Raw genomic sequence first — 288358 nt, 5'->3', positions numbered from 1 at the left:
AAGCTTAGTTTTTCATCTTGTTAAAACTATTTACATTAGATAGGTAATTTGTGATAAAGTCTCAAGGCTACTGTTGCATTTTGGTTCTAAGGAGTTAATTTGTTTAAAATATGATGATGCTGGGCTAAAGTTACTTTAACTTTCAGAGAAAAGAGCTCTTAATTAAAATAACCATAGACTCTACTTGTAAAACTCATTGTCTTTATGCAAGGAATGAAGGAGTTGCCTTTTGTCCTACAATTATATTCTGAAAATACTAAAGAAAAACATAACAAGAAAGGATCAGCTTAGTTACAGAAAAAAGACCCCATTCCACTATAATCCATAATTTGTTCAATTGGAAGAATGGGAGGAACAGTAGGCAAAAAAACTTCCTTGCAAGGGTTAAAAGAAAAAAATAGGCAAATCAAATTAGAGTTTTAATAAAATTTGAAAATGAGCAGCTCATGGAATGATAAGTTCTGTATGTCTCCAAGACTGTCATGTAACTGGACAGTAGTTAAAGACAGACGTACACAAAACAGGAGCAAATTGAAGAGATTTTAATTGGTTAAAATTTGGTGTTTTCCTTATTTGAACCTAGTTTGCCTGGCTCTTGACCACTGTGATTGGCCAATATTTAACTATTTGATAGAATGACAAATTCCTAAATTAGGTTTTCAGATTGTTACATATTGATTAAGGTTACAGTTTGCTACCTAAAGACTCAAGTGTGTGAATATGCAGATGCCTTAGGTCAAACTTAGTTTGATCTGATGAACTGACATATGACATCCAGTAGAGTGATAATCTGACAGTTAGACAAGATATCCAACTATGGATGCCTGTGGAAAAAAAGAGATTGTTTTATCTTCTGACATTCAAACCAAATAGATAAAGATAGTGTTATGCTATAGACTGAAATGCACCTAAAAAAGCTGTTTTAAGGAAAAACTTAATCCTATAAAAATTTCCAATATCACTGGCAGATCAAGTAATAGGTAGCTACCATGGTCTGACTTGTGCTAGAAAAGTCTAACAAATCATGAGCATATTTTTTATCTTTGGGATTATTTTTGTCAGTCTTCGGCTGCAAGAATGCCACTTAAAGAAAAAAAATGAGCATTATTTATTTTGTCTGAACAACTAAATATCAATACTTACAAAATGATATTTTTAAACTGCTTTATAAGCCATAGGTCAAAGACTATTTGGAAGGTAAATCATATTTTCACAATAAACCATCATTAAATATTGATGCTACTTTTGACAAAAGCAAAGGACACCTCAAGTTAGGATTTTATCTTTATTAGTACCTTCATTACCACCGTCATGCAACAGTTCAAAGGATTTTTCATCATCATAGCTTTCCTCATTGCTCATCATTGATAGTGCTCTTCTAAGCATTGTCATAAATAATAAACTTGCTATGTCACTTCCATCCCTTCTAGGAAATGTCACTCACATTTGGCTTCTAGACATAGTAAATTACGATCAGCATCCTGAGAGGAAACTGGGAGTGGTGGATTAAGTTATAGAATAATTTTCCTTTTAACATTAACAATTCACCCTTTTATATAGGCACAAACAAAATTAGCACTTCTTTACCTTTTAATAAGACAATTCAGATAAAACAGGTATTCTCTAACACTTTTTAACATTTTCAGAAGTGTGATTTATGTTATGGACATTTCTTACCATCAAAACTAATTTCAACTGACAAGTTATATAGAAAATCACTGCTGATTCTATTTCTCTATTTTATTTTTTACAGTTTAATTGAAAATCCAAATAAAGTAATGGAATACAGGATTTCTAGCCTGTAACACATGTGTGTCAACCTTTTCTATTATAATTAGGAAAACGTTTCTCATATGTCTAATTGATATATGCCAGCCAGGCAAATATGAGAAATATAGGTTAGAGTTTTTATTTTTTTCTATAAAGGCAATGATACCAAGACACAGCAAACATTATTTATTATATTTATTAACTAGAACCCAGATGAAACTTACAAATCATGAATTCCTGGGATACAAAAAGCAGAATGGTCATTCTCTGCCACGTTGGTTTCTGTTCCTCAGAAGTATTTGCATTACAGGGCTGATTTTTCATTTTCTTATATTCAGTGAAAATTTACCTCACAACAGGAAGCCAGGAATTATGAAATTGTGGAAATTTGAAATGCTGTATAAGATCCACTAGTTCATAAGTCATTAGAACATCTGAATGAATTTCATTCTACAATTCAAGTCTATAAGTTTTAGGATCAGCAATGAAAATGTGAAATATGCATATATGTTGAGAAATAAAAGTAGAAAATTTTTGAACTGAATAATATTCTGAAAGGCAGATAAGTGAAGAATTGCACAAAGTGTGGCAAACAATGAAATATAAATTAGCATAGCCCAACAAACACAGGTTTGTAGTAGAGAAAAACTAGAAACAGAATTTGCAGAATACAATTTCCAATCGAGTGGATAGAACAAGAAAGTAGGCATATGAATATTATCAATCACAGAAGTAAAGAAACAGTAGAATATTCATAATTAGGGTTATAAAAGGAAAGTCCAAACAGAAAATTAGAGATGAAAAAAATTGCATAAGAAAACTTCTGTGATACAAAGTTACTGGTAAATGTATTATCATCATCTGCTACACCCTGGTGGATTCCTGTAAGAAAAGAGAGTTTTCAATCAGGACCAGCCATTGAAAGAAACACATCAGGTCAAAACTTTCATTTTAACTTGTAGATACTAGAATAGACAAGAAACGAAGTTCTTTTTTTGGTCAGGATTCACATTCCATTACACTAATAAGCTAAATTTTAAATTTGTATCCTGAGCAGCCTAATAAAGGTCATAACCACTCAAACTGATAATTTTAACAAATTGCTCCATATTAGCATGTATACACTTGATGATGTTTAAAGAATTATGCTATGGTTTCTCATGAAGGCCAACATTTTTTAAGTTGATGCAGAGAGAAAAACAGCTTTTATAGAACTCATAAAGCAAGTGTTTTATGACTCTTATACACATTATTTTATTATATATTTGCTTCTGAACTTTTAATGTAGGCATTCTAAAGGTTATCAATCAAAAAACTTAAAATAACTTAAAGAGTTTTTTTGTAAAATTCAAAAAGATAGTAAGCTATCTACTTCTCCCATATAGTCTGTTGGAAATCATGTATTTATTACATTTTCTTACCTTTTCTTATAACATTTCTCTGAAATGAATACCCTAGAACAGAAGTCAAACATGACTGGTGGAATTTTCCAGGTCACTAAAGACCCTTAGATTTTTTCCCAGATCACCTAAGTTAATAATGAAAAATTATGCTATATATGAATATTAGTTATTTGAATGGTATAGTTAACCAGACATTTAAAAACTTCCATTTAATCATCTAAAGGAAAGGGTTTTTTTTTTGGATCTTTTGTGTGCTGAGTGGGGGTATATTGTAGTATTTACAAAGGTTCTTACAATGTATCAAATATATCATCCTAATTCATCCCTTCCACCATTCTCTTTCATCCCTCTCTTCCCATTCCTGGAATAGTTTCAACAGGTCTCATCTGTCCATTTACATACATGTGTACACAGTATTTGCATGATATTTACCTTCCCAAACCTTTCCCTACCCTCTGGTACCAATCCCTATCCCCACAAGGAAGGACTTGTTCCTGCCACCTTTTCTCCGATTTGTAAAAGAAAAAAAAGACATTTTTTGTTTGTTTAAGATAGCTACACATGGAGTTTCTTTGTGACATTTCCATGTATATATGTGCTATAATTCAAACTGGCTTAGCTCCTCTATTTTTCTCGTTTCTACCTTAGACCTCTTCTTACGTGGTTTCAGTAGGTTTAAAAATTCTGTTTATTCTTGTATAGAGAGTACATCAACCATATTCACCTTCTTAACTTCCTTCTTTTACCCTCCCCCTCTTGTATATAACCTTCCCTTAGCATGACCTGTTTTTCACACTGTTGCTGTATTTGTATTAGGTCTACATTCCACATATGAGAGAAAACATGAAGTTTTTGGCCTTCTGAACCTAACTTCTTCAGTTCCATCCATCCATATCCTTGCCAACATTTGTTGTTTGTGTTCTTGATGGTAGCTATTCTAACAGGAGTGGGGTGTAATCTTAATGTGTTTTTGATAAAAGAAAGTTTTTATCACTTTAATTGAGAAACTATGAAGAGAATATATAAAAATAGCTCAGGATTGCTCTCTGATCCAATGTTTATACCACAAAACACCTTTTTCTTTCTGATAGCATTTTGAAATATCTAGAAAAACCACACGAGTAATCTTTTATTTTCATCCTAACATGGATATTCTTAGATTTCTTATCACATTTATGATCTTCATTTTAATTTAACTCCTGAAATTTTTACTGCAAGAAAAGATGTACATAAAAAATTAACAAATCAATGAGTTGTAAGGTGCATATGATAGCTGACTTAATTTAGCTAAATCCTTTGGCCTATTTTAAATTAGGTTAGTACTGCTCTTGTTTTTAAGTTTTAAGGGCTTTTGTATATTTTTGATGACAGTTGTTTATAAGCTATATCCTTTGCAAACACTTTTCTCGTTATAGTCCATCTTCTCATTTTCTTGACAGTGACTTTCACAGGGAAGAAAAATTTAATTTTGATGAAATCCACATTAGCAATTTGAATTTTTAGAGGTCATAATTTTCCTGTTGCAACTAAAAGACCATTATCAAACCCATGGTAATCTAGGTTTCTCCTAGGTTATTTTCATGAGTGTTATAGTTTTGCATTTTACTCACAGGTCTCTGAATTGATTTTTATCAAGTATAGAAGGTTTGTGTCTAAATTCATCATTTTGCATGTGGATGAACAGTTGTTCCTGTATAATTTGAAAAAAGGCCTATTTTTCCTTTTTTTTTTTTGTATCACAGTGGCTCTTTGGTCAAAGATTGGCTGTATGGGCTCTCTGCTCTATTCTCTTAATTGATTTCTCTGTTGTTTTGCTAATAACACACTGTCATAATTACCACAGCTTTACAGTACTATTAAAGTCAGATAGTATTAGTCTTCATACTTTAAGCTGTCTTTCAAATTTTAACAGGATATTTTAGGAAATTTTCTCTTTCCTTATAAACTTTAAATCAGTTTGTCAATAGCTACAATATCTACAAAACACATTGCTGGAATTATTATGGAAAGTGCATTGAACCCAAAGAGAGAGTTGGGAAGACTGACCTTCTTAATAATATTGAATCTTCTACTCCATGAATATGGAATATTTCTCCATTTATCTAGTTTATCTTTGATTCCTTTCATCAGTTTTGTAGTTTTTCTCATTTAGATTGTGTAAATGATAAAAATTTCAATTGGGCTGCTGTTAATATAAGTATTGTGTTTTTAATTTCAAATTCCACTTATAGATTGATTTCTATATATTAACATTGTATTCTGTAAACCTGCTATAATTGCTGGGAGATTTTGATATTCTTTTGGATTTTATACACACATAATCATATCATCTATGAGCACAGGTAGTTTTATCTCCTTCTTCCTCATGTATAAAGATTATATTTCTTTTCTTGTCTCATTGCATATAGTAGGATGTCCAGTATGGTGCTGAAAAGCAATGGTGTAGAGGAACACGAATATTAGTCTTGATCTGAATGAGAAAGCACCCACTTTCTCAAGTAAGGACATGTTAGTTGTAGGTTTATTTTCTAAATCTTGTTTATTAAGTTAAGGAAGTTCCCTCCAATTCAAGTTTATTAAGAGATTTTTTAGTCATACTAATTATTGGATTTCGTCAAATGTTCTTTCTGGATCTATTGATATGATTGTGTGATTTTTCCTTTTTCATCCTGTTTATATGATAGATTATAATAGTTCATCTTTTTTTTTTTTCACAGTACTGGGGTTTGAACACAAGTGTGCAAGGTTTGAACACTTGCTTGCTAGGCCGGTGCTCTCCCACTTGAGCCACTCTACCAGCCCTGTTTTGTGTTGGGTATTTTTGAGATAGGTTCTTGCAAATTATTTGCCCTGACTGGCTTCGAACTGTGATCCTCTTACTCTCTGCCTTCTGAGTAGCTAGGATTACAGGTGTGAGCCACCAGCGCCAGGCTACAGTTGGGTTTTGAGGTATAGCTACCCTTGCATACCTAAGATGAATTTAATTTGGGTTTCTTATATAACTTTTGTATACTTTTGGTATATGTTCCCTGTAACTTGCATTTATATTCATGAAAAATGTTAATATGTAATTAACATATTAACATTACATATTAATATTACATATTAACATGTTAATATGTAATAAGTAATGTCTTTGGTATTATTGGTATAAATTTCTCCTTAAATTAAGAAAATGTGGTATACATGTATACAATGGAATGTTATTCAGCAATAAAGGAGAAGGAAATTTTGTCATTTGCAGATAAATGGATGGAACTGAAAAACATCCTCTTACGTGAAGTTAGCCAGGTTCAGAATGCACAAAGCCTCATGTTTTCTGTCATATATAGAATACAGACCTAATAAAAAATAGCAATTTTATGAAAAACAGGACACACTAAGGGGAGATCAAATACGAGAGAGGGAGGATAAAAGAAGAAAGTTAAGAAAGTGAATATGGGAGAGAATGGCAGAGACATGCAAGAGTCTGGAAGTACCTAGACCCACCATAATAGCTGCAGACACAGAACCTCAACTGCCACCTGCATGTGCTGCCCTTTAGCTAATACCTTTTCAACCAAGTGAATCTGCTAATCCTCCACGTGAGCGCAACACACTGTATGGGAGGGAATCACATATTCTAGCACAGCTGGGGAGCTGATTGCACACCCTCGGAACAAAAGTGGTTGCCAAATACACGGAGGGAATATTTTCCTCTGACTTGGGAGAGGGGCAGTATATGGATCTGAAAACTCCTGTATGGAATGGAGAGGTGTGTGGAGCAAATCAGCAGCCACTGTGGGGAAAGCCAGGCACTGCACTGGCTTGGAGAAACCAGAAGCAAGCTGAAACTGACGTCTCACCAAAAGAAAAGCTCATCTCTAATTCACAGACTTGCCCTCTGAGTGGAAGGGGATGGTGACTACTCATTTTCCAACCCCTGATGGAATCACTTCCAGAACCTGCCTGTTCCAGAGGCTCCACCCCACTAAGGAAGCCTGGGCTCAAGCAACCAGATCTGAGCCCCACCAAAGCTTCTGACAGGGAAGAGCAACACTCATTGCCAAGCAACCCAATATACCAACATTAAGAAGGGATAGTCTTGGCCAAAGCTCCCCCAAAACAATAAAAGTGTGACTACCACAACCTGAATTCAGAAGAAAGAGTCCAAAACATTCATTAAACTGAATTTATATATTTATATATGTATAATCTTTTTTACTTTTATTTTACTTTACTTTTACTTTTTATTTTTTGTATTTTTTAATTTTAACTTTTATTTTCTTCATTTTTTTTTCTTCCATCTTACTGTTACCTAACTCCCTTCTCCATTCTGTCCTAATACTAATTCGCTCAGCCCTCTATTGCCCCACTTTCCTTTCTCTACCCCAATTTTTTTCTCATCTCTTTCCATCTTTTCTCCCTTACTTTCCCCCTCCTTACTTTCCTCTCCTCCCCCTCCCTCTGTCCCCATTACCTCAACCTCCTCAAAATGCACCACCCACTGAATAGACTATCTTACCAACTTTATACATTGCCCATCCTTCCTATTCCTCTGCAACCCTGACAATAGCGCCCTCTTATGTAATGACTGAACTGTACCTCAACAAACACTTGGGACTTAGTACCCTAAAACCCCCAGACTTATTGCACCTCAGCCCTTTTCCCATCCCCCCTTCCTGCTCCTTCCTCCAATGCCAGCTCTTTCAATGCCTAAGTATCCACCTCTACCCAAACAACTGTTATTCCCCCATTCTCCATGGTTTATAGATAAAACCATAGGCAGTGGGGAAAAGGTATGGGATGGTGAATATGGTACAAATATTGCATACACATGTATGTAAATGGAAAAATGAGATCTGTTGAAACTATTCCAGGAATGGGGGGAGGGGTGAATTCAATTATGATATATTTGATATATTGCAAGAACTTTTGTTAATGCCTCAACTACCCCCATCCGGCACAACTTAAAAAATTCATAATAAATAAGTAAATAAATTCCTCCTTAAATGTTTAGTCAAATTCACCAGTAAATATATTTAGGCTTTGTGTTTTAGGATTGGAAGATTATTGCTAATTCAATTTTCATTTCTTCTTATGAATGTTTTGGCAGATTGTGTTTTTTAGCAATTTATCAATTTTTATCTATATTTTTGAATTTAAGGCATACATCTATTAACAGTATTCTTTTATTATGCATTTAGTGTACATGAGATCTATAGGATTGCTGCCTTTATTCATGATAACAGTCATTTGTGTCCTCTCTCTTTTTTTTTCTTAGATAGCCTACCCAGAGAATTACAAAATTTTATTGATTTTTTTTCAAGGAATCAGATTTCAATATTTATTGGTTTTTTTTTTCTCAATTTCCCTCATTTCTGCTCTGATTTTTATTTTTGCTGATTCTGCATACTTTAGATTAACTTTACTCTTCCATTTCTCCAGGTTAGATCTTAATTTAGTGAATTTAGATCTTGTTTCTTTTCTAATAGATATAAATTACCCACTAACCAGTGCATTATATTTATTCCACAAGGTTCGATGGACTATGCTTCATTTTCATTTATTTCAAAGTACTTTTTGCAGAACTGGGATTTGATCTCTAGGCCTCTCACTTGCTAGGCAGATGCTCTACCTTTTGAGCCACTTCACCAGCCCTTTCTTTGTGATGGTTTTTTTTTATATAGGGTCTCCTGAACTACTTGCCTGTGCTGGCTTTGAACCTCCACCCACCTTATCTCTACCTCCTAAGTAGTTAGGATTACAGGAATGAGCTACCTGACCCCAGCTTCATAGTACTTTTTAAAATGTCTTTTTTGTTTTCTTCTTTGACCTTTGTTTTGTTTAGAAGTATGTTGTTTAGTCTCTAATTACTTGAAAATTTCCTGTTGTCTTTGTGTTATTTTTACTTAGTTTACTTCCATTGTGGTAGGAGAGTGGACATTGTGAGTTCTTTTCTGTTAATTTTGGATAAAGTATATTGAATGGCCTACAATGTGGTCTGTCTTGGTAAACGCTCCATGTGAGTTTGAAAAAAATGTGTATTTAGTTGTTAAATGATGTAATCTGTAGATATTCATTATATCCATTTGCTTGATCACATCATTGAGTTCAATTATTTTTTCTTGATTTTCTCTGTGTTGGATCAATTCATTTCTGATAGAGGAATGTAGAACTCTCCACCTATAATGGTGTACTCCTCTATTTCTCTTTATGGGTCTATCAGCTTTTAGCTCACATATTTTAACTCTGTATTGTTAGGTGCATGCACATAAGGAGTTCTTATCTTTTTGAATGCGTGTTACACTTTATATTATGTAATGTGCCTCTTAATCACCGGGAAACTTCCTTGCCCTGAATTCTGCTGTCTGAAATTAATATGGCTGTTTCCACTTTCTTTTCATTATTTTTGGTATAGTCTGTTTTTCTCCATTTCTTTACTTTCACTCTGTGTTTTATATTCAAAGTAGATTTTTGTAGTTAGTATATAGTTAATTGGGTCTTATTTCTTAATTCTCTGTGATAATCTCTGTCTTTTAACTGTTGCATTTACTCCATTGGTATTCAAGCTGATTATTGATATATTTAGCTTAGTACACTATACTTCTGACCCTTTTCTGATTTTTGCCCTTGCTGTTTGTTCCTGTTTTCATCCATGACTTTATTGGCTAGATTCCTTAGAAGTAAATTCCAACATCCTTGTCATACTGATTCTGTTTCTATAATTTGCTCTCTCTCTCTCTCTCTCTTTTGAAAATGATTTTTTTTGTTTTGTTTTTTTTTTTGTTTTTTGGTGGGTCCTATAATTTTTCTTGATAGCATGCATAAGACACCGAATCGGTATCAGTAGATACTTAGTAATGTGGGTGCGATTTGTCAAGAAAGGGGTAGCACTCTGCATTCCTATGAGCAGGTCGCAGTCTTTTCATTACCTTTGAACTTCCTATGTAATTCTCACTAATTTTTGTTTTCCTTTTCAGTGGTACAGGATCAATATAATGGGCTAGAATTGAATATTTCCATTCCTCCATAAATGCTAGAGCCAAGTATAGTTAGATGTTTCCCTTCCTCCCACATCAATTGGGCTCTCATAAAACTCAAAAAATGTTAATCTCTAATTAGGTTGTTTCTCTTGAGGGAGAGACCTTTTTTAAAATGAAAAATTCTCTGGAAATTTTCAAAATAGTTATTTTTCTCCTCTCTTGCCAGAGCACTGGGGAACTTTTCTTCAATATTCATTGTGAGAATGTGACCTAGTTTCTGGAGGTAAAACTCAGAAAATTATGGGGGTCTCTAATGATTGGATTGGAATTTTTTATCTATCAGGCTTGTTTGGACAGAGTCTCAAGCAATTCATCGATCATCATCTTGTTTCTTTTCCTCAGCACTGGTACATATCTGTGGAGGTTTTTATTTGCAGGTTTCTGTTCCAGAAAAATGTGATCCTCTGCTTTTGTTGGCTGGTTCCACCAGTTTGGAGGGACGGTGGTTTGTCCTGTGACTTCATCTTTTTGTTAGATCTTAGAAGTTTTAATTTTTCAGCTTATGCAGATTTTTTACTTATTTAGAATATAAAGATGATTTCCAGTTCTTAAATTGTCAAAGGGAAACTGGAAGAGTTCTATTCAGTAAATTTAAAAGACCTTCTTCCTTGGTTACATCCATCAGCCCTTCTTCACAATCAGTTCAATCACTGAGTCATTACCATCAGAAATGATTTTTATACATGTCCTCAAAATGAACAGCAGCATTTACAGTTAATTATAAAATGAGACCTGTATTCAAGTGACCATGGAATAATTCATATAACTTCACAATGATGAGTTGTAATGAAAATAAAATGCAATGTTGGAAACCACAAATTTAGAAATTCAGGTAACTTTTGTTAAATCATGGTAGCAATAACATCAAGTCATATATTTCATCTAGGAGACATTTTATATGTACACAGGAACATAGGTATAGATCTAGATGCTCTTTGACTTATACTGGGGCTACATCTGAGTGAACCCATTGCAAGCTGAAGATATCCATAAATAGAAAATGCCTTTAATATGCCAAACCTATCACACATCACAGCCCAGCCACACACCACATTGTAAAGTACTGCTTCTTTGCCCTCATGATCTCATGGCTGTCTGCAAGTTGCAGCTTGATGCTGTGAGCAAATATCTTACTGATTACCACTGGCCTGGGAAAAAGCTTGAAATTCAAAGTATTGCTTCCACTGAATAAAAATTATTTTTTGTATCATTGTAAAATATCCCCAAACTGTTAAACCATCATAATTCAGGTACCATCTATATGTCTATGTGTGTGTAAATCTCTCCAGATAGTTCTGTTTTTAAAATATTTCACAGATAGTAATATTTTTAATTTTTCTACATAATCATAAAAGAAAAAAAAATCCTAAATTTAAAAGATTTCATCAGTTTCTGTTTTAAGTGGTACATAGATTCATGTTTTTAAGTCTTTGTACATGTATATTTGGGACATTTTAAAATGCACTGTGTTTCTTTTTTCTAAGTTAGTTTCATCAGAAATATTTATGAGGCAAAAGAATGGAATATTTTCTCCATCTCACATGCTTAATTTTTGTGAGTGATTATACTAGAATCTTAATTATATTCATGTTATTTTAAAATAAAAATATTGCATATTTTAAAAAGTATAAACACCACACTAAAAACTAACAAAATGGAAATAAAAATTATTTAAATATATTCCATGGTAAAAAATGAATACACAAATGCTAATTCCCTTTCATTTTTTTCTTTGTAATCAATGCTGTGTTTGATGTGCATATTTTCAATATTTTGTTTCATGTATATGTGCTACTTTCAGAACAACTATTTTAGCTTTTAAATACATTTTTTAAAATATTTGAAATTTTTCAGAATAAGAAATTTCAATTAACCTCAAAGTATATGTCTTACATTTTCTTTTGAAGTTAATGCCTTTTTGAGAAATGAAAAGCAATAAAATTACATGAAAATATCTTGCAAAATGATAGAAAAAGTTGGTTCATAATTTCACTAACTTAAAAATCATAGTTCCCATTTGGGTAAAGTGAAAGCTGATAATATATTTTTATAGTTTTTATTATTTCCATTATAGCCTTCAAAAATGTTATTTTCATGTAAAAACATGATGTTAATGTTTGTATTTGTTTTTCATCTTATCTTGTCATCCCCAAAATTAGTTTTCCTTAAAAAATGGAAACCATTTAAACAAAAAGTTTCTTTCTGAAAAGCCAAAATGGTGTCATTTTATTACATAGACAACAGACAATGGTGAGGAGACAGTGGAACACATTCTTGCTAAAATTCCCAAATCTTTTGTTATTGATCAAACACTGCAGACTCTGGCAAAGCTGTGTATCTATCTGATTCAGACATGTCATGAAGTCTTCAGCAGACATGGACTTCTGGCTTCTGAGTCACTTGTCAAAATGAAGGGCACAACCTTCTGGCAGCCATCAGATCTCAATTGTCTGGGACACAAAGTAGAAGTTGTTGTCAGAATCCACTGGTCATTTCCAGTGGCCTGTGAAGTTTGCATGTGTCCTTGAAAGTGGCCTCCTTGATCTGTCAAGAAACCAGACTTGGTCTCATTAAGAACTAGTTTACCATATCAGCCTTCTCCCAGCCTCAATCACACATGTCAGAGACAGAGAGGAAGATTCAAGGAGTTCAGTGTTACAATTTTCTCCCCCATTTGCATGGGGCAAACAGAACTGGCAGACATACGGGCAAAAATTAAAAGAGCAGTTGAGCGCTAGGGGCTTTCCTTATAATCCTAGCTACTTGAAAAGCTAGCATAGGGAGGATAGCTCTTTGAGGCCAGGGCAGGCAAATAGTGCACAGAGACCCCATCTCCAAAATTAACCAGAACAAAATGGACTGGCAGTATGGCTTAAGTAATAAAGAGTCTGCTTTGCAAGCAAGAAACTTTAAGTTCAAATTCCCAGTTCAGCCAATAAATAAATAAATAAAAAGAATCAAAGTCAATAGCCTTCAAATGCTAAGACCCACCAAGAAGCCGTGTCTAGCTTCCTTATTTATCTGGAAACTCACTTCAACTTCCTTTTGGACCAAGGAGTTGTCTAAGGTTTCTGAGATGATGGCTGCCATTTCTGAACATTCCAGAAGGATGTGAAATGATGTCTATAGGGACCCCAATGGCCACTGTCTGCACTTAGTGCCAAGCATTATCCAAGGGCAGCCAACACAGCTGTTTATTAGCTAGCAATGTATGTTCCAGGAACTCTAGAACTTTAAAAAGGGAATCTAAGCTGTATGTGGTACCCAACCTTGAGTGAATGGAAAGGGACTGCCTATGGCTGCACAATGCCGAGAATCACAGTGCAGGAGGGGTTTTTTCCTAATCATTCTTTATTCCCCAAACCTAAAATGCTACTTGACATGTCATATAAGTGAGTGCATGATCCTGGATCTCTCTGAGGTTATTTTCCCCCACTAAGTCCCTCAGCACTATGTTGTTAGTTTTTGTTTATAATGGTTATTGAAAAATTATAATTATTATTATAGTTGTTTGATGACTCTTATTTTTGTAAAACTCATTTCTTAAGGAAGAAACAACTTAAAATTCTTTACTCAGTTTTAATTCAATGTTCATATCATTTAATTCTATTCCTCTTCAATTAATTGTGAAAAAGGCATGATACTCCATATTTCTTTTCTTATGGCACACATTTGATTGCTTTTCTCACATTTCATAAATGCATGGCTGATTACTTAGGGAGAGATTGGGTCACCTTCTAAAAATGTGACCAGCTACATTAAAGAGATTTTTTTTTTAACCTTCATTCCCCCTTCTCGTTTGTAACTGTTTTTCATTACTTAAAATTCCAGGAGTGTTTACTTCAAAGGTGCTTTTCTCTCAGGACACTTAAAAATTGCCTAGATAAAATATTTTGAGATGTTGCTTTTAAAACATAACAAAAGCCAGAAAGATGCCATTCAGTTATATGAATTATGTTGAGTGTAATCTAATATCAAAATAGATTTTGTTGCAGTAAAAAGGGTGAAAAGTTTACTCAGTTAATATCTTCCAGAAAAATTTACTTCAGAGATAGGTTTCAATGCCCATGAAAAACTTTGAACTTAACTTGAACTTGAACATTGTCAAGCTTTTGTTGAAGGGACGTAATTGAGAATATTGCACCAAACTTCAGAAGAACTGCTTAATGGGAGCCTGGAGCTCTTGAGAACAGGTAAAAAGTTGAGTTATGTTAAACTGCAAGTTTATTCTAAGGATGGAAGCTAGCCCTAAGTATCTTATGACTTACTTGAGTAGCCATATCAGCTAGACAATGCATGATGAATTCTTTTAAGATGAGAAAATCTTACATGTATAAACCATTGCCAAACTGCATATACAAGCTACTGTTGATGCAGTTCTAAAATTGACACTCATGAAAATGATCTGGTTGCTTCCAGTAGCACCTAGGTATTTATCAGAGAAAAAAGTCTTTTTTATAGAATTACTAGGTACCAATGTATACATTAATACACTATCTATATATAAGCAAGAAAATGTAGTCAATATGTAAAGATAAGGAAGTCAGTTGAGGTTTTTAAGAATCTTGAAATATAATGTGTGACCATAGGTTAAAAGACTTCTCAAGGGTATGTGATGCTTAAAAAGTATAAATTTCACTTTATTATGCACTATGTGGAAAAAAATAAAGATCAAAGCCTTTTGGTTATTTATAACTGATACATAATACTGTGGGAGATGCCAATCATCAAAACTTACTAATAAATGGTTTACACAAAGCATATGTTGTCTCATTTAAAGGTAGAAAGGGAACTATTTATTAACTTCTTTATATCAGTGATTAGCAATAGATTTGCAATGGCTACAAATAGAGCCCTCATGATGCTAAATTTAACTTTCTCACCGTTAAAATGATATGAATACATTCGGGCATACATGTGTAAGTGGGTAGTTTTTCTTATAGTTTATTCTAAATGCATATTACGATAATTTTGCAATGTAGGAAAAGCACATTTGAGATGGAAAACTGATGAGTTTAGTTCTATACATTTTGCATTGCTGGTGACTACAAGATATTGAGGGTGATAAGGAGACAATTGATTAAACAAGGCTAAAGCCAGGACTGAGGACACAGACTGACAGAGAGATCTGAGAGTCATTAGCATATAGATGAGAAGGGATGCTGCCATATAATTAGGCTGTAAAGCTGTAAAAAGCACTGGCCAAGAATGGGTTTGTCGAGATGGACAGATAAGAAGACGTCCATAAAGCTAAATCAGAATAGGCAGGAGGGAACACAGAGAATTGGGTTCAGCAAGAGGATAGACCTTCTAGAAGGGTACAGTTGACAAATTTAAACATCCAGGGAGGCATCAGAGCCAACCAGAATCTGTTGCACCTGAGACAATGGAAGAAGCTTTAGGGGAAATATCTTGCATTTGAAGAAGAATGAACATTAGAAAGGCTTAAAGATTAAGTGAAGGATAAGAATGTAGAGCTAAGCATTTGGTGCCCTTAACGCAGAGAAACTAAAGCAGATACCTTAAAAGCAACTGAGGCCAATAGGAGAAGGGGACCAGGAACTAGAGAAAAGGTTAGATCAAAAAGAACTAACCTAGAAGGTATCACACATGCTCAGGAAATTAATATGAGTCAACTCCCTGTATAGCTATCCTTATCTCAACCAGCAAAAACCCTTGTTCCTTCCTATTATAGCTTATACTCTCTCTACAACAAAATTAGAACTAAGGGCAGAATAGTTTCTGCTGGGTATTGAGTGGGGGGAAGAGGGAGGGGGCGGAGTGGGTGGTAAGGGAGGGGGTGGGGGCAGGGGGGAGAAATGACCCAAGCCTTGTATGCACATATGAGTAATAAAAGAAAAAAAAAGAATGTAGAGCTATACGGATAATCCTATCACTTTTGAGTCATATCTATTTTTTAATCCCAGTTATTATAATTCATTTTTCTTGTTTTACTCACGACAGAACTAACAAAAGTGGTTAGAACCACAAACCTTGGCTTATAATTTACTTCAAAAGAAATATTTCTACTTTTTTTATAGTTTAGCTTAAAATTTCCTTTGAATTATTGATGAAAATGCCCTATGGTACTCTGTACAGCACTTCCTTTAGAAATGAAGCATTCATTTTCCCAGGTACTGGTAGTGTTGCTGGCAGAGAGTTGGTTGCTAAACTCTAGCTCGATTGCTTTGACTGAAAACAGCCACTTGATCCAAAATAATTTCTTCCTGGGAAATCCTTCATCAGATGGTCATCCACATAGTGAGCCTTCCTTTAAGATTGCATCACAGACCAACTTTGTCCTGTTTCCTTTTTCTCCTTCCACAAAGTTGATTCCAGGAGTCCTGACAATAATCCAGTCATGCGATAATCTGTGACTCAGAATCTGCTTCCTAGGCAATCTGAACTGCAACAATATTCTTTAATAAACTATTCTCTTTGCATTTACTTCTTTGTTTCCTAGACATACCTACTATTGTTTCCTCTTATACTTTAAAGCACTCCTTGAGTATTCTTGGGCAATACTGGAAGTATAAATTTACTTAGTTTTCTGTCATGGGAAAATTCTGAAGTTGTGAGTATTCGTGTAAAATCAGTAGAAATTGATGAAATCAGTATATGCATTTTTGCCACACATGAACTCAAGACATGCATATTTCTGAGACATGGGAATTTTATCTTCCTGCCTTTATGTACAGCTATATATTTAATGCATTTTGATTATATTTTCTCATGGAGAGGCACAAGTTTCTGCATTTTATAAATGTACCACGTTTGTCTGCCCAGATGTGTCCTGTGTTAATGTGTTCCTTCTCAGTCTGTTTTTTATGCAAAAAACACACACACATACACACCCACATACACGCACACGCACGTGCTGCATTATCTATATAAAGTCATTTTCCTGTATGGTTGTACTTTTGTATTAATACTATATGAACAGCTATAGAAAATCCCCTTGGCTTAGGTCAGATTACCCAGAAGCAGATACTGTGACAGGATATGTGTGCGAGTGATTTAGTAAAGCTGTGCTCCCAGAAGAAATTTGTAAGAAATGAGGAAAGCAGGAAAACGAAGGAAAAAGCAAAATCTCAGCTTCAGTGTGATCCCATGGTGAACTCTGGAGCATAAATTATACCACATCATTTGACCTGCCCAAAGCAAGACATTTGGATTTCCAAATTCACTCACCAGCTAGTCAGTGATTAAGGGACACCCAGAGGATCATAACTCCTGAACACTTCCAGCCTTCAGTAGCACCAGAGCATGTTATAAAGAAAGTACAGGTGCAAGCCTAGAAAGAGAGCACACAGATGCAGAGGGAAAGGCTTATGGAAGTAATAAGGGTCTCTTGACGGATCAAGCACCCACAGCGTTTCTACCCTGATCTATCATGTTATCATACACCCAATGAAATGGAGCTCATCCATTCCAACAAAGGAGACTTTTAGAACTTCTAAGATGAAACTGAGAATTGGAGGCTTTTTGTAAAGAAATACAAATCACAAAGCTGAGATGGCAAGACATTATCAACATTAACGTGTCTAAATATGGTCTCTTGTCTCTCCTAAAAGATGGAAATAGGATGGAAGATGAAATACAAAATATAGTGCATAAGAAGAATAAGATGTGCATGACAGCTGCTTTGACAGCTCTGGAGGTTTCTAGAAAATTGAACATAGTATCAGACAGAAAAATGATGTGTTGATTGATCACACACTGGTCAGTGGCCTGTGGGTTTTCTTTAGAGTTCAAACAGAATGAGTAGCTACTTTCACATCTCTGCAAGGGTACTTGCCAGTCCATATCTATCTGCTCAGGTAGTTGAATTTATGCAATCAAATGCTTAATTTCTCATCATTCAGAGAAATCAACAGCTGTCCATGTTGGCTTAGAGTACCTTTTCTTCATTCAGAATTTTAAATTATTAGGATTATTACTGTGGACACATAAGCACAAACACAACAGATAATTCAGTAAAGCTTAAAATTAACAGAAAACATTTTTCAGATTAACCCTAAAATTTGTCATCTGTACAAATTCTAGGGAAAAATTGAAAACAAATACATACCTTATTGAATTTATATTGAGAAAGAAGACTACTTGGGTCATTATTTAATGTCTTCTAATTTAGCCTAATAAAGCCAAAAATTTGAAATTTTCTTCCATGAAGTTGAACACAATAGTGTCATTTGAATTTAGTATTGACACATCAACTATTCCAGATATCAGATTTCTAAGGAAATTGTTTAGCTTGAAATTGCAGTCCTTAACAGAAATATATGCTTTTTACAAATATATTAGCTGGAATAGAATATTAAAACCTCCACCTTATTTACCAATCTCTCTACACTCCACCCCAGAGGGACCCTGGGCCATCAGAGTAACACTTTGAGAGGGGTTAGAGCACACCTCTCTTACAGGATAAGGTTTTTAAACATCCTGTGGCAGAAAAGGGAGGTCAGAGGGGGATGGGAAGGAAGTTGGGAGGAGGCGCTGACATTAGCGGGAAGGCCACTGGGGCCGGGCAGCTATGCACATTGTTTTTCTCTGGCTTTGTTATTGAAGGTCGCCATATTTGCAGTGTTTCCGTGTTTCTCTATATTCCAGAAAATTCTTTAAAAATATATACATCTTTAAAATGACTATCGCACTTTAAAATGGAGAACAGAGAAATTTGATTTTCCTTTTTAAGAATAAATTCCTTACAGAAACTTTCTTCCAAGGTCACCCCAAATTATGCAACAGGAAGTTAAAAGTTATATTTAAATTCTCAAGCAATGTTAGAGGAGGTGCCTGTCATTGTCTTTGTGGGAATGTCACAAAGTTGCAGTATTCCCTGGATGCTATTTCATCCACTATTTCTGGCCAGTCTCTGAAGGAAGTTCTGAGCCTGTATTTAATACTACTCTAACCAACCATGTCAGAGACTTCCTGAAATCAAGCATCTTTCATTAGAATGTGCTCTTTTGGATTATAAATGTTTTAACAGTTTGCATAATCTAACCCTTGTAACTTACATTTGGAAATTGCTGGTTTATTTCATTTCTATTGTCACTGGTTTTTACTCATCATGTTGAATATGATTGACTTTTAAGTTTTACATTACAGAAGAAGTACAGTATTTCCCATTAGTTACAATTGCTATGCACCTGAAAATGGATTATTTTAATTCTGGTGACAATAAAAGTGCTGATAGAACAATAATGTCACCATTTTGTGAATCAGCCAAAATGGCAGCCCCGCCCTTAAACAAATTCCCAACCTCTAAGACAGTCCCACCCCTACCAGAGACTACTGCACCTGTACTAACTTCCTTACCCTCCCCTTCTGTAAAAGTCACTGCTCGCCCAACTCGGCGCTGCGCCATCATTTCCCTGGCCAGCCTGGCAGTTTGGGCCTGCCATTAAACTTTGCTCTATGGTTGTGAGACTTTTCTTGTGAGCTTTCTTTGAGAGCAGCGTTTTTTCTAACATTTGGTGCCGAAACCCACGATCGGGTTGAGTCCCAGCACTGACCTTGTTCTCCTGGCTTTCCTCTGGGATCTGAGCTGCTTTACTGGGACCCCCGATCCTAAAAAACTCCACTCTCTCACTACCTCACAGGGAAGTTCTTCCACCCCAGCGCACCTCCAACTGCAATCAACCACCAGCCAATCTTCCCTGAAGGTCCTCTCTCCCTTGGTGAGTCCTCCTTGCACGCAGAGCTGTGATCTCTCTCTCTCTCTCAGCTTGCTTTTGTCCTGGAAACCAGGTTCCTCACTAGGGACTGTGCCCCCCCACCCCCTTGGTGAAGACGTTCCCTCTGGGGGTTGTGTTCCACATTTCTCTCTCTCTCTCCTGAGGAACTGATATTTTGGGGATGCCCACCATGTCTCTCCTCAGGTCATGCCTTCACCATGGGAGTTGGACCTTCCAGATTCCTTCAGACTCCCCAATGGGATGTCTCCTGGCCAACCTTGGGCCCCTCTGCCGAATGCCTGATCTTAAGCCACGAAAGCCCATTTTTCTCTGTAATCAGGTATAGCCCCAATATCCATTGGACAATGCCTCCAAATGGCCACTTAATGGCACTTTCAATCCCAATATGTTAAGGGATTTATGCACTCTCTGTGAGCATGCTGGTAAATGGAAGGAGCTTTCCTACGTCCAATCCTTTCCCTATCTCTGCATCAAAACCTCCCTCTGTACTTTCTGTTCCCCTGCGCAGATTCTATCAGCCTATAAACCAGTTTCTAAATCAGCCAATTCCTCTCCCAAACCTCCTCCTTCCCCATGTAAACAGACTTCTTGCACTGCTTACCATACCTATCTCTTCCTATCTTCCTGAAAAACTTTCCCTGTCATGGAGTTAAGCAAGCCACTCATTGCCACTTCTGGCCTCAAGGCAATTCCAACTCTGGGAAAGCTCACACTCCCTTCCTGTGGGCTGAGACCAAGCCCCAGATTTATTCAGGTATGTCTTATGCTACATTGGTGGAGTCCTGTTTGATTATGGCATCTGACAACTGCTTCTCTTCCCCCACCATTTAATGTCCATTTTTCCTGAGACAGCGACTGGACAGTGGAGGTTTTGTTTTGCTGAAAGCAGGCCAGTACCAGTCAATAGGAGCAACTTAGAGGCACAGGTGATGGCTAATCCCATAGGCATGTGTCATGCCTCCAGGCTCTGCCTTCCCCTCCCTTACCTAAGATGTCAGCACACCTTTTCTGCCTCCTCCATGTTCTCACCATGTATCCTTTGTTTCTGTTTGCCTTCCCCTCCTTGGGTTTTCTGGGACTGCCTCCCATGAAAAACCTGTAGCGTGGTACCTTATGACTTAAGTTATTCCAACTAGTTTTCCAGGCTTCTCAGTCTAGAGTAACTTTAAGTCAGCTGCTTTACAAAAGCGCTTACAAAACTGCAGGTGCCATGCTCACGCTGTAACTCCGCCCCCACAAGGGGAAGAGGGAAAGCAAACAGGAGCACTTATGCACAGGATGCCAGCTTCTGGACAGAGCAAAACTGCCTGCCACAGCTAAGAAAATCCATAGAGAGGACCCAGTACATCCTGGGCTGCCAGCCACACATGGTGATGGCTGTGGCCCGCCACCACTAACCCCTAGAATAAACACACACAGAGTACACAGGAAGTGGGGAAGGGCGACAGGCCGCAGGATCAGGCTTAGGCAGTCAGGCTCTTTTGTCCCAGGTGTGTGTGGAGGGAGTGGCACCTGCACAAGTCCTGCTCCTAGCCCCACCTCGCACCTTGGGGCATCAGACTCAGCTCTTGTAGGCCAATTGTTAGCTCAAGGTTATAGTTCCAGAAATAACAAAATAGACATTACTGTGGTCTCTAAACTTCTCATTTAGAATTTTCTATACCTTTGGCCTCAACATAAATTTTTCCCTCCAAATATTAACACTAGTTGTCCCGTATGGTACTGTTATTGGCCTGAAATGCCCTCTGAATGCCCTTCTCTAACTTTACAGGATCCTAACATTTTGTTCTTTCTAGATGGGACCTGCATCTTCCAGTGTTCTGGCTGGTAGATGTTGGAAGCTTTGTACTGAGTTCTGGCCTCAGTATGCCTTGGGTAACCAAGAGAAGTGGCCTTCACAGGGTTCCTTAAGTTACAATACCATACACTAATTAGACCTTTTCTATAAAAGTAAAAAAAGTAAACTGAGGTCCCCTATACAAATTTCTACCTTCTAAGCCACTCCAATACTCAGAACCTCTTAACGAGTGCTTCCCTCTTCAACAGGAAATGGTAGGAAGAGGGCAAGTCTTATGTCCCCTTCCAGTTATCAGATCTAAGGGATATTTAAAAACATCTAAACAGCTGTACTAATGCCCAGACAAATACATTCAAGCCTTTATCTCTGTGATCCAAACCTTTCAACTGACATGAAAGGATATTATGCTTCTACTAGACCAGACTGTTATCTCACTAGAGAAGCAATGGGTTCTGGTCCTATGGCTCAAGCAATAGAGTGCAGCTTTACAAGCATAAAGTCCTAATTTCAAGCCCAGTACAGCCATAGTAAAATATAATAATAATATTTGGGGCTGAGGAAATAGCTAAGTGGGAGAATGTCTGCCCAGCATGTGCAAAGCCCTGGGTTCAATTTCCCAGTATTACTAAAATAAATAAATAAATAAATAAATAAATAAAAATAAAAAATGGTAAAGAAGATAAGTGGCATTAATGTCACTTCAGCCATCTCATAGTGGAAAAACGTAGTTTAACCTAGACCATATCCCTCATTCTTCAAGCAAGGAAACTGAGGCCCAGACAGTACAGAGACTTGCTCTCCAGAGTTTCAGGTGTCAATGTAAAATAACAACTTTGCTTTACAGCAACAACTTAAAAAAAAAATCCTCTTACCTTTCTACAGCATCTTAAGGATGCTATCAGAACGCATACCAAGATGGACACAGAGTCACAGGTAAGAGAGGTTCTCCTCAAAGATAAATTTCTGACAGTAAGCCCCAGATATTCATAAAAAAGCTGGGACTGTGCCTGAAGGGAAAAATCATTGAACCAAGTAATACAGCTAGCCATGTCTGTATTTATGGCCATGTCTGTATGTCTGGGACCTTACTAACAGGAGAGAAAAAGATAAGAGACACCATGGCCTCATTGCTGCTCTCAGAGAGGGCCCCACCTGACTGGGGCCTGAATCCTGAACTTGCTACCATGGTGGACAGGAGGGGCACTTCTGCAGAGAAGGCTTAAGGGGGGAAAGCCTGGGAGACAGCCCTGCCCCCAGCCGGGACCGTGCCCTCTCTGCAAGGGTAACAACAGGAGTGCCCCCACCTCCAGATGGAAGACATGGTGCCACCTCCTATAGACTGATGGATCCACACTCCACTTGTTGAGGAGCCACAATGGCAGAAAAATGAAAGGTCATTTTCCTCCTAGACAGTGGAGCCCATCTCTCTGTTTTACCTTTTTCTCCTGGTCATCGGTCCAATGACAAAAGTTATCATTTGGGGCAAACCTGGCCAGCCTCTACAGCGCTAGTTTACCTTGTCTCTGGCCTGCTCTTGGGGAGACCTCGTCTTCTGTCACTCTTTCCCCATAGTACCTGAAACTCCAGTGTCCCTGCTGGGACAGGATTTACTATCTTAATTAAAAGCTCAAATTCTCTTCCCCCCCCAGGCAGCTATCTCTGCTGCCCTCTCCTTCAGGAACAAATATAATCCAATGTGGACTGATGAGATGAGTGTAAGGTGAGCTAGGACAGCCCTCCCTATTCAAATAACACTCAAAAATCCCTCATAGTTTCCACACCAAAAACAATATCCCCTCAAGTCTGAGGGACATGAGGCCTTATGCCTATTCCTAAGACAATAAGGGCTACTAATTAGTTGCTTCAGCCCCTATAATAAATTTAAAATTCTTATAAAAGTTAATTTTAAAATACAAGTTACAAAGTAAACAACTGGAAAGGATATAGATAGGTAATAAATGTATTTTTTTGAAAAGTTAAAGGAAAAATAAATGTTTTTGGGTAAGAAAGGATTTTGTAAAAAGGGGTTATCCTAAAGATTGTTTCAAATAGGAAGGATAAAAACAAGCCATCAAAGGGTTTAGTATGTTATATGAAGGTCTAAATAAGATCTAAAAGTGTATAATAAAAAACTTCAGTGTGTGATAAAGTTGAAGTTGAATATAATCTAAGAGTTGCCTAACAGATATTTAGGGTCATGTCAAACTAAAATCAAATCCTCTATGTCTATAAAATAACAAGATTATCTTAATATTGTTCTGCTCTCAGTAACATCTACAAAAAACCATTACAGAGAAAGATTTTATTAAAGAAATTATTTGTGTTTTCTGCTGATCTTGTCAAGCTTTAAGTACTAGTAAATCAGAGTTCATTTACACATTTGCTTATGAATCTTAAATGACCACCTTGTAACAGTGTTATGTTATACTTTACCTAAATATGGTACAAACATTTAAAAATGTAAAAGTGTCAATTTATGTAAAATAATGAGCTAAAGCTCTCTTTTATCCAAGAGTGTTACATTTAAATCCTGACAGCCCCTGCCTCCCACAGGTCACCTACCTAGGTGTGGCCTTAAAGGGACAGACTCACTCCCTGAGTCATAAATACATCAACCCAATCTTCTGTTTCCCAACCCCCATACCATAAGACAGCATACAGCTTTCCTGGCAGTTATAGGATTTTGCAGAATTTAGATCCCTAGGTATGTAGTCCCTGAACAGACACCTTTTTATGCTCCTCCTAATATCCCTATTTGGGTCTTAGATAATGTATGGCCACCCATTTCTCTTAGAAAACTTGCCTCCAACAGACTCTGCTCCTCTGGCTGACTACCTGCCTTCTCAGGGAACTTCTCAGAGAGCATGCAAACCAGATCCTGCCCCACCCTATAACAATTTCTGTTAAACCAGGGCATCTTGTTCTTCAAAAAGGATCTTCTACCCTCTCCACTGGGACTTCGATGGACCAGCCCTCATCTGGTCATTCTCATGGCACCCACTGCTGTCAAGCTCAATGGGTTCCCCCAATGGCGGCATCTCTCAAGAAACAATTAGAAAATAGAGAAGGGAATTTGAGGACTCTTGAAATCCTCTATGGAACAACATTTCACAGTGGTTCTCCTGGTTAATGCCCATCTTAATGCCTATATTTCTTGCTCTCATATTCTTAAGCTTTCTCCCTTGTATCATAAGAACAATTCAAGGATTTCTTTTAGACTGTATGTCTGCTATTGCTAATCAAAAATTTAACCAGTTGTACCTCTATGGATACCAACCTCTCCAAAACTGCCTGGAACAGTACTGTGAAGGCCCCATCCAGGACACCACAGGAGCCTGAGGATCCTGTCCCATACAATGCCCCCTGCCAGCAGGAATCAGTTAAAGAGATCGATGCTTAGCCCCAATTCCTGATCCTCAGCCCCTACACTCATCATTATTAAAGAAAAAATTGGGGAATGATAGAACTATAATGTCCCCATTTTGTGAATCAGCTGAAATGGCAGCCCCGCCCTCAAACAAATTCCCATGCTCTAAGACAGCCCCACCCCTACCAGAGACTACTGTGCATGTGTTAATTTCTTACCCTCCCCCTTCTATAAAAGCCATGCCTGGCCAGACTTGGTGCTGCACCATCTTTTCCCAGCCAGCCTGGAAGTTTGGGCCTGCCATTAAACTTTGCTCTATGGACGTGAGACTTTTCTCGTGAGCTTTCTTTTAGAGTGGCATTTTTCCTAACACTAACAGTTTTCAGAATGATGAATTCTTTTACTTTACTTTAAACACTTTTCTATCCAGTTTGAACACCAGTAATATAAACATCGCAAGTAGGGAGGACTGATGGTATAAAACAATTTACCACTTTTAAAAGTTGTGCATTAAGCAGTTGCATTATTAAACAATTAATAAAATAAAATCATTGATAAAGCCATTTAAGTGTAAACCATTAGTAAAAATAAACTGAACTGACAGAATGTAAATATAATAGGTTTAGCCATGAAGGTTATTTGAAAATGTGTTAATGAATAAATCATTTTATTCACCAAGAGAGAAGAAAGAAAACAGATGGATTATGGTGTCATTTTTCCATTAAAATAGTGCACTCATTAACATCTCTAATAACATGAAGTCTGAGAAGAAGAATAAAGGATCCATGCAATCATGAAGTATAATTATTTTCTGTCTCAACAGTAAGATCAGTTTAAAAGACAGAATTTAATAAAGGACAAGCAAGAGAATAGCAGACCATTGTGTCAAGGACACCCACAGCCTACTTGAGATTTGTATCAAATAAAATCAGTACTAACTATATATTTCCTTTGTTATTAGACATAAAAACAATGACTTCAACAATGTAGTAGAAGAAAGTATAAAACAGCAGTATTCGACACCTTTCTTTCTGGATATTCCAAACTTTAATATTAGTTTCTATGACAAGTGATCCCAAATTATGCAAAGAATTTTCATTGCTTAAAATTAACCATATTTTACTTAAAATACTTTGGCGCATAGACTATGTTTTTATTTAATAATTTGTACTACTGGTATTTGAAATTCCTTGTTCAAAATATCTACAAGTAGTCACAACTCATCCTAAAGAAATTAATTGTAACTATTAAAGGTAACAATAAGCAGGCAATACCTCCTGACTTAATCATTTCTAGTTTAGCAGATATGAAAGTACAAAGTCCTAGAAAGACAAATGAAATAATTCACTAAAAGTCTAGTTACTATGGCCTCTGCATATAACAAAGAAATTTTAATTTAATGCTATAAACAAATTTCACAATGCATATTTGGCATATTCAAAAAAAAAAAAAAGAAAGCTTAAAACTTGAAGCAGCAATTAATTAATATTCAAATCCTATTCCTGAATGTTGTATTTTCCTCCAGGGCTTCCTTAGGATGAAAAGGCAGTTGTTAGACAAAAATGCTAACAAAGTGTTATGATAAACCCATCTGTGAGAATTCCTCAGTCGCTAGCACAGGAACAATTAGGAGAGCTCATGTGAACAGCTCTGCTTCATTACTTGGCTTCGACAAGCAGCAGTGCACACAACATTTCAACAATACGCTCGGAGGGACTAATTTCAGAAACAACTGGGAAATACTCACCAAAGATGAAAGTCTGGCAAGAAAATGCTCCAACTTAGGAATGTGCTCCTTTGGACTTTGATGCATGAACCATTTTTTGGACTTGTTTGACATCATGGCTTTTGAGAAACCTTTCAAAAGGTGGGGAAGGGACACTGCCTTCACTTTCGGTCACTGTTGCAGATCAACATATTCTTCTTCAGTCCCAAATGACTTATTTAAAAACGTATACATAGAATAAGGGAAGAGTAAACTGTCAATAAATAGTTTTTCCTAAAAATCAAACTCAAATTGTGAAACACTGTGAACAGCAGTTATGTGGTCAGGAACAGATGACAGAAGTGCAATGAAATAAATGAAGCGGTTTTTATAGATGTAGTATGTTTATGAGATGATGTGGTAGAGATACATGAATACTTTTTTCTTAATTTGAATAGTGTTGCTGACTTCTTAAAATATCAGTAGAGTTGCTCATTACCTCCCCCACTTTCCAAATGTCTCTGCTGTGGAATTTGCAACTTACTAGCATCAGGAATATCACTACAATCATAAGGTGAAAATAATCTCATTTCACAGTGTGCAGCAATATATTTCTTACAGGATGAAGTATAGGGGTCAGTTCTGAATTACATCTTGAAGAAAAAGATTCATAGATTCACAGAGTTTTAGATTGAAGATCAAACCCAGCATTAATGAGTAAGACAGGAGGCACTGAAATGAGTTCTGAGGTGACCAAAAGTATTTTGCCTATCAATTTTCCATTGCTGTTTTTAAAAAGAATCTGCTAATAAAGCCTATCTGCCATATAATAAGTAATAGATCAATCATTGTGGGGGAGAGTGCGACATACATGGAAATGTCACAATGAAACATCCTGCATAGCTATCTCAAATGAACAAAAGTGTCTTTTTTTTTTCCAAAAACAGAACAGGAGGCCAAAACAGGTCCTCTGTATGCAGGTGGGGCACATCAAAATGAGAGAAGGGAGGATATAAGGAAAGGTTGTAGGAGGGTGAATATGGTGGGAATATCATATATTCATGTATTAAAATGGAAAAATGAGACCTGTTGAAATTATTCCAGGAATGGGGGAAGAGGGGACTAAAGTAGAATGGTGTAGGGGGTGAATTCAACTATGATATATTGTAAGAATTTTTGTAACTGTCACAAAGCACTCCCAGTACAACAAAACTGAAAAATGTGTGCAGGAGAATAGCTAGTAGATATCAGGCTCAGCAGATAATATAAATTCATCTGAGCCCTACTAGTTTGGTCAAGCATCTCTTGATGCTTAGTAACCAGAATTCATCCTCAATAATCAATTTATAGATGAAGAAATACAAATTTTTTAAATTTTATTTATTTTTTATTTTTTGGTGAGACTAGGGTTTGAATACAGGGTTTTCACACTTGTAAAGCAGGCATTCTACCACTTCAGCCATACTTCTAGCCCCCAATTTTTTTATTTAATGTCTTCCCATGGTAACTTCTATATAGCTAACTTCATGAAATGCTCTGTATGAAATGACGTTTGTTTTTTCTTTGAAAGTTTGTTTATCATATCTTACCTAAGATTTACATTTTTAATTTCCATGATAACTTCTTCTATATTTATGCATTTTCTTCTTGCCTTCTTTGACATTTCTCCCTGATCGCTTTGACAGTGGACTAAGGTAGTCCACATTCTGTTAGCAATAGGGCTAAGGGTATTTGAGTGAAGCTTTAAATGAAGATTGATTACCTATAGGAAATGCAGTGTCTGTGAAGTCTGCAAAGGAAAGAATAATGCTTCAAATGAAAATGAGAGAGAACTTAGCAAATTTCTTGCAATGCAAGTTAGATAGAACTGACAGTTTCATACATAGTGTTTGCTTAAGGCACCATGTTATTATCGTTTTGGTTAGATGACATTCTTTTATTTTTTTATAAATTTTTAGAATAATATACTCATTATACAGAGGGAGATTCACAGTGACAACTCCAATTAGACTTATATTGTACATTATTTACATTGCCTTTATTGTCTCTCCCCCTCAACCCGTACCCCAACCCCCTTAAAGCAATTGCAAGAGGTTTCTTAGTTCTGTTTCATATAGGTATATGAAGTCCATCTACCATATACCCTTACCTTAATCGCCTTCATTTACTCACCCTCCCCCACAAGTACACCCCACACACACTGTACCTGTTTTACAATCCTGGTTTTCATTATTAATATTTAAACTCATGTTCAAGGGATGTCTCAATGTATCCCCACTGTGACTGCATTTTACTTTGGTCTGTTCAACACTTTCCATTACTTTTCCTTACCCCTTTACCTCCCACCCTCATTTTTCAATACACATCCTTAAATCCTCTACCTTCACATCTCATGTTATTCGATATTACTGATACACTATCATTTTCTTTTCCCTGAGTTCCTTAGAGTAGTTCCACAGTTACAAACATGTTGTAAGTGTGAGTTTGTATATGATCATGCTCATTTTTGTATATATGTTTATCTGTAGATCCATATGGATGAGAGAAGATATGTGGCTTTTGTGTTTCATATCCTGGCTAACTTCAGTTAACAATTGCATCCATTTACCTTCAAACCACATGTCATTATTCCTTATGGCTGAATAATACTCCATTGTGTAGGTATACCACAAGTTCTTGATCAATTCCTCAGTTGTAGGGCACCTGGGTTGTTTCCAAAGTTTGGCTATTATGAATAGTGCTGGGATGAACATCAGTGTACAAGTGTCTCTATTGTATCCTATCTTACCTTCTTTTGGGTAGATGCCCAGAAGTGGTATCACTGGATCATATGGCAGTTCTGTCTTTAGTTTTTTGAGGAATCTCCATACTGCTTCCCATAGTGGTTGTACTAATTTGCATTCTCACCAACAGTGTATAAGGGTTCCTGTTTCACTGCATCCTCGCCAGAATTTGTTGCTGTTATTACCATTGATTCTGACTATTCTAACTGGGGTGAGATGAAATCTAAGTGTTGTTTTGATAGGCATGGTTAGATAACATTCTTAAAGATTCACTGAATTCAATATTTCTAAGTGGAACTCATGTCCATAAAGCATAATTTTATCTCTGAATATTAATGTGATTTAATTTATTTCCCACAGTATATGGTCAGTGAAAGAAATACAGGTATCCTACACATGGCTCATATATACTTTTGAATAAATTTAAATATTTTCAAATTATTATAAAAACATACCAGCCAGACAGGAAATAGTTCACACAATTATTTTCAGCATTGTCTAATATTTCAATACTGATGAGTGGATTTAAGAAATGTGGTATTTATACACAATGGGATTTTACTCAGCCACAAAGAAGAATGAAATTTTGTTATTTGCAGTAAATGGATGGAACTGGAGAACTTCATCTTAAGTAAAGTTAGCCAGACTTCAGAAGGCCAAAAGTCACATGTTTTCTCTCATCTGTGGAATATAGACCCAATACAAATACAACAATATTTGAAAAACTGGTCACACTAAGAAGTCACATACAATAGGGGAAGGGTAAAATAAGGAAACTAAGAAGATCAATGTGGTTGACACACTCTCTATACAAGAAAGAATATAGAATTTATAAACTGGCTGAAAACATCATAAGAAAGGGATAAATGTTGAATGAAAAAAATAGAAAAGATGAACTAATTGGGGCTCTAATACATATATACATGGAAATATCACAAGGGAATTTCCTGTGTAGCTACCTTTATCACAAACAAGCAAAAAATGCCATTTTTTTTCTTTTTATCTTTCTTCATTTTCTTCTACAAAATCAGAAAATAGGAGGATGGAACAGGTGCTGTGGGGGAGGGATACTCATGAGAGAAAGGGGGTAGGAGGGTAAATAAGGTACCAAAAATGTGAACACCTGTATGTAAATGCAAAAATGATGCCTGCTGAAACCATTCTAGGAATGGGTAAGAGAGAGGATGAAGGAGAGTAGTGGAAGGGGAGAATTCAAGTATGATATATTTGATACATTGTGGGAACTTTTGTAAATGCTACAATGTACCCCCATCAGTAAAATTTAAAAAAGAAAGAAAAATGGAATTTTGATTCCCATAATGCATCAGTTTTACTATTTAAACAATAAAAAATTGACCCAGTATGGTGACACATACCTATAATCCAGCACTTGGGAATCTGGAGGCAAGCTGTTTGGGCCTTTAGAGCCAGCATGGACTACACAGAGAGACCCTTTTTCACACACACACACACACACACACACACACACACACACACACAATACAGAAATCTGAAACAAAGCAAAAAACAATAAAAATTCAATACTTCAATGGACGAGCACACACACACACACACACACACACACACACACACAGAACATGACTTTTGGCTTAGGTTAAAGACTTTGTTTTGATGCTTAAAATTTTTATTCTGGAGATTTACAGCAAAACACAAGATCTAGATAATGTTTTCCCAATCTGTAGGGTAGGAAATTAAGAGAAAAATACTTGGTGCTGCTTGCTGATATCTGAGCAGATGAATGAGAAGGGTTTGCTGTGGAGAAGTTGATCATAACAAAGCTTTAAAATGTAACATGACTCTGGAGGAAAATAATTACAGCAATAAAATTATTGATGCTTTCCTTTCTTAGGTAGTTACATTTGCTATGACCGAAACTACAACTCAAAGGTAGAATATCCACATAAATGAAGTATTTGGGAAATATAATGGTCCATGATAAAAAAAAACAAATTTGCAGTATGTTGCTGGAGAGATGTCATTATCTCCTGGGAGGACTTGCAGAACAATCTTACAAATTTATTTTTTAGACTTTCTTTATGCAAATCAGTACTATTGCAAACTTATTTTATTTGTTAGATATGGTGGTTTTCAGTTAATAAAAAAATCTAGTCAACAGTCAAATGTTTCTTAAAGAAGAATAAAATTAGGAGATTACCCAGATTGGTCTAGAAGTAGAAAAACAGTAAGCTAAGACACAAAGATATGTTATAAGAAGCATAGAGAAAATTGGGAAGATAACATTATTTAGAAGATCCTCTTTTGAGGAAGATGAGTGGGACTGAATTTTATATGACTTTTTAAGTTATTTCTTTAAACATAAAGTGAGTTTAAGCCTGCATTATATACAGTTCTAGAGATGAGCTTAAAAAACCTGAAACAATTTTACATGCATCCTAGGAATAAGAAAATAAGTAAATATTTTGTAGCTGTGAAAGTCAATATTCTCAATGTTATAGAACACAATAATAAATATAGAAAGGAAAGAATATTGTCCAGTTACATATGAATTAGTGGAGTCATATAAATTCATAGAGGTACAGGGTCCCTTCCAATAAAAGAAAAGAGAAAAAAATCAGTGATTAAAACAGAAGACAGTTTCAGCTCCAGGGTATAACTGCTGGAAAAAGTCCCAAGGATACCATTGTCATCAGCTTTTAGCAGAAAGTCTCCAACAGCATATTTAAATAAAATAGAAGAGATGTCATGTCAGTTATTGCTTCTTACCCTTTATTTCCTTCTGCAATGCCAATTTTAGAGGTGGACTTGCAACAAAAACTTATAAATTGTACGTAATTTATTTATAAATAAAATTAGTGTTTGTATATATATATATATATATATATATATGTGTGTGTATATATATATTTATATAAAATACCCTAACAGACAATATTCCACTTAGATGAAAAGAAAGGGAAAACCAGAGTCCTTCTATTTATGGCAGTGTACACCTGTTATGGCCCCTCTGCCTACTTTGCTCTAACATTTACCCAAATGTTCATCATTTCCACAGCTGTAAGAATCCTGGCTGATGTTTGTCAGTGGTCATTTTGAACACCCTCTCTGTTAAATTTCAAGTCATAGAGTTTTCTACTTTCTAAAATTTTAATATTCTTTTTCCATTTCTTTTAGTTCTCCAATTGCCAAATTTAGTCAGAACTACAGATCCTCATATCCTCCTTCGCCACTCTTACTGGTGATGTGTCAAACATTGGAGACTGTGACTCATAAAAAGTAAAAATTTAAGAATTCAATAAGGCAATTATGTGTTTTTCTCCAAAGTTACGGTTCACCTGATGTGCAGCTTAGCAATATGGCAGCACCATGGAGCTGCTTCTAGAAATTCAGAAGTGCTTGGCGTGTTTGACTCAAATCAAACATTGGTAGAACATGGCACGTTGTTTAGTTGTGACACTTGAAAAATTGGACAGAAAATAATTAATGTCATTGCAATCCTTCAGTCTTCAACTAAGAGCTTGTTAGATTCTAAGGGTGCCACTCATTATCTAACTACTCAGGTTCTGTGATTCAGTTTAAAGTTAGAGAGATATTTGATACTGAAATTCCTATGTAATGAAAGCATGGGAATCACATCAGTTGACCTTTTAAGGTATTAATACTTTGTGAAAATTTAAGAAATAAATGTCATGGTTTGGCCCTAGAAGTGTTCACTTTTAGAAATGTAACTTATGGTATTTCACATATCTCAAGAAAAGAGCCTAAGAAAAATGATGTTATTTTAACCTCGTGCACTTCAAAAGTTGACTCAATTCCACTAGACAGCCCCAAGAAAATATATCTAGAAGTCGGAAGTTAGTAAAATTATGACAAGGAATAGCTATTTCTGGAATTATATGACAATATGCTCTTGTTTTGCTAGTAAATAAAAAATAACATAGTATAGTTGATGCTTGTTTAAACTTTACATACAAATATGCATGATGCCAACTGGATTCAATTTATTCTGTCTTAATTTGAATTAACTTGATGGATCTTTTGACACATGTGGAACAACTAATTGTTCCTTATTTGGGTGCAGTGAATCAGTGAACATAGTAATCAGAATAGAGGCAGATGTTCATAGTTTCTTTGATTGCTGGGAGTTCGAGGTTGGAGAATAAGAGAGAGACACATTTCACTGATTTACTTTGGTTACTGCCTGTCACGGCACAAACTGCATTACAAGTACAACTGTTAAAATGAGCAGCCACTGCTAAAGAGTTAGGAAGAACAGATAGGAATACTAATTATAGTTACACCTTTGACATATTGCAGAATTTGGCAATGGTAAAATTGTAGCCACACATTTATCCTTAGTTTCCCTTGTTTTTATAGTCTCTTCATTAGTTTTTAATGTTGCTATTAATTTATTATGTTTCCAGGATAAAGATAACTATGGGGTTATAAAAAATTGTGCCTTCCTCCCTTACTGCCAATGTGGTCAAATCTTGTAATATGTAGTATTTACTACATAATTTTTTTAAAAGAGCTAGGACATGATAGATTCTATTGAATCCTTCTGTGAATGAATGGAAGAGATAAATGGAAATTAATCAACTGCATAAATCCTTAAAATCTATGTTACACACTTATATGCTGTTATCAGGAGCAGAAGAGGCTGCACAAGTCAGAATAAAAGAAACAAAACAAAAAGGAGTAGTGAAAAAAGTCTAATGTTGAATACTTCAGAAAGGTGACTGCTGAAAATTTTCAGGGACTATTTTATCACACATTTCTGGTTTACTTTTTTTTCATATTCTATCATCTTTTTTTTATGTCCTGCCATTCTTCCATTGAACATTCTATTACGTGATCTAAAATAGATTTGCAGAATCTCCTCATACATTTTACATATCGATCTTTTATTGGTTTTATATAACTATGTACAAATATCTTCTTAGAGGCTGTGATTTACTTTTCATCTATCTAACTGTAGTCTTTGCTAACTATATGCTTCCTTATTTTAATGTTACAGATTTAAACAACTGTTTTGTTTGTTTTTAGGGAAATAATAAATTATTCTATCACTTCTCTGAATATAACCTTTTTTGCCCTCCTTCATATCTGCACCTCCTAAATTTCCTATTAGACATCTGGGATCTCATTATCTTTCTGCCAAATATTTTGTGTGTTTTCTCCTCATCATCTTTCCTCTTTATTCTGTGTAACAATAGCAAAAAAACTTTCTTCTTTATCAGCTCTTTTGTCAGCATATCTAATTATCTCTATTCAAGTACATGCCTTGAATACATGCCTATAATCCTAGCTACTTGGGAGGCTAAGATAGGGAGGATCATGGTTTCAGGACTGCCTGTGCAAAAAAAAGTTTGCCAGACCCCATCTTAATGGGAAAAAGCTTGGTATGGTGGCATGCACCTGTCATCCCTGCCTGCACGAAGCATAAAATAGGAGTATTGCAGTCCAGGTGGGCTGTGGCAAAAAGTGAGACCTATCTCAAAAATCAGAGCAAAGAAAACCTGGGAGCATGGCTCAAGTGGTAGAGCACCTGCCTAGCAAGCACAAAGTCATGAGCTCTAACCTCGGAACTACCAAATAATTAAAACTGAAAATAAAAATTGAATAAATAGATGTAGCATATAACTATATTAAATTGTAGATTTAACTCCAGTGAATATGTGTGTGTGTGTGTGTGTGTGTGTGTGTGTGTGTTTCTTGGTGTCCTATCAAGTTTCTTCTTCCTTTCAGGAAGTCAGGGGGCTCACTTTTCTCTCTCTCTCTCTCTTTCTCTCTATCTGTTTCTGTGTGTGTGTGTGTGCATGTGTGTCCTTCTAGTTACAGAGTGGGCCAAATTGGTGTGGCTCTGAGGTCTTGAGCCTGGAGCCCTGGCCCTTCACTTTGGACTGGACTCTCCAAACCATGTGCCCTGTCTTTTAGCAGACACACAAATTGTGAGTTCTTATTACCTTTTGTGTCAATTTTGAAGAATGTGTTAATTTTAAATTTATTGACATATTGTTCACAATTGCCAATATGTAAATTATGCTTTTAATATTTTTAGAGTACATAGTGATGTCTTATATTTCATTTTCTTTTTTTTTCTTTTATTATTCATATGTGCATACAAGGCTTGGGTCATTTCTCCCCCCTGCCCCCACCCCCTGCCTTACCACCCACTCCGCCCCCTCCCTCTATCCCCCACCACATCAATACCCAGCAGAAACTATTTTGCCCTTATTTCTAATTTTGTTGTAGAAAGAGTATAAGCTATAATAGGAAGGAACAAGGGTTTTTGCTGGTTGAGATAAGGATAGCTATACAGGGCATTGACTCACATTGATTTCCTGTGCATGGGTGTTACCTTCTAGGTTAATTCTTTTTGATCTAAGGAGGTCCCCTTTTCCTATTGGCCTAAGTTGCTTTTAAGGTATCTGCTTTAGTTGCCCTGCATTAAGGGCAACAAATGCTAGCAAGTTTTTTAGGTGTCTTACCTATCCTCACCCCTCCCTTGTGTGCTCTCGCTTTTATCATGTGCTCAAAGTCCAATCCCATTGTTGTGTTTGCCCTTGATCTAATGTCCACATATGAGGGAGAACATACGATTTTTGGTCTTTTGGGCCAGGCTAACCTCACTCAGAATAATGTTCTCCAATTCCATCCATTTACCAGCGAATGATAACATTTCGTTCTTCTTCATGGCTGCATAAAATTCCATTGTGTATAGATACCACATTTTCTTAATCCATTTGTCAGTGGTGGGGCATCTTGGCTGTTTCCATAACTGGGCTATTGTGAATAGTGCCTCAATAAACATGGGTGTGTAGGTGCCTCTGGAGTAACCTGTGTCACAGTCTTTTGAGTATATCCCCAAGAGTGGTATTGCTGGATCAAATGGTAGATCAATGTCTAGCTTTTTAAGTAGCCTCCAAATTTTTTTCCAGAGTGGTTGTACTAGTTTACATTTCAACCAACAGTGTATGAGGGTTCCTTTTTCCCTGCATCCTCACCAACACCTGTTTTTGGTGGTGTTGCTGATGATGGTTATTATAACAGGGGTGAGGTGGAATCTTAGCGTGGTTTTAATTTGCATTTCCTTTATTGCTAGAGATGGTGAGCATTTTTTCATGTGGTTTTTGGCCATTTGAATTTCTTCTTTTGAGAAAGTTCTGTTTAGTTCACTTGCCCATTTCTTTATTGGTTCATTAGTTTTGGGAGAATTTAGTTTTTTAAGTTCCCTATATATTCTGGTTATCAGTCCTTTGTCTGATGCATAGCTGGCAAATATTTTCTCCCACTCTGTGGGCGTTCTCTTCAGTTTAGAGACCATTTCTTTTGATGAACAGAAGCTTTTTAGCTTTATGAAGTCCCATTTATCTATGCTATCTCTTAGTTGCTGTGCTGCTGGTGTTTCATTGAGAAAGTTCTTACCTATACCTAATAACTCCAGAGTATTTCCTACTCTTTCCTGTATCAACTTTAGAGCTTGTGGTCTGATATTAAGATCCTTGATCCATTTTGAGTTAATCTTGGTATAGGGTGATATACATGGATCTAGTTTCAGTTTTTTGCAGACTGCTAACCAGTTTTCCCAGCAGTTTTTGTTGAAGAGGCTGCTATTTCTCCATCGTATATTTTTAGCTCCTTTGTCAAAGACAAGTTGGTTATAGTTGTGTGGCTTCATATCTGGATCCTCTATTCTGTTCCACTGGTCTTCATGTCTGTTTTTCTGCCAGTAGCATGCTGCTTTTATCATTATTGCTTTGTAATACAGTTTGAAGTCAGGTATTGTGATACCTCCTGCATTATTTTTTTGACTGAGTATTGCCTTGGCTATTCGTGGCCTCTTGTGTTTCCATATAAATTTCACAGTAGATTTTTCAATCTCTTTAATGAATGTCATTGGAATTTTGATGGGAATTTCATTAAACATGTAGATTACTTTGGGGAGTATAGACATTTTTACTATGTTGATTCAACCAATCCATGAGCATGGGAGATCTCTCCACTTTCTATAGTCTTCCTCAATCTCTTTCTTCAGAGGTGTATAGTTTTCCCTATAGAGGTCATTCCCATCTGCTGTTATGTTTACACCTAGGTATTTGATTATTTTTGAGGCTATTGTAAATGGAATTGTTTTCATACATTCTTTTTCAGTTTGCTCATTGTTAGTGTATAGAAATGCTAATGATTTTTCTATGTTGATTTTATATCCTGCTTCCTTGCTATAGCTATTGATGATGTCTAGAAGCTTCTGAGTAGAATTTTTTGGGTCTTTAAGGTATAGGATCATGTCGTCTGCAAATAGGGACATTTTGACAGTTTCTTTACCTATTTGTATTCCTTTTATTCCTTCTTCTTGCCAAATTGCTCTGGCTAGGAATTCCAGTGCTATGTTGAATAGGAGTGGAGATAGTGGGCATCCTTGTCTGGTTCCTGATTTTAGAGGGAATGGTTTCAGTTTTTCTCCATTAAGTATAATGCTGGCTGTAGGTTTGTCATATATAGCTTTTATAATGTTGAGGTACTTTCCTTCTATTCCTAGTTTTCTTAGAGCTTTTATCATGAAATGGTGTTGGATGTTATCAAAGGCTTTTTCTGCATCTATTGAGATGATCAAGTGGTTTTTGTCTTTGCTTCTGTTAATGTGGTTTATTACGTTTATTGATTTTCATATGTTGAACCACCCCTGCATCCCTGGGATAAAGCCTACTTGGTCATGGTGAATAATCCTTTTGATGTGTTGCTGAATTCGGTTTGCCATTATTTTGTTGAGGATTTTTGTGTCAATGTTCATTAAGGAGATTGGCCTATAGTTCTCCTTTTTGGAGGTGTCTTTGCCTGGTTTTGGGATAAGTGTAATACTGGCTTCATAAAATGTGTTTGGCAGTTTTCCTTCCCTTTCTATTTCATGGAACAGTTTAAGGAGAGTTGATATCAGTTCTTCTTTAAAGGTCTGATAGAGTTCAGCAGAGAATCCATCAGGTGCTGGACTTTTCTTTTTGGGGAGACTCTTGATTGCTGCTTCAATTTCATTTTGTGTTATAGGTCTATTCAGGTGATTAATTTCCTCTTGGTTTAGTTTTGGATGGTTATATGTATCTAGATATCTGTCCATTTCTTTAAGATTTTCAAGTTTATTTGAATATAGGTTCTCAAAGTAGTCTCTGATGATTTCCTGGACTTCCATGGTGTTTGTTGTTCTCTCCCCTTTTGCATTCCTGATTCTACTAATTTGGGTTTTTTTCTCTCCTCATTTTAGTCAGGCTTGCCAGGGGTCTATCGATCTTGTTTATTTTTTCAAAGAACCAACTTTTTGTTTCATTAATTCTTTGTATGTTTTTTTTGGTTTCTATTTCATTGATTTCAGCTCTTATTTTTATTTCTCTCTTTCTATTTGTTTTGGGATTTGCTTGTTCTTGTTTTTCTAGGAGTTTGAGATGTATCATTAAGTCATTGATTTGGGATCTTTCAGTCTTTTTAATATATGCACTCATGGCTATAAACTTTCATCTCAGGACTGCCTTAGCTGTGTCCCATAGGTTCCGGTAGGTTATGTTTTCATTTTCATTGACTTCCAGGATCTTTTTAATTTCCTCTTTTATTTCATTGATGATCCATTCTTCATTAAGTAATGAGTTATTTAGTTTCCAGCTGTTTGCATGTTTTTTTGTCTCTACTTTTGTTGTTGAGTTCTACTTTTACTGCATTGTGATCAGATAGTATGCACGGTATAATTTCTATTTTCTTATATTTGCTGAGACTTGCTTTGTGCCCTATGATATGATCTATTTTGGAGAAGGTTCCATGGGCTGCTGAGAAGAATGTATATTGTGTAGAAGTTGGATGAAATGTTCTGTAGACATCAAGTAGGTCCATTTGATCTATTGCATATTTTAGATCTTGGATTTCTTTGTTGATTTTTTGTTTGGATGACCTATCTATTGATGATAGTGGGGTGTTAAAGTCTCCCACAACCACTGTGCTGGTGTTTATATATGCTTTTAGGTCCTTCAGGGTATGTTTGGTGAAATTGTGTGCATTGACATTGGGTGCATACAGGTTGATAATTATTATTTCCTTTTGGTCTATTTCCCCTTTTATTAGTATGGAATGTCCTTCTTTATCTCATTTGATCATTGTAGGTTTGAAGTCTACTTTGTCAGAGATAAGTATTGCTTCTCCTGCCTGTTTTCGGGGGCCATTGGCTTGGTAAATCTTCTTCCAGCCTTTCATCCTTAGCCTATGCTTATTTCTGTTGGTGAGATGGGTCTCCTGTAAGCAACAAATTGTTGGATCTTCCTTTTTAATCCATTTTGATGGGTGAATTAAGTCTGTTAACATTAAGCGCTAGTACTGATAGGTATGTGGTGATTCCTGTCATTTAGTTGTCTTAGTTGTTTGAAGGTTTGATTGTGTGTACCTAAGTTGAGGTAACTCTCTACTGTCTTGCTTTTTCTTTTGCTGTGGTTTGATGCTGCCTGTCTTTTCATGGTTAAGTTGGGTTTCACTTTCTGTGTGCAGAATCCCTCGAAGAATCTTTTGTAGTGGTGGCTTTGTGGTCACATATTGTTTTAGTTTCTGCTTATCATGGAAGACTTTTATTGCTCCATCTATTTTGAATGATAGTTTTGCTGGGTAGAGTATCCTGGGGTTGAAGTTATTTTCATTCAGTGCCCGGAAGATCTCACCCCATGCTCTTCTTGCTTTTAATGTTTCTGTTGAGAAGTCTGCTATGATTTTGATGGGTTTACCTTTGTATGTTACTTGTTTTTTCTCTCTTACAGCCTTCAATATTCTTTCCCTACTTTCTGAACTTGTTGTTTTAATGATGATATGTCATGGGGTAGTTCTATTTTGATCTGGTCTGTTTGGTGTCCTGGAGGCCTGTTGCCTCTGTATGGGAATATCTTTCTCTAGATTTGTGAAATTTTCCATTATTATTTTGTTAAATATGTTACGCATTCCCTTCGCTTGCACCTCTTCTCCTTTTTCGATGCCCATGATTCTCAAGTTTGGTCTTTTGATGGAGTCAGTGAGTTCTTGCATTTTCTTTTCACAGGTCTTGAATTGTTTAATTAATAGTTCTTCAGTTTTTCCTTTAATTACCATTTCATCTTCAAGTTCTGAGATTCTGTCTTCTGTTTGTTCTATTCTGCTGGATTGGCCTTCTGTTTTGTTTTGCAGTTCTGTTTCGTTCTTTTTTCTGAGGTTTTCCATATCCTGGCTTTTTTCCTCTTTAATGTTGTCTATTTTTGTCCTATATTTCATTTTCTATAGTTGATTTTTTTGTTAAGTCCTGTTAAATTTTTTTAATCATGGCTATTTCTTTCAAAGTGTAATATCTGTTTCAAAAAACAAATATGACTATTTCAAACCATTGAGTGATTTGAGATGTAATATTATAGTAACTAATTTTAAAATATTGGTTGTATTATTGGCCATGCTTATAAACACCAATTATTGTAAGTGTTTCAGGAAAAGCAAATAAAAATGATGGTCTTAGTATAACAGGTGACTAATAGTTTCTGTTGTTGTAGTACATTGACTTCCTTATATTGCCTCATCCATGAACTGAAAGCAGAACAAAAACTAGGCATCCCAGCCTCCATTTTGTATCTGTGTCCTTTGCTCTGACTTGTTCTCTCCTGCAGTGACCCTGGAATCCAGCAATAAGAGGACTGATTGATAATATTTTTACAAAAAGAGATAGAGGAAACTGCCACCAAGAAAAGGAACACCAGAATCCCCCCAAGACAAGAGAGACCACCTTCCAGGCAGTAATGACTCTTACTGTAACCAGGCCTCATCTGACCAATCCCAGGACGGTGAGCTGCCAAGCCACCAGCTGCACCTGTGACTACCTCAACATAGCCATGACTGTGACTATTTAATACTTATGCACACCACTCCCCTGCCCATAGTTCCTCCTATTTAAACCTAAAGCAGATGTCTGTTGGGCCAAGATGTCTAAATATGGGATGAAATGTTACCTTTCCTCTTTCCAAGGCTGCTAGTTCTATGTGGTTGAACATCTTTTCTCTGCTCTTCACCATGAGTTGTCTTTTGTATTTGGTGTGTTAGGGAAAATGGCCAAGTCTGATTTATGAAACCTAAGAGTTTGGACCTAAGGCTTAAAACATCTTGTAACATTAGAACCACTCCATCTTTTCATTAGACAACTACTACAGACTTTCATTAGATGATGATAATGTGTGGGGTTGATAGGATTTGCCTGGATTTCACAGATCTTGTAGTTCCAAGTTTTAATGTCCTAGAAACATTTTCTTTTCATTTGTTTAATAAGGATAAATCCCAGCAACTGCTTTGTCTGCTTATGTTTCTTATTTCAATCTCTTTATTCCTTTTGAAATAAGGAATAAATCTTTATTCCTTTAGTCTTTGCCTTCAAAATTGTGTGAGATCTTTCTGACTTAGTAAAAATAGGCTAATTTCTTTGTGTTGAGAACCTTCCACTTTCTAGTACATAAGCTGGTTCTTTAGATCGGCTGGCTGTGGGCCAAATGCCCACTTCTAATCCCATCAGCTGTGACAGTCAAGTTTATGCATATTGAATGAACTCTATTTGAAGAAATAACCTGAAGCCAGAAAATATTGCATGCAAAGGAATTTATTTATGGGGATTTCCATGCAACTCAAATATAATCAATTTGGTAAGGATGAATCCTTAATTCTTTATATAAGTACCAAGGAATGGTATAAAGGATGTGTGAAGAGAAGGTATAATGAGTGGTACATATAGCATGCAGGAAAATAATCCATGCTTATTTCCTAATGTTTACTAAGTGGAAAGATGCTGCAGCTGTCAGGTATGAATATTGCTGTCAATAAGTCATTAGATTTTACAGTGAATTTTTTCCATAACAAGCCCGTCCACTTTCTTCCTTGTCATTCTTGTGAACCAAAATCCTGGTTATAGTTGATTTCTCAAATTTTTTTGACTCAGATGATAATAGTCTTGAAAGTAGATATGATACAGTACACATGTAAGTAAATGTAAAAACTATAAAATAAAATAACAAAAAAAAGCCTTGAAAATGTACACTCATCTACCCAACTAATTTTCTAAGATAGATCATATGTGTAAGAAACATAATACTGTTAGAACCTTGTAAAAATGTGTATAAAGTAAACACTGATGTAACCACCATCTGCAATAAGAAACAGGCATCAGCAAAACCTCAAAGGCCTATTCTTTTACCCATCCCAATCATTATCCCCCTGACTTCCCTTTAATTACTGTTTTACTGTACAGCTGTCCTTCCTTCAGCTTGTTTTGGGTTACATTACATCTTCTCTTCTTAGAGACTTGGATCATTAATTTTTATGACTTTCTTTTCTAATTGAAGTAGGTGAAACTACAAATTTCCCTCCAAATAATGTATTGCTGAATAACCACTTGACAATGATGTATTATCAATTTTAAACATCACTAGATTTAATATGATAATATATTTTAGGATTAATGCATCTGTTTCATAACATATCTAAACCAATCATATATTTTCCTTGTCAGATTTTTTAACCTAAACCTTAAATAATTCTCACAGGATATTATGGAAAATTCATGCTTAAATTTTTGAGAATTAACAATTAAATAAATTAATTTCTTGATAAATGTAGCCTGTCCATACTCACTTGAGAAGATAGTCAAAATCTAAATAGAGTTATTGTTTTTAAAGGAAAGAAATATGAAATTAAATTTCTTCCAAAAAGGAAAGTTCTTCATTAATGAATTCTAAACATTAAGAAAAAAATAACAATGCAAAATGAACTTGTATTTGGGCTGCTTTTCATGAATCTTTTTAGAGTAATCTTTTAGGTTTATGATTGACTCATAAATGTTCAAAAGTAAAAATAACATAATGCTTTTTGTTCCTCAGAACAAATAGCCTCTCTCTCTCATTATTCTTTTGCAGGATTTATGTTTGAGTACACCCAATGGACATATGAAACCACACACAATACTGAACTGTTTGTATATATACTGTTTTTCCTCTATGTAGAATTTTAATGTATAAATTAGGTACAGTAAGAGTTTAGTAAATGTACATAGCAATAAAACAATCACAACAATGTGCTATAATAAAAATTATGCAAATGTGGTCTCTCAAAGTATCCTACTATGCTTTATCACTCATCTTATGATAAAGTGAGATGACAATGTCTTTGTGCTGAGATAAAGTGAGGGAATAACACAGGAACTGTGGAGCAGCATGAGGCTCCTACCCCAAGGTTACCTGACCAGCACGACAATACTGTAGCTGTCAATCTGAAAGACAAGATGTTTAAAACCACTAATAGGCAAGTAGCACGTATAACATGGATATGCTGAGAAAGACGGTGAGGCATGGAAAGAGAGCACAGATTTTATAACACTGCTCAGAGTGGTGCAAAACTGAATCCTTAGGAGTTCTTTATTTCTGGAATTTTCCATGTGATAATTTCAGAACACAGTTTAACACACACAGGTAACTGAAACTATTGAAAATAAACCTTTTGGACAAAGGGTACTACTGTGTGTTCCAAAACACTTTGTTAGCTACAGTTTTAACTTTGTTCTGTTTGGTTTCTGTGTGTGGGTGTGCTTGTGTGCAAATGTGTTAGCTGGCATGAGCTTCCATTTCAAGTTCCATTGCTGTGTTCTCCGTGTACCTACTTTCCTTAGAAAACCTGGGTATGATGCCTCAAAAAAGATTTTAGTTGTTGTGGGTTGGTCTTGTAAAATCAGCATAAAATAATTTTATGTAATTTTCTCAAAAACATATTTAATTAAATGCTTACAGAAGTTAGTTTTTAGGTAAGAGTTTAAAGTGGCACTCTAACTTCTATTGTTAAAATCATTTCCAATTGGCATGTGTTCCTTTAACAAAAGTAATACGTATATTTTAAGATAGTTAAATACTTTGAAAGAAGAGAGTTAAGGGGAAATTACAGGTCACATTTCAGGAGAGTTGAATTTGGGGACTGAAGCCTCCATTCTGGGCAAAAAGAAACCAAGCATCATAGCTGCTGCACACCGTGGCACATACCTATAATCCCAGGAATTCAGAAGGCTGAGGTGAGGGAGCTCACCTAAACCTCCAAATTCTAGACCGGCTGAAGGGCAGACTGCAGGAGGTCCATGTGTTCCCAAAAGGTGAAAATTAGCCCGGGAGACACTTTTCCCAGGAAATGTCTATTTGCACCAAAGAGACACCTCGGCTCTCGGGTAATAAAAAAAATATATATATATATAAAACCCAATTTCTAATCTGACCCACAGGGACCACCTGTTTCTGGGTCCCCCTGCATTCCCTCATGCAGCCTTTCTCTTCTCTTCTCTACAAATAAAATCTTTCTGATCTTTGCTTTCTATCTAAGAGCAGACCAAGGACCCTCAGTACCCAAAAATTCCTGTGTGTCATCTACATATCACGGCCTGGGGAACATAGGGACACTTCATCTGAAATAAAATCAGTCCCTAAGAGACACCCTTAAATTTTAATCTTATTATTCTCTTTCTTTTCTTCTCCTAGTTCTGCTCCTCCTCCTTCTTCTTTTTTTGACACATATTATTTTTATGTCTGCATGGGGTAAATGACAGTAATTTAATTTATGTATTCAATGTTTAAATCAATTCCCGACAACAATCATTTCTAACTCTTGAAACATTAATTATTTTCATGCATTGGAAAATTCTCTTTTAGTCATTTTCAATATAATATAGATTGTTTTGCCTAATAGCTACTCTAAGGCACAAAGAACACACAGCAGGGAGAAGGCAGTCTCTTCAATAAATGATACTGGCACAATTAGACAAACATATGAAGAAAAACAAAGCCCTTCCTCTCATCATACACAAAAATCCACTCAAATGAATCAAAGACATAAACAGTAAACCTGAAATTAGGAAATGACCAGAAGTAAACACAGGAGAAACACTTAGAAACATTGGTGCAAGCAAGAGTTTTTTCCACAGGACTCCAAAGGCACAGACAACAAAAGTAAAAATAGACAAGTGGGATTATACCAAATTAAGAAGCTTTTACATAGCAAAAAAAAATAATCAGCAGAATTAAGAGATGACTTCCAGAATGAGCGGGCTTAGACTTCCTAAAGGAACTCTCCAGTCTTGTCTATACCTCGAATGCATTAGTCATCTCTAAGTCTGATATGTCATTGTCCTTGTACCCTAGAAACTGGGAAGAGGGGTAGAAGCAAGAGGTCCTCCTCTCCAATCATCCTGGAGTATGTGTGGTTATTCTTTGCAACATTAAAAGAAATGTCAGCTGAAAAGCATTTTAAAAATGTATAATAACACCAATTTTCCATATCTATGCTTGAATTCTTAGCTTATGATTACAAGGAAAACTCTTACGCCTCTCTGACACTTTTTTGTAGCTAATTTTATCATAATAATTATAGTTAATTTGTAATTAAATCAGATTTCAGCTGCTTCTAGATAGTATACTTGTGTACACAGTAATTAAAAATTGTACCAAACATGCCAAATGAGTACATGAAAAACTTATTATGTGCTTAATTTCACAAATGCCACTTTGACATTTTTTTTAAAAGTAGGCAACATTCATTGCTCAAAAAAATCAGTGAAATTGAAACACCAAGTGATACATATATGTCTAATAAGTAAAATTTCAAATTGTGATTGTTTAACAATTAAAAATGATATAAAATAATTGTTTTCCACATCTTGTTGTATTCTATATGTCATAAAAAGTCTTAACGCTATTGGGATAATTTCCATTGCATTGCAGATATAGAATTAGCTGATTATCCCTTCTCTAAAATACGTTGCTTTCCTTTAAGTCAGGAATGATGTTTTGTCACAGTTTGACTTCCCCATTCCTCCACTTTTGTTTTGTCAAGTGCTGACAGAGTGTTATGATTGAATTGTATTTCTTCAAAATTCATATGTGGGCCATAATCCCTTTTAAAATAAGGTCAGTAGAATGTGTTCTTACCAAAGAGAAAATTTGGATAAGAGAGACAGATTCTCTTGTAGAAAGGCAAGACCCTGTGAGGACACAGAGGTTAAGGAAGCCACCTGCAAGCCAAAGGGAGAGATAGATGTAAGAGAAAACTGAAACTATCAACAATTCAGTTTCGTACTGTCACTCTCCAGATCTAGGAGTAAATAAATTTCTGTTTAAGCTTCTTGTTCTTTTATTATGGTAGTTCTAGTTCCTTAACTATTTGTGTTAAGGGAATAGGAGGAGGTAGGAAAGGGTGTCTTGAAAGCCTGTGAAGTTATTTCCAGATAGTGGAAAGGACTAAGGGCATTTGTGATGGAGATAATTGCTTGCAAAGAGAGGTGAGCTTATTCATGTACTTTACAAGTACTTATAGAACTTATTGTAAAGTTTAGAATGTTGGAATGCAATCAAATGTAAAATCATATGTGTCCCAGCTCTCATGGAGTTTACAGTTTATAAAGAACGGAATTTACAAGTAAGACATGTCTAAAAATTTTTCCTATAATCTGAAATAGTGAATAGAGCAAAACAAGTAAACTCATTGAGTTTTTTAAAAATTCTCATTTATCTCCGCTACTAACATTATTTATAAATTTAAAAAGACTTAGTGGTGTTCCTAGGATTTAAAAAAAAATATTTTAGGCTGGGAATGCAGCTCGGTGGTAGAAATACTTGCCTAGCATGAATGAGGTTTTAGGATTAATCCCTAGCACACCAAAAATTATCAAAATTAAAAAGTAAAAATATACTTTATTATTAATTCACTGTTCACTCACAAATAATGTCATACCTTTAGATGCGTTGAATAAGCTGCATACAATTGAATGTTATTCTCATCCATCCTCTTGTTAGTATGGTGACATATCTTATTTTAACATATGCTTTAAATGTATGTTAATAAGTCTAGTGTTTATACACATTGTGTGATATATTTTCCAATGTGCCACTATATTTGCATTAGTTATTTTACAGCAGTTAAATAAAAGAAAAAAATGAAGTCTATTTTTCTGCATTTATTCCACATCCAACAATCTTCTTTGTTGTGCATCCATATTTTCCACATTTTTGTCTGACATTATTTTATTTCTGCTTGAATAATTTCCTTAGCATATCCTGCAGTACAGGCATAATGACCAACAAATGATTTCTTTGACTATGTTCTTCTCACAAAGTAGTTATTTCTCCTTTGCTTTTAATGTTATATACAGGTTAGTGTTATCGAATGTTTTGTATAAAAATTTTTTTGTTTTTAATTTTAGCACTTTAAAGATGCTACTCTACTGGGCTCTAGCTTGCATGATTTCAGATGAGAAATCTGAATACGTTGTAATTTTTTCCTTGGTCCTCTTCATGTAATGAGTGTTTTATTTCTCTAGGTACTTTCAAGTTTTTCTAATGTTCATTTATTTTCAACATGATAGGCCTAGGTTAATGTGTGTGTGTGTGTATGTGTGTGTGTGGATATGTCTGTATTTATTTGTCACTACTTTCGGAAAATTTGCGGTCGCTATTTTCCTCAAAATTCCTTCTCTCCATTTTTTCCCTCTACCCTTTTGGGAATTTCAAAATTAAGTTTGCTAGATCATTTGATATTGTTCCACCACCAATGTATTCTCTGTTCTATTTTCTCACTTTGTGTTGTTGTTGCTGTTTTAACATACTTTCAGTTTCATGAATTTTTATTTGGCTGTGTTAAATTTACTAAAATTCCTGTTGATGGCATTTCTTATCTTTTTGTATTTTTATCTAGGATTTTTGTGTATTTCATTCTTATATGTTAAGCTTTTCAATTAAAGTTACCCACTGATACATCATGTTTTCTTTTTTTTTCATGAAGACTTGTCGGCCTAGTTCTTTTGATTATTGTTGTCTTTTGGCAGTAGTTTGGGTACTTCTTGAATTTTCATAAACCTTACAATGCTTTATTGAAACAAGTAGAAATTTCAAATAAGACAGAAAAGACAGAGGTAGCTCAATTATGGGCAAGCTAAAAATATTGGCATGCTCTCCTTCTGCTAGGGTTTGTGTTGAGGATAATTTGGGTTCTTTTGTTGACTTCAGTGCACCATGTTAATAAAATTCCTATAGTAGTAAGTTGACTTTGTGGTGGGGAGAATGTAGTTTCTTAATGGTTTTATCATCTCATGTCTGCTGCACTCTGTTTTAGAGCTTCTCTTTGCAATGAACCTTAGGGCTCTTCTACAGAGCTTTTTAATCTGCTAGACATTAATTTTTAGTCTGGTGTCAGAGTGTAGGCACTTCAGTAATAGGCAGACACTGTCCCTACAGTCACTGGTTTGGTCTTGGAATATCAATGAACACCATCAGTGGATATCTTGGACAGCTCTCCTCCAGCAGCAGTTCTGGTCCAGTATACATTCCTACTTTTTCCACAGGGTTTTTTCCACCACTCTTCACCAGTGCCCTAGACCAGAGTGTTTACTATTCTCTCACAGTATGTTCCGTAAGGGAGGTAGCAGGGAAGGAAGTATCTGAATGAGGCCATGCCCCACTCCTGAAATGATTATAGTTCTTCTTTTCCAAGCCTGCACCATGATAGACTCTCTCTCAACTTTAAACCAATCTTTTTGTGATTATCTTATCAAGTACGTGGGAAAACCGCAGGTAAGTGCAAATTCCGTTCAGTCTCTAAACCAATTTGTTAGCAACTCTTGCCATATTCTTACCAGTATTGTCCCACAACACCCTAGATAAGGACTCCTTCACATTTTTCCCTTGCAGAATGATCTACATGAATTAGATATTGTTACATTTTGAACAGTAAATGAAATATCTTAATGTATATGTTATTATTAGAAAACTAGACGGACGAGAATTGCCTTTCCAAGCAAATTAATCAGCTATGAAATTATGAAAATTTATTTATTACTACTTGCCCCTAAAATTAATATGTTGGCAACATATATTATTTATGAAATCAGAGTGATAATCTGCATGAAACTTTATTTGATGGTGGTAAAGATGAATCAGTTGCTAGATTTTTTTAAAGTTGTAATTGATCATTTATTTTTCCTTTTATGATTCAAATAAAAGCATAAATAAAAAATATATTTTATATCTTAACAAAGTTAGGAATCTTAGTTTCCAAGGTTAGCATCCATTACATGATCTTTTCCAAATGTTGCAAACATTAATTTATTAATGTATCCAACTATCCATCCACTTGTGTTTTTCAAGTTTTCACTGAACACATACTGAAGTGCTGAAAACGGTATAAGATGCCAGGAATCCACAAAAGTTGAATAGCACACAACAATCCCTAAGTATCCAAAAATAAACCAAAGATCAGGCAAGGCTGTGTCATGTAGCAAACAAATATTTATAAGTTATAGTCAATGACTTTAAGAAACCAAGTCTAATGTGAAGTGGAGATTCTCTGCACCAGCTGGTATCTATACACAATGGAATTTTATGTAGCCATGAAGAAGAACGAAATGTTATCATTCGCTGGTAAATGCATGGAATTGGAGAACATCATTCTGAGTGAGGTTAGCCTGGCCCAAAAGACCAGGCTAAGACCAGGGCAAAATTGTTTCTGCTGGGTATTGAGGGGGTGGGGGGGAGAGGGAGGGGGTGGAGTGGGTGGTAAGGGAGGGGGTGGGGGCAGGGGGGAGAAATGACCCAAGCCTTGTATGCACATATGAATAATAAAAGAAAAAAAAAAGAAACTAAGGCTAGTGAGAAAACACATATATTCAAAATTAAGTATATTATGAAATTGTAATACCAGTATAAGCTACATAGACTTGGAATCCAAACTGAGAGTTTGCTCATAAACACTCAGAATAACTGACTAGGAATGAAATTTGAATGATTAATACTACTTCGCCAGGATGGAGATGGTTGAATAGGGCTTCCTGGCAGAAAAGAGACCATGAGAAGCCATATAAAATGTGTCCTCTACCATGTGCTCACTGTGCCCAGGCAGTCAGAGCATTATATTTACTCCATCCATCACCAGTAAAATAAGGTATAGACAGTACTACTTTTTGGAGATGTCAACTTTTTTTCAGTTAAAACATTTAATAACAAAACTCAGATATGTTCCTTTCTCAAGAGCAACATCTAAAATGTAAGTTATAGTGATAGATAAAGCAGAAAAGAAATTGGTAATTATATAACAAATTTCAACACCATGCAAATTTAGTAAACAAGATTGGAACAGGCATATGTGTTACAATTAGGACAATATTTATTTTATTTTTATTTCTTTCTAATTGTGCTGGGGTACATTTATAAAAGTTCTCACAATATATCAAAAATACCATACTTAAATTCATCCCCTCCATCATTCTCCTTTATCCCCACCTCTCCCCATTCCTGGAGTAGTTTTGACAAGTATTATCTTCCATTTACATACCTGTGTAAATGTGAATCATAGTCAGCCTTTTACACCATTTCTTGACATTTTCCCCCCTTACACTGGTAGCAACCCCCCTCAGACAAGACCTGTTCCACCTTCCTGTTCTCTGATTTTGTTAAAGAAAAACAAACGACATTTTTGTTTGTTTAAGATAGCTATCCAAGGACTTTTACACATTCCCATGTATGTATGCATTACAACCTGAATTGGTTCATCTCTTCTACTTTTATCTTTCTGCCTTAGTCCCCTTCTTACAATGATCAAATCTGTGACCCAAAGACATAGGAGATATCCGGTTATCTTGGGCAGAGGCTGTCTTATTTAAATGCATATATTCTAAAAGTTGCTGTATTAAAGGTACATGGTACATCAGGAGGCTGTAAGCAACTGAGAGTCTATAAACTTCATGGTAGAATATGCAAGTCTCTCTTCACATCATATATTATTCTCAGGAAACCCACCAGTTGGATTTTTTTTTTTATTTTAGCCTCTCACCTTTCCTCCTTTCGGGATCTTATTGGAATCCATTTCTACCTTCTGCCACATATTGACAAGGAGCTGACTTTGTCTAATTTTCCTTACACAGGGGTGGGGACAGTTGGTGGTAATATTCCAGCAGGGCTGTTTCAGGATGTCCTGTGGACACCCTACTGCTTCTGGTTACCTCTTCTGTTTTCAGATCCTTTACTACATTAGCCACCTATGTAGCTGCCATCTTTCCCCACTGCTTCTGAACTATACTGAACTCCAGCTTCTGTTTTACCAATTCAAGTAGGAGAATTCTCCTCTACGTTACAGGAGAAGAAATACAAATTTTCAATTTTTAAACCATGAAATTATGTTAATAAATATGATTTATTGCCCTCGTCACCAAACTTTGTTATATTCCACTTTTATATACACGTTACAAATCACATTTTTGTCAGTAATTATAGTATCCCAGCTATATTGCCAAAACAGAGAATATTTTAAGTGCAACATTGTCCATCAAAATTTTGCAATCTGCAATTTTACTTTCCTTTTTTTTGAAATATATAGCATCTGCCTGACACCTTTCAATTGATGCCAGAGTTTACAGAATCAGATGGTATCTTAGTACCTTGTAAATAAAAGATAAAGAAACCTCAATCTCTTTCCCACCGAAATTGTTTTTTATACTAATCAGAACATCTGGTGTACCACAGCCCTGAAATATTTAATAAATGGCCCTCAAACTTTGTTTAAAATTCTCCACTTATACTCTGGTTTCTCTTCAGATCACATAAATCTTTCGCCTTTTAAAATTCTCCACTTGTCTGTGTTTCAAATCCACTCCCTTATTTTAATTTGCTTTTATTTCCAACATTGTGTTTTTCCACTTTACGTAGATCATTCTTATTGATTCCCTGTCCCTTATTGTTTAACTATATATTCTCATGTCCATAGGTATTGCTTTATAAGCCACTCCCCCCAAATCTATTAAAAATTATCCAAAAACATCAGACATTAAAATTTAGAATAAACAAAATTATTCCATGTATAACAATTTTTAGAATTTATTCAGAATGATTTTTTTCTGAAAATACCTTGATGTGATGTATGGTACATGTACCTTCCTCCTTACGAACAACTCATATAACATAAAAGCCAGCCAAATGCAGCCTATGTGTGTTACAATGCTGCAAATGCATTGTATGGCACATAATTTCAGATATTTTAAAGAAATAAAAATATGGCTACTTGACAACCTCAATTTTGAATCTTTGTAACTGAATTATCATCATATAAATAAAAGATTACATTTACTCTTAAGATCAGTTTTTGGAAAAATTATGTTTACCAAATCTTTTCTTGCTCCATTTTAAAGGAGATATATCATTTCAACTAAGATATAGTGTAAGAACTTTTGTAAATGTCACAATGTACCCCCAGGACAACAATAATTTTTAAAAAGCCCACATAAAATTTTAAAAAATTAATTAATTTGGTATAATTTTCTGTTATACAATTCATTTCTCCCTTGTCTCTTTTTTGTCTTTTTAAACATTTTTATTTTCCATGTATGCATTTAATATACTCAGGCTTGGTTCATCTCTTCCATTGTTTTTCTTTCCTTCACTTCCCCTTCTTAAAATGGCTTCAACAGGTTTCATTGTTCCATATTTATATGTATGTAGAATTTCCATTGTCTCTTATGAAGTATTTTATTATATACAGCTCCTCAAAGAGAAAGTACAGCTGATTTCATTTTAAGCCTATAAAAATATCCTTTTACTAAAAAAATGTAGAAAGTAGTCTATCAGATTCTATTGATAATTCAGAAGCCTGTGGTCTTTAGCTAAAAATGAAAAAAATGTTAGCCAAGCACAAGTGGTTCACACTTGTAATCCTAGCTATTTTGGAGGCTGGTATCAGTAGGATTCAGAATCCAAGCCAGATGAGGCAGGGAGTTTGTGAGACCCCCATTAAATGGAAAACAGCTGTGTGTGGTACTACATACCTGTCATCACAGCAAAGGTGGGAAAAGTAGAATAATAAGATCACAGTCCAGACATGCCTGGGCAAAAAAAAAGGGCTGGAGTCATGACCCAAGAAGTAAACCCTGTGTTCAAATCCCATTACCACCAAAATAATCTGTTTTCGGGGGTTATTGGTGCATCTCAATCACAGAAGGCTTCCTATTCCCCTGTGTGGAGCTTGATCTCTAGCACTGCAAAATATAAATAAATAAATAACTTTGAAACTTTTAGAACTGGAGAACAGCTTGGTATTATATTACCATATCAATATTCTATAGTCTTACACTCTAATAGATCTGCACCCATTCTAAAAAAAATCATCTCACATAAATGAGCTCACACTGAAAAAGAAATCAGTGAATTAATCCATTTTATAACACTTTAGTTCATTTTTATCAAGACTGATATCATTTTGAGTTCTCAGCACTAATGGCTAATTGTTTAAATACCTACCTTAATGTATTCATTATTGCACAATTTCAGTGGTTCCTCTGCTTAGAATCTCAGGATATATTCTGCAATCAAAATAGTGGCTACACTGCACACTGATATGTAGGACTGACTAGGGAAAAATCCACATCTAAGCTCAATCATGTTGTTGGGAGAATTAATTTCCTTGCAATTACATGATTGAGGGCAATGCCACACAAGCTGCCACACTTTTCCTTGGTATGTGTAAAATTCAAAACATAAACAATTTTCAAAATTAGAGTTTTCTCTTCAAAGCCCAGAATATCTTGCTCACCAATCTGCTAAAATGAAATATCATATAATGCAATCATGGGAGACACATCTTACCATCTTTGTCATATAAAATATCCTAATCAATAGAGTGACATCCTGATTACTTTTGCCATACTGTAACCTTTATAAGTAAGGCAGAGGTCCCACCCACATTCAAGGGGAAGGGACTATTCATGATAGAAGGTAGAGATCACAGGACTCAGAATTCTCATTAAAACACTTCTCAAATGTTCAATTAGTTTTCCCTGAATAGGTCAGATCCACTCACCTATCTTAAAGATGCATTTTTTAAATGTATTTGCTTATAATTGTACCAGTACAGAAGTTATATTCGGACTGTAAGTAACTTCTGAAAATTTAAATGCAAGTTTTACTCCATTTTACCTCAGGGTATTTTCACAAATAATCAAGCCTAAAGGCTGAAGCATCTCAGAAAGATATAAGTTCTAGCAAGGCTATTTCAGAAGAGTTCTTACTTTTGAAAATCAGTGTAGGGATGATTTTCCCTTGGTTAATTTATCATCAAAGCCTAATGAAGCAACAAGTCTTTGTTTGGCATCTCCTCTTACACTGAAGATGTTTGTGTTTATTGAATTTTTCCAAGTTTTCACTACTTGCAGAAGTGCCATTTTGCTCTCCTAATTTCCCTCTTTGCCTCTTTTTTTAAATATATTTTTTGAAGGAACTGGGGTGTGAACTCAGGGCTTCATGCTTATCAGGCAGGTGCTCTACCACCTCAGTCATTCTCCCAGCCCCTGATTTTCCTCTTTAACTTCTCTGACCACATTGAGTTTCCGCTACTGAGCACTGGAAGCAGAACTGAGGTCATCTTCCAGAGAATTTTTTTTTCATATGTGGCATATGTTCTCTGCCAGCATACTTAGCAATCATCCTTGGAGTTTTCATGTCCTGAAATACAAGCTTGCCTGCGGGATTCAAGAGGAGGTGGGTCTACCTCCGATTTTATCATTTCAGGAAGATCTATAACCACTCTGCCCATAAACGACAGAATAATATCCTCTCTTCCTGCCTTTGTAGGATTCCTCATGGCTTGGCAAAGATCTCATTCTAACCATATTAAATATTCTACCCTTGCTTTTGCTTCTGCACCCAACTATAAAGACTCTACAATGAACTGTTAAAAGTAGTGAGGGGAGCTTTTACGGTCTTTTAAGTACAGGGATACAGCATCTGAAAGTAGGACTAATTTGACTTCTTCCTTGTCCACTTACATCCCTTTTATTTCTCTCTACTGCCTTATTTTTCTGGCTAAAACGTCACGCACTATACTGAGTAAGAGTGGAGAGAGTGGACACTCTTGTCTTCTCCTGATATTGGAAGAATGGTTTCACTCACTGCCCCTGCATTTAGTACAATCCTTACTTTAGTTTTTTATGTTGAGGTACATTCCTTCTATTCCTAGTTTCCTCAGGGATTTTATCATGAACGGATATTGAACTTGTAATCATGTGATTTTTGCATTTTATTCATGTGTCATATTAGACTTATTGATTTTTGCATGTTGAGCCATCTTTGTATCCCTGGAATCCCTGGAATACATCCCTGGTGCATGGTCCTCTAAATGTGTGTAAGATTCAATTTGCAAGTGTTTTTTTTAGAATTTTTGCACCTAAATTCATCAAGAAAACTGGCCTACAATGTACATTTTTGTTATGTACTTACCTGGTTTTGATATTGCAGTAATGTTGGGCTATTAGAAAGGGCTTTGCAGCATTCTTTCCCTTTTTTATATTATGATAAAGTTTGAGGCACATTGTATAGTTCTTCTTTAAAGGTGTGGTAGAATTCAGCAGTGAATCCATCCAGACCTAGCTTTTTCTTTGTTGGGAGACTTTTTAATACTGCTTTTATGTCATGCTTGTTACAGATTTGTTTAAGTGGTTTAAATTCACTTAATTCAGTTTTGGTAGGCCATATGCATCTAGAAATTTATTTATTTCTAAGTATAAGTTTTCAAAATGTTCACTAATGATTCTCTGAATTTCATTGGTGTTTATCATATCTTTTGTCCCTAATTTTATTAATTTGAGTCTTCTCTTCTTTCTTTTGGTTAGTTTGGCTAAGGATTTGTAAATCTTTCTAAAGAAGACTTTTGGCAATGTAGCAGGATATAAAATCGACATAGAAAAATAAGTTGCTTTTCTGTATGTCATTAGTTAACAGACTAAGGAAGAAATCAGGAAAAAAATGCCCTTCATGATAGCCTGAAAAAATTACTTAGGAATATACTATCTAAGGAAGTGAATGACCTCTAAAAATTATGAAACATTGGAGAAAGAAATTGAATACACTTGAAGATGCAAAATTCTCCCATGTTCATGGATTGGGAGAATTAGTAATGTGAAACATGGATTCACTACTGAAAGCGATCTATAGATTCATTGAAATCACCACAAACATTCCAATATAATTTTTCACAGAAATAGAAAAATCAATCCTAAAAGTCATATGAAAGTGTAAAAGACCCTGAATACCTAAAGCAATCTTCAGCTAAAAGAACAATGCTGGAAGTATCACAATACCTGACTTCAAGTTATACTGTAGAGCCATAGTAGAAAAAAACAGCATGATACTGGCATTAAGACAGACATTTCATAGACCAATAGAATCGGATAGAAGACCCAGAAATAAACTCACACAGCTAAAGATGTCTGATTTAATTCCTATCTCTCATCTGGCATAAAAATCAGGTCAAAATTGATCTAAGACCTTAATGTAAGACCTGAAACTGAGAAATTACTACTGGAAAACAGTTAACATATAAGCAATGACTTTCCGAATAGGACTCCCATTGCTCGGGAAATAAGAGAAAGGATGGACAAATGGGATTGCATCATATTACAAAGCTTCTACATAAGAAAGAAAACAATTACAGAATGAACAGACACTCCACAAAATGGAAAAAACAATCTTTCCCAGATATTCCTTGGATAAAAAGTTAATATTCAGAATACATAAAGAACTCAAACAATTAAATACCAAAAAGAACAAATAATCCAATTAATAAATGTGCAAATACAATTAAACATACAGTCCTCCCAAGAAGTACAAAGAACAAATAAATACATGTGGAAATGCTCAGCATCCCTAGCCATAAAGGAAATTCAAGACAACTCAGCACTGATGTTCCATCTCACCTAGGACAGGAAAAAAATGACAAACAATGTTGGCAAGGTTGGGGAATGGGAAAGAACTCTTTGTACCCTGTTGATAGAATGCAAATTATTGCAACCACTGTGGAAAGCATTATGGAGGTGTCTCAAAAAACTAAAAATAAAACTACCCTGTATCCTGCCATATGACTCCTGAACTTAATTTTTTTTTTAAGGATTAAAAGGGTTTGGGTTTTATTCATATCTCCCCCACCCCCACCCAAACAACGACCACCTTTAGAGCTGGTTTATTAGCAAGGTTGGTTACATTCAAAGGCTGTAGCTTGGACTTTTTCTCTAAAGAAATGAAGCCCCCACCAACTGAGGAGACAAGGCAGTAATCACGGCCCCAAGGTGAAACATGTCACTGGAAGTCTCAGACCGTGCAGTTCAATGTACTGAAGTAATCACTCCCCCAGTTAGTGAACACAGGGCATTGAAAGCCGATATAGGCACTGGAAAGTGGCAACCCAGGCACCTATGCCCCACATACCAGTTAGCGGACATCATTAAGCTGCTGTGCAACATCCAGGATGTTCTTGGCTCCTTTGTTCAGGAACAAGGTGGCCAGGCTGGCTCCCAAGCTCTCTAGGCAGACAGCTGGGCTCCTCATGGAATGTTCTAGGCAGTGATGCCGACCAACTGTCGATCATCCTCTGGGCCATCTCCACGCTAGGCAGGGACATGGATGGTAGAGTGCATGGCCTCTTGCATGCTATTTGAGCCATCTAGATTCCAGACTCCCCCAATCAGGTACAGTTGCCCGTCCTTCATTACTGTATGCACTGCTACTGGTACACTGCAGCCTCCTTCCAGGTGCCTCAGGAAGGCCCTTTCACAATGCAGTGAAGCAGAGTCTCAGGATCATGTACTCCAGATGTGGAAATTCTGCAGCTGGACTGCTCTCTGCAGGGAGCTGATTCCCACTACACTCCTCTCTGTCAAGGTTTCTAGGGTCTTCCCAACAAATTTGGGTGAAAGACAACAACATCACAGGGGGTTTCCCACTTATAGATGGCTCTAATTGTGAAGCCAAGATGTAGCATGGTAGGCAGGTCCTTCAGGGAATCAACAACCAGGTCCACTTCATTTTTCCCCAGGGTATATTCCAGCTCTTTGGTAAACAGGCTCTACTCTCCAGTCTTGGAAAGTGCAATATCAAGAATCTTGTCCCCTGTGGTGCCATAGAAATGATTTCAAACTGCACGCCAGGGCAGAAGGCTTTCTGCATTGCCACCACACTGTCTGTCTGTATACAAGCCAGCTGGCTCTTATCAGTGCCCACTCAAATGACTCTCATCTTCTTCCTGTAGAAAAAGTCCCCAGGTCACAATGCCCTCTGTTCTCCAACACCTTGTCCAAGAACCAAACCACTGGCATAGAAGAAAAGAACCTTTCCCTTGGGTTGTGTGTGGCCAGCTGAGCCTCAGAGTTGGGAATACTCCAATACTAATCCCTTACCCTTCCTCAGTACCTACTGCCCTCTCTGGGATCCACAGAAACAGAGATCAGAGGGAATCCACACTGCTGCTGCTGTGACAGTAACCAAGACACTGAACCCCAAGGCCCACCCTGGCCAAGGCAATTCTCAGTGGGAGGGCTACACACAGTCAGAGGGGTAAAGAGATAAAGTCCATCAGCTTGGCTACAGGGAGGGTGGGGCCTGCAGCAGGCTGGGGCAGGATAGCTGGAGCCACACATCACTGGAGAACGGGTTCACCATCTACAACAGAGCAGCCACTAGAGAAAGCTTCAATGTCATGAAGATGTTGAGAGCACCCATAGCTGCCACACTAAGGGTCCCTTAATCTGGCTGCAGTGCACCCTTATAAGACAGGGGTCAACTGATCTGATGTGTAGTCCTCTCCCTGGGTTTGTTTGATCGTCTATGAAATGGAGGGCTCTCTTCTACTTCCTATGTCCTATAAGACTATGAGGCTGAACTGCCTGACATTTATTTGCCTATTGCGCTGCCTCTAGTTTCACTAACATGTAAATATACCCCAGCTATATTTGGGGTATCAGAGCCCATGCCAAGAATTCAAAGGGACACACATCTTCCTCCTGCCAGGGCACCTTGGACAAAGACATTCAGCAGGTGGAACTGGGTTCTTTAGTCTGAGACAGAGGTCTTATTTCTTTCTCCATTAAACAGGAGCCAACTGTCAACTTTCCGGCTGTGAGGTCTTGATCCCATGGATTCTTCTGCAGTCAGACATCTGGAGCCTCTGTTGCTGGAAGTGAGAGCTTGTGCTATTGTACTTCAGTCTATTATGACTACTCCTCCAATAAATCTGGGAGGTCCTTTGCAAATTTGCCCAGGCCTGTAATGTTAAACACCGCCACTAAAATTCTAGGCCACAGAGAACCCTACAGAAAGTAATCTAAATCCCAGAATTTCTAGGTTCAAACAATCCTTTACATTAATTGAATTTGCACATACTCAAGTCAAATTGTTCCATTAAAAATGTAAGTCTTTGAGCTGGATCCTGGTGGCTCATGCCTGTAATCCTAACTATTCAGATCAGGAGGATCAAGGATGTAAGCCAGCCCAGGCAAATAGTTCTAGAGACCCTACCTCGAAAATACCCAACATAAAAAAGAGCAGAGGGGCTCAAATGGTAGAGCGCCTGCCTAGCAAGCATTAGGCCCTGAGTTCAAACCCCAATATCAGCACACACACAAAAAAGAAACAAACAACCCCCCCCAAAAAAAACTAAAAGCAAAAAGAGCTGAGGGAGTGGCTCAAGTGGAAGAGCACTTGCTTACGACTTCCATGCACTGCGTTCAAACTCCCTTACAACCAAGAAGAAAAAATTATTCATCATTTATAAGCTAGCGCTATTGCTTTGGCAATATTGTCCTCACAACATACAATTCTATTAGGTAGACAGGGTGGGTACCTCTTCTACAACGTGTTACAGAAGCAAAGGTTACCACTGAGGGCTGAGATGTTTTGCTCAGGATCACAGCTAATAATGAACAGACAGCTAGTGCTGGGATCCAGAGCTTCTTCCTCTGAGCTCAGTGCCTGCCATGTCTGCACCAGCAAAGAAATTCCACTGCTCTCAGGCAGGCTGGACAGGAGTGGATGGGCATGTGCAACATCACTGCTCCTGGCAGTCAGTCAGTGACCTCCACACCCAGCTCTGTAGGTTGCAGGTGCCAAAGCCCAGAGCTCACAGGCAGGCTAAGGAATAAGAAGGCTGCCCTTACAGCCGGGTCTCTGTTAACAGAGTGACTGGGCTCAAGAAGGGGGTCGTGCGGTGCTGCGAAGGTCCCTGTGGGCTCAGACTGGCGGAACCTGAGCGCATGTAGAGCCTGAGCTAGTCTTGCAGCCTGTGGACCAGCGCTCTCTGTTCCTGGACTTACATCCAAAGGAATGTTAAGCACACAAAAGAGCTACCTGCACACCCGTGTTGTTTATAACAGAACTATTCATAATTGCCACACGATGGAATCAGTCCAGATACCCATTCACCAACTGACGGACGGATGAAGAAAAACAATGGAGTATTATTCAGCTGTAAATAATAAGATTATGTCATTTTCAGGAAAATGGATGGAATGAGATCTTGTTAAGTAAATTGAGCCAGACTCCAAACACCACCATGCTCTCTCTCATATGAAGAATCTAGACCTAAATAAAATAATAATAATATGAATATAAAAGGACTCCAGAGTGTTTTTAATGGGGGAGGAAACAGTGGGAGGGCAAAAGGAAAGGGTGATAAGGTAGTGAATATTATCAAAGTACTTTGTATGCATGTATGAACATAAAACAATTTCATTAAAATTGTAAATGGAAAAGTGGGTAAGGAGAGATAAAAATGGGTAATATGGGGGTGAATTTTATTAAGCTACATTGCATGCATATATGGATATATCATAAGGAAATACATGTCTATAATCGTAGCTACTCAGGAGGCAGAGGTAACAGAATCCTGAGTTTGAGGATGATCTGGGCAGAGTTAGTGAGACCATGTCTCATAAACGTGCAATCAAACAAAAAATGGTGTGAGGGTACTACTTCGTGTACACTTCTAGTGATAGAGCCCTTGCTTATTTGTAAGACCCTGGGTTCAACCTTCAGTACAGAAATACAAAAAGTGATAGGCCTGGATTTGTTCCAACTATCCTGAGATTTTAACCATAAACCTGGTAAAACACTGCCTAAAAGATAGTTCATTCTGGGTTCTCAGACTCAGGCCTTTAAAGAAAATCCCCCAGAATAGCTGGGGTGCCCTAATGCCCAAACTTGTGTGTTTTCTGTAGATCTAATTAAAAAGCACTTAATATTAAAATTCCTTCAAGGAAAAGAAAAGTCTTTGCTTAAAGTGTCAGGAAATGGTTCAGGAAGTCGCAAATGCATTTAGAATAGCAGGAAAGAGAGGACAGAGCTTGAGCAAGATCTGACAGGAGGAGGAAGCATAGAAGTCCTGGAAATGACTTGCAAAAAGAGATCATGAGGTGAATTTATACCAGTGTTTATAACAAGCACTCAAAGCAGTATTATTCATGTTCTTTATGGCTAGGATTGGGAAAGGTGGACTGAAAGGGAGTGGAAAACACTTTGGGAGAGTGATAGACACCCTTCATATCTTGTATGGATTTATTTATTTGTTACAGCTCATCAGACTTGGTATTTAAATCAGTTTTACTGCTTGTATATTGTACCTCATCAAAACTCATTGAATAACCAATATCATTTATAGTTTTCAGTTAGTTATATTTCTAAATAAATGCATAACCACAGGTGTGTTAACATATAAAGAGAGAAAAATGGGAGGAAAAGACAGACATATTTATGTACTTTCATTTTTCTTTACAATTATATTAATATGTGTAAGTCTGGGGTATATAAGTGCCTTATTTTTTATACTATTCACTTTTTGAACTATTTCAAATTTTACTTTTTAAATTTTGCTACAAATGTAAATTTATAGGCAGTTATAAGAAAAAATTCAGAGAGAAATGGTGTGCCCTTTATCTTATTAAAGTGTAGTTCGATACCACAAGCAGTATATTGATACCAAAATAGTCTAGATACAGAACAGTCTGATTACCACAAAGGTCTCTCATGCTGCCCTTTGAGAGCCACATTCATGTCACTTCATTTTCAATTTAATTTTTGTGGCAGTTCTGGGATTTGAACTTAGGGCCTCATGTTTAGTAGGCAGGTGCTGTATCACATGAGTCATGCCTCCAGCTCTCATTTCATTTTCGTTTCAATTCCTTCCTTGATTCCTTAAACCACTCTTCTCGTCTCCATTTCTATATTCTTGTCATTTCATTGATGTTAAATTTATGAAAACATGTAGCATGGGACCTCCTCCATTAAGTCTTTTTCATTCAAGATAATTCTCTAAAGATTCATCCAAATCATGACATGTATAAATGGTTTGGTACCTTACATTGCTGAATGATATTCCATTTACAGTTCTTTGCTATTATGAAAAAAAGTTATAAACATACATATTCAGGCTTTTGTGTGAACATGTTTTAGTTTCTCTGTAACAAATGCTGCAAAGTACAGTTACTGAGTTATATGGTAGTTGTTTCTTCAGTTTTTGTTTAGGAAACTGCAAAGTATTTTCCAGAGTGGCTGAGAAACTTTTTATTCATATCAGCAATGTATAAATTACTCTGAATCTTTGCCAGTATTTGATGGTAGTGTTATTTGTTGCTTAGGCATTTTGAGAAGTATGTAGTAATAGCTTACTGTGGTCTTAATTTGTATTTCATCAATGGTAATAATAGTGAACATTTTTCAAGGGCTTATTTCCACTTGCATGTCCTCTAATGAAATGTGTCTGTCTTTTGCTTTGTTAACAATGATCAATTTTGTGAGCAGTTTATGTATTCTAAATTCTTGTCCCTTGTTAAGCAGGACTTGCAATATTATTTCTCTCACTTTGTGGCTTTCATCTTCAAATTCTCAAGGTCTTTCACACAGCAAAGGTATTTCATTTTGTCTGTTTAAAATGTTTAATCAATTTCCCCTTTTTTATACATTATGCTGCTTTTTGTATGATGATTCAGAGCTTGATGTCTAATCTTGGATCTCAAACATTGGCTCCATTTTTAACATTTTGTATTGCTAGGTCATCATCCAGCTGAAGTTAATTTTATATAAAATATGAGAAATTCTTTTTTGCCTATGAATATCCAGTTGTTTCAAACCAATAAGGCAATACTCCCTTCACTGAATCATTTTCCATATTTGGTCAGGAGTGCAGAGGGTGTTTTGCGTCTATTTTTAAATTCTTTATTCGTTTCAATTGTTCTACTTGTGTGTTCTGCCAGAACTGTACAGTGTTGTTTCCTACATCTATGTAATAAATCTTGCAGCCAGGTAGCCTAATTCTCCCACTTTATTCTTCTTTCTAAAACTTGTATGTAGGTTTTCAACACGTTAGAACAATCTTGTGCATCTACAAAGATTCTTGCTTAGATTTTGATAGGATTAAAATCTGTATTTTAACATTGTTACTTCTGTCCATGATAATAGTATGTCTCTTCATTTGTTTAAATCTTTGATTTGTTTCATAAGTGTTTTATAGCTTTTGTTCACAAGTTCTGCATATGTTATATCAGATTTTTTTCACCTAAGTATTTCATTTTTGAACAGTTTTAAATGATGTTGTATTTTAAATTCGTGACCATGTGTTCACTGCTAGTATGTGGCAACATAGGAAACTTCTATATGTAATCTTATATCCCTCAATCTGGCTAAATAACTTGAGAATTTTTCCAGATACCTTTGAAATTGGTACAAAGAAAATCACCTTATTTTCAAATAGGAATAGTTTTTTTCTTCTTTTTCAATTTCATTTTTTATAGATCCTTAATCCAGTGTGAACTCATTTTAACTCAATTACATCTGCAGAGATACTGTTTCCAAATAAGCATACATTCTGAGGTTTTAAGTGGACATGATGTTTGTGGGGATACACTAATCAACCCATTATACCTGGGAATTCTTTCTGCCACATATATTACAGACATGGAGTTAAAGAAGGTAGCAAGCAGGAAATGCCAAGAGACATGGACATAAGCTCTTACCCATAGGGCCAGGGAAAGAGAAACCTAAAAGACAGATAGCTTTTAGACAATAACTACTCTATTCAAACCAAAACTATGGTGGCCCTACCCCATTGCCAGCACTGAGATCAAGAAAGGCTTAGTGACAAACATAAACTTCCACCCTTATGAGGCTCCTAGCATCCCTGCTGGCATAGTATCAGAGGCTGCTGGTTGATGGTGATTAATGAAAGCCAATGAAGAGCCAACACATCCACTCCCAGTTGGCAGGGAAGTAATAAGGCACCCATTTCTCACCACAGGAGTGATATCAGAGGCCCAGTAGAAAGTCAGAACTTCCACTGTTGTTCGGAAGTAAAGATGTCACCCCTACTTGTACTAGTGGAGACTTCTTGGGGTGGAGAGAGCTGCCCTTTCCCATTCCTGTATCTCAGCTGATCTGCCTTTTTCTTTCTGGTCTTTCAGAATATTCGCTATTTTTTGTTTTTAAGCTACAGTACTTTTCATTTATACTAAGTGGGAAGAATGGGAAAATTATATTAATTCTACATTTCTAGAAGCAGAAATTACTCTGAATTTCATTTTAAAAAGAGTTTTAGAAGTTTTTCATGTTTGACTTTCTCTTGAATATCCTCAAGAAATTTTTAAGATAGACTGAACAAAAATAGATGACCAAACATTAGCATTACTTACAAATCGTTAACACAGGTGGTAGAATGGATCATGGATCCAGTCCAGGAGCAGGGTCCTGAGCCGGCAGTCAAGCTCACCTTCTGAGATCTTAGGAAAGCTTGCTTTATACGCAGTGCTTTGGCTTGTACTCTTTTGGTTATGGCAAGGGCACAGAAACACCAACCAATTGTCTCTACATTGTCTCAGACCTTTTCCTAGGAACCCATGAAAGTAAGATTCTCACCTTATTTCAGGCCTGATTTCCAGATTTCTGAGGTTTCTTTATAAACATCAATGATTTTTAAATTTGCACTAAATTTATCAGATTCTGGAAAAGGAGAGCTATTCAGCAGTATCATGAAGCCCTCTGAAGTAGTGGTATATGTCCTTAGGCATACATGTCTGTTACACGAAAGCACATGTCTCTAGCACATTCTTCCTCAGACATCCCAATATCAAATAACTGATCACTTCATTACAAAGTATGTTTTCTTTACATTATCATATGCAGATACAAAGACTTTTATTTTGGCAGGATCATCCTGGGTTCTTGACTCTTCTCACTATTCTGATTAAAAGATATAAGCCATCCCATAACACAACTTGTTTTATCTCCCTGTTTTCTTTCTTCTCTTGAAATTTAACTTCCTACCTTCCATAACTGGCTTATCTGCTCAGTTTCTATTGAATTTATTAACATGTCTCTCCTGGATATTTGTTTTTCTGGTGACAAGCTCTCTGGTCAATATTTACTAATCTTCTCTCTCCATAACAGGAAGTATAAGAAGACTCAATCAATTAGGGAATGCATGGCCCTGTCTAAAAAAATGCCTTTTGTGCTTGTTTTAATTTTATCAGTCTCTCCAAGTTTTCAGAGAGGCTGAAATTCAGGTTTTTAAAGGTTAGCAACCATTGAAATAAAAAAAAAAATAAATACATGTGAGTCCATATTATTTAGGCCAAATAACTTAGATTTGAGGGCCACATTTGGTTCTTTGCTTCCCAATGTAGGACTTCTATAATCTCTTTAATGCTTTCTCCAAGGGACATTAGGGGTTATCATCAAATGTTCCTCCTGTGGCTCATATTCATATTCCTTAGGTGGCTTTGGAGATCAGTCCAGTTTAAGGCCTACTTATGGAGGAATCATGTCTATGCCTTTTTTCATCTCCATCTGGCAAACAGCTCCTCTTGGCTCAAAAAATCATTGTCCAGTTGACTGCTGGCAGTAAGGCAGTGCTCCCCTAAAGAACAGAACACAGGATTTCTGCCCAAATCACTATCCTGGGAATGAGTCTGTCTGTAGTGAATAGTTTATTATGCTTCAAGCTGATGTATAACTGTGCAGTCACCTCTGCAGTGGCAGCCGACTGGATCTGCCATGCAGAATCTGTAGACATCAACACTATTGTTATCTTAGGCACTAGGATTTTATTTTCCTCAATCCTCTATTTACTTCATTGAACAATATTGAATTTTCTTCTGCCTGAGTTTGGTTGTGGGACTAAGTCATCAGCAGGTTCTTTAAATTGTTCTCTTGATGATTGCTTGCTTCTATTTCTGGTATCATTTTATCTCTGAAGCACTGCCTTGGAGTTTCAATTCTGGTGATAGGACCTGTGTTTCTCTCCACTGCAGAAGTTTAAGCAAGTCTCTAAGGCATGTCTTCCCATTTTTATACCTTGTTTCTAATGTGTCAGGCCAAGATGATAAGCTGCCTGCAGAAGCTACAACCTGTTTTGCAGAAAGTTTCAAAACTCCACTCAAGAACTTTTTGGTAATGGTAAGTGAAGCAAGGGAAGGTGACTTTTTAGCTATATTTCCAAAGACAGGGAATTCTACTCACACTTTGTGAGTGGAATTTACTTTCTCACAGATTCATAATGTCATCATTATTTTTCTCTTCATTTCTGCACATTCTGCCATCTCAGAATAATGATTATTTACTTACAAATGCTTTCCAGGGGTCCTAATTGAGATTGGAGTCCTGCCATCCTCGCTGGCTTAGCCTAAGATTCATTACACTCCTTTGTTATCATTGTTTAAGTCATTATAGTTGTTGAGTTTTTAAATTTTGTTTGTACCTGGCCTAAACTGAAAATCTCAAAGGTGAGAGATTATGTCTGCCTCATTCATTCTGTATTCCCAAAGGAGAAAATACATCTATGAATCAGCTCAACTTAGTATCCTTGTGTACACCCTAATTCACATTCAATTTTTAATTCATATACTTTATTTATATGTAGCACTGTCTGAAAAACAGCACAGAGCAAAACAGCCCACTTTGTTTGCTAAATTCAATACTTACTGGTCTTTTCTTTTCTTTTCTTGCAAATATTTCCTCTCCTCATAACTAAGGTACAAGATGGGGAATAAGATTAGATTACTGGTCTATAGTTTAATTTTGAGTGATCAGCATTGAAAGTGAAATTTCTTGTTTAATATACTGGGGATGTGAGATTCATAAATTTTAAGTTCTTAGTAATCCAGTCAAATTTTTTCTTGCTAGGAACATAGATTTATTGGTTACTACTCATGCATCTTTCATTTACTTTCTAAATCAAATAATAATAATATTTATTTAACACCTCTTATATGTTTGCTAGGTTTGCTTGAAAAAAATACCACAAATCAAGTGGCTTAAGGAAATCCATCATTTCATTCTTCTGTAAGTTCAAAATGGAAAGTTTAGCAGGGATTGATTCCAAGGAAGGATAAGTTCAGCTCCTCTTTTTTGCTTATTGTTGACTCTTTTTGTTTCTCTGTGTGTCTGTCTCTGTGTCCAACTTTCCCTTTTGTTTCTTTTAATAAGGACTTCAGTCATAATGAAGGACAGACCACAGGAGGTCAAGGAGACATTTCTCCTTCACAGGAAGACCAATCAACATCTGAAAGACATCTCTGCCCTCAGGCAAAGCACAAAAAGGCTATAAAACCCACTCCTCACCTTGACCCATGGGACCACTGGTTTCTGGGTCCCCCTGCATGCCCCAACATGCAGTCTTTCTCTTCTCTTCTCTACAAATAAAATCTTTCCAATCTCTGCTGCTGGAGTCTATCTATGCTTTCACTCTCAGAGCAGGCTCAAGGACCCTGAGCACCTGAAATTCCTGCACGTGCCATCTGTGCATCATATTTAGCAACCACAAAGGGACAAGCCTTCACCTGAGGTTGGTATTAGTTGTGCCAAACTGGGAAAGACTGCCTAGGAATGTGACTGTGACCATCCAGCACTCTGATGGAGTTTATTCTCCAGGAAATTCCCCTCCCCAGGCCATGGCCTAGCTACAGTGGACCTCTCAGGCTGACCTTCTCTCTCTCTCTCTCTCTCTCTCGTTAAGGAGGGTTTCTCCTTCGGGAAACTGAAGAAAAGCTCCGAGCCCATTACAACTGTAAGGCAGACAACCAGAGAGAACTCAGGGGCCAGCTGGGGGCTTATACTGGACTGCCAATGCTACGTGAGTGGAGCCAGACTTTAGGGCACAGAGGCTTTTTTTTCCCTTTCCTTAAACTCTCTCTCTCTCCTGCAAGATCTCACCCACTTAGGAGGAGGTCTGAAAACAGCCAGAGGAAGGGAAAATTTCTCTTCTAGCTATAAAAGGTGTTCTGGCTGGGGCACTCCCTGGTGCCACCCAAAGGCTGGAGATGCAACTTCCTGATCATCCCTGAGGCTGCAAAGGCAGCTAAGTCTCAGACCCCTCCAGCCATGTCCACAGAAAACAGACAATCAGATCTTTTATGCTTCCTTCATGGTTTCCATGGCCTGAGAGACCCCTCACTTCCAGTGCTCCAGTAGTGCCCTCAGGCAGGATCAACTTGGGCAACAGTGAGACCAGTAATTCCTCATGCATTGAGCCTGGAAACTTTCTTTTCCTCAAATCTCAGCCTCTCCTTCCCCTTTTCCAAGTAATTCAGGATGAGTGTCCCCTTTCCCCCTCCCCTTTGCTCTAAACAGCAGTGAGCTTCTTTCTTCGGGGAGTATGGGAAAAATCCCTCCAGGCACCAGAAAGTGCTAGTCTCTAACTCAGGCTTAACTGCCTTTGTCAGGCATCTAGTTAACCTGGTTAAACAGGTTCCACAGCCTGCCCTCAAGACAAGAAAAAAAAAAAACAGTTAAAAGGCAGAGACCTCAGGGTCTTTTCTGGTTTTGTCCCTTACCACAACAAAAGCCTTCAGATGCTCCCACTCTTTTCATAGAAAATATATGCCTCACAGGATATATAAGGGGACAAAAGTCTGCTTCATCAGGAGTCACCATCCACACCTCTTCAGGGGTCCTCCATCTGGCCATGCAAACCCTCTTGGTTACTTTGATAGAGTTATTTTAAAATTACAAGCTTTCAGCTGGTAGGGGAGAACCAGGTACCTAGGTCGCAAGACAAACAGGCAAGTCAAAATAAATAGGTAAAAATTGGTCAGGGGCTTTGGGGAGTGGTGTGGCTGCACCCAGAAAACCTAAAAGTCATCCATGACCTTAGCCCCAGGTGGCAATGGCAGGAGAGCAAGGGAGAGCGGGACGCCCTCTTCCACATAGAGTTTCTCCTCATCTGGGGATGCCTAGGTAAAAGGAGAAACCTCTGTTAAGATGACCAATTTTCCCTTGTTTCCTTTTTTAGATAGGAAATCAAGCCTTAAGGATCTAGGAAGGATCCCTCTTGCCTGCTTACTAAAATATTAATTTTAACAAAAGTGACTCAAGTTTTACTGCACCCAGTCTTGGCCACAGTATCCTCTGGGAGATGAGGAAAGATGGCCAGAAGGAAGGAGCAATAATTATAATACCATTCTTCAATTAGATATGTTCTATAAAAACGAGGGAAAGTGGACCAAAGTTCCACATGTTTAATTGTTCTTTTTCTTAGGAGACCACCCAGAATGGCTAAACAAATGCAGGTTACATACTCAGACCATGGTGAAACTTTGCAAAAAACCTCCAAGCTCCCTTGAGGAACTAGGAAAAAAAATCTGGTGCTCCATCATCTCCCCTCCTTCCTCCTTACCCAGCTACTTCACACACCAGACATTGTCCCAAAGGACTCTACACCCTCCAGTTAATTCCTGGAAGGGATAGGGCTCATGTTCCTTTTAGAGTACATGAACTTAAAGAAATACAAAAGGATTAAAAAAAAGGATTTAGGGAATTAAACAGAAAACACAGATCAGTACATCCAGGCATTTAGAAAAGTCAGCTAAAACTTTGAACTGACCTGGAAAGATGTAATGCTATTGCTATCTCAGATCCTCACTTCTCTGGAGAAACAGCAGGTACTAGATCAGGCAGTCAAAGCTGGAGACAATTATCACTTAGATAAATGTGGCCTTGCAGGTCTATCTCAGGCTGGGCTCTTACAGAAAGAAGAGGAGGAGGAAGGAGAAGAAAGACAAAAACACTGCATACTTAAAAGGGAGATCAGGCAGTACTTAAGTATGACCCTAAGTGACCTAAAAATGACAAGGATGAATGGAGCTGTAATCATTTCATCCAATGCATTCTTAAGGGTCTAAGAAGAATTCAAGAACAAGGTAAAATCTCTTAATTACTCCCAAGACATGGCTGTACAGCAGGGACCCTTAGAAACCCCAGTAACTTTCCTACAGAGACTTAAGAATGCTTTACAAAAGCATACCAACATTGTACCAGAGTCACAAGAAGAAAAATCATCCTAAAAGATAAATTTCTAACACACTCAGCACCAGATATCTGTAAAAACCTTCAAAAACTGGTGGCTGAAGGGAGCAGAGATCTAGACCAATTGTCCACTTAGCTGTGTCTGTATACTATAATAGGGACTTAGAAAAAGAAAACAAGGATCTGGAGAAGAAAAAGAGAAAGGATAAATGACAGGAGGCTCTAATAGCAGTGCTCAGACAAGCTTCCCCAGAGCAGAGTCCAAACCCAAAGACATACTTTCAATGTGGACAGGCAGGCAATTTTAGAAGGGAATGCCCCTGGAGAAACCTACCTCCGGGAGCCTGCCCCATTTTTGGGGGAAAACATTGGAAGGCACACTGTCCTCAGTTACCAGGGGAACAAAGGCCAGAGCCTCCCACCAATGATGGGTCCCAGGGCCTCCCATACAGGCTCCTGTAACAACCATAAGAGCAGAGGAGCCCGGGTTAAGCACAAGGTCAGCCTCCTTATCAATACTGGAGCCAGCATCTCAGCTATTCCTTTCTCTCCCAGACCCAGGTCCTCCAAGAAAATTACTGTTCGAGGCATATCAGGCCAGCCTCTAGAGCATTTCACTCAGCCTTTAGCCTGCCCCTAGGGAGATTTCCATCTCTGTCACTCCTTTTTAATTGTCCCAGAAACCCTTACTCCTCTGCTATGGTGAGACCTTCTATCTAAATTGGGAGTACAGCTCCTTTTACCCCCAGGAGAGTACTTTTGTTTGCCCCTAATAGAGGAATAAGTAGACCCCACGGTGTGGACAGATGGACACACTGTGGGATGGGCATGAACAGCTGCTCCAGTCCTAATCCATCTCAAGGACCCCTCCTGGTTTCCCCATCAAAAACAATATCCTTTAAAGCCAGAAGTTAAGGAGGTGTTAATTCCCATAATCAAAGACTTAAAGAGACAGGGACTGCTAATAGAATGTTCCAGCCCATATAGTATTCCTACTCTCAGTGTCAGGAAGGGATCTAACAAATGGAGGCTAGTCCAGGATCTCTGCCTGATCAATGAAGCAATAGTGCCTCTCCACTCTGTAGTTCCAAATCCTTATAAACTTTTAGCCAAAATACCTCCAGGTACTGCTTACTACTCTGTCCTGGATTTAAAGGATGCCTTCCTTTACATTCCCTTACATCCTGAAAGTCAACTTATCTTTGCCTTTGAGGACCCCACAAGAAAGTCTGGACAGGTCACCTGGACTGTCCTCCCCCAGGGATTCAGAGACAGCCCCCATCTCTTTGAGTTAGCTCTAACCCAAGACTTGGCAGAATGGCAATATCCACAAGCTACTCTGCTACAATATATAGATGACCTCCTTCTCTGTGGACTCATTGAGCCTGTCATTTCATGAGCCACTGAATCCTTACTAAACCTCTTAACAGATAGAGGATATAAAATCTCTAAAGAAAAGCCCAATTATGTTAGTCTAAGGTTATATATTTGGTCTTGTCTTGGAGAAAAAAATCGAGGCTCAAAGAGAAGATAGAATCCTCCAATCCTGATGTTTCCTCTACCTAAAACTCTAAAGCAATTGAGAGCCTTTTGAGGGGTCACAGGATACTGTAGGATTTGGATCTTGGGATATGCAGACCTAGCCAGGCCCTTATATCAAATTCTTAGGAAAGCACAGAAGGATCTCCAGATCTTTTTTGAATGGGATGACAAGTCAGAAAATGCATTTCACCAATTACAAAAGGCCCTTATGACAGCTCCAGCCCTGGGTCTCCCAGTACAAGACAAGTTTCAATTATATGTTTATGAAAAGGGAGGACTGGCCTTGGGAGTGGTGACTCAGCTTAAGTAGGCTTACTTAAGCAAAGAATTAGATCAGATAGCCAAGGGATGGCCAGGATGTCTTAGAGAAGTGGCTGCAGTAAGCCTTCTAGTGCTTGAAGCTCAGAAACTTGTCCTAAACTGCCCCCTAATGGTTTATACCCCACACAACCTAGGGGGAATTTTAAACTCAAAAGAACTTTGGCTATCTGACAACCGTCTTCTTAAATATCAGGTCCAGCTTCTGGGAGGGACAGAAATAACCTTAAGGACCTGTCAGGGCCTAAATCCTGCATCCCTTCTACCAGAGACAGAGGGACATCCTAAACACTCATGTGAGGAGGTACTTATGAAAAACTATGCTGCCAGACTTGACTTAACTGATCAGCCCTTAAAAAGCCCAGGTCTAGAATTATACACCGACAACAGTTCTTTATGGTGTCAGAGATACAGGATTTGCGGTTGTAACAGAATTTGGCACCCTTAAATAACGTCCTCTTCCTCCTAATACAAGTGTTCAGTTGGCAAAATTAGTGGCCCTAACAGAAGCCCTAAGACTGTCAAAAAAAACAGAGAGTCAACATCTACATAGATTCTAAGTATGCCTTCCTGATCCTGCATGCTCATGCAGCCATTGGTAAGGAAAGGAGAATGCTAACTACAACAGGAACAACTTCCCATAGAGATAAAAGGGAGGTTACTCTAATAGTATTAGAGATAATAGCATTAGTTACAGCCCTAGCTGGAATCAGCTACAGGGTGATTACCAATCATGTAACTGCAAAAACCCTAACCACAGTAGTAGAGGGCACCTCAGACCAGGTAGGCTGTGCCATTAAAGACATACAAAGGTCTTTGTCATCCCTTGCCTGTATGGTCATGGATGACGGCTTGGCCCTAGATTTTCTTTTGGCTAAACAAGGAGGGGTATGTGCCATTGCCAATACTTCCTGTTGCACATATATAAACACTTCAGGCATTGTAGAGGAACGTGCAGATTACATTCTCAAACAGGCTAAGTGACTCCAGGAGCAATCTCTTGAAACTCAGGTTTCCACACAGCTATCAGACCAAATAAAATCCTGGCTTCCCTCCAGGACTTGGTTCCTACCATTTCTGGGGCTTATAGTTGCCATTATTCTCTTGCTTGTGTTTGAGCCTTGCATTTTAGACTTACACTTGTCAAGTTTGTTTCTTCTCACCTAGAATCCATCAAACTACAAATGCCTCTGATGGAGATGAAAACGACCTACTATCGTGGTCCCCTTGAGAACCCCTCTCGTGATCAGCTCTGATGCTGTGGGCTCCTCCATCACACTCTGTCAGCAGGAAGCAGTTACTAAATAAACTTCAGTCATCCCCATTCCTAACAGCAGTTAGGGCAGTCACTGAGGGGGGGGACTTGAAGGACAGACTGCAGGAGATCAAGGAGACATTTCTCCTTCCCAGGAAATGCCCATCAGCATCCAAAAGACATCTCCACCCTCACACAATGCACTAAAAGGCTATAAAACCCAATCCCCACCCTGACCCATGGACCACCAGTTTCCAGGTCCCCCTGCATTCTCCAATGTGCAGTTTTTCTCTTCCCTTCTCTACAGATAAAATCTTTCTAACCTCTGCTGCTAGAGTCTGCCTGTGCTTTCATTCTCAGAGCAGGCTCAAGAACTCTGAGAACCTGAAATTCCTGCATTTGTCATCTGTGCATCAATAATGGATCAGAGTCCACTATTATAACTTCTTTTAAACTTGATTACCTCTATAAAGATCCAATCTTCAAATACAGGCACATTCTGGATTTAAACTTTCACCAACCTGTTTCACAATTAGAGCACATTTTAGTTTTTAAGGGATACGCAATTTTATTGTGATTTTGTAGACCAAATTGACATTCAATAAAGAACAACACATGATACAAAGAGCTATGCAACCCAGCACTAAAATTTTGAAGAATTCATGTTTATACTGTATAAATTCAAAAATAAAAACAACACTGTACACAGGAGTAATCAGAAAACATCAGAAACTTCAATAAAAACAAAACTTAATAAAAATAAAGCTGGACTTTGATAAAAATGGAATTTGAATAAGCATGAAAAATAGGAAAAGGCATTTAAGGTTTAGGGCATGGGTGAAAGCATAGGGCAGGAACGAATAAAAATGCAAAGCGTGTTCTAGTCAGAGTGAGGGAGAGAGAACACATTGAGGAAAAATATAAAAGGTTAAGTCAGATGAAAAATGAAGGTCAGACCAGATAAAAGTAGGTTTGCCATTTGAAACCTTGGCAGCAAAGTTTTTACTTTACAACCATAATGGAAAATTTTTTGGGCAGGAGGTTGACAGAGATTATGGAAGAATCCAGAAATCCATCTGAATTTTTCACTCCTCACTATAATAATGCACAATGTAATGTACTATTTCAAGTTCTACCATTAGAAGAATGATCACTTCTCTCTCTGTGGGCTGTGACTTGCTTTGGCTAATAGAATGTGGCTTACTTAGCAGTGTAACAGTTCTGATGTTTTGATCATTTGCCCAAAATCTCTCTCTTCTATCCCCACTTTTCCTCTCTTCTCTCCTCTCCTCCCCTTCCTCTCTACCTCTCTCTTTCTTTCTCTCTCCCTCTCCCTCTCTCTCCTGTAATTACCATATAAAGAAGTCCAGTCTGACTACTGGAGGATAATAGACAATGTGAAGGAAATTCACCAAAAGCAACACCAGTCTTAATCACCAGCACCTCAGCTCCCCAGCTGGCCATCCAATAGCCAACAGACCAACAGACACATGACTGAGTCCAGACAAGACCAATCTAGTCTGGTCTAGACCACAACAGCTTCTTGTTTAATCCATGGGCTCAAGAACAATAAGAATACTTAATATTTAGACCATGTAGGTTTACAGTAATATTTAGCATTCTTATTATAGTAGATTACTCAGGCTGTGATATCAAGCATTCATAGGAGCAAGGATTCAAGGTCTATGAGCATATCAGGAAGTAGAAGTGAGCAAGCACAATAAGGAAGGATAGTTAGGAAACTGATCTAAGAAAGAGTTCAGACTAGAGTTCTAATAATTGATCTGTACAATATGGGAGTCATGAAAATATTTTAAAGAGAATTGCAAACCTTGTGAATGAAAAAAGTGGATGAGGAGAATTAAGGAATTTCTAAGTCCTTTTTAATCAAATATTATAGACAATATTTTGCTCTGTAAATATATCTAAAATGAATAGATAAATTTTGATGGCTCAAATGAATACTTTCTTTAATCCATTTTTTCCACCAATTTTGCCAAAATATACTTAAGTCATTTTGTGGGTCTCAAAATAAGAATTTTTTAAAAAATTCTATAAAACATGTGATCAAGGTTAGACTTTATGTAAAAATGATAGTTGGAATATAAACAGAAAGACAGCCTAACTTTTTGTTATCGACTTGCATAAAATGAAGCTGGTCTTCCAGTTAGTAAGATTCACATATGCTCTGGTTCCATGGCATTGTGACTAGAGTTCTAGGCTAGAGTTCCAACTCCAGGGACTCCAACATGTCAGGTTCAGCCACTCATCCAAATACACTAAATAAAGAGACACAGAGTGGTGAAGTGCCAAGAAAGGAGATTTATTAATGTGGTTTGTGCATGTCAAAGGAAGAGGCAAAGTGTGCATTTTAGTCTATCTTGGGGTACAGACATGAACTTTAGGTATGAATAGAAGAACTGGGATAGGCGGCAAAATGCATTATTCTTAAACAGTCTTGGTTATAGTGGTGGTCTGGTGGTCATGTAGCAGGGAGGAGGATCAGAAGAAAACAAACTAGTCCCGAGTTCTGATAAGACAGTAGGGAGCAAGGCATGGTATAGCAGATAAAACCTAAAGAATTCAAAGGTGAAGAAAGTCACATAGCACTAGGGGTAGAAGGGCACTAGCACTAGGCTGAAGTAGCCTATAGAATTGCATGTAGCCAAATATGGGTTAAACCTTGTTTTTTAATTTTATTCCCTCCATAATCTGCTTGCAAGGGTATATAAGGTGAGACCCCTTTGTTCTGGGGCTCAGCCTTTGGATATGAGTCCGCTGGGTCTGTGCTGGCGCAATAAAACATTGCTTCCTACTAAACTGTGTCAGTGTCCCATATCTCAGCTAGCAACTTCCCGCAATAGTCAGAGGTGGTCAGAGGTGTGGTCTGATTGATCTTCAACTCAGAATTAGTCAGGCAGAGCCTGGTCACAGTAAGAAACCCATTGCTGGCTGAGAGGCAGTTTCTACTCTTGTCACAAGATGTAATCTATTAGTCCTATCCTTGAACCCAAAGTGACTACAAGGTGACTGCAAGAGAGAACAGCTCAGAGTAAAGGCAGATACAAAGTGGAGACAGATGCTAAGCTTTTATCCTGCCTTTAGTTAGGCTTTGAACAATTGGAGGCTCAAGTGAAGACTCAGAACTCTTTTTTTTTTAGCAAAAGCAGTTTCTATGTACCTGTTATAACCTCTCAAGGATAAAGCCAGATTAAACATTTTCCAGTCTATCTCCTTGGCATTTTGTGAAATTCTAGTGACTCCCTACACCAATCCTTTAATCTAAATTGAATTCTTCCTAAAGTTGCTTTAAGGGATATGACACTCTGGGAGTGAGGGTTCTTAGAACACAAGATCAGAGGAGAGAAGCACAAACATAAGAACAATGAAAGTATGGATACATTTATTAGTGATTTTTTTTTTTTACTTTATCAGACATTGGTAACAAGTAAAGTTAATTTTTAATATTTGAATGATTTGGTGATAATGAATATTTGTCTCCTAAGAGTAAGAAAGTGACAATCTCAGGCCATTTAAGAACAGCACATTGCTAATCAGGTAATTTTGTTTTATCTAGGTCTAGATGAATGTATTTGATGTAAACTTCTTTCACCAAAATTCCTTAGAAAATTATATTTTCACAAAGTGTTCATTTCAGACAAAGCAATCAATGAAGCAAAAGATTTAATGTTAGGTAGAAATTAGTGAGTAAGGAGAAATGGATAAGGCACTTAAGTAGAACTCTCTTTCTCTCTCTTTTCTTGTTAGGTTTTTGTGATTCTCCAAAGATAGGGCCATCTGAACATCAGCTTTCCTTTTGTTCGACAGATGTGTTACTTAGAGACAACTTGAAAAGTTCAGGAATCCCTATGTTTCAGATAACAATGCATGTAATTTTGACATCATTTTGCATCATTGTGAAAGACTCTGGCAGAGAAACTTATATACTGACACAGTATACAAGACTCCACTGAGCCTGACTCCAGATGCTTTTTCTGAATGAAGTTAACTAGAATTAGCTACAAGATCTTCTGTTTTTAACTTTTGTGTTCATTTGATGACTCATCCCTTCTTTTTTGTTACTGATGAAGATTTTTACATGGAAATAACTAATTTCCATGTAAAAGAGTAGGAGATTTCCATGACAAGAGTAGGATATTTGTGCAGCTTTTTCCCAAAGGCAAGAGATGATTAAAAAAGAAGAAAAAAGCTGAAGCAACATTTAGCTTCAGCATGTGCAAAATCACCTATGAAACACGATGTTTTTCTAGACTTTTAGATTTTTTTTTTGCTCTGAAGTACATTAGAAATATCATCTTGTCACTAAATTTTCTAAATATGATTTTTAACAACTTTCTCATTCATTCTGCAGATAAACTCTATCGTCTTTTAAAAACCAATTCCCTCACAGTAAGCATTAAAATTGTTTTCATGGTTTGATTAATATTGACTAGACCACTGAACCAAACATACTTTAGGTAAAATCTCTGTTTATGCAATAAGGTTATACAATTCCATTACACTACTGTGTCAATTCACAGTGTAGTTAGACAAATGAGACCAGAGTGAGCTACAGCGGACAAAGCTCAGGAACCTTGGCTATCCTGTGCTCAGTTCTGGCAGAAATTTAGTTTCTTTCTTTTATTTAACTTTATTTGAATTTTTATTATTGTCAGTGTTAGGAAAAACACCACTCTCAAAGAAAGCTCACGAGAAAAGTCTCACGTCCATAGAGCAAAGTTTAATGGCAGGCCCAAACTGCCAGGTTGGCCAGGGAAAAGATGGCACAGTCCCAAGTAAGGGCGAACAGTGGCTTTTATAGAAGGGGGAGGGTAAGGAAGTTAGTACAGGTGCAGTAGTCTCTGGTAGGGGTGGGGCTGTCTTAGAGCACGGGAATTTGTTTAAGAGCGGGGCTGCCATTTTGGCTGATTCACAAAATGGAGACATTGTTCTATCATTCCCCCATTTTTTCTTTAATAATGATGAGGGTAGGGGCTGAGGATCAGGAATTGGGGAGAAGCATTGATCTCTTTAACTGCTTCCTGCTGGCAGGGTGCATTGTATGGAGCAGGATCCTCAGGCTCCTGTGTCCTGATGGGGGCCCTCATAGTAGTCCTCTGCATGGTTTTGGAGAGGTTGGTATCCCTGGACTTACAACTGGTTAAATTTTTGATTGGCAATAGCAGACATAAGGTCTAAAAGAAATCTTTGTATTGTTCTTATGATACAAGGGAGGAACGTTAAGAATATGAGAGCAAGAAATATAGGCATTAGGATGGGCATTAACCAGGAGAACCACTGTGAAATGTTATTCCCTAGAGGATCCAAGAGTTCTCCAATTCCCTTCTCCATTTTTCTAATTGTTTCTTGAGAGCTGCCACCATTGGGGGAACCCATTGAGCTTGACAGCAGTGGGTGCCATGAGAATGACCAGATGAGGGCTGGTCCATCGAAGTCCCAGTGGAGAGGGTAGAAGATCCTTTTTGGAGAACAAGATGCCCTGGTTTAACAGAAATTGTTATAGGGTCGGGCAGGATCTGGTTTGCATGTTCTCTGAGAAGTTCCCTGAGAAGGCAGGTAGTCAGCCAGAGGAGCAGAGTCTGTTGGAGGCAAGTTTTCTAAGAGAAATGGGTGGCCATACATTATCTAAGACCCAAATAAGAATATTAGGAGGAGCATAAAAAGGTGTCTGTTCAGGGACTACATACCTAGAATCTAAATTCTGCACAATCCTACAACTGCCAGGAAAGCTGTATGCTGTCTTATGGTATGGGGGTTGGGAAACAGAAGATTGGGTTGATGCATTTATGACTCAGGGAGTGAGTCTGTCCCTTTAAGGCCACACCTAGGTAGGTGACCTGTGGGAGGCAGGGGCTGTCCGGATTTAAATGTAACACTCTTGGATAAAAGAGAGCTTTAGTTCATTATTTTACATAAATTGACACTTTTAAATTTTTAAATGTTTGTACCATATTTAGATAAAGTATAACATAACACTGTTACAAGGTGGTCATTTAAGACACATAAGCAAATATGTAAATGAACTCTGATTTAGTAGTACTTAAAGCTTGACAAGGTCAGCAGAAAACCCAAATAATTTCTTTGATAAAATCTTTCTCTGTAATGGTTTTTTGTAGATGTTACTGAGAGCAGAACAATATTAAGATAACCTTGCTATTTTATAGACATAGAGGATTTGATTTTAGTTTGACATGACCCTAAAAATCTTTTAGGCAACTCTTAGATTATATTCAACTTTAACTTTATCACACACCAAAGTTTTTTATTATATACTTTTAAAACTTACTTAGACCTTTATATAACATACTAAACCCTTTGATGGTTTGTTTTTATCCCTCCTATTTGAAATAATCTTTAGGATAAACCCTTTTTACAAATCCTTTCTTATCCAGAAACATTTATTTTTCCTTTAGCTTTTCAAAAAAATACATTTATTACCTATCTATATCCTTTCCAGCTGTTTACTATGTAACTTGTATTTTAAAATTAACTTTTATAAGAATTTTAAATTTATTATAGGGCTGGAGTAACTAATTAGTAGCCCTTATTGTTTTAAGGAATAGGCATAAGGCCTCATGTCCCTCAGACTTGAGGGGATATTGTTTTAGGTGTGGAAACTGTGAGGGATTTTTGAGTTTTATTTGAATAGGGAGGACCGTCCTGGCTCCCTCTACACTCATCTCATCAGTCCACACTGTGGAATCTTTTTGTTCTTGAAGGAGGGGGCAGCAGAGATGGCTGCCTGTGGGGAGGAGAATTTGAGCTTTTAATTGAAATAGTAAATCCTGTCCCAGCAGGGTCACTGGAGTTTTAGGTACTATGAGGAAAGAGTGACAGAAGAGGAGGTCTCCCCAAGAGCAGGTCAGAGGCCAAGTAAACTAGCACTCTAGGGGCTGGCCAGGTTTGGTTATGATAGCTTTTGTCATTGAACTGGGGACCAGGAGAAAAAGGTAAAACAGAGAAACGGGCTCCACTCTATAGGAGGAAAATGACCTTTTGTTTTTCTGCCATTATGGCTCCTCAACATTGATGCCAAGAAGTGGAGTGTGGACAGGAGGCTGAGACCCATCAATCCATAGGAGGTGGCACCTTGCCTTCTATCTGGAGCAGGGACAGTTAGACCTCCAGTGGTTACCCTTGCAGAGGGCAGGGTCCTCCAGTGGTTACCCTTGGGGGCAGGGCTGTCTCCCGTGCTGTCCCCCTTAACCATTCTCTGCAGAAGTGCCCCTCCTGTCCACCATGGTAGCACATTCAGGATACAGGCCCCAGTTGGGTGGGGCCCCCCCTGAGAGCAGCAATGAGGCCATTGTGTCTCTTATCTTTTCCTCTCCTGTTAGTAAGGTCCTGGACATACAGACATGGCCGTAAATACAGACATGGCTAGCTATATTACTTGGTTCAATGATTTTTCCCTTCAGCCACAGTCTGAGATTTTACGAATATCTGGGGCTGACTGTTAGAAATTTATCTTTGAGGAGAACCTCTCTCACCTGTGATTCTGAGTCCACCATGGTATGCTTTCTGATAGCGTCCTTAAGATGCTGTAGAAAGGTAAGAGTATTTTTGTTTGTTTGTTTGTTTATGGTTGTTGCTGTAAAGTAAAGTTGTTATTTTACATTGACACCTGGCACTCTGGAGAGCAAGTCTCTGAACAGTTCTGGGCCTCAATTTCCTCACTTGAAGAATGAGGGATCTGGTCTAGGTTAAACTACATTTCTCTACTATGAGATGGCTGAAGTGACATTAATGCCACTTATTTTCTTTACCATTTTTTATTTCTATTTATTTATTTATTCATTTTTGTAATGCTGGGGAATTGAACCCAGGGCCTTGCACATACTGGGTAGACATTCTCCCATTGAGCTACTTCCTCAGCCTCAATTATTATTATTATTATTATTATTATTATTTTGGCTGTACTGGGCTTGAAATCAAGCTGCACTCTAAGCTTGAGCCATATAATCATTTCCAACCTGAGTGGCCTGGGCCAGAACCCATTGCTTCTCTAATGAGATAAGAGTCTGGTCTAGTAGAAGCATAATATCCTTTCATGTCAGTTGAAAGGTTTGGATCACAGAGATAAAGGCTTGAATGTATTTGTCTGGGCATCAGTACAGCTGTTTAGATGTTTTTAAATTCCCCTTAGATCTGATAACTGGAAGGGGACATAAGACTTGCCCTCTTCCTACCATTGCCTGTTGAAGAGGGAAGCACTCATTAAGAGGTTCTGAGTATTGGAGTGCCTTAGAAGGTAGAAATTTGTATAGGGGACCTCAGTTTACTTTTTTTACTTTTATAGAAAAGGTCTAATTGGTGTATGGTATTATAACTTAAGGAATCCTGTGAAGGCCACTTCTCTTGGTTACCCAAGGCATACTGAGGCCAGAACTCAGTACAAAGCTTCCAACATCTACCAGCCAGAACACTGGAAGATTCAGGTCCCATCTAGAAAGAACAAAATGTTAGGATCCTATAAAGTTAGAAAAGGGCATTCAGAGGGCATTTCAGGCCAATAACAGTACCATACGGGACAACTAGTGTTAATATTTGGAGGGAAAAATTTATGCTGAGGCCAAAGGTATAGAAAATTCTAAATGAGAAGTTTAGAGACCACAGTAATGTCTATTTTGTTATTTCTGGAACTATAACCTTGAGCTAACAATTGGCCTACAAGAGCTGAGTCTGATGCCCCAAGGTGTGAGGTGGGGCTAGGAGCAGGACTTGTGCAGGTGCCACTCCCTCCACACACACCTGGGACAAATGACCCTGACTTCCTAAGCCTGATCCTGCGGCCTGTTGCCCTTCCCCACTTCCTGTGTACTCTGTGTGTGTTTATTCTAGGGGTTAGTGGTGGCGGGCCACAGCCATCACCATGTGTGGCTGGCATCAGGATGTACTGGGTCCTCTTTATGGATTTTCTTAGCTGTGGCAGGCATTTTTGCTCTGTCCAGAAGCTGGCATCCTGTGCATAGGTGCACCTGTTTGCTTTCTCTCTTCCCCTTGTGGGGGCGGAGTTACAGCGTGAGCATGGCACCTGCAGTTTTGTAAGCGCTTTTGTAAAGCAGCTGACTTAAAGTTACTTTAAACTGAAAAGCCTGGAAACTAGTTGGAATAACTTAAGTCATAAGGTACCACGCTACAGGTTTTTCATGGGAGGCAGGGTCCCAGAAAACCCAAGGACGGGAAGGCAGACAGAGACAAAGGACACATGGTGAGACCATGGAGGAGGCAGAAAGGTGTGCTGACATCTTAGGTAAGGGAGGGGAAGGCAGAGCCTTCCTGTAATAACTTCAAAAGTTATCATTTTTGCATTTGCATACATATATACATGTTTTTTGCACTGTATTTACCCTCCTATCCCTTTTTCTTGCAAACTCATCCCTCCTACTGGTATACCCACTCTGGGAAGGACCTGTTCCACCCTCCTGTTTGTAGAAGAAAAAAAAAAGAAAAAAATGACATTTTGCTTGTTTTTGATAAAGGTAGCTGCACAGGGAGTTTCCTTGTGATATTTCCATGTATCATATGTATTATAACCTCAAGTGGTTCATCTCCTCTATTTTTCTTCATTCTACGTTAATCCCTTTCTTATGATGGTTTCAGTCAGTTTAAGAATTCTATATTCATTCTTGTGTAGCAAGTACATCAACTATATTCACCTTCTTAACTTCCTTATTTTACCCTCCCCCTCACCTATGTGACTTCCTCTTAGCATAACCTGTTTTTCATAATATTGCTTGTATTTGCATTCGATCTGTATTCTACCTATGAGAGAAATCACACAGCCATTGGCCTTCTGAGTCTGGCTAACTTCACTTAAGATGATGATGTCCAGTTCCATCCATTCACCTGAAGATGACAAAATTTTGTTCTTCTCTGTGGTAGAGTGAAATTTCATTGTGCATAAATACCACAATTTCTTAATCCATTCATCAGTAGTGGGCCATCTTGCTTATTTCCAAAGCTTAGTTACTGTGAATAGTGTTGCAATAAACATGGTGTGCAAGTGTCTTTCTTGTAACCTGACTCAGACTCCTTTGGGTATATCCCAGGAGTGGTGGTACTACTGGATCTTATAGAAGTTTGCTCTTTAGTGGAAACTTATTTAGGAATGAGCATAAAAAAAATAGGAAAGTATCTTTTTGGGCCTTGCTCACCACTTTAAGGGTTTGCTAGTTACTCATTTGTCAATGTTTTCAAGAGTAATTTATCACTTTAATGAGTATAACTAATATTTTCTAGAAGTAAATGTAACACCATAGAATGGAGTATCACATATCAGGATACATCACAATCAGTGTGTTTGCAAAATGCTATTTTAGTTTTGCATGAGGTGCGTGTAGATAAAAGAGAAGGCGATATTATGCAATCTATGTTCTTTAGAGAGTAACATTTTTAAAAATGAAAGTCACTGATGGAGGTGATAGGCAGAAATTCAAGGATTTTATAAATGGGCTTTAGCTGTTTACACTTGCATTTTTTATAGACCTCTTTCTCAGTGTAGAGGTTAGATCTGAAGCTGAAAAAAGTGAGCATTCTAATGATTTTGTGGTTAAAAAACCATTACTTGGTGAACTTGGGCAGTGATGATGGATCTGAATGGGAAAGAACAGGCATGAAAGATATTTAAGAAAGAGAATTGACAGAAATATCTAACTGATTTGAAAGAACAGTAAGCGGTGGGTAAGTATTCCAAATGTGTTTGGCCCAGGCAGCACGGTGGATGGAGATAAAGAGCACAGGAAGGGGAGCAGGTCTTGATATAATGAGTTGTCACCTCTGAGAAAACCACATTGAATGTGGTGAACATTCTATGGCTTGTGATGCATGTGGGTAAGAAAGTAGAGGCAGTGTTTACAATCTTCCTCTCATGAGTTTAACTTTGAAGGGCAGGAAAGAGAGTTATTGACACAATTTCATCATTTGCTCATTTGTATATTTAAATATTCATTGAAGGGCTCCATTACCCCAATCTTTTTCTAGTCAGATAATATTTTCATATTAATTATACATAATTATTTCCAAGACTTGCCATCTGTTTAATTATTCCTTATGTGTCAATTTTTAATTATAAAATTTAAACATCAGTGGACAAAATATGACTCAATTTTACCAATTAATTTTTCTTTAATTATATGTCTTTTGTGGTTGAAAATGTGCACAAACTTATTGTCATAGAAGACAAACAACTATAACTTAAGACACATCTGGTGAATAATTCTGGAATATTTTTAATGATTAAAAGTCATGGGATTTTTGTTTTCAATTGTTTTGTACTTCACCCTTCATCCTAAATTATCCAGATTATTACTAGTGACATCCAAATCTGTTTTGGGTTACAGATTTTTCCAACAGCTCCTTGGCACATGGTCCCTATTATCTGATTTGTTTCATGGGTTGTTTCAGAACACTACCTACTATGTAGATTCTGGAAAACTTACCAATTTAATCATTTTAAACATGAACTTCATTGTGACTTTGCCTACTCAAAAATCAACATTCATTCTGTATTAACTGCTGTTTAGTATCCAGACTTCTCTGAGTGAATTTCAAGTCCTTTAATCTAACCCTAAATGCAGGCTTGACACCACACTATACTATGTCATTCACCCTCTGGTATTTCCCCAGAGCCCTGTCCCATGTTTGCCTATGAATCCTCTTGTGAATTTCTTAATGGCCTTCCTTCTGTCCTCCCCACAGAGCCAAGCCAACTCTACAAATTCTTAGAGACCTACAAGTCCTTCATGATGTACACTTATGAACTAGTGTTTAGTGCTCTTTTAGTTTTTTCTTTTGTCAGAAACTTGACAATAAACTATTCTAAATGTGATGGATTTGTCCCCTCTATTAGATGTAAATAAGCATAAAATTATTTTGTAAAATTGACACTTTGTGTGTTTTATGCCCTTTTTAAATACAACCTATATACATCCTGGTGCTAAACCATGCACTTGGTTATTGATTTATTAAAGACTTAATGATCATCATGGCTTGTGGCATCAGTTTTCCATGATTCAATGATTCCAAACACCCTGACTGAATTTTTAGAAAATACTTAAAAAATCATACTGAGACTTCTATTTAGCCCAAACTCTACAATTAAAAACAAACTTATACTATTTAAATTACTTTTCCATGTTTATTTAAATAACTAATACTTCTAGGGTCTTTTTATTATTATTTCTTTCAGTAGTAATGTGAAACATCTAAACCTCTGTGAAAATAACTAAATACAGTTATATTATCTAACAAATAACCTTATTTTCTTTGTACATAGATAGGAAATATTGATGCTATGTAAATACACACATCAAGCTCTTTTATATTGCTGCGCTGAGTGGGGGCACATTATGGCATTTACAAAGGTTCTTTGGATTTGAAAATACATTTTACCTAATAGGATAATAGCTATAAGAATAATTTTTATTCAGCAGTTTAAGAATATATTTTATTTTACTTTCCTGAAATAGATAAGAGGCCTAAACCTGTGTTATTAGGGAATTAATTATATACCATTAATGTAGCAGGGAGGAGGATCAAAAGAAAACAGACAGGTCTGAGTTCTGATAAGGTAGCAGGGGGGAAGGGATGACATAGCAGAGAGATAAAACCTAAAGAATCCAAAGGGGAAGAAGGGCACTTAGCAGTAAGCTGAAGTAGCCTATAGAATTTAATGTAACCATAAATGAATTAAACCTTGTTTTTTAATTTTATTGCCCCTGTAACTTGCTTACAAGGGTATGTAAGTTGAGACTCATTTGTTCTCGGGGCTCAGCCTTTGGACATGGGTCATTGAGTCTGTGCTGGCACAATATAACATTGCTTCCTGCTAAACTGCCTCAGTGACCCATATCTCAGCTAGCAACTTCCTGCAACACCATGTTGACCTGAGGTATCTGAAAATAAATCTCTTTGTGGACTTGTTACACTAAATTTAAAGTTTTGAGTGCTCACATAGAGTTGAACAAAGAAGTTTCTGAAATTTCAGATGAACTTTTTTTATTCCCTTCTGTGAGCCAAAATAAATAATAGCCAAACATTTTATTTATAGCAGAGACCCTAATAGAACATGGTGACCACAGCTAAGCCTCAGTTTACTCTATGCCCCAGGCTGCCTCTGCAATGAGACCTGCTTTGGGACATCAGGTTTGCTTGTTACTTTGACAAATGGTAAATCTTCTGATGAGGACCAGAAAAGAGGATGTCACCTTTATCTCCTTACAGACAAATATAGGTAACTTAAAAATAAGAATCAGTGGCTTTGTTTGACTTCATGTAGATAGTCTTATGAGTAGAAATGTTGTTATAAGGTTACTGTAAAGTAAAAACTCGCTATACCACATAGAACACCTCAGAGATTAGTTCAAGTTGTGGTTTTTGAAGGGAGGAGTTAACACTGGTCTGTAATCCATTTTTCCAAGTTTTTTACCCTGACCAATCTCCTTATATGGATTGATTGAGAACTGCATATAAAATAAATGGAGATCCTGCCAGGGTATCTGGGTACTGGTTGCTGAACTTGCAACGTTGTAAGCTGGATATTTTTCTGTAAGATAGTTTATTGTAAATCATTCTGCAGTCTGTGGATCTCTGGGTTGTAGCTGTCACCACACAGTGGTTAATCATATAGCCAGTACGAGGAGATGGAACTAGCCAAGTTGAGAGATCCCAAACATACTAAACCATACTAAACTCATTCTTTTGGGGCATAAAATGCATCCTGCCTAAAAAGAGGGGCTGAGAAGTTATGGCTAATGAATTTGAATATTAGAATGACTTTCAATGCTGCTCAGTATCATTTGCAAATCTTTTAGATGAGTCTCTGATAATTTGGACTTCTGTGGCCCTAATTTAAAAATTTACTTTTTAAAGAGTAAATGCTTAGAGATGTTCTGTGAGGTAGGTGTCCCAGGTGTTATTAACTCTGTTAAAAAGAGACAAATACTGTGGTGACAGTAGTATCAATCATAGTATCAACTTACCTGCTTAATGCATGAGCTAGGCCCTTAATTAACCCAGATTTTACAATTGTCCAGTATGCAGCAGACTATTAACTATGAAGCAATAGTGCTGACAATTCAGTATTGTTTCCTTACAATCATTTAAGACTCAGCAAGTCTTCGGAAAAAGATAGTCACATGTTCACATAATTGGTAAAATTTGCAAAGTAAGATGTTTTGACCATGGCCAGTTAAGAGCTTTCCTTTCTACTCCAGCTTCTCTTTTCCATTCGTGTGGCAGAAACCAGTGAGTAACACATTCGATTAGGGATTCATTTATTTAGGGTTTATATAATATCGTCACACATTGAGGTATATTATATGGCTTGAAGTTAATTGTATTTACACTAATGCTAACAATCCTAGTGTAGGAAACATTGTATGGCCCAATTGTATTACCAGAAATGTTATGGTGATGAAATGGAGCCATGACAGAGTTTGGGCCATGGCATGGGCGTGTTTTATGGTGACTTAAACATGAAATGTATTTGCAACAGAGGAGAAGATTTAAAACTCATACAATCAGAAGCTAGTCTGTGGGAAAATTCTATAAATTTATATGCATATATGGTAGAAATGTTATAGTTTTTCCTAAAGTTTAAAGCAATTCTAGATTTTTATAATACTAGTACTATTTCTAAGCTATTGATAACTGGAAACTTTTTTTTGATTTACATGTTAGAGAAACCCTTTTAGATATTAAATTATAAAACTCCCTTTTGAAGAGGCACTCAAAGAGATTTCAGCCAAAATATACTAAAATAAAATATCACAGAAATGTACCTAAACATTAATTAATGAAGACATTGTGTGAGAGTTTCTGATTTTTGTATGGTTCCATTTAAAAATTTCAGGCATATTCATGTAAAGTAGTCATTTTTGTACTTTCTCTTATATATTTGTAATTTTTTTCCTAAAGAGAGTTGTACCAAATGTTTTGTGCTTCATATTGGTGACCCATTCCTGTCTGCAGGGTCAACATTATTCTTTATATTTTTCATATGAATAACTGACACATGCTTGAGTCTGTACTAAACTGTCACCTAGTATGTATACTTTTCTATTCCACTGAACTTTGTTTTTTTTATTCCATTGAACTTTGTTTTTTTTTTCAGATTGAATCAATCATAAAGGAAAGAAAAACACTGATGTTTTGCAGAAAATTGTACCAATATATGAACAGAAAAAAAACAGTATGTTAATTTATTTATTCATTCACTCTGTGCCAAATTTAAGGTTATTCGATTTAAATAGACAGATAACCCTGAATCACTGACATAAGCTAATGTGAAAACTATTTTCTTATTGCCAGTGCTTTTATTAAAAATAAATTGTCTGATGTGTAGTGTTCTTCATGGTCTCATATATTTAGAGACTAATTTCAAATAAAAGGTTTTGGGAATCATTTGACAAGACTTTGTAAAATGTTTAATTACAAAAAAACTTTTTGAAACTCTAAATGTAATCTATCTTTATTTTGAAAATATAGCGTTACCATACAGTGTTTAGCACTTTACACATCTGGGGAATTTAGATAATTTATCTCAGAAAGTTTATATGGATATTCAAAAGTACACAAGTGTTCTAATCTGGATGGTCAAGAAAGAGAATCAAAAGCCTTTTCTTCAAAAGAGAATGACTTGGAATTTATTTAAGAAAGATAACGACCAATCCAGGTAGACAAGACTTGAGTTTATTGAAAAGATTCATATCTCCCTTCTTGAAAGGACATTTACAAAGCTGATTTGAAAAATAAAAGAAATTATGAATGACAAATGTTCATGTTTTAATTTCAGTATTACAGGTATGCTTTTTTGTGATAAATTATCAGTTGAAAATGTTCCAGTAGAATCTGGTATCAATTAGTTTAACACTTCATATAAGAAATAATAAAACATTTATTTTCAAGTCTTACATATATTATTTAAAATAGATACAAAGTTCAGTTTGTAATTTTTAAATTTTACTGCTATTTCACTGAAAGAAAATACCTTAGTGGAAAAATAATGTTTCAATTGTCTTGAATAAGTATGAATTTTAAAACAGTCCACCCATATGTAGTTAGCTATTAGGTTGGTCGAACAATGAATTAAATGATCTTGAAAGGAAAAAATTATATTTGTTGGGCAGGTAAAATAATATTTAAAACTATTATACTATGCAATTTAGAATCAAATTCATGAAGTTGATTGGTTAAAATCTAACATTGCACAAATTCATAAATAATTACTGAGTTTCCATTTTTAATATCAACCTGCAGTATTGAAGCACACTGAAGACAATGAGATAAGAGAGGAAAAATGTACATATGCTTATTTGCTTGATGGAGGCATCAATTTGTTAAAATACTTTCTTATACATAATTTCCTGTCCCAAAATATAAACTTGCTTGTTTTCCATATATACAAGTATCCTGTAAAATAATGGATTCTGAGAAGAAAGAGTTTGAGGTATAGCATTGAATAAAGCATTAAAATGCTAGGTATTTTTGGATGAAATTCAGCAAATTTACTGTCAGCAAACAAGAAGTTGATTGAAGTGTGCTCCCAAAGTCTTCCAGGTTTTGCTCTGTGAGTAATTTCTTAGTAACATCAAATAATTGAACTCTTTATTTAATAGTAAAATACAAAGGCATTTTATTATTCATCAAAGAAATGGAATTGGAGTCATCAGAAATCACAACTTTGTTTGTTTTGTAATACAATATTTATTGCCATCATAGTTCCGCAATTGTCATAAAATTAGTCAAATGGAATTCAAAGACACGTGCAAGTTTTGGAAAGGGACACATAATAACAGTGTAGCACTGTACGTAAAATAATTACAGTTTATCAAACACGCTTTTAGCATAGTATCCTTGATGGACGGGAATGAGCACCATTTTTAGGAATATATATTTTTCTCTTTGTTTTAATTTCTACAGCACCAAAAAAATCCAAATAGGAAAAGGAGAGATGAGGGTCAAGAATCAAGAATCAGCCCTATTTCCATCTCAGCCACACTATCTTCAATCTTTATGAGTCTGCCTCCAAAGGCATCAGCTTTTCCTAAATGGTACACATATACGTACATGTTGCATTTTCTACCATCCTTATTCAAAACTTGCATGTGGCATGAAATGGGTTGGTGGCACCAAGGTATGTTTTCTGCTTATTTCTTATGTTCTTTGTCACATTTTTAACCAAGAAAGCAAACTGGACCAACTTCAAATCCAAACTTCTGATTTTGGTCACCAAAGTCATTGATCATTACATCAATGACAGGAACTTGATCAATTTTCGGTGTATTGATTTCAATCACAGTCTTTTCGTATCCTTTTCTGGACTGTAGAATCAAGCAGAAATTAAAAATTATTATCATTTAATATTTCTAAATATGTTAGTTTTTCTTAAGCTTCTGAGTGTGGATAAGAAGGTGAGCGAGAAGAACCAAATTTGAGAGTAAAGAACTAAAATTTCCAACAATTGTGTAATACTTTTTCGTTATCACTGATGTTACATATAGTTTTAAATTTTGAATGTTGACACTTCAGGTTTAATTACTCAAGTATGATATTCCAATCTATTACACAGTTAAAAAGACTCTTACAAGTTGATAAGTATAATTTAATATGAAAATTGAAGTTGGTATTGACTCTCATTAAGTAAATAATGTCCTTATAGTTATAATTAAGACATATATATGTAGTTAAATTCTCTAATAAAAATGGAAATATAACAGAAGGTCAAAAGTCAAAACATTTCTGCTGCTATATATTCATTTTGTAAATATTTAAGAAGACACTACACTGGAAAAGTCTTTCAAATCATTAATTTTCGTTGTTTTCTTTTCTGTGCTTTACTTGTACTCCACTTATTTTGTCAAAAGCATAATGTCATTTAATTGTAATTGTAACTTCTTTTCAGTCAATACTTAGCTAAAGCAATTAGCTACTTTATGGAATTCTCATGTGTGGGAAAGTAGTTCGAGAGAATAAAAATAACAAAAATGATAGTACCTCCCAAGCTGGGGATATATATTGCCAATTATAAACAAAATATAGGTGTGAAAAATATCTGTTGCATAAATTACATAAAGTCGATTCCTTTACCTGTCACTTTAAAATCATGGATTAAGGAGGCGAATGATATAAGGTTTTGATTTTTCTTATTTCAAAAACAGATGGTTGTAATACTATTCAAATGTCAGAAACAACAAAATAATGCATAATCTAAATAATATCTTCTGCTATGGCTTCAAAAATGTGCCTATTTCAGAGTGTCTGTGTGTGTACCTGTGTGTGTGCATGCATGTGTGTACCTGTGTGTGTGAATCTTAGTGGTTTCTAATACATCATATCTTAATATGCAAATGTTAAGCATCAAATTTGAATAATAACTGACATTCATTTCAGGAGAGAAATCTGGCTTAGTAGCAAACGGAGGATGTTAAATGCTGCTTCTCATCTCTGTGAAAGAAGGCAAGTGGAAATTATACTCACCGCACAGCCATCATACAGTGCTTTGATATAAGGGTTGTTGTCATGGGACATCTCCTCATCATTTGATCCTAGGAACCTAAGAGCTTTGTCATAACTTCCTGATGACACATCATACCAGGCAGCTGACTGATGACAGTTATAGGTGAAATTTTGCCGAGCAGAGGCAGTCAGAAGTTTCAGGAATGTCATTTGCACCGTGTTAATGGAATTGCCTTCAACATCTAAATATGAAAGCTGGGAATAAGAGAATAAAGAGCACATCAAGACTCTTTCCCTCTTTTATGCTATAAAGAATAAATCACAGTTGGCAGTGAGCTGTGATGCCAGAAGCATATAGATAATCCATAGACCATTTTAACCTTATAGAAAAAGAGTGTGAATTGAGGGTCAGAAGACCCAGAGCAGGAATTTATGATCTCAGGATCCAATCCTGAGTTTGCATGCCCTCCTCAGTTACTGTAACCACTGCTTATCTTTGACGAAATCATTTTTTGTCTTTGCTTTGGTTTCTTAATCAGTAAACATTACAAACAAACAAATGCTTCTGTTTCCAAGAAATATTTCATATTTGTTTATCTTCTTTAAAAAATGGTAAAATAATGAAACAATGAACATTGAAGCATCTCACTGCAATGTAAAATTTAACTGTTTTGTGGGGGGTAAGAAAGGAGGTACTAGGGTTTGAACTCAAGGCCTCATGCTTGCTAAGCTGGTGACCTACCATTTGAGTCACATGCTTAGCCCCCGACTGCTTTGTTGGTTGATTTTTGCCTAGTCCCTTCAAGAATTTCATGACAAACATACTTTACCCAAATCTTTAATCATGTCCCCTTATCAAAAGATAAAGGTAAAAATTTTAGGGTCATAGACTTCTAATGTGCTTTCAGTGCTGTAATTTTCAGCACAGACATGTCTGTGTCCATTCTTAGATGTGTACAGTCATGATTTTATCACTAGCATCATGCATAGTGTCCAAGATAGCATGAGTGCCTATTTGTATGCTTATTTTGTAGTTATAGAAGGAATACAGTCTCAGTTGAAAAATTTGGACATCTTGTATTATCCTCATAAGTTATTTTATTAAGCATGTTTAAAATGTCTGAGCTTGGATGAAATACAGAAGCCTAAATTGAAAAAAATTCAATTCACCCAGATTTAGGTTAAACCCATGCAAAGGCAGTTAACTGTGATTTTCTTCCTTATAATTGATTTTATTTATTCCTTACTGGTTAAACAGATCAGAAAATGAGGAAGGAGCATTGTGAGGTTAAAAAAACCTATTTAAGAAATGCATTCACAGCAAAGCAAAACAATATGCAAAACAAAACAAAATGCACACACAGTTATATCTGTGCATTTTAGTATGCTTCTTGAAGACTGAAGTACAAAATTACAACTCAAGTGGAGAACTTGCCAAAAGTCATTAAGTATTATGTATATTATGTATACAGTTGTACAGCAAAAATAAATGCATAAATTATCATCAATGGAAAGCAGCGCCTCTATAAAGAACAGAAAATAGTTGAAGGATTAACTGGATAACTGAGTAACTCTTTCATTTGAATTACTTATCATCATATATTTCAACCAGCTCTTAATATGAATTTGCTTTTGATGTCTACTCTTAAAATATATTTAGAAAATATTAAGCTGATCATATATTTTTTGTAAATTTATTATAATTCTATTTAGTTTGATACAAAAACTTTAGCCTGCTTCAAGATAACACAGTGGCCTAAGAGATATCAGACAGAGCAAACTGTAGAACACATGGAACCCTATTTGGTATAATTTAGAATTGCACAGTCAGAATCTGAAAATCTGTAGTTTGAACTTTCCCTCAGAAGCATGAGATAAAATGTTTCATGTTAAAGGAATAACATACCAGTTTTCCTCTCTTAAATTCACTAAACCAACTTCCAGGTTTCTCCTTTGGCCATGATGAAATTCTTACCTGTTGCAAAGGAATAGGAAAATTAAAAAGTAGGTTGCAATTGTGAACAGCATAATTTATGTGGGTATATCATCAAATATGAATAAGATTAAGAACTAAGCAAGCTTTAAAAATAGCATCTACTCTGTTTTATACAAAATGAGATAATAAGCAAAATTTGCGATAGAGCCAGTGGATTTCCTGTGAGGAAGACTGAAGACTGAGTCATTTCCTTCCTTTACTGGCTCAAAAAAGCAGAAAAGAGAAAACAATTGGGTAAAGGCATATCGAGGGCTGTAGGGTTCAACTGAACACCTTACAAAGGAATCCCCAAAATCCCAGTCAGCAGCAGGGCACATTATATCAGCTTTCTATAGTCAAAGGAGGAACTCTGAAAATACGTGGACAGTTACTAAGCATGGGATGCTCTGGGAAAGTCATTAGCAAGAAGCAAGCCAAATCATTCCCTGATGGAAAAAATCTTTGGAGTATTTTATAGCTCTCCTTTTTTGTTTACTGATAAAGAGTAGCAAACTAAAGAGTCCCATCTAGAGGGACTTTGAATAAGCACTGTTATGGGAAGCATTTTCCATGGTTCCACATTGCTGTAGGGCTACAAGAATTTCATTATACTTTGCCTCACATCAGTGGGGTTGGGAAATGGAAGCTGATTTGTCTCTTGTCACTAGCACCCATTCTTAAATCACAACCTTAACTTTTCTCCTAAAAATGATTAGCTACACATAAAGTTACCTGGTCTGCCTTTATGGTTTTTGTGCCTCTGTCTGCCCACAATATTTGCTAAGAAAAATGATATTTATTTCATGGATACAATAAAGAGAAAAGTGTCTGACTTATAAAAATGTCTGAAAAATGTAATTATGCTGGTGACAAATCTTTCCTTACATTAAGGATTTGCATGTCACTTCAGAAGAGGAACTCAAGTATTACTGATAATGCTGGGGGAAAATCAAGGAATTTGTTTGAAGAGACTATTTAAAATATATGTAAAGTTAGAGAATACTCATTTTGTATAAAAGATTATTTCTTTATAAAATTTTGCCTTTGAGCATAATATGCAGCTGTGAGTTCTACCATGTGGTAATTGGGCAGAAGAATACACTGCAGGCACTAAAATATGAGATTCAGCTGTGCTGTGTCATGGACAGCCATAGAATTTTAGAGAGCAAGCAGGTGCCTAAAGAATACATCTGGGTGAAAGATAAAAGAAAGAAGTATTTGTTAACTCTGGGCATCACATTGGTGTCTTATTCATGTTTATGCAAATGAAATGCTCTAATTACCCTGTAAGAAAGGCAGATAAATGAAAATATGACAGTATAATTTTCCTGTTTAGTTCAATATTGCAAAAACATGGCAGGAACTGTCAACATTCACCACAAAAACAGATTGGTACTTACTCCCTCAGACTTTTTGTCTGGGTAAATGCAAGTCTCACCACCAGATGTGAAATTACAGTAAACTTTGAAGGAATCTCCTGAACAACCTTGATTAGGATCAATCCAATATTCACCTAGAAGGAAGGAAAAATTGTATCATATACAGATTCACTGATATCAAAATCAAAAGCATTAGATGTCAAAATTTATTAGACATCTCTTTCCGTTTTATGTTTTTGGGTGATATTAGGGTATATATTTGGGTAGTTAAGAGTTTCTTGATGTCTTTGTAAATAGCCCATACAGTCTATTGGAACACTCTTTAATTTTTAGCATGTCAACCCCTTTCAGGTTTTTGGCTTAAATGCCGTCTCTTCCAATATGAGTATTCTGTTTATCTGCATGTAATAAACATTTAACATTAAACATGTAAAACTTAAAAGCCCAAATTTATTGGTTTGTACTGGGTCTCTCAAAAATGCAATCCAACTCTTTGTGTCATCTTCTATTACTACCTATTAGCAGGGAAAGTAGTCCGATAGCCAAGTGCAACATTTCTAAGATGAATTCATATTACTTGTTTAAGAAAAATTATAAAAGGTTGTTTTCTGCCTCAAAAAATAGTCAATAGCTTCTACTATTTTTCAAAAAACACCTGAGTTAACAAAACATCCACACTTTTTTAAAAAAGCTAGACATTGATCTACCATTTGATCCAGCAATACCACTCTTGGGGATATACCCAAAAGACTGTGACACAGGTTACTCCAGAGGCACCTGCACACCCATGTTTATTGCAGCACTATTCACAATAGCCAAGTTATGGAAACAGCCAAGATGCCCCACCACTGACGAATGGATTAAGAAAATGTGGTATCTATACACAATGGAATTCTATGCAGCCATGAAGAAGAACGAAATGTTGTCATTCGCTGGTAAATGGATGGAATTGGAGAACATTATTCTGATTATATTATTTAAGTATTCACTCCTAAAACAAATTGGAATTCTCAGGAAAACCATATAAGAAAATAAAAACCATCCGTGGTTTTATCAACCAGAGATAACAACCTAAGTGTTCAATATTTTTATGTTTTTTTAAGGATATATAATTCTGAATCACCTGGGAAACAATTTTATCTCACTTCTTAGATTAATATTCTCATCAAATATCTTTTCAAGTAATATATTAATAGCCTATAATTTCAGCACTTGGGAGGTGGAATCACAAGTTCAAGGCCTGCCAGAACTACTGCATAGTAATATATTGTCTCAAAAATATATATACACTAGTAGGTTAATTTTTGAGATATATTGATTCAATAAAATGATTCAGGATCCTGTAGTTCTATGTTCAATTTATTCCTATGTATTACTCTGTCACTTTGACTGCCATAATCCTAGATCAAGCCCATCATCTCTTGTCTAAAACAGTACAATCACTTCAGATACCTTGTTTTCTTCCCAATCACTACAAATCATTCTGCAATTTTTCACAATTTTTCAGCCACTGTGACCTTCTTTCAGTTCCATGAAAACATCAAAGTCTTGTGTTCTTTGACACTTTGCAAACTCTCCAACTTTCTGCACCCCTGCCTGGAATCACCTTTTGATTCTTGGCATGGCTGATTATCTCTTTGAGGCTTCAGATTAGACACAATGTCCTCAAGTCTTAACATTTTATTGACCCAAATGAAGTTCTCCCTTTATTACATAAATTCCCATTTTTCATAAGAATTGTCATAACATGCTATTATTAATACCTTTGGTTTTCTTATCCATACCATTAGATAGCAAACAGGTAAAAGGCATTATACCTGCTGTTCATCTATGCATCAATGTACAAAGTACAGTGCCAGGCACTGAGCAATAAAGATGTGAATAATTAAATATTTAATCTTCTTTAATTGGTACACTTAAGGACTAATGAAGCTGGTTATTATATGGTGCTTACAATAATATTTTATATGCTCTGGTTCTAAATCATATGCAGTTTTATAATTCAGCACTTAATACTATCTGATTTTTCATGACCTCTGAAGTGTAAAAATCATATAGTTATGTTGTTTGTATTCTCATCTAAGTGCCCTATAAACTCAATAGGAATTTGTTGATTGGCAGGTATTTTTAAATTTGGGAATAGAAGAAGAACTTTCTCTCACAGGTTCAAGCTAAATCATTTAAATCATTTACTTACAGGACACAGGTTAAAAGTAAGCATCGCTTTTAATCTCTTTATAAGTCACTGAATTAAACAGACATTTGAAAACCTTGGATAGCAGATTGCATAGAATCCTTAACAACTACTTATGTGCCTGGCATAGTGGCTCCAGTCTATAATCCTAGTTACTTAAGAGGTAGAGATCTGGAGGATCATGGTTGGAGGACAACTCTGTTGAAAAGTTCATAATACTCCATTTCAACCAATTAGAAAGGTGGTCATGGCATACACGCCTGTCATCCCAGCTACATGGGAAGCATAAATAGTACTGCAGTCCAGGATGGACTGGGCATAAAGCAAGATCCTATTTCAAAAATAATGAAAGCAAAAAGGACCGGCCAAGTTGCTCAAGTGGTAGCATGGCTGAGAGGCCTTGAGTTCAAACCCAGTACTGCCAAAAACACAAAATAAGTACCCGTGTTTTGGTGAAGAAGCTATTGTTGATTAAGATATTACGATCTTATGATATTTTTCTTTCATGGTACTATTTGTTAAATTACATTAGACTTTTCTATGGCCATTGAGTTATGTAGATCAGTGTTACAGTATTCATTTATGATTGATAGTGCAAAACAACATTTTCTTGAGAGTGAAAGGCAAGCAAAGTATTTCAGTGTAAAGTGGAAGATTTAAAGTCAGATAAATACCTATCCCTTGTTAAATTACTACCTGACTTAATCATATATCTTAACATACCTAAAGCTGTTTGCTCCTCAGAAAATAACAGACATGTAAAGGTCTCTCAAACAGAAGGTAAAATAAACTATTCTGATTATTTCTACTAAATAACTTGTTCATACTTGTTCTGTCCATTTGTGCATCAAGGTAAGATATAAAACCACTCCTCGGGATATATCCCAAGGAATGTGAATCAGGTTACAATAAAAGCATCTGCACACCCATGTTTATTGCAGCAGTATTCACAGTCACTAAGCTATGGAAACAGCCACAATGCCCCACTACTGATGAATGGATTAAGAAAATGTGGTATTTATATGCAACGAAATTTTTTTTAGCCATGAAAAAGACTGAAGTTTTGTCATTTTCAGGTAAATAGATGAAAGTGGCATTCATCATCTTAAGTAAAGTCAGCCAGGCTCAGAAGGCCAATGAGTGCATGTTTTCTCTCATAGGTGGAATACAGATTTAACGCAAATACAAGCGATGTTATGAAAAACAGGTTATGCTAAAGCGCAGTCAAATAGGCAAGGGGGAGGGTAAAATAAGGAAGTTAAGAAGGTGAATATGGTCGATGTACTTCTTCTACAAGAATGAAAATAGAATTTTTAGATCTGTTGAGAACACCATAAGAAGGGGACTAAGGTAGAAAGCAGAAAAATAGAGGGGAAGAACCAATTCGGGTTATAATACATATAGACATGGAAATGTCACAATGAAACTCCCTATGTAGCTATCTTAAACAAACAAAAATATCTTTTTCTCAAAAATGGAGAACAAAAAGCAGGTCCTGTCTGGGGGATGGTACCAGTGGGGTTGGTATAAAGAAAGGGTATAGAAGGGTGAATATAGTAGAACTATTATGCACACAGGTATGTAAATGGAAAAATGAGACCTGTTGGAACTGTTCCAGGAATGGGGGGAGGGGAAATAAAAGAGAATGATTGAGGGGGTGAATTCAAGTATGATGTATTGTAACAACTTTGGTAAATGTTACAATGTACACCCAGTACAACAATTACAAAAAAAGATAAATTTTCAGCCCAAGATACCCTGATTCTTAAATAGTCTGTTCATTAAATATTGGTAAACTGATGGACCAAATATTCATCTGTTATGCTATTTAGTTATATCCATAGTTTTCATATTAATGTAAAGTACTAATGAATACATTATTATCAACTATATTAATGTAATTTTAATGTAATGATCATTGGAAATACTGAGTACTAATTGTATAATAACTGCACATATATATATGCACAAATACTCATTCTGCGGGTGATTTATAAGTCAAAATACATCTGTGCTTCCTATAACGATCCTAAAACTTAATGTCACAACTTAATGAAACTTAATTTAACAGACAAGGATTTTTCAAAGCAGAGCTTGAACTACATAGTGTAAATTACTTCTTCTGTCTGCAACACTATTATAATTGTTTGCTTTCATTTTATTTAGTGACTATATCAATTGCATTAACTAGAATTGATTAATTAATTAATTAATTACAGACTCTTCAGTACTTAGTGACTCAGTGCATTGCCTTGTCATATATTATTAACATACCGTCTGGGAAATCAGGATGGCTGAGTTGCAGGTCTTTGCAAGTCCGTGCTGGATTGGTCTGAGTACCCATTGGAAATTTCATATGCTCAATGTCTTGTTTCAAAGAATTGAGGGAACCAAATATTTCTTCCATTCCATCTGAATAATCAAGAATATTATCACCTGCATCTGCCTGCATGCCTTCAGTATGTCTTCTTGTTTTCTTGGGTGACAATATGGGTAAGGGCTGAATAACTTCACCAGGAGGACCCTGTAAAAGAGGTAACATGAGTGCAATGCTTCATAAAGAGAGCTACAAACTTAGTTATTACTATTATGTTCTTATTGGAAGAATTTATAGCTGATATTAGCTTTTCAGTAACTACAAAGTATATAATCTACACAAAATTTATAAAGATATATCTATAAACTTTATAAATTCTTTTAAAATAACCTAGTGGAGATATTGAGGTACTTGTACAAATTAGATGATTTCTGGCACTTTGTCTGCTCATTAATGTAGCACAGCTTTGTGTTGACATGTTATATAAGTTACTCTCTTGTTTACTAATTAGTCCTGATCTGTTTCTAGCTCTACAACTGAATTGGAATAGGATTTTAAGCTCTTATGCTATCTAGCAAATTGTCTATTATATTTCATAATAATTTATATTCTGAAAAACTAATTTATTAAAAGCATACACACAATAGCAAGCTTCAATATTTATAACTTAAGTCTTTATAAGTTAATATATGAAATAAATGAAATCAGACTTGAATTTATGTGTATGTATTTTCAAACTATACCAAATAGTCCATATTGCTTTGGGTTAAATTCTATCCCACAAACATTATGCCTTAAATTCTACCCTCAGTACCTCAGAACGTGACTTTATTTGTAAATTGGATTACTGAAAATGTAGTTAGTTAAGATGAGGTCACTGGGGTGGGCTGTAACTCATATGAAAAGGGAAAAATTGGTCATGGACACACACATCTAGGGAGGACAGTGAGGAGACACAAGGAGAGTGCGATCTATAAGGCAGAGAGAGAAATTCAGAGCAAATCCTTCCCCACAACCCTCACAAGAAGCCAAGACTGTTGGCACCTTGACCTAGAACTTCCAGCCTCCAGGACTGAGAGATAACACATTCTGCTGTGTAATCCACCAGGCTTGTGGGCTTTGTTATTTTGATAGTCCTAGCAAGCAAATATGCATACAATTGGAAATATTTTAGCTCAAGGAAGAAGAATAAAATTTCTTTCACAGAGATGCATATTTTAATTCTACATTTTAATAGTGTGTGAAGCTGGGAAATGTCAGTACTAAAAATTGTAACTATGATTATTGCTTTTATTACTGTCATTATGTGCACTAGGGAAAAATGCCTATCTCTGAACTTTCATCTTTATTCCTAGAGTGAGGTATAAATGTATTTTTTGTGGCATAAAATCTGTTGATTTCATTAAATTGTGACAAAAGGGATATGATTCTCTTGAACATCTAATAACAAGATTATAACATATAATTAAGGTATCTTTATGTTTAAGGAGTGAAATTAATTCAAAGATAGATCTTGGCATATAGATTTGATTACATAATCGACATAGTTATATTTCTATAACAATCAGTACTTTGGACAAAATGTGTTTTTCATTCATCTTATGAATTCAGGAAAATTGTTGGCAGTCTTCATATGCAAATTATCAGAACACACTCTTGTTAACATGCACTTACCGGAGGCCCTGGAGGCCCTGGAAGACCACTGTCACCCTTTTGGCCAGCAGGTCCCTGTGAGGAAGAGAAAAGGACAGGACATAAATAGAACAAGGCAATTTATTAGGTGTCATTGAAAAATTAAAATACAAAGATAAAAGTACTTACAGAAGAGCCTTTGTTACCCTTGGGACCTTGGGGACCCTAAAACACAGAAAGAAGCACAGAGAAAAGTCAGGAGCGCTTGTGTCTATGATGGGTCTGTAATTTACCTCATAGGATCCTTTTGTCTTCTACTTACTGGTAATCCTGGAGGGCCAGGCGGGCCTATGGGACCGGCAGGACCAGGAATTCCCTAGAAGGAGAATCATCCAATGCAATTAGTTTTCCTGTGCATCCCATTTTCATAACAACACAAGTTGCAAAATTTAGACAAGTGAAAATACTTAATAACAGTCTAAAAGTTCTCCGTTGTGAATCTAAGATAACTTTTGCGAAGTAATCTGAGCTTTTTCCTAATTGCTGTGATGATAACTCTCATACTACAAGTCTGTAGTATGGACATTTTATATACTTTATATCACTTCAGTTCTTAAAATAAGATTTGCATGTGATGAGGATGCAATACATGTTTGTGTAATCAACTACTGAACTCTTACTTTTGTAATTTTAACTTTAATCGTATTTTAATTCACTAAAATAAGTCTTGAAAACACTATTGACTAGCTGAGAATAAAGATACTTTAAAGTACTTCACTGATCATGTTTAATTGAATGTGCACAGGTGTGTGTGTGTGTGTGTGTGTGTGTGTGTGTGTGTGCAGCTATTACTGGGATGAAGTAGGAAGATCATCTGTACTTTGACTTACCCCATCCCCTTTTGCACCTGGAGATCCTTGAGTCCCAGGGAGTCCCCTGTCACCCTTTTCCCCTTGCTCTCCTGGAGGGCCAATCAGGCCAATTAAACCAGGATGTCCCTTTGAGAGGGAGAGAAAGAAGATTTTAGTAATATACAGTTGCAGCCATCATTAAATTCTAGTCAAAAACATCTGAACATTAAACTCATAACTCATAAAAATCAAAGCATGGATTACAATAGTCCTTCTGAATGGGATGGAGAACTAAGACCATCTCTCTCTTCACTTAAGTGTATTGTTCACTGGATACACGAGGTGCAACCTTTACTAAGGGGTGGGAGTATTATGGGAGAAAATTCTTTCTAAAAATACCATGTTCAATAAGAATCTTTCAGCTTAAGTGACCACTAATGTCCATATATGCAATGTTTGTGAGGTTTACAAGCAACAGGAAATTCATTTTAAAAAGTGTCTTACTTAATATAAAATGACTTCTATTGTTCAGGTACTTTGCAGTCTTTAAAAGACATTTAAGATTTAAAAATAATGCAAACAATATTGATGCCATTCTAGAAATGACTTATTTTCTCTAATTCAGTGAAACACAGTGTAGATTCTGGGAGATCAAATTACTAATTGAAAGATATTTCTAGTTTAAAATTTTTGTTTTTGTGTTTTAAATCATAAGGCTGGTCATCTTGTTATTCCATCTGCTTATTGACTGAATAACTGTTTTATTATAACCGTATGCTTCCTCCACATGTTTTCTAAAGAAGAACGTTGAGAAGATGTAATACTCATTTTGTATATTTTTCACTATTCCTCTGAATACTTTCTTTTCTCCAAATACATCTGGGAAGCTGACAATCTGCAGCTTTTCCCACAGTTAGAATGACTAAGATACTGTTTGGAACTTTCTTTTGAGTGGCTTCAATCTTAGAAAGTAATCACTTCTGCTATTTGTAAAACAAAAGTGTAATAAAACATTCTTTTATTCTCACCTTTTCACCCTTGGAGCCAGGGTCACCTTTGAGACCAGGTAAACCAGGAGGTCCCTAAATAATAAGAAAAAATAATCATATGGAGAGAAAGTATGAATTTAAAACATCCTGTTATTAGTCAAAGAGTCAGTTTAAGTTTTTGAAATATAGAATTCAAAACTAATTCTAACTAATAATGATCAGTGTTAAGGATTTTTTTAGGATTCTGTATAAATTTACATGTTTAAAACAATATGGCTTAATGTGTAATAATAATATTGATCACCTTTATTAAGTTAATGTGAAATTAGAAATAGAATGTAGTTTAATGAGAATTTCAGATGAAAATAAAGTGTACATTTTAATATATAGTAGAAAGAATTTCTAAATTATGCATCCAGTCAATCAAATATTTCTATGCTAAGCCCCAATTTCAAAGGGTGCAATATTTTCACTAAAATTTTTTTAAAAACCTCAAACTTCTAACAATCATTTGATCTTCGAATAATGCAGGAAAAATAGTTATAGAATTTAATACATTTTTGTTTATATTTAAATAGCAATTATTTGTTGTGTATCTTAGAATAACTGTGTGTATACTAACTTGAAATTAGTTCTCTGTAATTCTGTTAGGTGGTGGCTAATTTTATGCACTTTGATCTCAGAGTTTATTCTTTGTTTTCTTGAAATCTGACATCTTTGCTATGAATCCTACGGAGAGCTATATTCAGAATACCTAATAATCCCATTATATCTGACATGGCAAGATATATCTTCGATACCCACTCACAACAATCCTGATGAAGTAGCTTTTGTGTCTTCTGAACATGTGAGAAACTGAGTCATTTAACTTACAAGTACCAAAGCTGGAATTCAAATCTAGGTCTCTGGTTTGAAGTTCAAATTCTTTTAATCATCTGACATTGGATTTCTTAGAGTGGAGGGAATAACCAAGGAGAGGCTGGTACTGCTCAGAAAGGGGGTATGAATACGTTCCAGAAGAACAGTAAGTCATTTTAGCACACCACTGAAGAAGGTAAGTCCCCCAGGAAGTGGACTGATTTAGACTCCAAAAGTTTTGAGGGCAAAAGACTTCCAGGTAGAAGACAAGAGAACGTGACTTGTCTGGGAAGAAATGTTAAAATTTCTTGACACTTAACGGAAAATCACAATTAATGATCCAGAAATGGTCTAGGCAAATTGTAACAAGGTGCAGTAGATTGCCGTTATGTGGCTACTGGGTAAATATATGATATTTGATCATTTTTCATGCTCTTAATAATTTAGTGATTAAATGCTTGCAAATCAAGGATAACCTAAAAATCAAGGTGACAGAACCCATTGGAAAATCAAGGTGACAGAACCCATTGGAAAATCAAGGGGACTAACCTAGCTATTAAGTTTTTAGGACACAAAGCTGAGAAGCCTGGCATGATTCATTCCTGCTGTAGATTTTACAGAATCTTAACATTGACACAGTTGAAGAAACGATCAATTGTGATGCCCTTCCTTTTATTAACAAAGAAACAGGCATCAAACAACATTACTTCTTGAGATTACAAATCTTTTCAATGGAATAAGCAAGGACTTGACCTCAAGTCTGAGGACGTGACCCAATATCCTCTCCATGAAAAATATTTTCTTCTTTCATCACAAAATAAAAACACAAATCAAAATGTATATTATTTTTCCTGATTAGCTAATCGAAGTTCACTCTTGGCTGGTCATTGGAGATATGCACAAAAATTCTTCAATGTTTGAAGTTCTATCACAGTTGGGAGTATTAGCCTTTTCTAATTATAACCTCCCCAAATTATATCTTTAGGTATAATCTCTACATGAATTTAATATCTAAATGACTTATTAACTTAATAAAAAACAAATACACTTTTCATATAAGTATGCGAGTATTTCAATAAATTAAATTATATGGTCTCAGGCTATGATAATCATCCACTTATTTTAAGTTATATTTTAATGAAAATTATGATATGACATGAACTACCTCTCTACCTGTGGAAATATTCCTTCGAACAAAACTTTTTTATCTACAAATTGGTGTACTCAAACTTAGAAGGCAATACAGAATGCTTTGACGTTTTCAAAATGAAACAGTGCAGGCTACAGATGCCATCAGGAAAGGAACTGGCGAACAAGATGATTTATACATGTGTGACTCATGAAATTAGGTCCACGATAATTTTGGATAGCTCGCTACTTCATGCAGTAAGTAAGGCATCAAGCAACAAAAGCAAGCTATTCATATGATTTATCCATGAGTTTTAATTAATTTGATTCAACTGAATTATTTGAGTTACGATTTCAACAATGACCTTGATAATGGTACATTGAAAGCAAGCTCTTTTAACTTGCACCAACCTACATCAGGAGCCATGACTATTGTACCTTCTTCAAGGTCGCTATAAGTTTTCCCTCCCTTTACCTAGACAGGCTTTGATTTTTCAGAGTAAAAAAGCACATTTTGCCAGCATACAAATTTTGTGAATTTAAAGTATTAAGGGATATGGATCTGAACGTGCTGTATGAAAAAATATGAGTTCAGAATAGGATAAACTTGACTGAAAAACAAACTGTCTTATTAGCAATTTAAGTTAGCCAGACAAAGAGAGCATCACTTTTCTCATCTGCAAACTGTAGACTACATTTCCTGTCTCATAGGCTGCTGTGAGAAGGAGTACATAAGGCTTTTCCATTCCTTCGTTTCTAAAGCCTATATCTTCAACAGAAATTCTACAAATCAGAGACAAGCAAGAACAGTAAATTAGTCCTTGGAGTTATTATTAGATATATTTATATTTGTTTTAATTCATGAATTAATTCTAAATTCTCTAAGAATTGATGTGAAAATTTTCTTCCATCATTCTGTTAATATACAAAACCATTTTTTTCTGCATAAATTGCATACAGTTCTATATGTGGATGTACCTAGCGGTATTACTTTGATAAAGAGAAAAATATGAATCATCAAACAGTTATGTAAATTAAGTAGGAGGGTTTTTGTTGTTGCTATTGTTTTAATGAAACAGGGTTTTTCTTTGCAGCCCAAGCTGGTCTGTAACTTGTGATCCTTCTGCTTTAGTCTCTTCAGTGCTGGGATTGTAGGTGGGTACACCACTCCCAGTCTTTAGATTCTATAAAAATAAAGAATCATGATAGTTCATTAAACCATAGACAGACAAAAAGGAGATCATAAGGATTTTTTATATTCATTAAAAAATATATCTTAATGATGGATTTTAGCAAAGTACTTTCATCTAGATTAGAACACTCTCTGATCTCAAAATGTGGTCCTTCAAGCATCTGTGAACTTGTTAGAAAGCAAATTTTTATGACTCAAACAAACCAACTGAATTAGATATCATGGGCTAAAGTCCCAAATCTTTCCATGGGTCTGAGTCTCATTAAGGTTTGAGATACATGGTTCTGTGGTATCAGGTTCCAAATTCAGTCAAATCAATATGCAAACCAAAGTAGCCTGAAGAATTTGATATATACTAAAACAATGACATGAACTATTTAATTTACTACCTTATCAACTTTACAATTAAATTAATATATTTACCCTCTATTTTTTTCTGATCTCATCAGAAATGTCAGTCAAATCATTAATTAAAAAGGAAAAGGATGTTGACCAATAGCACATATTTTTAAAACTTTTTACATGAAACTCCAAAAGGATATTTTAAAAGAAATTTATATGACACAATATAAATGGTAACAGAAACAATGACATTTGTAATGTTATAGCACCATCACTATAGGTGTCAGACAACGTGAGAAGAAGACACACAAAAGGCAAGGAAAAGAGTCCTAATAAAAGAGTAATTGTATTAAAGAATCACTCACTTGTACAATAATAGAAAACATTGAAGAATATTGGCTTAACTTGACATGTGTCAGTCAAAAATCAATATATTCTCTAGATTAAAAGTATGAAACTACTTAAAGAGACCATTTTTTCTTCATTTCTCATTTTATATTAAAACTCTCACACTCGTGATACACTACAGAAATTTTATCAGTGGGAGAACAGATAGGGATGTTGCTTGCTGGGTATCAACACTTCAATCACTGTCATAGTCACAAATTTTCAAGTGAAGCATCTCCTAACTCTGAGCTGTATTCTTAGAAAGTATTTTAAAAAATAACTGTATTAATATTATGATAACAAAAGAAAGATAAGGCCTATAATATCCAAATAAACAGTGAAGTCTAAAACAAATATTAACTGTTATAATTTTCAGACACGCTACACTTGACACCAATCAACTTACTTGTCTCATTCTAATGAGACAGATAAAATGTTAAAAAGAGAAAATACTGGTAATCCTGATTGGTCAAGCTTAATAAGAAATATATGAGACATTATTTGCATTTTAAATGCACTTCATATCTTTTCTATAAATATTATTCATGAAGGAGTCTCAAGGTAAAGAGTGTTAATTCCTCTAAGTTCACAAACTCTCATGGAATTACAAACTATATCTAAGAATGAATTTACCAAGCAAAACCAGTTTTGTATTTTCATCAGCTGGAAGGAGAAATTGGTAATGTTATAATATTAAGAACAGTTATAAATATCCCTTTGAACCTGGAGCAGATCAAAAACATCAACTCTGCATATAAAAATGTTATTCCAAGTGTACATGTTTTCTATTTCCTCTTTAGGTTATTGCAAATTGAAAACCCTTAGGGAAATACATAATTCACAAGCAATAAAGAGAAAAGGAAAACAAGACCATACACTCCTAAGTGTCTAGAATACACAATCAAACATTTTCCCCTGCAGTATTATGGCTTGTGGAATGCTTGCCTTGATCTGCATCTCAAAATTCTAGTGAGCTGGAGTTTAAAGAAACTGCAAACCCCACACTTTGTTCAGAAGATAAAATTGTAATATATTGTTTAACTGTGTGAAAAGCAAATGCTTTATTATATAAGCTTATTTAGTCATTATGAAATGTTTTGCCTCTGAACCCTGTTTACAGAGAGTTTACATGTAGCATTAAAGAAAAAAAAACCCTTGAATTGTATAATTCACCCTACTTTTTATTCAAGTTTTTATGTTTGAAAAAGAATGCTATCAGATATTTACCATTTTGTGAAAAGAAGGAATGTATGATAATATATAAACTTGTCCAAAGATAAAACTGAATAATTTTTCAGCAATGTTTTAATAAATCATCTTGAATATGAAACAAAAGCTTAAAACTAAAACAAATGGTAATTCTGCCTTGAAAGCATAAAATTCCTAATAGCTTTTTAAAATTATTCAGTCACAGTAATTTTGACCTTGTAGCAGATGGCAGAGTTTATTCACCATTATTCTTCTCTTTGAAACATTTTTATTCCATTTAATGTTTGTTGACTACTCAAAAAGCTAGGAGTTTCATTTAAAAGAAAAAATAAAATTCTAACAGAATTCTTGATATAGGGTCACCATTGTGCTCAGCTTTCTGTTAGCTCCCACATGTTGTATTACTTCTACATGATGATTCTAAATAAATGTGTACATAATGCACAATGAATTAATGCACATATGTAGATTTATGTCAGATTTTATTCTGAGACTACTTAACTTATAAAGTAATATATTATTAATATACCTCTAAGAACTCTTACAGAGCTGATATCATAGTGAGCAGATACTGAACAGAAAAGATTTTAAGAGTTTTAAAATATGTTTCACTAAAGAATTTTATCCCCAGAAGGTTCCTGTAAAATTGTTTAGTTGCCATCTATATGGGTAAAGGATGCTCTGCTCCACAGAGTTCAATTATCTAATTAGGCAGTTGCCATCTGGAAAGGTGAAGGAAGGCGGGTTTACTTTACAGCTGAGCTGTATTTGAAGTTTTGGGGAAAGGAATGCCTTGGTGGTTTTAACTAGAGGGCCTCAACTGCAGCAGGTTACAGGCACCTTCCTGAAGGGAGAAGAGGGCCCAGGGGTAGTTCAGAACTCCAGTGATGAGAAAGTTGAAGCTGCACAGACTGGAGTGTGAGTGTGAAAATATTTATGGATACAGAATTTTTACACCTGCTGAAATCACCATAAAAGGACTAAGATAGAAAGGAGAAAAATAGAGGGGATGAACCAATGCAGATCATAATACATATATACATGGAAATGTCACAATGAAACTCTCCGGATAGCTATCTTAAACAAACAAATATGTCTTTTGTTTTTCAAAAACAGAAAACAGGAAGGCAAAAACCAGTCCTTTCTGGAGGTTGGTATCATTGGAAGGGGAGAGGATATAAGAAAAGGATGTAGGAGGGTGAATATGCTGGAAATATTATGTTCTTATGTGTCAAAATGGAAAAATGAGACCTGCTGAAGTTGATCCAGGAATGGGGAGAGGGAGGATAAAGGAAAATGATGGTGAATTAAACTATGATGTATTGTAAGAATTTTTGTAAAGGTCACAATGAACCTCCAGTACAACAATACAAAAGAAAGAAAATGAGGAAGAACAATTAAGTATTATTCAAATAAATTTCAAGTTGATTCATTTCTGAGTTTAATGCAAACTTGTATGAGTTTTCAAATCTCTGTTAGTCTTACCTCCCACATCTTATCCGCACTTAAGCTTCTCCCTTTTCTTCTTAATCAGTCTAATTATTCTTTTCATCCCCATAGGAGATGACATTTAAATAGCTTTGCCTTGAGCACACTTAGCAACCTCCGCCTGATTCTATTACAGTATTTATCACGTTATGCTCCTCTGCAGGAACTGTACATACTGATTTCTTCTGTTTGCTTTAAGGGTCAACAACTTCCAACCAGATTACAGGTCACACACATGCATAAGCTGAGATTCAATTTACTTACTGTCACTAAAATGCAAAATTAATTGTTTAAAAATAGTTATCATTATTCCTTTCATTTAATAATTCCTTGATGCTCAATGGTTTGAGTTATGAATATCATTTGATAGACATAAGAATTCCATAAAGTAGTAGATGTTAATATCTCTATTTAACTCATTGAAATGTAGCATTTCACAGGAAAGATGCTCTGAACATTCTCATTTCACAAATGTAGAAACCATAGCTGAAATTAAAAGAAAGAGTAACTTTCCTAATATCGTCCCACAAGTAAGTGACCAGGATCATTTTTGCTTGAGAGTGGATGACCTCAACCAGTAACCACAATAAACTAATGCTCACTCTGATTTTTAAACAAGTAGCCATTAAGCAGGTGCTGGTGGCTTATGCCAGTAACACCTTAGCTGCTTGGTAGGTAGAGATTGAGAGAATGACGGTTCAAGGCCAACCTGGGCAAAATGTTTGGGAGACTTCATCTCAAGGGAAAAAAGTTGGTACATGCCTATCATCTCAGCTATGATGGGAAGTGTAAAATATAAGGTTCATAGTCCAGGCTAACCTTGGCAAAAAGCAAGACCCTATCTTCAAAACAGCAAGAGTAAAAAGGGCTGGAGGTGAGATACAAGTGGTAGAGCACCTGACTAGCAAGTGTGAAACCCTGAATTCATACTCCAGTACTACTCACCACTCCAAAATTTAAAAAACATACATCCATTAAAATAAATATATCTTAGATGAATTGAAAAGTTCAACAAATTACCATTAATAACATTCTGAAGATGACTTTTCATCCTCCCCCACCTCATGAAGTCTAAATAGGTTTTCCATAGAAATTAAACATCACAGTCAAGACTAGCTGAAATTATGAAAAACTACAATATCTCTATGTCATACAGTCACCAGCAAAACCTGTATCTAGGGACCAGTATGAACCCATGCTGACACTTACAATTCACGTTGCCTAACAGGGTTTGAGTTGTTCATTTTTCTCCTACTGTACACTCACATTTACTTAAGAGTCAGAAATACAAATTTCGTAAGCTGGAATCAGCTGGTATGTCTGAAGGTTTTAATTTTAATATTAGTTAAAGGAAATCTCCAGCATGGGGCTTTTTATTTAATCTGCAGAAAGGTCAGAACACTTACTAGAAAATCTGAAATAACAGGAAAAAACTTTCTGGCAAATTTTAGGGTGGTAAAAGGCAAAATATTTTTTTTTCTTTTCAGCTCTGACTCTGCAGTTAGGAGTTTTACCATATCTAAGGGAAATATTCCCTAAATCATGGTGCCAACCAGGAGCTGATCCTGTTGTAGTCTGGGAGATGAGAGTCTGTGAGGATGAGATTTTGTGCCCAGTTGAGACTGGATAATCCCTTGCTTTCAGTCAATTAAGGACATGACACTTACCCAGTTACCAAGTAAGTGATCTTTAACTGCTTCAATGAAAGTTTTTAAATAATCTCTTTAACACTTTTGAAATAATTGGTAATTATTTTAGAGGATAATGATGTGGTATCTTTAATAAAAGGAGTGGCCAAAATTCCATCTGAATAATTAGGGCTGTGAATTCCAGTTTTAATGGCTTTCTAAGTACACACACACACACACACACACACGCGGCATTTCACTAAAGATTAAATTACTATATATGAAAGGACGTGATTATTGTTTGCTGTTTGATTCATTCTTTACACATGATTGTTTCAGATCAATAAGGTTCAAATATAGACCAGAAAAAACAGGATCCATTTATAAAGGAAACAAAGTCACCTACCAAGTGATGATTTTAAGGGGAAGCTCTTTCATTCTCACTTTCTGCCCTGATTTTAGCAAGAGTATCATCTGTAAATAGGATGCTGATCAACTAAGTGCTTTATTCTATTTCTCAATCATGTTTGCACATGGAGTTTATGATAGTAGCCAAATTTCAGTGTTAAGATAATTATATCTTTCTTTGCTCATTGAGTTTTGTGCCTTATCTCTCAGCTGATTGGTCTCATGAAAAGAACAAAGTATCAAGGAGTCACTAAATGCTTATGACCACACTGCTTTTCTAAATGAAATGCTAGGAATAAAGTTTAATTGCTTACATTTTGCAGAACTGTGTCTACCAGGAAGATAGCTGGCTGGACCATTGGTGGCATTTTGTTCTTAGTGAAAATAGTATTTTTCATCCAAAGAAAAATCTTACCATGTAACTATCAATTAGGATTATTTTCCTCTTTGTAGGTTTGGGTAATACACTTTCATGAGTATTATATAAAGGATAAACCAGTGCATAAGCTAAAATTTCAGGAATTCTACCTTATAAAAGATTTTGTTGCAGGAATTCTCTTTTTACGTAATGATAAGATGCTACTCACCAGAGGACCAGGTGGTCCGTCTTGCCCTGCTGCTCCAGGGAGACCTTGTTCTCCCTACAGAAAAGAAAAAGATTACTTTTCCATGAACAAAAGAACAGGAATTTTGGAAAGGTAGAAAGACACAGACATCATCTATCAATTGTACCACGTGAAGAACATGTACAAATATTGTAAGCAATCTTGTGTCTTTTTACTCTGTGGGTAAATGTTTATATACATACACATGCATTTATATATATACAGGTAAGTATGCATGCAAATTTTACATCTTTGAGATATTGGAACCTAGTGTTCTATGTGCCTTTATAAGTCAGAATTTTACCACAAACATATTAAAGAAATTTCGTACTTAAATATTTTAAGGGTATCTGACTTTATTACAAAGTACTTACTAAATTGTAGTAAAAACATTCTTACATTAACTTATAAAAGAATGATATCATAAACCTTTTATTCAAAAATTAAAAAAATAAAATGTTTTTCAAATAGCATCTTACAGCATGGTTGCTTACCACAGGACCAGGGATGCCCCGAAGACCTTCTGGACCAGGCTTTCCAGCAGGGCCCTGAGGGCCGACGGGGCCAGTTTTACCAGGAGGACCTTCAGCACCTGCTTCTCCCTGTACAAAAGTAAAGCATGTGAACACATTCATAACAAGAAAAATATACTATATTAAATTAACATAGGTAACAATTCACCATGTATATGTATGTTGCTGACATATTTCTAGCACATATTTTACCTTAGCACCTTTTTCGCCTTGTCTTCCCTCTGCACCTGCAGCTCCAGGAGGACCCTGGAAACACAAAGTTATTCTTAATATTGTTACCTATAAAATGAACGCAGTTGATGACTTACTTACAAATACTGTCATTTGTAACAGACTAATAAATTATTGCTTTTCTATGGATATTTGACTTAAAACACAAAATTGAATATCAAGACAATTTTTATCTACAAACTTCTGCTTAGACTATTAAAAATACAGATTGAGTAGTCTACAGATAATCACATAACATCAATATAAGGCCACATACAAAAATGAATATAGAATTTTTGAACTGGTTGAAAACATCATAAGAAAGGGACTAAGGTAGAATGAAGAAAAATAAAGGAAATTAACCAATTCGGGTTATAATACATATATATACATGGAAATGTCACAAGGAAACTCCCTGTGTAGCTGTTTTAAACAAGCAAAAATGCCGTTTTTTCTTTCTTCTACAAAATCGAAGAACAGGAGGATGGATCGGATCCTGTCTAGAGGGTTGATACCAGTAAGAGGGGGGAAGGTGGTGGGGAAAGGGTGTAGGAGAGTTAATAAAGTGAAAATAGTGTGTACATATGTATGCAAATGTAAAAATGATACCTGTTCAAACTATTCCAGGAAGAGGGGGTGGATAAAGGAGAATGGTGGAGGGAGTGAATTCAAGCATGATATATTTGATACATTGTAAGAACTTTTGTAAATGTTGCAATGTACCCTCACCCAGCACAACAATAAAAAAATATAAGGCCATAGTAAAAATTTTAAAAGTTTATGAATTAAAATAGTTACTGTTAGTATAAATACTGATATAATTTATTATGTTTGATTATTAGGAATTAATTCAATGTATCAAATTTCACTTCCATACTATATGTGTTTTAAGAGTGTCCCCTTTCTTAATCTAAGAACCTCCATATGTTCATGCATTTTTACAGGATCAGATCATGTTGTAGCTCAGGAAACCTAGCATTTAAAATCATGATGATCAATGAGGTATGCTCATTTCATGCAGCTATGTAACTTTAAAAAGTAGCATCAAAATAGTATCACTTTTTGAAACCCAGTATTAGAGCAAGAATAGAAAAAAATTATACTGAAGATAGCACATGAAAGCATAAGTACTGAAAGATTAAATAAGATATTTTCAATATCAGCACTGCAACCTCATTTATTTTTTGACATTCATTGCACCTTAATCAAAAATGAGAAATGTAGGAAGTCTATGAGCAGTCTTATGATGTGGGAACAATATTCTGAACCATAACATATATATTAAATCTCCAAAGTGTATTTTTTTAACTTTGTATTATTCATGCAAGAGGATTTCTGAATTGAAGCATAAACTTTAAAGTTTTCCTAATGTTGAGCCATAAATTATTTCAGTGTGTATTACACAATGCAAAGTAGATAAAACAGTCATAAATCTATTATTTTGAAAATAGAAATAATGTAATTCAATAGATTATTAGCTTTTTCTTATTCATCAAGGATGACAAATTTTCCTTAAAATTGTGATATATATATATATATATATATATATATATATATATATATATGGTCTTAAGCTCAAAAGATTGCATTTATGCATATGAATTTCATGTTATAGAAGATTTGTCAATGACTGGCTCTAAAAGTGCAAGCCACCTACTACCCTAAAAAGAGAAAAAATATCATCCCTTTACAATAAGAGAGAAAAATCTGAGTTTTAAGAGCCTAGAGAATTTTGACCCAAAGAAAATATAATATAGCCAAAAATTTATGATTGAAGAGGATTTCTATAACCTCAAAAGGATTTCCTCTTTCTGTTCGCAAATATCTGTCATGTTAGAATTCCTTATTAAATGACTCTGCTCTTTTAATTTTTTTCATTTTCCCTATTTTTACTTAATCCCTATATTTTCTTTCTAGATGGTAAACAATCTTTTTTTTTTTCCAGAAAAACTAAGATGAAAGCAGACATTTTTCTAAGAACTTGAAAGTTTCCATGGAGAAAACTCATAATGCCTCCTACAGTGCGAGTCTCCCAAGTGCAGGTGTTGCAATCTAATGGGAATGCAACAGTGTTGGGAAGTATTTAAGTAATGAAGGCTCCTCTCTCATGAATGGATTATGCTGATTACAAATGGACTCAAAGCTGTGAGATCTCTCTCTCTTTCTCTCTCTCTCTCTCTCCCTCTCTCCTTCTTTCTCCCTTCCTCTCTTCTTACCTCACTCTCTTAGCCCTTTTGCTATGGATCATTCAGCAAGAAAATCCTCACCTCCTGCCCCCAAAACCATGAACCAATACATTTCCTTATAAAGTACCCATTCTGTGGGGTTTGGTTACACAAGCACAAAATGGACTAAAGCAAGGTCTGTGAACAAAGTCTTGTATTAATTATTTCTCACATGTTTACATAAATAGGCCCGAGTTAATTCTTTACCCATAATCACTATTATAGCAGATTTTCTTACCCAGGATGAATATGCATACTAAAAGACATCTAAGAAAATATTTTTCCACTATTCAAATTTTACAGTATGATCCTATGATTATCCACTCATCTACTCGTGTCACAAATATCTAAATGTTGCTTATGTTCCAGAAATGTGCTATGCATGAAGAATACAAATAAAAAATAAAATTGAAACCATAAGGGGTTCAGAAAATTTAGTTACAAAGACAAATATTAGCGTTAATAAATATAGTATATTATAAAATATACAGTGATGAGGTGGGTATAGAAAATAGGTACATTGATCCAGGTTAGCAAGAGAAGACTTTGCTAAAAATCCAATCTCTAATTGGAATCTTACAATATGGATAGATAAGGTGGGATGATCCCTTATAACACCTCACCTTCTGACCATTCAGATGCAGAAACAGACATAGGATAGAAATACACAACCATCTTGGAAGTTATCAGTCAGGCAGGTTGTTAGCTAAGTCTGTGCATATACATGGTTGCACAGGGAAGATTAAGGTGCATGCTTAGTGCTGGCTTGACAGTTAAGGAGAAAAGAGGGAAATTAGACAAAGGGAGCGACTTGGGAACAGTAATGACATTTTCAATAGTTGCAGAATAAAGGATGTCAAATTTAGCTCAAAATTAAATATTTGAATAAACATTTACAAATATACTAAATGAGCAAGTGTTATCATTTTTTTTACCTAAAAATAGCTAGAACGGTTTCTCCTAAACAGTGTCAAAAACGTTTTATTTTATGATAAAATTAAATTTAATTCAGAATTGTTTTTAGAATTTTCAGAATTATTTTTGGAACTATGTATCTCCAAGACATATTACAACCTGCAGTGGTTCCCAATGCAAATGCTGACCTTGTTTGCCTGATGGTCGTGAGGGAGGCTACTTTCTATCGAACAGATATTTTAAGTGGATTTATAATCTATTTTATCATCACAAAGTATTTTTTACTTATACATTTACATAATGTAGAAATTTTCCAATACTTGAAAAACAAACGTCTTAGTTTGAAATTTGAATTAATAGTACATTTGAATTAATAACACATATACATAATAGTATACGTCAATAGTAATATAGATATAATATAGTATGTTAATTTATTCTTGTCATTGCTGACATATATTAATGTCACTTTGTATACATTTTATGTGTGCATATATATGTTTACATTAAAGATTTGATTGCCTTTGTAATCAATTAATATTAGTTACTTTAATTTTTGTTGTAAGTTGTACTTCGGCAATATGAATTGAACTCAAATTCCATTATATATGCTTCTTCAGGTCATAGTATTAGATATTATTTTAACCAACTTTAGAATTCTTTTTCAATAAAAGGGTAGTGGTACTAGCTTTAAGGGTAATTTGAGTTTTAAAATTCCATGGGTAACTGATATAAGTTGTATAATCTTCAAGTGCCATAAGGAAATATACATTTACTCTCAAGTATTACAACTGCATGGAGTAAGGTATGTATATTACAAATAATTTTCCAAGTTGTTCAATAATCATCAGAATACTGACTCTGAGTATGACTGCCACTCACAACGTTCTGATCAATATTCTCTCAGGAAGTCTTATTTTTCAATCATATGTAAGATTCACTCATAAAACGTGACACAATTTTGAGCATATTTCTAGGTTTTGGTACTTCTGCCATAGGATTTTACAGCAAAATTGTTATCAGTCTACTTTTGTGAGCTTCTAATGTCCAGAAACAACAGGTAAGACAAATGTTAACTTCCACAAAACACATGAAAAGCTTAAGACTACCTGTCCTAGATGGACTGAAGGGAAATAGATTTTAAGGCAATTCTGCATTTGACCAAATCATAGATATTGTAATTATTACATAGGAATACGTTCTTGACGTTTTCACAAAGTTGGTATTAAATTGATTACTGCAGGGGACGCTACCTCAAGCTGGCTGAACCAAAAGGCATATGAAGCAGCACTCATAATTCACTTTCAGTCTGCAGAAATCACCCTGCTAATTATAGCCTTGTTGGAGCAGATGCTTGTGTTCACCCCGTGTGTGGACTCAGTGACCTCACAATTTTACAATACTTTTAACTCCCCAGACAGTTCCTTCTCAATTGACTTTCTTAATTACATTATTTCTCAAACTGGAAATAAATCTCAGTTGCTTGGCAAATCTAATTCATTAAAAATAAATGCAGTTGCTAATCAATTTAAATGCTCCCATTTTGCAATTGTTTTCATGGGAATTTATTTATCAATATCCATGATTTTACATTTAGGAGCAAATAATACAAATATGTATCAACTTAACAGAATCACAGTATCTTGTACTTTGAAAATGTGTCTACTTAATATTTTGAATACTTCTTGTATGTGTATCACTCGGTTAGTTCAGTATTTGATCACTGTAAAACTAAAGGACAGCTCAAAAGACAAGAAACAAAACTAAGTTCACTGTGAAGTTACTATAAATTTATTGTTACTAAGTTTTCTTTAGCTCATACTTCTGGAAAATTTAGAAGAAAATGTTGTGATCTTTCTTTTAAGTGGAAATTTTATTTGATACTAAATTTATTTAATTTATAAATACAGCCAAAATTTGAAACTCTCAGTCAATGTAAGTAATGACATCCACTGTTCTCATTCTTGATATGTCCACGCATTGGACCTGGTGCGTTGAGCACACATGATAGCAATGTAATTCATCCTCACTTCAGCACTGGAAATTAGTTATTATGCTCACATTACAAATGAGAACACTGAGACACAAAAAATTAACTTATCCAATGTCACAAGGATTTGAAACCAGGTCTCTCTGAATCAAATGCAACAGCATTATAAATTATTTTAGTCTGATATAAAGATATAAAGTGTCAGTTTATAAATTGCAAAGGACCTTGATAAATAACTTCTTTTTAATTGAACACTATTTGTTTATATGAAGATAGAACTCTTGAGTAAATTAACTAGTTTGATTGGCTATAATTTAAAAGTGTACAAGAATTAGATGTTAGCATTAAATCAAAGCAAATAATAATTTTAGTTATGAGGTTATTCACTTTAGAATAATTTTTCATGCCATTAAATATATTTTACTTTGGTGAAGAGAATAGATTGTTGTGTAAATCAGAGAGTCAGTTAAGGATGCCAGTTTATTAAACTTAAAAATAAGAAGCGATTTAGCACGCTGTGATCAGTAGTTTTCAGGTTAGATTTAATGACGTTGCATTTTAAGAGACGAAAGTCTGCATGTCATTGTCCAATCATGCTGACCTCAAGGCAACAATTCTACTACAATAACAGGAATGCAAATAGCTTCCTGATCACATGAAGTTATCACCGTTTCCACGTCATTAATAATTCATGGATGTAAAACCTGATTTTGTTTACAAAGTGACTAGAATATTTTTAAAAACTATTATTTAAAATGAAACACAGAATATTCCTAAAGTTTATCAAAAATCAAAAAGGACTGGGTACCCTTTCACTTATGCCTATAACACCAGCTACTTGGGACTTTCCTACAGGAGGATCATTGTTAGAGGGATGCCCAGCAAAAAGTTAGTAAGACCCCATTAAAAAAATCTAACCAGGCGTGGTGGCACACACCTGTGATCCTAGCTACTCAGGAGACTGAGGTAGGAGGATCACAGTTATAAGTCAGCTCAGGCAAAGTTAGCACAAGACCCTATCTGAAAAACAAACTAAAATCTAAAGGTCTAGGGGTATGACAACCACAAAGCCATGAGTTCAATCCCCAGTATCATCAAAATGACAGAACAAGAGGAAAAATCAAAAAGGGAGGACTTTACTAAAAGACTTTCTAATAATACTCATGGAAAAATAAGACACAGAGAACAATTCAGTGAAGTAGATTTCATTACCTTAGGCCCTCAGCAACCAAATCCATTATGTAATTCAGTCCAGAATACGCAGCAGATACTTCGTGCATGCCATTTACAACTGTCACCATGAAATTTCTCTCCAGAATTCCCATCCTACACATTTGTTAACCACTACCTAATTTTCTTTGTTATTTTCACCACTCATGTTTGAATACTCAATATGTTTTTAAAGTTTTTGGAATACTATGAAAATGAAATTCCACTGTACATACATATATCTATCTGTACGTATACTGAACATATGTGTCATTCGGTGGGTTAGGTGCTGTAAACGAATAATCAATGTACATTTTCAATTTATGGCTTATGGAATGTATATATCTATGTCTGTATCTATATCTTTCTATGTATAGAGATGGACATCTTCCTCAACTTATAATGGGGTTACATTCCATTTGTTTCATCATAAATTGAATATTCACTTGCGACACAAAAATCAAGAGTATCGTTAAACACCAATAATAAATTTTCTGGGAAAGATATAATAACAACAATCCCGTTCACAGTAGCTATAAGTAAAAATAAAAAACCTGAGAATAAATTTAATGAAGGAAGTCAAAAGTGTCTCCAAAAAAACCTTAAATGCCATTTAGAAGTAGAAACATCGCCCTTAATCGCAGATTGAAGGAATTAATATTGCTACAATGTACGTACTACCCAAAGCAATTTGTGAATTCAACTCAATCCCCACCAAAATACCAATGGTATTCTTCGTAGGCCCAGCAAAAAAACAATCCTAAAGTTCATGGAAGCACAGCAGACCCTAGTAGACAAAGAGAACTTGAACAAACAGAACGAAGCTGGAGGCATCCCAGCATCTGGTTTGAAGCCACGCTGCAGAGCAAAGCAGCCAAACCAGTGTGGTACTGACACAGAAGGACACACAGACCAAAACCACAATCAACATAGGGAAGAGACAATCCAAAGACTGTGAGAATGTAACTGCAAACTGTTCACCCATAAAAGGCTAATATCCAGAACCTATAAGAAACTAATATTGCAATGTCAATAAATGAGTGATCCAATTAAAAAACAAGCAAATGATCTGAAAAGACAGTTCTCAAAAGAAATACAAAGAACACGTACATGAAAAATTGCTCAATAACATTAGCCATTGGGGAAATGTAAATCAAAATCATAATGGCATAGAATCTCCCCCACCTCCCTTAGAATCCCTGTTGTCAAAATGATAAAAAATAAATTTCACAAGGATGTGGAAAAAAGTAACTTATATACTACTAGTGGGAATGTAAATTAGCATCACAATGATGGAGAATGGTAATATGGTTCCTCAAAAATCCTTAAGATTATAGTAGCATATGATCTAGCTTTCCCCCTTTTTTTAATATATATCCAAAGTAAATGAAATCAACCCTGTCAATGAGAGACCTGCATTCCCATGTTTGTTACAACTGCTAAGATGAGAAATCAACCTAGGTATCCATAGATAGATCGATGGATGAAGAAAACATGCTATTTATTCAGCAAGGAATATTATGCATTCATGAAGAATGAGATCCTATCATTTTCAAGAAAATGGATGGAACTGGAGAACACTGTGTTAAGTGAAATAAGCCCTACACAGAAAGAAAAATGCTGCATGTTCTCTCTTACAAGTAGAAGCTAAAAGAAAAACAGCCAACTTGAATATAGAATAGTGATGACTGGAGACATGGGAGAGTAGAATGGATAAAGAAAGTTTGAACAAGTACCAACCCAGTTAGATAGAAGAAAAAATCCCAGTATTGCAGAGCTCAGTGCTGTAACAACAGTTCACAATAATCTGATATATATTTTATGAAAATCTAGAGGATAGGAGCTCCAAGACTCCAGACATGAAGAGATGGTAATTAGGGTAAAATGCTAATTATTCTGATTTCATCATTGCATACGGTATGCTTGTGTTAAAATCTCAAACTGTACCCTATTAGTCGTGAAATTATCATGTTAATGAAAGCATAACATTTCATTAAAAATTTGACTTAAAAATTAAAAATCTCCTTGATTCTAGTGCAGTGAATATTTTGACCAGTAACTATTTATATGTTGGCATAGTCTTTTATGAAAATTCATTTCCCTGAGGATTTTTTAAATTGTTTTGCTGGGTGGGGGTACATTGTGGCATTTACAAAAGTTCTTACATATATCAAATATATCATACTTGAATTCACCCCCTCCCATCATTCTCCTTTGTACCCTCTCCCCCCATTCCTGGAATAGTTTCAACACATGTCATAGGAGCCAGAATTTTTATCAACAGTCTACAACACTTATACAGAGGAGAGTACTAAGCAAGAGTAGAAAACTCGCTAAGTTGGAGTTGTTTTTCTGATTCTTAGTGTGATATTAAGTGGTTAAACACTCTTTTTCAGTAACTATCACAGTATTTCATAAAATACTGTCATATTTTCCAGTTTCCTTAGAACCTGCTGCCTGTTGCTTATGTAAACAATATAAATTTAAACATATTTTGAATAACAAGCAGGCATTTCAAATTAACAATGAAACTTACTCTTTTTCCAGGAGGACCTGGTGGGCCAGCCTCACCAGATGGACCAGGAGGACCCTAAAAGTGAATATGTATACATAAATGTGAAAAATGTCTTTTAATAATTTGGGTATTATTTTATGGCCCACACAAACCCTCAAAATCTGAGCTCTGACCTTCTTTCCTTATTTCCACACATCTATCTTTTCTAAAAACAATCTCAGCCTTACTTAAGAACTTAAACTTCTTCTATCTATCTATATATAGAGCTGCATATGGTACCTAAGCAAACGACTTCATGATGAGAATAAAGGGAATCAGGTTCCATCTATATAAAACTGTCCTTTTACAAAGCACTAATTTGTATCCAGCAAGTATACACTTGATACTTATTAATAGAATTATGAAGTCAGTAATAATTCTCCATATCACATACTGTTGTGAAGCTATAAATATATTACCTCTAAATTTTTTGTAAAACACTAGCATTTTTATGCAAAAGTGTTCACAGCATGCTGGCATATGAGCCATAGGTTTCATCTCCACAGAAGCCTCTGTCTCTGACTGCAAATATCCTAGAGGAACTGGTTCTATGGACAAAATTGTGGTAAGTGTGTAGTGGGTTTAAGTTCCTACTAAAATTAATGTCCTGCCTTACTTCCTCCCCAAATAATCCATGTGGCCAAAACACATTATGTCATTCTAAACTTGAAAAAAAGATGAAAAGGTCTACACTATGCTAAGTTCACTTATGTTTCTAATTGGCATTGTTCCTAATTGAAATAAACTACTTATTTGTTTTCCTTTCTTTCAGTCTTATGTATGTTTTAAAATAATTTTTACTTAACACAAATGAATAGATAACTGAATTTGATCTAGTATGACAAGATCTTAAGTATGAATGGCTATAGTTTCATTATGAAGTCTTTTCTTATACTTCATAATTCACATCAAGTAAGAAACACTTCATAGGAGACTGACTTAAGCTATAATTCAAACTTTTTTTTACAGTTCCTTTAGAAAAGTACAGAAAACTCCTTAAGTCTTATTGTGATGATGAAATAGTTAAATGGTCTATTTTAGTAAGTATTTGACACATGTAAGAAAGTATTCTATGATATTATCCAACATCCCTAGAACCTACTGCCTGTAGCTACATAACATAAATTTATTTAAACACATTGTGGATACTGAGCTATCCCTTCTGACTGGCTGACCACTTCTGATTGTTTGAGACTATGTAAGTAGGGGGGGATGCCTGTGCTGCTTACCGGTTGCCCAGGATCTCCATCTTCACCCTTGTCACCACCAACACCATCTTGACCCTGTAATAGGAAATAAAACATCACCCCACATGTTTTTTGCCATATTTCATTTTTATCAGGGGAAAACAAAAGCTTTTGAAAGACTGTATTCTTCAGATCCATTATTATCAGGTGGAAAAACAAAATTGCTATACTTTATCATTTAGGGTTTTGGTGCCCTCGCTCCCTCTGTAAGGATTTGTGAAACTGTTTCTACATCAACTTGAAAACAGTCTGCTCTTGAGGTAAGGAAATAATGAGGGACTGATTAGTGTAGAAGGTTTCCTTTCACCGTGAATGGAGATGGTGCAGTTAGAGATAGGATTTACATTATAAAAGAGACTAAGAACAAAAGCAGAAGTCTTGTAACTTTAAAATAGTAATGATGCTGCTATTCGGGTAATTTGTACAATCCAACAAATCATAGAAAATTAATAAAACTGAAGAGCATAACTGTGGAATTTTGGTCTAATAGTCTTCAATGCCGTGGATTTTCTCACAGTTGTCACTGCTGTTTGCTTATTTATTTTTAGGACGACACTTAAGTAAGGAAGAATTTTCTTTAATTAACAATAGGGACAGTGGGATTATCCCCACAAGAACCATTCTTTTATTTTTTCATGACACTTACTGCAGGGCCAGGTTCCCCGGGAGGACCAGGATCTCCAGGAAAACCGACAGGACCCTAAAATGATGTTTTTAAAGAAAAATAAATAAGTGAAAAGTGATTTTTATTTTGAAGTTTAAGAGGTTATAAAGTTTTGTCAAAGCCTAGTAAGACTATTTCTCTTCACTTGATAGAAAATTTCTTAAAAGAGAAATAAATTAAGAATGCTTATGAATATATGAAATGATAAAAAGTAAGATTCACCAAGCACAGGCCAGTATTTCAGATTCCTAATCTTTGTATGAAAAGCTCCAAAGTAAGTTTAGCATAAATGCCCCTTTATGGGACCCAACTCACCGGATTACCCTTAGGGCCATCGTCACCTGGTGGCCCCTTAGCACCTGGTGGTCCAGCAGCACCTGGAGGACCAGCTTCTCCTTTTTCTCCTCTTTCTCCTTTGGGACCCTACATAAGTATGAGAGAGAAAATAGTTTACAAGCTTTGAGTCTGCATTGCTTATGGCAGCACGGAGGTTTGAACTCAGGGCCTTGCACTTGCTTGGCAAGTGCTCTACCACTTGAGCCATGACCCCAGTCCTAGAGTCTGAATTTTTTAACATCAGCACATTGATCTCAATAAATCTTTGCTGCTAGGGTCTATATCGAGCATTGTAAAATATCCAGTGGTATCTATGACCTGTATTAACTAAATGCTAGTAGGCAGCACCAGTCCAAGTATGATTATCAATGTTTCCAGGCATTGCCAAAGGTTTCCAGGAGGGGGAATAGAAGATTCACACCTAGTTTAAGCTAATTCATGTTAGAACAATGCAATTGCAATACAAATCGTAACTTTATTTGGTGCAGCAAAGTTTTGTGCTTGTTTCTTTTGTGGAGAATTCACTAAAGTGAAAACTTACAATAAATAGCTTGTAATTTTAATGCTTTCTCTTATGCAAATATGATCTCTTTTTCAATTTATATGTGAATCAAGATATACAGGAATATGGACAATTATTAAAGAATGAGGTTCTGCATTTGTGATTACTTTTAATGACTGGGAAAGGAAAGAAGAAAACTGAATTACAGAAGGAGTTAAGTTAGCTGCTTAAAATGATCTGGAAGAAATTTCTAAACCAATGACCCCCTACATGGACACAAAGACAACACTTACACCGGATCCTGCTTCACCAGGAGGCCCTGGGTTCCCTGCTTCTCCAGGTTCACCCTACAAAGAAAAAGATCAACTGAGGGCCCGGCCGAGCTCAGCCGCCCTGGGAGCCTGCGCCGCTACCATGTCTTCCCAGGCCAGTGTGAGCGCCCTGCAGCGCCTGGTGGAGCAGCTCAAGCTGGAGGCAGGCGTGGAGCGCATCAAGGTCTCGCAGGCAGCTGCAGAGCTTCAGCAGTACTGCATGCAGAACGCCTGCGAGGATGACCTGCTGGTTGGTGTTCCAGCTGGAAGCAATCCCTTCCGGGACCCCAGACCGTGTGCTCTACTCTGAAGACTGTAGGGAGGAAGTTCGGTGAGGAATGCCTTCAAGCACAAAGTGATGGATGACTGCCTCCAAGTTTCAAGAAAACACTTTTCTCTAGCCAAATGACTATTAGACATTTCACACTTTTTCTGTGGCCTGGTCCTATAGCCAACATTCTAAAGAATTAATGGTTTGCTACTTAAGCAAGGAAACAAAGTGAAGGAGTATAGTTTTAAATAGTAATGGCCTAGTTCTTTTTGCTGAAGTGCTTTATATTAAGACAAAGAACCTTATTACCAAACATACCAAAATACACCTCTTTTATAAGTGATTTACTGGTGGTTTTAAACCTGAACTATCATGTAGGTTTTATTTACTGGATGTTTACATTTTAGGAAGGAAAACAGTTTTGTTTATTGAAAAATGAGTATTTGTAACTTGTTCCTAAGATTTTTGTATTATAATAAAAGTTGTTCTTTTCTCATGAATTTACAACTATTAAATGAGAACATGAAAAGCTAAAATCAGGGGAGAAGAACAGGCTTACTAATGAAAAGATGTCTTGATTTTTTACATGAGAAGATTCTCATTTTTAAATTTTTAAATGAGACTCTCACTTGTTTTATTTTTAACATTAAGTAGGAGAGACGTTTCTTTGCAAACTTGTTTGAAAAAATGTTATGTTGTGTATTAGGTTGCCCCATCTTGTGTATGAAGCAGATTTGATCTTTCTTCCCCTAAGTTCCTTTACTTTATAGTCATGGTTGTATCTTTAGACAACTACATTATTTTATATCTTTAAGGAATGTTTAAAATGTGACCTACATATAGAACATTGCAAATGGTTAAAAACAAAGTAATGTGAAAATGTTACAACCTAAAAGAATTCTTCATGTCACAAGTATTTTACTTGGATGATGTGCCTTTGATTTAATTTGGGACACTTTTTAGGAGGATACTTTATTTGTGTTTGCAATAATCTTTGAAGAGCTTGGAAATAAATTTCTGTCTAATTCATCATTTTCTATGACAGCAAAAAAAAAAAAGATCAACTGAGGATTAGAACACAGAAATAATGTTTTTATTTGTCTTCACCTATGGCCATACCATTTTAGATTAACACCTAAATCATTGTGCTGCTTAAAAGTCAATAAAAAACTTTACAAAGGGAAAGGAACTTTTTATATAGCTGATGTCAATACTTTTATTTCTCAGTTGAGAAGACAGAATCAGATAGGCTTTTGCTAATATTCTCCTATGTTAATTGGGACACGCACACTAACCCTGTTACTACAAAATCACAATAAGATACATCTATCTGTTCCTTAACAGTGTATAGATTGGTACAGCGTCAATACTCATGCTATAATAAGTCTATTGATTAAAAATTTTAAGTTGCAATTTATTAAAATATGAATTCATCCTCTCTTTAATGTAGTAAGTAAGCAAATAATTTGTATTTGTACTGATAATCCTATAGAATGCAGTTAGTAGAGATCTAAGGAACATAGGGGAAAGATTATAAATATAAAAGCTATGTAAGATGCTGATTAAAATTGATCAGTTTGAGTATATATATGTTGTACATTTGATGGCTTTTATGATCTTGTTTAGATATGGATGGTCTATGCTTTAGATCAGCTGTTTAATAAAGAAATCTCCTACACAAGGTGATTTCAGCTACACAAATCTGTTAACGCTCCACACCTAGAAATGTGTAAAAAGATAACATGTTCAAGTAATCATTTAAGTAAGGTTATACAGCACATTCATGAACTATTTCCATTCAACATCATTGGTACTAGAAACTCCAAAGTCAGTAGTAATTCTGAAATGGGCATTGCTATTCTAAATTGAAAAGAAAACTGAAGACATATATTCCTTCAATATTTAACAGTGGCACTTCCAATATTCTTGATGCAAACTCACTGCACTGAAAAAGGTTTGAAACTTAAATATAAATATAATTCCAGGGAATATTTTGTGTACATAATTTCTCATTTTTGAGAATATTCACATATTTAAATTTATTATGTTATCAGTATGGTGAAAGGCTCGGCAGGAATATTTTGGTAGTATTCTTATGCATGAATTTTTGTCTCCCACAAGATAAATGGCAAATATTCTCAGTATTTTGAATAAAAACTTATAAGTAAAATATTGCATTTACATTGTTTATGAAGAAAGGAATCACTCAGCAATCTCAGAATGATGGAATGATATGTAAGTAATTTTTCATGAGCTGTTATTCATATCTTTGAAATGAAAGAAGTAGTTTGTCATTCAAATCAACTGTAAAATATCTGTGTTAAATATTTTATATATGGAACACATACAGTATTTATTTTGATATGTAGGATATTTATTAAGCATGTAAAAATGTTTTATGTATCATATTAACCCTATTAAAAAAAGTTGGAACTAGAGGAAAATAACTACAATATTTTTAGCCAGTCTCTATGCATTTTCTCTTCCTTTTTCATTCTTGAAAACTATAAACTTAAATCTACAGATATTCTAAAATGATTACTTTAATTTTTTTTAGATGAAGGAAATGATGTATGATAAGGGAATAGTTTGAAACAACTGTCAAAATTCCAGGATGGACTATTTTCACTACAAAGTTTCTTTAAGACCAATACTATCTCAACTAGCAAAAATGCTTTGTCTTTCTTATTATTGCTTATATTTTCTCTTCAACAAAATTAGAGAAAGGGCAGAACAGAACAGGTTTTACCTGGAAGCAAGGGGGGTGGGGGGAAAAAAGGAGGGGGTGGGGGCAGGGAGGAGGAATGGCCCAAACAATGTATGCACATGTGAATAAATGAATAAAAAAATTTTAAAAAGAACAATACATTAATGTACTTTTGTTCAAAAATAAATGAAAATTACCTTTATGCATATTAGTACCAAATATACATTATAGAATAAATAACAATTATGAAGATGAAATTAAAATTTTCTATACAAATATAGTTAAACCATATTTATAGTTTCATCCATGTTACACAATACTTACTGTGAAGAACAAAATTGTATGATAGAGCCCTGGTATAGGAAGGAGGTGTTCGTTTACGAAGTTATTACTTATGGACTCAACCATTTTACTCCATTCTACAACATGCTTGTTTGGGTAAAGCTTCTTTTAAAAGGAATAGCAAATTTTTCTGTATGTCCAGAATCAGAAACATGCAACAAATTCTAAGGAAGTGTCTTGTTATATTTACTTGTTTTGAGGAAATTGTTGATGCAAAAGCCAGCTATAGCAAATATACATTACATGAAGAATAAGTTAAATGTACTTAAACAAAATACAGCATCACTAAAGGATATTAGCTCATTATTTTCATTTTTTTGTGACAGGGATTAAATCTCAGAAACAAGAATTGGGCCACATTTAGCCAGAGTCAAGATGAAACCAGAAATCTATAATCTGTAGCAGTTTATATTAGGGCAGGCTGTTGATTCTCCTTGTAGTACTGGTGCTCAAACTTACACTTGCTGAGCAATTCTCTCAAGTACCTGAATTACAGGCATGAGCCACCATGCCTGGCTACCAGACCCTTAAAATAAATAAGACCTGAGTTCTATTTCTGTCCTGCCACAGAAAAATTTTAAAAGGGCAGAATTAAAAGCATGCTTTGTTATGTAACAAATTTCAAATCAGGAACTTTTAAAGTGTAAAAGACAAGTCATCAACCTGATTGAATGATTCTCATAGCATGATACGATACAAAGTTGACATAGTGTCACTTCATAGACTTTAAGCTAAATAAAAGCTATGTAGGACTTTTCCAAATCTCCAAACATCTGGCATCAGTGTCAATCTTCAAGAGTTTTACAGAAGAAAAGGCATACAAGAAGCAAATGAAGTACTTAAAATTACCCCCTCTGCATTCAAAGTCTTTAGCAAACAAGTAAAGGAAGTGAAACTGGTGACTATTTCTCGCAACTGTCTAGACAGCATTAAAGCCTAAAGGAGTCAGGGTGAAGAGTAGGGAAGTAAGGCTGATATGATTTGTGGAATCCTCAGACCAGTGCTGTCTTATGCTATTGTTCCTAGAACAACTGAATCAACAAAAATCATTCTTCCGATTCTATTCTCAAACACCAGAACACTTTCAATACACAACTTTCACATTAAAAGGAGAGTGTCAAAGAAAACTCAGCGTTCACCGGCTAGGGATTAGGTAATTCCATTTTATCCAATTTGGTAATTAATGAACTGTTTTGAACAGTTAATCATATAGGGTTAATTATAGATACAATGAATGTCAAGCAGAAGTTAACAACAAAAAAATAATGCATTCTAAACATGCTATATTTCTTTGAGGATGAAATCCTTTAATTAAAACAAATGAATTTAAGTACAAGATGAAATATCCCAAAGACACTTGAAACCAAAGAACAAAGTCATTTTTAAAAAGTTGATAAATCAACACCACTGATATCCTTTAATAACATAAATTTAGGAAAATTTTACATTGTCTTCACTGTGTAATATTTTATGGTATGAAATTTAATTCTTTGTTTCTTCAAAGTTGGTTATTCATTTTTTTAAATCAAAAAAATACCAAAGATCATTTTCTTGAAAATTTTATTAAAAAATAAGCATGAATGAATTACTAAGAAATCAATGAATCATTCTGACAGTTTCTTAAGAGGAAGACGAGATTTATTTAAAAATGATATCATATTTACCAGAAAAGTAAGCTCTTCTGAGCTCAGATGTTGTGGCATATGCCAAATACTTTGAAAAGTGCCAAAGACAGGTCATAGTATCAGTAATGAAAGTATAACTCAAAATATAACAAAATCAATGGTTCATTGTTTTGTGATGTAAATGATTCCCTTTCCCTTTGAGTCAGCTATATCAAATGATCTTATCCATTTTTCAGTACTGAGTGTTACTACCCAGAGACACTGTATCAAAGACTTGTATCCTTCTCCGACATTCATGGTTTGGAGGAGAGCCTGGCTTAGTCACTTTCTAATGAAAAAAAGTAATGAAATTACTGAAATTCTATAAGCCTCAGCCTTCCCAGTTTACAAAAGTAGATAACTATGACACCATCCTCATGAAGGAAATAGCCATACTCATCATTCAGTCCAATGGCTGGCAATAAAAATGTGATATCTCAAAAATCATTTAAGTTTAATTTGTGTAACTACTAGGGTAGATAAGATGTGAGTCATATTGTTATATATAAAACACTTAGAGGTACACTGATATAAGAACTTAAAATATCACCTGATGCTATCAAAAGCTCTTCACTATTGCTATTTCAGACTGTGTTTCACCAAATCCTTACCTTTTCCCCAACACCACCAACTGAGCCAATAGATCCTGGTGGTCCTTGTGGTCCCTGCAGTTTAGAAAGAGTAGTACAGTTATCCTTATTCTTATTAAGTGCATAAATATATCTAGGTTTCTTCAAATGGAGAGAAATATGTGTAAGAATATAGAGTACATTGAGGAATGGGACAAAATTATGACTTTGAACTGTCAAATTTACTGACAGCAAATAATTTCGTGTATTATATTGACTTTCAACTTCGCCAGAAGTTCTAAATGTAAAGTAGACTTGCTAGGTCTGGTCATGCCACTTGATTCCTAGAACATAATTTCAATTTCTTTGCCTATGTAATAATAGGTCAATTTTGTAGGCTAACTTATAATAGATAAAATTATATCTCCAGTTAAGAGTTACATAATCCATGTTAAAAAAAATAACCTCCTTATAAACTATTTGTCAGCTTTTAAGTTACTTCAGTGGAATTAAAACACAAACGCTCCTTTAGGTCAACTTCTCCTAGTTTGTTTTACTCAGCTCTGTATTGCTAGAATTAAAATCTGACATTAAACAGCAATAAAGACCAGCCAAAGAAAATGAGAAAGTACAAACTTATTCATCATTAATACATGAAGTCAGAAGTAGAGAGATTATTCAATGTAGAAACCTATTAATGGTAACCTAAGATAAATATGGTACTGCATTTCCAAATCCTATAATGTGAGACCAATTTCAGGTTGGAGGAATATTCATTTTATACAATTGAGGGGAAACACTTTCATCTCGATTGGTAAGAGTGTGGTTATGCACATACTGCCCTAACAGATTTTCTAGACCGAGAATATAAAAGGCAAAGATTTTGGGTGAAACTCTTTATGTAGATGTATACATAAAGCATGCTTATAGTATAGACCTGGACTAGCTCAGTTACAAACCATGTCCTCGTACCACTGTCAGAAGAAAAGTTCAAATTGAAAAGAATTCAGCAGCTACTTATTGAACAATTATCATATGCAAGGCACAGACTCAGTATATTAATCTGAAGAATGAGGTTTATTATAATATGAACAATACAATTAATATTTCTGTTTTGAATGTGAACTCTATGTCTGCTTTATATTTGCAGTAACTAGTTCCTTAGAAAGCCCATTTCATTCCTCGTACAATGAAGTGGAGTAAGTAGATGATTCTTGAGTTCTCATCTCCCCCCAATAGTGAACAGTAGTGTAATTATCTCCATTATACCTCTGAGGACATCTGCAATGCAGTAACACCAACACTTGGAGAACTTCAAAAAATTAGCATATACTTCACATATACTTACATCAGCTCCATTGGGACCTTGAGGGCCTCTTGGGCCAGGAGGACCAGGTGGACCCTATAAAAGATGAATAATAATGTTTACAAGAATCAAACTCAAATGCATTTTTAACATTTTCATTTTGTGAGGAAAAGAACCAAAAGTAGTTTAAGCCTGTGAAACTACAGTCAGCGAAGCATATCAGAGATATAAGCTACTCTTGATGGAGACAACATCAAGTCAGCAAACATCACTTCAGAAAAAAAGTGATTAGAAAAGAGTCAAGAAAACCTATTGCTACTGTCTGATTCAGTACATTTACAAAACAATCTGCAATATTGTATGCAAGAATATACTAGAAACTGGGCACACTGACTTAAGTTTATAATCTTAGCTACTTTGAAGGGAGTTATCTAGAAGATAATAGTTCAAGGGCACAAAACCCCTTCTTAACCAATAAAATATGGTCATGGTGGTATGTATTTGTCATCTCCAGCTACTCAGGAAAGAACACAGAGGAGGATTGTGGTCCAGGCCTGCCCAGGGAATAAAGTGCGACCCTATCTCAAAAATAACCAACACGAATAGGACTAGTGGAGTGACTCAAGTGGTAGAGTGGTGGCCTAGCCAGAAAGGCCTTGAGTTAAATCTCCAGTGGGCTCTCTCTTTCTTTCTCTCTCTCCCTCTCACTTTTTTATTTATTTCTAATGTGCTTATGTTTGTATATGGATTCTTATGTTCTACATGTGAGAACAGGAAATCAGCAATAACTGTTTAATTGTATTTCCAAAGTGGAGTTTCCTGGCACTTCTTATAAAACATGGAAGCCCAAAATCCCCTACCTCAAGGTTAGGATTAAATAGCTTGTAATGAATATAAGGACATCATCTTTTTCAAACATCTCAGTTTATTCCAAGGCCACGGTTGAGTTTTTTCTCACATTATCTGTTGCCGTAGGTCAAGAAAGACATATCAATTCATGGCATCACACTAACCATATCTAGAAAGAGATTTCTGTGTATCTTATTCTGTTTGAAAGAATTAATCAGTTATTAAAATCAGCAATTTTTATTACTCATTCTTTGCAGTTAGGTTTACTGATGATAAAAAATCATCGCAAATAGTAAAATGAATCTGATGTCCTTAAAAGAGCATAAAGTCTAACAAACATTTGTAAAAAATACCAAAATGCATGTTCTGGAAGAAGTAAAAGTTGGGGAAATGTTGAAGGGAAGCAGCAATTAAGAAAGGTATTCATCACTTATCATTATAGATTTCAGTTACTTTGGTAAATTTCCTTATCTACAGTATCAGTAAACAATTATATGTATTTCAAACTTTACACTGAAGTCTTAGGCAGCCGTAATTAACAAATGTAAAAATTATAACTCACAGCACTCTAAGATTGGATTCCTTATGAAATTCAGAAGCCATTTCAAAGCACAAGAAAGTTTTTATTCCCTATCAATTTTTGCCAGTAATAGAAGCAGAGGTTATCTACTCTTTCCTGTTGACCTCAAAGTCCAAAGGTAAAGACTAACTGAGGTGTAGCACTTGATTTTATACAGCTCAATTTCAAAGACATAAAAATAGCAATGTATGAGCCAATGAATGCCTTGTGCACGCATGATGCTATTTTGAAATGAGAAAGAAATGGTATAAATTTGTAATATTATCAGTATTTAATGACTTCAGATAGAATACAAGAGGGAAAATGGGAGGGGGTCAATGTGAAATATCATAGTCTCTAGAACTATTTTATTCATATCAATAATTTGTTATAAAGATAGGAGCAGTGTGGAAACATGTAATACTAACAAAACTCTAGAAAATACCAACTTACCATGGGGCCAACGTCTCCATTTTCTCCTTTCTCACCAGGTGGGCCTGGCAGACCCTAAGAAAGTACAATAACAAATAAAAGTCAGTTGTCACTTTAAAAGATATGTTTGTGGCTGAGTGCTGTGGCTCACTCTACTAATACTCACTTGGGAGGCAGGGATCAGCAGAATCATCATTTGAGGTCAGTTCAGCAAAAGCTAGTGAAATTGACAAGCCTAGCATTAAAGTGCATTGCTATGATCTCAGCTGCGTGGGAGTCAGAGGTAAGGGGACAGTGGAGCAAGGCTAGCCTAGGGAAAAACTTAAGACTATCTGAAAAATGAATGAAGCAAAAAGGGTTGGAAATGTGGCTATAGTGGTAGTGTGGGCAAGTGTAAAGTCCTGAGTTCAAACTCCAGTGCCACCAAAAAAAATATATGCTCGTCATTCTCTAATATAAAACCAGAAGTTAAATAAGTGAATGGAAATTAAGTCTCAGAAGTTAACATTTGTTAAAATATTTATAATGCAAATGTGGCCCACATATGATAAAAATCTTACACCTACATTTATAAATAAAATCTATAATTTGTACAGTGTTATATTTGATTTTCTGTACAAAAACTAAACACATAATTTGATCTTGGAACTTATGATAGATCACCTAATTGTTCTACTGTTTTTATGAAAAGGATATAATGGCACTGCCATGGTACCAATCTTCTGAAAAATCTTATTGCTAACTATTTTAGTATGCCCAACTCAGGTAAAATTTTAATAATTGAGTAATTGGCAAAATTCTTTTGTAAAATAAATACTCCAATACATTTCCAAGATCACAAATATCTTCTGAGTTTTGAACTGATAATAACTCATGGAGCTTAAAAATTCATGAGGCCATGAAATGTGTTTTATTTGCTTTATTTTTCCAAATCTGTTTTCTTTGTATCCAATTGCACCATAATTGCTGTGGGAGAAGTTCTGTGTTAACAGTGTAAGCTCAGACAAAGCAAATTTCACTTGGCTATGTCCACATGAGTCAATTATTTTGTTTCTTCTTATCACTCATTTGATCTTCCCAAGTAATTCTCTCTTGTGAACAACTGTGTATATTTCCTCTTTCTGATATCCTTTAACTGTATACTTATAAACAGGATCATATCACTTTTTTCCCTTTTTTTATTGTTGTGCTGGAGATACACTGTGGAATTTACAAAAGTTCTTACATTATATCAAATATATCACACTTGAATTCACCCCTCCATCATTCTCTAACCCCTTTCCCCATTCTGGAACAGATTCAACAGGTCTCATTTTTCCATTTACAGACATGTGTACACAGTGTTTGCACTATAACACTTCTTTTTTTGATATTCTACACATTTTTATTCTATTGTCTCCTACCAACCCCAGAATGACTTTTTTTTTTAATTTTTTTTTTTTTGTTGTTCTTGGCATGTGTACATTATGGCATTCACGAAAGTTCTTACAATGTATCAAATATATCATACCCGAATACTAAAAGTCATGAGCTACTTTGAGGTGTGGTTTTTAAGGTATCCATTTTTTTAAATGTGTTGCAAATGTCAGAGTGCCTGACATAAACTAGGATCTCAATAAAATGCTTGTTGAATGAGCAATGAATGAAATGATCCAAAGAAAATAAATACAAAAAGCCACGTGCAATAAAATGTTTCTTGTAACACTGGCTCTGATACTGAAAATTCTCAATTAATCTAAACATTTAATCTTAGATAAAATCTAAATAGATTTCATTATATGACCTGATGAAATATTATACTATTAATGTGATTCTTATTAATACTCTAACCAATGAATATCATAGATGATAATAAAAACACAAACAAAAGAATGTTCATGATATAAATTTAACTATAGAAATGTGTATGCAAAATAGCTTTGATTATTGAACAGAACTAATAAATGGGATAACAGTTTTCAAATTTGTGGCATTGTGAATTATTTTCATTTTTTACTTTTTTGTGATATAATTATTTGCAATAATCTGTAAATTCTACACAGCTTATTTTTAATGCTTATGCTATAGTATTTTAGATATAATCTAAAAAATAAAAATATAAACTGTGTTAAAGCTCTGAATGACTACTGGAAGTTTAGTGAAATTAATGATTTTTTTGTGCTGCATCACAGTAGCTGTAACATATTTTACTGTCTGCTACAGCAATAAAAACATTTTACTTTTTACCCTTTACTTGCAAAATAACTGATGAAGGAATTTCAAATAGCAACACTTACTCTTCTGTCAGATCATTGATGCTTTTGTTCTATTTACCTTATCATGTTCTATTTCATTTTTAAAATACAGGTAATAACTAACTAGACTGTTTTTAGGAGTTACTAATTCCAAAGGAAAGACAATGCTTTACTCAATGTATGTATTAAACTTGTTTAATGTGGCAAGTGTTCATTTTTATGGGGAAGTCTTAATTACAATGGACAATGTAATTAATTAGTTATAATGGACAATAATATACCAGGATTTCATTTTTTTCATAAATGTATGTAAGGTGTCTAGGAAAAGAGATTGGCACATTTACTTTCCAAACTATTTTATCAGAATCATAAATGACTATTTTAAGAAGAACAGGCCAGGGAGTGCTTCCCAGAAGTTGTAGGGAAGAGATTTTGAAAGTTTTGAATCTCAAGGTCCTCACCTTCAGAGGTTTTGTTTCATTGATGCAACATAGGACAAATACCTACACAGCTTAATAGAGTTTAACACAAATAAATATCTCATTTTAAGCCATTTTCATAAGTAGTAAGCACTCAAACATAATTAAGCTCAGGTAAACACCACATAAAATAACAATTATATTTCTTATCTTTTGCCTAGATTTCCACATCCTTTTAATGAAAAGTGCATCTGATTTCAAATCCCTGAGTTGAGTGATATGTTGGTATTGATGCATAATTTCTTTTATATCCATCGCAAGCACAGTTTTGCATTGTCTTTTTCTTCATTCATTTGAGGGCTCCTATCAGTTCAAAATAGCCTCCCATCAGAACATTTGAAATGTTTGAAAACTAAGTTTGATTATAGCTTCAGCTGATTAAAACAGAATGTTATCATTAGAAAATTAATAGAGACACAATGAGTCAAATTGTCTTGTTTCAGAGCACTAAATGTGCTGAATGATACTCTAGTGTTAATCAGTTTTTATAGTCCTAACGTTCTCTGATGGAGTAATTTATGCATAGAGAGGTTCTATTTCAAGGTGTGTCAATTTAAATCATTTGTCACTTAAATGGTGCATAAGAATGAATTATGACCAGTGCTTACATTTTATATATTTTTCATAAATATAAATGTTTATTTATATATGCCATAAACACACACATATTTTTATGTAGATGTAAGGTACAAGATTTTCAACTTGTAAATATCAAGTTGAAAAGTGATGTAATGCATATATTAGATCATTAACATTTGTTTTTTATAATTACTAATATCTTTTCTGCATGAAGACTCAATTAAAGGCTGCAGATGTAATTGTGAACATGCTGATTATATTAGCATCTTTTCAGTTTCCTGATTTATAAAGATAGTTGTGGTAAAATATAACCAATATTTTTAAATGAACTGATTTCTTGAGTCGCCTTCACTAAAAACATTCCTTACTTTGTAGAAATGATAATTTTAATTGACTACATTTTAAGTATAAGTTACAAGGCAACTTCAACAATGGAACTAAATACCTAAATTAAACCCTTACAGCATTCAGAGTAATCAGTTAAATGAAAAAGCTGAAATTGAATAGTGACATATCTGCAGGCAATTTAACTTAATTTCTAGTTGTCATTTTCAAATATGTGTATCTTTCATACATACTAATATGGTGTACCCATGACTGCTTATCTATAATTGTATAAATTATAAGTGTCTAAAGAGTTGAACATAACTAATATGAAAGAAAAGATTTTGCACTTTGCAAATATAAAAATATTTTGACATTAAAATAAAAGAATTTAAAACATGTTTACTTATAAGTATTTATTAATTATTAACAATAATTATTATATTAATAATTGTACTATAATTTATTATTTTGTATTACGATGTGACTGTGTATATAAGAGATTTAATATCAAAGCCCAAAACTTTTATCATTTTATTTATGAAAATGAAGGTTAAAAATTGATTTATTTTAATTCTATTTATATTTACTTTTTACAACTTCACAATGTTTTAGGTACATTGAATTAGATTATGTAATTTAACATAAATTTGCTAATGTGGCATAAGTAATATCCATATTGCATATAAATGCCATTTTAAAAAAACCTTTATATTCAGAGGTAAGTACAGAATACCCACATATTAGAAGAAAGCCAGGTTTTTCCAAAGTTTGTAGGAATCCATGGGTAAAAAACATCCCAGAAAGAAGGGGCCAAAATGCCATGCTTAGCCCGAATCCAGTTGTAAGGGATATTTGAATAAAATTTTGTCAGACTGTAATGTTTTACAATGTAATATCCAAGCATGCTCCATAAAATGTCACCTATCATTTTAAAATGATCCATTTACTATTAGTTCATTTTACCTGTTACTGTCTAACACTTGGTGTGGGCAGTTTTCTACTTTTCCAAATGATTTTAAATTTGTTAGTTATCTGAGGTACTAACTGTTCCTGACACAGGCCTGAAATGGAATCATTCTAATATCTTTTAATTATCAGACCTATAGGTTTGTAGTTCACTTTTTAAACACAATGGGAATGAGGACAGGAGCTGTAATACCTAAGGAGATGCCAAGTATTGTCCACAATCAGCCTGACACATGTCCAGAAAAATTAATACTTGGTTTAAAAGCCATAGAAGTTCAGATTGCATAGAAGTAATCATTATGGTGAAATATCCTGCCCAGGTTTTTAGACGGAAACAAGGAGAGATGCTTTGTATGACCTCCAGTGGGAAACCTGGTGTGAGAAGTGGGTGGAAACAGGAAACAATGCAGTTGTGAGGTACATTTGAGTAAATACACCTCACCTGAAGACCGATGGGACCAGGAGGGCCTGGGAAGCCTCTGGCACCCTCGTCACCCTTTTGTCCAAACATCCCCTGCTGTCCTCTGGGACCAGGTTCACCATCACCTCCCTAGAGAACAGCAAGGAAAATTATCACAAGAGGGAAAAATCTTTAAGATATGCTATTATAAAAACTTTTGGAATTCCATTCTAAACTGATGTATTTGAGAACACCCAAGTAGTAAGCAGATGGGCTTCCCATTACCTGCTATAAATATAGATGGTGTGCTCTGCCAGCATTCTTTGTTTCTGAAGTATGGTTGATTTTATTTTATTTTTTATTGTTGTGCTGGCTGGGAGTACACTGTGGCATTTGCAAAAGTTCTTATAATATATCAAACATATCATATTTGAATTCACTCCCTCCACCATTCTTTGATTTAATCATGTATATAACTGAAGTAAAAATGGTCTAATACTCAAAGTAATGCTCAAAATTCATTGCACATTAAAAAAGTTCAACTGGTTCTTCATTTTCAAACAAAGTCACAATTTTTTTTTTAAGATAAGGTTAGTTAGTCATATGAAGTACTCTAAATGTGATTCAATGTTAAGCATATAAACAAAACTTTCTGCCACACAAAATCAACTGGATATATGACATTTCACAAATTTATTTAGGGAGTTATACCAATTTACATTTGCTGAACAAAATGGAATGAATACTTACAGCAATTCCAGGGGCACCAACAGGTCCCTGAAGCCCTGGGGGACCAGGGGGGCCCTGCAGTAAGATACAAATCAGTAATTTTAAAATTGAAGCCAGAAAAGTCTCACTTATATAAGGCTAAACATTTGGTCAATCAAAATCTATGAACTATATCTATGCTTTGGAGAAACAGAAACATTACTTAGAAGCCTTTTGTATTTGACAATCTTTGAGACTCATACTTTTATATTTTGAAGCAATTTAAGATTGACATTTGGTAAAAGTACTTTCATATGTGATGTTGTAGATGTTTAAAAAGGGATTTGTATACTAAGGTAAATCAATTTGATGATTCACATTTGAATCTTTCAAAATACCAGATTTGTTTAATGGGATATATATGAGTCAGAAACAGTACATGGAAATTTCCTTATCTAATACTTTCTATATGAACATCAAATTTCTAAGGATTCTAACAGATTAAATGTAATATATGAAAATTAAGAATTTCTGTAAGTACACAAGTGTATGTGAATTGTTATATACCAAGTGTACAGAATGCCTTCTTTTGAGCAATCTATTTCAAGAGGTACTATAACCTAGAAATATATAGCTACTTCTTAATTGTCTTGTTTCCTTACATTAATAACTGGTCAAGTACTATAAAAATTCAGGACTTAAGAAATAAAAGTCATCAAATTGTATTGTTCTTTGTCAGTGCTACCTCTTTTGGGACGGGGCAGCTGTTTAAAGAGATTTTGAAAATGTCTAAGGACCACTGAGGAGTAACTGAAACCCTTTCAGGTTTCTGCTAATTTAAAATTCTCTTAACAACCCAAAGACCTCATTTGTCTTTTATACCATGTAGACACTTGCATTAGCACTATTGATATTAGATAAAACTGCTGACAGCTTGGCAACACTCATGCCAATAGGTACAAATTATAAAAGCAATCATGTTTTCATTGCTATGTACTTTCATCAAACTCAAAAGTAGTTGTTTGAACATTCTAATTTCATTAAATATTTGGTATGTCTTTTGATATTCACAGGACAAAATTGAAAACACACATAAAAGACTTTTGTTTCATACTGAAGCACAATGAGGCACTTAGATTACACTTTGGGTGGTAAAATGAACTTGAAACTTTCATATGGAATACTATTTTTATTTGAAAGACAGACTGACAGTAAAACTGATTAGTTCAATTTACTAATTTAGCAGATATGCTATTGAAAACAAAAGTATCCTGCAACTTCAAGGAAAACAACTGACAGTGTTTATTATCATAAAATTTAAACTTTTAAGCAAGATTAGAATTTTTGAAATCTTGCATGTGCCGTTGCTTACTTGCCGGCTTCCCAATGCAAAAGGATTTTCTTATGATATTTACTTTGCAAAAAGTAATGTGTCAATAATTTAAAGATTCTAATGAGTTAACAAATAATTTCCAAATAATCAATGCAAGATATTACAAATTTAGGCATAAGGAAAAGATTCAGTTAAATAAGTGGAAGATAAATGAATGGAATTTAATAGCATAAAGTGCTCACTGCTTTAATATCAGTTTTTGTACTGCAACTGACTTTTGAAATAAACTGCCATTTATCAAACTTTAATGTAGAATCAAAGAACACTCAAAATTATCTGAAAAGATTTTCAACACTTTCCTATGTTTTCTAACTACATTCCTCTGTGGGTGTGGATTTCCACTAAAATACATGTCATTACAGACTGAAGTGAAAAGCAGATTTGAGACTATAACTTCTTCTATTAAGCTAGCCACAGCAAATATAAAACAATGTGACTCTGTGTATTACATATTTTTGTTTGGGTAATAAGTTCTTTGGGCTTACTATTCTTATTTTAAGTGAATCAGCACATAAATATTTAAAATTTTTTCAGTTTAAATTCAGAGTATGGTAACTCACCCAGTGAAAGACTTTTGGAGTCTTAAATATCTTTAGTGTACACAAGGATCCTGATACAAAACTGTTTCAGAACAGCTGACTTAAATGATAGTAGAGGATTCATATTCAGTTACAGATTTTAAAGAAAAAATAAAAACTTTTCCAAACATGGGTCTGTCAAGTTCTTTATTTTAGTTAGGCAAATAGCATTTACTTATTTTTAAGAAATCTAAACAAAATCTAAAACAGCAATTTGCTAAAATAGAATGCATAAATTTGTGTCAATTATAAATGCACCAAACATATGCAGCTAGTTTTCTGTACACAATTTCTTGTTATAATTTTATAGTATGAATCTAAGACATCAGTGTTGTCCCTTACTTGCAAAGGTTTTGTCTTACTGAATACAAAAAAAATGGAAAGCCTATTATGGATTAAATATTATAATTATCTATAAAATGTTACTACTTTGATTCTAGATATTTACTTTTAGTTAGAAATATTCATTGCATAGGCTTTTAGTAACTGAGGTCGGATCACAGTCAATTCTTATAAAACTCGCTTTTCAAAATTATATGTTAAAGCATGCAATAACTTCAACTAAAAGCACGAAAAATCTGAATCCATTCACCGGATATGGAATGCAATTGTAGATATGGAAATTTCCAAATTAGGTGAAAAAAAAAAATCAAAGACTTAACTCTGTAATTCCATAATGAATAATATGATCAATAACTGTGAATATCTCAAGAAAGGGTAAAAGGAAATGAAGGACTTAAGTAATTATCTTTGGATGTTCTCTAAAGAATGTAAATTAGTGGGGAAGTGCTGAAGTTAAGTAAGGGGATATCATGTACTCAATCGAAGGAGAAGTAAAATCCTTAAATATATAATTTGAAGAGGATGTGAACTGTAAGGAGCAAAGAAAAAAATTCCTAGAGACAAGACTGAATATATTATTCAAGAGAAATTATTTTTGATAGTTTCATGATTTGTTAAGCAAAGAATTACAAAACAAGCACCTATAACATGAATAAATATATTTAACAATTCCTATATAAGCACAGCACAATAGTGGTATTTATTTTGGCATACACATGCATATCATCTGTCATAATCTTCTGAAAAAGGAGTCTGTTTCATTATATTACTTTTTTATTGGCTATCTTAATCTCACAAATAAGATACCTCAGAGTTATATAGTATTATAGAATTAAGCAACCACAAAGTAGGTAGTATTGATGTTGTAGCATTTGACCAGCTAAGTAAGTCATACTATGGGATAATAGTTAAAGCTGTTAGATAATTGGTGTTCTTCAGTAAGTAATAGGAAACTCACATTTTCTCCTTTGTCACCCTTGCTGCCCTTTTGTCCTGGTTCACCAATTTCACCCTGTATATGAAAGATTCATGTTAGTCTCTAAAATATGTCAGACCTGCCACTGCATTATTATTGTCAAAGAATTATTTCATTTTACCTCCAATATAATAAATGGTAACATTCGATATCATTGCTAAAAATGTAAAATTCAGGCTGCTTCTAGCACTCAGGAATTTATAGACAAAGCCAACTTAACTTTGAGGAATACTGTCACAGGATTTATAATTTCAACTCGTTTATGTCTCTATTCACCACCATAAACTGATAATGGAAATACAACGATTTACAGACATATTAACCAAAAAGAACTTTGCTATAGTTTTCCAAATACTAAATTACGTACTTTGCCAGAGTCCTGTTTCACAATATTTTCTACAGGGTTTTGCAATTGTATTAGAAAATAAATCAAAACACTTAACACAGTCCAACATTTAGAATAAATACATTCGTGGCATTACTTATATGTTAGTAAAAGGTAATAGAATTATCAAATGAGTATAAGGCTCATTATTAAGTCTTATTGTTCAATTTCCAAAATGTGAGGCTGAATAAATATAAGTAACTATTTTTATTCTACATCATCTCAGAAACATATATGCAGAACTGAAAACTTGGCCTCTACCATTTTTTTTCTGACTGACATTTTTCTCTTATCCCATTTTCCCATTTGTATCCCACATACTATTTTATGGAGTCACACTAATCCCCAGCCTCTAAAACAAAGCTTTTGAGCACATGGAGAGGTGTAGAAAACTCTGAAAAAGGTAGTCTTCCACTTGCCATCTAATCTTAGAACAACTACAGAGCTCCTGGGAAAAGATCTAAACTTTCTCTCAGAATAATGTACCAACATTAACACACCAACCTTATCTCCATCTTCTCCAGGGGAGCCAGCAGGACCTGCTGGTCCAGGGAGACCTACAGGACCTTGAACTCCATCTCTTCCTGCAGGGCCTTGGGGACCTTTTTCTCCCTGTATTAAAAAATCCAGCAGATTTGCTGTAAGAACCTCTACATTAGTTATTTCCTACAATTTCTAACTACAATTCAATATGTAGCTAGATACAATCTAGCTCCTATACTTGACAAGAAACTTTTTCTTTAAAAATGCTAAGAAGTAAATGAAAATTCATATCCAGTGACTCTCATTTGTGACTCTCAATCTATGACCCATAAAAGTAATTCGGACTCAAATGAGAATTTTTAATAAGCAAGTTTAGAACCAAGAATTAGCCAATCAGATGCTCCATGCTGAGGAAAACTCCTCCTTAAGTGTCTCTGAAGCAGCTGTGGAGTGGCTATTGAACCTTAAAAAAACATACAAGCCAAGTTTACACTATGTTTTGTATGCAACTCTCTCCTATTTTTGACTAATGTTTCATGGATTTTCTTGGTTTCAATATTTTAGCTCACTTCTGGTTGTCCTGTTGTTTTCTATACTGTATAATTTAAAAAGTGGAGTCTTGAGAATGAAGAAAACCTAAACTTCTCATAAAGCAACTTTTGGAGTTTAACATAATTTACTTCCTAAAAATATCAAAATGTATCATCAGTGTTGCATAAGACTGTGTTCCTGAGTGCAGTCAGCTGATTTCTTTGTCCATAGTTATACCAGCTGGGAATCTATTAGCCCTTTGGTCCTGCCCTTGCATTATTCCTGCCCTTGCATTTCTTGTTCTCTTATACTGACTTATTTTGTCTGCTTCATCCCCTAGTTACCTCTTTAAGAAAAAATGTCAGTTCTGGGAATCAAGCCCAGAGCCTTGCACATAGTAGGCAAGTGCTATACCACTGAGATATACCCTGAGCCATTCTGGTTGTCTTTTGAATGTATTATTTTCATTGTGTCTACACCTTTGACACTATGTTCCAAAATGCTAACCCCTTGTTCTGAATTACTGAAATAACTTGCTGCCTTTCTTCGCATTCATTTCTTTTCTGCCTTTTAATCCATTTACAACCAGAGAGTAAATCAGATCACATTCCCAACATTCTTAGATCAATTTATTTATTAACTCTTCCTAAGAAAAAGAGTAACCCTGACCCACCATGACCCAGCTACTGCTAACAACCTGACCAACCACACCTAATAAATCAATTGACATAAAAATAAAATACCTATAAAACAAATTTAACATGTTGACCCTGCTTTATTATTCAACTTTTATAGCTCAATTTTATTCACAATTCACAGAAGCCATCCCTCCTCACTCAGAAGCTCACTTAAGTATTTATTACACTTTATGGCAGCACTGGTTCACATGTTGATGAGAACCCTTCCTTAACTTCCTCACTTTTCTCTGATTCTTTTCTCATTAAATATATGCACAAAGCAATGGCAGTAAGAGGAAATGCATTCAGTCTACTAGGACTTCCACTGACAGTGTATTCCTCTATTAGCTCCATGCTTTACTCAAGGTGATGCACAGGAATGGACACCACATCTTATAGTTCACTTTCTTTTTTCCCTCCATTGTAAATACACTAAGGTCATGAGTATGCTGTATGTTAAATCCTAGTCTCTTTTTGCTTTGACTTTCAATATTCTTTATCTTTTATAACATTTAGCAGCAGGGGACTCTATTTTCTTGGCCTATTTGATGACATGCCTCTGTGTACACACATACATGCATGTAATATCTTTTCTTACCACATGTAGCCTTTTTTACTTTTATTTTGTCCTACTGAATACCTCTACAACTCAAATCTATAGTTATTCCCACTGGATGAGTCCAGATCTCAATTTTCCTCTCTTAACATTGCATCACATGGTAATGCAATATTATTATCCCAGACATTACTTTTACTCTAAATGATTCCCATGCTTACATTTTCTGGCCCAAATCATTTTCTCTGCAATTTCAAATACAAACACTTGATACTTGCAAATAAGTATATGGAACATATTTTTCCTAAAATCACTAACTCCTATTGCCTAATTCATTTATAACTAGTGCATGGACTGCATTATTTTGAATTTAACTTTTTTTCCCATTTGTATAATTAAATTCTCAAAAAGATGTACAATTAACTTAGCTCCTTATCTGTGAAACTAGTATGCAGTAACTTTCTGAACATGGTTTATAGTTTTATATAAGATTCATCTTCTAGGCGAGGCTTGGTGATTCATGCCTGTAATTACAGATACTCTGGAGGCAGAGAGCAGGAAGATAGTGGTTCAAGGCCAGCCCAGGGAAAAAGTTAGGAGACCCTGTCTCAACAAATAAGTCAGGCATGGTTGTTCATGGCTGTATAGGGTCCTACACAATCCATAGGTAAAAGATTGCAGTCAGAAGCTGGCTCTAGACAAAAACTCAAGAACGTAACTGAAAAAATAGCTAACAACAAAAAATGGTTAAGACTGTGGCTCAAGTGGAGAGCACCTGCCTCTTAAGAGGAGGCCCTGAGTTCAAACCCCAGTACCACCCCAAAAATATTCAAAAATAAAAAAATTCATTCTCCTACCAGCTGTGGTGGTTCATACCTACAATTCTAGCACTTGGGAGACTGAAGCAAGAGGATCATGAGTTCAAGGTCACTCTTAGCTATGTCATGAGTTCTGGGTCAACCTTGGCTATACAAAAAACCATCCAAAAAATAAAAGAAATCATTCTGCCTATCAAAGTATTTGCCTCAATGTAATAATTTGGAAGAGATATTCACTCTCTTTTTCAGCCACATCTCCAAGAGTTTCTAACCTGATTGATAATTTAAAGATCTGATCATGCCATAATTATTGCCTTAAGTGAGTCACATGGAACTTTGTATTTATGGCCCTTGTTCTTTACTTTCTCCCTTTCCAGCAGCTCAGTAAGTACATAGAGAAAGCTCTTGCCTTCTATGGGGTTATGTTGTCCATGTCTTCATGTCAGTCTATACCCACAGATAACTGTATTACATCTTTATAACACAAGCCACTCAGAGGAAGCAAAATCCAAAATGCATGTTTGGGAAGAGGAAATGTTTACCACCCTTTCTCTCTCTCTCTCTCTCTTTCTCTCTCAACCTCTCTTCTCCCTGCATTGATGCATCATGAAGGCCCAGGGAGGTGAAGCTCCTTGACCTTGGACTCCCCAGTCTCTAGAACTGTGAACTGATCCAATGCTGTTTATTATAAACTACTGAGTCTGTGGTATTCTGCAGTAGTAGCACAGAGTCAGAAACACCTGAATAATATCACAGAGTAATGAGAAAAAAACACATGGACAATGCCTGTATTTACTTGCTGGAGCTGAAGACTTAGCAACTAAGAAGTATTTTGAATTGTAAGCTTAAACTTTATTATATATACCAAGATTTACAACATAAAAAAGTATTGTACATCTACATTTTGTGTATCATAACCAGCACATATATTTGTTGGATCAGTTAGTGTTTTAATCATACAGGACAAGAAATTGCCTTTTTAAAAATAGTTGAATATGATTGAATCAAAGGCTGAAATGAAAACATAAATCATGATGAAAATAAACTTAATTAATAAATTCCATATTCATGGAAATATAAAGTTTTAAAATCTAATAAATATGGCATGAAGTAAGAGGTTAGATGTTTCCTCTCTTGCTTGAGATCAAAGCTCAAATTACAGGAATAGGACAAAAGATTTCCTGTGGGATTCATTTATACACTGGAAATGACTGAGGCTGAAGTTGTACTACAAGAGGTGGGAAAAGTTCACACTTTTCTAATATAACGCAGCAAGATATAGGTGTAAACCTAACAAAAGATGTGAAAGACCTCTACAAGGAAAACTATACACTTCTGAAGAAAGAGATTGAGGAAGACTATAGAAAGTGGAGAGATCTCCCATGCTCATGGATTGGTAGAATCAACATAGTAAAAATGTCAATACTCCCCAAAGTAATCTACATGTTTAATGCAATTCCCATCAAAATTCCAATGACATTCATTAAAGAGATTGAAAAATCTACTGTGAAATTTATATGGAAACACAAGAGGCCACGAATAGCCAAGGCAATACTCAGTCAAAAGAACAATGCAGGAGGTATCACAATACCTGACTTCAAACTATATTACAAAGCAATAACAATAAAAACAGCATGGTACTGGCACAAAAACAGACATGAAGACCAGTGGAACAGAATAGAGGATCCAGATATGAAGCCACACAACTATGAGCAACTTATCTTTGACAAAGGAGCTAAAAATATACGATGGAGAAATAGCAGCCTCTTCAACAAAAACTGCTGGGAAAACTGGTTAGCAGTCTGCAAAAAACTGAAACTAGATCCATGTATATCACCCTATACCAAGATTAACTCAAAATGGATCAAGGATCTTAATATCAGACCCCAAACTCTTAAGTTGATACAAGAAAGAGTAGGAAATACTCTGGAGTTAGTAGGTATAGGTAAGAACTTTCTCAATGAAACCCCAGCAGCACAGCAACTAAGAGATAGCATAGATAAATGGGACCTCATAAAACTAAAAAGCTTCTGTTCATCAAAAGAAATGGTCTCTAAACTGAAGAGAACACCCACAGAGTGGGAGAAAATATTTGCCAATTATACATCAGACAAAGGACTGATAACCAGAATATACAGGGAACTTAAAAAACTAAATTCTCCCAAAACTAATGAACCAATAAAGAAATGGGCACATGAACTAAACAGAACTTTCTCAAAAGAAGAAATTCAAATGGCCAGAAAACACATGAAAAAATGCTCACCATCTCTAGCAATAAAGGAAATGCAAATTAAAACCACACTAAGATTCCACCTCACCCCTGTTAGAATAGCCATCATCAGCAACACCACCAACAACAGGTGTTGGCGAGGATGCGGGGACAAAGGAACCCTCTTACACTGTTGGTGGGAATGTAGACTAGTACAACCACTCTGGAAAAAAATTTGGAGGCTACTTAAAAAGCTGGACATCGATCTACCATTTGATCCAGCAATACCACTCTTGGGGATATACCCAAAAGACTGTGACACAGGTTACTCCAGAGGCACCTGCACACCCATGTTTATTGTGGCACTATTCACAATAGCCAAGTTATGGAAACAGCCAAGATGCCCCAGCACTGACGAATGGATTAAGAAAATGTGGTATCTATACACAATGGAATTTTATGCAGCCATGAAGAAGAACGAAATGTTATCATTCGCCGGTAAATGGATGGAATTGGAGAACATCATTCTGAGTGAGGTTAGCCTGGCTCAAAAAACCAAAAATCGTATGTTCTCCCTCATATGTGGACATTAGATCAAGGGCAAACACAACAAGGGGATTGGACTATGAGCACATAATAAAAGCGAGAGCACACAAGGGAGGGGTGAGGATAGGTAAGACACCTAAAAAACTAGCTAGCATTTGTTGCCCTTAATGCAGAGAAACTAAAGCAGATACCTTAAAGCAACTGAGGCCAATAGGAAAAGGGGAACAGGTACTAGAGAAAAGGTGAGATCAAAAAGAATTAACCTAGAAGGAACACCCACGCACAGGAAATCAATGTGAGTCAATGCCCTGTATAGTTATCCTTATCTCAACCAGCAAAACCCCTCGTTCCTTCCTATTATTGCTTATACTCTCTCTACAACAAAATTAGAGATAAGGGCAAAATAGTTTCTGCTGGGTATTGGGGGGGGGAGCGGGAGGGGGTGGAGTGGGTGGTAAGGGAGGGGGTGGGGGCAGAGGGGAGAAATGAACCAAGCCTTGTATGCACATATGAATAATAAAAGAAAAATGAAAAAAAAAAACCTCCCAATTTTATTTTTAAAAAGGAGCAAAATGAGAAGTCTTTTACATTAATAATACTCAACTCCCTTACAGATATTAAGGTTTCATAAAGTGTGGGAAAATGTCACCTCATTTAATTGAATTTGAAACTTTATTATAAATATAAAAGGACTTGTCTTTATATGCTAGACACATATGCACAGAGGATGCAGTGAGGTATGAAGAGCTAATATTCTTGAATGAAATGTAATAACTGTGCAAAGCAGCAGCATAATATACTTTCTCCTAGATGTTACTTACAGGAGCACCTTTCTCTCCAGCTGGACCAGGAGGGCCCTGGGGTCCTGGACGTCCTGGCAAACCAATGGGGCCAGCTGTGCCTGCTGATCCACGTTCTCCTGGTGAGCCCTAGTACAAGTGGAAAAGAAGTACTTTGTTACTACTGATGGAAAAAGAAGTACTTTGTTACTAGTGATGAGAAAAGGGGTACTTTGTTACTGCTGATGGGAAAAGAAGTATTTTCTTACTAGTGATGGGAAAAGAAGTACTTCGTCACTAAAGATGGGAAAATGGTGATGGCTTAAGAGTCACTTATTTAATAATGTAAACTTATAAATGAGTAAGAAACGTAAAAGCAACTTTTGGGAAGGGGCTCACAAAGGAAAAGACACTTTATTTTCTATTCTAAATGCTAAATGTAGATGCTGAAATTAGGAAGGACTGATGAGATGGAAACACCTCAAAATTGTATGTTTATTAATATTTTATAGATGTTATTCTTTTAATTCTGTGTTTGCAATTGTGCACAATGGTTTATAAACATGTATCCAATATCTAACTGCTCATACAATTTTCTTCTTGCATCATAAAGGATTGGCAGAATACATCCCCTACACTACTTCTTGAATTGATCTCTGGGTTTCATTTCAAACTTGCTAAATGGAAATTTTAAATAAAAAAAAGACTTCAAAATTTATTAAATATATTTTACATGCTAAAGTTTAATAATCTATACCATAGAGTTTGGAATTTTTCCCAGAAAATAAATCCTTAAAATTTATCTTAGTTCTCTAGGGACCACTGGGATAATTCACATCTGACTAGGTCTGCCCAATTGACTTCCAAGAGAGATAACTATACGTATTTTTAACTAATTTGCTTAAAAATGTCTTACATATAAAGTTTTTTAAAAGTAATATTGTGGAAACTGCCTTCATATCAATTATCTGCAGCAATAATTTAAGTAAATATTTGGCATAAGAAAGAATCTAAACATGTTTATAAGTTATAAAGCTTGAGCATAATCTATTTACTTTTCCAATTTTATTTAATAAAATGTTGTCTTTTGATTATGTTCCTAGCTGGGAGATAAAACTTGTGATTTTTCATACTGTTTCATGATGGAATGAAATTTGGAAATTATTTACACATAGGTTCAATTAGGAAATATAAGTGTTAGTACCTTTCTATAATAATTAACATGTAGAGATACCAATATTATTTCAAAACACGTAAAGGAAATTATTTATAAAACATAGAAAATATATCACTTTAACATTCATTTGCTGATATTGTCTTTCTTTATATTGAAAGCCATATTACTACACAACTATGAATTACTGAATTTTTCTCACTTGTATTTTCATTATCTAGAGAGCTAATTACCTATGCCTATAAGAACAGTGGTAACAATACATACCAACAATTTCTATTTGCATAGTGCTTTGAATTTGCAACTTGATTGGTTTCAATTTCTTATTTTATTCTCATAGAAATTCCAGGGAGTTGACAGTTCATTTCTATATCTCAATTTTGAAGATGAAGAATGGGTAGTTCAAAGAAGTTAAATCATTCCCATAATCATATAACTGGTTGAAGAAACTTTCTCAGAACTCTCTCTAAAAAGACAACCCTGTTGCTGATGAGAACATCAGTAACTCCCAATGGTTGTTCATTGGGAATTTCTTTAAATCCAGCACCCATTTATTGTCACTGACATACCATTGATTACAAGCAGATGCTGAATGACTTTACTATTTAATGTTCCTGATGTTATTTTCTGAACAAATTTTCCAGCTACATAGAGTGCTCCATTTATCCACCTATATGAATATTAAAACAATTAAATAAATAGAGAAACACAGATATGAGTTAATAAGAGATAAAGTAACATAAGAAAATATGATTTTGACTTTTTTGTTTTATAACTAAACAAACTGCTGTTGTACTTTTTATAATAGGATACCTTAAATTTAAGAAAGAAAATAATTTGAAGTAACTTTGCTAAAACTATGGTTAAAGAAATTGTGAAAACTGAACCTGCTTTAAATAGAGTGGCATCTTTGAAGTATAAGTACATATGTATAGACAAATCTAGAAAATATTTTCTATGTTGCATGATAATTAATGAAGGATTGTGTAAAAATTATATATATACCAATTATGTACTCCAAATACTAAGTAAGGGATACAGTTGCAAGGGAAAATGGAAGTTAGTACTTTCTAGATAATAAACATCCACCCTTCTATTGATAATAATAATAATTGTAATAATAAACATTTTGATGAAGAAAAGTCCACCACAAATAATACATCTGCTAACTAGGTGGTAGACCTGTGGTGAAAGACTCCAGATGTCAGTGCAGAAGGGAAAAGTAGTACTAGAGTGCTTTAAATGTTGAAATGAGCAACTGAACTAAACAGAACTTTTTCAAGGGAAGAAGTCCAAATGGCTAAAAACACATGAAAAATGCTCCCCATCCCTGGCCATAAAGGAAATGAAAATCAAAACCACACTAAGATTCCACTTCACTCCTATTAGAATAGCTACTATTAAGAACACAACAAATGTGGCAAGGATGCAAGGAAAAAGGAACCCTCACACACTGCTGGTGGGAATGTAAGCTAGTACAACCACTCTGGAAAACAATATGGAAGCTTCTTAAAAAACTAAAAATAGATCTGCTGTATGTTCCAGCAATCCCACTCCTAGGGATATACCCAAAGGAATGTGACTCAGGTTATTATAAAGGCACCTGCACACCCATGTTTATTGTAGAACTATTCAAAATAGCCAAGTTATGAAAACAACCAAGATGCCCCACTACTGATGAATGGATTAAGAAAATGGGATATTTATATGCAATGGAATTTTATTCAGCCACAAAGAAGAATGAAATTTTGTCATTCGCAGGTAAATGGATGGAACTGAAGGACATCATGTTAAGTGAAGTTAGTCAGGTTCAGAAAGCCAAAGTTGCATGTTTTCCCTCATATGTGGAATATAGACCTAATACAAACACAGCAATATTATTAAAAATAGGTCAAGCTAAGGGGAGGTCAAAAATGAAAGGGGGAGGATAAAAGAAGGAATGAAGAAGGTGAATATGGTTGATGTACTCTCTATATAAAAATGAATATAGAATTCTTAAACTGGTTGAAACTGTCATAAGAAAGGGAGTAAGGCAGAAAGAAGAAAACTAGAAGAGATGAATCTAGCCATTCTTTAGGTCTAGATTAACAACCATCCTACCAAAAATTTGTATTTTCTTTTAACTATTCCTTGCATAGTCTACTACCATATTTCAAGCTCTCTGAAGTTTTTTTCAGTGAACTAATGTAGCACTTATATAAATATTTCCACACTCTCTTCATTAATATTTCTAAAGAATAAACTACTTAATATATGCATCAAATATAGCCACAACAGTAATAAATATACAATGTAAGTAAACCAGTGATATGCAGTTATCTTTTTATAAAGTATGTGAACACGTTGGATATGTCAAAAATTAGGTTCTAAACCTGTAATGTGCAGTCATTAGAAATTTTCAAAAATTGCTAATAATCAATTGAATGTGTATTTTCCCTAGAAGCTGTGGTATCAAAATTAAGACCAGTACATATTACTTTACCTGTATACATTATAATTGACATATTACATGAAACTGACTCCTGGATTTTACTTAAGGAAAGAATATTGTTACATTGTTAGTGAGGTGGGTTAATATTTAAAATTAAATGGATATATTTAACAAAATTGCTTAAATGTATCTTTATTTTAAGTAGAAGCAGATACTGATTAGAGTCTATCACAGTGTACATGGTTTGCAAGTATTATATACTATTTTTATTACAAAACATAACTGGTTTAATTTCTCCCTTGGAGCATTCATAAGATTAAATTTCAGATTATCATTTTGCTTGTGGAACTTACATTAAAATATATTACTTTTCTGTAGTTAAAATATTGCTCATGACCTTGTCACAGCTCATAAACTTTGAAACAAATGATGAAAACACAGTGAAGTTTTGAGTTATACTTGTGCCCTAAAGTACAATTGCAATTTCCTTTTCTACTCATGATTACAAACATTCTGTAAGTACAGATATCTGTAATAGCAGCATGTTTTGCAGAGATATTATTTTATCTGTAGATAAATGAAAAATGAAAATCTCTGATGGTTATCTATTGATTAAGCAAATGAAATATAGCAAATTTGCAAATCTTAAATATCCCTAGGTCAACTTTCAAAGAATAGATTTACAAATCCTTTAATTTCAGTCAAACCACTGGAGAAGTCCTATCTCTTTCTTAAAAATGAAAGCTTAAACCCAATATTAAAAGAAGGTCCCATTTACACATTCATCACAAATGTAGTGATATCTACTCTCTTGTGATACTAACAGAATACACAAAGTGTATTGTAGCAGGTACCAGCCCCAAGACCTGGTGTAGATGAGTTTTGTTCCATAAAGAATAGGTGTCCATACTGATAAAATTTTTACATTGCTATCAGATTTGCTATAATAAAGAAGAGAAGGTTTTCTAATTGCTAGATATATGTAAAACAGATGTTTAGATTTAAATATAGATTAAATGGGCAATAACTAGCTCTGTAAAGATAGGGAATTCTGCTTATTTTTGCCGATGATGCTAGCAGACCCTAAATGAATGCATCGATTGAACACATCCCTTCCCCTTTCCAGCTCTGGACCCACTATTTGATCTTGAGCAAATTCTCTATGGCTTACCTTTCTTACCAATATAATTGGGACAGAAATAGATTGTCACCAGGTTTTTGATGTTTAATGTGGTATTACAGTTGAAGTTCTTTGAACAATGCTTCTCTTAAAAGTATGAATATAATAGATGTTAGAGAACTATGGATTTTAAAAATAGACATACAGTTTCAATTAATTACAGATGTTCAATTTCATAAAAGAGAAAACTAAGTCCTAGGAGGTTTGATGGTATTGCTAAGTCTTATTGTTAAAGTAAAGTGAGGCCTTGTTCTACATAGCATTAAACTGCTGTGTCCTACTCTATAGAAATGATGAATATTTTAGATACCAAAACTGCTTAAGAGCAAAGAACTTGCAGAACAAGGGGCTAAAAACTACAGAAATATCATTTTCCTTTGTGATTCAGATAGCAAAAGACACACAGTCATTTCCATATCCTTGTGACCATCAATCATGCCCCAGTGAAGACAGGACTGCAGATATCTTTATAGGTGGTGATTTAATCACCTTTGGACACCTAAGGGCAAAGATGTCAGGGAGACAGATTTAGACATCTGTGTCTAATGTGAGAACTAAAGGTAATAAAATTTTACTGTTTTGGAGATTTTTGTTAAATAAGTAGATTTTAGCTGATGTAGTCACAAAAGGTAAATATGTGAGAGAACTGTGCTAATCTGCTTTATTATACTAACAATTTCAGCTTCTACCTGTATCCCATAGTATCATATTGTAAACCTCAAATATAAGTTTACTGTTAAAACATTTGCCAAAAGCCAACTGGATGTGTGGCTCGAGTGGTAAAGCACCTGCCTAACAAGCATAAAGTCCTGAGTTCAAACCATAGTACCACAATAATAAAGTTTCCCAAGGGCAAAGGCAATAATTTAGTATTATTGGATCGCATGAATTATAATGAGCACATAATCATAAGTATCATTATTTCAATATTAACCATTAACCACTATATGAACATAATATTTTTCTTGTTTCCAACTGAAAAATATGAACACACTTTTAAAATGGAGGGCTTTAAGTTTCTCTAGACACCTTTCTTGATTTTGTGATAGCTCCACCCCCTTTGTAACCCCTCCCACTTAATTTTGCAGCACCTGTCGTCTTCCTCTTTAATAATGAAGCAATAGCATCACTCACTATTCTTGGAGCCATGAAAAGAGAGGCTATTTCTCTAACCCTTTACACTGAAGATGACACTAAAATAAATATTTTATCGGGTACTTTCATTGTATTTCATATTCTGAGAGGCATTTGTAAAGTAACTGGAAGTAGTAAACAGGCAAATGGTCTCATTAGCATTCAGTTTGAATGCAGCCCACTAGGAGAAAAAATAGAGGTGTAAACACAAGATGTTATTATGATCCAGAGCTATACAAGCAGAGAGAAAATATGTATGCCCTGTCTTTTCAAGGCCAAGTTGACCCATGGCAAAGTGAGTAGGAGGTAATTCCATTCTCTTGAGGATGTATTTTATATCACACAAGGTAAAAACTCAGAATAAATATCAAGCATTAATAGAATTTAAAGCATAAACTCTGAATGATCAACGCAAAATCTTATAACTTGATCACTACCATCATCTTTCCATGCAGTTTATCCTTAGCTGATTATAATAGTAGCTTGCTGAGATCCACTAAACTCACAATAGAGAAAATATGTTTTATCTTAAAAAGTATTGTATGTAGCAATGGATGTTGTCACAAGGAAAGTCCCTGTGTAGCTATCTTAAAGAAGCAAAAATGTTATTTTTTCTTTTACAAAATTGGAGAATAAGAGGGTAGAGCAGGTCCTGGAGGGGTTGGTACCAGTGGGCAGGGGAGGAAGTGGGGAATGGCTATAGTAAGGTGAATATAGTGCAAGTACTGTGCACATATGAATGTAAGCGTAAAAATGATACCTGTTGAAACTACTCCAGGAATGGGAGGAGGGGAATAAAGAAGAATGGTGGAGGGATGAATTTAAGTATGATATAATTGATACACTGTAAGAACAATAAAAAATGGAGGGAATAAAAAAAAGTACTGTATGTAACTCAATAAGTAAGTTGGAGTCATTCTTCTAAAGTCTTGTCTATTATTCCTTTGTTTGAAGAATAAGTAAAAGCTAACAAAAATAAGCTTCTTGAGAATAGGATACAGAAAAAAAGTAATTGAAATAGAAATTATGATAGAAAGGGTATGTAAGCTCTTAAAAAGAGGAGGCAATGAAGAAGAAACGATAGCACAAAGAGAAAAATAGAATTAAAGGCCATCATGAGGCAGAAGGCACAGGAAAGGAGTAGTGTAATTGTTTTACACAATTGTGAAATACTGGACATTTTTCTTAATTTTGTTTTATGAAAATATAGGTAGGTAGTACCTGTAAATAATTTGTTGCATGATATATTTCCATATATGGTATGTTTATGCACATAGAAGTGTTTTGCTCCATTTATGTTCAGCCTTTGAAGAATGCTGACTGCCTTCCTCTACTGCTGTTGGGTCTCTTGCTTTCTGTCTTGTGTGCATCATCTATTTAGTGGTGAGGTCCCCTGCATGCATTAGATGTGCTTCCGCCGTGACTCATGGCTATTACCAGTTCTTAGATACAGCATGGTGCACACAGTGAACACGTAAGTTTGACCAGACTTAAAAAGTCCAAAATCATAGCACACTGTTGGTAACATTTTGTTCATCTTAAGTGGGAGAACTATCAAATGTTTCTACGAATACATTCATTTCTGGTAGCCAATCCTTTAGAGAATCATAACTGTGAAATATCATTTCACTGTGAGAAGAACCAAAGCAGTGGTGAGTAATTCAAGACAGAATTTATCACACATGAAAAACTGCTTTTCATAGATAAAGGGGTTTTTATTTATAGCTCCAACTCCAATGTAGTTCTTTTAGGGAAAAATCATTGCTTTCACCTTTATGTTCTTTGGTTTATCTTTTAGTATGTCACTTAATACTTACTGTTTCATTTTACCTATTCCATGTCTTTCTTCTTCAGTAAACCATAAAACCCACTCAAAAAATTTCCATTTTATTAATCTGTACAACCACACCTAATAGAATGTCCAGTATATTCATACATTTACTTATAGATGATCTTTCCACAAGAAAAATCTTAAAAGGGCTTACAGAAAATAAGTAAAACATAAGAAAATATAATAAGAGGTAGGAAAGCAAGAAAACCAGTTGAACAAGTAGCTTTTTATTTGCATAATACAGATCCCCAAAAATTAGTTATCAAAAAATGCAGGATGTAGACCAAGGCTTTTCTCAACTGTAGGATGTGATCCATTGGTGAATTATTAAATCAATTTAACTGTTCTTATCCAGCATTTAAAAGTTAATGATAGGTAACATTGAAGTATGTGCATTATTTATACTTTTTAGAGTGAGTTGTATTCAAAATGTTACAAAAGATTCATCATAAAGCATTATCTTCTCTACTGTGTCTCAGCTTTCACTCCATGAGTTCTTGAGCCAAAGCAAAAGGTAAATTCTAAATTTCATAACTTGTAACAATTAAGAAAAAACAGTTAACTGTTCGAGAAACTACACAAATCTTAAAAGAAAATGATTCTATAAAAAAGTAGACTTGAAAAGGAAATTACAAGTATTATTAAAGTTATGATTAGCAAGAGATTTCTTCTGAGGCTATTCACAAAGAGAGTCCTGTGTAAACCATCTCACATCACCTTCCTTCACACCCTTTTGGTTGATAGAACTTTGTGCATCATAGCTCCTTTGTACACAGAATGGTGGCATCATATCTATACTTAGCAGAGGTCAGGAAACCCACTTTGATACAGAGTGATACAGAAGGCCTGCTTTATATTTCTGACCAAATTGATTATGAATAAAGAGAATAGGTACAAAACATATTTACACATAAACAGATGTATGGACAATCACTAAATATTATATTGTTCTTTCTAAGGGCTAGACAACACAAAAAGGTTATGGTATATAAGGTGCATATTTGTGGCACAAACTTCACAGATGTTATAATCAATATGAATTGTTAACTGATTACAGCCATTCTTAAGGCTTTTAGTTATAGTTCACTGGTTTTGTGTGCACTGAAAAAATTCACTATTTCTATTACTATCGAAATAGTATGCAGCAAAATGTGATTTTAACAAACTGGATTTTAGAAGGAAAAAAAACCCTAAGGATTTGATAATACATTGAAAAGTCATCTATAGTCATTAGGAATTGAACTGTTTGTTAACTTACACAGTTTAATTTTTGATTCATTCAGAATAATCAGTGGTTATAAAGAACCTGACGGTTTTAAGTTTTTGTGTGTAAATATTTTGCAGCTTTTATTTATTATTGTTGTTGTTCCTGGCTAGGTAGAATTGTTGCAGTTATGGAAGACTTTGTCAAAGTATTCCCCTCAAACAAACTTAAGTTCACCATTTATTTCATCTTTCCTCACTGCCTACATCCAATCCTGGTACCAAATGCTACCCTTCTGCCTTCCCACCATCTGTTCACCTGCAGTACTCTATGATTGCCCCAGTCATCAATGTCCTTGTAATACAATGACATTGGTCACTGAACTTTTATGGCCACCATTCCACCATGTCTATCAAATTGTACACACAAGGAAAACAACTATTTTCCTGCAAATTTATTTGTTTATTTTACCTTCAACTTCCCACTTTAGAGCTTCTGTAATCATTTGACACATTAAATGTCTGCTTTATCTTTGCAATCTGTAAAATTCTTAGCCAAATGCCTGGTTCCTTGCAAAGGAATTCAACACATTTTACTCCTCCCAAAGCTTGTGCTATTTTAGTAAGACCAGATACTTCCTTAAACACTATTTCCTTATCCTAAAATGTTCTTACCCTTAAATGTTTTTGTAAACTTCTGCACTCTATGAAGATAAGCTCAAGGCCACCCACCACAATAGTCTTTCCACTGATGTCACCTGTCAATCTCCTCACAGACTTAGCATTTTCTGTTTGTATTTGTTTAGCCTTTCAATCACCAATCGACTCACAGTGCTGCTTAGTGTTTCATGTGTGTTTTTTAAAAAGTTTTGTGTAGCAAAGTAGTTAGTAATTATCAAATGAACAGTTGTGGAAGCCAGCTAAGTAACATATTAAAATTTTAGATTATATTTAACATGTTATTCTGCATTTGACTGGATAGTTGTTAATGTATATCCTGAAAATTTTATGTTTTGGGCATATTAAACACCCTCCATCTACATGCTTTCAACTGCTCCAAATACCTGGGAGAGTTTGCTTGCTTGGCCCCTAAAAATGGCTGAAAGCAATTTAATTCTTGCAATCATGGTTCAGATTTCACAGGTTCAGTGACCATTGTTTTTTTAAAAACAAATAATTTATCCCTAAAACAAGATAACTTTAGAGTCTGAAGTTCCGGTTAAATGGATTGCATTTGATTGCACTTTTTAAGAATTCTCATAGTAACTTTTGTCTTATTCAACTGTTTTTCCTGCTAATATTAACATCACTAAATTAGGAGGATTTTAAAATTATTCCATGTAACTCAATAAATTACATGGAAAGTCAAATATATTCACTGAAATACATATTTTCATTAAAAAATTTTCACCAGATGTCTATTACCATAATCACTATGATATGACATTTGAGCGAGCTACATATCTACAGATTCAAGTATAATGTTAATCAATCTGAAAAATGCTCTGCTTACTCTGTCTTCAGAATTAATTATGCTGTACAAACTTTACTCCAGTATCAGGGTTTATGATAATTCAAAGAGATAGGCATGGGATGATTACTGTATGTCAGACACTGCATTGTGAACATAACCAAAATAATACAGGAATCTCACCTCCTAGTAGGTGACAATCAGTTATGTTCCAATGTGATTTCTAAAATAGAAGCCATAACAAAGAGCTCTGAGTGGGTAGAAATTTCACTAACAAATGAAATGGAGGCCACCTGTCCAGAAAAGACTTTACAGAGATTGAAATTGCATCCTTATCTCTAATGATAAGTTTAGCAAGCAGAGGAAGAAGAAGCAGTCTTATAAAATTAAGGGAAAATCATAAAGATATATTCTTTCAAAGTAGAAAAGATCATAGCAGTTTGAGGAGCAAAAAGAGGTTCAATATGTTATTGAAGAGAAATAAAGGGGAGCATTAAGGAAAAGAAAATAGACTATTGTTATTAGAATCAAATTGAGAAGATGATTCATTGGCTGTACTAATGAATTTGGTTTCTGAAGGCAGTATGGACCCATGAGATAGGTATCAGCAGATGAATGGCAAAGTGAAGAAGGTGCAATAAGCTCAAATTCTAGAACCAATGGAAAATACTAACTGAAGAAGATAGGATAAGGGAGATAAGTAGATGAGTGAAGGCATTCTTTGTCAAGGAGAAGATTGAACAAAGGAGATGGTGACAAAAATGAAGAAAAATATACATCACTGACAAAATCATCCCATAAATGCTTAAAAATCAGACTAAGTCTTTTTTTATAAATGTGAATGACAGAATATAAAATATAAAAATTGAATTTTATTTTATGATAAATTATTAAATGGGAAGAAAGACTTGAATGAATAAAAATATTCAAACCACACCTTCCATGACCATGAATTTCTATTATTCACAATTATGAGGTATTTCATTGGGAAGTGGTCACAGGCAAGGTAACTCCTTTTGTCTCCTGACAGAAGCAGAAGAAAACATTTCCAATCATCTAAACCTTTCTGTTTCTGTGCTCCTTAGTGCATGGCAATTAGTAGAAAGCAGGCATTGGCTGGTTTGATTGACATGTGTTTATTTTCTCTCCCACACGCTGTGGGATCACAGCATGACAGTAATGAAAGAAGGGCTGTAATTTGCAACCCTAGACAGCGAGGTTGTTTATTATTATCCTACTTACAACTGGACCTGGTGGACCCTGGGGGCCTTCTCCTCCCTTCAGTCCAGGTGCACCCTGGGAAAAGTAAAAAGCAAAGAACGCGAATCAATGTGAGTTGAGTATAAATAGGAGGAGATGTGTGATTGAGAATGAGGATGTCAGGAAACATTCTGTGGCACAAATATGCATACATGTCATTATAATCAATGCATACGTTTATGTCTATTTTCTTAATTATTTGTAACTTTTTAGTTAAGCTCCGAGAAATAGGCTTCTAAGAAAACATGTCATTCACAAGTTTTATCTATATGCTGATTTTTGTACCTGAGCTCCAGGCAGACCTCTTTCCCCTGGGAAACCACGTAATCCTGCTGGTCCATCTTTTCCCGAGACTCCTTGAGGACCTGGATCACCCTGAGGAATACAGAATACATCTACTAATAAAGAATAACTTCTACACATGTTTCTATGAAAAAAAATTGTGATTACCTGTAATCTATAAGGAAAGCTTGTAAGTAACACTTGAATATCATTTAAGGAGGAAAATAGTGGGTAGCAAACTGTGTACCAAGGCACCCAAAGGCACTGCAGCCAATTCAGAGGAGCACTGCAGGATAGTTTAAATTTTTGATGTCCAAAGGGGTGTCTCAATGTATGCGCTCTGTGTGTGTGCTTTACTTGGGTCTGTTCGGTCCCTTCAAATACTCTCCCTTACCCCTTTTCCTCCCACCCCATGTTTTTCAATGTCTTTCAGTACACATTCTTATATCCTCTACCTTCACATCGTGTGGTATGCAATATAACTGTTGCTCTATCATTCTCTTTGCCTTTCTCTCTTTCCCCCGAGTTCCATAAAGTAGTCACAGTGTTATAAACATGATCTACAGTTGAGTTTATATGATCACGTTTATTTTTGTGTATGTGTTTGTCTTTGGATCTATCTTCCACATATGAGAGAACACGTACGTCTTTTATGTTTCTGATCCTGGCTACTTAACATGATGTCCTCCAATTGCATACATTTAATAACCCCACATCATTATTCCTTGTGGCTGAGTAACACTCCATCGTGTTTAGATATCATAATTTCATGATCCATTCATCAGTTGAGGGAGGAGGAGGGTGAACTAAAGCAATTAAGATGACAGTATATGTTAGATGGATTTTATATACCTATATGAAACAGAACTAGAAAACCTCTTGCAATTGCTTTAAGTTGGGTGGGGAGGGTGCTGAGGGACAGAGATGATGGGGACAGTGTAACTAATGTATAATATAAGTCTAATAAGAATTGTCCCTATGAATCCCCTTTGTGTCATGAATGTGTCCTAATAAAAATTTACTTTAAAAAAAAAGAAAAGAAAATAGTGGGTAGGATGGCATAAATACTGACAAGAAATAATTATATTTAGACTTAAGGATATATGTAAATTGACAGTTTCATAATCAGTGCACTAACTGGTCTTGTACGTTATAGTGACCTTTCAGTAATGTCTTTAAGTACATTAACCTCACACTAAATATCTTCCCCACATATGTTCCTGACATTAGCTTAAAAATTATGACAGAATATACAGGATCTGTGTGTATATGGTGAGAAGTTCAATGAAAAAGTAAATGGAGATTTTGAACCAAGAAAATTCCTGAGCCTGCTCTACCTTTGCGCCTTCTTTTCCTGCAGCACCAGGAAGACCTTGCTCTCCAGGAGGACCAGGAGGACCAGGATGTCCACGTTCACCTATTGGACCAGTCTCACCAGTTGGTCCCTAAATTAGATAAGCAAAACAACATTAGATTGCTCTTTTACTTCTGGTAAATAATAGAATGTAAACTCGTAAAGATTTTTCCTTTTCACAAAAATTAACCATTCTCATTCATTTTTCTGATGTCCTAGAAAAATTCTTCTTATAACACAATGAAAGTAGCACATCTGTAAAAGTCTGACAACATTGCATGTAATCTTGGGTAGAATATCCAACTGAATAAGAGAAATAAATAAAGTTCAAAAAGATGTTTTCTTAGTATGCAGGATTGCTTCACAGTGATGCTAGCCCCAAACTGTTAAAAACTGTTTTGTTTTGTTTTTTTAAACTACAGTTTCATTCCATTCCTCTTTTTATATAAGGTGCCAAATCAACTTAAAAATAAGGAGACAATGGTGCCCCACTGGTGGGTCTTCAATGAATCACTGCTTGAAAATAAGCCAAGGTCCCCAGGAACCTAAACATCCTGAGTGGTTCTCCTTGGAATTTCCATGGACTGGTGACATCCTCACTGTTAACTTATATTCATTTGACAAAGTCTAAGGAATGTGGCAGGGGGACCTGAAGCTACAGAGTTTGGACTTGCAGTTCCTCCAGGCTGAGAGGTATAACAAATAGCCAGCTGCTTCAAATTGCAGAAAAGGCCACAGTGAAAAATGTCAGGTCGTTTAGTATCCCCTGAGTAGTGCTGTTTGTGGTCTAGAGTGTAATAAGTTTTAAGTATAAAGAGGGAATGGTGACCAGTTGCTCTCTACCTACACTTAGAATGAAACCCAAAGTGAAGGATTTAAGTTCAAGATACATGAAGGAAAAACTTCCAGATGCTAAGGTTGTTAAATGCCAGAATGCATTATTGAAGTTGCTTATAGAATATCACTCTCTGTTATTTTTCTAAAATTGCAACACATTTTCCACCTTTTGGTCTTGGATGAAGAGCAAATGTTGGCATACATTTCTAAGTTGAAAGGCCTTTATCTCTGTAATTACTGAAAGTCTTCAACTTATTATTAATGTGCAAATATATTCCCCCCCAAGGAATTTTTCTCTTAAATATCTGAACACCATAATTTCAACAGCAGAGGATATAAAACTGATAGTAATTACATAGCTACACGACCAAAAAAAACAAACGTAGATTCACACAACAGTACAAAGAAAAGTGTGAATATTAAGTTCTGCCGTGTTTCTCTTATTTTCACTTCCTTTGTTCTAACTGGAAAAATATGGTTGCATTTAAAATAAGCAGTTGGTTTTACTTTCTTTAAAGGAACAATAAAGATAACTCAATGAAGATAGTCTGTAAAACATTTCCTTAAAATAGGAGACAAAAAAGGACTCATGTCTTAGAATTTTAGACTCTGGCTTGGGAGAGATGAACTTTCAAAAAATGTGTGGTATTGAAATACTCAGTAAAGCCCTGTGATGTTCATATTGTAATTATAATCTAATTCAATTTCAGTTCATAGATATTAAGTACACTAGGAATCATACTTCCGGCTCCATTTTTCACAGAAGATAGTTATGAAGTTGTGTTAAATAGAAAAATAAAAGTATTTTGGAGGGATAGCAAAAAATATTGATCAATAAATATATCATATATAGTCTCCTATCTCTCCATTTAATATATATTTAATTATAAATGATTAAATTGATATGTACCTAAAAAGAAGTTGTTAGCACAAAAACACACATCTTTTATATCTCCTTTATAAAAGAACAAAGGTTGGGTTTAGGAGTTATCTCTGAAACAAAATGACTAACTAATCCAAGAATCCTTTCATTTTTGTTTTTGTCCCACAAATTCCTAGAAAGAGAAGGCACATTTTTTCCCCTGTGGGTGTGCTTAATTTTTGGATGTGCACATTTTTGTGTGAGTTAAAAAGTGTTGAGAATCAATTATGGATGGAGAAACGATTAAAGCAGTTAAATAAAAACACTTATTAACTGCTCTGGCTGTGTTGCTTATACCTTGTTATTAGTAGGGGAAAAACTCAGCTGTAGAGTGTTCTGTCTATTTAATATGTTTTGCCAAAGAATAAAAATAGTATTTTCTGTTACCATGATTTATAGCTGAAGCTAAGTGAGAACGTAACTCAGGATATTGTACCAACACTTGAGACTGTCTGCCACCTGTCTTGAGACAGACAGTTTTCATTGCCAGTATTTCACACATACTTAAAGAAAACAAGCCAAGATTTTATCCCTGAATGTAAATAGTTGTTATAAAGACAAGACTATTAAACAGCATGCAATATTTTATAAAAATCAAAATGTCTAAATGTTGTGAAATTTGGGACTTTATTTTGTATTTAGTTATATTTCTAGATCCTATTTATACTCATTTTGTAATTTTAAATTGTGAGTGGTCAATTAATGTAATAAAGAGTTGGGGTTTAAAAAATAGATATGTCAAAAGTAGATGGTATCAAGGTCAGGCCTGAGTGTCAAGGTCATTATGAATATTTTCTGATTATTTTTATTATTTAGTCTTCACTTTTATTAATACAGACAAATGAAAAACAGAGCTAGTTAAGTAAGTTTGCTGAATTGCATTTGATTGATGTTGCCAAACTTTATATATCTAAATGTGATCTGAATTTTACAATATATCACTGTGAATCATAATGAAGTGGCCAGATTTTATACAACTTAGTAAGGTGGAAGCATAAACATAATAAAATAAACCTTGCTAAAACAAATAAAGGATCATACCTGGGGCCCAACAACGCCTCCTGGTCCAGGGGGGCCTGTCTTGCCTTGAAATCCCTAAGGAAGCAAGGTGTAATCTGTAAAAGCTTTATGCAAGACAAATGTAAGTAAAATTCTATGAGATAATTGAATAACTCATGTTAGAAGAAAGTCACCTTTTAGCTAAAGATAATTCTCCTCAAATGTTGAATATAAACATTCTGTATTCCAGCTGTCCTTAAAATTCAAGATTTTTTGTCTTGACATGATAATGCAACTAATACTTCAGTAGGTTAATACGACAGAGCAAGCGTCAAAACGCATTCCTAGCTCTGTTGTACCAGGTTGAACAACATATACGATTTTGACCTAGCAACAATGATTATGGGTAAAATAAATAATGATTTGGACATTCTTTTTTGATTCTTTTTTTTCTTTGTTTCTGGCAGAACTGGAGTTTAAACTCCGGGCTTTGCTCCTCGGTGAGTGCTCTACCACCTGACCCGTGCCTCTGATCCCTGTACTTATTTATTAAATGGGGTCTCATGCTTTTTGCCTGGGCCAACTTCAGACTGCAGCCCTTCTACCTGGGATCTCAGAAGTGTACCGCCACTCCTTGTTTTTACAGATGCGGTTTTGCTAACTGTTTTTGCCTGATCTGGCCTTGAATTGTGATCCATTTTTTCAGTCTCCACCTGAGGATCACAGTGTGAACAACCATGCCCAGTCCTCTACGTTTCTTTAACAGTCCACTGATTCTCTATACAGAGACAAATCTGTAGTGTCATTTGAATACATTTGCTCTTACTTTCATTGCAACAATTTCATAAATGAAAGCAATATATAAAATAAATGTATAAGAAGATTAGTAATCAATTCAGATTTTTATCAATATTCTCTCTTAAAACACAAAAGAAGAGAGACATGAATATACCTTGTAAGCGATGTAATCATTACAATATGATCTGTTTCATGTTAGCAGAATATATTCACTAAATCCAGCTGTTTGAGAATATATTGCAGTACTTACACTTATCTAGACTGGCAGATCATTCATTCTGTGTAATTGTTTTATGATAGACAAACTTTTTTTCATGTGAGTTAGGTTATATTGAACATTTGAAGAACTAGAAAATACTGGGAAAAAAGCTTTCCAAAGAAGTGAATTATAGAAAATGATGTTTGCAAAAGTTTCATTCATATACCATGCAATTGAATTGAAAATGATAAAGTTAGCAAGAACAAAATAGAACTAGTTCTCCCATGTTTCTAGCACAACCTTCCAGGTAACTACCATTGAAATATTTATAGTAAAATCATATAAGTAAAAAAATATGCAATTATTGTTGTTATAGGGATCAAAACAATTTTTCCTATTGTTAAAACTGATTCTTAAGACCATCAGAGTTTTACTGAAGCTATCATTCTTAACACAGAAACCAATTAATTCTGAGGGAAATTATCATAGAATTTATTTAGTATTTTAAAATCAAAAGAGCATTTTTGTTTAGCTTATTAACAACTAGTTGGTTTGGAAATCTGTGATCAGATTTACCTATTTTTATACATACAAATATAAACATACATATGTATGTATAATATATATGAATAATATATATGTATGAATAATGTGTATATGTATGTACATAGGTATGTATACATACACACATTCTACTCGCTAGATTATGTCAATAACCTCCATGACCAATTCTTATGTCTATTCTGGTAAACTCTTCCAAATGCTTCAAACTAGTCTAAATCTCTGTACTGAACCCTAAAACTCTCTTGTTAAGTGCCAATGGGACATTTCCAATTTTACATGGTCCTCTCTCTTCAACATTGTCCACCTGGAACTCAGTGAATGTGCCCTCTCCTTGATTCTCGTCCTGTGTTCTCCCAGGCTTTCCTTCAGTCTTCACACTCAGTCATTTGATCCTGAGAAAGTATGTCACCTGAGAAGGTCTCTCAAAATACAGCTTCCTCTCTTATGTCCCAGTAAGACTTATCTTTGTCAAACTGTAATCATCCTTGATGATTGCAGAGTTCTTCGAATCATTCTCTACATCAGCCAGAATCACCATCTTACATAAGCCAAGCTAATTAAGCCATTCATGTCAAGTAATCTTAGTGACAAAATTCAACCCAATCTCAGCCTCGTCTGCTATTCTAGTCACATTTTTTGCTTTGAAAATACATCCTCATTTCTAGTCCTCTGACCTTTTTTTAAGCTACGCCCCACATATTTGTACAACCTGTTCCCTTGTCCCAACTGTTGATCACTAAGTTTGTTTTGAAGGGGAAAATGCAATCCTAAACTTAAAAAATAAAATTTTATGACATTTCCTTGTCTTAGTAACTATGACAGCAAGAATAGCACACAAAATGATTATAACTGATTAAAATTAAGTGTTTAAATGCAATGAATAGCAGAGAAAAGTTGGGAAAACCTGCAATCCACTCTTGCTCCTTTGAATCCACTTGGCTGCTAGCTCAGTTGTGCAGATAATGGGTGTGGGAGAACTGGAGAGAACACTGCCCATATGTCTGCTCATCCAAGACATTCAGAATGTTTGCAAGCATCTAATCAACTTGACACCAGGGACTTTATAAATAAACTACACACTGGACTATTATTGCAGATCAAATTGAAGCTTGCTTGTTTGCCTTATTATATTACCATATACATGTGCCATTTAATTTTAGAATAGCTGAAGTTAATTTAATGTGTCCAAAGTCCCAGAAGACAGAAATTACTTTGATACATTCACAGGTAATTTGAAAAATTTATTGGAAGACATAACCAAAAGTGTAATTCTTATTATAACAATAATATCTAAAGTATTGTTAATTTTAGGATCAATACTGGATTTGGGGCTAGCACCATGGCTCATGTCTATAATCCTCAACAAATAAAAGCTGGGAGTGATGGTACACTCCTGTCCTCCCAGCTATGCAGGAAACATAAATAGGGGATCAACATCCAACCTGGCTGGCATTAAAACAAGATGCTATTTGAAAAATGCCTACAGCAAAGAGGACTGGGGCATGGCTCAAGTGGAAAAGAGGCTGCCTGGCAAGTGCAAGGTCCTGAGTTGCTGCCCAATGCCACAAAAAAGATATAAAAAAAATTAAGTATGACATTTGGCACAGCATCTCTGACACAAATTTGGGGTGCTTCAAGATAATGAAAACTATTTCTAATTTTTCCACGTGTCCTGTAAAGGCTTCAAAATGTAAGATTTCAAAATTAAGCTTGAAGGGTTTCTGACATGGAACATATCTCAAGAATAACAAAAGAATTTCTCCTTTAAAGTAAAAATGACACATATATAGCCAAGCATAGCAGTCTTGGTTCCGACTCTTGAACAAGGACACATTTTGAGTCCCAGTCCGCATGGAATCAGGTAAGAAAAATAGTTCCTGGCTTATAGGGAGATTCACTATTCTCTTAAAAGTGACTGTGGAATCAGGAATCCAATTTCCAGAATTATCACCTTTGTCTATGAGAAACTACTAGATAGAAACATCCCTCCTGGAAGCATTAGCTATGTGCTATTTTTCCTCTTGGTTTATACTGAAGTGTTTTATAGAATATGGTTAGTTTGAGTTGAAACAGAAACACATGAGTAAATTGAGAACTAGAGGGATATTAAAACAGTAATTCTCTAGGTATCCCTTCCTCAGAAGATACTTCGGAAGTTGTGTGGCTTTGTTAAAAGTGATTTGAATGAGAATGTATTTGCCAATTTTAGTACAGATTTTTCCTTTGAATGCTCATTTTTCTTCCTTGTGAAGATGGTATACCCAAAAGGAAGCCTAGGAAATTTTATACTTTGATCCTTCTAAATCATTCTTTATTTGTCATTTGAAAGCCAAGACTTTGAAATTTCCAGCCTGGCTAAAACCAGGAAGCTGTTAAACCAAGAATTGTTGCTTGGTGAGCAAGACAGGATTTTATTTTATCCCATGGCAGAAAACTAACAGAATCTTCTCATTTGTTATCTAGCATTGCTATATAGTTCCAAACATGTCTCCACACTGCAGAACATCAAGCAGTAATTTTGAACCCCATAATCAAAGGTAGTCTGTGTTGTGGCTTCTTTGGGAAAATTAACCAAATGGTGAAAACCAAGGATTGATTCCAAAGAAACATTCCAACCTGTGAGGATTTCTGATTAGAATAACAACCCATCTTGATAGCTAGACATGTAGTTTTGGAACAGTGGCAAAATAAACAAACCCACCCAAGACCCTTAAGGAATACTGGAGCTGTTAGTTTCCTCTCTATCCAAATCATCATACATAGGATGAGTTGTTCAAACATTTAACATTCTATTCTTATGGAGGTTACTCTTGATTATCACCTTGATTGAACAGAGAAGTACTTAAAGGATGAGTAAAGTATCCATCTGGGTGAGTCTGTGGCATTTCGGGAGGAACACCCACCCTGAATGTGGTTGGCCCCATTCCTTAGGTTCCTAGCTCTGCTTTCTGGTTGCCATAAGGTGACCAGCCTCTTCCTCCTTTACCATGTGCTCCCAGCACTATGTGGTTTTGTCTTACCTCAGACCCAAAGTGGCAGGGCTAATGGACCATGGACTAAAACCTCTGAAGCCATGATCCAAAATAAATCCTTCCTCCCTTAAGGTGCTTTGCCAGTCAATTTGTCAAAGTGATGAAAAGTATGACTAAAAGAAAATTGGTAGTAGAGGAAGGGGGGTCCTTGTTATGACTAAACCTGACCATGTGGTTCTTAAGCCTTTAGAATTGGTTTGTGGGAGAGATTTGGAAGAGTTTGGAGATACAGACCAGAAAAGCTCAAAAATCCTTAAAGCTGTACTTAATAGGCAATTCTGGAGGGATTTTGGAGGACCAGTTTGTCAGTATAAATGTGGACAGTGAAGATTGTACTCATCTCCAGGTTTCAGATGGGAAAAAAGACTATCCTGGGAAATCCAATAGAGTCCATGCTTCTTATGTTAGCAAACAATTTGCCGCCATTGTGTCCATTCCCTGAGACTTTGAGAGAGGCTAAATTTAAAAGTAATGGACTAATTAATCTATCAGATGAAATATCAAAGCACAGCTGAATGTGGGTGGCACAATCCCATGGGCTGGCAGTAGATGGAATAAAAGAAGAGAAAGAAGAGAGCCCACTAGCACAGCCATTCTCCTCTCTGCTTAATGACCAGCTTCCTCTACCACGTGCTCGCTCTGCTATGGTGGACGTTCTGTCTCACCTCAGCCACAAGCCCATGGGGCTAAAGGAACATGGTATTAAACATCTGAAGCACAATCCAAAACAAACCCTTCCTCCCTTACATTGTTTTGTCAGGTAATTTATCACAGGGATGACAAGTCTGGTGAACACAATACCTTACAGTTTTTAGGGAAAATTAAACTACATTTTTCAATCTACATTATCCTACTTTCCATGAGAGGATACGTTTCACATAATTCCAGACCATGGTATAGATCAGCAAATATCTCGTCCTTTAGTTCTGGTATAAGAGTGTTGTATTATGTCCAGGGTTTACAGGCATGTGTTTCCTTTATGGAGGGGAGAGGTAATAGGTTTGGGTGGGATTTATCTGTAACGAGCCTTCAGTGAAAGGTTCAAGGTGCCTATCTTGTGGAGGTACTCCAAATACAAGAGGGGGTCTTCTCTATCAGCTCATTCATTCTTAATGTGTTGGTTTCAACAATAAAAACAACCATATCAGCATCCTATTTTTTTTTCAATTATTTTTGTTTAGGTATAAACATGAGTCTATTTATGCTTTTATTTAAAGATTTTAATAAAATATTTAAAGGAGCTCATTCCTCCATTATTCTCCGACTGGCAATTTAACAGATAATAATAAAGTAGCCTTCTGTGAAGTGATTAATTACTAGACATAGGAAATCTTAATCAGAAAAACAGAGCAACTTACAGTCTCCCCACGCTGCCCAGGGTGTCCTGGCAGTCCATCCTTCCCAGGAGGCCCCTGAAATCACAAATACCATGTCATAAATACTTCTCAAATTCTTTTACAGTCTCAATTTTCTTATATTTCACAGGACATTACATGCTGTTGTTCTGCTTCTTTTACATACAGTGATGTTTAGTTGAATTTACATATAGCAGTATATACACGTGTCTTTAAAATAATCCTATAGCTAAGAAAAATTATAGAACCCTATTCTGAACATTGTGCTTTTGAATGAATTTAATATATGCACCTATCTTTTAAAAGCCTACTTGCATAGGTTTGTATTTTTATTTTTGCAAATGTATTAGTTCTTCCATATTTGACAAATGAATATTTTCTCCCTTTTTTTGGTGATCTATTGTAACTCAATTCCTTGCACATTGAAATGTGGATAACAGAAACATAGTGTCCTCTAGTGGTGACCAAAATGAGAAAGAAATACAAACATAAAAACACTGGCACTTTATCTCTCAAATTTTTTCAAGTAAAGGAAACAATATGCTATGTTGAAATCTACAAGTCTTCATTTTCCCCTTAGGTTTTCTTAAATATGTTCTCTGAAGCAAAATGTTTGGTAAGTATTGGAAAGCAAACTTACTAAACTTTACTTCCTGTAAAGGGCGCTGTCTTTGTCATGTCTAAAGAAACAAATGAAGCAACCAGCTAGGTACTTAGAGCAAACAACTCTACCAGGTTCTCATATTTTAAATACATAGTATCAATAGATTGTTTCTTTAGAGTGCTTTGTACATTACTTTTTCTTCTCAGAAACCATTAAGCATCAATTCAAATTTCAAAACACTGTCAATAGTTAGATGAATTGAGACAGAAATATTCCCACCCTTATGGGTAAATGAAGAGGTTATAGTCATTTTAATAATGACATTTTTAATGATAACAGATACTCCTGTCATTATATGTTAATTATTTAAATATACTTATTTTCAAAGATCTAGATTTTATATATATATATATGTGTGTGTGTGTGTATGTACATAACTGTGTGTGTACAACACAGTATGGTGGAACAAAAGGCTTTGTTTCAAAATAAATTTTGTCACAGACAGCTGCCTTCCTTCTGAGTAACACTTCTCCTAGGGAGGCTGGCATATTTGAGGAAAAAGATTTTCTGTTGTGTCTGGAACCCTCCCTGCTCCCTGATCTCATTGGCACTGACACAGTTGCTGTGTGAATTACCAGATCTAATTAAAATCTGTTATGATATTTCACAGTATCATGAGTGGTGGCTTAGTTGATTTGTTCTTCCAGGACTACCTCAGTGATTCTAATATCACTCCCATCCCCCAAAACCAAAATAGGAGCATTTAAGCATTTTTCTTTCAAAAACATGTATTCCATATCTATGTATTAGTCATTGAGTATATAGAAATATAACATGTAGCTCTGCTCTCCATTTAGAAGTAAAACAGTTCATTGCTAGTATAGTGCATCAAGTTTTTTAAAACATCAAATAAAAGCAATTTCTTTGTTTTACCAGTATTTTAATGCAAATGTGAGTAAAAGTGCTATTAATTTGGAGCAATAATAAGAGTTTTACAATAAATGGAGTATGTCAGCTGAAGGACAGTAAAGTGAATCTGGGTTAAAACAACACTCAAATGATGTGTTTTGTGATTAGTACAAGAATATACATGTTTTTATCAAATCTGTAAGTATAAAAGTTAAATGTCTCACTCTATTTTCTTATTACACTTTAGATATAAAAATTGCAATCCTCCAGGATAGTGATCTTAGAAATAAATTCATCCTGGAATGAATACAACATGAATAATTTTTGTGGCACTACTGGGATTTGAACTCAGGGCCTTATGCATTGTGGGGTGGGTACTCTATCACTTGAGTCATGACCCTAACCCTTGCAATATGACTTTTAGTGGTGTGCTTAGACAGTCTGAGGGAATAGAGCAAGTGATTCAAAGAAGTTAATATCATCGTCGCTTTCTTGATTTAAGTATGAATTTCTAATATTAGCAATTAATCCAAATTATAATGGATCCACATACTACTTAATAAAATAAAGCAGACTAATCGATTGTACTATGTATTTAAAAGTAACAGATTTATTCATCAAAATAGGCCACTCTTTGGTCTATTTGGTAAAGGTCAAAGGGGTCATATTCATGGGCATGAAGATGCACTTAGACAACCAGTCAGTCTGTGAAAGACAATTTTAAGTAACTGTCTAATGAGGTTTTCTCACTTCTAATTTGCACAGTTTCATTTTTTCTTCTTCTGTACGTAGAATGTTCCTCATGCTATTCTTGCTATAACTTTTAATCACTTCAAATCAAAATTCCTTTAAAATGGTGTAGCTACTTACTCCCCATAAAATTACCATGACACGCAATGGGACATGCAGAGCACTTAATCCAAAAGTGTTTGTGAGTGTGCATGTGAGTATAAGTGTGTTGTATGTATATGTGTGTATGCACATTGTTCCCAGTACAATGACTGCCTTTCCCTCCATCTCAATTTTCCATTTCTGTGTCAAAGAGATAACAGCATTTCTTTTGAAAACTTTATAAAAACCATACCAGAGAAATGGTAGGTACTTTTATTTCATGCTTTAACATTTCACTTGGCCGAAAACAAGTGTAAAAGTCATTTTGTTCAGAAGTGACTTCTTAACAATGTCATCTCTCTCCAATTACAGTGCATGCTTCTCAAGTGTAGACATTTAGTGTTTTTAACACCTTTAGCGACAAAATGAGTGCTTGATCAATGGTTCAACTTGCTGAGAGATACACGAGAGAACAGACCGACAAGTCTGAGGAAAAATGAGTCAAATACCTTTCTTTGACATCATATTACATGAGAGAATAATTCATACCCACATACATAGGTACAAATAGTGTGATAATATTGGGGTTTTAAATCTTACTGGATTTATTTTGCTAGACAATGACCTAAATATATGGCTTCAAAATACTTACAATATGCTTATGAAAAAATATGTATACAATGAGTTTAGGAACCCTGTTTTTCACTTCTCTATGAAACTCTGCATAGATTTTGTGTTACACTTGGAACAAGCCTCAGGTGGTGGATAAAGTCATTATATTTAGGTAGTGTCATAATGATATTCCATACTAGTTATTAGTGTCAATCTTATAGCCCTGTAATATAAATAACAGTCCTTTCTTAATCTGTTATATAAAGCAGAATCATTCAGTTTTAAATTATACTTTAAATAGTGTCGATGTCAATTGCAAAAAGTAAGAGATTGCCTCAAAATAAATAATTCACTAAGGTGATTTGTACACACATTAAAGTTTGGGTAATATTGCTTCACCCAGACCAAAGCAGTGTTTAATGAGACTTAGAATGAGTCAAAATTGTCTAGAGAGTTTGTTAAGACATGGATAGCCCCCCACTTCAGAGTTCTAATTAGGGAAGTGAGACTTTGCATTGCTAATAATCTCCTAAATGTTGCTGATGCTATTGGGATGAGAATACATAAAAATACTGAATAGGTTTAAAGACAAAGGAAGAAAAAAAAAAAAAAACACTGACCAACTGAGTCTGTCTTATGTGCCCATGAATATTTACTAGAAAAATAAAGTATGTCAATGAACTTGTGAAGACATTTGATGGTGACATTCAAAAGATTGTTGTGCTAAATAAATTTTATAAAAGGAATGTGACTCAGTAAGGATTTCCTTTCGTTCTCTAAGAAGAATGCATTATTAAGACAAAAATAATAAAAGCAAATTATTTTCTTTTGGCAGTACTAAGCTTTGAACTCAGGGCAGGTACTCTACTGCTTGAGCCATTCCTCCAGCCCTTTTCACTCTGGTATTTTGGACATAGGGTCTAGGTTTTGGCCCAGGCTTGCCTGGACCACAATCCTCCCATTTCAAACTTCCTTCTATTGCTGGGGAGACAGGTGTGTGCCACCATCCTCAGCTCCTTTCCCTTCATGATGGAATCTTAATAACTTTTTTACCCAAGCTAGCCTGGAACCTGGATCCTATTGATCTCAGCCTCACGCATAGCTTATGATGACAGACTATTGATTGAGATGAGGTCTCACTAAGTTTTTATCAGAGCTGACCTCACACAGTGATTCTCCAAAGCTCAGTCTCTTAAGTAACTAGGATTACAGGTGTGAGCCACCAGTTGCCCCCGTAAATAAATCTTTATGTGGTGTAGGAGTATCCAGTTTTGGAAGAGTTTAAGAAATGATCATGGATTAGGGATGGAAGATTCCATTTAATGATAGAAGATAACAGGGAAATTCTAATATGCCAATTATTTGCTATATGATAATAATGTGGATGTCATAAATAATATCCACTTTAGTAAAGGAGTAATTAAGAAATGTTCTTCATATTGTTCAATTCTTTGGTGTATTTTAAAAGAATACTTAATAAGAGATGTTGAAATCATATTTAAAAGCAATACATGAGCCTCATGCATTGAAAATATATTCCTTGACACTTAACTGTATAATTGTAATTTTATTTTTATAACAATTTTATCAATATTTACATCTAAGAAGATTTAAATTTTAAAATATGATTCTCAAAAATGTGAAGATAACATCAAATACAAATAGAGAAAAAGATGCTGTGACACTTACAGGAGGGCCTTTTGGTCCAGGGAATCCAACAGGACCCTGAGGTCCTTGAGGGCCCTAAAAATAAAAAGCAATAGAGAACCTTTACTGATATACTTTCCCAATAAGCTTTAAGAGACACATCTTAATGCTGCATGGCTTATTTTACAGATGAAATATAATGTGGCATACATCTTCACCTCTAAAAGTGGAATGAAGGGTTTTTTTTTACTACTTAGAATTTCACGCAGGTCAACATTCTTATCTCAGGAGTGCTGCAAATGTTCAGAGTTCATATGAAAAGTAAATGTAAGGAGAAGTTTTGCAGATATTTTTACTTTAAACATTGGATAGAAGCATTTATGGAAGGAAGATAATTTCAACTCAATTCCAGAACCTCCAAAAGAAAAGTTATGTTGAAAATTAACTATAATTGTTGCATGGCTCAGAAATACGTAAGTAAAAGGAAACATATGTGACTACACCAAAAAGATCCTAAAAGGTATCTTTAACCATTTCTTTTGTGTTGTGGATTTACTTCTAATACCTTGTCACCTGTGTGCCTCGTGTATAAGCCACTTTGGTAGACAAGGTAAAGAGAGCTTTATTGTATAATGATTCTCTGAGCATTCAATCCAAATATGCATTTAAAATATTCTTAGTTTGATTCTTAATTAGGTATATTATTCAACTCTCTTATTTACATATCTTCGAAATGCGTAAAGTAGACCCAGATACAGTGATTGTGTTGGCAGCAAAAGAAGAGTTGGTGAAAGATAATCCCATATGTGTCCAAAAAATAATTAGATTTCTGAAAGAAGACAGGTAGAGTGGAAGATAATGGAAACATTTCTTAATACAATTAGGGTAGGATTTATCTATATTCAAATAAAAAATAAAGTTTGCTAAAATTGGTCTTGTGAATTATCAATTTAGCCATTGCAAGGAGAAGTTTGTTTCCATTCTGAAGCAAATACTGCTTCTGAAATTAGACCAAATTTTGTGATTACCAGCATCTTATCTTAAAATAAAAAAGAACCTTCAAAGTTCACATGTAGGTAAAGAAATAAGTTAGGTAAAATTGCCAAGACACTGGGAACATTTTAAGAATTTATATATTTTTATCATCTAATTAAACTATGAAACCTTGACTTTTAAATAGTATAATGACTTAAGAAAACTATAAATATTTATTTTATCTACAAAATTTTAAGGTTTATGGAGAACTCTAATTACCTTATTTCCTAAAATATCTTTGCTTTATAAAATTTTGCTACTTTTCGAATGAATTGATTTTGAATTTTAATTCTTTTAATAAAGAAAAAATAAAATCACTACTTTAGAGAAAATAAGTGAGTATTGTTTTATAAAATTCTGTCAAAAAGTGTTCACATTTTTTTTTTGTTAATCAAAGCCAGGTAGTCCTTTCTCATGTCTGTTTTCTCTTTCTACAGAGTCAGCTGCCTCTCCTCAACTGTGCTGTGAAAATATTAAATGGAAACTTCTAGAAATGAACAATTCATAAATTTTAAATCAGGCATCATTTTGAGTAACATACTGCAATCTCATGTCACATGGTTCAGTGGCACCCCACATGTAAATCAACTTTTTGTTTACCCTGTTCCCATGGTGTACACCACCCACCCTTCAGTCACCTAATAGACAGATCCACTGTCATGGTTCTGCAAAGCTAGTGTTCAAGTAACCTCCTGTTTTACCAAATAATGGCCTCAAAGCACAAGAGTAATTGATGGCAACTTTTTATGCAGTGTGCCTTTATTCTTCTCTTTTACTATTAATCACGTCCTGAACATAATTTGTAAATTAAATATTATGATAGATATGTACAAGTAGGGACAACCATAGCTCAGTACAACATTCAGAAGGCAGGGCTCAGTACTGTCTGCAGTTCCAAGCACTCACTTGCATCCCTGGAAAACACGCTTGCAGGTGAAAGAGCAGTACTGCAGTATCTGGGTGAGGCACAAAATATATAAAGACTGTGATCGTGCCCAATTAGTGTCACCCAGTAACATATACAGTGCCTAGTTAAATTTGAATTTTAGGTAAATAATGAATAATTTTTAAAATGCCCTAAACACTACAAGTGACTTATTTATGCTAAAAATTACCCAGTGTTTATCTAAAATTCAAATTTATTTTGGCATCTTGGGCTTTGCTTCTTTTTTGCTTTATTTTGTTTTTCTAAATTTGGTAACCATAGATACAATTACAAGCTACATTAGCTAATTATTTAATGATAGGTATAATTAGCAAGTCAAGATTTAATTTGTGTAACCTCCCAATGAATGGATATATATCATATATACATATATAGTTTAATATTAATATATTATTAAAGGAGTCCATTGAAAAGTGCAAACATCGTGTCATTATTTCCAATTCAATAAAAATGCAAAACTCTCTGCATGAAACTTCCAAGTCATATTTTTCAAGAAAATATGCTGTGATATTACATCTATCATTCTTCTACTGTGTACTTAAGACATAGCTAAAAAATGTTTTCCAGTATTCTTAAATTATTGCCAGTAAACGAAGGCACATGGGGGGGGTGTGGGCCACCTACTACAGTGAACACAGGAAATATGTTTCCCTTGCATGAAAACTGAAAACACATGGGAGTGTTTATTGAAAATTAGTCTCTCCAGATTGTTAAAAAATGAAAAGACCCTGGAAATCTAAAGTTTTTACAACTACAGTTACTCAGGCCATTGGATCACATAACTGTGTTCCACACTAAAATGCAGTATCATCAAAACTGCACTCACTTGTAAAGAAATATTGATAACCATGGAATTTTGGAAAGTGTAAACAAAACATCCATAAGTGGAGAATAATTACTCATTTTTTTTAGGGGAAACCGCAAACGCAGTTCCCCACTACGAAAAATTATGCAGTCGAGTTTCCCACATTTGGGGAAATCGCAGGGGTTGCACATCTGCAGTGCAATGGATAAGCCTCGCCCTGGGAAACCACCTGTGATCATGGTATCTCCCCTGCCAGGTAAGTATAGTAATTGCTCTTTCAAAGACAAAACTAAGTTGCCTAAAATTAGTTAAAGTGACCCATTCCATTTAAGGATTTAGCCACTTTAATTAATTTAACTATATCTTCTTTTTAAAATGACTTAAACCATAAAATACATCAACTATATGCATTACTTATTAATTCAAAATGTACAAGATGAGTGGAGTTAATGTGTGAATACTTCATAAAGAGTGAGAAATATTACATGGAAAGTTTAATTAAATGTGAGTCAAAGCTATAAAGTAACACTAATTAAATGCTTATTCTTGTATCTTTCCTATTTACATTTTTGTCACAAATAGAAACTAAGTTTTTCTCATTGCTTTTTACACAAAAAGCAAAATTAACTCATGCTCAGTTTTAAGTTAAACATCACAGTATTTGTGTTTTCCTGTTCATAAAACACCTAAAGTTTCAAATACTGTAATAGCATCCAAAATTTTATTAACACGAGTCCATAATACTGAAAACTATTTCAGAATACTAAGAAATGACTCAAACTTCTTTGACTGAATACGGATTTTTAATATTTTAAATTCTTACAAGTAGATAGCTTTAAAAAAAAATCTGACTGTAAAAATACTGCATTTTGCCAAAAAAAAAAGGCAAAGAAAGGGTGTGTTTGCTCATTTGTATTTGGCTTCATTTTATATCAATTGAAAATCAATTTACCTAAATAGCTTTTCTATTTACTGGAATAGATGTTTTATCTTGAGTTGAATGTGCATCAATTGTGGCTTAATGGCTACTGGTAGCTTGCATTTTGCCAGCCTAATCGCTCTGCCAGCTCCAGGGGCAAATTGAGTATTAATATGGAAAACAAGACAGGAGGGCAACAGGGCATGCATGCTTTAAGCATATTGAAAATACAGGCCTTATCTTGACCTAAGCTTAAGTTAAGTCATAACTTAGGCCAATTAAACACCTTATTTCTTTTCTTTCTATGACAAAAGTTGCTGTACACATAACCAAGGAATCTCTTTTAATTGGCAGACAATAGGAAACTAAAAAGTAAGAATTACTTCACTCGGAATGTATTTTATGGATATGTGCATGTATTTTCAGACGCGTGTAACTGAATTTAAAGACTTGCATAAGTATTAAATTTTATTTTCCATCATGTGACTGTATCATACGTACTCTTTCACCTGGAGGTCCAGGAGGCCCATCACCGCCTGAAGTGCCCTGGAAACAAAAAAAAAAAAAAGATAGAAAAGAATTGAAAGAAAATTAGCTTTGAGTCCTTTTCACAGCGTCCATCCTCTCTGAAGGAGGACCATGCAACAGAGGTCAAATGGAACAAGTGTCTACTTACTTTGGGCCCCGGTTTCCCAGTGGGACCTCTTGCTCCTCTGGAACCTCGAGGACCCTGCATATGAGAGCAAAAGAGATCTAACGCCGAGAAAGCCTCAAAACATTACATTGAAGAAATAAATCCAAAATGAAACCATTAACGTGAATCACAGTACGCACCGTTGGACCACGCTGCCCGCGGGGGCCTGGTTTGCCAGCGACTCCCTGCCAAAGACAGTTCAAAGCATTTCGATAAGCAGCAAGCGTGTCACAGCAAGGGAGTCTGGTGTGGAGAGATGGGGACTCATGCAAGCACATTTACGTCAGTTACTTCAGAACCATATACTTAAAATGTCATACCCGGGCACCCTTCTCTCCGTTGGCACCTGGAAACCCAGGAAATCCAGTGGAACCCTGAAATTATAAAAATAATAAACAATGAATATGATAATTAAAATGTGAAGACCACAAGCTGCAATTCTTTTGGAAAACAGTTATTGTAGAACAGATTGTAATATTTAAGTCAAAATTATAATTACATGTATATACATATATATATACTTATAATTTTAAAGAAACTGTTTTCATGCATTTGAAAATGAACTTACAATGACATTGGAAATCCTGGGAGAATTGAAGGCATGAAGTGACAAAACATATTTTAGTATTCAGCTTTAAAAGTAAAGGAATTAATCAAATATTATCATATTTGTATGAGTAAGTATCAATTAAAGGACATTTCATGTAAAATATACTCTAACTTAGCAGTCCACATACTTGATTCAACTCTAAAGACAACTCCTGCTTTCATAATCATGAATAGCCCAAAATTAAAGCATTTATAAAATGTTTTGTCCTGAGCTAATAGTGCTGTATTTGTATACATTCTGTTTGTTAATTGAAACTTTTGTACTTTCAGAACTGGATTAAGTTGCACAAATTGAAAACCTTCCTCTACCTTTTCTAATTGGTGTTTGAATGTGATTATTCTTAACTGACACTGTAAGTCAGCCATGCAAACATTAAAATCCTGTGCTTGGAATTTTAAAGATAAAAACTCAAGACTCAATGCATCAGCTAAGTTAAGGTGGGCACATTACATATCCACTGTGAGCACAGGTTTTTCTTCTGTAAAATGAGGGGAAAGTTAAATATTTTGGTTGTTGGAAATTTGTCAGGGATTGAAACAAACAGTTGCAGGGTATAAAGATGATAACAGTAATAAACAATGATTACTTTATAATAATTACTCTGTCACTTGAACTGCAACCCTAGTCCTTTTGCTTTTAGTGTGTTTCTCAGATAGGCCCTCACACTAACTTTGCCCATGCTGGCCTCAACCCACGATTCTCCAACCTCTACCTCCCAAATTGCTGGGCTTACAGGCATATGCCACTGTACCTAGTCCAAACATTATTTCCTTTAACCAACAGATGGCCACATTTTACAGATGAAATATAATTCCAAATAATCAATTTCCCCCACCTCGCCTTGTGCATCGGCCAAGATCTTTATTTTCTCAAACATTTCTTTGATCATGACAGACTTGGCTTTGCCTCATCATTAAATAAAGAAATAGAGCAGACCTGGTTTGAAGTCTTGCTCACCAACTTGCTAGTTATAAGTCAGTAGAAATGGAGTAAGGGTTTCCAAATATTCAACTTTCCTATTTACACCACTGCATTTACTAAACACAATTATGTATGAAATGTCTAGCAGAGAGTAATACACATCTAAAAACTTGAGGCAAATATGAGTCTCCTTTGACTTTTACATCCTTGCTGTTTTGAATCAACGTTTCCACTGAACTACTGCTAAATATATCTCTCTTAGTGGTAAATGGTTCCTCTGTATTAGAATAATCTGTAGTGCTGTTAAAAACTATGAATTGCTTGCTGGGCACTGGTGGCTCACACCTGTAATCCTAAAAGTCTAAAAGCATCTGAAAGACATCACACTTGGCAACCTTTTTAGGAGACATGTACCTTAATAGCAGAGAAGATGAGAAAGCTGATCCCTCGGCATATACCGTCAGAAAAGCCAAGTGTAGGGTATTGCCAGCATGCAGGAGCTAGCCACTTAGCCCTATTTCCAATTCAATTAGAGTGAAAATTACCTTTATACCAGGCAGAATGGATGCTACCAGTTTCCTCCATATGTGCTATTAAAGCAGGTCAGGAAAATTGTATTTGATGCCCAAAGGTAGCTGATGGGCAAAATAAAAACCTAAAATTCTTTTTATTACCATGTCTCAATACATTATGCCTCTGGACTATAAAGTTACTTCATGATTAACCTGAGGACAAATGTTAAGATACATCATATTCACGTACTGATGTGTGTGGTGGCGGGGGTGGGGGGGGAAATCACTGCAAGTAACACATTAGAAGGAATTTCAAAGCTTCTCTTTTTCTATAGTTTCTCATCTTTCTCTGAAAATCAGATAAACTTACATCTATGTGACTATTGTAGGAACTCAGAAAGTGAGTATAATCTAGTATGGAAATAATTTACTGTTATACAATTTTTACTCAGGAACAGATATTTAATTCTTTCCTGATTAGAACAATCATATTTATAAATGTTCAAATAATTTGCCCATAGGAACTAATTGTACTTTTAACAAATTTATTTTCTTACAGCTTCTGCTCTAAGAAATTGATGGAAAACATATAAAATGTCCAATTTACCAGTTAACTAGTTTGTTATATGTGGAGTTACTATTATTATTTTGTAACCTAAGGGGTTACCACCAAAATATACAGTTTCTATGAAAAGTGATTGCATGATTTTTAAAAGGAAAAGATAAAAAAGTAAAAAGGCATGAAAATAATAGCACATAAGTAACAATCACTTTAAAATAAAATACACAAACATTATTTTTTACGGTTGGTGGTGAAATTTTCTCAATCAAGGTAAAACTTTCCAAATTATTTTAAATGGTGTTTAAATTATAAAAATATCCTATCTTAAAACAGAATTTTTTGTTTTGAAACTACTATTATTTTATAGCACATTTGGTGGTGTATCTTGAGTACCTATTACGGTTCATGTTAATTCGTAAGATGCTGGGTAAATGCAAGTGTCTAATTATGAACCTTAAAGTGTTTCAAGGAGACTAACAACCAAATCTCACTTTTAATATAATAAAGACCAAAATATCTTCAAAATTCATTGGCTTTCACAAAGAAAAAAAATGTAAAGCTATCTTTTATCTTTGAAGTACCCATCATTTTTTGTTTGTTTCACAAATGCAAAACTTAAGCAATTTCTGATCACAGAAAAAAACCTAGCTATAAAGAAAGAAATGCAAAATATAAATACCCTAATTCCAGATATTAAGGCTAAAGTGTAAAAAGAAAACACTGATTCCATTGGGACGAAATATTTCTCTTCAGTCATTCTGTTGTTTTTGCTACTGAAAAGAACCCACAGAATACTGATCAGAGAATTGACTTAGAAACAAAAAGATCAGAGTTTCATATAAGTTATGAAATAAAATTGTGCTCACTCAAGTACTGTTACAACAGCTGTCTATGTGTTCAAATAAAAAGAAAACATTGCCACAATTGCAATTCAACTAAGTAAATAGATCAAGAATCCACGAAGTAATCTAAGGATAGCTTAAGGTTCTGGATTATGCGCTGAATGTCATTTACTCATGTTTGTGAAAAATTTTGACATTTGAAAGGAGTGTAACTGGAAGACAGAACCATATATTAGGGACAACATTGAAAAGGTAAAAACTATTAATCAATGTTTTCAGCTGGAAAAACACGAGCAATGTTTGTAAGATTTTTAAATCATAGATGGCATGAATCTTCTTTGAGAAGGGCTCAAAATATTACATTTGCATCCTACTACAGAAGGAAATAAGAATTTTCTTGAAACTCAATAAAATTATAAGACAAAACAACATGGCAAGTCTAAAATAGTATCATGACAACAAATGAATAGAAATATATACTGTCAACATTTGTTTTAGGAAAAGACATTTTGGTCTCCTACTGGTTGTCTGTGAGACTTAACAGATATACCGTTAAGGATATTATCTAAACAGAAGTTGCCCAATTTTCTATACCTTTTTGTGTAGGTAGGCAAAATTGCAATAGATAAGGAGATGGGTTGATGTAGAAAAATAGCTTCATGTTCTTACAATTCAAAGAATAAACCGTGTATGGAAGCCTATGCCTGTAATCCCAGCACTAAAGAGGTTGAGGCAGAAGGATCTCAAGTATGATGCCAGTCTAGACTATATAAGGAAACCTTGTCTCAAAAAATGTGGGATAACTATTCTAATCCATAAATAAATCTGTTAACCACTTTAATGTAACTAGTCAAGGCATCAAGTGTAGTCATACAAAGTTTAATGATAAACTGGGGAAAATTAGTACATTCAAGTAAACATGCAACTTTAAAGCTATTTTATAATTAAAATATGTATAGTTCAAATATCCAAAACTGGGATTTGAGTGGTATGATGGATTATATGGTGGACCACAAATGATGTATCCATATCCAAATCTCTGTAACTTGTAAATGCGAGCTGATTTGAGATAAAGGTCTTCTCAAATGCAGATAAACTGAAGATCTCGAGAGGTCATTCTGGATTATTTAGTGGTTCCTAAACCTAATAGGAAGTATTGTCACAAGATACAGACCAGAGAAACAACAGAAAGGAAAGTCCATGTGATGACAGGGTCAGGATTAGAGAGATGCAGCCACAAACCAAGGGATCCCCAGCGCTGTCACAACCTCGAAGAGGAGAGGCCAGATTTTTGCCCAGAGCCTCTGGAGGGAGTTCAGCACTGACAATACCTTGACTTTAGATGCTGGTCTTCGGAACGGAGAGAAAGAAAATTTGTATGGCTTTAAGTCACCAAGTTTGTGAAGATTTGTTAAGGAAGTCATAGGAAGTAAATACAGGTGGAAATGAGGATTAATAGAAAGGGTAAAAGATATATTTTTAACTCTAAAAAACTTGAGTTCAAATGCCTAAGGTAACAGAAATAAAAGCTATTGGCCACCACATGGCATCCATTTTACACCTCAAGATATTTTACTTTCCCTTCTGGTTAGTTTTTATTCCACTTACAGGGATGTAGCCAATTACACCTTCTCATGACCCTGTGTCCTAAAACCCTCCAAGCCAAAATCACCAGGATCTCCACGATATCTGCACCTCATGTGCCCACAGATCCTATGATTTTTCCCTTTGATATATGCATATATTTATACACACACGCTCACAGATATATATAACGAACATACATACAAATATATAATGTATATGCTTGTTTACCTTTTTGCAGTATTGGGGATCAAACAGAGGGAAAGTATACTTTAAATGCTCATCTTCTCTATGTTATAAACTGTAGGTGATAAATCTTAATTGTTTTTTCTCATGTGTTGACAGACTCTGTAAATCAAACTAGTTATTTTACCTTTGGACCTTGTCTTCCTGGGTATCCTGGTAATCCTGGAACTCCAAGTTTCCCCTAAAATTAAAAATAATGATGTTAAAAAAGAAATGTGTAAGTAGAATTATTTCTATGTCAATTTTAATCACTTTTTAATGTCAGAATCACATATCTGTGTGGCCTGAAAGGAAGATTTGTAAGTGCTCCTGCTGCTACACTTTAATTATAATTTTTCTTTTTTTTTTTTTTTTGCAGTACTGGGGTGTAAACTCAGGGCATCATGATGACTGCTAGTCAGGTGCTCTACCACTTGAGCCATGCTCTGAGCCCATAGTTTTTCATTTTCATAGGAAATGAAAACCAGTGATTTGGACATATTCATTATGCTTTAATGGTGCCTAATAACCTCTGTGTGAAAGAGATAGTACCTTCAATGGGGCAAGGTAACCTGAATTAAAGAGAATTCAACACCCTTTTGTGAACCCAAAAGCATAACCAAAGAAAACTCCTAAGCTTTTCTACATTGAATACTATTTCAAGGTAGTTTATGTGGTTGGAAAACATTTAGATTTTGTCACTACAACTAACTTAAATCTTTATGATAAAAGTAATTTCTTACAGTCTACATATAAAAGAAATGATTAACATAACTTTTTCTCATTAAGTAGTTTAAAAAGACCTGCATTAAAAATTTTAAATTGAGTTTTGAGCAAAATCCCTTATTAGGTAAATTTGGGTTCGTAAATTCACTATTGTGGGGAGCTGTAGTAATGATGGTAATTTTGTGGAGTTCTATTCTTTTACATGGGTACTTGAGTATGCAACTATTTTGTTCCAGTGCCATTAGGTCACCTCTCAATCTGAAATTGCTAAAAACCTCTCAATCTGAAATTGCTAAAAACAACAAGCAAATTATAATCAATTTCAAGAATGAATAACATATACTAAAAGGCTTAAAATTTATTTCATAAAATGTTCTTATATCAATAAGAAAATTAAAATAGGGAGATACTAAATGAATTGAATAAAATACTTTTATAGAATTTTTACTCTGAATCATTTTCTGTGATAAAATACAAAATTTTATGTATTTTACTTTAGCAAATACAAAGTTTCATTTCCAGTGCACAGTAAAACAATGGAAACAAACAGAAGTCTGATTTACTATATGCAATGTAAAAAGATGAACAGATTGTGATGAACAAAAATAAAAGTTTTACTGGATGAAACAAGGCAAGAAACTAAGAGCATAGCTTATGTCCTTGCTATTGTAGATTAAACTGAAGATCTGTATGATTAATGTTGCATAGATAAGCAGTCTTCAGATAGAAATATACAAACAAGCCCTAAGAACCATACTTGTAATGACCTCCCCTTGGATGCATTAAGCTATCCTCACTTGCTTTACACCACTGATTTCAAGGTTAATGAAATTCTCTAATTATGATCACAAAGTTATCTGTGTTCTGTGTTAATTATGACACTAGAATGTGCACTCATTTTCTTTAAATTCATTTTTAAATAAATCCACATAGAAAATGTATTTGCATTTTCAATATGGTGATACACAACTTCAATAAATGGATATATACCAATGAAACATTAAAGATGAAGAACTGTGGGTGAGATGAAACTCCTGATGCCTTAAAATTGTTTGCAGGACTTTTTATACACAAGGGAGTGGTGCTAACAGAAAGGAAGGTCCTAAAACTGCCTCCAATTCCTGGCACTGAGCACTCAATGGAGGAGTCCACAGGCCCTGCAAACCTTCATTTTTCCCCTTCTTGCCTACAGACTGTATTAGTATCAATTCACAAACGACAACTTTTTCAAAGTGTGAATCTATAGAAGAACTGTCATATCAGATGATTCTTAATGGCAAGAGGAAGTGATATGGAATTAGTGCAGTCATAATTTCTATGAAATACCTATCTTTTTTTCTTTCTGGGATAGACTGCTATGGAGGTAGGGATATTATAATTTTCTTAAATAGCATGTAATTGCTTTATTTTATAGACAAATAGCATGTTCACCATAGAAAATATTGTCATAGATGTACACAGAGAAATCACTTGAATTATACCACCAGGATTTAATTATTATTTATAATTTGCTTTATTGTACAGAATAAGTTAATACTTATCATACTTTATAGTTTTTCTCTTTTTAACTTCATAGCATATTATAAAACTTAACCTCATAAGTAAATAGTCCAGAAGTCATGATTTAATTCTGCTTAATATTACATTTAATATATACTGCAGTTAACGGTTGCAAATATTTTTGACATAACACATATGCCCCAGTGTCCCTCACATCAATGCATATTAGAATTATCTGGAAAAGTTTCAAAACATAGTGATGCTTGTGTCAAAACTGATTAAAATGAAAATCTTTTGAAGATAGCCTGACTATAAATACTACTAAGAATACTCTTTGAAAATATGTTTATGTTTTTAATAAATACATTCTAGTACGAGTTCTAGTACTTCGTCCCTAGTACATCTAGGGACAAAGAGGATTCTATTTGGTGCGAAACAATAAATCCACCACCGTTCACTGGTTCTTTGATACTTTAATTACACTCAAATTGTCAATATCTACTATGGGAGAGATTTAAGACTGGCAGGTGGACATGGATGAGGAAGCCAAGAGGACTAGAAATAACCACAGTTGAAAATGACAAATGTACCCATCTCATGGGATACTCTCAGTAGTAAATAAACATGCTTCAGATTTAACAGAACCACCTAGTTTTCTGATATCAGTGAGGGAAAGCATTTCAAAATGACACCAAGACATCATCCAAAAGAGGACCTGTGCCTTAGGTTTACCAACCTTCTCTCCTGCTTGGCCTGAAGGACCTGGGTCTCCAGTTGGACCTGCACGACCTTTGGGTCCTTCAGGGCCATCTTCTCCTCTTGGGCCTACTTGGCCAACTTCTCCCTGAAATACAGAGTAGTAACAGTATTCTAACTTAAAATACATTTGCAGATTGACAGGCAGAGATTCCAGTCTATTAGAAAAATCAGTTTCTTCAGGTCTTATTTTGTGTACTTATGTTTTGCTTATAAAAAACAGGCTTGAAAGTGTTTGACTTCATCAATCATTCCATTACTGGAAGAACAGCTGAATATAGCTAACACTTGAAACTTCCAGAAGCCTGAAATTACAGCAGGGCATTAAATCAACATTAAATTGCTTTTAATATATCTATGTTGGAGGGAGCAAGAGAGATGAAGGGGAGAGAAAGGAAAAGAGAGAGTATGAGAGAGAGAGAGAGAGAGAGAGAGAGAGAGAAGAATAAAGATTGGAAAGCAACTTTGAAAATTTATTGTCTACCACATAAAAAAAAACTTTATTTTCAACATAGCATTTATCTTTATAACTTGAGGTTGAAGTTATTGCCTCCCATCCTGTACAAAGGCTTCCTGTGAACTTCAGGGAAACAAAAATCATTCTACAGTGTGCTTCTTTGTTCAACTTGTTAGGTACTATTATATAAATTATAAAAGTAAATTTATCCAGTAAAGCAGACTTAATTTGCTTTTTTGTTTGTATTCTAGAACTCATTACCAGAAAGATATATACTATTTTTACTCTCTGAAATTAAGACTACCATAATATTGAAAATGCATGAATGTTCCAGACAGATAGAATCCAGACAGTATAGGTCACTAGAGATAAAAATTAAAACAAACTTGTCATAGTACTTCTTTGAAGTGATTTGATCATAATAGTCTAAGAACTGTCTATAAACAATAGTACTCAATAATATATTGATGCTTCTTGACATATGATGGGGCTATGTCCCAATGAATCTATTGAAAATTTAAAATACTATAGGTCAAAGGCACATTTAACACACTGAACCTACTGAGTTTCATAGCTGCACCTAACCTACCTCAAACATGTTCAGAATATTTACATTACTGAAGTGTTGAGTAAATATCTAGGACAAAGCCTATTTACAATAAAGTGTTGAATATACACAATTGATTTACTGTGCTGAAAGTGAAGAGTGACTATATATTAACACAAAACAAAAAATCCTTACATTCAGAAAATTATAAATTAGAAACTGTCTTTATGTAATAGGAAGTTTTCTTCAAACATGTGCAGGTCTCTGACTTACAATGGTTCACCTTGCAATTTCTGATTTTATGGAAAAGTGAAAGTGCGCTCCATAAAGTAGAAACTATACTTTGGACAGTGAATGTTGATCTTTCTCTAGGGTAGCAGTGTGAGGCAGGGCGTTCTCTGGCAATTCTGGGCAGCCACGGAGAGTCTCACCTCTCAGTCCACCATGGGATGGGAAAGTGAGTGACTGATTCTCCATAACAAACCATGTTGCTAACTTACATGTAATGAATGCATTTTGGATTCACAATATTTTCAACATAATGGGTTTATTTGGACACAATATCATTGTAAGGAGGGAAGCAACTTTATATATAAATGTGTGTGTTGTATAAAAATTTAACATAACATCTAGAAAACAATTGATACTATACTATATTTTACAAAAATTACAATGTCTAATCTTCATATAAAAAACCTAGGTTTGCTAGGTAAGCAAAGTCTTAGGTAATACAAATATTTTATTTATCCAGTTCTTGCCAACTTTTAAAATAAAAGGAATACATATGTATAATTTCATGTATTAGTGCAAATTTTCTTTTACTCACTCTGTCACCTTTAAGACCCATATCACCTTTGAATCCTGGAAAGCCATCTTCACCCTAAAAATAAAAGGAAATAACAAGAGTTTAATCAGTCACCTGGAAGAATCTAAAATATGGCTATATAAAATTAGTGCTAATAATTAGGGCAAACTTTTCAGAAATATGAATCCTAGCGGTGAAACCTCATCTCTTTCTCCATACTCTTAGCCCAAACATTCACTTATTTTCCCATAATTATTGGCTAGAAATTAGGGAATTTTTCACAACTGTATGCATCTGGTCTTCTTTTTCTCCAGGAGGAAATAATCATTCTCTCATATTTGTCTTATGCAATTTAAATAAACAAAAAGTAAACACTTAAATAATTATCATTTTAGCATGGATTACAAAGTTTAGGTTAAGTAAATAATTTCTACCCTTAATTCACTGTTTATACTTAAGGATTTTTTATAATTTGTTTTATATCATTTGCTTTAGATAAATGCCTTCTAGTTTAACTTGTTCTCTCTATTACATTCTTTTCAGGTGAATAAGGAAAAGAATAATATCCTTTCCATGTAGCAATTGCTCATTGTGGCACCATTTTTAGAGAAGGCATGCCTTTGGCAATGAGAGGAGAAATTTGGACTACAAAAATTATTTCATAATTTCAAGAAAAAATTAAGTGCCTAAACAATAATCATTCATATACTATATAACACTGAATAAGCATTACTGAGTTCAAAGTACTGTGGAGTTTTTGTTTTACCAATAAAAAAAGTGAAGGTGGAACTTCTGCTCTGAGTGTGGCACAAATGAACTGGAATTGGGCTTCAGAGAAGAAAAACAGATGATGATAATGGTGATGGAGTGACATCGGTGGCAGTGAGTCAAGAAGTGAAGGAGAAGAAGCTTGATGATATTTTGTTCATGGTATGAAATGAATACTACTTACAGAGCTTGAGGAAAGGACAATTCTGGCTGAGGATAAGAACAAATCTAGGATGGACAGACACACATACCTCCATATTGTACTGCCAATATGACCTCTCTAAAACACAAATCTGACCACATTAATTTTTACTTAAAACCCTTCAATGTTCCAAAATCGATAATGTTAAACTGTCCCCTATCCAAACCGTAATCTAGACCTTGTTCACTTAGGTCTTTTGTCTTGAATTCCTCCTCGATCCTGACCCAAGACCTGTAATTGTGTCCCAGAAAAAAAAAATGGAGTTCTTGGATTTCCTTTCACAGCACACCTAGCTTTCTCTTCTTTGTCCATCTGGAGATACATTATTTTGTTTTTCAACTCAGCTGATATTGTGCTATGACATTTTTCCCTGACCTTAAGCTTTTCCTCCTTAAATTAAACTCTCCACTTTCTCTGCCCCACATTTATTATTGCGACAATATGTCTTCTTGCATTTAGTGGATCTCAGATCACTTTGTTTCCACTAAACCTTAGAAGTCAAGAAGAACATCTAATTAACCTCTGAATCACCAGTGCTTAATTCAGTTCTTCAGTAAACATTAAATGAACATTTGGAAGTCATCAAAACCTCAATGAAGATTTGGCTAGGTATGAGAAAGTTCAGAAAATAACATAAACCCAATGATTATGGATGCATTAGCTCTAACCTTGAAAAAGTGACCCAAATTCGTATCTTGTCTTAACTGAAAGAACCTAGCAAGTATGTTTTTGACATACTAGTGGTAAAGGAGCCTTTTGAGAAGCAGTGTTCTCTCTGTGCTCAATGAAAAAGGCTGAAAACTACCACTTAACTTCTGACTAACTGTTGTCCTCATTACACTTTCCCTGGAGAGAAAGGTAATTACACAGTCACCGAGTTTAGTTTAAACACTGTACACTAAGAATCAGTAACTGTTTTTAGGATTGTTTCAGGCAATCCTAATACAAACTTAACATGAGGCTCATGTAGAGTAATTTTTCATTTGGAACATTTACTTTGTGTGAGAACAAGAATCAGAAATCAGAACATTGACGCCAGAAAATGATTCAAAATAAGCAATAATCTCAAGATGCTACTTATATACAAGTAATGTATGTTTGTATTTTTCTTCACCTGCTTCTCAAGATTCACAATTTTATTGACCCTGTCACTTTGCTACTATCCTTCCTTTCAGCAAGTCACAACGTCCCCACCTCCATTAAACACCTTTCTTTTTTTTTTTTTTTTGAGGCATTGAGGTTTGAATTCAGGGTCTCACCAATGAGCTACTCTATCAGCCCAAAACAGCTTTATTTTATGCACTATCCTGCCTCTTAAAAAAAACCCTGGAGGGTAACCCTGAGGAAAAATGGAACTGAAATTTAAAAATCTTTAAAAAAAAAAATCTAAGTAGAGGCAACATTTTTAGCAAACATAACCTACAAATAATTTTAAGTTCAACACTACCAAACCATCGCTGTGCCTCCATCAGTTCAGGAGGACAATATACAATGAAAATCATCTGTGATGATTGATATGAATGGGAATTATAATCACAGTAGCTAAATTAATGCAAAGTACCCAACATTTTTCATACAACAAAACTGACAATATGGTTGCATGCTTTTATTATACCTCAGCAGGTGTTTTTTTGTTTTTTAAGAAAAATAACATTTTAATGGGTATAATACATGTATCTGTTCTTGCTATCCATTCTGTACTGGGGCTTTTGATAGTACTATGAATACTAAAATAATTTCTTTTCCTTAAAATCATTATCAATATAATAATATTAAAAATAAAGTTAATATCTGTACATATCTAACACATGCTACCAACATTCTGTGTTATATTCCTACATGATGTTTAAATTTTTTAATGTAATTCTGTAAGAATTAGTTAAATATTTATTCTGAGTAATGTCATTTCTCTTGTATTTCAAAGTAAACTTTGAAGTATTTAGCGCTCTACATTCATATGAAATATTTACCTGAAAAAATATCTGACTGCCATGTTAATCTAAAGCCAGTTAATTTATAAATGCCCTACAACAGATGCCATGTGTAGTCTGAGGAACACATAGATATGAAATCTTTCAATTTATGCTGCCTGGTTAATTTATTGTCTTCCTCTTAACATGTTTGCTTTAGATGTACCATCACACAGGAAGACTTTTGTTACCCCAGTGAATACTGGGTACTGTTAAGTTTATACTTTATATTAGAATTCAGTTTATAAGTTTGGGGAATTTTAGCAGAGGAAAAAATGAATAGACATTAGACACTGCTGTTATGCACATAACTGGATACTTTCAAACCCTGAAGCAAACACACTCTAAGGCCAACCTTATGATTTACAAAAGTTAAACACATATAAGAAAAAAAGACATGAAGGGCTAACTCTTTCCATGACATATCTTTGCTTCTGCTCTATAATTTAGCCCTGACCCTAGAGTTCAAAATGTTATTTTTAAAAGTATTTCCAGGTTACAGGATGCAAAACTAGACTTTCATTGTCTGGTGTGTAAGTATTCACTCAATATATTTCAGAAGGAAAACACATGTTGAATAAATTTAAATTTCTACATACTAGACATTCTGGAAATAAAATCACCTGGTGTTTACATTTTACCTTTTCGCCTTTAGATCCCTTGAGTCCTCTGACACCGTCTGCTCCCTATGGAACAAATCAGAAGTGTTCAATGACAACATTTCATATTGAAATTAAGTTAAATAAGGTGAACACAATTTAGACATTTACCTTCACTCCTCGGGGACCAGGGTAGCCAATAGGACCCTGAGGACCAGGATGACCCTGAAAAAAGTGTCATTGCAATGTAAATGCACAGTACAAAGACCAGGCTACTCAGGCACGCACTGTAATCCTATCAAGTAGCCTACAAGAATATTGCATTTTTCTATTAATATTCAGTGAAGATTCTTGGCTCGTTATCATTTGTTTCTAGAGTTATGTATAATAAACAAAGTACATGGCTAGGATACCCACTCCAAACTTACTATATTGTATACTGGTGCTACATAAATGGAGCTTCCTATGGTATGGATGAGGTTTGAGTGTGTCTCCCAAAGGTTCATGTGCTGGAACCTTGTAGCAATGCTGAGAGGTTGTGAAACCTTTAAGAAGCATGGACCAGTGAGAGTTCATCAGGTCATTGTGAGGCATTAATGTAGTTCTGCCCTAAGAAGAGGTAAATGTTCTTCTCATGGGATCTTGGTTAGTTCTCATGAAAACAGGTTGTTACAAAGGAGCAAACCTGGCCTCTGACTTTCTCTGGCTCCCAGTTGCATAATTTAGTCTTTCTTTCTTACTTACTTACCTTCACCATCTTGTAACACACCAAAATGATCAGATCACTCAATCTTGGACCCTCAGCCTCAATCTGAGCTAAATAAACCTCTTTTCCTTTTATAGTACTTAGCCCCAGTATTTTGTTATATAGAAACAGAAAATAGACCAATATAATATCTGAATCAGACAATTAGCTAAACATCCATATGTAAAATAATGTAAACAATTCAATAATTAATAACAAGCCTTTGAAAAAAAGTTCATGGTGCCTAAAATCTTCGGTAGATTTTTTTTTTTTGTAGTGGCACTGGAGTTTGAATTCAGGCCTCATGCTTGCTAGCCGGGCACTCTTACTCCTTGAGCCTCTCCATCAGTCCCAGTAGATAATTACAGATTAATGAACAGATTCAATAATTTCTAAAAGAAAATTTGTACAAATTTGTACCATTTCCGCCATGCCAAATATGGTCAATTTATGCATGTTTCCCAAGGTTGGCTTCATTTTTCTAGTACATCTAAAGGAAACCATAAAACATAACTTAGGACCTCTGCAGTAATACTGAGAATGTTCACAGTATGTTTAAAATACAAAAGTAGTAACTAAACAAAACCAATCCTAGCCCTTCTATTGTAATCCAAAATAATACTAATGCTGAATTGACATCTACTTTGATGTTTCATTTAGATAATTTGGGCTGGTAGACTATCTCAACTGGAATAGTGCCTACGTGACAAGTATGAGGCCCTGAGTTCAAACTTCAGTATTTCCAAAATAAAATTCTAAGATATTTTGAGAATTGTTGTTATTAAAAATATCCTCTTCAGACTGTGACTCAGGTTATTGCAAAGGTACCTGCACACCCAAGTTTATTGCAGCACTACTCATAATAACCAAGTTATGGAAACAGCCAAGATGCCCCATTACTGATGAATGGATTAAGAAAATATGGTATTTATACACAATGCAATTTTATTCAGCCACAAAGAATGAAATTTTGCTATTTGCAAGTAAATGGATGGAACTGGAGAACATCATTTTAACAGAAGTTAGCCAGGTTCAGAAGGCCAAAATATCATGTTCTCCCTCATATGCAGATTACAGACCTAAAACAAATGCAGTAACATTATTGGACCTGGGTCACATGCTAACAGGAGACTGCACACAGAAAGCATAGGGAAAGGGAAGGAAATAAAACTTGAATATGGTTGATGTGCTCACTGTAGAAGAGTGAATTTAGTAAATCTTAAACTGGCAGAGGCCACTATGGGAAGGGGACTAGAAAGCAGTGAAGAGGTCTGTCTGGTAGAGATGAACCAACGTGGGTTGTAACACTCATGTGCATGGAAACAACACTAGGAATCTCTCTGTATAGCTATCTTCATCTCAAACTAGTAAAAACACTATGTTTTTCTTATTATCTCTTATGTTTTCTCTTTAACAAAATCAGAGAACAAGAGGGCATAACAGGTTCTTCCTGGAAGTTGGGAGGTGGTCCAAACAATGTATACACATGTAAAAACAACAATAAAAAAATCCTCTTCATTAACTGTCACTAGAAAGTAATAAGTAAGTATAAACTGAAGTTTACAAAAATAGTTGAATTATATTCTGTAATCTCTGTACAAATTCATTATTATACTTATGATCATCAATTCCATATATACTACACGTGCAGAACATGATCTTTTCCTTGACTATGAGTATAATTTTTTTTAATTTAGTAATTTAGAACTATAAAATTAAAATTATCTGTCCAAGGCAAGCCTGTTTATTATAGGAAAAATAATAGAAGGGACCTGACTTATTATATATGAATATTGATGGGAACAATTCTTCTGAAAGTAAAAACATATTCACAGCTAGAGATGAAATATTTTCTGGGACTTATTTTCTAATATTCATATCTCTTCCATAGCAAAAAAAAATATTGTAGAGATGAGCAAATTAAAACTTGTTGTGAAACATTTAAACAGATACTTTGTAACTTACCAGAGCACCCTTTTCTCCAGATTGGCCTTCTTTTCCAGGATGACCCTATATTTAGTAAAAAGACATACTGGTAAAATTAGTTGCTAATGCTATGAAATTCTTCCTTTGTGTTCAAATTTATTGAGATCTTACACTTTAATTTTCAAAAAACATTGAACACTTTTGTATCAGTGTTTATAACTTTCAGTAACACAGGAATCTACCACATTTAGAAAAAAACATTGCATTTAGGTGGGCACACGTATCATTGAATTTGCAGTGTTCTTGAGATAGTTTTGAAAAAGCACATAAAAAATGCATATTGTTCATTAATCATTCAACTCTGATCCCAATTACAGTCTTACATAAAGTATTTTAACTGACATCAATCAAAGGATATGTGCATCTTCAAAAGACAACAAAAGCACCTGGATGAGAATCTAAATGTAAATCAAGATCATAAATACTAATAGTGTTAGTAATCACATTATTGAGATCCCAAAAATGTAAAATTACCTTACAATTATACTCTAAAATACGTAGAAGAAAAATGAGAAATCTTGTATTCTGCCTCTCAAAAATTTTAGTAAATAGTGCAAGGAAAGAAAAATGCATAAATAACATTTTTTTTAAAAAAGGGCAAATATTGTATATTTACATTATCTGTTTCTATGTGTGGGAAAATAGCAGATACTCCGTATTTCCAGAGAAAGATGAAATGCCTGAAGATTGAAGGAATTTCATGCAAATTATCTGAGAACATTTATGAACATATGGAACTTCTCATGTATCTTAGAAAGAAGTTGAAAAGGAAGCAAGATGACTGAGTGCATTCTATGACAAGAAATGGACACAGGAAAGGTACAGTTGTAGAAAATTTAAGACATGCCAAAGAATTTGTCTGCCTGGGATTAATAGTTCATGAAGAAATGGGACAGAAGGAAATTCTGGGAGGTTCTGTTCTCCAGTACTAGGATGAGTTAACTAGAGGCCACTGTGAGCTCATTAAGGATTTTGCAATACAGAAGTGACATGATAAAATGCTATTATAGAAATCAACATTTAATTACTGGCTCAATTTACTTTTATTGCTAACTACATATAATCATTTCTAAAACACATGTAAGATCTATTTTTGAAGAGTATATATGGGAATTTTAATGACCGGGTAATGATTACTCACAGGAGGCCCATCAGCCCCAGGGAGTCCAGCAAGACCTGGTTTTCCTTGTGGTCCCTAATCAAATAGAGGAGGATATTGTCATTAAAAAATAAAAATAATGAAAACATTGAGTTTGTGCATAGGAATATATTGCTAACAACATAATTAACCTGAAGCAAAGGCTTCCACCTGTAAGTCATAAACACTTAGATAACATCTTAACATTTTATGTGAAAGAAATGTGACATAAAGATAGATAAAGTTAGATTTAACAGATGTCAAAAATATATTCTACTTTTCAGTCTGCTTAGTAGTCTATATACGTCCTTTTAAAATTTACAGATTAGTTTTTAAATGCCACAATGAACTGAAACTTATAGAATTAAATCTATTAACTTAGAACATTGAAGAGTTAAATATTGAACATTTTTATCAACAATGTTAATATATGCCAATTCAAACACAGCCCTGCAGTGTTGTTTTGGGAAGTCATGGACCATATATATGGTGATAATCCCATAAATGGTGCTCAAAAATTCCTATTACCTAGTTTATGGAATAGCTATCACTCATAACTCGGGTGTTTGTGATGATGTTAGACAAACATACTGTGCTGCCAGTTGTATAAAAATACTGCACATACAATTAAATTTAGTGTCCAGAGAATGATAATAAATAATTTCTGGTTTATATATTTATTGAACTACAGATTTTATCATTATGTTAGAATGCAATTCTACTTATAAAAAAGTTTACTGTATATGTTGAGACTTGCTTTGTGCCCTAAGATATGATCTATTTTGGAGGAAGTTCCATGGACCAATGAGAAGAATGTATATTGTGCTGTTTGTTGTTGGATGAAATAGTCTCTAGACATCAGTTAGATCAATTTGATCTATGGTGTCATTTAGCTCTAGGATTTCTTTGTCTGGATGACCTATCTATTGGTAATAGAGGGGTATTAAAGTCTCCCACTACCACTGTGTTGTAGTGCTTTTAAGTCCTTTAGAGTATGCTTGATGAAATTGGGTTCATTGACATTGGGTGCATATTGATTGATAATTGTTGTTTCTTTTTTGGTGTATTTCCCCTTTTACTAGTACTAAGTGTCCTTTTTTGCCTTGTTTGATCAATGCTAAGTCTCACAATGCAATAAAATTAGAACTCAACAACAAAAGCAACACAAGAAAATATGCAAACAATTGGAGTCTGAATAACACATTGTTCAATGATCAGTGGGTCATGGAAGAAATGAGAGGAAATCAAAAAGTTCCTGGAATTTAATGAAAATGAAAACACAGCCTATCAGAACCTATGGGACAGGGCAAAGGGAGTCCTTAGAGGAAAGTTTATAGCCATGAGTGCATATATTAAAAGGACAGAAAGATTTCAAATAAATGACCTTATGTTATATCTCAAACCCTAGAAAAACAAAAACAAGCAGAACCCAAAACAAGCAGAAGGAGAGAAATAATAAAAAAAGGGGGCCAAAATTAATGAAATAGATACCAAAAAAAAAAAAAAAAGGAAAGAAGAGGAATCAATGAAACAAAGAGCTGATTCTTTGAAAAAATATACAAGGTGACAAGGCCCTGGAAAATCTGACTAAAATGAGGAAGGAAAAGACCCAAATTAGTAAAATTAGAAATGAAAAAGGGGAGATAATAACAAATACTAATGAAATCCACTGAATCATCAGAGACTTCTTTGAGAACCTATATTCCAATAAATTAGAAAATCTTGAAGAAATGGACCATCCAAAACTGAGCCAAGAGGATATTAACCAACTAAATAGATCTACAACATGTAATGAAATTGAGCAATAAAGAATCTCCCCAGAAAGAAAAGTCCAGGACCTGACAGATTCTCTGCTGAATTCTACCAGATCTTTAAAGAAGAAATAATACCAACACTCCTTAAATTTTCCACAAAATGCAAGGGGAAGGAATACTGCCAAACTCATTCTATGAAGCCAGTGTTACACTCATCCCAAAACTGGAAAAAGGACATAACCAAAAAGAAGAACTATGGGCTAATCTCTTTAATGAATACTGATGCAAAAATTCTCAATAAAATAATGCAAAAAACTGAAACTAGATCCATGTCTATCACCTTGTACTAGTATCAACTCAAAGTGGATTAAGGACCTTAATATCAGACCCAAAAGCTTGAGGTTAGTACAGGGAATACACTGGAGAAAATAGGTATAGGCAAGGACTTCCTCAGACGAACTAAAGACGCCAACTAAGAGAAAGGATTGACAAATGGGACTACATGAAATTATGAAGCTTCTGCACAACAGAAAAAATGGTCTCTAAATTGAAGAAACCATCCACAGAATGGGAGACAATCTTTATCAGCTATACATCAGACAAGAAACTGATAACCAGAATATACAGGGGGCTCAAAAAAATAAACTCCCCAAAAATAAATGAACCAATAAAGAAGTGGACAACAGAACTAAACAGAGCTTTTTCAAAGGAACAAGTCCAAATGGCCAAAATAACACGTGAAAAAAATGTTCACCATCCCTGGACATACAAGAATTGCAAATCAAAACCACACTAAGAGTTCACCTCACTCCTGTTAGAATTGCTGCCATCAAGAACACCAACAACAACAAATGTTGGCAAGGATGTGGGGAAAAAGGAACCCTCATAGACTGCTAGTGAGAGAATGTAAGCTAGTACAACCACATTGGAAAACAATATGGAAGCTTCTTAAAAAACTAAAAACAGATCTGCCATATGATCCAGCAATCCCATTCCTAAGGATATACTAGAAAGAATCCGACTCGGGTTATTGCAAAGGCACCTGCACATCCATGTTTATTGCAGCACTATTCACAATAGCCAAACTATGGAAACAGCCAAGATGCCCCACTACCGATGAATGGAGTAAGAAAATCTGGCATTTATACACATGGAATTTTATTCAGCCACATAGAAGGATGACATTTTGTGATTTGCAAGTAAATGGATGGAACTGGAGAACATCATCTTAAGCGAAGTTAGCCAGGTTCAGAAGGCCAAAAATCACATGTTCTCCTTTATATGTGATAATAGACCCAAAACAAATGCAGTAACATTATTGGACCTGGGTCACACACTATGGGGAGAAGATGCACGGGAAGAATATGGAAAGGGAAGGAAATGTAAAAGTTGAATGCAGTTGATGTGCTCACTGTAGAAGAGTGAATATATATAATCTTAAACTGGCAGAGGCCACTATGGGAAGAGGACCAGGAAGTATTGAAGAAGTCTGGCAGAGAAGAACCAATGTGGGTTGCAATACATAAGTACATGGAAGCAACACTAGGAATCTCTCTGTATAGCTATCTTTATCTCAAACTAGCAAAAATGCTATGCCTTTCTTTTTGTTGCCTATGATTTCTCTTCAACAAAACTGGAGAACAAAAGGGCAGAACAGGTCTGCCTGGAAGGTGGGGGGGGATGAGGGATAAGAGGGCCCAAACAATGTATACACATGTAAGTAAATGTAAAAACGATAAAATAAAAGAAAGAAAGAAAATTGCTGATCTAAAGGAAACATTTAAGGAGGAGAGTAAATTCAGTAGTGAAGCGCTTGCGTAAAGGAAAGTTTAAAATCACCTTTGGAATCTAACATCTAGAATTCATCGGACATTTTCCAATAACATTACTATACTGCAACCATACCAAAACCATTCACAGAAAGAAAGTACTTCCATGACCACTTATATTTCATGTTAACTCTTGCAACTCAGTAATAAGGTAAATAACCTAATTAGAATACTGTTCCAGGATTTGAGGAGATATTTTAACAAAGAAGTTATATAAATGGCCAATAAACATATAAAAAAAATGCTACATACCACCAGTGACTACAGAAATGCACAATTAAAAACAGTGAATACCATTTCAAACCAACAGGATTATCATAAACAAGAAGAGAGACAAGTAGGAGCCAGAGGCTACACTTCAATCCTACCTATTTGGGTGGCTGAGATCTGTAGGACTTAGGTTCCAGGAGAGCCTGGGCAAAAATGTTCACTAGACACTATCACAAGGAAAACACGCTAGGTGTGGAGACACATGGCTGTCATTTCAGGGATTTCAGAAAAGTGGATTATGATTTAGACCAGTTTGGGCAATAAACAAGACCCTATCTCCAAAATAACCAGAGCAGAAAGAGTTGGAAGCATGGCTCAAATGGTAGCACACCCACAAAGCCCTGAGCTCAAATCTCAGTATTGCCAAGAGAGACAGAGTGCCTCTGCAAGTTGTTAATTTGTAAAATTTTTTAATGTTACTTTTAAGTTCCATATGCTAATAATGACATAATTCCTCATTGTAGCAATTCCATACATGCATGCAGTGTGCCTTAAACAAGTTCATCCCTTTCATTATAGGAAAATAAATTTTGAAAAAAAATTATTATGTTCATAGGTATTCACAAAAATAAAAAGTGTGTTGTTAGAACTGGCTAACAATTGTGTTGTAACTACAGTGGACATGAAATACTGCTCAGTAGAAATGGAAATCATGGGGAAAAAAAATCTCTCTGATTAAAGATTTATTCTTTTTTTATTCCAGACATTGGGATACTAATAAGAACATCATTTGACATTTGCACATGACAAATGGTTGCAATTTTCCCTTAATCAGATCTTGCAACAAACGCTTTGTGACAGCACAGGGATTTTTATATACCTAAAAAGAAAAGGAGAACCAAAGTAAAGAGAAAACATTCACTCATACCGGTAGAATTCTGAAATTAAGAGTGCTGAGAATGTTGTTTTTGCAAGCTCTCTAACCATTAACTGTGCAGTGTTTTATCATTCACAGTCTAAAGATGTTTCAGCAGGACTGACTCCTGCTAGAAGTTGTAACCCAAATTTGTGCACCAAGGATTACCATAACAACAGAGTAACTTACTTTTTCACCAGGAGGACCGATTGGACCTTGTGGACCAGGAAGTCCCTATTTTAAAAGAATTTATTGCATGTCATGAATCACATCAAAAGAATATATTTTAAAAACAGTAAATCATCGGCTCTTTACTAATCATGAAATGAACTACAATGACATATACATGTGTGCAGGTGTGGGTGTGGGTATATACACAACCCCTCCACTCCCCAGAGAGTACGGAAACACTATGAGGAGTTTTACACACTCTACTCTCTTTGCAAAGGGACTGTAATGTGATCCAATTCAGAACCCTCTGCAGGTGTGGCTATTCATCCTGGCATCCAGTGAATGCTGAATGATTCATTTTTCTCTTGGAAGAAAGGGGTCTCTGCAAGACTGCTAAATTAAAAAAAAATGAAAAATAGGAAATATCTCCTACACTCACATTTTAAATACTGTTAGCCTCTCTAGAAAATTTTGCAACTGTCCATTTTCATTGAAAAGATGCCATCTTCCCCCATTACTGCACAGCAGCTTAGACTTACTTGAGGTCCTGGATTCCCTTGCTGACCTGGAGGACCAGGCTCTCCTTGGGGACCCTGCCATAGGAAAGACAACATACAGTGTTTAAAAAGGCTTTTTGTCAACTGAAAGTTTTCCTTTAGGAGAATCTGGAAAATATTGTAAAATATCAATGTTAGCAGTAACTAATGTATTTAGCAAAATGTTATAAGCAAAGTTTATTTTAAATTTAGCAACAGATTTGGTTAGTGCTCAGATTGCAGAGACGAATTTGTGGGTATTTATTTACTACATACCATGTTCCCTTTTGGTCCTGGGGGTCCATCTACACCTGCAATACCCTTCAATGAAGAAAAAAATAAGAATGGTTGTTTAAGAATATAGATGCTAAAACAGAAAATAAAAATGCTACTTTAATAATATGCCACCCACTAGCCTAAAGTGAATAAAATCCTTTTAGGATTTAATGAAAATGAGGCAAGGGCTATACTCTCTCCCATCTATGTCTACATTGGTGATAATCTGGCACCATTTCCCATTGTGTGCTGGGGATTTATAATGAAAACTGTAAGACAGATAAACTAAAAGGAGAAAAATATATAACAAGAGGGGAGGAATGATTGGCTAATCCTATAGGCATCATTCTTAGAACTTACAATATAGCGAGGCAGTTAACTCTTGACTGTGTGCTAAGAGGTTTCATGGCTTCCCAGTTTAAAGAGTTTGACCTCAAGCTTTCTCTAGAAAATCCAGAAAGTTCCCAGTATACATACAGGCTGCCCTGGAGGTCCTGGAGTTCCCCGTGGTCCCAGCAAACCTCGTGGTCCCTAGGAAGGGTTAAAAAAAAAAAAAAGCGAGTCCTCATATGAAATGTTCTGAAAACATGCCTCTTCCTTTGAAAAAAAGTTCTAATATAATATTTAAAGTATTTGTGCATATTCTAAAATCCTTAAAGTGATGTTTAAGGGGTCATTTTTTATGAAATATAAATTATACCTGGTATTTAGAGTGACCCAAAAGCCTGAATCAATAACAGCAAATCTTCAGTACTGAAACTGTATATCTTTGATTCTATACATTTACTTACGAATCACTTGGGAAATTTAAAAAAGATAAAATAGCTTATGGCTTTTAATAAGACACCTGTATTATTTTCTGATTTGAATGACAACACTGAATCTTATTATGCATCAGACAAACTGTACACAATAAGCCCTGGTTTTCATTTATCTTCCATATACGTAAATTCCATCTTGGGAGAATATTCAAAGGGGGAAGAAGCAAACAGATGGATACCTACATATGCAGGTTATAGAAACCATTTCCTTGATAGAAGGCTTCTTAAATTATCACTATTTAAACTGGATTTCTCCTCCTTTTATCTCTCTTCCATTTGCTTTCCCCTTCTTCTTCTTGTTTAGAAAGTCAGTACAACAATTTCCTGACCTCCCTATTTGGTTGATCACAGTTGACTTGATCTCTATTACACAGCAAACTAAGACTGAAATTAAAAGGCCTTTTTTAGCCTAGGTTTTTTGCTGTTGTAGTTGTTAGTTTTACATAAACATTCCTAGTTCAGTTTCCTCATTATTAATATTTGGTTGATAAAAATGATATAATCCTTATATCTGGTATGTACTTATGTGTCTCATTCATTCATGTTTCTGTCAATAAGATTCATTTATTCTAAATTCATAGATTTTGGAAACACTGATGATATTTGAAAAGAAAAGAGACAAAACAAACAAGCAAGAAGTTAGATAAGGTTTTTTTACCAGCAAAACATTGTATTCCACATTCTCTCTCAAGTGTCTAAGATTTTCTTTATAACAAAAGAATTGTTCCATACATCCTGTTTCTTAACTTGACAATTGGTTAGCTTAGCTAAGAATGCAATATTAACCTTTGTTTATTATCGCCTTTACGTAGGTAACATCGTCACTATTCCTCAAAAACAGGAATGTTATTATTGAAAAAGAAAGAAAAAAATTGCTTACTGCTTCACCTGGAAGACCCCTGGGCCCTATTTCTCCATCTTCTCCCTGTCGTTGACAAAATGGGAGGCAGTGCAATTAGATAACATGTCATTTCAACATGTCTTAATTTTAAATGTGTCTTAAAGAAAGAAATGAAATCTTAATATACCCTCATTCCATCATCACCAGGAAGACCTGGAGGACCTTGCGGACCTCTTTCACCCTGACAAATAAAGACAAACATAATTAGTATATGAAACTGGCAAAATGCTTACAAGTCTATCAAATACTCAACCTACCCAAGTACAACAGGATCCACGGCTGGGAAATTCTGCTTGAGTTGCCTCCCTCCCTCAGAGTACTTCATAGATAAATCATTCACTTACAACCTTACCCAGCTTTCCATATTAATATGCTAACAAACATTTCCCTTAATTTTTAATAAGGAAGATTTAACTAAAATTAATACCCAAAATACTTTTCAGACATTTGATTATTATATGCTAAAGCATTTTAAAAATTACTTGCTAAAGATTTTCTTAAGCAAGGACACACTTAGACTTTTTAATTTAGATATTTTCTACATCTAAATAATATATATTAAATCAGCACAATTCAAGAAGACTAAAGGAACTTTGTATTTCTTTTAAAAAACAAAACTGTGCTATAGGTATAGCTCACATGGTAGAGTACTTGCCTGGCAAACATGAGGCTATTCGTTTAATCCCCAGTACCAGAAAAGAGTGTATATATATATATATATACACACACACATACACACGTATCTTGACATGGTAAGCATACAGTAAATATTTTGCTAACATACATAGAGTTCTGTTTTCTTTGTCCAATTTACCTAAAGTTTATACTATGTTTATTTTTCATTCTAGTGAAGAAAGATGCAAATAGCTAAAGCTTATTTTTTTTCTTTCTTTCTTTTTTATTTTTTGAAAAACTATATCTTTGTATCTCTTGGATTGCTATTCAGCTTGGGGCTTGTTTAGCCTTTGCAAATTAGCTAATGCATTGGAGTGAAAGTTCATATCACCACAAAAATAACATATATGTAGACATGTGACTACATAGAAACAAAAGAAGTACAATGGCAGATTTAAAATTTAAAAATACTCTCAATTACTTATTTTATGGGAATGTGAAAAAGTGGTACTTATATACAATGGAATTTTATTCAGACACAAAAAGAATGAAATTTTGTCATTCCCAAGTAAAGAGATGACACTGGAGAATATCATCTTAAGTGAAGTTAGGCAGGCTCAGAAGACCAAAAATCACATATCCTCCCACATATGTGGATTATAGACCTAAAACAAATGCAGTAATATTATTGGACATGGGTCACACACTAAGGGGAGAATACACACAGAAGGAATAGGGAAAGGAAGGAAATGTAAATCTTGAATGTGGTTAATGTGCTTACTGTAGAGGAGTGAATAAAGTAATCTTAAACTAACATCCAGGAGCACCAAGATCCCACCTCAATTTATGTTTGCGTACATAGAGTATTTTAATGTTCCAAACCAATGATACCATGTTCATAATATTATTTCTTTCCCCAATAACTACTAGATATAATAACTTACTAAATGGATTCAGAAATCATTCATTTTTTCTTCTGACTTCCTAAAGTATGTCAATACTAAAATGTTTCATAACATTCCTATTATCCCTGGATAAAAAGTAATAAATGTATCTTACCCTGTGACCTTTGTCACCTGGCAGACCTGGAAGTCCATCAAACCCTCGATCTCCCTGTAAAATTGTAATCATTATCATCAGCACATTCCCAGTCTAGACCTGTACTGTAATTTTATTTTAACATATATAATTTTCCAGGGTAAACTGACAATCAAGATCCAAATGCACAAATATATGAACTACTAACCTTTGCCCCAGGTTCTCCTGGCATTCCTCTTCCTCCATCAGCACCTGGACGACCCTGGTAATATCACCAAGAACAGGATTAAACAAGAGATTTCTAACAGAAAGCTAAATGTAAAAAATTGACTGATCATTTCAACTAAACATGAAAACACAAAATGAAAATTAGCCTTACTCTTTTTCCAGGTTTTCCTGTTGGACCAGGGGGACCTTGGACACCTCGAGGGCCCTATATCAAAAAAGTTAAATTATATGGTAGAATACTTGACCAGCAAACTGAACAACATCAAGAGAGATGGTTTCAAAAATGGATATCCTCGGAGCTCTACCTCACCATTTAGATAAAAGGAAATTACTTCCATATAAAGAATTCACATTATACAGAAGATAAGAGAATCAATTTTTCTAAATGACTTCTTACGAATGGATTAAGAAAATGTGGTATCTATACACAATGTAATTTTATGCAGCCATGAAGAAGAACGAAATGTTATCGTTCACTGATAAATGGATGGAATTGGAGAACATCATTCTGAGTGAGGTTAGCCTGGCCCAAAAGACCAAAAATCGTATGTTCTCCCTCATATGTGGACATTAGATCAAGGGCAAACACAACAAGGGGATTGGACTTTGAGCACATGATAAAAGCGAGAGCACACAAGGGAGGGGTGAGGATAGGTAAGACACCTAAAAAACTAGCTAGCATTTGTTGCCCTTAACGCAGAGAAACTAAAGCAGATACCTTAAAAGCAACTGAGGCCAATAGGAAAAGGGGAATAGGTACTAGAGAAAAGGTTAGATCAAAAAGAATTAACCTAGAAGGTATCACACATGCAGGAACTCAATGTGAGTCAATGCCCTGTATAGCTATCCTTATCTCAACCAGCAAAAACCCTTGTTCCTTCCTATTATTGTTTATACTCTCTCTACAACAAAATTAGAAATAAGGGCAAAATAGTTTCTGCTGGGTATTGAGGGGGGGGGAGAGGGAGGGGACGGAGTGGGTGGTAAGGGAGGGGGTGGGGGCAGGGGGGAGAAATGAACCAAGCCTAGTATGCACATATGAATAATAAAAGAAAAAGGAAAAAAAAAGAAAAGGCTGGACAAAAGGCTATTACAAAGAATAAAGCTGTCTCTGTAAAAAAAATAAATTAAAAATAAAAAGACTCACACTGCTTATTAAGTTTTTATGTAGACATATGATTGCATATAAACAAAAGAAGAACAGTGGTACGTTTAAAAACTTAAAAGTACTCTCAATTACTTATTTTATGGGAATGTGAAAAAGTGATACTTATACACAATGGAATTTTATTCAGACAAAAAGAAGAATGAAATTTTGTCATTCACAAGTAAATGGATGGAACTGGAGAACATCATCTTAAGTGAAGTTAGCCAGGCTCAGAAGACCAAAAATCATGTTCTCCCTCATATGTGAATTATAGACCTAGAACAAATGCAGTAATATTATGGGACATGAGTCATACACTAAGGGGAGAATATACACGGGAGGAATAGAGGAAGGGAAGGAAGCCTATATCTTGAATGTGGTTGATGTGTTTACTGTAGAGGAGTGAATAAAGTAATCTTAAACTAGCAGAGGCCACTATGGGAAGGGGACTAGGAAGTAGTGAAGAGATCTGGTAGAGATGAACCAGTGTGGGTTGTAATACACATGCGCATGAAAGCAATGCTAGGAATCTCTCTGTATAGCTATTTTTACCTCAAACTAGAAAAACACTATGTTTTTCTTTTTATCTTACATATTTTTTCTCCAACAAAATTGGAGAACAAGAGGGCAGAACAGGCTCTGCCCAGGGAGCTGGGGGAAGGTGGCACAAATGATGTCTACACATGTAAGTAAATGTAAAAACAATAAAAAAATTATATTGAATAAACACCATCCATCCTCATTCTCTTTTCTTTCCAAGGCCTTTCCTTCATCTTTTTCTTCATTTTTGTCTTCTCCTGGTTATCTGGTGTCTCATCACAGTTATACTGGATTGCAATGATCTTTTCTGATGGTTGAATCTCCTATTTGATTGTAACTGCTAAAGTTTTTAACTAAATACTCCTGCTACTTAGCACAGGTGCCTTGCATGTTTCTTCAATTGTCTACAAAATGCTGGAGGTTAAAATTTTTCCATATATTGTCTTTATATTTATTAGCAATACAACATGATGTTATATCAATATGTGGTATTAATATACATGTTTTAAATAAATTACTGCATAGCTAATAACAGATCAAATGTAATTCCAGTAAAAGTAATACCTAGGACATTGTATTTAACCACCTTCTCTCTTTTCAACCTTAAACAATTTGTGTATACTGAATATAGTAGGAAAATGAAATAAATCCTCTTTTAAAATTACAAAGAACTTTTATGATCACCATAAAATGTTGATTCTGGAAATATAAAGATAGGACTGATTATAACAGATTACAGATTATAGCTTAAAAAAACACATTACAGGAGAGGATACTACCCTGAACCCAGCTGGAAGACAAGGGGCAATAATAGTAGGACAAATATTGTTGGTTTTAATGAAAATGATCCTTCCTTTGATATAGCATTTCTCTTTTGACATAGGGACTCAACGAAAACTGAAAGATCTACAAACATTGCTGCAGTACACTTTCAGATTCCTTTATTCCATAAAGAGATGAGTGTGATTTTTTAAATAGATGTTCACGAACTTTGTAAAAGAATAAACTGACTAGATTTTCATGTAGTGCATTTTGATATCTTCATGCAATTCCCAGGCAAGCTACAAGTGTTCCCAACCTCTTACAGCAATGTTAACCAAATATGAGAAGGAAAACTGCCACATCTAGAGTCAGCCAAATATCTTTATCAATTTTCTTTGAATACTTTTTTGCCATTTCAACATAAACTATGGTGTATGCACATAATGGAATATTGCTCATGTAAATATAAATCTTAGATCCTTTTAAAATTTTACCTTACATGTTTACAGCTATTCTTAATTTCCTCATTGTATGGAGGATTGAAGACATCTTCTCTTAAGTATATTAAATAACTTGTTATGAGACAATGTTCTAAATTTACTCTCCACAGAAAACATGAATGTGAGGCAGGACCTCTATAAGCACATTTATAATTGTTTTCTCTACAGAATCTCCAGTAACCTGCATACTCTGAAGGTCTAATACCCACGTCTGTCCTACCACAATTTAAATATTGTTTAAATGAACTAAGTTATTTGACAGTAAACTGACCACTCATAATTTTTCAACAGAGATAACAGACTCATCACTTTCTTAATAGACAGAATGCAGTGAATAATAAAATGAGTGAAAGGAACTTTTTCTTTTTTTACCTGAGGACCTGGATCACCACTCTCACCCTTGGCCCCTGCTGAGCCAGGTCCCCCCTGTAGAGAGAAATTGAAGATATAACCAATTAATTTAGCATTTACCTCAGAACATGTATCCACTATTTGCACTTGAGATAAACAAATATATTTAATCACATCAGAATGAATTTATGAATTAATACAATAAGCTTTTTGAGTCCATTCCTTGAAGTACACCTCTTCTTGGCAAATTCACTAAATTTTGGTGTTTGAGCTTTATTTAAAGGTATTTATTTCACTCATAACTACATAGGCGCCAACCTCATGAAATCACATTGAAATTTGCTTTAATGTGCTCACCAACATAATACTTTTGATGATAAACAAGCTATTATTTATCATTATACTGTGATATAGTACTAGAAGAACACATTTTTACTGAATTATATATGCACTGAGTCTAACCATAAAATAAGATTTGGCAAAATCCTGTTTTTATACTCAGGTATTCCTCAGGTGTTGAACTGTATGGTAATAAAGAGTTCTGGATATATGTTATATCACATTATATTATAATATTATGTTATATTACATTACATTATATTATATTATATATTATCCTGAATAATGTCAAAGCATTTTCCCAGATTCATTTGTTTTTTCCCCATGAGAATAATTCATTATAACAAATACCCCTTAATTGTGTACATACTTTAAGGAGTGCACTGAAAACCTGACACATTAACTGAGAGAAACATCCAATTCCTTCACACTGGAGTTTTTGAAACACAGACTAGGTCATTCTCATGCCCTAAAAGCTTTGCGACGTTAACAACGAACACAGAAGTTACAATTAACTTCAGGCTGAAGAAGAGTTCTTCATGTGTTTAAGAAGTTTTGGATTTATGTAAATCAAGACATGTTCTGTTAAATTAAGTGTTTCATCTGAATCTGAAAAGGCTATCTAGAGCCTCCTTGTGGCTGCAGACTAAAATAACTACTGATATGACTAAAAGGTGCTATGGAAGTCAAGTAGCATGAATTTTCTAATCTTGAAAATTAGAGAAGTGATGACTTCCAAGCCTCTAATGAAGAATTCTTGCAACTGAATTTTTGTAAGAGAAAAACGGATTCTACATTAAATCAGATCATTAACCACTGAATTGACTAAAATTATAATATGCATTATATCCTTTGTATATAAGCACAACCTACCTAAAAGATTATAAACACCTTGCCCAAATACTAATTGTAAAAATTTTCACATAATAATTGACAGTGACAGACTATGTCACTGTCATATGTAGAACACATTTTCTACATTTCCTGTATATTTTACTGCATAAATCTCATTTATCCATAAAAATGACTGGATAAAATCAATGGCATAAAATAACTTTTCATTGAAAGGACGTAGATTTTTATGTTAAAGTATTGGTGTAGGCTTTCTCTTCTAAATCTTAATGTATAAAATAGTTTTAGACTCTAGAATTAAAAGATATTTAAAAGACTGTCATAACTTAATATTTTGGAACAAAGTATAATAAAAGAGAAAATGGCGAAAGGAAATAATGAGATTTTTTTTCCTCTCCATTTCTGTTTTTGGAGCCTAAAACTTCCCATAACAGACACAAGTGGATAAAATTATTTGATCTTGACCACAGCATTAATGTTTACATGGTTGCCAATGGTTTCTCTGTCAACATAGTCTGGCCCTTAGTGATTGGTTAAGACCTGCTGATGTCAAATGTACCTATTGGTTCTGCTCATCTCTGCCTTACTCTGCACATCCACTTGCTTGTGTTTGTCATTGTAATTAAGTTCCTTTGTATTACATAGTTTCAGTGATCTTAAACTGTAATTAAAGAGCAAATGGAAAATTTCCAAATAATGGTTGACCATAAGAATCAACCAGCTCATTCATTAAGTATATTGCTGGCCAGTTCCAATTTTGACAATATAGTATCAGAGTCCCAAGTTCAGGGATCAAAACATTTTTTTAAAAACCCAAATGATTCTTTTGTCCCAAAATACTGTAGAATATTATGATTCTTTCCTCAGAATGTAAATTTGAGTCACTAATGTGCAATTAAGTGTTAACTCTACATCTTTATTCTTTAAGTAATCTTTTTTATTCTTTATTGTATTTTGCAAAGCAGACAGTAAAAACAAATGATAAACAGTTGAAAATTTATTTAGAAAAGCATATAAATTCTTTTCATCATTTTATCAGAACATACATTTCACAAGGGTATATGATTAGATACACAGCTTTCAGAATACAAAAAGTGAAATTTCAAGATAAAGTTAAGGGAAATGCAAATTTATGGAAAATCACATTAACTCGAATAAAATACATGAGGAAAGCTACTAATCATCCTAATGTGCTCAGTAAAACATTAAATAATTAGAAAGCTAATCATTCAAATTCAAACTAATGACTGAACTATTATAAGAACATCACAGATAAGATTTTAGTTTTTACAGTAATATATTCTACAAATAGCTTTATTTCAATAAAGGAAATGGCAACCATATGAGATCATATAAAGGAATAGAAGAAAGAATCTTTATACTGAAAGCAAATACGTAAAATAGGAATTATTTTCCAGTAAAGCTAAAATTAATGAGGATCCTTGTTTGAGTATTATGGTGATCATTTCTTGAAAAAGAATATGATTAGAAAAAAATTTTTGTATTTTTTGTGAGTTGTTACACTGCTTAACGTTGGTAAATTTCAGAATAGCTCAGGCTATTGTGGAAAAATGATTTGAAATACCTTATCCTGTTAGCACTCTTATGAGGAAAAGATAAAATGTTTCTATATGCCAAGACTCTCTAAGAGAGAAAGTAATTTCTCTAATATCTGAAGAAATTCATGGAAAATGGAGACACCCCTGCAGGTTAAATCAGTGATCATGCTTACCACTAAGATTGCACAATCAATTTCATTGATATCAAATATATTTTCCTTCTTAATGAGACTTCTATTTAAGATAAAATTAAATCTCAATAATGTGATAAAAAACTGCATTTCTGAAACTGAACATTAGGCAAGCAAATAATATATTTTTGAGAAATTAACAGTTGGAGATATGAATAGATTATATTTTTTATTTATTTGATTTAAAGACCTTTCTTTAAAACTTTTTTTATCAGAACTATTAAAACCTGATGTAGGGAGTGCATTCAATTATGATATATTTGATGTATTGTAAGAACTTTTGCAAATGCCACAATGTACCCCCACCCAGCACAACAATAAAAAAAATGAATAAATAGAGATTTGCTCATGAGGGAGACGAAAATAATTGAATTGAAGGGAATTTTTGAAGTAGAGATGATAGCATGAATAGGTGTATTACAATATGTCCACTACCCAGAGGTATGAGCAAAGACTGGCAAAAGATTTCAATGGAAATCCTAATATGAAAACTTTTACATTGTCTTTTTTACATTATCTTTTTGAGTTACCTACCACAGGACCTGGTCTTCCAGTTAGACCCATTGGACCAGGTGGGCCTCTCAGAGCAATCTAGAAAATAAAATAAAAAGTTCAGGAATGCTCTCCCGGAAAAGCACATTAAGACACATTAGGCATTTGTACAAGCTACTCTTGTAACATGATTAGCACAGTTATAATAGCTACAGGCTGGAAAGTACGGGTGTTAATGAAGAAGATGCAAGTTACCAGGATGAAAAAATAAAGTCTTATGTAATGCTTGGCAATGTTTAAAAAATGCTGACACTTATGGACAATCTTATGTCATGTATTATTATGATTTAATAATAATAAAAGTTAAAATAGATTTTAGAACAGCAGATTTAATAACTGATAATTTTCAACACTGAAGTACACTTCATAATAATATGTAACTTTCTCCTATTAACTGTGTATATGTAATTACCATCAAAAATATTTTTAAAAGTGAATAACTAGAGCTATTACAGGCAAGTGCCCTACCACTTGACCCAATATGAGGTATTATAAATAAAAATTTTCTGGCAGTATTTTAGCAAAAATTATAGTAATTAAAATCAGGAATAACAAAACAAAATTGGACAGGAAATATTATGACAATATACATTTAATAAATCTGAAAACAAATACTATGTACTGATGTGCATATTTTGTATAATCACAGGCATAACAGATTGGTTACATGCACTATTGTTACACTGAATATTAGAAATGTGAAATAAGCATACTCAAAAAGATGAAGCACTTAGAGTACAAAGGAAATAAATCTGATAGATGTCAAATTAGTGGTGTGTGTTATTTTTTAATATTAGTGAGTCCAAAACATGAGTACTTAGACTTATTACAACATATCAAAAACAATTCTGTGATGGAAATAAATGCAAAATTCATATTAGAATAGTGTATGAGATGAACACAACAGAATCTCCAAAATTCCACTACTAACTCACCATGAGATTTTTGACAATACACGTCTTAATCCTTGATTTTAAATATCTGAAAAATTGGAATTATGATGCTGGCTACCAATTTTTAAACAAATTAAGAAAGCTAATCAAACGAGCAATACTGTGGCTTCAAATTATTTACATTCAAATAATTACACTTTTTGAAAACAATATGCTTCTGTAAGAAAGATTATAGGAATATTAGTTAATTATCATAAATATCTTTTAGATTTTTATTACGTCATGGTCTAAGAGCCAAATATTTTTATGTCTTTAAACATGATGTAGCCAAATAATGATATTTTTCAGATAAATAGACTTAGTGAGTACATAAATAGTTTGTAATATTTCCTTATCTTTTGAGGTAATTTACATGAACATAAATTTATGATGATGAATAAAAGCTTATTACAGAAGGATAAAGGGAACAAATTTGTTTCAAACTGTATTTTCTTAATGGTATCAAGCAATTGTTGGTTCATGCCTTAGCAGAGAAAAATTGGATGTGAAAGATAAGGAAAATTAGGTGTAAATCCATCAGGACCATTAAAGGAAATTTTATGTGTATTGTTGGAGATTGTCAGAATTATCAATGGAAATACCACAAGGTCCACTTATTTAAGATTCAGTTAAAAAGCATCACTGCTGGAATGACAAATAGAGCTTTGGCATTTTCCATCTAAATTCCAAGGTCTATTCGGAAGTATTCTGTTGACAATGGCAGCACCTTCCACAGAAACCACAAACCTAGGGCTCAGAACCGGGTTAGGGAACCCATGCTCATCTTTTCTTACCCGAGCCTGCTGAAGAATGGCTTGAGCCTGAGCTTCCTGAGCAGAGATGGTCGGTCCTTTGGAACCATCGCCACCATAACGGAACTAGGAGGACATAACATAATGAAGCTCTCCCTTGGTCAAATATGTTGAATCAGGTCCCTTAGTCACCAGATAAAAGCCACTTACTCAAAATGGTGAAATTTTACAAAAATCAAAAGCAATTCCACAACTAGTCATAATACCTATGTTCTTTTAAAATTCTCCGTAGCACATTTTATTATGTGTAGAAACTATTAGAATTCACTGTCCATTTTTAACCTATAGTCTCTGATACTCTGGAAAAATCATTATGTCTTTTTTATCTATATAAATGCTACTCATTCTATCCATTCATTTGTACAAACTCCAGCTGTACTAAGTTCAGAAATGGTTATAGACCTATCTCTATTTTATTGACTAAAACTCCATGATCAGAGAGGAAATTTCCTTTGAGATTACCCATCCTTGAACAATTGCACACAAAATTGATCCTCCTCAATATTCCTCCACAAAATTCTTAGCCCTGACTTAATTTTTATTTATAATGCAGTATGGGTCAATTTTTTACCATAAGTAATTATTTCTTTTAACTCTATTACATTTAAACTTATAGATCAGTTTCCATAGCACATAAGCACAAAATTTTTTTTACAAAGGGCTTTTATAGTAAAGCCAACCATTTTGATCAATAATGACACTATATATATAACTTCTTCAAAAAGTCTCAACTACAGTCAGTATTGAGGTAAACTGCACACTGATATTATTTTAAACAACATATGATGCACATGCTAATGATATGACCTGTGTAAATCACATGACTAGAAATATTAAGAAAAACTTCACTGACAAAAAAAGTAATCAAATAATGAGACAATTTTAGTTCAGGGACTGATGTGTACCAGAAGTTTGTCTAGTAAAATTCTCCTAATTTTCAAAGTCTGTTTGATTTCGTATATCTCCCTCATACAATGCTTTTTAGTTGACTTCACCATAGATAGCACTTTTGGTTATAAGATAACAGGATATGAAAACCTCTTCACAGTAATAAACGTGCGTACCGGTAACATTAACATGGTGCCAGGAGGACCAGGTAAACCATCAGCCCCTGGTAAGCCAGGACGTCCTGGGGGACCCTAGGAAAGTTATAAATGAATGAAGAACAAAATTTGTTGAAAGCAGAATAACTTGTAATACCATAAGTCTATATTAACTAACTTGTATTTTCCCCACCAGATTGGTTAATCTCCCTTTGGCAAATACAACTAGAAAGGGTTATATTTCATTGCAATTATTTCAGAGGATTTTAGTAATTCTTGGTTATTAATGTACAGTTGGATTAAAATGGTAATTCTGCTCAGAGTTTAAACTTTTTAGCTTTAAACTCCCTAAGCTAAACAGTCCCCAGAGATGCTGAGAATAATCTGTTTGAGGGAAGCAAGTGAATTAAAGAAGGTTTTGATAATTTAAAGCAAAATTTATGTAAGTGATAAAAGATTTATTTTAAAATAAATTAATGAGTTTAAATTGTATGTGAGAATTATTTATTAGGTGCTTAAATAGCATGTATTTAATAGATGAGATATTTGATATTTTCTAGTTACTTTAAGTATGACCTTTAGTATATTATTAATGTAATCACCAATCCATCATGTTAAGACTAGCATGTTAAATTTAGTCACTAATTTATTTTGAGTGTTATTGCTTATGTATTCTCAGTGTGAATACATGTGCACATGTGAAGAAGTTAATAATAGGTGTGTATGTGATTATAGAGAATGTCACACATTGATGCATCTGGGTACAAGTGGATGACTTAGATATAAGTACATGACTGTGAACTATCAATACAAGAGGTTTACTTCTATATAAATGAGTCACATTTAGCAGTGAGGGTAGTAGATTACAAAATTAATCAGGAACTAGATATAAAGAATACAACTCCGTGGATATACTTGATACAAAAAAATGCAGCAGCGATTTTGAACTGATAATTTCTTTAAAAAACAAAAAAGAGTTAACATTAACTCTAGACTGACAATAGTGTATTTTATTTGAAATAATATTTAAGTAGGCTCTTGACAAGCTTTAAAAATCTTTTACATAAGTTTAAATAATGACTTCAATAAAGAAATAATTATTTTAGAGCTGATGAACCAATTCAGGTTATAATGATACATGGCTGCATCATGAGGAAACTCCCTATATACCTATCTGAAACAAACAACAATGTCATTTATTTTCTTTCACAAAACCAAAGAACATGAGGGCAGAACAGGTCCTGACTGGGGTGTACCAGTTGGAGGAGGAAGGATGTGGGAAAAGGCATGGGAAGGTGAATATGGTGCAAATATTGTATACACATGTATGTAAACTGAAAAATGATACCTGTTGAAACTATTTCTCCAATGGGGGGATGGCAGGATAAAGGAGAGTGATGGAGGGGTGAATTTAAATATAATATATGTGATATATTGTAAGAACTTTTGTAAATACCACAATGTACCCCCACCCAGCACAACAATAAAAAAGAGGAAAAAATGGGAGCAAATAATTATGTTAAATTCTCACAAATCTAATATGCTAGGTATAATTTCTCTCTAATAATATACCTCTTAAATTTGCTAGGTCATTCATATGCCTGTATTCTTAGAGAACAGTGTAGAGGTAAATCTATAACAAGGAATAGCGCCACAGGATCAATGAATCACAGTATTTAAAGGTGGCTTATGAAGAAATAGAATTTTAAAATAAGAACATAATAACTAAAGTGACTGATAAAACAAAATATTTCTATCAAACTAGATATATGAAATTAAGTCGCCCATGTAAAGAAAACACAAATGTTTGCATGATTTACTGATTTTTGTCCCCCCCCTTAAGTAACTGTCTGGTAGAGATGAGAACTTCTGAAATACTTCAAAATATTCATTCCTCAAATATAGAATAAAATAAAATATGTTTTTTTAAATTATAAATATAGTTGGGGTGTGTGGTGGCACATGACTGTAATCTCAACTATTTGGGAGGCAGAAATGGGAGGATTGTGGTGCAGAGGACAGCCTTGGAAAAATAGTTAGCATGACCATATCTCAAAAACAAGCTTGGCTTGGTGGAAAATGCCTACAGTCCCAGCTACCAGGGAGGCAAAGACAGGAAGAAAACACTTTGAGGCCAGTCTTTGCAAAAATAAGCCAAGCATGTTGGTACATGCCTATAATCCCAGTTATTGGCGACAAGAAGGTGGGTGGATCATGATTCAAGGCCAGCCCCAGGCAAAAGCATGAAATACTATCTGAAAAATAAATAAAAACAACACTTGTGGTGGGGTTCAAATGGTAGAGTGCTTGCCTAGCAAGCATGAGATCACGAGTTCAAATCCCAGCACTGGCAAAAAACACAATAAAGTAAAATTATAAAAATGTAAGGTATAACTAGAATGTATCTCTGACCCACTATTTTTTAAAGCAAAAGCAAAAAAAAAAACATGTTATAGACTTCTGATGGATGAGAAAAAAAGAGTAAAGAGAATTTATAAGAGTGTATAGAAACTTAACACAAATGGCCTCTGCATCATGGAATCTGGATCTTCATCTTCAAAGCAGAATTCAGGTTTATTAACTCATTCTAACAGCCTTCAATTAAATAACTATAGTAATCAGGAAAATAACAATTATAATTCAAATTTGAAGAACTGAATCTAAAATAATGTTTTTCTACACATGAAAATTGGCTATAAATAAAATTGTCTATCATAGATAAACGTTCTTTATTCTCAGTGTTAAGTATGACTTAACGGAATGATAACACATTAAAGTTGTAGAATACATTTTAAATTCCGAAATCCATTTTACATGTTTTTGTAATGACATGACCCTTCACTTACCCTATCCCCAGGGTCACCAGGGGGTCCAGAGGGACCTTGTAGACCTGGAGGACCCATAAGACCCTACAAAGAAACAGCCACTCATTAGGATTCAGGAAAGTTTATCATTCTAAAATCAAAGAACACCTCATTTATATTTCATAAATACACTCTTGTCTCCCAAACAATTGCCCTATTTAGGTTGCTGTGAAAAAAACAACATATAGGAACCACTTTGTAGCTAGCACAACCATTTCTCTATGAAGCTGTTCTCAGAGTGGAGGCAAATATCCCAGGGAAACAGGAAAGGGGAAGCTGCCAATGTAAAGTCCCTGAGGCTGAAGTTTGTTCACAAGTTCTTCCTGAAAAATGGCATACTCATAAGAGTAGATCTCAAAAATTTGATAGTAAAATTGAAAATGCAGGCATTTTATATGTTGTTTTACTAAGTATTTAAAAGAACCAATATCATACATTATTTCAGATGACAGAAATTTAATTAATTCCACAAAAAAAACCCCAGAGGATTCCTTACAAGGTCCAATGAGTTCAACTACCCGAGAATAATGACACACTAAGGGACATCAGTCTTATCAAGAAATGACAATGGAATTTGATAAATACTCCATGTAGAAGCACAGATAAGGCAGATCCAGTCTCCCTTAAATTCTCAATTCCATGCACTGAGAGATAATTAGGTCTCTGCCATTAGAAGAATGATGTTCTTTTTACTGCTATGATTTTCAGGTAGAAAGATGACAATTGGTTGGAAGATGCAGAGATAGTTCAGCAACAAAAATAACTGAAAGCAAATGTAACTCCAAAGCTCTCAAGAGACCACTGGGTACCAAGGCAGAATGCAGGTCAAGTCCAGGAGCTTCTCTGAGCAAACACTTCTCTTTAGACTTTAGAATATAATATTCAAATTCGTCTAAAACATACAATTCTAATAATATGAGAATCTGTATTCAATAATTTTGAAAGTCAAGACAAAAAATAATCATAAATCATTACATACTGCAGGTCCAGCTGGCCCTGGCGGTCCTTCAACAAGCATACCCTACAACAAGAAAAGACAGGCAATCTTTTACCCAGAAATATAACCTCCAGCTTCTTAACTGAGTGACTATAAGAGAACATTACACCATGGCAATTTAAAAAATGAATTTCTGTTCCTATGATACAAAATCACTTACAAACATATGGTCATGGGAAAAGGAAAAAAATCAACAAGAGAGAAGACATAGTCCCTGCTCCTACAGAATCTACAAACTAATCAAAAACAAATATTCAGACAAGTACCATTAAAAAGGAGAATATACTAGTTGGTCCCAAGAAGTATACACAAAGAACATTTGGCCAAGTTTTCCCTGGCACTCAGTAATAATGCCCAGCATTTTTTAATAGTACTTGTTGTGTGAATGAATGAATAGAAGAACTTGAATTGAGGGTAGGGAGAAAAGTCCAGGATGTAAACTAGGGAATGAAATATTATTTTAGGGCAAGAGCTTAGTTCTAGGAAAAACTGTATGACTCAACTGAAGCTGAAAAGTGTAATGTCACTCAAAAAGTCTTTTAAAGCCTTTGTGAGCTTGTGGGTTGCTCTCTCATATTTTGGAGTAATGAAACATATATGCAACATGGAACTTAAGCTCTGTCTTTTTCATCTTTATCTTTTCTCTTTGTTGTTGTTGTTTTTTTTAAATTTTGTTGTCTTTGTAGTTTTTGAAATGATTTCATGGCTATGAAGAAAACAGTTAATACTACCTCTAGTTTTAATGCACTAGTTTTCCCAAGGTTCTGGTTAAGGGGAAAAAATGTAAAATCATTTCCTAATAAAAATGTGTTCCTTACCAATATCACATGTACTAATAACATTAATCTAAATTTTTAAAAATTTACTTGGGAGTGAATTAGAGCTTTATTTAAAGTAGAAGAAAAGGAAGTAAGTTTAAAAATATTCATATATTATTACTAAACAAGGTATAATTTGGGTCTGAAATAATTACTACATCAAATAACGTATTTCTTATTATGGCATCATATGCCTTAAAGGAAAAAGTCATGATATTGAAAATTGGAAGAACTAAAGTCAAGCTGTATTTCAACCACCAAATATTTGAAACCTTGGAAAAATTACTTCAAACATTTAGATCTCAGCTTGCTTTGTTGAAAAATGAAATAACTAGACTAAAAATATTTCAGCCATCTTCAAATTCTAAATTTCCATCCCTCATAATTTTTTGATTTACTGAAATTGAATTTACCAGAAAGGACACTACTGACTTCCTTATTTGTGGCACATTATAAAAATTTGGAATCAGGATATTCAATGTTAATGAATGAAAATACATGATGATTTAAGGAGGTGGTGGTTCATAATATAAACTAAACATTTGTACCAATCTTTCAAATGTATTCATATCACTACTTACAGGTTCAACCACAGCTGGCTCTCCTTTCTGTCCTTTTTCTCCATATGCACCATGGCCATTTATCTGTTGAGTAAAAAACCCAAATTACTTCAAGCAAACACAGTCACTTTCAATACTTTTAAAGAAGGAAATTAACCATCTAGATGTATTTTAAACAACCTATTAAATATGTGCATTTTAAAATAGAAACTTACTAATTATGTCAATAGTGTAAATGAACATTAATAATGAAGAGTAAAATGATATTGAACAGTTGCTTCTTTAAAATGTAGACTGTTAAAGACAATTATTATTCTAAGACATTAAGAAGTGTCATCAAATTAGATTTAATAAAATAAACTAAAAATCAGAAATCAGACTCACTAGTAAGAACAATAACGACCATGTTTTAATCTTAATGATGAAAATCGTGGGTATGGTTTTACTCAACATTATACTGTCAAAAAGATTCAGGTAGAGTGGTCTAAGATACAACTCCTAAGGTTCCCACTGAGAAGATCTATCAAGGTGGTTTAAGAGTGCTGAGTATTCACAATTGGTATAAAAACTCAACCTACATTTTAAATCTGAAAAGATACCAAGATGAATGTGAAAACATCCCCAAAACAAGACACACATTGACACAGAGCATATGTGTCACATACAGACACATGTGACTTACGCTTGTTTCTGTGAAATCAGTTTCTGCTGGTACACCTGGACCAAACTCTTCATTAGGGGGGCTTGTTGGCTTATCTTCATATTCTTTATATTCATAAAAATCATATTCGCCTAAATCTCCATCTACCAGAAGATCAGAGTCCCTGCCGTCTACTTCTTTGTTTTCATACAGTGTATCCTCGGAATTTCTCCTCTGAGGGTCATAATCCTCTCCAGTTAGATATTCTTCAGTAAAAACTTCTTCAACTGGATTTGGCTATCAATGTAAGTTGCGAGGAATCGGAGAATATGAAGTTTATTGTTAATAAAGCAAGGTAAGCATTTGTAATTATAGCTCGATGGCATGTGACCAGAAGAGATCTTATTTCTACTCAAGCAAGACTGAAGGCCTAGAAAGGATGCCTTTCACTCTCATTGAAAGAAATACACTTGTACATTGCTATATACAAAGGAGTATTGCTTTCAAAGTACTTTTCCCAATAAACTGCAAATATTCACATGGTGTCATCATGTATATTTGCTTCCACTGGAAAAAAATTGTTAGTGAATTCAAAATTTACTTCATAGTTTAAGATTTGAATAATTAAAATATGCATATCACTAAAGATTTGCTTAATTTTCAAATCTCACAGAATATCATTGTCAAGTACAATTGCTACAAGGATACGTCACATGAGTTTAATACTCGGTCTCAAAATATTAACACTGGTATAAATTCAGATTTATCACTGCAATGATTATAAATAATATTTTGTATATAGAGAAGCAGTATTACTCCAGAGTTCTTTAAAGTAAATTAAATATAAATTGTAGTTTTCAAAATTTAAGATGCTGAAATAGAAAATATTATACAATCTCATAAAGAGCAGAGAACAGATTAGGCATGGTGGAGATGTCTAAAATCCCAGCTACTCAGGAAGAGGAGACAGAAAAATAATGGTTCAAGGCCAGTTTGGGCAAAATGTCAGCATTACCATGTCTCCAAAACAAGTAAAGTATGTTGGCACATGATTGTAATCCCAGCAATTTGAGGATCATGGTCTGAGATCAGCCAGGGCAAAAACACAAGGCCCTATCTCAATAAAACACTAAACGCAAAAGGATGGTGCATGTGGAGGAGCAGCTGTCTAGCCACACACAAGGACCTGAGTTCAAGACCCAGTACCAAACACATATAAAAATGGTAAAGAGTAACATCAGAAGTAAATTTCTTATCAATCATACTTTCTTAGATATATAGAAAATAATCCTAGTATGATTTGATTTTTCATAAAAATTGCTAATAATATAAATGTGAAATTGTATTTGTTGTGTAAGTCTTATGACTTGTGACTCCGATAAGGTTCATTTTAACAATTTATCTTGTAGTTTTTTGAATTTCAATTCTAAATCGCTTGTTTCCTTAATTCCTTAATATATATGATATATGAATATATATGATAGAATATTATAGGTACTCTATAGAGTAATATTATACAACTAAGTATGCTTTTACAAAATTGTGTGAACCAAAATATGCGGGTAACTGATTTAGCAATTGCTAAGTAAAAGAAAATGTTCAATAATTATAATATTTTTGTACTCTCGGACAAGGAATACATATTCTGTAAAGAGGTTGAATATTACCTAAGGTAAGAATATTATGTGTTCACAGTTCTGAACTAAAAGAACTGTATGAATGTGAGTAGGAAAACCAACATTGTGGGTGAAGGTATTCTCTATGAGAAAATGATTAACTGCAAACTGTTCAAACTTAAAATCCATTCCACCCTAAATATTTATTATTCTAAATTATGTATATGCATGTAAGTACTATTGAATTTATTTGTCTCATTGGGATGTACTTTTATATAAATGTCAAATAAGTAAATTACTCACGTATTCCTTATACTCATTTTCTGATAAATTCTAGAGAACCTATGTCAAATATTTAACAAAGTTAAACCAGATGATATACTGATTTTTATTCATGGTCAGAATGTGTGAAATTAAGTTCAGAGAGAATGGTTTGTGCCTATCTGCATTTAAACATTTTCATAGAAAATAATGGAATGGTGAAGATACATGATTTTAACCATAACTAACATTATGTTCTTAACAAGTTAGAAAATGTAAATAGGTGTTAAGATCGAGTAAGACTACAGTTATTCAAAATGCTTGCTGTTGTTAAAATGCATGATTATTGGTCAGATGGAATAAAATTCCAATTGTATCAGTTGATACAATTTTCACTTCAGAGGATTCTTTCAGAAGAGACATGTTGTGAACACTCTTTGTTATGACACATTGAAAAGCTTGCTCAATCAAAGGATCGATCAGGAAATGATATCAGAAAATTGAGTTTGCCCAAGTTAGCAAAGAATTATGCAAAACCTGAATTGACATTGATTTTAAGTGAGGAGATTTTAGTAACAGTGAACCGCTACTGTTTCTCTTACTTTAGTAAGAGAACAAAAAACATTGAATGTTTCAGAGATTATGGATTCTCCCAGAGAGAAGCGTATCAAAGTACACTGCACATTTTTAAAAGTTGCTCTGTGATTTGAATCTGCATGTATTACCTCATTGGACCCAGATACACGTCTAGGAGCTTCTGTCTGGTAGCTTTCCATTGTTCCATAGTTGTATTCTTGAAAATCATCAACAATATTTGCCTAATGATAAATTCAGGAGAAAAACAATTAGTAAAGGTGTAAGGTGACCCCACATACATTAAAATTATGATTTAACTGGGTTGCGGTATTAGCCAAATGAGAATGCATCTACTGGGTTATGTCTAGGACTCATCATCAGAGATCTTCCAGCTTGTCTAGGACAGATCTTGATTGCTTAGGCTTTGCTACCTTTACCCCTACTTTGGCTTTTGCTGTTGCTTGATAACTTTTCTTCTTCTTGGATGCAAATTTTTCAGATTTGGGGGGTGTAAGCTTTTTGGACTTTTCCTTTGAGTAAGTGGCCACTGTTCTCATCTTCTTTTTGAAATTGGATTTCTTTTTCTGTAAAAACGTGATGACAGATGGAATGGAAAACATAAATAAAGTGAGAGGGAAAACAAAGAGCATGGATGAAAGGAAAGATAAGCAAAAGTAAAATGGGCAGCATTCCTTCAGGACAGCTACAACTGTCAAATAAAAATCCTTGTTATTATCTCACAGGAAAAACATGAGTGAAAGGTTTATGGTAAGTGAGGGACAGTCAACACAAGGAGCCACAGGAAGACAAAGAGCAGGACATCACATACAAGGACGCCACTTTTTACCTCTGTTTGGGCTATTGCCTCCTCAGTTACAGGGGGTCCCTCTGTTACACTCTCAGCCTCTTTATACTCTGTTTCCCCATACTCATAATCATATTCGATTATGTCCTCTGGTGCATACTACATTGCAAAGGGAAAAACATCAGGCAATTTTGTTAGTTGCAAGTAATACCATTAACAAAGTAGGAATCGTCTTCTTAACGTTTACCTGGAGTAAATGTTAAGAGACAGGGAAATACTTTCACTTACAAGTTATCTTGTGTTATGTAGAAGTATACCATCTTATACAGTGTAGAATAACACAGAAAATGACAAAGCAGAGTTTCTAAGAACAGACGGGTTAGGATTGTGAGAAAAATAAAAGTTCTGAATAATGATTCAAACTTTTAATTATTGAATATTAATTTGAATATAGCATGTCCTTGGACATAGCTATTGAATATTCACATTAGCTGTGATTTCTAAAGAGTGCTATGGAAATTTCCTCCACAAGAATTTGACAGCGATAGGTATACTTTATATTAAACAATGTTTAAAAATAATAAGAATAGTCTTCTTTATATCTACTTTGTAGGAAAGAGGAAAGAAGATGAAATAATTCTATATTATGTTCTAAAGACTATTTAACCAATAGAAAAATAAGATTAAAATTTATTGTGAAATCTTTCATTTCCCATAGACTGATTGAAGATAAAAATGAACACAAAATGCTTATGAAGCATTAAAAGTTTCAAAATTAAAACATTATTTTAATCTTTGAAATTATTGATTTTTCCCTACTGAAGAAAAGAGGATACCTCATCAGTAGGTATCTTAAACTATTTAGCCCAAGTTCACATTGCACAATATTATTTTATCCTAGATTCTTCTGTGTTAAAGAATTTAATAGGACATTGATAGGAAGAGATGAAGGACTTTATATATTGAACGCTGAAGAAAATAATGTATTCACCTCCAAAACTAAATATCTTTGTGAAAATTTTATTTTTCAATTAAGAATATACATATTCTCAAATGTATTAATACTTTTTGTTAATCAAAATCACTGCAAACACACTAAGGTCATACATATGTTAAACTCTAAAACATATATATATATACACACATATATGTATATGCCATAGGCAACCTGTTTCCCACTAGATTTCCAATTCCTTTAAATCTGTCAGCAAGATAACCTTTGACTACAAATATTTTAGAAAAATGTGATCACAGTGTCTTCTAATGAGCCCTATTAGACATGGAAATGCAGATGAGTGAAAATTTCACGGACAGATAATGAGACATGTCCAAACAGATCCCATGACAATTTGTACATTTGCATTTGAGTAAAACACTCTCACTAGAATGAATGTTTCTGACTGATTCAGCTAAAGGTTACTGAAATATAAGCAAAAACATTCCATTAGTGTTCTTCATGATTGCCAAAACTTCAACTTGATAAAATTAATAATTTTTAAGTCCATTTTCAATGAATATGTATGGAAATCAGCTCAACAAATATTCTTATTGGAGTGTACATAGAATTTGGCAAAACAGAAAAATGTATGTAGATAACACATTTTTTTTTGTATTTTTACATACATTTCCAAGCAGAATAAAGTGTCTACAATTTCTAGGAAATTTATTGCAATAATTATTAATATCATTGCATGAATAAAATATTAAGGAACAAAGTTTGCTACATATTAAGTAGACATTAGTGGAGACTGAATATTATCTAATGAGTCATTTTCCTCTAGTTATAGTCAATCATGCTGGAAAAGGAAATATTCAACTTCTATAACTACTAGTTGCTAGCTTGATGGTGCCAGGCATTGAGGTACATGCCTGAAATCCCAGAATTCATGAGACTGAGGCAGGAAGGTGGCAAGTTTTAGTTCAGTCTGGGCTACACTACACAGTGAGACTTTCTATAAAAAAAAAAGACATATTTTCCAATATATTTTATGTTCTATTGTTTTAAACTTATACAGACTCTTCAGAATCATGTGTATCTAAAATGAATTGCAAAAACAAAAAGCAGAAAATATTTGCCAGCTATACATCAGGGAATTTAAGAAACTAAACTCTTCCAAAATCAATGAACCAATTAAGAAATGGGCAGCTGAACTAAACAGAACTTTCTCAAAAGAAATAATTCAAATGGCCAAAAAACACATGAAAAAATGCTGACCATCTCTGGCCATAAAGGAAATGCAAATCATAACCACACTAAGATGTCATCTCACCACTGTTAGAATAGCTATCATCAAAAACACCAACAACATGTGTTGGCAAGGATGTGGGGAAAAAGGAACCCTGGTACACTGCTGGTGGGAATGCAAGCTGGTGCAACCACTCTGGAAAAAAATTTGGAGGCTTCTTAAAAATCTAAACATAGATCTGCCATAAGATCCAGTAATCCCACTCCTGGGGATATACCCAAAGGAATGCAACACAGGTTACACTGAAGGCATCTGCACACCCATGTTTATTGCAGCACTATTCACAATAGCCAAGATATGGAAACAGCCAAGATGACCCACCACTGACGAATGGATCAAGAAAATGTGGTACTTGTACACAGTGGAATTTTACTCAGCCATGAAGAAGAATGAAATCTTATCATTTGCAAGTAAATGGATGGAACTGGAGAACATTCTGAGCGAGGTTAGCCAGGCTCAGAAGACCAAAAATCACATGTTCTCCCTCAGATACTGACTTTAGATCTAGGGCAAATGCAGCAATGTGGTTGGACTTGGGTCACATGACAAAGGGAGAACACATATGGGGATAGGTAGAAAACCCAAAACATGAAAGCATTTGATGTCCCCACTCCAGAAGAACTAATACAGAAACCTTAAAGCAACAGAGGTCAACACGAGATGGGGATCAGGAAGCAGTGAAAAGATCAGTTAGAAATGAATCAACTTGGTTTGTAACACATTTGTACATGAAAGCAATGCTAGGAATCTCTCTGTTTAGCTATCCTTAACTCAACTAGCAAAACGCTTTGTCTTTCTTATTATTGCTTATGTATTCTCTTCAACAAAATTAGAGATAAGGGCAGAACAGTTCTGGCTGGAAGCTGGGGGAGGAGGAGGGTGGGGGAGGGAGGCTGTGAGGGAGAAATGACCCAAACAATGTATGTACATGTGAATCAATGAATAATAATAATAAAAAAAAGCAGAAAAGACATACAGGGCAAATTTTGCTCACAGACAATATAAAGGTATTTTTTTATGGGACTGGGGTTTGAACTCAGAGCTTCACGCTTGCAAAGCAGGTGCTTTATCACTTGAACCACTCCTCCAGTACAGTTTGGTCTGGTTATTTTGGAGATGGTGGTCTCACCAACTATTTGCCCAGGCTGGTCTGGAACCTCACTCCTCCTGAACTCAGCTTCCCAAGTAGCTAGGACTACAGACATGAATCACCAATGCCAAGTCAAACATGTATTTCAATTAAAGCCTGGTATTCAGGGTTGTATCTTTAAATTTGAATCAATTTGCTTTTTCTTTTGTAGGAGGAAACCACTTCTAACCTCCATTGGAACTCATTCCAAATGAAGGACTATCAAATGGTTTTTGTAAATTGGAAATAATATCATGTTCATCTAACTGAGCACTAACACACATCTTTTTTCAGAGTTCACTCAGGAGTCAATAAGAATTGCTGCTCATAGCTCCATATAGCTTTACCTACCCATAACAACTTTTTTTTTAAAGATATCTGAACACTTAGGTCATTCCTGTACTGCATGAAGGCTTACAACATTGGGAGTAGGACTACTTCTTCCTAATCACTATGGAATTATGAGGATGACTTGCAAATAGGTAGAGAAGGAAGAACTAGTTGTAATCAATGAATGCAATTGATCACAAGAAGATGTAGAGATGTGATGATTTCAACTTTGACCTGTGAGTAGTTAAGCAGAAATCATGTGATGAGAAAAGATCTTCTGGAAACGTCATAAATTTTGTCCCTACTTAGTTCATTAGAAAAATAATGGCATCCATAAAATTTTGTGCTATTTTCCTTTCATAAATATATATATTCCATATATAGACATATTCCATATATCTACATACATATGTGGAATTGTATTATGTGTGATACATTATGAAGGAACCATATACATATTTAATATCTAATTTCTTAGGAGAAGATAATTTAACTTGATAAGACTATCCCCAAACTATCATATTTTAAATCTTAGTTACTATTTTACTTAAATGGTATCTTGTAAATCAACTAGAATTAAAATTTGATGATATCACTAAGTTGAAACCCATCAACAGTATATACTCCTCACTTCCTGAGGATGATGTAATGTGCCACGCACACAACCATTTGAATTCCAAGAATGAGATACAGTATGCTATTTAGACACACTAACTGAACAAATATACAAGTTGCAAACAGCATATTTGGGTACGTTTATAAGAATGCAACATCATAAATTTATTAATGGGATATTAAGGAACACAGAGTACAATGTGTATGACTGATGCTGTACATTGTACTTTGTGTTTTTATTCACTGACCAATAAATGTACATTACTATTTTGTTTAGATAGACTACTAAAATATTAATTATTCAAATGCATATTTGTATATTAAAATATATTAAGGTCACAGTTCAAAATTAACATAAAGACTACTTGCTACTTTGATTAAACTAGCTTCTTAAATTCTATTACAGAATATTTATCTTATTATTGAAGTATCGATGTAATATAGGTTAGAGAAAAAAGTGAGAGCTTATTCTTGTTGAAAAAAATCAAACTTTTCACTGAGACACATTCAATATAGAAACCGGTAACAATGTAATTTATTATTGCATTACTCAACCAGATTTTCTTGCAGTTTCTATTACACCAGTGTGTTATTTTTCTCATCAAATGTTTCTAGCAAAAGGGAGATTGAGATCTCATAGCATGTTAAATATACATTTCAACAACCAAAATAGAAAAAGGAAAGCTTCCTTTTAAATGAACTTAAGAAGTTGCATAAAAATTATCCTAATTTAAAATAAATTAGCAGAACTGACATAATAACAATAAAAATGTAGAAACAAAACACCTCGAGGTGACATATTAAAAATGCATACCTTGTCTGTCTTCCAAAAAGAGACCCTTATCTGTTGCTAAAAAGAATAAACCTTATTTTTCTTAAGAATTGAGTAATAAAAATCTCATCAACTTGAACTTATACACTAAATACTATACATTTGACAACCCATCAGATACAAGAACAAAACCTGATGAGTATTTCATGCTTATCACCTTGGAATTTGCAGAAAACACATTTAGTGAATCATGAGGAAATAAAAAAGAATGGAACCCTTGAGAATCATGAAATAGGCAAACAAAATATCCAGGTAGTTTTTCTTTGCTCTTTCATATTTGCCTTCCTGTTAGCTTCTTAAGACTTTACCCTGTTTTTAAAAAACATTAATAATAAATCATGGAAAAGATTAGTGCAACAGAATTCACTATCATTCCTTTAAAAGTAAGTATTGTCAAGAATATATTTTATGAATTTAAATTGTAAAATCAAACTTTTATTATATCAGAAATAACAAATTAAAAATATGATTTTTAACTATTCTAAATAGTTAAAGCACAAAAGGTATTACCTAATAGTGTATTTTAAAAGAAAGGAAGATATCTGAGTTATTTTTAGAACAGTTTTCTTGTTCTCAAACATCTGGCCTTCTTCTAAAATTTAAAACTCTGTATCTTGAGAAAGAAATCCAAAGCCATAGTATTTCTCCCAATGAAAACATAAATCCCTTCCTGTTTCTAGCTTTTTAAGTTCTTTAAGATAAATGGAAAGGATGGAAGGGAGGGAGGGACAGGAGGAAGAGAGAAAACCCCAAACTCTAATTATTAAATACAACCTGAAGATTTTAGCATGGTTCTTGCACAATTTTCTCATCTGCATGAACTGTCAAAGATGTGGAGAAGTGACAATTTCAACAGAAGATACATTACCCCTATCTTGAAACTGTGTTAACTATTTAAATGTAAAGGACAGAAACACAACTTTTAGAAATTAACCCCTCAACACACACGCAACACACAATGTACATACACAAGCGACATATCTCTCTTTCTAATAAATTAAGCAAAGATATGCTTAAACAAAAGGAAAAAATATCAAATATCTTTGAATCACTCTCGAAAGATTAGAAGACCTTTGAATATAAAATGTACTTTCATAGCAATCAGTCCGCCAACTGCATGCTCTGTCCCTATCACTGAAACAAGAGACCCTGCCCTGTCTTCGGCTCCTCACCTCATCTGTCTGAGGCTCCTGTGCCTGGGCAGATTTCGGTGCTGAAGAGTCACAGTCTGGACTGTAATGTTCACAGTAGTCATATGCAGCCTTGGGGTCACCTGTGATCAAGAACTGCTGGATGTCTCCCTGCAAAGAAAGAAACACACAACTGTAGTCAGCATACTGAAATACTCATATTTACAGCAAGATTTGTCCAAGTCAGTATGTGGTTTATTTTTAAATATCTGAAGAAGAAAGATCATTTACTAATATTTCAGTATAATGACTAGTCTTATCAGATAGAAAGTTTCACTTAGTTTACAAATCAACTACAAATAGTAAGTTGTTCTGTGCATTTTTTTATTCAGGAAATCAATGGCATATTCATCCACTTACTAAATTCAATTTAGTGCCTTTCCACTTTGCATAGCAAAAGACAAAAGAAATGTAAGTAAAAGTAATTGTACCTCCAATTTTACCTAATTGTTACTGTTAGCTATATTTGTGTGAGAATTTTTAAGCAAAAAACAAAAATACGTGCTGAGCTAGGAAATCAGTATCAAAAAAAAATTTTTTTTGCTTACCAAAATAAGTGAGCAAAGCAAACACAAAAAAAATCCCAATTTTAAATACAAAATCATGAGTTTGTTGCATTTTTATTAAGGACAAAAGAGGACCTGAGCATACATTAAAAATCTCTTATCTTAAAATCTGTATAATTTTCATACACCGACAAATGTTAGAAATACTTGAAACAACAGGATTATCGGAATAGTCTTAATTTCAGGAACTTTTGGAAACTATGAGCAATCTATTTCCACATGGGTCGATTTCAATACAAAACTAGTTTGATGTAACTCTCTGGATCCTACCCATATAAATTTTAGAAATATAGCCTGGTCCAGAAGATGTAGGCTCCGACAACTGTCTAACTTGGAGATTCAAGTCCCTTCAAGTTTCAGCATATAAATCCTATTTGTAACTCCAGATTGCATTTTAAATAATTTAAAAATCAATTCAGCTTTACATGCATCTTTTCAATTACAGTTTTTTTTTAGGACCCGATGAAGCTATAGGCACTAAATTACAAAAATCTCCAAAACTGAAGACTAAGAAGGAATTTATAGCATAGTCTACCCCAACACCCAACTATTCATTAACAAATGTTTCCTGAGAAAGTAATATGAATAAAATATTAAACATAGTATTAGGGGTATAAAAACATAAATATTATTATAATCTCCGCTGAGCATATAAATTTCGTGTTCTTTGGATATATACCTAGTAGTAGAATGGCTGGTAGTTCTATTTTTAATTTTTTGAGGCACCTCCATACTTTTTCACATAATGGCTGTATTAATTTATGTTTCAACCAAGCATAGAACGGTTTCCTTTTCTTTACATCCTTACAAGCACTTCCTATCTTTTGTGTTTTTGATAATAGCCATTCTAACTGGAATGCTATGATATCATTCTTTTGATTTGCATTACTCTATGGTTAGTCATGAGATATTTTACATAACTTTTAGTTATTTGTATTTCTTTCAAGAAATTTTTATTCATATATTTTGCTTATGTTATAATCCCATTATTATTATTAACAAACTATGTACTTAAAATGAGCTAATATCCAAGTATATTCATAATTTCTCATTTAATATGTTTGTTTTTTTAACTCTTTCATTATTGTTGTACTGGAGGTACATTGTAACATTTATAAAAGTTCTTATGATATATCATAGTTGAAGCCACCCTCTCCATTGTTGCGAAAGCTCAGTATTTGTGCATTGTCCTGGAAAATTTCTACTGTGCGTTTGTTTTCCCTTGCAGGTGATATAATCTCCTATTCTGTTGCCTGTTACGTAAATCTAAAATTTTTGGTTTGCTTTTGTAAAGTTTTGTTTTTGTAAAGTTATTTATTTATTTATTCATTTATTTAGGCTGTACTGAGGCTTGAACTCAGGGTGTCATGCTTACTCAGCAGGTGTTCCACCATGTGAGCTTCTACTACAGCCCAAAGCTGATCATTTCAAATGACAGCTCTGGAAATCAGGTTCTGTTTTCTCCTGTCCCTGGGCCTGGTGTTGCTTCTGTTTGTAGTTCATGTTGTCTGTTGCTCATTTGTAAGTCTCTATTCCTCGCGGCCATGCCACTGGTATCTCCTGTTGCTTAGGTTAATGATTTGCAAATGATTGGTCAGTGATTGCCTTTACTATTTTGAGTCTTCAAGTATCCCAAGAGGCTCTCCCATGTATTGCAGCACATCTTACAGACCCTCACGGTTGACAACTGTACCTTACTTAGGCTTCTCTTCCTGCTCAGCTACATGTGGACTATTAGGTTCTCTCACTTATTAACTAACTTATTCACTCGCTCAAAAAGTTCTTTAAAAGTAAATATATATGGAAGTACGCTCAGGTTATACCCAAATAAAGAAACACCTATTTTAGTTTCCAGTGAAATATGAAATACAGCAAACACAGTAAACACCTACCAAAGAAGTGCATGATGTATAGTGGTCATACTATTTATTATCCATACTTCCAACCTAAAATTGTGCTTTCGTATGACATGGCACAATATAGACAATTGACCTTATCTGGTCAATTTATCTAACTGTTTTTTAAAATTTTTTAACATTTTTGTAAATATATAGGTGAGTATTATTTCCAATTGTAACAGTGAATCTAAGCAGGCACAAATAAATGAAGACAAGTTCTTAGTTTAGAAAAATAGTGTTTCTCAAACACCAACTAACCGACTTAAACCACTGAGTAGCCACACCTGAATTTGCTAAGAAATAATAAGAAATAACCACAAAAAAATCAAAGAGAAACTTGTATACACAGTTCTTCATGCTACTGCTGAAGTAAAAATGGACATCGCTGAGTACAATCAGTGTATGATTGAGTAAGGGTATCACTGATGGTTCAATTAGAAATTCTACAGAAGTACAATTCTAGAATTCCATACTTAATTGTACAGGAATTATCATGAACCTAGTGAAGGCACTGCTGAAACACCAAAAAGTTGCCAGGTGGATGACAGTGGCTCACACATTGTAATCCTAGCTACTTGGGAAGCTAAAATCAGAAGGTAAACAGTTTGAGGACAGCACAGGCAGGAAGGCTGCAGAGCCCCATTTCAATCAACAGCTCAGCTGTGGCACATACCATCTTTCCAAGCAACACAGAAGACTGAAATTGGGTAGACTGAGCAACAAAGTTTGTGAGACTCTATTTTAACAGGAAAAACACTGGGCATGATGCCCATGCCTGTCAACCAAGCCACAAAGGGGAGCATAAAATAGAAGGTTTGGCCTGGGCAAAAAGCAAGACCCTATCTCTAAAATAATCATAGCAAAAAAGGGCTCAGGGCATGGCTTAAGCAGAACACCTACCTCACAAGGGTGAAGCCCTGAGTTCAAACCCGAGTAACACACACAAAAATAAGTTGCCTGCTTTATATGTAGATTTCATTTTTAAAATTCTACATTTTTGAGAGCAATATTGTTTCTCTACTTACCATTTTTTACAAGGTATTTGAATTCACTAAATGGAGTACTGCCAACTTTTCCACTATAAATTCTTATTTCAGGTGTTTAATAGTTAGCTATAAAATATATTACTGGAAAGAAATTGGAAAATTCAGTTAAAAAAAAACAGTACTCTTTTCCAGAAACTATTTTATGGTATTTTGTATTAACATATGCCATGCTGTGAGACTGTCTATAAATAAACAACAGTATCATGACAGGTAGAATAAGCTGCAAATATTTAGATTTGACAGTGTTATAAAAATTTCCACATCTGGAAAAAGATGAAATTACCAAAAATTGGCATCTGTAGCACACAAGACATGAGGAAGGCATCCTTACTCCCTAACAACATACACAGCCAAGATTAGAGTTGATGAAATTCCCCTGACCTACAGCTGGGTTTTAATCGGTCCACACTATAGTATTTTTCTGTAGACTGTATGCATCTATAGGAGGAGAGCAAAGTGAATGGAAGAAAGCTTAATAGACTTTGTGTAGACAGATGGAAATCACACGCATCACAAAAGACCCTCACTACATTGTCTATCAATGACAAGAGTGTGTGAATATTAATGTATATTTCTCTCCAAACAAAAAGATAACGCACATGTGTTAAAACTTTTCTCTTTTACTTTTTGTTTCTTGGGTTTTTATTTTGATTTACAAACACATGTATATGTAATAGTCCCTGTAAGGTCTAGCTATTTCTACTTTCTGTGCTATGAAGGGGATTACATAATGTTCTATAAAATACACAAGTAAAAACCAATTGAGATTTTCTGCATGTAAAGAATCATATCTATTAAAAGTGTGTGGTACACAAAACTGGGCTAATGTGTGTCAGTATTAAGAATCTGGGTTTTTAGATTCCACTTCTTTTCTTATGTGAAGCCAATGGCACTTTGAAGCCAGTTCCTAGTCTGAGCATCCTCTAAATTATATGGCACAGCAGTTGAGTCTAGAGAATCAGCAACAGAAATGCAGGCTTTGGTGAGCTGTCATATTCAACTCATCTAATCAAATGATATGGCATGTGGATGGAACATAGATTTTAATCTATGGAACACAGATTAAGAACAATAGGGAAACAGGATTAAGACAGAAAAGCATAGTAAATTTCTGAAGCACAACACTATACAACAAATTCAAAAAAGTACACATAGGTTGCATAACTGAAAGGGAAGACCTACGTATGCTAACAATGAGGAGGGAGTTGGGAAGTGGAAGTTATCTTTTATAAAAAAGTTAAACTAGGCAAGGAGTAAGGAACCGATTTAAGGAAAGTCTTGTGTACGAATTGAATCCTGAAAGTTATGGAGTGCCATTCGAGGGCTTTAAACAATGGAATAAGTTGATAAGTGTTCTATTTTAATAAAATCACTTTGAGAGCAAAGAGGAGGATGACTTGGATGAAGCCACTATAGAAACAGGGGAAAATCAGTCAGGAATCCATTCAATAAAGACTTGAGAATTGAAACCATACCAGTGGTAACAGGAGTGGAGCAAGAGAGATTACACAGAGTAGAGAGGTGACGTGTGGAATCATGGAAGTAAAGAAAGAGAGGACTAAAAATATATTTACTCAGATAAGAAAAATAAAAAAAAAGAACAAGGAGGAGGAAGAGAATAAATAAAAGGAAAGAAAAGAGAAGAGGAGAGAAAAGGAAATGAAAGGAAAGAGGAAAGAAAAGGGAAGGAAAGGAAGATGAAAGGGGTATGGGGAAGGGAGAAGAAGAGTAAAAAGAAGAGCAAAGAAAAACATAAGAGGAAAAGATTTGGGCGAAGACCACTTAAGAGTGCAAAGTAGAATAAGTTCAATTTTTGTTTAAGAAATAAACTTCATTTTGTGGCTTTCTCTACCTGCAGACTGTTAGATTATTCACTGAAGACAAATCAATTTCCAACAATCAGTAGAAAACTTCTCTCTAATCCGACAGCCTGTATCTCCTTCTATAGCAACTTTACACCCATTTTTTCACTGCTAATGAAGGACTAGATGATCCTGTCTAGACGGAGTTCTGTGGGGTGAATTTTCTCCCCAAAGTTCACTTGCTAAAACCCTAATGCCACAGCTCAGGTTGTGACTGTTCGGAGACAAGGCCGTTCAAGAGATATCTCAGGTTAAATAAAGTCATTGTAGTGACTGGGACTTGTTGCAATCTGACTGATGTCTGTTAAAAAGAGATTAGGACACAGACAGGCACAGACCAGATGAAAACTGAGAAAGAAGAAAACCATTTGCAAGTCAAGCTACTAGGCCTCAGAAGAACTCTGACAACACCTTGGTCTTGGACTTTGAGCCTGCAGAGCTGTAAGAAAGTTTCTGTTATTTAAACTGTCCAGTCTGCATTAATATGGACTTAATGCAATTAATGGCCTTAGAAAACCAATACAGATTGGTTATTATATTACAATATTACACATATTATGTATGCATGTAAGTATGTATTTGTTTATTTGTCTTGGAGACACTGGGTTTAAACTCAAGACTTGATAGGCAGGCACTTAAACCATGATGCAGGCTCTTTTTGCATTAGTTGTTTTACAAGTAGAGTCTCACTTTTTGTCTGGGGCAAGCCTTAGACCATGATCCTCCAATTTATGCCTCCCATGTAGCTGAGATCACAGGGTGACCACCATCTCAACCTGTTTGTTGAGATGAGGTCTCACTAAATTTTTGTCCAGGTTAGCTTTGAACTGCAATCTTCCCAGCTCTGCTCATGGAATTACAAGTGTGGCCACCACAGCAAACCAAGTATCTTTATAACATACCAAAGGGCACTGAAAAAAACAAACAAGCAAAGAAAAGCAGATTTCTGCTTATTTATAAAAAAAAAAGTGATAACTTACTATTTTCAGGGTCTGTACAGATAGATACAGCAGATATAATGGTTTATGTATTTTAACAAATAATTAGAACTCAGAGTAATTGAGTTTTATACCTGATGGTATCACTTGAATCCCTCAGTCCATTGAACATAAAAAGTAAGAATAGTGAGAAAGTATTTGACTCTATAAATAAAAACAGAAGAAATGAATTTTTAACTACATTTACCAGAAGTTTTAAATAACTTCATCAAATTGTTATGCTAGAATTGATATAGAGTTTAAGTAACTATTTGTATGATACTTTTAAAAAATATTTTGAGGCTGGTGGAATGGTCCAAGTGGTAGAGTGCCTGCCTAGCAAGTGTGAGGCCCTGAGTTCAAACCTCAGTACTGCCCTCAAAACAACCAGAAAATTAAATATGTCTTCATTATGCTAGTGAGGAGCTAGGACAATTCTTGGTTGTATCATTAATTTTATATTACTAAAGTTATGATAATTTATTTCATGTAAATGATGAAAAGGATAAAAAGGCAGAAAAAAGTATTCCCACACTTGCATTATTTGATTATTTGTATACTTGTATATACACATATGTATATAAGAATGGCATTTGTTTGTATTTTTCAGTTCATTTTACTGTGTTAATATAAATCATCACTAAACAACACTCATTTCCTTCTTGATTTAAGAAAAATCTTTTGTAAAAATTTAAGTTATAGATCTGAAAAATATACTGAGTGTATTCTTAGATTATAAAAGGATTCTCCATTTCAAAGTTTCTTTAAGCAATTAACATTTAAAATGTCATTGCAGTTTGATCCCCCTTTCAAAATAAATTAAACTGACACTCACTACAAATACCTTTTGTCTAAAAGAATATAATTGCAAACAGTATTTCAAACTAAAAGATTAAAAAACAAAATGGAAATCATTTTCAGTCTTGTTTTCTTTAAGCCATCTTGAAGAAAAATATACATGAGAGAGTAAGCATTAGGAGTGCCACGATATTTTTAACTTTTACTTCAACACTTGGACTCAAGAGATAAGTTCATATAACTAATGTCAGCCAAAAGGTCAAATGCAGCCTTTGCAGTAGGCATGACTTTGACTGCCTGGCACACAAAATTAACAGTAAAATTTGACATTTATGTTATATTTCATAGCCTTTGACATGATGTGGTAGCTAATTTTAGATCTTGTTAAAGTAATTATTGTTTTTGAAATAAAAAAAGAAGTGATAGACTGTTTTCATCATTTCATAAGAGTTCAAGAATTGAACTGTCACATTTACTCTTTCAAGCAAAGAAAGTATTCATTCAGATGACAGAGGATCAATTTTTTTAGGTATCAATTTTCTGCATCATTTTTTCCTGGCTATTCTTAGGTCTCTTACAAAATTTGTCAAAAAATAAAAAAGAAATAACCATTAACCCTTACATTTGTTATTCTAATTCCAAGTAAAATGATATTTTAAATTATTTCCTTATTTTTTCTTGGCTACATTCTTCCAATAAATCACAATGAACAGTATACTTCCTTTTGTGCACTGAAATTTCATTAAATTAAATTGGCTATTTTATGAAGTATGTCCAGGAGAATTTATAAAATTACTGCACCTATATTAATGTATGTACATATATGTTTGCAATTAAAACACCTTTTACTCTTTTTATTTTAAAGATAAAAATAGTTCACCAGTGTCTAGTTTGAAAAACTTCCTTGGATGGTAGTACACAGCCAGTCTGTATACTGGCATATAACATTTATTGAGCAACAAGAAATGGGAGCATGCGCAAATGGAAGCCATAATTCTCAACTAAAATGGATATATTTGGGAAAAAATTATATTTTATCATGACGGAGAAAACCTACCATATGTTTCCAATTTTAGGGAGCATGGGACATCATGCTCGTTTTGGGAAAACTATATTTTCTACTGAACAAAATACCCTCCCTTTTATTATGTAGAAGCACAGATACATTATAAAGAAGAAAATAATTATATTTTTCCAATAATTTTAAATTCTAACTTGCTTAAGGCATTTAAAAGCAGATTACTTTCAGAATCTCTGTCCATGACTGCTTACCACTCATCTATCTCTCCATTTGTTCAACAAATAAATACTTAGGGGCAAAATGTCATGCTGGCAATATGGATAGGAGTAAAAGGAAGGAGGAGGTAGAAGGTGCAGTTACTACTCTCAAATCCCTTTAGCTTGCTCATTGAAATTATTATACACAAAAATATTGTATAAGAAATCAATTTCTTTATTATTTCCTCAGTTCCAGTTATGAAGGAGGAACAAATTAGGAGAAATAAATAATTTCATCTTAGAAAATCAGAAGAATTATCCAGAAGTGCATGACATAAATGAGATGACTTAGGGAAAATGTCTAGTTTTTCTTTGAATGTAGGGAAATTTGGCATTCTCTGTTAACTCTCCAGATTCTGCTGTTTATACCTCTTTTTTACTCCTATAAATTGCATCATTAGACTGTAGCAGAGTGATTCATAGCACATACAATAGAAGTTACCAATAGGAGTTTGGAAGGTGGGAAGAGAAAAACATGGAGTAGTTCTTGCCTTATCCCTGAGGTCTGGCACCCTTACCACTAATGCCACAGTTGGAAAGCACTTCTTTAGGTCCCCAGCTCTCACTGACTGCTTGTCATAGTTTAGATGTTCAATGTTATCCAAAGCCCCTAATGTTGAAAGCCTGGTGCCCAGGATGGAGCTATTGGGAAGTAATGGAACCTTTGAAAAGCAGGACTTCGGTGATACTCAGACCTTTGAATGCATGTTCTAGAAGGGAATTTTGGAATCCTGGGCACTCTTTCTCTATCTGCCCCAGCTTAAGTTGTGATCTCTTGCACCTCCCACACATGCTTCTACCTAGAGGTAGTGCCATCTGCTGCTCTCTTGAATGACAAATCAGCAGTCACCTTATCTCAGACTTTGAACTTCCAAAACTGTGAGCTACATCAAACCTCTTATCTTACAAATTAGCTGCCTTGGGGAATTTTGTTTTAATTACCCAGCATTGTCTAATGCAGAAATTTAGTATCAAAGAGTAGGGTCATTACTATAACTATACCTAACAATATGAGGAAGTCAATTGGTTAATTAGAGTTGGATGGAAGAGTTTGAAAGGGCATCGAAATTCAAGTATGACATACTTGATACACTGTAAGATCTTTTGTAAATGCCACAATGTACCCCCACCCAGCACAACAATAAAAAGTAAATAAATTTTAAAAAGAACTAATTTTTTTAAAAAAGAAAGCCTAGAATTCTGTAACATGGAGCATTTCAGATGATGCTGTCTGAACCCCAAATAACCAAAACTCCAATAGAAATGTGGACAGTAAAGACCAGACTGTGAGACTTCAGAGGGAAAGGATGATTCCATTTGAAGATGTAGTAAAGGTCACGCTCCTTACACCTTGCTAAAGAAATTGGATGAATTATGTTCATGCCTTAAGACTTTGTGGTAGGATGAACAAAAGGTGATTTTCTAATTTATTTGGCAGAGGAAATTTGAAAACAAGAAAGCATTCAGTCTGCAGCATGGATATAATTGGCAGCTTTTAGTCAAATTTTCAGTGACATTTTAGGGATAGAATGTTGTGTTTTGGATATTGAAATGTCCACAAAGACCCGTATATTAACAGCTTGTTCCTTGAGCTGGTACGATTGGTAAGGAGTAGAACTTTTAGGAATTGGGCTTAGTGCATACTGCTACATCACAGGAACATGCCTCAGAGGGGATTATGGGACCTTAGTCAGTCCCCTTCTCTCTTAAAATGTGACTATTTTCTCCTATGTGCATCTCTGCCAGAGTGTGACGCCATCTACTGTTCTAACCAGAAGCCAAACAAGTGGGCCACTACTGGATGGGGAACTTCTAAAATTGAGCCCAATAACCCTTTTCTCTTTATAAGTTAGCTACTCACAGTAGTACAAGGCTGGCAAATACAGCCCTGTATCACGGTGTCTGTCCCTTGCTCCTCTAGCTCCAGGAGAGGCAATGCTAATCACTAGGTTTTTCAGCCTAACTGCTTGCACCTCTGCAACCCACTGAGTTCTGTTTCCTGCTGAAGTCGGAGAAAGACAGTATAGTTAGAGGCCCTGAAATTGTAACTGGTGACTTCTGTTACAAATACACACACACACACACACACACACGTTTGAGGATTCATTATTCCATGAGTCATTTGCCAGGCAAGTTCCGTTTTTATATAGAAGACAAAAGGCAGAGTTTAGAAAAGCTTGGGCTTCTCTCCTTAAGCAATCTATTTTCTTCAATTAAATCCACTGCAATATAAAACTCATGCAAGCAGTTGGTTTGTTCTCTGTGGTCTCCACGGTGGCTGGACTAGGTCTGCACACAGTGGGTTCTTCATAAACATTCAATGAGTGGATCTACAGGCAAATCATTTTTTTACCATTAAATGATTATTTATTTCAGCATTTTAAATTAAGAATACTATCACTTATGTTTCCTGAAAAATGCTGAAATAAGAAAGTACAAATTTAAGCAGTTCACATACTTAAAATAGTACAGAATATATTTTATCATAGTATTTGGAAGCAATAATGGAAGATTTGAATAGCAGACTTCCAGACAATGTACATATCAGCACTATAAAATTTAAGGAATGTTGCTAGAGATCTCACTTGTAACTGTTCCAAAAACAAGTTCCAAAAAATTTGTTTCAGAAGTCTTAAAGTCATAACTCTGTAAGTCAAGTCTATTAGGAAAAAAATGTAATGGAAAAGAAAAAAAGTACATTTAGCTAAGCGGTCTAGCATGTGCCACTGTAAAAGCAACAGTGTAATACAATTCCACATTATTTTCATAAAATATTCCCTGGACACTTAAGCTTCTATTCACATGTGATAGTCAAGCTTCCTTGAATAGCATAGTGGGTTTTGGGAGAGGTTTTTTGATTACATATCCAAGAATAAGGCTGACATTAAAACTAAATATGGCTTAAATTCTTAAGAAGCAACAACCATTAACAGAAGATTAATTGAAAACCTATGCTTCCTGTCTACTCAGACTTCTCAATTTGCCAAGACATTAGCTCTCATCAGACTTTTTTTTACAAAAATTTCATACAGCTAATGATTCTTTCTCAACTATTTTGTGTTTTAAAAGGAAAGCTGCCAAAATGCTTAGAATTTTAGTGTAATTGAAAAATGCATCAGAGATTACATCTGAACCATAATTCAAAGGAAAGAATGAGAAAACCCACATAATCACAGACAGAATTGTGACCTAACAGTCTTCATATTGCACAGAGAACCAAAACCAGTGTAAGAAACCAATTTTATGAAAATGAGCACTGTCCTACTTTACTTCAACATATTTCTAATTCAACAAACATTTACCAAGTATTACAGAAAATGGTTAACATTGTGTAAAACACTTCAAAAAAGTATACATTTCTCTTATATTTTCTAAATTATCAATCTTAAACAAAGGCTCTTACTGAATGATTTGTGTTAATATGGATTCTATTCCATCAAATGAATGAATAAAATCAAGTAAATCAAAATATAATAGCTACAAAACAGAGTAATAGACCTGCGCCTCACTTCCTTATTGGCCATAGATGTTCTATACTCTTCGAATGAATAAGTGCTAGAAAGCATACTTGTTTTTTCATTCATTAACAAAATATCACATGGTAGGCACCATTCTAGACTTTGTGGCTATAGCATGAAGCTCCTACCCTCTTGGAGCATGTATTCTAGAGGAAGATATGATATAAACAATTTGCAGCATATCAGAAAGTTTCAAGTGTGGTAAAGAATATAAAGTAATAAAGGGAGATGTATCTATTGAAAGTCAGACACTAAATAAACTGGGACCATGGATATTGTCACTGAGTAAGGGATGTTGAGACAGAGAAAGTGAAGGAACTTAGGGAGTAAAATAAGCAGGTATCTGCAGAACAGCCTTGAGCAGAAAGAATGGTGAATGCACAGGCTGGAGCTACCCTGCCATGGCTTCACGTTTGATATGCTCAGGAAGACACCTGTGGACTCAGGGAAGCAAGGGAGAGAAGAGTCCTGAATGAAGTTAGAGGAGGAAGGGTATGGTATGGATCATGGATCACACAGGACCTAACCGACTTTTAAAGAACTTGAATTTATACTCTAAATGAGAAGAAAAACACTAGAAGGTTTTGAACAGATTGACACTTCCTTCACTTCCTCTGCCATGGCTATCACTTTACTCTGAGTACATTTTATCTGAACTACTATCTAGCCTTTCATATTTTCATCTTTTACACCAGGTTCTCTTTATTCTAGATAACCTCCTCTGCTGCCACAAAAAAAAGCACTAAAAACCCCAAATGCTTCATTCTTCTAAAGAACTTTCACATGCCCTCCAGTTTAAAGTTCAACCCCTCAGCATGATGTAAAAGGCAATCAGGTTCTTACACATCCAACCAGGTCATGTCCCAAACCACGTTTCTCAGAACTGCTGCATTTATTCCAAATGCTCACCTTTTACTTATGCATTCTGATCTTTAAACCTGCTTTCATTTTTCACCATTTTGGATTCAGCTGTTACAACCTCTCTTGAACACATTTATGTCTTTTTTACAGAACTCAATCATATTTCACTACAACTATTTTGGTCTGTATATTCTTTATTAAACACAATGTTTCGAACATAAACATCTAACTCTCAAATGGCATATGTATCCTACAACTTCTACACCCTTCCTACTCCCTGACACTTCCAACAAATACCTATTCATGCATGAATTTACTACTCTTTATTGACTGTGAAACATTGGATTTTGCCAAATGTTGTGCTTGATGCTGCTTTTATAATATCTAAGTTAAAATGATATGAATACTGCTTCCAAGGAACTTATAGTGTAAAGAGGAAGCTAGGCACTAACAGATAATTGTACGATAGCATGATAATTGAAATACAAAAAAAAGAAAACTTATTCCTTAAAAAGTTAACAAAACACTGCAGACTAATAATGGACTGTGTTTATCGTTTTTTTTTATTTTTGTAATACTAGGGATTGAACCCGAGGCCTCTCAACTTGCTAGGCAAGTGAGCTACCACCAGAGCCCTACCCCTAACTATAGACTTTAAAAAGGACAATAAAAGGAGAACGAGTATCATATTTCTCTAAGGCAATCAACACAGAGACAAAATTTATCAGGAGAGAATTCAGTGATGCACTAATCAACAAACTAGAAAACTAAATCAAAAAGGACAATGATCATTTTAGAGGATGATCAATGCTTTGTATAAAGTGGTTCTTTAGATCTATATAGAGCTCTGAAATCTGAATGTCCCTCAAATGCTTCATTCAGCTTCTTGAAAGAGTTCCAGTTATAAATCCCACTAACTATGAAATTATAATATAAAACCAGTAAGCTACTGAAAGATAGCCTCTTATGTGCATACCAAAATACAATGATGCAGAACTGACCCCACATGGTCTGACTGGCAGTAAGACACCACTCAGTTGTTATTTAATAAAGTTCTAGCAAGAACCGAGCAAATGCCCTATAGAACCACTGGAGGTTATTCATAAATAATGTAGCACATTTGGTGCTATTTGTGACCATGCTTGTGAGATCAACTCAGTGTGCAGAAATAAAGAATGTGATTACACATCAAACAGCCAAAAACAGATGCTCCTTTCAGCCTTGGTCAAGGATAACTCTCAAAACAGAATTAAATCACTGTTGTGTACATATCTTCAGGAGTAGCACTAAACTTAAACATCACCTATAACAAAGTTGAAACCAGAAAAATTCATATTTGAATTCTCAACTTGTAAATAATTATAACACCAAATCTAAATAAAATCTGACAAATGATAAAATTATAAAGAATAGAATGTTTTACAAAAATGCTGCTACAAGACACTGTTAGGTAGATACATTGAACTATTTCTGCATGAAAGCTGTTTTCCCAGAGTAAAGGACTGCCACACACGTTGTTCTATATTAGACAAGTTCAACATGTCTGCGAGTAGTGTAGTAGCAGAACTCTAATGTTACCTGTGTGTGCTGTTCCCCAAGATTTTAACACAAATTTGCTTTATATCTATTTCTTATGCTCCATTATGACATGGATTGCATTGAATAACAACTCTACCAAATTCTTACCTCATGTTTGTTAGCGATTGTTTAGTTTTTCCTTACAATTGTACATTATTTCCTGATGTTTTATAAAGTCAGTAATTTTGATGCTTTGGTACATTATACACATTACACAAAACATGAATCACAAATCTGATTGATTGCAGATAACACTTTCAACAACTTAAAAGTCAGACCTGCATTCCCAAATACAGAAGTGAACCAAAGATTTACAGACAAAAACTAAATAAGCGTAAGTAAACTCAAAGCTTCTTTGCTTTTCTTATTTGTTGACACTATGTTACTCAGAGTAAATAATTAATTCCAATTCCAGGATAACATTCTATTTTTCTTTCTTTAAAAATAATAAAGTTTTCTTTAAAATAATAAATTATAAGCCTGAGTCTTACACAAAATTAAATGCAGCTGATATGTTAATCATATGAGCAATTTTCTCCTAATTCTAGGAACAGAGGAGTGTTTCTAAACAAACACAAAACACTTAATATCACAACACCCAGATGTAAATACAAATGTTAACTCATTTAATGTTCAAATTATTCTATGTAGTAAATAACACTGTTACCCCATTTTACTAATGAGGAAAAGGACCAAGAAGTTGGATATCTTGCCTATGATCTCCAAGGTGATTGATTTCCAAATCCACACAGGAAACCATGGCTGTCTGACTTGAGTCAATACTGTTAACTTCCCTTCTGTGTATTAAGAGTTCTTGAAGATCCAGATCCCTTCTCCTACACTTAGTGCTTTTGTGGGTTCTTTGATTGGATCTATGAAGTGAGTTAATACAAGAGAGATTGAAAAGAAAATGCATGTAAATTATTGAAATTTACATGTAAATAGACCTTTGCAAAATGTCTTTATGCTTTTACACAAAAAAATCAACAAATTTATGAAGAAATGGGAAAACAAACAAACCTTTGGGCCAGAATAAATTCTAGGACTATTACAAAGAAAAAATGGAAATGATATAAAACCTACTGGAAGGTAAGGATTTATTTATTCAGGTTCATTACAGACCCATTTTCCAGCCTTTGTGATTGTTTCTTCACCTTGACATGGAGAAGACACCCTTCCAAAAGGATCTTTATGACTTCCTTCATGTAGGAAAATACAGGGCAATTAGCCCTTCCTTAAATAACACTTTTCAGGTAAATTCAACTTGAAAAATATCCAACATATCAATTTGCCACACTGACATGGCACATTTTTAACTTCTTCAAATGTAAACACGGTTATCATCATTATCATAATCTTTTTTGATCAGCTATTTTTGTACTTCCTAGATACTGACTAGTGCCTTTCTTGTCATCTTTCATTTTCCAAGTGAAATAATTGAAATTATTTATCATCAATGTATATTCACTTCCACCTAAGGTTTATATTTTATGAAAGACCTAAATATTTATAAAGATTTAGAAAAATTATCAGTGAAAGTAGCTTTCTGTGTTAGAAGCTAGGTGGAAAGCACATAATGATACTTTTTTAAAAATGATAATTCATTTTTTTAAATCAGAGATAGTTCACAGAAAAGTCAGAGGAAGAAGGTGTTGGGATTAATTCCGAGATAATAAAATTTTACCAACTTTAGAGAGTTGAAAGATGAGACTAAGATCCAATGTCATGTTCCAGGAGTTTAAGTTAATCAAAGAAAGGGTAATACCCAAATACAGTCAGCATTAGTTTTCCATGTCAGAGAAAGGGAATACCCCCCATTTCCAGCTCCTTCTAGCTTTCCACATGGAAGAAGGGAAATACACAATTCTACTCCCTTCCAGCCATCCTAACCCCTGCTCCCATGCTACCCGCCCCAAGATTGGGATGGGGAAAACTGATGGACACTGGTGAGCCCAGACAAGGCCTCAAACAGGAGTTCATGAGATTCTATCTCCAAATTAATCAGAGCAAAAATGTACTGAAGGTGTAGCTCAAGTGGTAAAGCACCTGCTTGGTAAGCTTTAAGCCCTGAATTCAAATGTCAGTCCCACACACACAAAAAAAGTGATAAAATTCAGACAGGAGACAGACTCACCCAAAGACTGAGCCCTAATCGTAGAAATATCAATTGCTTCTTTCCCACACTTGTTCTACATCACTTAAGGCCCATTTACCTCAGGTCCTTTTGCCAATTACATCATGAACCTCTTTCAGTAAAAAACTGAAAGGCACACTATAAAGTAAAATACACACTTTAAGGAAATTGTGCAAGTCATATAGAGCAGGAAAGTCAGAATGGACTATGCCAGATATTTTTTAAATATTATTACTAGGCTAATCAAAAACACTGTCACAAAAATAAAGTGAGGCTTTGGTTGACACATTAATTGGCTGGACCCAGCTGGGGAAACTCAGAGTTCAAGCATTTGACAATTGAAACTTTCAAAACTTAAAAAGCAAAAAAAAAAAAGACTGGATGAAAAGGAAACAGGGCAGAGGGAGTTGCTCAGTGATCGGATGCTAGCCTAGCATACATGAGACTCTGGGTTTGATTTGGCACCACACACACACACACACACACACACACACACACACACATACACACACACACACACACACACACACACACACACACACACACACACAGAAGTTGAGAGAGAGAGAGCCAGAGTAAAGGGAAGAGAAAGGGAAAGAAAAGAAAAATGAAACAAAGAAAATAAGAAACAAAACAAAGAAATATAAAGAACAACTAAGAACTGTGAAATAACTGCAGAAGATGAAATACACATAAAAGAATAGCAGAAGAGGGAAGGGAACAGCAGCAACACTCAAAATACGATTAAAGTAATAGTGACTGTGAATGTCTTCCAAATTAATATCCAATAGCAAATGACAGGTCTAGGAGGCTCAGAGCACATTAAGTTGGAAGACTTTAAGAAAAGTTACATCTAAGAATATCATATTTCAACATGAGAAAATCTAAGATAAATTAAAAATCTTTTTTAAGAAAATGCCAGATGGGAAAGTCACCTTATCTATAGAGAAGAAAAGATAAAAATTATAGCCAATCTGTCCTCAGAAACCATGTCAGAAAAAGATGATAGGGTGAAGCATTTAAGTGTTCAGAGAAAAATATCACCAACCTAGAACCCTATACATTGCAAAATTATCCTTCAAAATGAAAAAAAATAGGAAAGATTTTCTGAGGCAAACAATAATTGAGGAATTTGTTGCCAGTAACCATGCCTTGCAAGCAATATGAAAAGAAGCTCTTCAAAGAGAAAAAAAAAGATATAGATGAGAAACTCAGAATGATATAAAGAAAGAAAGATGATTAGGGTATAAATAAATGAAGGTAAATAAGGTCTTTTATTTTCCTTCTTTATTTTTTTTCTGGTGGGACTGGTGTTTCAACTCAGGGCTTCACACTTGCAAAGCAGGTGCTTTACCACTTGAGCTACACCTTCAGTCCATTTTCTTCCGGTTATTTTGAAGATGGGGTTCTCTTGAACTATTTGCCTGAGATGACCTGGAACTATGATACTCCAGATCTCAGGCTCCCAAGTAGCAAGGGTTACAGGATGAGCCACTGGCTCCTGCCTTTAATTTTCCTAGTCTTAATTGATCCAAGGTATAACAATTTATTTAAAACATCAATAGCCACATCTACTTGGCACACACACACACACACACACACACACACACATATGCTTCTAAAGGCATCTGTGTAAGTGAAATAAATAATGAATTAGAGCATTGAAAGAAAGCACAGGAGGTAGGAACTGGGAATTTGTTTTATATGGTATTTGCACTGTGCATGAAGAAATACGGCATTATTTAAGTGTTGATTTGGATTAGGTATAAATCTACTTTGGAAAATTTAGTGCAAATGATAAAAATGTGGTTTACGGTCATACTTTATAATTCAGATATTCTTAAGTCCTTTGTTTTGTTTTGTTTTTTGACACAAGATCTCACTAGGCAGCCTAGGCTAGCCTTGAACTAGAGATACTCCTGCCTCAACCTCTGTTGTGCTAGGTATATGCCACCATGTCTGACTCTGAAAATGTTTTAAAAATATGATTGACATGCTAAGAAAGGAGAAAAATAGAATAATAAAGATAACTTAAATCACAAAATGTAGGAAAACCATGGAAGACAAAATAAGAAATATGAACAGCAACCAAAATATCAAAGAAATATAGTAGGTATTAATCCTTCTATATTATTAATCACCTTAAAACTGAATTATCTAAATACACCCACTAAAGACAGAGAGAAATCACCAGTATGGATCAAAAAATAATACCTACCCTTATGCTGTCAACAAAAGACATACAGAGTAAAAGTAAAGAGGAGAAAGATATAACATGACTATATTGATCTCAGACAAAGCAGATTTCAGACCAAGGAAGGTTTTCAAGAACAAAGAGAAGTATTACATAAAAATTATTTACTATAATAAAATCAATGCATGTTGCATATGCTTCTAACAAGTGAGTGTAAAATGCATGAGGCAAAACCGAAAAGAACTACAAGGATGAATACGTGAATCCACTATTGCTGTTGGGAACCTTAGCATTCTTCTACTAGAAATGCACAGATATAGCAAATAGAAAATAGAAAGAACATAATTGAAGTAATATGCACTATTAATTTAGGTGGCATCTAAGGACTACTTCATCCAACAATAGTAAATTATGCATCATTCTACAATTTATATAGATACTCACCATCATGGACCATACCCTGGGCCATAAAACATTCCTTAGCAGTTTTAAAACAATACAAACCATACAATGCTTACTTGCAGATAACAATGGAGTTAAGTTAGCGAATAATAACGGAAGACAGCTGAGAAAGCCCCAACTACTTGAATGTTAAAAATCAACCACACTTCTAAACATTTCAAGGAAGAAATCTCTAGAGAAATAAAAGGATGACCAAAAAATGTAGACATAGATATGGTTTATTTAAAGGGAAATTTATAGTATTGAATGCCAATATTGGAAAAGAAGAAAGATCTAAAATCAGTCATCTAAGCTTCCATCTTAAGAAATTAGAACACGAACAACTTAAATCCAAAGGAAGGAAAACAGAAAAAATAATAAAACTTCGGCAGAAGTAATGAAGTCATAAAAAACTTAATAAATATAGAATATCACCAAAACCAACAACTGGTTATTTAAAAACTAATAAAAGTGATAAGACTCTAACAGGATGACCAAAAATAGGGAGAGGATATGAATTACTGATATCAGAATAGTGGAGAAAATTTCTCTATAGATCCCATGAACATTAAAAAGTAATAAGCGAATATTATAAAACTCTGTTCACAATCTTAGATAAAATGGACCAGTCCCTTAGAAGACATGATCTGAAAAAAATCACAAAGGAAGAAATAATAAGCCTGAATGGACTAATATCCAACAAAGAAATTGTTAAAAAATCAATAACTTTTCAAAATAGGAAGCACAAGGCCAGGATGGGTTCAGCATTTAAGGGAAAAAAAATACATTTGTTCAGAATTTCTTTTAGAATATAGAAGAAACAGAAATATTTCTTCACTCATTTTATGAATCTACATCACCCTATATAAAACAAGAGATTAAAAGAAAACTATAGGCAACTACTTCTCATGACTGTAAATGCCAAAATACTCAATAAAATATTCAAAATAAAATCCAATATTGTATGAAAATAGTAAAAAACCACAACTAGGTGAGATAAAATCCTGGGTTTGCAAGGTTCATTCAATAATTGCAAATCAACCAACATAATCACATCAACTTACTAAATAAAAAAATCAAATATTCATATCAATAGGTGGAGAAAAGCAAAATCAAACACCCACTCATGATTTTAAAATACTCCATGCACATGTATGTAAATGGAAACTGACATCTGTTGAAACTATTCCAAGAATGAGAGAAGGGAAAGTAAAAGAGAATGATGAAAGGGGTGAATTCAAGTATGATATATTTGATACATTTTAGAACTTTTGTAAATGCCACAATGTACTCCTAGCACAATAAAACAATTTTTAAAAAATCAAATGTTACTCAAAGAACTTTTTACTTATGCATGTTATAAATGGCAGAAAATTTAATGTTTAATATAAAAAAGGTGAGAAACAATCTTTCAGCAAGGTGGGAATGGAGGAAATTCTTCAACTTAATAAAGAAAATCTATAAAAATCAGTAACATTTTTAAAAATGTGAGATATTTAGGAATTTCCCAGTAAAATCAGAAACAAGGGAAAGATGGTTTCTATTAACAGTGCTTTTCAACATCATACTGGAGGTCTGAGCTAATGCAATAGGACAAGAAAAGTAAATAAAATGTATGCAGATTGGGATGGAATTCATCTGTCTCTTCACAAATGGCATCATAATCACTACAGAAATTCCAAAAAATTGGGACTAAATCCCTCTTGGAACTAGTCAATGAATACTGCAAGATACAAAGTTACATACAAATTCATTCACTTTCCTACACATACACAATGAAAATGGGGTATTTAAAATAAAGACTCAACATTTATTTACCCATTTATATTAGCACTAAAAATTAAATACGTGTATATGAATCTAACAAAATACATAGGAGAGCTACATGAGGAAAACAATAAAAATCTGATGAATGATATCAAAGAACAACTAAATAAGTGAAAGGATATTCTATTTTCATAGATAGGACACTCAATATTATCAAGATGTTGGTTCTCCCAAACTCATTTTATATTGTAAATGCAATCCTAATTAATATCCCAGCAAATTATTTTGTGGATATTGACAAGCTGATTCTAATGTTTGTAAGAAGAGGAAAAATATCTAGAATAACCAACCAACTCAACATTGAAGAAAAAGAACAAAGATAGAAGATTGAAACAACCTGGTATCAATATTTACTATAATGTTACAATAGTAAATACAGGGTTGTAATGGTGAAAGAATTTATAAATAAAACAATGAAATAGAACAGAAAGCCCAGAAATAAATCCAGTAAAATATAAGACTAATCTTTGACAAAGGATCTAAGACAATACAATGATGAAAAGACAATCTTTTCAATATCCAGTAATATTACTAGAACAAGTGAACATCCACCTGTCAAAAAATTAATTAAGTACTCAAAATGGGTAAAAAAAAAAAGTTTTTTTATTAACAACAGGAAAACGTTAAGCAGATGCCAACCCTGAGATGATTCAGATATTGAAATTCTTAGTATTTATAAAACAGCTGTATAAATCTTTTTCAAGAGGCAAAGGCATATATCTTTGAAAAGAGGAAAAGGTAGGAATCCTTAACAGTAAAGAAGAAACTATTTTAAAAATTTCTGAAGCATTCCTAATTTGTTGGAAAGCATTTATTCTCAAGTGTAAGATACTCTGTGAGCCCCAAAATGAATGAACTCAAACAAAACCACGTGTAGCAGTTGAACCACTGAAAAGTAAATATAAAGAAAAAATTTTAGGCTAGGGATGTGACTTAATTCAAACTTTTGTTCTAAATTTTACTCAATAGTTGATTAAATAAAACTATATGGTTTCTTTATTTGACTGGTCAAAGATAGCAAAGATAATTCTGATAGGGAATAGTTCTTCATTCATTTACATTATAAACACTAATTATACTTCACAATAAATAAATGTTCTATTTACAGCTGTAGAGAGCTTCATGAAAATCCAAAATGAAAGAGATAAATAAATTAATTTTCCACTACCCACTGTAATATTTACTAAAATTTTCATTGAAGAGTCTCTTCAAAATTACTTTTCTTTGTATTTCAATAGCTTCTTTCAATAAGCAGTTAGGGACTGGAGGCATGGTTCAAGTGGCAGAGAGTCTGCCTAGCAAGCATGAAACTTTGAGTTCATACCCAAGTAACAACAAAATAAACAAAGTTACTCCAGAATTTGAAATGGGATATGTGGTACTATAAAGTTAGTAATTAGAAAGAGAGAGATAAGAAAAAGATAAAAGGAAGGACGGAGAGAAGAAAGAAGGAAGGAAAGAAGGAAGGAAGGAAGTAGGGAAGGGAAGGAGGAAGGGAGATAGGAGGTGGGAGGGAGGAGGGAGGGATTCCACCATGTTTTTCCATATTACTCAGTTATGACCTAGAAAAAGAGGTTATAGAGGTTGAAAAAGTAAATAAGCCTGTGAAAATAAAGTCTATGAATAATTTGGTTTTAAAATAGACTTTGCAAGTCTAGAAATTATAACTATAGCTTATAATATTCATTCATCCAGTAAACAGTTGTGTGTCATTGTGCATGTGTCAACGAATGACATTGAAAAATCTGAGTCTATTGCCATTATATCTTATTAGAAATAGTTCACCATTTAATTCATTATAATACAATGAATTAAAATATTTTATGTAAAGTAAACAGCTTAGGTACACAAATAATATCCCAAATAAATAGCCTGAAAAATTTCATGAATGTCAATTATATTTAACCTTATGCCATAGGTTAAGTCTATTTAATACAGGAATACAATGGTTTACCTGACACACTGAATTTGCATTGTTATCTTATGAAAATTTATACTACCTATATGTGTATACACATATGCATACATATACATGTATATATTCACTTATCCACAAAATACAACAAATCTCCTATGTGAAGCATGTCTTTTAATCTCTATTATATCACACAGCTCTACTGTTACACTCTGAAAAATAAATGAATCAGAAATTGTGTTAAAACCATCATGAAACAATGATAAAGTCTTGGGAATGCGTTCAGTTGTGGGGTCAGGACACAAAAAAGTCTGTTTATTCTTTATAAAATGACTGAAAATTGAAGCATGAGTTACCTGATCCAATGATTAAAAAGAAGGATTAAAAGAAAGAATGTGATCATGATAATTACTGAAAAATAATTGGAAGAAACTTCTTTGCATGACTTTATTTTTTTTAAAAAATTGAAAGTTTGCCTTTTGCAAATATGATATCTACTTTACCTTAGAAATATGCACAAAGAACAAAGCAAGACAGGATATATGACTGCAACATTTCTCTAAATTCATCTGACAGAGAACGAAATGAAGAAAAAGTTCTTTTCTCCAAAGAAAATAATATGAAGTACTAGGAGTCAATCTGTTTGTCCTTCCCAAGAGAATGGTATGCCTGTGTTCAAATCAGCCAATTTCTGTAAAGGTTTCCCAGGCCTTGCAGTCACCATTGTCTAATGAACAACAGAAAACATCACCACTACACCCACAGAGGAAGAAAGTAGGTCACTCTTCAGAGTTTCCAACTTTGCTTCACAATATCTATTGATTGTTACTGTTATTAATTTGCACCATCATACTTAACATCAGTCAGCTCAAGTAAGCTTGATCTTTTCTTTTTTACCTCAAAAACTTCTTCATCCAAAATCCTTGTTCCAAAAACCGTGATTCCATTGGTATCCACAATTGATCTTTCACTTCTGTCAAGTGGTTTTGTGGTTTTCTTCTTACAATCAACAATCATTGTCACAGTTTTCTTCTCCACACTGATTGCTACCCGATGCCACCTGAAAAAGCCAAGCAAGTCTTTTGTAAGCTTCAAAGACCTGGGCTGCCAAACCATTAATCGTGTGTTAAAGTCCTGTATATTTTGAATTAGAAAACTGAGCTGAAATGCTGCAAAAATGTAGACTTATTTATGAATCAATTGATCAGCCAATAAGTACTTACTTTTTTACCCAACACCGTGCCAGGTAATCAAAAGGACACAAGCACGTAAGATGCACGGTAGTATGAGTGTCTATGTTGCTAAGCAGTGGCCCATTCTTTGCTTTACTCTCTGCTCTAACAACAAAAGCTTGACTCACTGTATCCTGATGTGGGTATTCGATAGAGATTAGGGTGGGATATAGGGTAAGTAATAGTTTCTACGTATGTAAATGCTTTCTTCCTAAGTGGAATTCCAGTTGAAAAAAAATTCTGCTCTAATGATCCCCTGAAATTGACTGTAAAAGGTTATGTCTACTAATTGAATGACTGCTCCATCTGGAGCAACTGAACGTTCTGATTGTAAAACACAATGTGCTGCTGTGTCTTTTTTCCCGTGTATTTCAAGTGCTTTCGTTTTCTTTTTCCACTTTAATTTCAAGACAGTTATAGATCATTACTGTGGGTAGGATCCAAGACTGGGACACAATATCTCTCCTTCTTTCCAGAGTTGGCAGGAAGTGGGAACACTGAAAGAAAACACAGTCAGCGCATGTGTGGAGGGAGAGGCTCAATTCACTCTGCAGCCAGGGCTCAGGCTAATCAGGGCGGTGATGACAGGCTTGCGGGGGGTGTGACTAGCCCTTCGGAAACATTCATGCTCTAGCTGTACTGTAAAAAGGTGGATTTTATTAATATCTGGAGCTAACATAAACCACGGAGTGAAGCTCACTTGGATTCTGCAGGTTCACTCTGTTTTGTATTTTATTTTATTTTTCCAAATCAAAAGCACTAGATTAATATTCCAGAAGTATCTAGGACTAGATCCATAAAATCAAGTAACCAAAAAAAATTTGCAGGAGCCCTCCTAAAATGTCTATTTCATGATACTTGGCATGGCTGCTGATGAGGACCAAATATATTTCCATATACACTTCATCTTTGGTCTTTCCACTGGCACATTCAACTAGCATAGGCGTCTGCTTGGTTGGGATTGAGCAAAGATTTATAAAAGGAGTCACTTAATACAGTGAGAGTAAAATTTACACATCCTTCGTGCCAAAAAGCCTGTGACTCATCTTAAACTGTTCACAGTATTATCAGTATGTGCTTGCCATCACCAGAAAGTAAAAATGATTTCATATATCGATAGATTATTAGAACCCTAAATTTGACATTTTTTGAATTAATTCAGACTATGATAACGGCATGTCAAAACTGTAGCATCATACATAATATTCAAAATACTAAATTTTAAAAATGCCAAATTAATGCTTATTTTGAAGTCCTTAATTATTCCCTTTCTCTCATAAGACTCAGCGTCAGAAAATATGCTGAGTATTTTCTTAAAGTGAAAGAAAATCCAGTGTCTCCCAACTTGGTACAACCTGTACCTTAGTGTTTGTCAATGGCCAAAACAACAACAACAAAACATGTGACATAACATTGTACTTGTCCATGGAATAATATTGCAGGATATTTGTGATTACAACCTAGGTTTCCCTGGCACTGAACCTTGATGATTTCTCTGTGGTCTACCAAAGATACAAATGAATATGCTTTTGTTTTTGCTTGGTTTTAATCCTCACTGCTATTTCCTTCTGTGCCTATAAGGCTGATAAGGCTACTTTTTAGAGTTCTAGATTTAGAGTTGCAGATCCAGCAATAAGATATCAAATAAATGTAATATTCATTTGTTTGTGTTTATCTGCTCCCAACGTGAAAGACAATGATATAACACAACAAGCACTTTCCAACTACATGACCTTAAGAAAATTAAATTTTCTGTGTCTCAGTTTGCTTATCTGTAATTTTATGAATAGTTTCTTAAGATAATTGTGACAAATTAAGTGAGTTAGCCACATGCTCCCAGGATGTACAAAGCCATCTGGCCTCCCACTGACTTCGCCTCTTCACCATCCTTCTCTGCCCCTGCCATGCTGGCTCTCTTGATGTTGGGTGGAAAAAATGGGCGGCACCCTGAAATAGGAGACTGGACGTTTGCCTACCCTCCTCCTGGAACAGTATGAGTGTTAAATCAGCCTAGCATGCCCCCATCTCCCTGACTTGTTACCACTGAACCTGACTTGTAGTGAGGTTTCCCTGACCTCCCTCCCTAAAACTAAACCACCACTGTCGTTCCCTATCCTCTTCGCTGCTCAATTTTCCTCTCTCACTTATGCCTGATATGCTGTTCACCAATAATTGTCATCACTTGCCTGTCCAGACTGTGAAATAAACTATGCAATGAGATATTTTATGTTTTTGTTTCAGTTTTTCACCATCATCCCCTAGAAAAACTGGACAAACTTCAAAAATACTTGTAAATGACTGAAAGAAATTCTTTTTCAGCACAGGTAATACATTGGAGCATCAGATTACTTACTGCCCATCAGCAATGTTAACAGTTCTGAAGAGGGGATAGTCTTCTGGGGCAGGCTTTCCAGTGTGGTCTTCAAACAGAAAAACTGGTGATCTCCCAACCTCAACACCAACTTGCTGAATACCATGCTCATTATATATAGATAAAAGAAAAGACTGAATTCCTTTTTTGGGTTTTACTGTAAATAATATTGAAAAATCTTCTGGAAAAGTTGCACCTGGGAAGATAAGGCCAAGTAGTTATAAATTCAGGATTTCTAAATTGCTCTTAGATCACACTTTTATTTGCATTTTTTTATATGGCCATAATAAGTCATCTAAATCCAAATACTGAACAGTTTAGCAAGCAGGTGGGTGTGTGTGTGTGGAGGGATCTGTGACTTGCAAGCTTTCCTTGCAATATTCATGCAAGTTATACTCAACCTTGAAAGCCACTCATTTAAAATAAGATTATATGAATTGAATTCAAACTTAGAAGACAAGATCATGGTGCCAGTACAATATCAAACACATAGCAAGTGTTCTTTAAAAGCTTATTTAAGCAGGACTCTTGGCATAGGCAGGGTTTGTATTTTCTAGCTTTGTCTACTCTGTAGCCATATACTCTCTCTTTAAAGATGCACTGTAATGACATGATAGACAAAGGTATTATTTTCATCATTTCTTCAAATGCTAAGGAGATTTTTATCACACAATGCATGTTCATTAATAAAAATAATATGCCATTAAAAAATCAAAACTATTATTTGTATGGCTATATATGGTTAAGTTTATTCTAAATTCAATAAGGCATACTATTATTTTTTTGCTTTCTCCTGTCATGATGATATCCCAAATATCCAGTGGACTGTCTGATCCATATAGGTGTTTACTAAGCACTTGTTAAATAAATTTGTCAGTTAAGAATTACCATACCATATCTCATACAGTTATAAGCAAGGACTTCTTCTATTTTAATAAACACATTACATATTACTTTGTGTGTTTTATTTTTCAAAGTATATTTGATCCTCTTACTACCCTAGCACATAAGTAAAACAGACAGCATCATTTGAGTGATTTTACTATGACTTACAAGTTCTTCATTTGCAAAACAGGCGCATGTATAATTGACAATGTCTGGACCAACATAAAAAGCTTATTCAACCCATTCTTTCCAAATGGTGTTATAAGGAGTAGCATAAAAGCACAAAAGCATATGGGTAACGCTGTCGTGGACTCACATTCAAATGACTGCAGTACCTCAGCCGTTCTACTTCTAAGTATTTATGGGAAAAGGCAGATAAAGATATTACGTGTCAATATATTACACTGTCAATGTGTCAAAGCACTCTTTATACCAACAAATTGTTAAAATGAGTTCTAATAATTGAGGCTGTTTAAACTAAATAAAAAATACATGTAACAGAATTCTGTGAATCCACTTAAATAATGTGAAAGAAAGGTGTTTTATGAACTGGAAATTATTAAAAATGCATTATAAAAGGGAAAGGTAGCAAGCACTACAAATACTTGTTAGCTTACAAAGCATGCATAAAATCATCATGGGCACTAGTACAGTGTCTTAGTTAAAAATTCTGGATCATCTCCGATCATTTGACTCAAATCTCAGCCCTGCGACATCCTTGCTATGTGTTCCCAGCAAACTATTTAACATCTTTTATCTGACCTTGTCATTACTGCACTAATCACATAATCTGCCCCCAAAGAACTGCTGTGGAAATTAAATGAATGTGCCACAAAAAGAGTCAATTAATGTTGACTATTCAGTTTTTATCATTTAAATGCACATATAAATGTATACTATATATAAAATGTATTTTACATATTTATAATGTGAAACTAAACAAAAAAGTATTTTAAAATTCTCAATGCTATCACAACAAAATTTGTCTATGTGTACCTAGTGTGTATGTACAGACACAAGTATTTTTTTTGTTCAGTTTGATTTAACATTTTTTTTTTGTGGCGCTGAGATTAAATCCAGGACCTCATGCATACTAGGCAGCTGCTCTACCACTGAAGAATGTGCACAGCCCTCACTTAGTATATTTTAAATGCCTCAGAAACATCCAATTTTAAATTTATGAAATCAGTAGAAAAAAAATAATCATTAAAACAAAATGCAAGTGTTATAATGCACACCAACTAACAAAAATGCTTTATGCCTGTTTATACTATCCTTATCTATCTACGTAATCCAGGCTATTATTGAAGGTTCATGGCAAACACACTTTTCCTTCAAATGAGGGCTTCAATGGGTAACCACAGGGATGTATTCCCTAAGTGTCTCAAATTTCCTAAGATCTCATCCACTGAGATAAAGTGATGTTAAAATATTGTGAATGAGGGGAAAGGAGTACATTTTTCCCTTTGTAAAACACCGTGAAAGCATTTCTACATAGAACCAGTAGGAAAGGAAGAATTGCAGGAAAGTGGATTATGAAAAATTTTAATTAACCATCCAATTAGAACAGTATAACCTTGGAAAATCTTCAAATTCTTACTGCAGACAAATCTTTCCATTCTGTAACTATTTATATTTCCCAAGTTAAACAAAAAGGTTTTATTTACAATCCTTAAGCTTTGGTCTTCAAGAGATAAAATTAAGCTATCTAAAAAAATCTTAACTTTGTGACCAAATTTAAACTCTCACCTGAACACCCCACTTTGGTTTCCTTCCTATAACATACTGATCAATATTTTTCATAACTAAGTTAATTTATCAGACAGAATTAATCCATTTAAAATGTAAAAATATATGTGACATACAGGGATCAATATGTATAGTAGAAACTAAAATGTGGTGTTTTAAACTTACTGCATACTTTAAAGCATATAAACAAACAGAATAAGACATTTTAAAACACTGTTGCTAAAAAACATTATCATCTCACTATTAGTCATTCATGTTTATATGAAGCCACATGTATACAATAATAATCATGGATTATTGCAAGTATAACAGATTCAATCAAAATGGACTTTTAAGAGAAAAATATGTCTCCATGAGTAATGTGATATGGAAAGGGCACAATAAGTTTTTATTTGGTTTTAATGTTCAAATTTTAGTCATTATCTTTCATTAACTAAGCTCCCTTTATGTTAAAGCTCAATGACCAGGTGGATTTTTAATTTTTTTGTTTTATTATTGTACTGATGGTATGTTGTGACATTTACAAAAGTTCTTACAATATATCATAGTTGAGTTCTTCCCTCAATCATTCTCCTTTATCCTCCCTCCTCCCTCCCCTGATGGTTATGAAGATTCAGGCGAATATATGTGGAATTTATCACGTTTTTCTCACAGAAGTATTCTAAAGAGGGCAAATAGAATTTGAAAATTGCAGCTTTTATTAGTTCTAGTGAACACTTACATTTAAATTGAAAGTCTCAAATTGGGACTTTAAAGGACATGTGTCTTAATTGCACCAGAATAGTTGTGACTGGATCTTATAATCCCCTCAATGATAACTGCTGAAGTTACAATGCTCTTACTGATTTATTCATTAGAAAATAAATTGATATTTTTATTCCTATGAAAACCCAGAATTCTAGGGATATTTTCAAAGGTTTTTTTATGTGTTTTATAAATAATAGTATTTATTATTTTGATATTTTTAACATTGATCTGTTAATTTTTTTTTTTTTTTTGCAGTACTGGGGTTTGAACTCAGGACCTATACCTTAAGCCACTCCATCAGCCCTTTTTTTGTGATGGGATTTTTTCAAGATAGGGTCTCTCAAAGTATTTGCCCAGGCTGGCTTGGAACCGAGATTCTCCTGATCTCTGCCTCCTGAGTAGCTAGGATTACAGGTGTGCATAATTGGCAGGAAGTTCTACTCTCCAGGAAGTCAAGCTTATAATATTTGCATGAGGTATCTGTCACAGGTGTCTCTTCTTAGGTGAAATGCTCACTGCTAGCACTCTGTGTGTAAAATGCAATGTTGTGAAAGGGGGTCAGACTTTTCCATAGATAAATTCTGTTCACTGTAGTGGAAGATCTTTCTTCGGGAGAAAAAAGATTATCAAATTAATTAAATAAACTAATACCACACAGAATGCAGAATAACCTGACCCTGAGATAATGAGACAATTGTTAAAAGAAATATAAACTGTAACTTCTTTAGTAATGCTGTAATTTCTGTTACATTTTATTAGTCTTTTTTCCTCTGGCTTTTTCTCTTTAGAATTTCAATCCTTTTTCTTCTTAGAAATGCATTAGGTAATGTATCATCATGCAGGCAAATGAAAAAATTATATTTTTACTATTTAATAATATTCAGTTGGACCTAGTAATATTTCAATAACTAATTTTTAAAATCAGAAAAACTATGCATTGTTTTCTTTATATATGCAGTTTGATTCTTTTGTTTACCAAAAATTATTGCAAAATAGAAAACACACTAGAAGATTTAATGAATGATCAAAATAAACGTGTTTTTAAAATACTTTAAAATGTAGCTCCAACAGGCTGGAGTCCTGGCTCAAGTGCTAGAGTTGTTGTTAGTGCAAAACCTTGAGTGCAAACCCCCATACTGCCGAAAAGTTTTTTAAAAAGTCTTTCCATGAAAAGTGTACTTTGTCATTTTATGGTGTTTTTAATCCCTTGATTTCCATTTGTCCTGTTGTAAAAGATTTTTATATGAAAACAGGAAACTTAAATTCTTTAGATAGAGATGATGCTATGAAAATTGCTACCCAGATCATGACACACCAAAAAAGAATATTTGATAATATATGAAATATTGTCCTTGGAGCAGTCAAGACCTGGATTAAGTATAACTTAGTCAAACCAGAGAACACCTGTAAGACTCTGTTTCTTCCTCTATTAAGTGGAACGAGGTCACCTCCTTAAATTTGTTAAGACAAATAAATGGGCACATGTCAATTACAGGCATTTCTAAGCTTATAAGTTTTCATGTTCTCACTCTACTCCCTCTCCCTACCTCATCATGATTTCCATCCAATTAATACTCTTATGTCAATGAATGCTTCCACAGAAGAAAATAAAATATTAAGTGAATTTTCAATACCATTATGGAAACCTGCCAATTGAAATATTACAAAATTTCTTGACCCAGAAATTTCAATAATATAAGGATGGTGTGCAAATATAATGCAAAATCAACACCTTCAACAGAAGTGTCTGCAAAGAGAAACATTTACATGAATTTTAGGAACAAATGAACCAACTATGTCTAAATCCACCTGCCTCTTAAATTAACCTAACTAGTCATTAAGAGTAAAGTTTCTCTCTAATTCCCAGCCCAGTCTCAATAAGTAAGCTCTTCTATGATAGCCCAGAAAAATGGAAAGATCATAAATCATTATCTTTACATTTTGTCATCTGAAAATAATGAAATATTAAATATTCAAAGAGGCAAAATGACTGCTGAATTAGGATTGACATTTATTTTCATTATATCACGTTGGTGATTCCAACGTATCTGATGTCTGATATATGAAAAATTTATATTTCACCCTATAGTTGGTTATTGTGTAGCACAATAAAAAAATAATAATTAGTAAAGATATTGTAGAAATAATGTAAGTATCAACAACAGTAGTAGTCACAATAGGAATAAGTTAACATACCTGGAAAGAGCTGTTTTGTTGGAGCACTAATTTGTGCTAGCTTTGAAACTCTGTAAGCAGCATCTGAGCCTTTAGAATTCTTTCTGTTTGTGCAAAATCCTGTTGTTTTTGATATTCCCTCTGGAGAATTGTGAAAATCTAGTGCTTTTAGTACATCAACTGGAGCAGCTGGAAAATCAGTTTAAAAAAGAAGAAAGGGGGTTGAACAAATAATCTAATATAAAAAGAGTGTTTTTAACACAAGAAATAGGACATGATTCCAGTCCTTAAATCCATCACTTACCTTGTCTCTCTAACACTGTATCGGAGTTTGGGGCATTCAAGAGGCAGACTATGATAACAATATTTTCAATTACAAATATTTCAAATATTTTAATCTGGAACAAAATTATGGACAAGCAAAACAGAAGGTGCATTACGTGTGTATTTGGGATGTTTTATAGTCTGTGTGGTGCTAAGTATATGTGTGTGAGTGTGCATGTGTCTGTGTATGTATGTGTTGTGCACGAATAAAGAGTTTTTGATTTTTACTCTCTTGACAATGACTTCACGAGCACTGGTTCATGCTTTGTGATATAGACTAACAGTCCTGACAGCTGAGCAGTGGTACATTTCCTCCCACGTTTTTTGTAGCCTTAGAATATCTAACACAGGGCTGCTTTTTGGTGAAAGCATAAATCTTCTAAATCACTCATTCCAACTGCCACCAGCCACTGTGGGCCGTCCATACAAAGTTTGGAATCTTAAATTCTCCATTTTAAGAGTGACCTATTTGAATCAACAGCTCTCATGGATAAAAATTCACCTACCTCTATATTCACCCATTTGAAGTATACAATTCCATGTTTTTTGTGGTATATTATACTAGTATTTTTTAATTGTTATATGACATAAAAATTTCCAATTTGAGTATACAATTCAGTCTTGTTAGTTAATGTTGTGTAATCATCACTATTATCGATTTCTGAAACTTTTATCACCTCAAACAGAAATTTAATAACACTATACTTAACTTCCCCATTCTCACCCCTCTCCTCCCAGCCCTGGGCAACCTATAATCTATCTTCTGTCCTTAGGAAGTTGCCTATTCTAGAAACTACATATAAGTGGAATTAAACAATATTCCTCAAAATGCTTAATATGGGAATACTATCTGACTTACTAATGCTGCCTCTAGGTATAGATCCCAAAGAACTGAAAGCCAGTACATGATGACATAGTTTACATTCCATTGTTCTTTGCAGTATTATTCAAAACAGACAAAAGGTGAAAATAAACCAAGTTTTCTTCCAGAGATGAATGCATTAATGAAATGTGATATGTGTGATGGGATTTGATTCAGTCATAAAGATGAACGAAGTTCTACTACACCAAATTATCTAACCACCACACTGGAACGCAGAACGACTGGATCTTGAGATAATGATGAGCCAATTGCAACATGGATGAACCTTCAAAGCATTATGTTACATGAAATCAACTGGACAGAAAAGAATAAATTTGATTGTTTTCAGCTCCCCAAATTCCCTAATCCACAATTATACATCTATTTAACCCACTAAGCATGTCAAAATTTAAATCAGGTAGTGTATATATTGTTATACACTTTGAACCCATATCATTATATATACATATGATCCATTGCATTTTTATCTGCATTCAAACATGGACTATTCAGAGTAAGCCAAGTGCTGGTCAATATATCACTCCGCATGCCTGAAGTGGAGTCCTTACTTGATATATTTAAATTCTAATTGGAGGTGCTGTTTACTAAATATATAAGAGGCAGGATCTAGTTTTACATAGGTGCAAAGAACACTTTTTATTCACTTCTGACTAAAAGTAATCAGTAGTATTACCAATAATATACCTGAACAAGTTTCAGTTGTTAAATAAATAGGATTACCATCAAATTTCACAATACACTTTGTATTATAAATATAATGTTTCTGGGAAGACTTAATGAGAATAAAAATGGAACTGATTTTAGAGTGGAGATGCACCATCACCACAATTTATCATCCACAAAGTCGAGGATAACCAGCAATAAGGTTTTTCTGTTTGAAAATTACAATTTCCACCAACATTTATTTACAATAATTATTAGTCTGTAATTTACAATAATTATTAGTATGAATGATTGAAGGAGATCTTTTAAACAATGTGCATATGACTTTTCCCTAAATTTATTATAGTTTAGAGCTAATGACTTCTATGTCTATAAACACATTTGGATGAACCTTTGTATAATTTCCCTTGTACAGTATAATAAGTTTAATTCCCATTAATTTTAAGCCCTGTCTACCTATTGCATCTAACTTCTGTGTGAAAATCAACATACTATCAAGTAGAGCACACATTATTCCAAAATATTATGCCTTGTTTAAATCAGACACTTTGAGTGGATCATTAACTCTATAAAACATAGCAGTATTTGGTTCAGTCTTGAAATATTTTTAAAAATCTCAGTGGTATTTGAAAACTTTTTTATATATGATCTGCTTGCAGTGGCTATTTTTTTAGGCCAATGGGATAACTGAGCATTCTTACTCTATTTTCTCTAATTACAAAACTAAGAAAATAATAATTATAGTAATTGCCGCATCCAGAGAGCCTATGTACAGTCACTAACTAGTGTCTTTACAGGCATTAGTCCTCACAAGCCCTGTGTTCTCTCCTCACAGTGCACATGAGAAAATTAAGCATCAAAGAGCATACTAAAGATTACTGGAAGGTCTGTAAATATCAAATCTGTTTCTTCCGCTTCACCTCACTGCTACATGCCACAAATGAAAACTCTGCAAAATAGGACTTAAAACACACATATAATAGTCTAAAATTATCTCAAGCCAGTTAATTGGGTCCTGATGTTGATATTTATCTTAAAGTAAACATGATTCATGTTGCAGGATATAAATTACTATGAAGGAAAATGTTACTGAAAACCACAGCATCTTATCTGCTTATTTTATTTTATCTTCTTGCTCTGAGCTGAATAAGACTCCAGTATAGACATGAATAAGCTATGAAGGTTGTAATTCAGTGAAGAAAGGAATGCAGCCCTATGGCCATGGTCAAAACTGGGCATAAGTAAAGAACACACAAAATGGACCACAAATTTCCTTTTCTTCATGGTATCTTTTAACACAGTGACCTTTTGCAACAGCACAGACTTTGTAACATTTTTTCCTTTCTAATTTGAAATTGTGATAAGAACACACTTCTTCTACATGATTTAGTATAAAGGTTCTGCTTTTAAAATTGTACAAAGTTCTTTGTAGCAAAACATGATATGAAATTACAATTCACTCCTCAAAACACAGTAAAAAAACTGGGGCATATAATAAAGGTTTCAATTAAGTTATTTTTCTAAAAAGACATATGAAGTTACAAAAGAGTAAAACAATCATGTCTTAAAGAGTTTTTTTTCTTTCAAGTGAACTAAATAATAAATTTAGCCACTCTGAAATTCTACTTGCTATTGGATTATATAAACCTGATAATCATAGTACTTAATAAACTTTCAAATACGGATACTAATGTTTTATACACACATATGCATATTGGAAAGCTATTGTCCATATTTTGCTAGCTGTAACCATTAAATGATTAAAAGCAATCATTTAATATGAATATAATACATCTAAAAGAGAAAGTTTCCAATATTTGAAGCAATTCCTAAGTACCCTTAATATTTTGTTTCTGTTTGCAACTAGAATAGTTTCACAGACCATAATTAAGCATGTCAGATACATCTAATTCAGTGCAGTATTTTGCCCCGTAATTCTTTCCTATCTTTCACTGAATACTTAGTGTCAGAAATGGAGGAATAGGATACCAGAGCCACACATGCCACTACAAAGGTCATTCAATTGGCTTCATGCCTTTTGCCATCAATCTGCATACCACTGCTTGTTAGAGCTTCCAAAAGTCCATGTTTCAAGTTACTCTGCTGCTCAAATTCCTGCAGAGAATCCCACTGACTTCCAGATGGTATCCACATTCCGCATTCCTTGCATATAAACTCCTGATGATGTGGACATACCTACTTACCCTCCCAGTTCTACCCCTACTGCATGTCCATTCTGATCTCTCATTGCCCCTTAATTCCTTCCTCAGCCAGTGCTCTGGTCATACTGATTTTAGACTTTTCCAGGAAACTACTATGTTCCTTTGCCTGCCTTGGGACCTTTATAAGTCCTACTCCTTCCATCTGAGACACTTAACTGAACCTCACCTGAAAACATCCCCCATTTCCAAAAACTGGGTGATGTGTGCTCACCTTTAGTACAGCCCCACTCACACTTGGATATAATTATGTGTCATATTTGCCTTCCCCCACCCCCGCCTCAAACTAGAAGAGAATATACACCTGAAATGCTAACTGAATGTGTAAATCACAAGCAAAAGGACATGGAAGCAACTTCCTATGAGGTCCACAGGGCTCTCTAAGACATGAAATAAGAGTTTTTGAGGCTGTGATATGTCCTTCCTATTGTGTCCTATTAGCCTCTTGACTGCCACACTCATTCATCAACCACTTTGTTCCACAGTCTTTGATCTTTCTCCTTATGGCCCTGTATCATCCTCGGGGATTATTGATCTAACATCTCATAACACTTTGACTGCTTCTCTAATTCCTCCTTTCAGCTTCTTTGCTGAATCCTATGACCTGTAGTGAATGACTCCATTACATTGTGATGTAGAGTCAGGCTACTTCTGAATTCAACCTCTGCCACTGTGAATCTGTGGACATAATTCTTACCTTCTCTATACTTCAGTCTCCACATATGTAAAATGAGAATGATAGAAATACAGACCTCAGCTGGCCCCAGTGGCTTAGCTACTTTAGATACAGAAATCAAGAGGATCACGGTCCCAAGTCAGCCCAGACAAATGGTTTGTGAGACCCTTTCCCAATAAAACTGAGCACAGAAAGGACTGGTAGAATGGCTCAAGTAGTAGAGTTGCCTGTAAGTGTGAGGCACTGAGTTCAAACCCCAGTACCACCAAAATATATTTTTTGATACATATATCAGAGTTTTTTTCCTGGAGCACAGCTAGCATTTGATGCAATGTCTTAGAATAGAGGCTGAGAAAACTGTTGCTAGGTGAAGAACTTCTTGCTGTTTCTTTTTATAGGGTCCATGAGATAAGAATGGTTTTACCTTTTAAATGGTTGAAAAAACACAAAACAAGAAGAATATTTTGTGAGACATTGAAACCATATCAAATTTAAATTTTGCCATCCATACATAAAGTTTTTATTGGGGCATAGCCGCACTCATTCCTTTCTTTATTGCTCATTACTGTTTTTGTACTAAAATGACAATGCTGTATTGCTGTAGCAGAGTCTATATTATCCACAATGGCTAGCAATTTTTTTTTTAATCTAACCCTTATAAACTGAGTCCTGAAGGGCGAATAGGATATATCAGTGAAGAGAAGGGGGGACTGAACATTAAATACCACATCACAGACACAAGAGAGCACAGAGTTCAAGGAAATGAGATCAGATAAGCTTGCCCAACAACATATCAACACAATAGCTTCAGTTGACTAAATTCTGCCCCACGCACCATGGCTGCTGAAGTCCTCCGAAAAAGCAGCACACATCTGTCATAAATTCACCTCCACAAACCTCAAGTGTGCCATCTCGAGGTCAATATTGCACAGTAGAAAGGACATACTGAGGCCTCAAAAACTTTTGGATCATGACACCTGTCTTTCACCTACCCCCACATTTGTTGTCCTAGCTGGAACAAACTTCTTTCCATTTCTAAAATGTACCTTGATATCTTTATTTGGGAATTTTTTTGGCCACTCCTTCTTTATTGGCTAAAACATCTGAGGATTTTTAACCCTGTCATTAGAATCACCTGGAGAGCTTTGAAAATATATGGGTGCCTGGGTTCTACCCCACAACTAGTAAATTAGAATGAGTGTGGCAGGTCACAGTCATTAGTATGTTTGAAAAGTTTCCCAGGTGAATCTAAAATGCACTCAAGCATGACTGTCTAACCAACATGTTACTTTACACCCAAACATGCACTTTTCCCTTCCATGTGGGCTATGCCCTCTCATGGTGCCCTGCGTTTCCCTTGCTCAATTATCTCTTTTAACCAGGGTATATTCTCCCACACACAGCATAAATCATAGTATAATTTTTCTGTTACATATGGACAGTACCTTCTCTCTCTCTCTCTTTCCCCCCTCTGTCTCTCTCTTTTCTCTCTCTCCTCTCTGTCTCTGCTCTCTCCTCTTTCTTTCTCTTTTCTCTCTCTCCCCCACCCTTTCTGCCTTCATAATTTATTGTTCAATGTTTGCCTCCCTTGATAGATTGTTAACGCTGTTACAGTGAACATCAGTGCTGTTCATGGTCACTACTATATTGTCAAATCATTTCTACTGAGGACAGAGATAATCAATAGAGATAGATTTAATGTATGAGTGAATAGCTACATCCTACCTCTGAGCTGAAGCATCTTCCCCACCTGAGAAGGTAAAGGAAGAAGGTTAGAAGTGACCTTTAACAACAACTTTAAGTGTTTTCATTCTTGATCCTGTCCAAGGTTTGATTCAGGTGTGGTAAGATGCACTTATCCTCACTCCATGCCTCATACCAAGAAATATAAAATTTTCAAAATCAAGAACAAGCTTGAACCATCTCTTACCCAAGCTGCTCCAGGAGAGTATAAAAAAATCAAGTGTATTCAATGGAATTTTACTCAGCCACGAAGAAGAATGAAATTTAGTCATTCACAAGTAAATGGATGGCACCGGAGAACAGCATCTTAAGCGAAGTTAGCCAGGCTCAGAAGGCCAAAACTCTCATGCTGTCCCTCATATTTAGATTATAGACCCAAAACACATGCGGTAATATTATTGAACAGGAGTCACATGCTAAGTGCAGAACACGCACAGAAGAAATGGAAAGGAAAGGAAACCTAAAACTTGAATGTGGTTGATGTGCTCCCTGTTGAGGAGCAAATAAATTAATCTTAAATTGGCAGAGGCCACTATGGGAAGGTGACCAGGAAGTAGTGAAGAGTCTGGTAGAGATGAACCAATGTAGGTTGTAATACACATGTGCATGGAAGCAATGCTAGGAATCTCTCTGTAAGCTATCTTTATCTCAAACTAGCAAAAACGCTATGACTTTCTTATCATCTTATATGTTTTCTCTTCAACAAAATCTGAGAACAAGAGCTGGAATGTGGTGGGGGAGGTGGCACAAACAACGTATACACATGAAAGTAAATGTAAAAATGATAAAATAAAAGGAGAAAAAAATCAAGTATACTGATATGTTCATGTGGTAGTGGGATATAGGAGTGACTCAAGAGAGAGAGGTGACTATTAAAGTGTATCTACTACCAATTCCCTGCTAGGTTTCAAAATTATAAAAGTTCTTAATTAAAGTGTCTACAACTTAGGGTCTGTCGGTTGCTTAGACAATGATGTCTGGAGTTAAAATTATTCAACTTCTAACCCAACATTGGCAGTTATTATCTGTGTTACTTTAGATAAAAATGTGATAAAGAATTCTAATTTCAGAATAGATTCTAATTCATACTAAATACTCAATAAATTAATAGCAGTTATTACTTACTGAAAATTCCAAGAGTTTGGGAATATTTCTAATAGCTCTAGTGAGCACTATCCACATTTCCCCAGAGCTACAATTAACTTGATTCCTGCTATCCATTTTCTCTGACTGCCCTGGGAAATCTCTTTGCAGTAGAATAAAATTTGAATAGCTTTCTATCTCTAAATAATCATTACACGTTGTCTATAAAAATTATGTACTGCCTAGCAATCTCTCCAGCATGCTCATCTGTTATTCCAAATACCTATAACTCCAGGGGATTTTCTGAAATGCAGAAAGTTTACACAACCAAACAGGTCTCAAATCTACACTTTCCTATTCACCACTCTAGTACAAACCTGACATTAATATACTGATAACATTAGCATTTTCTTCTTCTCATTTTTTCTTTGCATTGCATAGAAATTGATATAACTATTAGGTAAAACACAGCAACTCTGATGTGGACAATTTATTACAAACTTTTAAAACTCCATTATTGTAGAGTATATCCTCTGGCACTATTCTTTCTTTTATTTTAAGTGCACAAATGGCACATTTCAACCTTGTATTATAAATCAAACTGAGCTATTAGGATACTAAACGTATTGTCCTAAATTCTACCATATTTAAAAAAGATTAACAGGTTCATCTTTAGATGGCCATATGGCACAAGTAGAACTCATGTAGGTACCCTACAGCCCCATACAACCTGAAATTCCCAGACTTTTTATTTATGTCTTGCAATCTAATCTTTGTAGTCAAACAGTAAAAAGTACCAGATTTGGAGAAATATTCCTATCCCAACACTTGAGAGGCTATGGCAGAAGAATCATGAGTCTGAGACCAATCTGGATTACATAATGAAGTACAAAGGGAGACCCTGTCAGAAAAGAAAGAAAGAGAAAGAGAGAGACAGTGAAAGCAGTACTGAATGGGAGAAATTTGCTGCTTAATTACATTAGTAAATTATAAGATTATATAAGAAACTCTATATTTGTACAGTTTAAGTTAATTACTCTTAGTGTTCTACAATACTAGAGTTCAATTTTCCCCAAAGTGTTTTTAATCAACTAGAATATGTTGCCATTAATAATATGTTTATTTAATGTGTTTCCCTATACACACTCACATATAATTGTATTAGTAAAATGAATGTAAATATCTCAAAGCTCCAGATTTTGATAGACATCATGGAAAAAAAAGTATTTGAAATTCAAATAATGAATAGTATTAAATTGTGAAATGATATGAACAAAGAAAACATAAACCAGTAACCTGGAATTTTAGAAATTTTGCAATTGACTTTATCAACTCAAGCACCCGGCAATAATATTTGTACTACCTTTCAGAAAACAGAAACACAATGCTCAAATGTAAATATACTTTGATAAACTTTTTGAAAATATTAGTTTGAAAAAAATCAATTGCACAATTAAATTCACACTCAACAATTCAAACAAAATAGGTAGTGAATAAAGTAGAACTAATGATAAAATCTACTCCCTTCAAAATTAACTGTATCCATTATCCCATTAATGATTTTATAATTCTAATTCTGACCTATCCAGTAATGAAGAGAAATGCATAAAATACAAGATCCTAGAGCCTTGACTGAGAACAGTATTTTGGGGGGGATGTGAACATATGGGTACATATCTTTGGCAGTATCTGATCTGTAACTGGTTTTTAGTTCCTTAGCTGGGAATATCTATAGCTTACTGTCTAGGCAAACTTCAGCATTGCTCTTTCAAACCAGAAAAAAAATTGAAACTCCCTTTACTTTTTCCAAGCACAACTACAATCTCTTAGAGCATCTGGATCAATGTTTATGCTGTCTATCAAATCAGAAAAATGCTATTTGTATTTGGCTATCATAGCAACCATGACAATTCATAAAATGAAATGAAAAGCTGTGGGAATTATTATATATATATAACTTAGACTCCACTAACACCTGGAAGTCCAAGTAATCCATAATGTTTGTACTCCAAAATTATCTAACTCTACACATGTAAAACATTAAAACAATGCTCTCTTTAATTTAAATACATCATTATGGTTTTTACATATGAAAAATATCTGACTACCACTAGGAAAAAAATATTATAGGGAAGTTTGCAGAGACATGGATTGTAATATCAAATATGAAGACAGATAATCACTTGATAAGAAAATGATATTTGGATAAAGTCTGAAAAATAATAGCAGGTACATCTATGCTGATATTTTGGCATAATAGCATTCAAAACAAAAAGAAAACAAATGCAAAGAACCTGAAAGGAGTCAGCTTAGAATGCTGGAGAAAATGCAAGAAGACATATGTGCCCAGCAAGAGAATATGAAGGATGTAACAGATGAGGTCAGAGAAATAACACTGGCATTACATTGAAGGTAGATTGTATAAATCTTATGAGAGCTCCAAGGAAATTGGATTTTTATTCCATCTGTTGGAAGGTTAAGGGGAGAAAGGTGATGTAAACCAACATTTTTTTTCAATGACTTTTTTTTTCTCAGAGCAGTTTTAGGTTCACGGTGAATTGAGAAGAAGGAATAGAGATTTGCCATTCGACTAATTTTTCTTAGGTAACTAAGACTGCTGTGGTGAGAAAAGACTAGAGGGGCACTGGAGCAGAATCACATAGCAATGGGAAGCATTTGCAACCTTGCAGATGTGAAATGTTGCTCTCTTGAACTAAAAGATGAAGTGCTGGTCAGACACTAAATATATTCTGAGGGCAGAGCAAACAGGACTTGAAAGTGGATTAAATACGGGCTATGAGAGAAAATGAATCAAAGGTAATTGAGTTTTTTGCTTAAACATTAGGGTCTATTTCATGAGTGTAAATTGAGACTGAGAAAACTGAGAAGAATGGATTTTAGGAGGAGAGTTCTGCCATTGAGTTTGGGGCCTGCAAAGTTTGAAATGATGTCAGTGCCACTAGTGATGGTGGAATGAACAGTCAAATTTGTAAGTCTATAATTCAGAAGAAAGATCTGGGCTAGAATAATACGTTAGCAAATGACAGTCTATTGATGTTGTTCAAAGGCTAGTTAATCAATGATGAGGTTATTATAAAGCATTATCAATACAACATCCTCTGAAAGAAATATTTATGAATTTAAAATGCTTACAGTAAATATTTTGTCCCTCAATCAAAATAGGGATCATGTTCAATATTAACCCTCAAAAACTCAGTAATGTAATTTGATATAAAAATTCAGTAATGTAATTTGATATCAAAAACTCAGTAATTTGATATTGTAAAAGACACTAGAATTTGAATAATCACATAAGGCTTAGAAATGCTAAAGTACTTTGTCTTATAGGTTTTATAAATGTGTAGACACATTGTCTCATGTACTCTCTTACAAAATAGGAAGTTTATTCATTTACATGCTTTCAGGTCAGTGATGACACCACTCTACATAAAGTGTGATTTAAATCTACTAATTACTGTAGAGCACCCTTTGTACCTTTACAGTAAGTTAAGTATTTCAGGAAAAGCAACTTGGCCCCAGTGCCCTGATTATTTGTCAACAGATCCAAGGGTTAAAAATCGCCTGGGACCACTTTCTATGTGCAGGTACAAAGTACACACCAACCCTGACAACTGAACAGTTTCCTTGTAGTTTGTAATTACTCGCCTGATTCTGTGATAACCAGGAAAATATATCCCTGTGATCAAGACACATGTCCTCTGCCCACTTCCTCCAACCAATCTCACATCATACCTCTATTTCTTTCTCTTTAGTCACACTGCTTAAGTATTTTCTTAAATCCTTTCGGTGTTATTTGCTCTTATGCTTCAGGCTTTCACATCACTGCCTGGCATGTTCTTTACTCCTTGCTACATTCGATTATTCAATGCTCGAGTCTTATTTTTCAAGGAAGCTGCTTTTGGCTCTGCAGATCTTCTATCCTGTGTTCTCCTAGAACTGTGCACTTGTCTTTCAAAGCATCTAGCATTGCTTTAGCTTTACATTCACTTCTGTAACTGACCCATCACTGTGTCCTTAAGTTCTCAGTGACTCCACCTGGCAACTAGCCAGAGCATCTATTAACCCTCTAATATGTACTTGTCGACTGTGTTATTGAATGAATGAACTCAGAACCTAGCTCCAACACGTAATTGGGATTTAATACATGTTTGTTGAATGAGTAAACAAAAAGTGTACTAATTACCTTTTCAATGTTACCCTTGGAGTAACACACATACTCCATGAGAAAAGAGCTAGGCATACTTAGACATCCCTAAAACAGTGGTTATGTACAGAAGTTAATAGTCATTTAATACTCAAAGTTGTCATATCATAAAAATTTACATGCACTAAAAGTTGAAAGCAGAAATAATGTCAAAATTCTGACTATAGTGAGGAAGTGACAGAAAGCAAGTTGAGAATGAATGTGTGAAAAGCATGGCATTTCTTATTTAAAGATGGCCATGGTTATTTTTAAAAGGCTTATTTAAAAAGCTAAATTTTTATTTCCAAAAGAATCATTTTACCTCAATGTTGGGAATATCAATACTCAGTGACATTTAATTTGTTACATGCTTTGGCGATGAAGAATAAAAGAAAGTATTTTCTAAATTATAATCCATTTATCTACTCAATTCAGTTATTGCTGGTTCACTGCTGTTTGGCAATAGGATATTCATGAAATGATTCACACGTAACAATAGTTACTTTGCACTTGACTTGTTAGACAAGCTAGGTCTATTCCCATTTTCAGATCTATGCATGTACTGTTACAGAAGGTTTATAAACCGTTAGCTGTGCATCAAAATGATCTGTGAAAGTTCATAAACCACTTATGCTTAGATCCCATTGAAAATCTCCTCAATCATCACCTTCAGGGTTGGGATTGGCATAGGGGATACTAAGTCAGCAGTCATCACCCAATCTTCTTTAGTAAAATGTCCTGCTTATGAGTTCATTCATTCATTCAACGAGTACTTTATTGACCATCTATATACTTCAGACATGATGCTAAATACCAGTATGTCTTCTTTTCTGGGTAAAAAATGATTTTTTTACCCACTTGCTTTTAGTAAACAATCAAGATACTTTGTGATAAGTATTTGAATGTAAGTGAGGACAATGTGGTTTACAATGTCAAGAAAGGTCAACACCCCAGTCTTCATAGTTGAAGACAGAATTTCTAGAGGAGACAATACAAGAATCTTGAGTGAAGGCCATAGCTTGGCTTAAAGGCAACCAGAGACATATTTACAGGAAATTATAATCATATTAACAGAAATTGGCTTAATATCCTTTGCAACACTGACAGTAACTGATACTCATCACTACATGTGTCACACCCAGGTTTTTAGTTAGGTTTTTAAAGAGCAAGTCATTAGAGCTGCAACCAACATCCTCTCCTCATTCGACAAGAAACATTAAATGCATATCACGTGACTCTGTTCTAGTGCTTTGAACACATGCAATAAACAGATGAAAGTATTTGTCTTACTCCATTAAGTGTATACAAGGAACATAGAATAGAAAAATTGAAGAGAAAACTTTATAACTTTCCTCCAAAACAATTCTACAATTACCAGCTATCAATCTTATTAAGCACTTGATACTTTATATATTTCTCATTAAAAAATATTCATAATATCATAATTAGAATATGTGTATAGTACATAAATTACATTATAACCCAAATAACTATTTGGCTAAAATAAACATATATGGCCAGGCTATTATTTCCAATAGTAATAAACCAAAGATGATCAATAAATCCCAAATATAATAGAAAAAGATGAAAGGTTCAAAAATGAATATGTGAAGGGAATAGTTATAATTTGAATTTTTACATACTGATATATTTGTTCAATAGTAGAAAAAAGAAAATGATTTATGCCACTGTCAGAGTGAAAATATCACTTCGTACCTTAAAGTAAACCACAGCTTAGAGATAATATAGTCAATCAGTGGCTGAAAATATGCAGAGGCATCTCGGGAGACAATGTGCAAAATTGTTTTCCAGATGGAAAGGCTTAGAAGTAAATTCCACCTTGTTTACTTTTAGAGACTGAGTTAAAATTGAGGGGGGAGTCAAGGATATAATCGTGGCTAAATCCATGACATGAGAAAGTCTCAAACTTTCATTTTACATGACTCCAAGTTAACTAGATTTTAATCTTGTTCCAGTTTGCTGGGTGCAGAGAGAAGCTAATTAGTGACTTTATCATATGCAGTCCATTCTGCCACCATGGTAGACACTAGGGACACAAATGACACTATATCACACAACAACTTGTAGAAGAAAAGTGATATAGTAAATCACTCTGTGATTTTTGCTTTGCTGATTTTTAAACAGGTGCTCACTTTGTATCCCAGGCTAGCCTTGAACTCATGATCCTTCTGCCTCTACCTCTAAATTCTGGGATTACAAGAATGAACCCCCACATCCGGCTAAATGAGTAATTTTTAACAAAATGATGTTTTACTTTTTGTAATGATATTTTGTTACTTTTAGGGCTTACAAAAAATAAACTGTGTTTTTTTGTTATACTCTCCTAGTTGATTACATTCCAAGCAGCTTTTGGATAATCAGGTCTGACATTTTTATACTGAAAGTAATAGACAAACTTACAGTCATCAATGCCCAAAAGTGGAGTAAGATCTGATGTCCCTTGCAGTACACTCTTATTAGCACAATCAGAAATCTCTAAGTGTCTTTGATAGTTAATGAAGCCAAACTAACCCTAATCAAAATTTTGAACATCAATAGTTTTATCTGTTAACTTCTTAAATTATTCAAAGGAACCAAAATAATTTTTGATTGCTTCCAGCAACTCAGTTGTTTAGGTTCGTCAATAAAACAGTAAGAGTGACAGCTTCCACCATTAAATTTAAATGAAGGAGGAAGAACCACCTGAACTTTAACATGACCCTTACCTGGACCTGGACCTTTTTACCACTTTCCTTCTTGGAACCCAGATTATTCATGATTGACATGATATCCCCTGAGGTGCAGCTGCAGGATTTGTACACACCATAATTATAAGACGAATCAAGGATGCTATTGAAAATGTTAGAATGCCAGAGTAAACATCAACAAGTGATCAAAAGCAAGGCTTCTGGAACAGATTGTGTTTGAATTCAGAGTCTACCACTTACTATGTGACCTTAGACAAGATAATTAACCTCTTTGTTTTCCAAATTCCTCCAGAGAAAAATAAGTGTTTTGATGTCAGTTTACTTCCAAGACAATTACCAGGATGAAATGAGATTCTATATGAAAGTGTTTACAACAGAACCTGTTATATTACAAGCATGCATTCAGTGTTAACTCTCTTTATTATATCAGCCTGGAGATAGGAGAGAAGCTTTCATGGGACCGTGACATCAGATTTAAGTACTGAGGTATAAAGTGCTCTAGAAGGGAACAGACATTCAGGGAGAGAGGTCCAAGATGGGGAGAACACAGGGAACAGGTTTAACATGTACAGATTAGAGAAATGGTTAGCCATACCCGGAACATCTTGAAGGTCACTTTACATCATACTAAACCATTTGGGCAATAACTTTTAATCTCAAGGTCAGAGAAGTATTAAGAAGACTAATGAGTATTTGATAGGAAAAGTGAGGGTCAGCAGTGGATGTGATCCACTATTAGACACTAATCTAAAGAGACAAGCAGAGAAGTAAACACAACTCTTAAATATTATGGATTTTTTTCTCAGAGCTAAAAATGTTAGCCTTCTTAAAGATTACAACTTTGGCTCTTTCTAGCATTTATCCTTTCAGGAAGCTGGATTTGAAAATCTAAGTGAGGAAGCAAAGCCAACAACCTAACACAGTCTAAGGTTCATTCCTTTAAGCCTGGATGTCAGTTTACCAGTCAGACAGAGAGGAAGGAAGCATCCACTGATACTCTATGAGCTCAAGTTCTATGAATAGGTACCTTCATTTGCCTGTGCAGACCTGGGCCATTCAAGAGCAATTAAATTTGGTTAAAATAAGAAAGAAATGCTTTTTAAAGGGAAAAAAAGAGTTGAGGGGTTTGCAAAAGTTGATTGTGCTAAAGCACTTTTACACAGGTTTGTTTTAGTTCTCAATTGTCAAGTTGTATTTAAGCTGGTCTCTTACGCTGAAATATGATAACCTTTCTTTTCTCTGAGTTCTTTCTCCTAAATTAATAGTACTGTCTCTAATTCCATGCACAGCAAGCAAAGAGTTTATTTTACCAGATAACAGTAGGGTCTGGTGATCAGCCAATGTCTAAAGAACCACTGGCCAAGTCAGTAGTAGGCCAAAGACTGCAACTGATAAATAGATATTACTCACTAAATCACTTTAAAATTGCCTTTCATCTTCTGTATGAACTAGCGTTATTCGTGTTATCCTGACACACTGAAAGAAGAGAAAACAACTATAAAAATAAAGCCATATTAATGCTCTGAAAAGAGAAATAGATGTACTAGATGAATTCTAATATAAAAATAGTTTAAAAAAATTTAAAAGACCCTAAGTTTTGAATTAAATTGTATGAGAAATTAGTAGGAAAAAAGTTCAAATTTCAGAAAGAGATTGAAGTATTTTGAAAGTTACATTGAAAACTGAACTTAAAGTTGACCCTTTAGTGATAGAATTTAGGGAACATCATGACTTTCTATAACATCTATGTAGACCTCTCTTTCTTCTTTGCTAGAGAACAAAATTTTGATGGTTTAAAAAATGTTTGGTTTCCTCTCACCACTCCCAGCTCAGGTCACATTTCCCTTGTATTAAATGAGGGAAGCGAAGGAGTAAAAGCAGAAATGCAGACCAGCCCTCAGCCCCCACTTTATAGCTGTCTTGAATTCCTAATGAATACACCAACTGCCCAAATTATTTCTCCAAAGTAAGGGAGGTTAAGAGAAGTGTGTATCAGCTCAAAAAATGTATAATTTTAAATGCCTAAACATAATCCTTAAAAATTTTATAAAATGATAGTGATGGCTCATTATTTATAAAACTCCTTATTTATATAAACCATTAATCATGATTATAATAACTCATGATAAATGCTTCTGTAGTATTATTTTTCAGGCCCCTAAGAACATAGACTGGTTCTCCCTAAAGATGGAGTGTTTCTTAATTTGGTAGAAATTCCAGCTCTTGAAGAATTAGACTTCTACAAATAAATGTTGAGATATAAAATCGAATTCCTTTTCTTACTTCCTAACAATTTCCCAAGTGGTAATAAAGTTTGTCCCAATCATTGATACCACAACACATACCAGGATAGTCCATTAAAAGTAACTGGTATCTATAAATTAGCTGTCCATTTATTTTTAAGGTATTTATGGAATCGAAAATGCTTTGACAATCAAAAATACATTAGTTAGAATTCACAATACTAAGCTGTCTCCTACTTTTCTAAAGTCTACTTAAATGAAAAAAGATTAATGCCTATCAAATGCATCATAATGATTTTTGACTCATTAATAAAAGCCCCATGTTGCCCCTGACATATATCACATAATCAATGAAAATTAACACAAAAATGGGAAATATTATTCTCCTCATTTAAAGCAAATGTATAATTTTCTTAGCATTATAAAAATTTTAAATTTGGCATGATTCTCCATTAAGAATTATACAGAGAATAAAAAGCTATGCCCTCCATCCAACAAAAAATGTACAAAAATTATTTTAGAAACTATTATCCTTTCTAGTCTGAGTCAGACAATCCTATAGAATCAGTTAGGTAGATTAACAGTATACTTATGGTCAAATGATCAAAAATTACTTTTATCCAAACTTATGAAATTATGAAATTTTAAAATGCATTTTGTAACTCTATTTCTTCCCTCATTTTTTTCACTTAATTCATGCTCTTGTTATCTAAATTCTAGCATATGTACCAAATACTACTTAGTCATTGCATTAAGTCAAAGATAATTCTTATCACTATTAGTGATCTTCACCCTACACACTCAAAAAATCGTGAATATTGTAAAAAATATTTTTTGTATTTCTGAGAAAGAGAATTCTTTCTGTGCCTGTTTCTTCATAAGTAAAGAATGAAAATAGGATTGTTTAGAAATTACTATAATTCCAAAGCTTTACAATTCTCAAGACTAATTTCATCAAAACACTTCTCTTCCATTGAAAAATTTGTTTTTTTATTTATTACAGATACTCTCAACCAAGCTTGATTTGGATTCATGTTATCATTTAATGGCAATGATAAATAAATCAGAACCTGGATAAATTAACCAGAGGGAACTCTATCTCAGACAAGAATATTTTTAGAAAAGAAAGGTGAATATTTACATATTTTTACCAGATAGGTATCTAGCCCATAAATATGAAAAGAGGCAGTGTTTCCCTTGATGTATTTTAGGGAGAACTTAAATTGAACAGCAATGTGATCCTTCGATTTTAGTCACAGATAAAGAGAAATAAGGAATCCAAAAACTTAATTAAATTATAAGCAACCATACAATCTAAGTACATATATTTCTCATTTTACTAATTCATAATTTTGTTTGAAATTATATAGATACCGCTTTAAGAGTAACTTTTATAAAATGGCTCCTCAGTTTAATATCAATTATGAAGAAAATTGTCACTTTAAGATATGAATCAACTTAATCCCAAAACTAATAGAAAACAAGGTGCACTATCTCCACTGAACAGCGTACATGCCATCTAACCCAACAGCACCACACAGAAAGGCATTTCTCATGAGCAACCTCTTACGGTTTATTAGAAGACAGAATATTAGTGCTCCAGGTAGTCCTAGAATAGCAGAAGCATATCTGATCACTGAACTGATCTCTAATTAAGTGACCAAAGGACAAATTTGATCTCTTTGCAAGATTGGACTAGACACACTCTGGAAGCCAGCACCATTTCACCTGCTGATCCCGGGCACTCAAAATAGCAGTTCTGCAGGGCTCACTACCTACTGCTAGCAAGTGAATGAAGTTTCTCCTAAAATTTATCAACATTTTGCAGCATTTTTGTCAAAGGCTGAATACTACTTTAATTAGTATAAAAAGATCAAATTAGGTATTGCCCTTCTTTATATTTAATAACGGTAACTCTTTAACTGTCCCTTAAAATACACAGAGTAAACAGGTTTTTTAAACTAGCTATCTTAACATAGCTACAGCATAGTCACTATTAATTCCCTGTAAATCCACCATTAAGTCCTATCTACAGTAAGTCATGGATTGATTACCACACACACACACACACACACCCCAAAAAATCCATGAAGTCCTGAGGTAAAAGTAGGCAAATATACACACAAAATTGAAGCTAATCTAAATGGATATTTATTAAAGTAGCACTTACCATTTTAATGCATAATTACAGTGGAGACTGATCATTTTTAATATGTATGGTACAGATTTTCACCTAGGCATGGATTTTGAAAGTTAAATTATATGACTATGTGAAATCAATTTCTTTAATCCATTCACTTACAAGAAACTTCTGTATTTTTTCCTTATAGTCTAACTTTATTATCAACCCAGAACTTTTAAAATCTTTAATGTTCTAATTTTATATGAAAATATAAAATACAAGTTGTCTTAGGGTTTAGCAAAGGAACCATACCACCATACCTCAGGGAAATAATAATCAGAGTATAATGCTAGGAAATAATACTTTTATTAAGAAACTGGTATAAAAATCTTACTCCTTCAACTACAAACCTAAATGCTAGTTTTAGAATTAGAGACTGAATTCATTTTTCCTTTATTTATTGATTTAGGCTTTGAAGCCAGTGAGCCCCTTTTAAGAACCAATATACTATTATTTCCTTTTTGACTTTTACTAGGTGAAAAGAATGTCTACAAGAATATGTTAAAGTAAATCTGTGACCACCCATGAGGCAATAACCACCTAACAATTTGATAAAATAAATACCCAAGTCTCATGATATGAATAAGAACCATATAACTTTCACAAAATTTCACCGGAAGTGACAAGAAAAACCCAACAACATCTGATCCCATACTTCACTGTTTCTTACATTACTTGAGTTTATAAAATAGGAAAAGTTATTTTTATGCCATTTATTTGATGTGGTACTGAGTTATTTGTTTAAAAATGTTTCACCTGAAACACTGTAGAAAATTATGCATTAAAAGTTCAGAAATTTGTCTTTTTTTCTGATATTCTTAGAGCTATACCAGAAAGTCCAAGATGGAAAAGAAAGATAAATACCTTCAGTTAATTAATCCATACATTAGACACCCTCAAACTTGTATTTCATCTATCATCACTGAAGAACACCTCGGTTTCTATATTCTTAAAACTATAGCCGCCATTACAATATTCATCTCTACATGTGAGTATCATGCTAAAGAAGAAATGGTATATACATTCTTTCTCAACCAAGTGTTTTTATACTGTAGTTAGAGAAGCTTTAAGAGGCATGAATTCAAAAAAATAATAATAATAAGCAAAACCACCAGAGGGCAGACCTGCTGACAAAATTGACCAATCCAACTGGTGACCAGGTACCAAAGGTGAAATGCAAAATTTTTGATGTGTTCTACTGTCAATGATTCTCACTTATGCTTGAAAATGTGGAAATGCGTCAACATAACATAACTGATTTTAAAATTCAAGTATAGTCCTCAGGAGGCTCTGACTGTGAGGTTATCAGGAGAATCATCTGACATGCCTGCCTGCTCCTTGGGAAGGTGAAAGCCACAAATGTCAGAACTGGTAACAGAGCTGGGCCTCGGGAGTGCTGTCTCTCACTAAGGAGAACTTGGCCTTCTAGAGTCCGGCCGGCTCAGGTTTCTGCTACAGCCTGTGCATGCGTTTGGGGTGGGCTTTTGTTCTTTTCTCCCTCTCCTCTTCTCTCTACCATGCTTCCTGTCCCCAACATCTCTCTGCACCCCTTACAAATCTAGCTTTCTACTGTAAATCAGTTTGGGCTCCCTGAACTCTAGGGGCTTTCGCCTGCCAGCCGAGACCACAGCACCTAACGGACCACAGCAGCAACTGCTTTTTGGGGAAAGGGCGGGGGCGGGGGCGGGAAGGGAGGAGGCAGAGGGTGGAGCGAAGTTGCTCTCCTTCCTTGGGTACTGACAGGGCTGCAGTCTTCTGAGCAGGTCTGGTCATTCAATATTCCGTGGTGCCACGTAGGAACTTTTCCTTACCTCTCTCCTCCCACCCCACGCCCCCTCTCCTTCCCTCCCAATCCCTACTCCTCCGCCCCCACCCCATTTGCTGGGCGACTTTCATCATTCTCCAAGAGAACTGCACGTTCAACCTGCAAGAAGAAGTGTGTGTGTATGTAGGGAGAGGAGGGTGATGGAGAAGAGGAGGGGGCTAAAATTCAGGGAAAAGTGTTCTCTCTGCCTTGAACCCCTTCTGTGAAATGCTTTCCACTGAAAATATCTTCAAAATGACACACACACACACACACACAGTCACACACACACAGTCACACACACACCAGTGTTCTCAAATTCTAGATTCAAGCCCTGCTTTCTCTTATATCCCCAAAAGTAAAACAGCCCTTTTCTCATTTCCTTGCAGACAAAGAACTTTATCAAGGTTCATTTTATACCCTTTCTCTATATTTTCTCCTCAGCTCACCCTTAAAAAGATATTCCCATTAGTTAGAACCTGAGGAAACTCCAAGACTTGTTCAAAGGGCAGACTGGACTTCAGACAAAAGCTTTGCACAACTGCCCTTCTGTTCAAGGTAATATTTTTCCTCTTTTCAATGAGACTGAAAAGTGGCTAAGAGCATTTTCAGCCGGCTGTGTGTCTGACAGATCTTTTTTCCTGCTACCTCCCTCCCTCCTCTCCCATTATTGTCCCGCCTACATTTCTCTCTCTATTTCTCTTTCTCTCTCTCTATTTCTCTCTCTCTCTCTCTTTTTCCACTTCCAACCTGGTGTCAGCTACAATCTGGATTTTATTTAAGAAAATTGGGGAGGGTGTGTGGGTGTTGCAGGGAAGTAGTGGGGAGAGGAGGAGGGGCGCAAAAAGGAGAGAGACCCATAACACTGTCCCACCTCTTCAAGTCCCTTTTCTCTTACCTCCTCTGACCTCTCTGGCTTGGAAGAGGAAAGTCAAGGCGAGGGTCGTTATGGTGAAATCCCAGCGCCACCGCTTCGTTTTCCACCCAGAGGACCAGGGCTCCATCTCTGAGCCCCGCGCTCACAAGTGTGACCTCCACCCACGGGATCGAGACTTGCACACCAACTTCGTCCCTTCCGAGGTATCGCCGAGGCTTGCTACACAGCCATTGAGGAGGGAGAGGAGGTTAAAAAGTCAAAGGGCTTCTTTTTCTTTAAAATATGATGGCTTGCTTCCTTCCTGTCTGTCGCCCCCTCCTCTCCCTCTCGGTGGGGACCCTCCGATCTGTCCCCTGCCGGGCCCTGCCTTCAGACTGAAGGCAGATGAGGGGTTTCAACCAAAAAGCAGAGAGCACAGCGTACCCCTAAAGGCTTCATGCCGTCAGTGGGCCGGACGAGAGGCTCTGGGCAGCCCCCTCCTCCGCCCACTCCTCTCCGTGCCCTCCCTGCGCACCCCCCATCCAGGCCAAACTGACAAGCGGGCCGAGGGTCCCAGCCAATCACATGCCGCCCCGAGGCCCCGAGCCCGCCCCTCTCCCTTGCCCAGGAATGGGGACTTGTGCAGGCCCAGCCCACCCGCCCCCCCTCCTCAGTTCCCCACTGCCCGGCTCCCTCCTCTCCTCCCCAAGTCCCCCAGAAGAAGTGGGAGGGAGTTAGACGGGACGCGTGCTTGCCTCCTGCACTTTGGGAATGAAAGGAATTGCAGGAGAGCCCCGGAGCACACGGAGTTTTCAAGGCGCTTCTGTATTCAATGAAAACAGCTACTTGTCTCCTTGCACTCGTCTGTTCCTCTGAGGGGGAGGGGAAAAGCCCAGCGTTTCGGCCGCCACGCTGCTGGAGTCCTGGGCTGCCAGCCCTAACCTTTATCCTTGTGCAAAATCTGCTTCGTGTGGACTCGTTACGCTGCCTGCTTTGAAAAGCATTTTTACTGTTTTGTTTTATTTTGTTTTGTTTTTTTAACTCGGGAATAAGAAAGGAATGAAGGGTGGTGTGGAGAGACCCCAGAGGTCAAAAACTCATGAGCTTATAGGTAAACTTTGATTGGATAGCTGAAAGTGACAGGTTTCTCTCTCAAATGTTTAAACTCAGCACTAGGTTCATTCAGGGACTCTTAAAGAGTTGAACTGTATTTTGAGAGAGAAGGAGAAAGAAATTTATGGGAACTGACTTGAAGGGGTGAGTAACTTAATTTTCCAGCTGATTCTGTCTGAACCCTGTTGCAGGGGGCAGAGGAGGGAGGAGAAAAGGGAAAAAAAGCAACTAGCAGAAATCTCTTAGTGTCTGGGCCCACAGTTCTTCATCAGGGGCCTGGCCTTGGCCCTGAGTAGGGCCAAACATGGTCACTCCACAGAGAAAGAAATGAAGAAGGAAAGGTTTCTAAATTCCCTCTCCACTTACTCCATCCTCAAAGTGACCCTTTTTAACCTGGAATTCAGATTTCCTGGTCATTTTTTCCAATTTAGATTATTTCATTCTATTGACTACTCCTTTCTGTTCTTAGCATTGCCTAAGATATTTCTGTCAAACATTGAGAGAAATGTCCAACTGTGGATGACACTCGCAGCAGTGTCTCCGGATGCTGGCATACATTTG

General features: G+C 34.8%; 1 protein-coding gene, 1 non-coding gene and 2 pseudogenes across 3 annotated transcripts; 1 reads left to right on the top strand and 3 right to left on the bottom strand.

Moving 5' to 3' along the window:
* Window positions 1–57820: 57820 nt before the first annotated feature.
* On the bottom strand, window positions 57821–58624 carry LOC109679957 (porphobilinogen deaminase pseudogene; annotated as a pseudogene).
* Window positions 58625–89350: 30726 nt separating this feature from the next.
* Window positions 89351–286866, bottom strand: Col11a1 (collagen type XI alpha 1 chain). 2 transcript variants are annotated; one of them, XM_074050884.1, is made up of 67 exons: window positions 286727–286866; window positions 265118–265285; window positions 259523–259736; window positions 256835–256997; window positions 233027–233155; window positions 226329–226481; window positions 226047–226139; window positions 223487–223741; window positions 222826–222888; window positions 221409–221450; window positions 220412–220474; window positions 217587–217661; window positions 216505–216588; window positions 214761–214817; window positions 211307–211360; window positions 208137–208190; window positions 207966–208019; window positions 207779–207832; window positions 206232–206285; window positions 206084–206128; window positions 204860–204913; window positions 204383–204427; window positions 204110–204163; window positions 203589–203633; window positions 198694–198747; window positions 197532–197576; window positions 194993–195046; window positions 194864–194908; window positions 191304–191357; window positions 189454–189561; window positions 186640–186693; window positions 181556–181609; window positions 181376–181420; window positions 181218–181271; window positions 181043–181087; window positions 176879–176932; window positions 172237–172290; window positions 166328–166381; window positions 163511–163618; window positions 162177–162266; window positions 161874–161927; window positions 150250–150357; window positions 144113–144220; window positions 143206–143259; window positions 139977–140030; window positions 139269–139376; window positions 134263–134316; window positions 132444–132497; window positions 131138–131191; window positions 125525–125578; window positions 124709–124816; window positions 124376–124429; window positions 123712–123765; window positions 122465–122518; window positions 113572–113625; window positions 113341–113448; window positions 112829–112882; window positions 103641–103694; window positions 102652–102759; window positions 102084–102137; window positions 101951–101986; window positions 101804–101857; window positions 100087–100336; window positions 95640–95752; window positions 94171–94239; window positions 92286–92519; window positions 89351–91129 (listed from the first exon to the last, which is right to left on the bottom strand). In XM_074050884.1, exons 1-67 carry the CDS (start codon window positions 286830–286832, stop codon window positions 90983–90985), a joined length of 5457 nt encoding a protein of 1818 aa, XP_073906985.1. In that variant the 5' UTR covers window positions 286833–286866; the 3' UTR covers window positions 89351–90982. The 2 variants fall into 2 exon arrangements, with proteins under 2 accessions (XP_073906985.1, XP_073906984.1); XM_074050883.1 differs by lacking the exon at window positions 226329–226481 and adding an exon at window positions 226745–226861 and having other exon boundaries at window positions 89353–91129.
* On the top strand, window positions 125618–126879 carry LOC141414951 (guanine nucleotide-binding protein G(I)/G(S)/G(O) subunit gamma-10 pseudogene; annotated as a pseudogene).
* Window positions 179727–179886, bottom strand: LOC141415109 (U1 spliceosomal RNA). Its single transcript, XR_012440136.1, has one exon. It is a non-coding gene; the product is annotated as a U1 spliceosomal RNA (small nuclear RNA).
* Window positions 286867–288358: the final 1492 nt, after the last annotated feature.

Source organism: Castor canadensis, chromosome 12, assembly GCF_047511655.1.
Source record: "Castor canadensis chromosome 12, mCasCan1.hap1v2, whole genome shotgun sequence".
Lineage (NCBI taxonomy): Eukaryota > Metazoa > Chordata > Mammalia > Rodentia > Castoridae > Castor > Castor canadensis.
This window is presented reverse-complemented; position numbering and strand designations above follow the sequence as displayed.

Excerpts from the sequence above, each read along its gene's own strand:
- Col11a1 (XM_074050884.1), bottom strand. The coding sequence starts at position 286,832 with ATGGAGCCCTGGTCCTCTGGGTGGAAAACGAAGCGGTGGCGCTGGGAT. Across the intron at positions 265,286-286,726 it reads AGCCAGAGAGGTCAGAGGAG|CTGCTCCAGTTGATGTACTA; the intron begins GTAAGAGAAAAG and ends CTGATTTTCCAG. Across the intron at positions 122,519-123,711 it reads ATGGAGATCCTGGGCAACCG|GGTCCTCCTGGTCCATCTGG; the intron begins GTAAGCAGCACA and ends ATTCACTTTTAG.